General features: G+C 45.2%; 1 protein-coding gene and 1 long non-coding RNA gene across 12 annotated transcripts; both read right to left on the bottom strand.

Moving 5' to 3' along the window:
* Positions 1–34,753: 34,753 nt before the first annotated feature.
* Positions 34,754–240,534, bottom strand: BRD4 (bromodomain containing 4). Of its 11 annotated transcripts, none has more exons than XM_050925767.1 (22): positions 240,441–240,534; positions 175,224–175,318; positions 141,129–141,447; positions 131,344–131,481; positions 120,763–120,898; positions 114,167–114,450; positions 112,482–112,844; positions 111,063–111,143; positions 109,832–109,960; positions 88,194–88,403; positions 87,220–87,419; positions 85,537–85,838; positions 83,922–84,032; positions 70,692–70,744; positions 70,084–70,381; positions 57,179–57,694; positions 53,948–54,060; positions 53,526–53,685; positions 53,135–53,265; positions 37,901–38,112; positions 36,514–36,733; positions 34,754–36,171 (listed from the first exon to the last, which is right to left on the bottom strand). In XM_050925767.1, exons 3-22 carry the CDS (start codon positions 141,411–141,413, stop codon positions 36,103–36,105), a joined length of 4,011 nt encoding a protein of 1,336 aa, XP_050781724.1. In that variant the 5' UTR covers positions 141,414–141,447; positions 175,224–175,318; positions 240,441–240,534; the 3' UTR covers positions 34,754–36,102. The 11 variants fall into 11 exon arrangements, with proteins under 11 accessions (XP_050781724.1, XP_050781725.1, XP_050781729.1 ...); XM_050925768.1 differs by lacking the exon at positions 240,441–240,534 and adding an exon at positions 239,518–239,589; XM_050925772.1 differs by lacking the exon at positions 240,441–240,534 and adding an exon at positions 141,842–141,892.
* Positions 75,575–79,464, bottom strand: LOC127035760 (uncharacterized). Its single transcript, XR_007769927.1, has 2 exons — positions 78,306–79,464; positions 75,575–77,902 (listed from the first exon to the last, which is right to left on the bottom strand). It is a non-coding gene; the product is annotated as an uncharacterized LOC127035760 (long non-coding RNA).
* Positions 240,535–275,019: the final 34,485 nt, after the last annotated feature.

Consider the following 275,019-nt stretch of genomic DNA (forward strand, 5'->3'; position numbering starts at 1 on the left):
TAGGAACAGCTCTGTCCACCATTAGGGAATTTTTTCCTGAGAACCCCTGTAACATTTCACAAACCCCCAGGGGTTCGTGAAGCCCAGTTTGGGAACAACTGATCTAGACCATCCCGGACAGGTGTTTGTCTAACCTGCTCTTAAAAATCTCCAATTATGGAGATTCCACAACCTCCTTAGGTAATTTATTCCAGTGCTTAACCACCCTAACAGTTAGTTTTTCCTCATGTCCAACTTAAACTTCCCTTGCTGCAATTTAAGCCCATTGCTTCTTGTCCAAACCTCAGAGATTAAGAAGAACAATTTTTCTCCCTCTTCCTTGTAACAACCTTTTATGCACTTGAAAACTGTTATCATGTCCCCTCAAACAGTCTTCTCTTTTCCAGATTAACAAACCCAATGTTTTCAACCTTCTGTCATAGGTTATGTTTTCCAGACCTTTCATCATTTTTGTTGGCCTTCTCTGGACTTTCTTCAATTTGTCCACATCTTTCCTGAAATGTGCCACCCAGAACTGGACACAGTACTCCAGCTGAGGCCTAATCAGCACAGAGTAGAGTTGGAAGAATTACGTCTTGCTTACAACACTCCTTCTAATACATGATGTTTTCTTTTTTGCAAGTGTTACACCGCTGACTCGTATTTAGCTGATGGTCCACCAGACCCCCCAGATCCCTTTCCACAATACTCCTTCCTAGGCAGTCATTTCTCAGTTTGTATGTGTGCAACTGAGTGTTCCTTCCTAAATGAAATACTTTGCATTTGTCCATACTGAATTTCATATTTACTTCAGACCATTTCTCCAGTTTGTCCAGATAATTTTGAATTTTAATCCTATCCTCCAAAGCCCTTGTAACCCCTCCCAGCTTGGTGTTGTCCACAAACTTTGTAAGTGTACTCTCTATGCCATTATCTAAATCATAGATGAATGGGGTGGCACAGGCTGAGGGAGGAGGTGCAATGCGACAGGGGGCGCAGGCTGACAGAACCTGGAGTGGAGCACCTGCATAGACAGCAGCCAGCGACTGGAGAGAGGTTCCCTCCATTGGCATAGACAGGGCTCTCTCCTGCTTTAAGCAAGTGGTCGTGATTCATCCCAGACACCTTGGTTAACATAACCTCGAAAAGTGTCTGCGTGTAGATGGTGGATGAGTCCAGTTATTAGAGAGTGTTGGGGTGCAAAGATCACAAACTGTAGGGCTATTTATTACCAACTGATATTTGGTGCAGTGGGAGAGTCAGAGGTGTAGTGGAGCGGGGGGTGGCACAGGCCTTAGGGAGGGGATGCAGTTGGACCGTGGAGGGATGCAGGCTGAGGGAAGGGGATGCAGTGTGATGTGGGCACAGGTCAATGGTAGTGAGGTGCAGTGGGACAGGGGGTGCAGCTGTGGGGGTATGTGAAGTGGGATGGTATGGTGCAGGCTGTAGGAAGGGGGAGCAGTGGGACTGCAGGGATGGCAGAGGCTGTGGGGGAGAGTTCAGTGGGGGGTGCAGGCTGAGGGGAGGGGGTGCAGTGGGACAGTGAAGGAGCACAGGCCAACAGGAGGGGTGCAGTGAGAGAGCAGGGGGGTGAAGTGGGATGAGGTAGCACAGGCTGTGGGTGCAGTGGGACAGCAGGCTGAGGGGAGGGGTGCAGATGGACTTGGGAGTGCAGGCTGAAGGGAGGGAGCGCAGTGGGACTGGGGGGCAGGCTGAGGGGAGGGAGCGCAGTGGGACTGGGCGGGCAGGCTGAGGGGAGGGAACACAGTGGGACTGGAAAGTGCAGGCCAAAGGGAGCACAGGTGGACGGGGGCGGGGTGCAGGCTGAGGGGAGGGAACGCAGTGGGACTGGAAGGTGCAGGCCGAGGGGAGCACAGTGGGAGTGGGGGGGTCAGGCTGAGGGGAGGGAACGCAGTGGGACTGCGAGATGCAGGCCGAGGGGAGCGCAGTGGGACTGGGGGTCAGGCTGAGGGAAGGGAGCACAGTGGGACTGGGAGGTGCAGGCCAAGGGGAGCGCAGTGGAACTTGGGGGGCAGGCTAAGGGGAGGGAGAGCAGTGGGACTGTAAGTTGCAGCCTGAGGGGAGCGCAGTGGGAGTTGGGGGGGGCACGCTGAGGGGAGGGAGCACAGTGGGACTGGAAGGTGCAGGCCGAGGGGAGCGGAATGGGACTGGGGGGGCAGGCTGGTCGGGAGGGAGCACAGTGGGACTGGAAGTTGCAGGCCAAGGGGAAGGGGGGTGCAGTGAGACTGGAGGGGCAGGCTGAAGGGAGGGGGAGCTACAAGAGAGTCAGGGACGGGATTGCGCCAGCTGTGAGTCCCAGGGGAGCCCCCTCCTCCCCGGTGGTCTCTAACTGCAACCCCCCAAGTTAGGGTCTAGCACAGTTTCTGGGATGGGTGGCGCCCCCCTTCCATAGCGGTGGGGAGCAATGGCATTTCCGGGGCCCTCCTGGCAGGGGCGGGGTCTGCACAGCCCTGGTTTGAAATTGCAGCTTTTTCTCATTATTGCCTAGAAGTAACTTTCCTGCAGCCTGCGCCAGCCAGCCTGGGTGCGTGGGAAATCTGGAGCTGGAGCGCGGACCCGGCTTTTCCTGCCTCCCCTGGCCGGCACCCGGCTCCCTTGCCGCTCTTCCTCGACTCTGCAGTCACGGTCTCCTGCCCATGAAATCCGCACAAGCCAGGCACAGTGGGTGGGGGGGTTCCCACTGCATTGTGGTGGGGCTATGCAATGGGGGGCTTGGGCTGAGCTGTTGCAGGGGGAGCAAAGCTGGAGCTGAACTTGTGTTTGATGTCACTTTTGTTGTGGTTCAGTGTGTGGAACCTTTTCTCAACCTTTTTCTTTGTGAGCACCCCCCCACACACACACACTTGCTACACAAATTCCATAGCTCATTTGTGCCACAACAACTGTTTTTCTGCATATAAAAGCCAGGACCGGCAGTAGAGGGTAGCAAGCAGGGCAATTGCCTGGGGCCCCATGCCACAGGGGTCCCCACAAATCTACATTGCTCAGGCTTCAGCCCCAGCCAGTGGGGCTCAGGGACCTGGGCCGTGGCAGGAAGCCAGCAGGAAGGTTTTTTGCACATGGGACTGGCTGAAAAGGCAGACTTGGATTTCTGATCAAGGAAAGTGGTCGGGGAATGGTCTTTGTTCTTGCTTTGTAAACAAACAGGACTGTACTGCAGAAATACTGGACTCCACCTCAATTTCTCCTCCAAATGGAAACAACTTAGGGAGGCCTACAATAGCAGTGAACTGCTGACACCAAAAGGGGCACCACATGTCAGGAGCACTGCTAGGAATGGAACTTGGGAGTCCTGGCTCCCAGCCCCACCAATCACTCAAAACCCGTCTTTTCCCCAATCTGGGAATAGAACCCAGGAGTCTGGGCTTCTAGTCTCCCCTTCTGTAACTCACTAGACCCTGCCTGCTCCCAGACCCAAGGATAGAACTGAGGTGCCCTGACTGCCAGTGCCCCCCTGCTCTAACCACTAGACCAGGGGTCGGCAACCTCTGGCATGCAGCTCGCCAGGGTAAGCACCCTGGCCGGCCAAGCCAGTTTGTTTATCTGCCATGTTGGCAGGTTCGGCCAATCGTCACTCCCACTGGCCAATGGGGGTGGCGGGAAGCCACAGCCAGCACATCCCTCACCCGCACCACGCTGCGGCAGGTAAACAAACTGGCCTGGCCCGCCAGGGTGCTTACCTGGCAAGCTGTGTGCCAAAGGTTGCCGACCCTTGCACTAGACTCTGCTGTCTCTGAGCCCAGTAATGCCCTTCTTTGTGAATCACTTCAATTTCCTTCCTGCATCTGACTGCAGTGTGAGATCTGGGTGTGGGGGCTGCTCAGGAAGTTTGGCGGCAATTTGGCAGAGAGCCCTTCAGTCGCGGACGGTCTTCAGTGGTATTTCGGCGGCGGGTAATAAATCTTGCCACCAAAGACAGAAGCACCTGCTGCCAAAATACCGCCGAAGACCGTCCGCGACTGAAGGACTCTTCCGCCGAATGGCCGCCAAAGACCAGGAAACAAAATATCGGGACAAATGGCGTCCCGACCGTACTCTGGTTGGGACGCAGGACAAACTCCTCAAAATCAGGACAGTCCTGATTTTATCAGGGCATCTGGTCACCCTACCTGGCCAGAAGCAGGATGGGCCTGTTCTTCCTGGCTGCTGGAAACCATGGGCTGGGGCGCCTGGCTGAAAGCTGCCATGGCCAGATGCTGAGATGGGCACAGTCCCTCTCCCCCATCCAAGACTGTGGCTCAACTTCCACCCACCCTGGCCTGAGAACAACCTGGTGGGCACCAGGCCAAGTCTTACAGTCAGTGAGGGGTGAGAGCAGAGGTGTGTGTGAGGGGGGCAATAGCACAGCCAGAGCTCAGCCCAGGCAGGCTTGGCTTCCCTCTTCTCCTCTCCCCTCGCCTTGGTACAGCCTGGATCAGCCCCTCCTGTCCCCAACCCCAACCCCAGCAAGAGGGAGTGACCAAAGCCCCATCCTCAATCCCCATTGCAGAGCTCCTAGCACGCACTGCTCCACCGTGGCATGGGCAGCCGGCTCAAAATCAGGATGGGGGTGGGTAATAGGCACCTATATAAGACAAAGACCCAAATATCAGGACTATACCTATAAATTTGGGACATCTCGTCACTCCAGCTGGATACCCCACTTGCCAGGGGGCTGGGACCTGCCCTGGCTCAGTCCCATTGGACATACATGGCCCTGGAGGGCACAGTTCAGGGCCCCTGCATGTCCCGATTTTATATGGATTGTCAGGGTTCCTTCCCCACTCTGAACTCTAGAGTACAGATGTGGGGACCCACATGAAAGTCCCCGAAGCTTATTTCTACCAGCTTAGGTTAAAACCTGGTACGCTGCCACCACCAAGTGATTTAACAAGAAACAGGGAAGGACCACTTGGAGTTCCTCTTCCCCCAAAATATCCCCTTACACTCCCTTTCCTGGGGAGGCTTGAGACTAATATCTTAACCAATTGATTACAAAGTGATCAAAGTCTCAAACCCCTGGGTCTTTGGACAATGGAAAAATCAGTCAGGTTCTTAAAAGAAGGATTTTATTTAAAAGAAAATGTAAAAATCTTCTCTGTAAAATCAGGATGGAAATAACTTTACAGGGTAATCAGATTCAAAGAGCCCATAGGAACCCCCTCTAGCCTTAGTTTCAAAGTTACAGCAAAACAGGGATACCTCCTTCTAGCAAAGGGAATATTCACAAGTTGAGAAAAACAAAGATAAACCTAACACGCCTTGCCTGGCTGTTACTTACAAGTTTGAAATATGAGAGACTTGTTCAGAAAGATTTGGAGAGCATGGATTGATGTCCAGTCCCTCTTAGTCCCAAGAGCAAATGCCCACCAAAACAAAGAGCACAAACAAAAGCCTCCCCCTCCACCCCCAAGATTTGAAAGTATCTTGTCCCCTTATTGGTCCTTTGGGTCAGGTGTCAGCCAGGTTACCTGAGCTTCTTAACCCTTTCAAGGTAAAAGGATTTTGGTGTCTCTGGCCAGGAGGGATTTTATAGTATTGTACACAGGAGGGTTGTTTTCCTTCCCTTCATAGTTATGACGGGGACAGTCCCAATATTTGGGGCTTTTTCTTACATAGGCTCCTATTACCCCCCACCCCCTGTCCTGAGTTTTCACACTTGCTATCTGGTCACCCTACTCTCACCCCACAGCAGGTCAGAGCTGACCCCGGCTCCACTCCCCACAGGAGCCTGCTGCTGGGCTTCCGCCTGCCCCAGCTGACAGCCCACACCTCTCCTGCCTTGCTCCCTTTCCATGCCCTGGCCTAGCTCACGGTCCCCTTCCCCTCTGCTGTTACCCGCTGCTGGGACTCTTCTTCCCCAGCCCACTGCCCTCTCCTCTGGCTCCCAGGAGGACAGGAGCAGCTAAGGGGGAAAAGGATGTAGCAGAGAAGAGCTGGGTTCCTCCACGCAGGTGCGAAACCCCTTTGTCCTTAAGGCACCAGGGATGAGACGCATCAGGAGAGCAGGGGCTGAGCCAAATTGCACCATCCCAGAGCAGCAAGTCCCTGGGCCAGGCCGAGGCCTAGGAGCTCAGCTGGGCCTGGCCATGATGCAGGTACACTATTTTCCTCCACGGTGATTCATGTTCTTCCTCCGAGAGACCCCAAAGCCCTGCCATTGTCCCTCATTAACCAGCGCTCAGAGCATACATCCTGAAGACCTGTGCTAGGACAGACTTGTTCTAATGGGGGGGCCCTTGAGAGCCTGTGCCAGTCCAGTGCAGTGGCTGCCTTTCCCTCCATCTGTCCATCCAAGGCCCCCCCCCTCATCCAGCCCCATCACAGGCTAGGCACCTCCCACTCATTCCTATATTTATCCTCACGCACCCTGGGAGGCAGGGCAGAGTTGTTTTCCCCCTCTGTCCAGTGGGGCTCTGAGGTACAGAGCCACCAAGGGACTTAGGTGCCTAAACCCCAGTTTAAAGTACCCCAGCAATCCACAAAGCCGCCACTCAGCTGCTGCCAAACACTGCAGGTGCCTAACCTCTCCCTAAATTTCTGCCTCCAGGCACACGCATGGAAGCCGAGGTTTAAGCATCCAAACTCCTGTCTCTCAGTGTGAGCCACAAATTCCAGTGTGAGCTCTGCCCGGGCCACCCAGAGTAGTAATTCGGTGGTAATTTGGATGCGGGGGACCCCCCCACCGCCAAAGCGGAGGCCCCCGCCGCCGAAGACCCCAGGCCCCCTGAATCCTCTGGACAGCCCTGCCCACTGCAGATTCTGTGGAGTGTCGGGGAGAAGGCATAGCTCCATTCCATGCAGGGTAAAGGGCAGCTGGGGTGACCAGACAGCAAATGTGAAAAATCGGGCTGGGGTGGGGGGTAATAGGAACCTATATAAGAAAAAGACCCCAAAATCGGGACTGTCTCTATAAAATCAGGACATCTAGTCACCCTAAGGGCAGCTGAGCCTGTCTACACAAGGGCTTGGACTGGGCCAGCTGCAGCAGGGGCTGCCAGCATCTGCTGGGATTGGGGCATCCCCAGCAGACCATGCCCTAGGGGGATGAGCTGCAGTTCCAGCAGGGAGCACCACAGGCAGCTCTTGGAGGCAGGGTGGAGGCTTTAGCCCAAGAAAGGTGAGCAGAGCAGCAAAATGATGAGTGTGCCTCAGCAAGAGAAAACCACTCCCTGCTGGAAGGATGAGCACAGATCTGTTTCAAGGGGGCTGGGACAAGGTGGCCCCAGTGCTGGGACTCTCCAGTTTTCCTGAAGCAGCAGGCTGAGTGTCACAGCCCCTCCATGTGCATGAGTCGCATACAGGCCTCGTCCACCCCAGGAGAATGTCTGGCCCAGCCACATGGGGGCGCCAAACGGAATCACAGATGAATCCTGAGACAGTCAAAGGCTCCGTACAGAGCAGCCCAGCTTGGGGCACGAAGCTGCTCCCTCACCCCCACCCCCCATTGCACTGCCCTTGCTGGCTGTAGTGCCCAGCGCTCTGCCCTAGATCCCCCACCAAGCCCGGCCACAGGAACCCTGATTCTCCATGAGTGGCTCTTAACTCCTCCTGCTTGCAAACTGGGCCCGATCTCAGTGGGAGATGGACTGTGAGAGGTCTCCCTGCCCCCCCCCCCAACCTCCTGAATTCCCCTCTAGCCCTCTATTTACCCCTGATGAGGGGACAGGCCTCTCCACATGTCCCCTTTCCCCAGGGGGCAGGGCTCCCCACACTGCTTCCAAGCCCACCCCAAGGCACAGCTGGTGTAGGGCTGGGCCCCGACCCCACAGATTCTAGTATAGAATGTGGCAGGGCCAAGAGCTGCCAAGTGCCTGGTGGAGGGGTCTGGACAGGGGTCTCGTCCATATAGGTGAACTAGGCGGTCGCCTAGAGTGCTAAGTTAAATGGGGCACCAAATTCAAGGGCGGGGGGGGAACGAAAAAAAATGAAAAAGATGGAAAAAACCCAAATAAAATAACAGCGATGCCATTATTTCAATTCCTGTGCACGTATGGAGGGAATATGAATTATAATTCATTTCTCTACATTTCTGAGAATTTGTTAATATGTCAAATCTTTTATTTACTGCAAAAACAATTAATATTTTAGCGATTTTTTTTTCAATTTGCAAAGTAGGGTCAAGATGACCCACTCTGCAATTTTGATAAACACTAACTCAGCCACAATGAACACATCCGCCAGCGGCAAGAGCTGCAATGCTAGTGACACCTAACTTGAATATACATCAAGGTCGCATAGCCAGAAATTCATGGAAAGCAGAGATATCGCGAGTCGATACATGTCAAACGGTCATTTTAACACACGTCGCAGGTAGATGGTTAAGAATTGAGAGAATACTGTGGAAAATTGTGTTTCTTGGTGCCAAAGAATAAAGAATAACGTCTTTCAGCATTATAAATCCAAAAGGTGAGTATCTTTAAGTGTTATTAAACCTTAGTGTTATTATTGGGCTGCATAATTATGAACTTTTCTTTGTTATAACTGGTTCACATGTAATAAATAAGGTCCATGAAAGAAAAGTAACAGCGTTAATGCTTAATAGACTACAAAAATGATGTCACACTCCAAGTGGGTAACCATGAGGAAGGTGATTACTTTCCATATAACTGGTGTCAGGTTATAACGTTGAAAAAGGTCATCTTGTTTCTGTGTAAATGCTGTAATTAACTGTTTTAATAGGTAAGTGAGTGCTGTGTATGTTACTAATCATTGAACCTTTAAGCAGTGAAAAGACTAGTTGGGATGGCTGTAATGTGGTTTAAATCACCAACCATGTGGTGGGTGTGCCAGCCATCCTTAACGCTATAGTGCTTGCAGTCGGGAGCACAGTACATAATATTCAAATACCCCATGGCAAAAAGAGGAAAAAGAAAACCCTTAGGCGCTGAGTATTGTAAACGAAAGGCTGAGAAGGAAAAGGACCAAGTAAAACAGCAGAGATCCTTCCTGAAATATCTTCTCTTTAATCCAAATAAAGATGGAAGCAGTTCACAGCATCCAGATGAAGGAATTTTACTTGGAAAGGTTAGCTCACATCCGCATGGAAGGGGTTTGGAACATCAAGATAATGTTCCATTACATTACTTCAGGGCCACCCAGAGGATTCAGGGGGCCTGTGGCAAAGCAATTTCAGGGGCCCCTTCCATAAAAAATTGCAATACTATTTTCTCGTGGGGGCCCTTGTGGGGCCCAGGCAAATTGCCCCACTTGCTTCCCCACATTCATGGCCCTGGGAAAAATAAACCTTCCGCATCTTGGCACAAATCCAGTTTTGAGAAAACTTCTTTACAAGGTATCACTGATTCTTAGAATCAGCTTGTACTAAAAGGCACTAAAGCTCATTAAAAGGGTTGGACAAATATTTTCCGTCAAAACTTTTTTGGATTGAAAACTAGGGATTTTTAAAAAGCAGAAAAAAATCACAGACAATGTCTGCTTTCCTTCAAAATTTGTTGTGGTTTTTTTTAACTGAAAAGCTGAAATTAGTCTGCCAAAACCTGAATATGGTTTGGGGATTCAGAAGCGTGTGGCCAAATATCTGCTGCTTGATGTGTTTGATTATTCAAAGAAACAATAAAAAATTCTGCTTAAAAAACATCCAAAACTTTTGAATCACCTCAGCTTGTGACCAAATGCCTAAGCCCATCCAGTCAGAGATTTTGCCAGGTTTCTGGTATTCTGCTGGCTTCCTTGACTCATATCTGTCTCCATAACTTTGGGTTCACTTAGGTTAGAACATAAGAACAGCCATACTGGGTCAAACCAAAGGTCCATCCAGCCCAGTATCATGTCTGTCCGACAATGGCCAATGCCAAGTGCCCCAGAGGGAGTGAATCTAACAGGTAATGATCAAGTGATCTCTCTCCTGCCATCCATCTCCACCCTCTGACAAACAGAGGCTAGGGACACCATTCGTTACCCATCCTGGCTAATAGCCATTCATGGACTTAACCTCCATGCATTTATCTGTTTCCTGGAGACTGGCTCTATGGGGTCTCTCACAAACTGGAGATGGTTACTGTGGGTTTGTCTTTAGTAAAGCTCATGTACAAACTCCACGAACTGAGCATTTGAGCTTGTTCCAGAATCTGGGATGAGCTTATGTTGTGGAAACTGAAATGCTCAAAATAGCACATGCATGTGAATGAACCCAGGGTGCTAAAATTAACTTAACCCAGGGGTTCTCAAACTGTGGGTCAGGACCCCTCAGGGGATCACAAGGTTATTACTGGGGGTCATGAGCTGTCAGGTTCCACCTCAAACCCTGCTTTGCCTCCAGCATTTATAATAGCGTTAAATATATAAAAAACTGTTTTCAATTTATAAGAGGGGGGGTCCACACTCAGAGGTTTGCTATGTGAAAGGGATCACCAGGACAAAAGTTTGAGAACCACTGAATTAACCTCTCTGAAGCCTCAGGGAATGCAGGGGAAGGGGGGGGGGTCTCCCTTGGTAGGGTTGGGAAGGATATTGCTCTTCTCATGTGATCCCTCTCCTAGTGGCTAATTTTAAATGAAGCAACCCTCCCCTGACATGAATCTCCCTATGGCACTGAAATTAAATATAGATTATAATTTGGCATTTGAGAAGTGAAAGGGATGGGAGCCCTAATGGAAAAGCGAACAGCTTGGTTCTTCTGCAAGCCTCAAACTGCTGAATGAGCTTTAGGGTAGGGAAGGCTGTGCCTCCCAAACAGCCTGGCCCTGCCCCCTATCTGACCCCACCTACTTCCTGCCCCCCAATTGCCTGCCCCCCCTCAGAATCCCTGACCTATCCTGCTCCTTGCCCCCTCACCGTCCCCCAGAGACCCCCCCCCAACCACCACCCCAGGACCCCACCCCTGCTCCCTGTCCCCTGCCTGCCCCAACCCCTATCCACCCCCCACTGAGTCCTGACAGACCCCCAGAACACCCACGATCCAACCCCCCTGTTCCCTTGTCCCCTGACTGCCCCCCAAACCTCTACCCCCCTCCCTGTCCCTGGGACTCCCTGCCCTTATCCAACACCGCTCAACCCTGGCCCCTTACCCCCGGCTCACCCCTCACCCGGAGCCTCAGCGCCTTGTATCCAGGAGCATCCCTGAACAGCAGTGCAGCGTAGCTCCGGCGACAGCTGAGCTTCTCCCCGCTCAGAGCCGCGTGGTAAGGGGGCAGGGCTGCAAGCTCCAATGGGGCCTGAGCTCCCAGACCTGCCCCCTTACCACGCGGCTCTGAGTGGGGCGGAGCTCAGGGTCCCCGCCGGAGGCACGCTGCACAGCTGTTCAGGGACACTCCTGGAAGCCTTGAGGCTTTGGGAGAGAGGCAGAGGCGGGGTTGGGCCAGGGCCGGGGTGGGAGCCTCACTTGTTCTCTTGGGGGCCCCTGCAGAGCCCAGGGCCTGGGGCAAATTGCCCCACTTGCCCTGCCCTCTGGGCGGCCCTGCATTACTTCAAGATGAGGGTAGCTCACATCCACAAAAAAGCAGTTTGGAAACTCAAGATGATGGAAACTTATTTCTAGATGAAGGCAGCTCACAGCATCAGTCTGATATGAAAGTGAAGAAAATGTATTCACCTTCAGCGAGACATGCAGAAATTGAGGTAAATGAAGTAGAAGGAAGAAAGGATGAGGACGTTACAAAAGTTACAGTATGGGGACCCAGCTTCATAGCCCAGATGTGCTGACAATGTGTGGCAAATACTTATGGATCATGGACCCGAACAAGTTCATGAATTTCCCTTCCCTAAGGATGGAAATAAAAGAAATTTTTCTGCTCAGCATTACAAGAAGAAAATCATTAATAGGGAAGAAATTCATCAAAACTGGTTACAATATTCAATGTTGAAGGACTCTGTTTTGCTTTTGCTGCACACTGTTTAGAAATCAAGCAATTGGTACATCACTTACTGAAAATGGTTCAAAGTACTGGAAAACCGTATCTTCAATTCTCTCTTCACATGAAAGTAGTACGGAACATTTGGAATGCTTTCAAAATGGGAAAGAACTTGAATTACAACCTGAAAAAGGAAAAACTAAACTATCGAAGAAAATTTACATGTGATCAAGGAAAAAAAATATTGGCAACAAATATTAGAGAGTCTGATTGCTTTAGTGAGAGTTCTCAGTGGGCAAAATTTAGCATTCCATGGCACAAATGAAAAATGTTTTAAAATATGTTGAATACCTCGCTGTGTTTGATCCAGTCATGAAGGAGCATCTACGTAAAATAAATGATCATGAAACAGGTTCATTACTTAGGAAAAAATATGCAGAATGAACTGATTCAAATCCTAGCAAATGCCATTAAAAAGAAAATTGTAGAATCTGCCCATTCTGCAAAATACTTTTCAATAATACTGGACTGTACACCAGATGTGAGTCACGTCGAACAAATGATGATAATCATTCATTTTGTGGATATGGAAAAGTCTGCAGATGAAGATAACGTTGAAGTGCTTATAAAGGAACATTTTTGGGGTTTCATACCACTGAAGGAGACGACTGGAGCATTTATGACTGAAATTATTCTACAAGAGCTTGAAACGACATTATCTGTTTAAAACTTACGTGGCCAAGGCTAGGATAATGGAAGTAATATGAGGGGAGGGATAGCTCAGTGGTTTGAGATTGGCCTGCTAAACCCAGGATTGTGAGCTCAATCTTTGAGGGGGTCATATAAGGATCTGGGGCAAAAATCTGTCTGGGGATTGGTCCTGCTTTAAGCAGGGGGTTGGACTAGATGATCTCCTGAGGTCCCTTACAACCCTGATATTCTATGAAGGGTAGAGACAGTGGTGTGCAAAGAAGAATGATGGAAATCAATCCTGGGGCCTTATTCATTCCTTGCAGTGAGCACTCTCTGAATTTGGTTGTTAATGATGCTGCTAGATGCTGTTTGGAGGCAAGCAGTTTCTCTGACCTGATGCAACATGTTCATGGTTTTCTCAGGCTCAACATGCCATTGGGAGATTCTGACTCACCCTGTGAATTACTCTAACTGTGAAACCACTTAGACAAGATAGGAGAGTGACATTGATGCTTTGAAGCCTCTTCACTATGAACTTGGAAACATTTATGATGCCCTAATTGAAATTTCTAATGATACTACCTTTACTGGATCATCTGGCAATAGAGCACGTTCAGATGCAGAAACTCTTTCAAATGGCCTTTCCAAATTTAAATTTGTGACTTCCCTCATTTTGTGGTATAATATCCTTTTCAAGATTAATCTCACTACTAAGCAGATTCAGGAAAAGAACTTGAACCTACATTCTGCTATTCAAAAACTGCAACAAACTAAAAATATTCAGAAGTGATGAAGGGTTCGAAAGAACACTGGTAGATTCTCTCGAGCTTGCTGAAGAAATAGACTTTCAGACAGAATTTGAACCAGAGCCAGTTCACATTCAGCAAGAGAAACAGCAGTTTTCGTATGAAGGATGAGACACGCCCATTCAGAACCAAAACAAAGGTTCAAAGTGAATTTCTACTTTGCAGTCCTTGATACTGCTATTCACTCGGTTGACGAAAGATTTCAACAAATGCAGTTAGAGTCAGTATTTGGCTTTCTATATGACATCCACAGCTTGCAAAAGAAAACAGCAAAACAGATAAGAGAATTTTGTATAAAACTGGAGTTGGCATTGACTCACGAAAATTCAAAAGACATTGATGCTACAGATTTGTGTGGTGAGCTTCAGGCTTTTTCAAGATGACTTAAGAAACATTCCACTCCTGAAGAAGTACTGAAGTTTGTTTGTGAAAATAAACTCACAGACAGTTTCCCAAATATTTTTATAGCTCTACACATTCTTTTAACTTTGCCAGTTTCCTTAGCTCATGGGGAATGTAGCTTCTCAAAGTTAAAATTGATAAAAACATATCTGAGTTCAACAATGGTGCAGGAGAGACTTGTTGGACTTGCCACAATGTCAATAGATATGAAATAGCTGGAAAATTGGATCTAAAAGAACTAGTGACTGAATTTTCAAAACTTAAAGCAAGAAAAGTCATGTTTTAAGAGCACAGAGTGGTTTATATTTGGAGTGTTTTATAAATACAGGTCAAAGTTCATTGAAGAATTTTCTTATTTCTTTCTATATTAGATGTGGTGGAAATGGCAGTTAAAGCAGGATAGCCTACTGAATGATTTTGGATTTGTAATAATAAAAATTATAATTAACATTTTTAATGCATTTTATTTGAAATCTGACTGAAATATCATCTCGCTGTCGTGCACGAATCTATTCTGAAAATTTTGTGTCTCTACTTTATCTGATCTCAGAAACATTGGTTGGACAGACGGAAAGACAAACCGAATAATGAAGCCTCTGTTTAAAAAAAATAAAACTTAAAAAACATTAAAAGGAAAAAAGGGGCTAAATGTTTCCCCATTTACCAAAAAACTCAGGCTAGATCAGCCCTTGGGGTTTGGGGCGCCAATTGCATGGTTCTCCTGGGGCACCAGTTGCTGGCAGCTAGTCTAGGGCCACCTCTGGGTCTGGAGCACAGGGATGAATCCAGAAAACCTGGCTGCTTTGGGCGCTGGCTACTCCAGAACCAGCTGCTTCTCCTGTGCCCAGCCTGTGCCATCAGCAGAGACACTGGCCATCCCTACTAGCAAAGGAAAGGGCCTGGGAGAAGGGGCAGCAGGCCTGCCCAAGGAGGGGTCTGTGCTTAGGGTCCTGGCCTAGGAGCCATGTGCCCTGGGTTCTAGCCTAGCCTCTGCCCCATGCTCCTGCTGGGCTGCCAGACAACTCAACCCCTTTGTAGGGGAGGCTGATAGTTCTGGCTCTAACCTCTCTGAGCCTCCAGTGTACAATGCAACTCCGGCCAGGGCTGGGAAAGAAGAGCCTCCAGCAGCAGGGGTGACTGGAGCTTCTAGCTAGGACAGAGGGTGTGGCTGTGCTGGGGAGTGGGGAGGCCAGGCCTCCCCTGCTGAAGTCTCGTTCTAGCCCTGGGCACTTTAAGCAGGGGGCTGGCCTGTGGTTCTGGGACTGGGCCAGGCCACCTTAGTTCATTCTGCCACAGACTTTGCACAGCCTTAGGCTTGGTCTACACTACGCGTTTAAACCGATTTTAGCAGCGTTAAACTGATTTAACGCTCTACCCATCCACACTACGAGGCCCTTTATATCGATATAAAGGGCTCTTTAAATCGGTTTCTGTACTCCTCCCCGACGAGAGGAGTAGCGCTAAAATCGGTATTACCATATCGGATTAGGGTTAGTGTGGCCGCAAATCGACAGTATTGGTCTCTGGGCGGTATCCCAGAGTGCACCACTGTGACTGCTCTGGACAGCAATCTGAACTCGGATGCAGTGGCCAGGTAAACAGGAAAAGCCCCGCGAAATTTTGATTTTCATTTCCTGTTTGCCCAGCGTGGAGCTCTGATCAGCACGGGTGGCAGTGCAGTCCCAAATCCAAAAAGAGCTCCAGCATGGACCGTACGGGAGATACTGGATCTGATCACTGTATGGGGAAACAAATCTGTTCTATCACAGCTCCATTACAGAAGACGAAATGCCAAAGCATTTGAAAAAAAAATCTACAGGCTACACAGTGCTGTGTGACAAATGTAACGGGAAGCCAGAGACTCGAATGGACGCTCATGGAGGGAGGGAGGGGGTACTGAGGACTCCAGCTATCCCACAGTCCCCAGCAGTCTCTGAAAAGTATTTGCATTCTTGGCTGAGCTCCCAGTGCCTGTAGGTTCAAACACATTGTCCAGCGTGGTTCCAGGAATAGCTCATCAATTTACTCCCCCCCTCACACGTGAAAGAAAAGGGAAAGAAATCGTTTCTTGACTTCTTTCAATGTCACCCTATGTCTACTGAATGCTGCTGGTAGACGCGATGCTGCAGCAGTGAAGAGCAGTATCCACTTCTCTCCCCTTCCTGGTGGCAGATGGTACAAAATGACTGATATCCGTCATCACCATCAGCCCGTGAGTGCTCCTGGCTTGCCTCAGGTGAGGTCGGCTGGGAGCGCCTGGGTAAAAATAGGAATGATTCCTGGTCATTCCCAGGAGATGGGACAGAACGGCTGGTAACTGTCCTTATCATAGCAACTGGGGGCTGAGCTCCATCAGCCCCCTCCCTTTCCTGTGTAAAGAAAAGATTCTGTACTGCCTGGACTATCATAGCAGTGGGATGCTGGGCTCCTTTCCTTCGCACCGCTTAATGTCCTACCTGGACTGTCATAGCACCGGGAGGCTGCCTCCCCCTCATTTTATCTCACTAACAAGTCACTGTTTGTTATTCCTGCATTCTTTATTACTTCATCACACAAATGGGGGGGGGGCACTGCCACGGTAGCCCAGGAAGGTTGGGGGAGGAGGGAAACAACGAGTGGGGTTGTTGCAGGGGCACCCCCCATGAATGGCATGTAGCTCATCATTTCTGCAGGATCTGACACGAAGCAGCTGTGCTCTCTGATACACTGGTTCTCTAGTACACTTGCCCCATATTCTAGGCAGGACTGACTATTTTTAGAAACCATAAAGGAGGGATTGACTCAGGGAGTCATTCCCAGTTTTGCCTTTGTGCTCCTGGCCTATCTCAGCCAGGGGCACCCATGATAGCAGCAGACAGTACAGAAGGACAGATAACTGTCATCTCATTGCCAATTTACACCAGCAGCAGATGGTACAGAATGATGGTAACCGTCTCTGCTACCATGCAAAAGCAAATGAATGCTGCTGTGTAGCGCTGGAGTATCGCCTCTGTCCACGGCATCCAATACACACACGGTGACTGTAAAAAAAAAAAAAAAGAAAAGCTGAACGGGCTCCATCGTTGCCGTGCTATGGCGTCTGCCAGGGCAATCCAGGGAAAAAGGACGCGAAATGATTGTCTGCCGTTGCTTTCCCGGAGGAAGGAATGACTGACGACATTTAACCAGAACCACCCGCGACAATGATTTTTGCCCCATCAGCCACTGGGCGCTGAACCCAGAATTCTAAGGGGCGGGGGAGACTGCAGGAACTATGGGATAGCTACGGAATAGCTACCCACAGTGCAACGCTCCGGAAATCGACGCTAGCCTAGGACCATGGACGTACACCGCCGAATTAATGTGCTTAGTGTGGCCACGTGCACTCGACTTTATACAATCTGTTTTATAAAACCGGTTTATGTAAAATCGGAATAATCCCGTAGTGTAGATGTACCCTTAGGCGAGTCCCTTCCCCCTCTGTACAATGGGGATAAGGAACCTTCCTCCCTCCTAAACCCAGGGGTGTCTGTGATATGCCTAGATACCTTGGTGGGAGGCCCAGCCCTGGGGACAGGGGAGCTCTGTGCAGCAGCTGATGGAAAAGCAAAAGTGAGCCGCTTTACTGGGCTGGGGCAGCAACAGCCAGCTCCCTCCTGCTCAGGGCCAGCTTCTCCTTTCCCACTCACTCCCGTGGGGGCAGGCTGGGGTCCTAGCAATTCAGACAGCGAGCAAGTGGGGCAGCCCAGGTGGTCTCCTGCCTCCCCCTCACCCCGCCCCTGCCATTTGGGAGGAAGCAAGCACAGCGTTACCTCTCTGCCCAGTCAGTAGCTGTAAGCTGGGCTGCTCCCCCTTACTGACCCAGTCAGCCCCAGAGGCATCCACACGCCCATTTACCAGAGCCCTGGCCATCAGCAATCCCAGCTGGGCACTGCCGCCTCTCTGCAAGCAGGTGCAGCCTGGGGCGGGGATGGAGAAGGAAGCACAGCCCCACATAGGCACGTTCAAGGCAGCCCTAACTCATACAGTAAACACAGATCCCGCTCTAGTCCTGGGAGGCTTCCCGACGTGCAGATCCCTTGTCCAAGGCCAGTCACACGTGCCGGCTGGTGAACGGCTCACACCATGCAGGTTTCTGTTCCAAATGTCATTTATTAAATACACTCAAAGCATCCGGACCATAAGGCAGCACTTTCTATCCAGGGGCCATCACCCTCCGCAAATGGATTTACAGTCAAGGCGCTAAGGGGCCCATCCCTGGCAGAGAGGCACTGGCATCTAGGCACCCTGAGCTCCAGCCATATGTACAGTCAACAGAGCACAGGGAGTCACTAAGGGGAACAGTAAGCATGGGGAATCCACAGCAGAAAAGAGCTGCTTGCCCCCAGCCATCCTTTCTAGCAAGGTCAGCGCTAAGCTCCCACCACCGCCCTGGCACAACTGCAGTGAAACCCCGGCTCCAGGCACTGAGCAGGGGCTCCCACCTGCCAGGAACAGAGCTAAAGACCACTGTGACCAGAGTCCTAGGGGAGCCTGCATTGAGCTCACTCAATTAGTGTGATCTACAAAGAATGGGGCAGACAATACCCAAAGTCGGTGGATATTCCAATACTTAAGATTTACCACGCCAGCACAAAACAGCTTCTATAATACCTCACTGCTGTTATTTTCTGGGTAACCACAGTGCCCTTAAAGCAACCCAGCCTCAGGCCTCCACCCAGACACCCAAGTCAAATATGAGGAGTATTACTAAAATCTTATTCATATAAGAAAGTTCTTCCAGATCTTACCCAAATACACACTTACAGCCAATTCTTCTAAACTACACTAAACTTTATTAAAAGAAAAGAGAGAGAGAATTGGTTAAAAGATCAGCATAAAAGTTCAGACATGAGTACAGTTCTTGAGATTAAATTCATAGTAGAAATGGTGAGCTTTGTAGCGGCAAAGTGTTCGTTCAGAATTAGTCCACGGGTTATAGTCCAATGCCCATATTCAGGGCGATTCCAGATTAAAACTGTATTGCCACCCTTACTGCTGCGCTGTCTTCAGAGCTGGGTGGCTGGAGAGAAGCAGCTGTTGGCTGGGCGCCCAGCTCTTAAGGCAGCGCCCCACCTGCAACAGCGCTAAAGTAAGGGTAGCAATACCATCCCATGCCACCATTACTTCTGTGCTGCTGCCTTCAGAGCTGGGCAGCTGGAGAGTGGCGGCTGCTGACTGAGGTCCCAGCTCTGCAGGGAGCAGCACAGAAGTAAGGGTGGCAATACCACACCATCCCATCCTTCTGCACTACTGCTAACGGCAGCTCTGCCTTCAGAGCTGGGCTCCCGGCCAGCAGCTGTTGCTCTCCAGCTGCTCAGCTCTGAAGGCAGCGCCGCCGGCAGCAGCAGCCCAGTAGTAAGGATAGCAGTACCGCAACCCCCCACACAATAACCTTGCAACCCTCCCACAACTCCCTTTTGGGTCAGTTCCCATACAATTACAACACCCTGATGTAAGAGCTGAAATCATGAAATTTTTAAAATCTCATGATGCTGAAATTGACCAAAATGGACCGTGAAATTGGTAGGGCCCTACCTATAGGTCTGGGAGCTCAGGGCTCCTCTCTGCAGGAGGGCTCAGGCAGGATTTGGAGGGGTGGCCTGTTGCTGGAGAGATGGTAGCCTAGGCACAAGACTAATTAGTGCAGTGGCGTGGGGGGGTTTGGCCCAGTGGAGGGTCCGGGGGAACATATTTCTTATCTGCCCGTTTGCAGCGTGGCAGGATGGTGGAAGAATTTGCCACACAGTCTTTGCTGGATCCAGGAGCACTTCATTAATGGGTAGTGCAATCCGGGTGGGTGCTACCCACTGCCGAATGCTCAGGAGCTTGTGTTTGAGTCTTAACCTCCTCACAATGTATCTCTGGAGGGTGTCTGCCACCCTCTCCACAAGGTCCTGGAATTGGCAGAAATCATGGTGGAGGAGGCAGGACTATGTTCTATGGAGATACAGACAAAATGGGTTTGAGAGATAGCCTCTTTTCCTTTCTAGCCTTCTGTTCTTCAAAGGTCTCCTCATGTTGGAGATTTGGTGGAGGAGAATGTTTGACCCTAGTTTCTGGTGCAGTGGAGCCAGAGGTCTGGCAAATTGCTGCCAATACGCCGCCCAAGGAGCCCAGCATGGCCATATTGGGGGGGGGCATACAGGAAGGGGTGGTACCCAGGACTGATGCCACCATTCCTGACGTGGGCAAGGATCTTTGTCAGAGCATGGGTTCCTGCAATGATGCACAGGGCAGCCTGCCAAAGAGGCCATGCACTGGCCCTGTGCTCCACTTGCATGTTGCTGTCAAGCGGCCACAGCGCTCATTCCTCTCCACCCGGCGCAGCTCTCCCCTGCTCACTTGATTCTTTTGGCCAGACGGGGGTGGAGAGAAGCCCTCAGCTGCTGTGGATCTGCTCTGGCCCCACCCCACCTCCTGCCCCCAGAGGCTTGTACCACTTGGTGGAGCGAGTGGGGGGGGAGGAGAGGGGAAGGCTAGGCTAGGCAGCAGGCGCAGGGGTTTCTGGCTGCTGTGTGCTGCAAAGAGCTGGGTCGTGGTGCGGCCTCCCTGCCTCCTCCCTGGGCTCTGGGCCCCTTCCAGGCCTGGAGCAGCGCTGGTCGGAGGGTGCTGAGCATGCAGCTCCACACCCACCCCCACCCGACTCAGCCCCACCTTTATTTAAAAGCAGAGGCCAGGAAACATGGGGGTCCTGGACTATGCTGGGCAGGTGGCGGCACAGGCACCCAGTGGATGGACACCCCAACCAGTGGGCACTCCTTGCTCCAGGTAAGCCCTCTTGGCCTGGGCCCTGCAAAACAACTGGAGCCCCTTTGCCACATCCCCCCACCAGCGCCCCTGGGGGAGACCCAGTGCCCCCTGCCCCATCCCCCCATGAGCACCCCTGGTCTAAGGAGGAATGTGGGTCTGGTCCAGTTCAGGGGGTTCGGGCTGGGGAGGGATGCGGGTCTGGTCCCGTTTGGTCTGGGGAGGGATGTGGGTCTGGTCTGATTTGGAGGGTTGGCCTGGTCTTTGGGGGGCACAGCTGGTCCTGATCCTAGTCTCTTTGCCTGGGGGGAGTGGGAGCTTGTTCTTTACCAACTGGTTTCTGAGCCTTTTGGGGGAGTGAGGGCATTTTCCAATTCCCTCTGCAGCCAGAAGGGCCAGAAAAAACTGTTACTAGCCTTTCCGTAACTGTTCTTCGAAATGTGTTGCTCATGTTCATTCCATATTAGGTGTGTGCGTGCTGCATGTACCGTCGCCATAAATTTCCCCCTCAGTGGTACCTGTCGGGCTGGCTCTAGCAACCCCTGGTGCCACACGCTTATGCGCTGGTATAAGGAGCACTGCCAGCCCCACACCTCTCATCCCGGTTGCCAGCTAACTCCAACGCAGGGGCAGGAGGATGGGTCATGGAATGGACATGAGCAACACATCTTGAAGAACAACAGTTACGTAATGGTTAGTAACCATTTTTAATGCGAGTGCTCGCTCATGTCCAGTCCACATTAGGTGACTCACAAGCGGTGTCATAAACAGATAGTTAAGGGTTAATAGAACAGGAGTACTTCATGTCTCTTTTGCCTGTAAAGGGTTGAGTTCAGTGAGCCTGGCTGTCACCTGACCAGAGGACCAATCAGGGGACAGGATACTTTCAATCTTGAGGGAGGGAAGTTTTGTGTGTGCTGTTAGCGTTTGGTTGTTGTTCTCTCTGGGTTCTGAGAGTGACCAGACGCGCAACCAGGTTTCTCTCCAATCTCCCTGATACAGGTTCTTATAGATTCAAAATAGTAAGTACTAGGTGATAAGGCGAGTTAGGCTTGTGTTTGTTTTCTTTATTTACAAATGTGTATTTGGCTGGAAGGAGTTCAAATTTGTATTTTGCTGAAAGGATTTTACTTTGTACTTGTATACTTAGGCTGGGAGGGTATTCCCAGTGTCTATAGCTGAAAGACCCTGTAACATATTCCATCTTAAATTTACAAAGATAATTTTTACTGTTTTTTCTTTAATTAAAAGATTTTCTTGTTTAAGAACCTGATTGTTTTTTTTATTCTGGTGTGAGATCCCAGGGGACTGGGTCTGGATCCACCAGGGAATTGGTGGGGAGAAAGGAGGGAAGGAGGAGAGAAAGGTTAATTTTCTCTCTGTGTTAGGATTACTTTTCTCTCTCAAGGAGAGTCTGGGAGGGGGAGAGAGAAGGAGGGGGGAAGGTGAATTTTCCTCTCTGTTTTAAGATTCAAGGAGTTTGAATCACAGTGATCTTCCAGGGTAACCCAGAGAGGGGAAGCCTGGGAGAGGCAACGGTGAGGGAAAGGGTTTACTTTCCTTGTGTTAAGATCCAGAGGGACTGGGTCTTGGGGATTCCCAGGCAAGGTTTTGGGGGGACCAGAGTGTACCAGGCACTGGAATTCCTGGTTGGTGGCAGCGCTACAAGTACTAAGCTGGTAATTGAGCTTAGAGGAATTCATGCTGGTCCCCCATCTTTTGGACGCTAAGGTTCAGGTTGGGGAATTATACCATGACAGTACCCAAGGAAGTGGGCTTGGAATTCATGGACATGCTGACTGCAACAATGCTCTTCCTAACCTGGCATCATCTCGAGCCTGTTGGGCGATGCTGTAATGGGAGGAGAAAGTATGCACTGACGACCAGGTCGCAGCCCTGAATGTGTCTTGGATCAGGACCTGTGCCAGAAATGCCACTGATGAGGCCTGAGCTCTTGTCAAACTGGCAGTCAAGATGGCAGGAGGTGGGAAGCCCAACTGCTTGTAGCATGTATGAACACAGGAGGTTATCCAAAATGAGATATTCTGGGCTGAAACCGGTAGGTTTTTCATCCTATCTGCTATTGCCACAAAGAGTTGCACGGATTTACGGAATGGCTTGGTCCTCTCAATGCAGAAGGCTGGGGCACATCTAATGTCCAACGAGTAAAGTCATCGCTCCTCTGAATTCTTGTGCATTTTCAGGAAGAAAACTGGCAGAAAAGAGCCTGGTTATTGTGGAACTGCAAGACCACCTTCAGAAGAAATGCTGGGTGGGAGCATAGTTGAACCTTGTCCTTGGTATCAGAGGGGTAGCTGCGTTTGCTGCTTTTACAGATCCAGACTAAGAATCCTGTGGCACCTTATAGACTAACAGACGTTTTGGAGCATGAGCTTTCGTGGGTGAATACCAACTTCGTCAGATGCATGTGGATGCATGCATCTGACGAAGTGGGTATTCACCCATGAAAGCTCATGCTCCAAAACGTCTGTTAGTCTATAAGGTGCCACAGGATTCTTTGCTGCTTTTACTATGTTCGGTGGTTTTGATGTAAGGGTCCTGATTGCCGAGACAGGGGCTTGGACTAGATGACCTCCTGAGGTCCCTTCCAACCCTGATAGTCTATGATTCTGTGACTCCTCTGGCCAAGGTAATTGCCACCAGGGAGGCAAACTTCCAGGAGAGGTACAGCAGAGGACTTGATGCTAGCAGTTCAAAGGGAAGGCCTGAGAGTCTTGACAGGATCAGGTTTAGGTCCCATGGTGGAATTGCTTTGCAAATTCCTTAACCTTTTAAGGAAACAAATGGAAATCTCGTGTGAGAAGACTGACCTACCGCTCACCGGAGTGTGGAAGGCCGAGATCGCTGCTAAGTGTACCTTGATGAAAGCGAGGGCCAGGCCTTGTTGTTTCTGATGGAGCAGGTATTCCAGCACAGACTGGAGGGAAGACTGAGTCAGGCAAAGACCTTGTTGGGAAGACTATATGAGAAATGCTTCGACTTGGCCAGGTAAATAGTTCTAGTAGACGGCTTCCTACTACACAGCAAAACCTGGTGAACTTGCTCCGAACATGCCTGTTCCTCCGGGGTCAAGCATGGAGCTTCCACATGGTGGAGTAAGCAGCTGTGATCTTGTCAGAGCAGGTCCGGGAGGGGTGGGAGTGGGAGCGGTAGCCAGGGCGCCACCGACAAGTTGAGTAGTGTGACAACCCAGCGTTGTCGCAGCCATGCAAAGGCTATACGAATAACCCTTGCCTTGTCCCGCTTGACTTTCAGAAGGACCTGGTGCATCAGAGGAACTGTAGGAAATGCATAGAATAGGAACTCTGTCCGTGGAAGCAGGAAGATGTCTGAGAAGCTGCCCGGGCTGTGTCTGCACAGCGAGCAAAACTGTTGACATTTCCTATTCGGCCTGGTTGTGAACAGGTCTACCTGGGGAGACCCTCAAACTCTGGAAGATGTATCTGGTCACCTCTGGGTGAAGGGATGACTTGTGGTGAGAGGAGAAAGATCTACTGAGGTGATCTGCCAGGGCATTCCAGGCTCCCGGAAGATGGGAAGCCTCAAAGTGGATGGCGTACTTAGACGGATAGCCTGGTGGAGGAGTGCACTCTTCCCTGCTTGCTGATGTAGAACATGACTGCCGTGTTGTCAATTAGCATCGTACTACTTTGCCCATGATCTGGAGAAGGAACACGCGGCAAGCTAAGAGGACTGCTCTGAGCTCTCTGATGTTTATGTGTAGCTCTTCCTCAGACCACAGGCCCTGTCTCCTGAGGTGTTTGAGCTGAGCTCCCCACCTAGATCAGATATGTCCAAAATTAAAGACAATGAAGACTGGGAGTGTAACAAAGGGAATGCCTGCAGTTACTGACTGTAGGTCCTTCCATCAGTTAAGGGAGGCGAGGACCAGGGCGAGAACTGTGAGCACCGAGTCCAAGTGGATTTGGTGAGCACACCAAGGCCAACCAAGTCTGCAGGGGTCTAAGGTGCAGCCCTGAGCGCTATTCCATGTAAGTGCACATGGCCATGTGTTTCAAAAGTTTGAGGCAAAACCAGGCTGTCAAGATGGGGTGGGCTTGACCTCGGATATCAAGAACCAATGTTCTCCAGAATCAAGCCTCTGGAAAGGAGGCTCTGGCCTGGATCAAGTCTAGAAGTGCTCCAATAAACTCTATTCTCTGGACTAGAGTAAATGTTGACTTTTGCTCTTTTATCAACAGGCCCAGTGCTCAGAAGGTGGCTTGGACCAGGCTGATGCTGTTCTTCACTTGAGCCTTTGAGTGGCCCTTGATTAGCCAGTCATTGAGGTACGGGTACCATCATTGTGCATTCCGTAGAAATCCAAGGGGCTGCAGACAGAACAAAGGGGAGGATGGTGAACTGATAATGGGTCTGGTTTATGATAAACCTGAGGAAACTTCTTTGGCCTTGGAAGATGACAAGGTGGAAATATGCATCTTTCAAGTCAAGGGTGGTCCCCTGGATCCAGGGAGACCATGCAGAACCTCAGTTTCTTGAGATAACTGTTGAGGTGATGCAGGTCCAGGATGGGTCAAAGATGCCCTTTGGCCTTCAGGATTAGGAAATATCTGGAGCAAAACCCCTTTCTCTCTCAAGTTCTGGGGCACCTCCTCCACAGCTCCTACCCATAGGAGGGCTTGTACCTCGGGCTCAAAGTTGCTCATGAGACGGGTCCCTTAAGAGGGATGGGCAGAAGACAATTGAAGGGTAACTGTCCACCACCATACTCAGCACCCAGTGATCCGAGGTGCTGAGGGACCACGCTGGACTGAAGTAGGAGAGTTGGTCTGAAAACAAAAAAGGGTTTGGGGGGAGGATCCGAGGCAGGAACTGATATATTGCCCTCAGGCACACCTTCAAAAGCTCTGTTTGGGGCCTCCTGAGGATCTGTGCGACCCCGGTAGTGTGGCTGAGGTGGATTGGTGTGGTTGTCTATGCTTCTAACCCCTGCTCCTTTTCTCGAACAGGTTCTGACACAGTAGTGGAGTCGAGAAGTGGGCTGGTTGCTGGGGCATGAAATGCTTCCTCCAAGGAGCTGGGGAGTGGAAGCCCAGGGATCTGAGGGTGGCCCTGGAGTCCTTCAGACCATGGAGCTGTGTGCCCATTTGCTCTGTGAAGAAGGAGGTACCCTCGAATGGGAGGTCCTGGATTGACTGTTGGAGCTCCAGTGGTAGCCCCGAGGGTTGAAGCCAGGAGCATTGCCTCACAAACACTGCAGAAGCCGTCGTTCTGGCTGCTGGGTCAGCTGCATCCAGAGCTGTTTGGAGTGAGGCTCTGGCTACAGTTTTCTTCTCCTCTAACAGGATGGAACACTCTTGGCTGGAGTCCTGAGGTAGAGTCCTTAAACTTGGCCATAGAGTCCCGCATATTGTAATCATATTTCCCACGCAGGGCTTGTTGGCTGGAAATACGAAGCTGTAACCCAGCCAGCGAATACATTTTTCTGCTGAACAAGTCTAGCTTCCTTAAGTTTGTCTGCTGCCTGCCTGGCCTTGCCCGTCCCTCTCATTGGCTGCTGTGACCACAAGAGACCCGGGAGGAGGACCAGAATACAAGTATTCGTACCTCTTGGCCAACATGTAGGATTTCTTTTCTGCCTTCTTTGAAGGAGGCGGCAGAGAAGATGGAGTGTGCCACCCAGGGCCCTGACTGGACCCATAACAGCCTTGTTAATTAGTAGAGCAACCTTGGATGGGACTGCTGTGGACAAAATGTCAATGAGACTATGCGCTAACTCCTTGAGTACCTCCACCTCCAGCCCCATGTTAGCAGCTACACTTCCTAGAAGCTCCTGATGGGTTCTAAAGTCATCTTGTGGCACCACGCTGCTCAATCCCAAGACAGCTTCATCTGTGGAGAAAGAGGAAGAGGCCTGAAGCAATGGGGTCTTCCTTCTCTTGTTTGGCCCCAATTACATTCCCCAGGCCCACATCTTGTGTGTTGGTACTGGGCTTAGTACCAGAGTCTGGGTCAGATGCAGAATGGTGAGGTGGAGGGGCCCTCCTCTTGGACACAAGCAAATAGGAATGGTTGGACGGTGGTCCTGGTACTGGGGGGAAGCACCACAGGTTCAAGAATGGCCACTGGACCTGCATTGGCCATTGTCCTCCAGGCCAGGTGCTGGCAGGTGGACCTACACCGGGATCCGGAGGGATGTAGGATGGGTAGTGGCAGCAGCTCTTAGGCTGGGTGCAGGGCTCAATCTCCAACTCCAAAGAAAAGCTTTCCTGAGGTGATCATGAGGGAGTGGTGTCCCTTACTTCTCCTGGTCAGTCATGAGGGTCTGGGGATCGGTGCTGGATCAGGGAAGACCTTGTCAACCACAGGAGGGCGTTTGCCTGTGGTCAGTACTGAGGCCCCTGGTGCCAGGTAAAAGCTTGAAGCCCCATGCTCCCTTCTGCTCATCACACTCATGGGAGCCAGTGGTTGTCCCATTGGCAGTACTGGGAGGGACAGTGGGTCCCTGGCCACTGCAAAGGCCTCCAGGGTGGAGGGCACCGTGATCCTGCTGGCGTCACAATGACTCCCCGGCATCAACGGGTGATCCCACTCCAGATTCAACAGCACCAGTGGGCAGGGTGGAGCCAATGGTGCCGCTAGGGCACCGGAGGTGGAGTGGCAGCCTGACATGGGTCACACTCTGCTGCACTCCCCTTGTTTGTCCTTTCTTGAGACCGGGGAGCATCCCCTCTCAGACTGTTGCTTCTTATGTTTCTTTCTTGTCACTGTAGATGGAGAAAAGTGCCAAGAAACATGCGGTGCTGGAGGGGCACTTCGCGCTGAAGCTGAGGTGCTCCGTGCCAAATCCAACTGGCTTGGCTTGGACACTGGCCTAAGTGCGGCTTCCATTAGGATAGCCCTTAGTCTAGCCTCCCTGTCTTTCTTTGCACAAGGCTTAAAGTGTCAACAGAGTTGACAATGCTCTCATATGTGAGCCTCTCCCAGACACTTCAGACAGATGGAGTGTGGGTCGCTCACCAGCATAGACTTGCTGCAGGAGGCACAGGGGTTGAAGCCGGAGGACAGGGACACACCCAGCCCCAGTGGCAAAGGGAGCCCCTCTATGCTAAGAGAGGGAGCTCTATCTACGCCAATGCTATTTACATTACTACTAAAACTAAGACTAAAACTAAGCTGAAGAGAAACCACTGAATAACATTTGGTGAAGCAAGAGTTGTTCCAGCGACTGTCACGGGGGTAAGAAGGAATTGAGAGGGTGCGAGGCTGGCAGTGCCCCTTATAACGGCATATAAGCAAAGCGTGTGACACCAAAAGGCACTAGAGCTGGCCTGACTGATACCACTATGGAAAAAATTTCTGGCGATGGTGCACATGGTATGCACATACCTGATGTAGAATGGACATAATCACTTGAAGAACTTGCTTTTCATATTTAAAGGAAATCTGTGATTCCCCTATAATCTCGACTCTGGGAGCTAGGTTTTTATGGCTGAAGGAATACAAGGCACTATCAAGGCCTTGAGAAATGGGCAGGGATAGGGGGGTTGCTAGTAAAATGGTGCCTGAGTCAGGAGGTGAAATTAGGCAAATTGGTTATAGTCAACTTTGTAACTCTTAGGCAAATTAGACCATTTCTGGGGAGGTGAGGGACTCCCTGTCAGAGCCAGAGACTTAGCAGGAGCTAGCTGTAACTGTTAAGCACAGAAACAGTTGACAATTGTGGAAGAAACAAACTCCACTCAGGTTGGAAGCAATAAAATCAGAGACAGCTCTATTCAAGCAATTGCAAGGGAAGAATACAACTGGCAGAGAGCATGAGTGCCTCAGTTTCTCCAAAATACAAGCAAAATCACACAAGCATTTATACCTCTTTGTGACGTGCATTAATTAAAAACACCTGCATTTTATTTAGGCTATTTGCTATCTATTCCAGTATTTTCTCACTTTCTCTTCTCAAAACATCGTAACCTCAAGGCTAGGTCAAACTGACTACTCTGCTGTTTTCCACTCGCTTCTGACGTGAGCCCTGCTTCTAGAGGTCTCACAATATTAGGCTAAGACTTAGCTCAACGGTTGCTCTGTTTCTTACACTTAAATGGCAACTTAAACCCTCTCTTTCTTTCCCTGCTTCCACACTAGTGAGTGCTATGCAAGCAGCTGCAGGCAGACACAGCCCAAGTAAAGCTGAACCTGCGGACAAGAGGTGTAGGGGGTAAGTTAGGAAAAGCAGTTCAGAAGGTCCATCGACAGCCAAAACCACAGAACAACTAGAAGTGATGGGTCCTATTTCGGACTCTGCTGTATCTGATGGGTCCTTACAGTATTTAGGTGGGAACTGTTAATTCATATAATCATCTAATGTGCTATTGGGCTGACCAGCCTTTGGACTAATAAAGGTACTTTCAGTTAAAATACCTTTATTGGGTGGGCAAACTTTTTGGCCCAAAGGCCACATCGGGAAATAAATTGTATGGCGGGCCATGAATGCTCACAAAATTGGGGATGGGCTGTGGGAGGGGGTGCGGGCTCTGGGGTGGGGCTGAGGATGAGGAGTTTGGGGTGTAGGCGGGTGCTCTGGGCTGGGACTGAGGTGTTCAGAGGGCAGGAGGGGGATCAGGGCTGGGGCAGGGGTTGGGGTGTGGGGAGAGGCTCAGGGGTGCAGGCTCCGAGTGGCACTTACCTCAAGTGTTGTGCAGCCCCGACCCAGCGCTCCGGCCAGAACATCAGAGCAGTCCCAAGCTGCATGGTGTGGCCCCGACCCAGTGCCCCGGCCAGAGTGGGAACGAGCCACATGGTGCGTCCCCCGATCCAGCGGCCCAGCCGGAGCGGGGCCGAGCCACATGGTCAGTCCCCTGACACAGTGCCCCAGCTGGAGCCAGAGCAGGACTGAGCCGCGTGCAGCCCACGGGTCGTAGTTTGCCTATCCCTGGTGTAGACTCATTGAACCTTATGGGGAAGGGATAAAGATTCCCAACAATGGCAAATACCAACTATCGCCCAAGCTGGCCACATGCTATTTACACTGGCGCTCAGCAGCTGTAGTAGCTCAGCTGGGCCATGCATCTCAGTGCTTGGAAGCAGAAGGAATTTCAGATCGAGATTCCAGGCTCTGCAGGTCATGGCCTTTGGCTGGACAAAGGCAAAGGAGGGAGACGCCAAGCTGGACTGTTACTCAAAGGGGAATCAAAGGTGAATGTTGTGCAATAGGGCCCATGATCCCCCAAAACATCATCAAATAAAAGGGAAAAAATCCAGCTGTCAAATGTTTAGAGTTCTGTATCATGGGTGGTCACACCAGGGAAGTGCTGTCTGGGATTAAAGCCTATGAAGCCTGTTATGTGCCTGATATTTGTGCCCCCCCCACCCCCTTTGTCTCACCCTGGGTGGCATTGGAACCTCAGGGGGAGTGGTAGCTGGTACACACCAGGGGGCAGTTTTCAAGGGCAGGAATAGTCCCATGTCTGTTTAGATGCACTTTTCTTTCACTCAAGATGATGCAGAAGGCCTCCCGCCTCCGTGCTGGGGATGATTCCCACCTGTGAACAGCAATGGGGACATTTCAAAGTGGAAGGCTACTTTAGGATCTTGTGCAATTACTTCTCCTGCTGTGTTCACCACCAAATGCCCCTTGGCCCAGGGAAGCATCCACAGGCCCATTTTCCAGTGGGGGGAAACAGAGAGACAGGCAGCGTGACTTGGAAAAGGTTACATAGAAAATGCAGGGCAAAATGGGGAACAGAGCTCTGCTCTCGATGGCAGCAGCTCTAGGTCTGAGCCAACAGCACCGGGCCTCACAACAGACTTCAAATTGCTGACTTCAGGCCACCGCACAATGAACCTAACAATTCTCACCCACCTTTGTGAAAGACTGAGATCTGTAGGCAACAGCGTGCTGTGCAAGTGCAATGGAGTGCCCTTAGCCATCTTCTCAGACATTTAGCCCACAGGTTAGTAACATGGCAGGGAGGTCACATGGCCCCACTGGGTGGCATCAGCTGCGAAGCCATGAGAACTGGGCTCTAGTCTTGGGGCTGACACTTATTTTGCATTTTCCTTTTCAGTGTTCATAGTGAAGGGAGCTGTGTGACTCTTTGGGGGTGTTGTCCCTGACATCAGCAGGGCCAGGGATTGCACCCTCCATCAGGTGTTGAACAACCACAATGTAGTGCATACAATATCGCACCATTTCCAAAACACAAGCATTTAGAGCAAGGAGCAGAGCCTTTTAGGACAGCAGAAAGCTTGCCTTGCCCATGTGATGGGGATGGTCATGATTCAATCCAGACTTAAGATCTTAGGTGCCAGTTTGTGATATCTTACAGGAGTCAAGTATCAGAGGGGGAGCCGTGTTAGTCTGGATCTGTAAAAAGCAACAAAGAGTCCTGTGGCACCTTACAGACTAACAGACGTACTGGAGTATAAGCTTTCATGGGTGAATACCCACTTCATCAGACGCATATGGTGGAAATTTCCAGAGGTGTGAAAAGGGCCCCATCCTCCCTGATAGAACTGACCTCGTTATCTCCAGACTGATTCTGGCCTGCATATTTATTCCTGCCTCTGGAAATTTCCGTCACATGCGTCTGACAAAGTGGGTATTCACGCATGAAAGCTTATGCTCCAATACATCTTACAGGAGTGACATTTTCAGAGGGGGTACCTGGCACTTACATGAAACTAGTCTCGTTCAAGGGGTCTCCTGTTGGGTCCCCAAAAGCATTCATCACTGTGACGACTCTTGGCCAGTGCATTGACAACCATGTGGCAGCAAACAGGTTAGAACAGCCTTGCCTTGCTTGAAGTACTGGGGTTTTATCAGTGAGGTCAGTGGCACTGTTGCAATTTAGCCATGTTAGCTGGTTTTTGGAATATAAAACGCGATGATTAAGGTGTCGATCCTGCAATGAGCCCTTTATGGAGCTGGGGCCCAAACACTATTGCAGTCTTGGGCAGCATCCAGTCTCAATTCAGAAAACCAGATAAAATTTCACACAAAGTAGTTTTAGCTTTATATTCAGTACAAATGTTTATTTTTGCAATGAGAACCGCACAAAAAAACCTTTAGTATATAAGTGAAAACTCTATGAATTCCCTTCTACAAATGTCTAAAGTGTTTAATACAAGTCTCAAATTCACTGACAGAATTATTTGCCAAGCGTTCCGTGCAAAAAGTACAGTGGGATTGTACGTTTCTCTTATTCTTTTGTACAGGATTAAAGAGGAGGAGAGAATAACCAGGATTACATCATTTAGACTAGACTTCTATAGCAAGAAGATGCATTCTAAAGTCCATAACTGTTAAATCATACACAAGGAGATGGGGTGCAGGAAATTAAATAGTGTATCATCTGAATTACAACCCAATTATAAACACACACAGTAAAACAGGCAAAAACCATGAGAATAGCAAAAAAAACAAAAAACAAAAAAACCCCAACCAACCTTTGGCAGAAAAAAAAAAATGAAGGAACCATTTCTCCAGCTAAAGATACTACGTTATGGTCATCATTCGGCGACGTGTAAAAACAAACAAAAAAATGCACAGAAGAGAACAAGAAGAGTACAGCTTAAAAAAAATATTTAAAGTTAGAGTATGTAGTTGCAACCTGTAAACGTTTCCAGATATTTGCAAACAATACAGAGGTGAGCAAGAAAAGAAAAGAAAAAGAAAAAGAAAAGGAAGACTACTGGATTAACCCACCAGTCTAAAAAATGCTACCACTACTCCGAATTATTAACTACTGACGATAAAGGTTTGGCAAATTTCAAATGCAAAAGAGGGTTGAACATTAAAAAAAAGGACTAATATCGCTATTGACTAGATACAGAGGGGTTTGTTCTTTGCATACATATAAATTATATAATATTTGTTTTCTTTATTTTACAACCTAGGGTGCTCTCTTAGAAGTTCCAGCACTTCCAATTGGTTTGTTTTCTTGTCTGCAATGTGGTGGATTTTATGTACAATTGCGATGAGAGTGTGTGTGTGGTCACTCTTACAGCGGATGTGCACTTAAAAATACCCGGAAACCCTGAGCTTAAAATTAAAGGAGGGAGGAGATGATCACCCAAAGTGCTTTCATAAGAAGAGGAGAGCGCTTGGAAAGAGGAATACTGTCCAAGAAGGGTGAGAGATGGAAGCAGGTCACCTCATGGCTCTGCATGAGGTTCAAGAGATGTCGTTGGAAGAGGTTAGAAGAGAAGCCAACGGTTCAGATTTCCCCCACTACGATCTTACACAATGCACAACCAAAAAAAGATTGAAATCCAGAGGCAATTTACAGACTGTGACACAGACCTGTTCTACAGAGGATGCAGTTGAATCCTTAGGAAAGGACTGTAAGACGCGACTGTTACTAGCCCTCTGGACATGGGAATGCCACGTTCCCTACCTCTCTTTCATGCCCTACAGTGCCATGAGGTTTTGCTCCTGCCAATTCTTGGGGATCAGAGTAAAATCAAACATATCCCCTATTCCCCTGCTTGGCACAGCAGAGAGAATCTGCCCAAGCCAGGAGAGCCTGCCCACACTTTGCCCAACCTGAGGCCCTATCAACCATTTGCCAGCAACATAAGGGTGGCTCTTAATTTGCTAAAATGATGCCAGTTGTGTCCATTTATCATCATGGGTGGGGGCCTTAGCACACAAGAATACTACAAGTCCCAGCTTGCAAAGATCTTGGCCAGGCCACTAGCACAAGCACAGGATATTGGGACCTTTCAGACTGCAGTTGTATTTTAAAGTTAAGGGCAGCCACCACTTGTTGATCCACACCGGCACATCTCATCTAAACAAACCGACTGAGCTCTGAGGCTAAGCTGCAGCCAGTCACTGGTCCAGCCTGGGGCTCTGCAAAGCAAGGAGAACAGGGATACTGCTCTTTTGGGTTTCTCTTTACAACAGCAGCAGAATCAGCTGCTAATGAAGTTCCGTGGTGCAGGTTCTCCCAGACAACAGAAATCAGGACTTTTCCACTAGAAACACCAAGGGGCTCTAATGAGACAGGCAGTTCACTGGGATGATTTCCTGAAATAGCCAACAGAAAAGTCGGGCTCTACATTCCCAAGCACAAAGAGATCCTCATCTGATACAGTTAATAAGCTCCCTATGATAATTAGATAGAATCAAGAACTACTTCTCATGCCATCGCCAGACAAATCCTGGACTCGCCTGTGGCTATGGATAGCACAGAAGGGAGGCCAGAGATTAAGAGCTATAGAGATGAGAGACTTAAATGTCCTGACCATTCTCTTGGTCAGTACAAGTTTTGATCGGGGGGAGCCTGTCAGGTTTGACTGAGTGTTGCTTCATTAGAGTGGAGGGTAGGGGACAGACTTGGGCAGGTTTCTGGGATGGATTTCTAGACTTCCTTGCAGCTTCCCCACTACCCCAGCCTCAGACACAGCACTAGGTCGATCATGTTAGCTAAGAGAAACTTACTTATCAGGCTGATTTCTTCTAAACGTATTCCCCTCCCCACTGGCAGCAGAGAGCTCTAAGGGATGACAAGAAAGTAGCTTAGAAAACACTGAAGTCAGCTTATGGCAGACAGTCAAACCCTATAACCTGAGGCTGCTATTTCAATGCTTGCTTGGTCACTGAGACAATAGCAAAGTGGAGTTTCTCCATACTAGTGCTGTCTAATCTGTCCCCTGTCCTGACTTGATCTTCCCAGGGATAGCTGCACCCAGTTCTCACACTGAACTAGGTCTGGAATGTGAAGAGAAGGCCCTCCCACCCCATCGTCCACCCCCCACATTCAAACCTCAGAAAGCAAGTATCAATGGAAGCCATCAGCTCTCAAAATAAACAGCTTGACCAAGGCTTGGAGAATCCCAGCTCTTGCTCAGTAGGACAAATGTCACTTCTGGAGTTAGGAAGGCTCTTGTGCTTACTTTACACAGTGTCAGCTATGTCTGCATCATGATCTCAGAAACTGGGAAGGGACTGCGCTGGTTGTCTGAGACGCTGTGGGTGTCAGTGCTTGGTGTCCTGATGTGTCCTCTGGGTGAGAGAGGGGGGCCAACAGCAGGATGAAGCCTTCACACAAGATCAGCCTCACTACACCTTGTCCAGGATCATGTTGTTTTAGCATGGTAGCTCTCCTGACCCTCGCTTAGGAGGGAAAATGCACACTGGCTACCTGGGACAAGCTTCCCCCCAGGATGGGTACAGGAGCATGAGAACTCCTTCCTTTCCCCTAGAGCACAGTCAAGATATAGGGACAACCTTTCCTCAACAATTCTCACCCCTTTAAACAACTCAGTCATAAGCAGGATTCAAAGAAATGTCAGTACGACACCATCTTTTAAAAAAAAAGAGATGAGTTTATTCCATGATCAGTACAGACCAAATGCATATTCACCGTATTAAAGTAAAACCAATCAATTACTCCAGCGCTCACCCCATACTGACACACCAGTATTGTACTGTATAGTGGGTATTTATGGCACATAACATTTTAACAGTTCATAGAATAAAATTAAAAGAACACACACTGAAGGTGCATGGGAAAGCGCCCACTGCAAGTGAGTGAGATTTGATAGGTGGTGGAAGGAGCCTTTCCAAGACTGCCACCTCCACTTGCCCTCCTCTCAGCCACTCCTTTTAGGTATAAAAACTTTTTTTTTTAAATCATATTTTATGACATTTAAAAAAAACCAAAATGCAGCTTTCTGGTTTTACAGTTAAAAATATAGACTAAAAGTTTGAAACTGAGCAAAATATAAGCAGTGTTTTTACACTGAGTTTGGTGGCTCACCAAAACCCTCAAACAAATATATGCCAACTATAGTCACTATACAATACAGCCATGGTCAAACACTAGTGACAGGGTGGTAGCTTCCCCTGGTGTTACTGGTTTCCCCACTCCACTTTATAACAAAGAGACAATTAATACCCAGTCAAGAGTTGAGCAGTGACAAACTGCCTGGAGGAAAAAAACAGACTGAAAGAAACTGACTTTGGTTGGTAGTCTAGCTCCAATTCCCGGACCTTCACACAATGCTAAAACAAAAACCTCACTCAAACGGCCAGTTACACTTGACACCTCCACTGTACTATTCCCTTTTTCACAAGCGAACACTTACAGAGAATGGCTCCCAGCTAAAGGCTTGTGGGAAGTTAAGTTAAAGGCAAAGCCAGTGATGAAAGGACCAGACACAGCTTGTGTATTTTCCCAGCTGGACCCCAGGTCTCCCATTCCTGCCAGGACACTCCCATAGGCAGCCTCTCAGTGAAGAGCATCTCTTGCTGTCATGACACAGCACTGTTTATTCATAGACATTCTGTAACTTAGAACCTTTATGGATAGAAAAGGTGTGAAGAGCATGAAGTCCTGGATATACTGTGAATACGTTTGGCATAGAGAATGTCGAGTGATCAGGGCACCCTTCCCAGCAGCTGCATGTCCAATCAAACCTGGTAAGTAGTTGGCTTGTCTTGGTCGGTCTTTCTTCAGTGTGTGTGGGGGGGCAAAAGTCAAACTGTAAGGCAGACTCTGCTGATCCTTCTGAGGCCTCGACTGAAAGATCTGCAATGGTCATACATGCAGAAGGGCTGCAGGAACGCTCCCCCTCCCAGCCGCTGTTAACACTACGGAGAGTCAAAGATTTGCCGGGAAATTAAAGAGTCAGGAGAAGAAAACCAGGCGCTATTAGAAAAGATTCTCTTCGAATATTGCCAACAAATCGCTCTGGAAATTCATGTCGATAGTAGCTGCCATCTGAAGGGGGAGAGGAGATAAGAGAATTACAAAGGCTGCAGGATTGATGCTCATAGGAGTAACACTGCAGGGATGCTGCACTTGACTCAATGGGGTAGCATTAGGGGCCAGGGACTTTGCTGGGCTACCTAAACTTTTTATTGGTATAATCTAGTACTTTTGCCCTATAAAAGTGGACCTAAGTTTCCTGGCACAGCTGTCTGCCAATCTGTTGAAGTTGGGAGTCTTCACTCAGTTCACCAAGGCATCAGCATCCCAGCAAAAGCACTCTGCCTGAACATCTGTCTCAAATTGCCCCCTCCCATCAGAGTGCCCAAATAACCCCCCCCACCCGCCACTCACCGCCTCTCTGCGCCTTCGCTCCTGCTCCCGTTTTCTGGCCATCTCTCTCTGCTGATCCAGCATAGACTGAGAGGACTGTGGCTGAGAGCTCTGTGCTTGGGGTGCAGAGGCTGCAGCTGACACCTGCTGCTGCTGCTGCTGGTGCTGCTGCTCCTGGCGTCTTCGGACTTCTTCCTGAACTCTGCGAGCTTGCTCCAGGGCATCCTCGTCATCACGACTCCTGCCAAGACCCAAGAGTGTCATTAGAATGGTGGGGGGCTTTGTGCAACCTCATAAGGCATATAAGTTTCTTAAACAGCTCTATGGGGGTACTGCTGGGTCCTTCTTCCACCCTGTGGGCTGGCTCATCATTGCTGTGATGAAGGACTATTTGAGGAAACACCATTTTAGAGTGGGAAGGAATGTCCCAGATTTGGCTGTTTCAAACTTGTTCCTAGTGTGACCTGTATCTTAGATTTCACAGCAGCAGCCATGTTAGTCTGTATCAGCAAAAAGAACAGGAGTGCTTGTGGCACCTGAGAGCGTCTCATGTATGCCTCCCCTCTGTGATCCTAGAACCTTCCTGTGGGAACTCCAGCAATCACTGACATGGTGAAGTCTCTCAGGAACAGACTCAATGTATTACATTTTTAATGCCAGGTAGCAACTGGAAACGAGGAAAAGCAGCCAGCACCATGTGTCCAGCCATCTCCCCCAGAAAATGCTCCCTGGGGATCCCAGTTGGAGAATGGGCAGCTAAGGGGTTTCTCCCTGTGAAGTTTGTTGCACAGGGAAATCACCCATTTTGCAACAGCCACACTGTGGAATGGGAAGTGCTTAGCATCAAGAGATTCTTGCTCATGTTGCTTCTTGCTTAACAGTACTGTTAGTCAGCTTGAGAAGGAGGAAACAGCAGCTGCTGTGCAGCGGCACACCCAGATACCTCACTGGTATGAACTGTGAACAGAGTACGATGCTGGAACTCTACAACTTGCACTGGCTCCTGCATGGACCCACAATGGCAGCAGTGGCTATATTACACACATGCTGCAGTGCAGGAACTCTGAACATAATCAGTGTAAGTGCTGCTACGTGTCTAGGCAAACAGAGCCCAGGTACAACCCAAGGGAGCTGGAGAAAAGGTGCCCTGGACAACAGGGCCATGTCGGGTACACCCCTCAAAAGGGCAGTGGAGACAGCTCTACCCTCACTGTCTTCTGGCTGATCTTGCTGCAAAACCTATCTTTTCCCAAAGAATCCGCAGCGACTCCAAGGCACCAAGCTGACAAGTGAAGCAAAAAACAAGAGAGACTGTCCCCAATGGGGACATAACTCCATTCACAGCACTTCGGTACCCTGGGGAGACAAGTTTTAGGAGCAATGAAATACAGATGTGCAGGCCTCTCACCTCATCCTCTCCTGCTCCCGCCTCAGCCGCTCCTTCTCCTTTTCCACCTGTTCTGCCTGAGCTTTGAGTGCCTTCTCCCGCTCCTCCTTCTCCCGCGCTGCCCTCTTGAAATGCTCAAAGCTGTCGCTGGAGGACTTTGCTGTGGAGGATGGAGTCGTGAGGGGTTTCTGGACCAAGCTTGCCCAAGAACCCATGTTCTTTATTTTCAGATCCTGTGAAGTCAAGAAGGCATTAGTGTTGAACTGGGCCATAGCGAGCAGACAAAGCCTCCCAGCTAATGTTAACAGCACACAGTAGCATGATGAGTCTGGCACGAACATTAGTGCTAGGCATTATTGTTACGTTCAGACAGTCACAGTAAGAGGCCACAGAACTCCCTCAAAATCATTTGCAGAAGGGAACCTTCAGCACTTGTGACCTGTTTCAATCCAGCACAGACTGATAGTTACTGAAAGAGGAGGTTACTTATCTATAACTGGAGGTTCTTCGAGATGTGTGGTCCATATTTGTATCCCACTGAGGGGTTATGCATGCGAACCATGCGCCTGCAATCAGAGCATCTGAAAGTACTGTACATTGGTGCGTGCATGTGCCCTGGTTCACCTTGTGCTTCCAGCCAAGGTGATAAAGGGTGAGGCGAACCGGACCGTGCAGCCAGTTCCTTCTCCAACACGAATCAAACAGATGTGTAGCAGAGAGGAAGGAGGGTGGGAAGTGGAATACAGATAGGGACCACACATCTCAAAGAACCTCCAATTACATGCAAGTAACCTTCTCTTCTTCTTCTTCGAGTGATGATCCCTATTATTCCACTGGTGGTGATTTACAAGCAGTACCTAAGTCGGAAGAGGGTGCCAAGGATGAGGAAGGAATGGTTGTGTGGAGAACTGCCATCCAAAGCAGGCATCTGCTACCGAGTCCTGCACTAAGACAGTGTGCTGCAAAGGTGTGTAAGAACTCCAGGTGGCCGCTCTACATTGTCCTTAACTGAAAGGAGTCCACAGTCGAAGCCTGAGCTCTCGTGGAGTTAGCCTGCACCCCTGTGGGGATAGGTAGGCCTGACAGTTGGTAGCCAAGTGAAATGCAACCCGAAATCCATTTAGAGATCCTATAGGTGGAGATGACTTGTGCCCTGACTCTTTCTGCTACTGCAACATATACAGCCTAGAGGAATCCTGATTGGTTTTGTTCTCTGCATGCAACAGGTCAGAGCTCGTCAGACATTGAGGGAATGGAGTTGATGTTCCTCTGCAGATGGGGTGTGGTTTCAGGAAGAAAATAGGTGAGTGAACAGATTGATTGATGTGAAACTGGGAGACCACCTTTGGTAAAAAGCTGGGGTATAGATTTAGGGGAAAGAATCCTTCTCTAACACTATAAAAGGCGGGTCCTCTATCATAGCTTCAAGTTCACCAACCCTTTTCGCAGAAGTGATAGCACCAAGGAAAACAACTTTCATGGAAAGGAGGGACATAGAGCATGGTGGTAACAGTTCAAACTGTGGTTTCGTTAGCATGGAGAGAACTAGATTCAGGTAACCATTGGGGTGTGATCATTTGGATGGGAGAGGTTGTGATGAGGCCTTTCCAAAAATCTAGTGGTTAGTGGGTGTGAAAAGACAGTGCAACCTTCCACTGGACAGTAGAATGGGCTAATCACGGCCACGTGGACTCTCAAAGAGTTGAGACAAGACCTGATGACTTAAAGGACAGAACATAATCCAGGATCAAGGGGATCCCCATCAGTTCAGGCAGAAATACTTTTTGTTGGACCCAAGATAAGAAACATTTCCATTTGGCTCAGTAACATTATCTAGTGGAGTCCTTCCTGCTGCTGGAGAGGATGTCTTGCACAGCAGGAGAGCACGTGCACGCTAAAGCAAATGCCCATCCAAATACCATGTTCTGAGGTGGAGCTCATGTGGATTGGGACGCCTGATCTCGCTGTTGTACTGGGTCGGGAGATCGGGGAAGCTGTGGAGGGGCATTGATGAGCAGAATGATATGTAGAGGAGATTGGGAAACCGGAATTGCCTGAGCCAACAGGGGGTGATCAGAATGACCATCGCACTGTCTTGTTAGATCTTGCGCAGTACCTGAGGCAGGAGAGATAGAGGAGGGAAGGCGTAGTTGATTTGGTCTGACCAAGAGAGCAGGAGAGCATCACCAGGAGGGTGGTGACCGAGGCCTCCTCTGGAGCAGTAAGTGGTACATTTGCTGTTTGTTTGTGACATGAATAGGTCTCTGGTCAGGGTCCTCCATCAGGTGGAGGTGCTGTGTACTACTGAATTGTGAAGTTCCCTCTCATGGGAACTGCAAAATGTCTGCTGATCGAGTCCGAGACTACATTCTGTGTCCCTGGATGACAGCCTTCAGACAAGAGAATGTGGTGATTGATGCACCAATTGCAGAGACTGTGCATAGAACGGCCCATCATGTTCCTGTTATAGAAAACAGCAGTAGTGTCTGACATGAGGAGACCGTGATGGGAGTGAATAAACAGAAGAAACGATTGGCATGCCTTTCTTACAGCTCTGAGTTCCAGGATATTTATGTATCAGAGGGGTAGCTGTGTTAGTCTGGATCTGTAAAAGCAGCAAAGAGTCCTGTGGCACCTTATAGACTAACAGACATTTTGGAGCATGAGCTTTCGTGGGTGAACACCCACTTCGTTGGATGCATGTAGTGGAAATTTCCAGGGGCAGGTATATATGTGCAAGCAAGAAGCAGGTTAATTCAATCAGGGAGGATGAGGCCCTCTTCTAGCAGCTGAGGTGTGAAAACCAAGGAAGGAGAAACTGGTTCTGTAGTTGGCTAGCCATTCACAGTCTTTGTTTAATTGTGAGCTGATGGTGTCAAATTTGCAGATGAACTGAAGCTCAGCAGTTTCTCTTTGAAGTCTGGTCTTGAAGTTTTTTTGCTGCAGGATGGCCACCTTAAGATCTGCTATTGTGTGGCCAGGGAGGTTGAAGTGCTCTCCTACAGGTTTTTGTATATTGCCATTCCTAATATCTGACACCTCAGCTGCTAGAAGAGGGCCTCATCCTCCCTGACTGAACTAACCTCGTTATCTCTAGTCTGCTTCTTGCTTGCATATATATACCTGCCCCTGGAAATTTCCACTACATGCATCCGACGAAGTGGGTATTCACCCATGAAAGCTCATGCTCCAAAACATCCGTTAGTCTATAAGGTGCCACAGGATATTTATGTACATCCTGGATTCTTGGGGAGAGCACGTGATCTGTGCTCATTTATGTGGGCTCTTCAGCCTATCAGGGATGCATTGGTGATGATCGTCTTGTCTGGTAGGAGAGAAGGAAGGCAACCCGCAAGCATACATGACATGGCTCTGACCATCATAGGAGGGATGACAGCATGAAATCCAGGGAGTGACGATTTGGTGAGTAAACGTACTGGAGCCACAATTCAAGGCAGCAAAGGTGGAGTTGTGCAAATGGGGTCACATATGTACACAAAAACCATGTGGCCCAGGAGGGACAGGCAAATTCTGGCTTGTACATAATGATTGCTCATGATGTGAGCACTGTCTGGAACCCATCTTTCAGTAAGCAGGCCCGTACTGTGTCCAAACTGATGATAGCTCCTGTGAAGTCCAGAGAATTCGTGGGGTCTAGGATTAGATTTCTCAACGCTGATGTGGACTCCAAGGGATGAAAGGAAGTTGAGCAACATGGAGGTTGATGCTTGGGCTTCTTGCCTGGATCGTGAAATCAGAAGCCAGCCTAATGTCTGACATAGGCTGCCAAGATGGAAAAAACTTTGCGGAAGACTTGGAGTGGTGGCTATTCTGAAGGGGAGCACCCTGTACTGCAAATAGTGGGTGCCCACTATGAATCTCAGGAAATGTCTGTGGGATGGATGGATATCAATGTGAAAATAAGCAACTTTCATATTGAGAACCGTAAATCACATGCCCTTTTCTATGGATAGGATAATCGCTGCCAGCATGACCATATAAAACTTGTGAATGAACCAACAGATGTCGGAGATTGAGGATTGGTCCCCACTTACCCTTCTTCTTGGGTATCAAGAAGTAAGTTGAGTAAAACCCTGTTCCCTGGTATTGTGTGTGTGTGTGTGTTCTGCTGCTCCCTGTTGTAATAAGGAGTTCAACATTTGGGTGAGAATGCTGTAGTGAGAGCGGTCCTTGAAGAGAGACAGGGAGGGGGGTCTTGGAGAAGGTAATTCGATGAACTCGATCGCATGACCCTGGTGGATGATGTTCAACACCCATTTGTCTATTATCATCAGACTCCAACCGTGGGAAAAGACTGCTAAATGACCCCTAATGGGGGTGTGTGTGGTTGTGAGGTGGCAGGCATACTTGTTGGCAGCTCTGGGAATCGCCTCAGAAATACTTCTTGGTTGGAGGTTGTAGCTGTGATGTTGAAGCTTGCAGAGGAGGTCCAGGAGGAGGCAAGATAGCTGTGCCTTTTGATGCTTCCAGGGGGTCTTTGAAGGCAAAATTGTGGGGACCTATAACACTGCTGGAATTTGAGCTCGGGGGCAAGAGCATAGACGCCCAGTGAACAAAGAGTGGCTCTGGAGTCGTTGAGGGAATACAGTGATTTATCTGTCTTTTGGTTAAAAGGATGGGATTCACCAAAAGCGAGGTCTTCAACAGTGTTATGTACCTCCCTTGGGAAAGGACAGTAACCTGTTCCGTAACGCATTCTTCGAGATGTGTTGCTCATATCTATTCCACAGTAGGTGTGTGTGCTCGCCATGTGCACCGTTGCCAGAAGCTTTCCCTCAGTAGTACTCGTAGAGGGTGTGCTGCTGCAACCCCTGGAGTGGTGCCTCTATAGCACGCTATAAGGAAGCCGCGCACTCCCCTCACCCTCAGTTCCTTCTTGCCAGATCAGCTCAGACACAGGGGAAGGAGGCTGGGATGTGGAATAGACATGAGCAGCACATCTCGAAGAATGCCAGTTACGGAACAGGTAACTGTCCTTTCTTCTAGTGCTTGCTCATGTGTATTCCACAGTAGGTGATTGCAAACTATGTCTGATGGAGGTGGGTAGGAGTTCACAGAGTCCCAGGCTGAAGCACAGCTCTGCCGAAAACAGCGTCATCCCTGGCGTGGGAGATGATCGCATAGTGCGACATGAACGTGTATACTGAGGACCAGGTGGCGGCTCTACAGATGTCCCGGATAGGGACATAGGCTACAAAGGCCGCCGCCAAGGCCTGAGCCCTTGTCAAGTAAGCCCTTACGATAGGTGGTGCAGGAACCCCTGCTAGGTCGTAGCATGTGTGGATGCTCAATGTAATCCACTGGGAAAGCCTCTGGATGGAGATCAGCTGACCCCTCATGCGCAACAAAGAGTTGCAAAGAGTTGCGGAACGGCTTAGTCTGATCCAGGTAAAAAGCCAGTGCTCTGCGCACATCGAGCATATGGAGGCAACACGTTCCTCGTTGGAGCCATGAGGTTTAGGGCACAGGATAGGCAGGAAGATGTCCTGGATTATGTGAAAAGCGGAGACCACCTTCGGGAGGTATCCCAGGTGCGGGTGGAGCTGAACCTTGTCTTTGTGAAAGACTGTGTAAGGGGGAGGTCGCAGGTCAGGGCCCTGAGCTCCGAGACCCACCGGGCTGACGTGATGGCCACGAGGAAGGCCACCTTCCATGAAAGGTGAGACCATAAGCATGTGGCCAAGGGTTTGAAGGGTTGCCCCGTGAGGCGGGATAACATCAAATTTAGATCCCACTGAAGGAAAGGGGTTCTAGCATAAGGAAAGGACTGGTCTAGCCCTTTGAGGAAATGCCTGGTCATGGCATGGGAGAAAACCGAGCAGCCCTGGACCGGCAGATGGAATGCTGAAATAGCTGCCAGGTGCACCCTGATGATGGAGGAAGGACCAGGCCTTGAGTTCTAAGGTGAAGGAGGTACTCAAGGATAAGTTGGAGCAGGGCAGACATTGGGGAAGTACCCAGCTTACCTGCCCACCTGGAGAATCTGGACCACTTCGCCAGGTAGGCTCGGCACGTGGATGGCTTTCTACTTTCGAGGAGGACACGTCTGACCCCTTCTGAACACCTTCTCTCCTCTGCATCTAGCCATTGATCAGCCATGCTGTCAAATGGAGGGTGGCCAGATTGCGTTGGAGGCGATGGCTCTGGTCCTAGGAGAGTGGTCTGTGATGGGATGTTAGATGGGGTGAGATCTGAGTTACTACAGAGAATTCTTTCCTGGGTGCTGGCTGGTGAGTCTTGCCCATGTGCTCAGGGTTTAACTGGTCGCCATATTTGGGGTCAGGAAGGAATTTTCCTCAGGGCAGATTGGCAGAGGCCCTGGAGGTTTTTTGCCTTCCTCTGCAGCATGGGGCACAGGTCACTTGCTGGAGGATTCTCTGCAGTATGAGGTCTTCAAACCACAATTTGAGGACTTCTGTAACTCAGACATAGGTTAGGGGTTTGTTACAGGAGTGGGTGGGTGAGATTCTGTGGCCTGCATTGTGCAGGAGGTCAGACTAGATGATCATAATGGTCCCTTCTGACCTTAAAGTCTATGAGGTCTGGGCGGAGCGGCAATGGCTGTGGTGGGTCCATGAGCAAGCCCGGGAGGGTCCCGTACCAATGTTGCCAGGACCAAGATGGGGCAATCAGGAGGACATGCGCCTTGTCCATTTTCACTTTCTCCAGGACCTTGCCAATGAGGGGAAACGGGGGAAAGGCATAAAGGAGTTGCCCCAACCATGACAGGAGGAAGGCATCTGAGATAGCGTTCCTCCCCATGCACCCCCCCCTCCCCGGAACAGAACCTGTGGCAACGGCAGTTCTGTCGGGTTGCAAACAGGCCTACTTGGGGAGTGCCCCACGCTTGGAAGAGCTGGTGAGTGACTTCCGAGTGGAGTGACCACTTGTGCTGAGAGGAGAAAACCCTGCTCAAGTGATCGGGCCTGTGTGTTGTTGATGCCTGGCAGGTGGAAAGCCTTCAGGGAGATGTCGTGGGCTATACAGAACTCCCAGAGACTGAAGGCATCCAGGAAGAGGGCCAAGGACCTTGTCTCGCCTTGCCTGTTGATGTAAAACATCGCAGCGGTGTTATCCATGAGTACTCTGACCACCTTGCAGGGCAGCTGTGAGCTGAACGCCACAAAGGCTAAGTGGGTAGCCCTCAGTTCCCTGACGTTTATGTGAAGGAACATCCCTTGGGTCTGTGAGTTCCCTATGAGGGCCCCTCAACCCAGGTCCGACGCATCGGGACATTAGGTCTTGTGACGGGGTTGAGTCCCGGAAGGGAATTCCCTGGAGCATATTGGCCAGGCAGGACCACTGTTGCAGTGTGGCGATCACTCGTGCCGGTATCAAGAGGACCTTGTCCCGTTTGTCCCGGGCCTGGGAGAACTCAGGGCCAACCAGAGTTGAAGGGGCCTCATCCGAAGCCTGGCGTGGCGGACTATGTATGTGTACGCCGCCATGTGGCCCAGGAGCCGCAGGCATGCCCTGGCCGTGGTGATGGGGAACTCCGTGACCGAGGCTATAAGCCGCTTCAGGGTCTGGAACCTGTCCAGGGGAAGGGAGGCTGTGGCGTTGGAGGCATCCAGGAGAGCGCCTATGAATTCTATGCACTGCACCGGAACCAACGTTGACTTGACCTTGTTTACGAAGAGGCCTAGGTTAGCACACATAGCCAAGAGCAGGTTCACGTGGTTCTGTACCTGGGACCGCGAGCTGCCCTTTAGCAGTCAGTCATCGAGGTAGAGGAATAGCTGTACTCCTCAGTGTCTGAGGTAGGCCACCACTACCGCCATATGCTTCATGAATACCCTGGGTGCGGTGGATAGGCCAAACGGGAGGACCATAAATTGGTAGTGGTCTTGTCCCACTAGGAAACGGGGGAAGCGTCTGTGCCCCTCGAATATATGGATATGGAAGTATACGTCCTGAAGATCCAGGGCCACATACCAATCGCCAGGGTCCAGAGCAAGTATGATATCCGCCAGAGAGTCCATGCGGAACCAGCATTTTGCCATGAACCGACTGAGGTGTCTCAGATCCAGGATGGGCCTGAGCCCCCATTTTGCCTTGGGGATCAGGAAGTAACGAGAGTAAAACCCTTTCCCCTGGAACTCCGCCGGAAGCTTCTCCAAAGCTCCCAAGCTGAGGAGCCAACCCACTTCCTGCTGTAGCAGGGGTAAATGCGACAGATCCCCCTTGCCGTCCAAGGGAGAGGAGGTGGAAGGCCGGGGGTGAGACAAATTGTAGCACGTAACCCTGGGAAATGGTGCTGAGGACCCATTGGTCCGATGTTATTCGGGACCATTCCATACGGAACGCACACAAGCGTTTGCCGAAGGCAAACTATTGGTAGGAGGGTCCTCTTGGGGATCACCGGGGTCCCTCCTGCAACCAATAAAAATCGCCTCTTGCCCTGCTGTTTGCCCCTGGAGAGCCCAGGCTGCGGGGCAGAGCAAGACTGCCTCTGAGGTCGCCTCTTTTGGGTCTTGGACCTCTTGTAGGCGGGCTCGTATCTCAGCTGGGGTGCAGGGATGGAGGCTTGGATCTTAGGCTTGTCCTTGGGTGGGACATAGAGCCCGAGGGTTTGAAGGGTAGTACGTGAGCCTTCATGCCATGGAGCCTCATGTCTGTTTGTTCTGCGAACAGGTCCTTCCAGTCAAAGAGAAGATCCTACATCACAGACTGCGCCTCTGCAGAGAGCCCAGACAGCAGTAGCCACGATGCCCTGCGCATGGACACAGCAGAGGCCATGGACCGAGCAGCTGTGTCAGCTGCATCCGCTGCCACCTGCAGAGCAGCCTTGGCGAAGGCAGCATCCTCCTCCATCGGCACCTTAAAATCCTTCCTTTCGTGCTCCAGAAGGGGGAGCTCAAATTTCAGCAGTGACCCCCACAAGTTGAACTCATACTGACTGAGGATGGCCTAGTGGTTGGCTACCCAAAGCTGTCCGTCGAATAAAGCTTCTGGCCAAACGAGTCCAGTCTTTTAGAGTCTTTATTTTTGGATGTGGGTCCTGGTTGACCCTGTCTTTCCCTATGATTTACGGACTCCACCACTAGGGAGTTGGGGGCCAGGTGAGTATAAAGGTATTCATGCCCTTTTGTGGGCACAAAGTATTTGCGCTCTGCCTTTTTCCAATATTAGGGCGAGGGAGGCTGGAGTTCGCCAAAAGGCACTGGAGAGGTTAGCCACTCCTTCGTGCAGCAGGAGGGCAACTCTGCCCGGTACCGAGCATGAGAGTATGTTAAACAGTGAGTCTGAGGGTCCCTCCATCTCCTCAGCTTGCAGTTGGAGATTGGATGCAACTCGCTTTAGTAGCTCCTAATGAGCCCTGAAGTCCTCTTGCAGTGTGGAGGTGGGTGGGGCTGCAATTTTGTCATCTGGTGCAGGGGAGGGGGCCGGTACGGGGCTCTGCACGTCGGCTGGTGCCACGGGATCCATCCCTTGGTCGGACTCCTCGTGTGGTGCCGAGGATCCATGACCTGCTGATATATCCCTCGAGGGTCTGGATAGTGCAGCTGAAGGGGCCTCCAATGCCCCTGCTATTGACCAAAGGCCTTGCTGGGCGTGAACGGGGAGCTAGGGTGTCCACTGGTACCACTGGCCTTGCCACGGGGCCCCTTGCCATTGACCCTGGTGCAGCACCGGCAACACTAGCTGGTCGGGTTGGCCCGGTTGAGTCTTATGGCGCTGCGTGTAGGTCAAGGTTGGTGTTACCAATGACCTATCAGTGCCGTGGGAGCAGTAGGAGCGGTGGTACCGAAAGTGATGTCTGCCACGGGATCAGGACTCCAATGTTGACGAACGGTGCTGCCTTGATCTGCTACTCCTTGAGATGCTTCGACGCCTGGATGCGCAACAACACGGCGTTGGTGATCCCCGCCAGGAGTTGTGGGCATGGTGCCTTGAGGTGAGAGAGCTGGAGTGTGACCCACGACAGTGCCTGTGTTGGGATTGGCTTTGGTATCTCCTCCGAGAATGGCAGCGTCTACAACGTCTGCCCCTGTCCCACCGATACTCTGTACTCTGCGTGGAGCAGTGCCTGGAACTCTGCTCTGATAGCACCCGACCAGACAACCTGTTGGGCAACGAAAGCGGAGGCTGTGTCCTGACAGGACACTGAGCGGTGAACGGGTCCGAGAGAGATCCCCTGACCAGGATCGGCGTCAGGTCAGTGTCGACTGTTGAGAGCCCAGTGGCGGTTTGCCTCTGGAGTGGGGTCTGGGTGCTGGCGGTGCCCTGGGCACCTGCAAAGTCATAATGTCCTTGGCTGCCTCCCGGAGAGGCCTGAGTCAACTCAACCGGGCTGCTCTGCTCAACCTGAGTCAGAGCTCTAGAGGCCAGGGGGCAGGGGAAGAACTGCGGCTGCCCGACGTGGGTCTAACATCACTTCTTGCTTTCTCTCGACACCTTTGAGGGGATAGGGCCTCTCTCTGCTTCTTGGACGTGGAGAGGTGCCAGCCACCGGAAGGTGCCGGGAGATCACTGTGCACTGAAGACGAAGCGCCCGGTGCTGATTCCGCTTGGTGCACCGGAGTTGGGGTCAGTGCCGACTCCATGAGAAGGGCTTGAAGTCTCTCTCTTTTTCAGTTCTGGGTTCAAAGCACCTGCAGATCTTACAGCGGTCGCTGATGTGAAATTCGCCCAAGCAGCAGAGATAGTTGACATGCGGGTCACTTCTAGGCATTGAACGCCTGCAAGACTCACACAATTTAAACCCTGGGGCCTGGAGCATGCTGAAACTTTATTGAACTAACACAGGTACTACTAACAACAAAACAAGTTCTGGTACGAGCTGCTGCAAAGCCAGAACAAGTAGTTCTGATGCACCATCACTGGCGGCAAGAAGGAACGGAGGGTGGGGGGAGTGAGCAGTTCCCCTTACAGCGCGCTATAGAGACGCCACTCTAGAGGTTGCAGCAGCACTGCCCCTACGGGTACTGCTTAGGGGAAAACTTCCGGCACTGGTGCACATGGCAAGCACGCACACCTACTGTGGAATACACATGAGCAAGCTCTCGAAGAAGAAACCAGAGGAATGGAGCCAAGACATTCTACATATAACTATGGCCGTAGCCATGGCCCTGCAAGAGGTATCTGCTGCCTCTACCCCCAGTTGGAGGGCTATTCTGGCTATTAGCTTCCCTTCCTCAATAAATGCCTGACAGCAAGCCCAATCGTGTTGTGGCAGGCTATCAGTAAATTCCCGGCACTTCCTGTAATCCAGGAAGTTGCACTTGACTAGTAATGCCTGAGAGTTCACAATACAGAATTGAAGGTTGGCTAAGGAAAATACCTTGCATCCCAAAAAGTCCAAATGTTTGCCCTCCTTATCAGCAGATGCAGATTGAGAGTGCTGTTGCTTTGCTTGTGCAGTCGTTGCCTGGACAACTAGGGTGTTTGGAGGAGGATGCAAAAAATAAAAAAATAAAGTGAGGGGGGAGATCTCAGAGCCCTTAGCAAGAATGTAATGCTTTTCGGCCCCTCTGGGGTAGCCATACATGTGGGAGAGGTGTGCCACATGGTCCTGGCAGGCTCCAGAATAGCCTCAGTAATAGGCACTGCAATTGTGACTGGTCCCGGGGTCCTAGATTTCTTCCAGCAGAAACTGGAGTTCCCTTGAGAATCTCTGCAACAGTTCCTTGAAATTGTCTGAAGCCATTCAGAGGTGTAGGGGATGCTGCAGTCACTGCTTCATCCGGAGATGAAGAGGGAAAATTTACCAATTCTGGCAGCACCGCCAGGACCAGACTGAGGTGTTCGTCCTCTACCAACAGATCCAAGAGTCTGCTAGAAGAAGCCTTTAAGCAGGAGGCAGGCAAAACGTTCCGTGGACCAGGCTGGTTCCAAGGGGGGGGTATTGGGACCAAGTCTCCAGTATAGCCAGATCCAAGGAAGATTGTGGTGGCCCCCACGGTACCAGTGGCTCTGAGGCCGTTGAAATGGTGGATGCTGCCATGGATGTAGCAGTCTCTGTGAAGACACGTACGGGTGATAGGACATAGCTGGTTCCGATTCTTCAGAGGAGAAAGCAGACTGGTTCAAATAGTGGTACTGTCAGAACTGGCGGAAGAGTGTAGACCATCAGAGCAGATGGTGAGAGGACCTGTACTGGGGATGTATCCTGAGGTGGAGAAACCCTCTCTCTAAAGGTGGAAGGGCTGGCTGGCTGGAGTGACTCTGAGTCCAGCAAGGCGAACATGTCCTAGGGTTCAGGTACAATTCTAGATCTCTCCAGTGTCACAGGCACTCTTTACCTGGGCTCATATCTGTGCCGGTGGCATGGACTTTCCCAGAACAGGAGGAGTCCATGTCTTGCGGAGGGTTGGTGATGATTGTACTGTTGGACAGGTGCTTGGAACTACCAGATTCCATTGCTTGTGGGACTTCTTCACATGCCTATGGGATTTAGTGAGAGTTCCATCCCCATGGCTCGAACCCAATTCTTTGGCTTTGAGGAAGACTTAGTATCATGCTTATGGGTATGCATCCTTACCTCCCAATTAGACGTCACCATAGGTTTGTAGGGGTGGTTCTGCCATACTGGCTTTGGTTGTGGTAATGGCAGGTGCACGTTCCTCGCTGATTCAGGCTGATACACAGGGGGAGTTTCTCTGCCTGGGTCCGAGTGAGGCCTCATGGCAAGCTTCATGTGGTGCTTTTGGAAGCAGAGGATCTAGTCTTTTTTGGTGTGGCTGAGAAAGAATTGGCAAATACTGCATCTGGATGTGATATGAGCTTCCCCCAAGCAGCAGGGACAGTATTGGGTTCATCACTGATGGAGAAGCAGCACGGGCACGAGGCGCAGAGTCTGATGCCCAGAATCCTGGCCATAGTCCAGTACCTGCACATTGGTACTGGGTGGTGTGTTGGATGAAGAAAAAAACAAGCCCCAATCTTATCTTAACTAAGTGCTAAAACTGCAGTAAAAACTGTAATAAACTGTCAAGTATCAGAGGGGTAGCCGTGTTAGTCTGGATCTGTAAAAGCAGCAGAGAGTCTTGTGGCACCTTATAGACTAACAGATGAAAGCTCATGCTCCAATACATCTGTTAGTCTATAAGGTGCCCCAAAACTCTTTGCTGCTTGTAATAAACTGGTAAAACTATCATAAAACTGGCTAAAACTATGTACAACTATCTTAATTAAAGATGCACCAGAGAGGAGGACATTGAAAGTTCCAACCTGAACCATGCGGCAGTGAGAAGAACTGGAGATGCATTTGGTCAGCCCCTCCCTTTAACACCTTAGATGAAGCACAAGGTGAGCCAGAGCACATGAAAGGACCAACAGACACTACTTTCAAATTCTACAACTCTGGGCACATGGTGTTGTTCATGGCTTAACCCATCAGTGGAACATAAATAGGGACTATTACTTGAAGAAGGTGATGTTACCATCTGAAGGCTGTTCACAGTGGCATGTATGAAATGAGTTGGTAGTCTCACTTTATGGCTCCTGGTTCCTGTATTGTCAAACCATCACATCTGTGCCTGCTATTTGTGGTCAGAAGTGTAGGGCTGAATGAGTAACAAAGACTGAGCTCCCCTCCCACGCACAGAGAGTCCCCTCTGCATCCCAGTGACACAGGTGGAAGACGCTTGCCCTGCTGTGCCCAGGCTGTTCCTGATCTGCAGATAGAAGCCATCAGTTCTTACAGCTCTCAGACAGGCCAAACTCTCTTGTACAATCACTAACATTAAAAAATTGGGCCCAAACCTACATGAAGCAGTGAGGCTAATGGTGTCCCCCCAGCCACAACACTTGCATACTCTGTGAACCAAGAGTTCTCAGGGGAAGCTCAACTAATTACTATAGGGACTGATCCTTGAACTGGGACTCCAAGGATATTCCAGCACCCATACAAATATGAGCTAGGCTACACTGATGGCAATGTCATTCTTTAGCTCCCAAGCAGCCACTGCACCCGAATAAGCCATCTCTCACAGCACTGGTGCACCCAGCGCTGAACATCTCAAACACTTCACAACCTTTCCCCTGCAATGCGCAGGGCAGGTATCATCTCATCATTTTAGAAATGGAGACACTGAAGCTCACAGGTGAAAGCTGTTGCCCTCTGAGCCTCATGTTTGTTTCCCCAGACCCCAAGCTGTGACCAGATGTGCCGAATTAATGGTATTTTAAGTGTTGTTACAGCCATGTGGGCCCTAGCATATGTGAGGTAATATATTTTATTGGACCAACTTCTGCTGGTGGAAGGTATAAGCTTTCAAGCTTCACAAAGCTCTTCTCCATGTCTTGGGAAGGAAGAAGTCTGAATTCCTTCTCCAGGCCTGAAAAGAGTTCTATGAAGCTTAAATGCTTGTACTTTCCACCAACAGAAGCTGGTTCAATAAAAGCTATTAACTCACCTACCATGTTTCAGTGTACTTTAGAATAGCTCTGTGCTTACTGGCTCTATGGCACACAGAGTTGCACTACCCTTGCAGGAGGCCAGGATAGCCCCCTGCTGGTAGAAGGATGCATCCACTGCATCCATTTTCTGCACCCAAAACAGACAGCATATTTCATTAACTCGGGCAACTGAAACGGTTACCAGTGGTGAGAGGGAAACATGAACACCCTTCCCATATGATGTGAAGAGCAAGGCCCAAGGAATGGACCCATGCATATTCCCCAAGTAATGAGACACCAGGCACATCTCCCATGGCCCAGTGCAGGACTGCGCACCAGTGTCTATTTGTTCAGTACAGTTAAAGGACTTTCCACCTTTTCCTTTATGTCACTAAGTGACCTAGTAGTAGATCACACTGCGAGTGAGCTTTGACTTTTGCTGCTACTCAGCTGGTATTTTATTTTGCATCCAGAATATTGAGTACTAATCCCCATAGCTCAGAAACCATTGCAGGGCACAGCATCAGGGAGAGAGAGAGCACTAAAACTAATTTACTCTTGTGAGCCTCACCCTGGTGTGAAGGGACAGGTCTGCTCAATCTGGGATAAGACATGAGGCCAAGTCCACTTCGAGGCATCCCAACCTGTGTCCTAAGCAGAAGAGGATGGGGGATCTAGCTGAGCAGATCAAACTGTTAGAGAAGGGACAGCTTTGGCCTAGAATTTTTAAGAGCTTTACACTGAGTTTAGCCTCTCCATATAGCTTAGAGTTCCTGTGCCCCATTCGCACAAAGAATATAGACCAAATGCTGGAGTGTAGGCAGGTCAGACCAGGCCACTAAACAACCCCTTCCCCCAAACCGACTGCATCCGGTTACCTGCAACTGTTACCTTTTTAGGGGCGACGGGTGTTTTCAGTTCCTGTTTTTGTCTGTCTTTGTCCTGTACTCCAGGTGGTGGCACATTCTGTTCAGGGGGTCTGATTACAGGCCGCCCACCCTCCATTGGTTTCATTTCTGTTCCTGAAACACACACACACACCACGGTAAGGGTAAAAGACCATTCCTGCAGGCTACCAGGGTATCTGAGCATTTAGGGAGTAATCCTGTCCCTTCCTTCCTCACTGTCGAGGGCAGGCCAATAGATTGAGGTGTAGACTCTCAGGCTTTCACCATGCTGAGCAGTCCATTTCTCCATCTCAGCCTTCAAAGGGAAACATACTAGTCCATGTTACACCTAAAATACACATTTCAACACTAACAGTGAAGGGGTTCCAACTCACTTTGCTGGATATGTGCAGGGGGTTTGATGCTCTCTGGGTGCTTGGGAGGTTCCTGTCGCAACGTGGGGCTGAATGTTTCGTTTCGGATGACTGGTGAATGCATCTTCTCTTCCTTTGCTGCCATGGGCTGGGATTGCACGACAGAGGGTGCTCTCAGCTCCTGCCACGTTAGCACATTGAGATGGATCAGTCACTATCCAAACACCTTCCTTGACGTTAGTCCACCCACATCCACAGAGCCAGTAACATCCTGAACAATCCACCAAGAGGGTCCCACAATGGGGTTGGCCTAGCCTCTAATGCATGCTCATGGAGTGTGCACCATTGTGAGCATGTGCCCAAGCTACCCACACAGGCTGGGAACCATGTACTTTGAGAGCAGGCCATTTGGAACCCCACATTCAGGCTATGCCTTCCTTTACCTGTTTTTTTGGCTGTATATTTTGCTGAGGTGGTGACTGGTGGCCCAGACCCTGGAACTGGGGCATCTGTGGGGAATGCATCATGAGAGGGGAAGGCGCTTCCCTCAAGTGACCTGGAACAATTCAGCACCAGTCAGTTAACAGGTCATCACTATCATTTATCCAAACATTAACCAATGTGAGAACTCGTCCTTGAGTCAGATTGAGCAGCATGCAGGTTGAGTTTAACCCAGGTACACCTTACAGATATAGGAAGACTCCACACCAGTTTGGTAGTTTCTGTAGTCTAGTCCTACCCCTCAGTACTTCCAGGTGTCACATGGGCTGCACTGCCACACAGCATACAGGAATTTAGAAGCAACTTTAGGATTCTGTCATTCAGATCAGCACACAAACAGCCATACACTTAATTGCATCTATTTACTGTTCTCCATAAGCTTGCCAGACTTGCACTGAGTGGTATTCAGATAGGGGAAACCTTCCACTGGCCTTCTTACTGTCCGGTGTCAGGCCAGTGCCATTGTTGTCACAGGCACATTCACAATGCACAAGGGCTGTAGGTGACTGGGAAGTGAAAAGGATTTTGTTGGATTGCCTTTTGGATTTGGCCATGAAGCTTATGGACTTCATTCTGAGAAATGGAAAAACTCCATCCAAAACACATTCATATTTTAAAGAATTTGTAAGCTCCCCTGTGCAGTTTCTTCCACTGAATCACTGAACATCTGAGAATCACTGAACATTTACTATTTTAAAAAACTCTCCCCTTACATTTCTATGCCACAGGAGTCCCTGAAGACCTCTGTTCAGGAATCACACATGGACTTTAGGGCACAGAGGACTGAGAGAGCACCTGGCGACATCCATTTCATTTGCTGTTCACTGAAATTTATAAGGAAAGTGAGCTTTCCTTTTTCAAGCTCTTGTTGGACTCAGCCAACACATTAAGGCACTAGAGGTGCTCAGCAGATTGCCCTATGGGTGTGGGGGGGGGCAACTGAATTTCACTTGTCTGCATCCTTATTTGTCTGCCCTCTATTGTTATATCTCCCTGGCTTGTAACAGCTCACAGAAATCCTATATGATGAGTTATGGCAGGAATGGAAGAATCCTGTATTCATTTGAAACTACAGGTGGCGGCGGCGAAGAAGAGAGGATGGGTGGGGGATTGAAAGAGGCAGCATGTAGTAATTCCAATTAGAATTTAACTAAAGCACCATGAAACCCACCCCCAACCCCGACTAGATATCTTTAATGAACCAAAGTGAACCTCAGTTTTACATTTAAATGGAAAGACAGCACTCCAGCAGCACCCTGCTGGGGGCCCAGCCTGGTGCTAAAGAGAACCACCTCCTGAATCGCTAAATAACCTGTAACACTTTTTGCAATGCCTGGGTTTTTCTTGGAGGCCTTTCCTCTCCCATCAAAATCCTGCTCAACCCATTCTAACATCTGGGGATAGCTCAGTGGTTTGAGCGTTGGTCTGCTAAACCCAGGGTTGTGAGTTCAATCCTTGAGGAGGCCACTTAGGGATCTGCGGCAAAAATCAGTACATGGTCCCACTAGTGAAGGCAGGGGGCTTGACTCAATGACCTTTCGGGGTCCTTTCCAGTTCTACGAGATAGGTATCTCTCTGTCTCTCTCTCTATATATATTAACAACATCTGAGAAGGTCACAGCCCAAAGTATGATGGCTGAAGGTCACTGACACAGTTCAATGTTTAGCATAGGAGGAAAAAATTAAAAGCACATTCTGAAAACAGCACTTCATCCAACAGCCAGGAGTCATTCATTAAATAACATATCTAAAACACAAAGGTAAGGAAAAGCAAAAAGAATTCATGCTAAATATTTAAGACAGACAAAATATATATTTGTCCTTCACACAAAAAATGAATACCCATCTTCCTGTACATTATTATCCTATAATAAAGCTTGTTAGAGATTGTAGAGAAAATATTCTTGATCGAAGGCTCTATGAGGGAGACTAGGCTACACCATCATCAGCATAAATAATCTTACAAGGGTTTAAAACATGCCCACAGCTAGGAGGGACAAGGCCCTGTCTATGCCTCAGGGACCAGTCTGAGCACTCCGCTTGAGACTTTCCACTCGCCCAATCTGGGTAGAACCACTCACGCAGTCATAGGAACTTTATGTCCTTTTCAGCTGTGCCTCCACTGGGGCATATTCCTGAAGAGCTGTCATTAAGGCAGGGAAAGCACTTTGGGAAGGGTGCTTGCCATCTGATCACTTGCTGGGGGCTAGCATACATGTACATGTTTAGTGTTGTAATGCGAGCCTGGCTATTCTGGAGATGCTGGCTCTTTCCAGAGTCTGACTGTCACCAGATTCTAACTACACCTCTACCTCGATATAAAGTGACCCGATATAAAGCGGTAAAGCACTGCTTCGGGGGGGCAGGGCTGCGCACTCCGGTGGATCAAAGCAAGTTTGATATAATGTGGTTTCACCTATAATGCGATAAGATTTTTTGGTTTCTGAGGACAGTGTTATATCGAGGTAGAGGTGTCTTTGTATTTTAACATCTAATAAACTACTCAAGGGGACAACTTAAAAGTGTTTGGCTAGTAAACAATACTCAGCAGCCATCCTCCTTGACCTCAGTTTATCTCCTTTTACCGGATACTACACAGGCAGTCATGCACTTCCAATCCTTTCCTGAAGAACTTCCCAACATGCCCGCCAATAGCACACAGAACTTTAAATCCAAACAGAATCAGGAAGCCTGATCTGCTCTTGGGGAGGTGGTGATTTATGCTCTTACTATGAAATCACAAACCAAATGTCCTGCCAAAGGGAGCAAACAGCCCCTTTTCTAGATGGAGCTTGTCAACTGTTCCCTGATTTCAGGACAGGCTGGACTTCTGGGCTGAAATGGGATGGGATGAATCTTAACAGGGCACAGCACTGCCAGTTAGAATCTGATTCCTAACTTTGAGCCCTACAACAGTTGGTTTCCCCATGGATGGGGATTTAAGCTCCCAGAAGAAAAGCTTATCAAGTTATCAAGTTATTCCTCAGAGATGAAGTACGTTAATTGATGACCTGTCTGTGCTCCAAGCCCGATGCCAACTCACCAACAGTATTTGCAAAGCTCAGAAGATTGTGGAACAATCATATTCCAACCAGGCATCCACTGCCCTTAATTTGTTACTAATTTTAGATGCATGGATGTTAAGAACTCAGGGGGAAAATTTCAGCACTCACCAGTTGAGTAGGGGTCGGGCTTATGGTGCCGTGGTGATGGGTGGTGCTGGATGACTTGCTGAGGTTTAGCTGACTGCGGCTGCGGGGGTGGATGCTGCTGTGGAGGTGGCTGAGGCTGAGGGATATGAGGAGGAAATTGCATGGGCTGCATGTGCATCGGCCTCTGCTGCTGCTGCTGCAGCTGTTGTACTGAGGGATGAGCAGGAGGCTGAAGGGATGGTTGAGGCTGCGACTGGACCTTCACTGAAGGGAGGAGAGGAGTCTGCGGCTGCACTTTCTGCAGCTGTTGAAGGTAGAGCTGCATCTGGCTGGTGCTCAGAGGCAGGCTGTGATGAGGCGTGGAAGGCTCCTCATCCTCCAGGAGGACCTGGGGAGGCTGAGGCAAAGGCGGTTGGGGGAGCATGGGCTGCTGGCTTATGGCTGGTGACGTTGCTGGAGGACGTGAAGGCTTAGGGGGTAGTGCTGCGGCTCGATTACTGGGTCTCGATGGCTGCTGAGGCAGAGCGTTGTGCAAAGCTGGGGAAGAAGAGCAGGAATACATGGCATCACATACAACAGAAGCAAGACAGCACAACTCCCCACAGCAAAACTGCACAAGTTATTCTGCTTATTAGACTGTCCACGCCAAACAGAGGAAAAAGCTGTGCCATTACATCACACAGAATACGCATGGAATATAAAAAAGATCTCATGGCATCTAACTCCATTTCTTAATCATGTGACCATACGTCCTTCTCTAACACATCAAGTTATCCCCAGACTTGCACAGCCTGGGACCATGTGGTGCCAGTTAGGGAACCCAGGGCTGTAGAACAAACAATGACTTACTGTAACCATGTTTCTCTGAGATGCGATGCAGATGCATATTCCACTTAGGTGTGTATATGTGCCCAGAGCACTGGAGCTGGAGAAATTTGCCGAACAGTACCCGTAGAGGGGCAGTGCTCATGCCTATATGAGGTGGCACCACCCCAACCATCCCTCAGTTCCTTTGCATTGAATGCCCAGACAGCAGGCATGCAAAGTGGACAGACAGCGGGTCGCAGAATACACACCTGCATCACAACTTGAAAAACCACAAGTACAGTAAATAACAATTTCTTCTTCTTCAAATAGATGCAGCTGTGTATTCTATTTTCCACTTAGGTGAATTACAAGTAGTACCACCCTCCTGGAGGCGGGGCTCAGAGTCTATCTAAACAAGGATTGCTGGGCAGCTCTACCAAAGCTTGCTTCTGCCCTGGAAGATGTGGTGATGGCGTAATGGTTCGTGAATGTATGTATCAATGACCACTCAGCAGCCCTGAAAACATTCAGTATGGAAAGATTACTAAGGAACACTCTGGACATTGCTTGCATCCTCGTACGAGCTCACATGCACTGAGGAGTGTAGCCAAGGCTATATCATCTGCTGTCAACGCAGGATGTTACCCATTTGGAGATCTGTGACGAGACCAGTTGACCCGTCATGCAATCTGCATATGGCACAAACAAATGATATGAGGCACAAAACAATTTAGTTCTGTCCAGATAAAACAGCTAGATATTGCCTGACATCTAAGGTATGGAGATGCAGGTCCTCCAAAGATGAATGCGGTTTAGTAAAAAACTCCAGTAAATACATCACCAGGTTCCAATGAAACAGAAACCACTTCAGACAAAAATGTGGGGTGTGGTTGTAAAGTTACCTTGTCTTCACAGGACTGTATATAAGGAGGTTCTGCCATTGGAGCTTGCAACTCTCACAGTCTCCTTGCTGATCTTATTGCTACCAGGGAACCGGTTTTCTGACACAAGAGCAAAAAGGGACAAGATAATAGGGGCTACAATGGATGACCCATCAGAGTTGCAAGGACTGTGTTTAGGTCCGACAAGGGAACTGGCTCTAATGGAAAATATAGACAAAAGCCCTCTTAAGAATCGAATTACCATGGCACTGGAGAAGACTGACTTTCCCTGAACAGGGGGATGAAATGCCAGTATCGCTGCCAGATGCACTTTCAATGGACTAAGCCAGTGGTCTTCAACCTATTTATCATTGTGGGCCACATACGCAGGTCTCTGTGTGTTATGTGGGCTGCATCCACGCAATATATATTTTACTTGTATGGCCCTGAGGATGTGTCATGGGCTACAACTGTGTGCTGATTGGGGCACAAGTGGCCTGCGGGTTGAGAACTACTGGACTAAGTGCAAGCCCCCACGTCTGAAGGTGTAGCAGGTACTCCTAGATGTCATGGGGAGAAATCAGTTTCGACTGGATTCCACGAGCTAATGACCATACCAAAAAAAGTTTACATTTTGCTGAGTAGGCCATTCTGGTAGAGGACTTTCTACTGATGAGCAGCACTTGTTCGATAGAGCAGTGTTCAGTGGCTTTCTCCTCATTCAGGCATGCAGAAGCCATGCTGTGAGATGCAGAGAGCCGAGCACATGATGCAAGATGCATCTGTGATTCTGATTTAGCAAGTTGTGATGGAGAGGAAGCCTCATGGGAGGCTGAACAGACAGCATGAGACAGTCAGAGAAGCAGCTTTGTCTTGGCCACAACGTGTCACCAAGAATGATCTTGGCCTGAGCCACCTTGAGCTAGAGGATGACCTGAGGGTGATCAGGATCACAACCACAGTGAGTTTGGACAGGGAGGCTTGACTGAGGCCCAGTTGAGAGCAGAATGGACGACATTTCCTCGTCCCTTCAAGTGAACAGGTCAATTATTGGGATGCCCCAAGCTGTGAAGATAACCCAGAGGACACTTGTTTTCAGCGACCATGTGTGTCTTAGTGAAAAATACCTGCTGAGATAGTCTGAACGTTATTTTGAACCCCAGGCAACTGAATGACTAGAGTAACATTATTCTCGACGCAGAACTGCCACAGCCTGATTGCCTCTAGGGAGAGCAATCTGGAGCGTGCTCCACGCTGTCTGTTTACCTAACACCTTGCGGTTATATTGTCAGTAAGTATGCGAACCACCAAGTCTCTGATACATTGCCAAAAAGCGTGACATGCATTTTAGATGGTCCAAAGTTCCAGCAAGTTGATATGGAGTGAGGCTTCCTGTGCCGATCACAGTCTCTGTACTTTCAATGACCCCAGATGCACCCTCCAATCCATCCGCGAGGCTTTGGAAACAACCGGACATGGCTGGCGAGGGCTGGACAAAGAGAACACCTTGGCAAACATTCTGTGGACACATCCACCACTGCAGAGTCTAGGACTAGTGGAGGGAGATGAACCAGTCTGTTTAGAGAATAAAGAGTAGGATGCAAGACAGTCCTGAGCCACATTTAAAGTGGATGGAGGTATAACTTTGCAAACTGGACCACCTGTGTGCAAGCAGACACATGGTCCAAATCTCAGGCATGATCTAACTGTCATGGAAGGCTGAGATTTCATACTGAAGCAAAGACGACGAATTATCTGAAAACGGTCAGTCAGCAGAAATGCTCCTGATATCGTGGAATATAATAGGGCCCCAAGTAACTCAATATTCTGAGTGGGAGCCAAGGCTGACTTTCTGCTGTTTAGGGTGAGACCCAGACAGTCAGGCAACCGCAGTGTGGTACTGACATGAGCAAGAAGTTCCTCTCTGGATCTGCCCCTCAGTAACCAGTTGTTAAGATACAGGAAGATGTGAATTCCATTCTTCCTGAGATATGCCGTAACAATTGTGCATTTAGTAAAAACCCTGGGGGCAGAAGAGAGGCCAAATGAAGCACCGTGTACTGAAACTGGCATTCTGCCATGAAGAACTGAAGGAATTTTCTGTGACTCGGTATAACTGACTCGGGGGAATTCTGCACTAAAAAAAGAGAAAGTTACTCATCTTGTGCAGTAATGTAGGCTCTTCGAGATGTGTCCCCCTATGGATGCACCACACTAGGTGTTTGGGCACCCCTGCATGCATAACCAGAGATTTATGGCAGCTGTGCTTGGCTGGATCACACATGTGCGGTCCCCATCTTGTGCTGCTTCAGGCGGTTAATTAGCGTTGTGCGATAAACTCTCCTTCAGTTCCTTCTCTACTGCAGAACCTACCAATAACTCTGAAGTAGAGGGGAGGAGCAAGGGTAGTGGAGCACTCACAGGGGGACATAGCTCGAAGAACCAACGTTACTGCACAAGGTAACTTTCTCTTCAAGTGATGTCCCTGCGGGTGCGCTCCACTCTGGGTGACTTCAGACCAGTACCCTCCAGAAGGTTTCAGGGTTGAAGTCATAGCAGACAAAAGCGCAGTGAGTCCAAACAGGTCATTGGAGGTTGCCTGTTGTTCTAAAGTGTAATGTTGAGTAAATGTATGGGCTGACACCTAGGTTGTGGTCTTAGATTTCCGCAATGGGGACATTGTTAAGAAATGCTTCAGAGTTTGATAAGGCCCTGGTGGAATGCGTGTGAATCCCCATAGGGCAGTAGTGGGCAACCTTTGGCCCGTTAGGGTAATCTGCCGGCAGGCCGCGTGACAGTTTGTTTACATTGCCTGTCCACAGGCACAGCCGCCTGCAGCTCCCAGTGGCTGCGGGAAGTGGCAGCCAGCATGTCCCTGTGGCCCATGCTGCTTCCCGCAGCTCCCATTGGCCGGGAACAGTGAGCTGCGGGCAGCTGTGCCTGTGGATGGTCAATGTAAACAAACCATCTTGAGACCTGCCAGTGGATTACCCGATGGGCCATGTGTGGCCCACAAGTTGCCCACCACTGCTGTAGGGGGTTATTGACCACATTGGGAGTAACAGTTTTATGCAATCTGAAATCCATCTGGAGAGACATTGTGTAGATATGGCGTTCCCTTTGGATCATTCAGTGATTGAGACAAACAGTTTCTGAGACATACAGAATGCTTTTGTTTGAAGTAGAAAGCAAGTGCCCTGTGTACATAGTGTGGATTGTGGTCTATTCTGGTGTGGTTTAGGATAGAATGTCAGAAGATAGATAGGCTGGTTGAGGTGGAAAGATGAGGCAATCTTGGGCAAAAACTTAGGATGTGGTCTCAAAGAAACTTTATCTTTGAAAAAGACTATCTGGCTGATCTGTCAAAAGAGCACCCAATTCTCCAACCCATATGGCAGATGTAATGGCAATGAGGAACACTACTTTCATAAAAAGATGCAACAAAGAGCATGTTACCATGGGTTCAAATGGAGGGCCAGTTAGGACTTGGAAGATAGGTTGAGTCCCATGGTGGGGTAGGTTCTTTCACTTCAGGATAGAAATTGCTGAGGCCTCTGAGGAATCTTTTGGGGAGAGGGTGAGCAAATATGGAGAATTCATCTACTTTGCTTTGGAACGCTGTGATAATGGAGAGCTGCACTCAACTGAGCTCATGGAGATGCCTGACTTCTCAATATTCCAATAGTCCAATATTCAGGGTAAAGAGGCTGACACAGCCGGAATTCATTTTTGTTGGCACATGCCTCAAATTGTTTCCATTCATGGAGATAGTTGGTGTGGCTGGTTGTTCTGCGACTGTTTTGTACTTCATTGGAACATGTTATTTCAGGTCGCTTGAGCCATGGAGTAGCCATGCTTAGAGATGGAGTCTTTCGGGATCTGGATGAAGAACGTGACCTGCATCCTGAGATAGGAGACGAGGTAGAAGCGGAAAAGTCCGTGGTGGGCATACTGATAATTTGAGACGGTAAGGATACCAAGTCTGGCAAGGCCACATGAGGGCTATCAGAATTACCCTGGAGTTGTCCTGCCTAATCTTGTGGATCACCAAGGCCAAAAGGGAGGTTGGGGGAAACACGTAAAGGAGAGGAGTGTTCCACTTCATGAGGAAGGCATCGCCCAGAAAGTGGTAACTGAGCCTCCTCCCAGAGCAGAAATGTGGGCATTTGGTGTTTTGTATGGTTGTGAAAAAGTCTATTGTCAGGAATCCCCAATATCTGAAGATGTCCCAGAGCGTGTGTGTTGAGTTTCCACTCATGGTCCTAGGAGAAATTCCCGCTTAATGGATCTGCCGTGGTGTTCTGGCAACCAGGTAGGTATTGTGCTATAATGTGGATATAGTGTCTCATGCATAATTGCCAGAGTCTGAGGGCTTCTACACAGAGATAGTGTGATAGTACTCCCCCTTGTCTGTTTATACAAAACATGCAAGCTACATTGTCCATGAAGATTTGTATAGTCTTGCTTTCCATTATCAGTAAGAAGTGGGAGCAAGTGTTGTGAACAGCTCTTAGTTCTAAAAAGAACAGGAGTACTTGTGGCACCTTAGAGACTAACAAATTTATTTGAGCATAAACTTTCGTGGGCTACAGCCCACTTCTTTGGATGTGGGCTGTAGCCCAAGAAAGCTTATGGTCAAATAAATTTGTTAGTCTCCAAGGTGCCACAAGTACTCTTGTTCTTTTTGCAGATACAGACTAATATGGCTGCTACTCTGAAACCTGTCTTAGTTCTAAGATATTTATGTGCAGAAGAGCTTCCGCTGGGGACCAGCAGCCCTGGATAGTCCACAGACGTAGATGTGCTCCCCAACCCAGAAATGATGCATCTGTTGTGATGGTCATCATTGGGAGAGTTTGCGTGAAAGGCACTCCTACGCAGATGTTGTCTGGTTGAGTCCAACCAGGGAAGATACTCCTTTACCTTGTTTGCTATTGTGAGGTGCTTTTTTATATTGTGCCTGTGTGGGACATAAACTGAGTGGAGGCAGGCTTGAAGGCATTTCATATGGAATTGTGCATGTTCTGGAAGCCATGTAGGCATGTTCTGGTGGTGACTTGTGGGCTGATTTGTACTGTAGCAATCAGGTTGGTCAATGTGAGGAAACGTTGTTGTGGTAGAGAAGCCATTGCCTTGAGAGAGTTGAGGAAGACTCCAATGAACTCCATTTGTTGCACAAGTATTAGTGTGGACTTTTGGCATTTATTTAGACCAAGGGTGGGCAAACTTTTTGGCCCAAGGGCCACATCTGGGTGGCGAAATTGCATGCAGGGCCAAAAATGTAGGGCTGGGGCGGGGGTTGGATTGTCGGAGGGAGTGTGGTGTCTGGGAAGGGGTGCGGTGTGCAGGAAGAGGCTCAGGGCAAGGGGTTGGGGCAGAGGAGGTGTGTGGGGTTTATGAGGGGGCTCAGGGAAGGGGGTTGGGGTACAGGAGTGGGGTAAAGTGAAGGAAGGGGTGTGGAGTGCAGGTGGCTCTCAGGTGCGCATGACAGCCCTAGTGGAAAAGGTTTTTTGAGGGGGAAAGGCTGAGGGGTGGAATTTGTAAGGGAGTTGGGGAACTTTCCCCATGCAGATCCTGGCTGACCCCAAGCCTCTCCCATTCAGTCAGGCACATCTGCCCCTGTCCCCATATCTCCCATCCCCAGGGGTCTCTACAGCCTCCTTCCCCATCCCCATGTGTCCCTGCAGTCCCCCTCCCCCATCCCCAGTCTCAGTGCTGTCACCCCACTAGCTCCTAAGCCCATGCCCCAGTCTCTCCTCTCATTAGCCATTCTGAACCCATGTCTGTTACCCCCCAGCAGCCCCATGTGCCCCACTCTGTTCTAACCTGGCTCCACAGGCACGGTGCTGTGATGACCTTTTACTCCCGAGGGAAGTCTGCAGCACTAGGCACACACACAATCCCCCGCCCCCAATACGTTCTGCCCCAGAAGTGCTGCAATTCTCCCTTTTGCCCACCAGAGGCCACTGTGGCACCAGAACAGCCAGCTGCATTCATGCTGCTGGCTCTTCTGGTGCCACAGCGGCCTCTGGTGGGCGAAAGGTGCAACTGCAGCACTACTGGGGCAAAAATGTAGTTTCTGCTGAAAAAAAATTCTGCAGGACACATGAATTCTGCATGACCATAGATGAACAGAATTCCCCAAGAGTAAATAACTGCCATGTGAACGTAGGTGTCCTGAAGATCCAGAGCATGCAGGGAAGACAGTCTACAGAGTGACCATTCAGAACACCATGTACCTGATATATTTGTTGAGGCCTTACCTCTCCTTTGGATACTAGGAAGTACTGGGAGTAGAAGCTATGCCCTGTGTTCCAGTGGAACCTTCTCCACTGCTCCCAAAGGCAGCAAAAAGTAGACCTCCTCGAGGAGCAGTATCTCATGAGAGGGTCCCTGAAGAGGGACAGGGAGGGAGGGTTGGGAGATGGCGTAGAGAGGAACTGGATGGTATAACCCAATTTGACAGTGCTTAGGACCCTGCTCTCAGAAGCGACTGAATCCCAGTCATTATGAAAGAGAGCCAGCCTGTCCCCAAAGGAGGGAGATGAGGAGGAAGGCGCAATGACTAGGACAGTGTTTTGGAGCAAAGAGTCAAATGGGCACTTGGAAAGGCATGTGGACTAGCCGAACCCCAAGACCAACAGCTTCCTCCTGTGGGATCTATCCCTCTTTCTGGTGTAGTCCTGTGCCTCAGGGCATGTCTACACTTACCTCTGGAGCGATCGATCCAGTGGGGGTCAATTTATCGCGTCTAGTGAAGACGCAATAAATCGACCACCGAGCACTTGCCTGTCGACTCTGGAGTGAGAAGCGTAGGCAGAGTCAACGGGGGAGCGTCAGCAGTGAACCCACCACAGTGAAGACACCCTAAGTAGATTTAAGTACGTTGACTTCAGCTACGTTATTCACGTAACTGAAGTTGCATAACTTACACCGATCCCCTTCCCAATGTAGACCAGGCCTCAGAGGAGGGAAAGGCTGGCCAAATGTGCACTGCAGATAATACTGCTGCTGCTGGATGCCACAGTAGCGCCTCTGCATCCCGAAGGACTGCAGGGTAGCCCTGGAATTCTTAAAAGAGCGCAGCGTCTCCTCAGTTTTGTCTGAGAACAGTGTTCAGCTGTCAAAGGCCAAAGAAAGCCAGGAACCCCATCTCATGGTGACCACATAGGCCACCCACCCTGGCTGAGGTGTCCATGATATCGCATGTGGATTACAAAAGGCATCTTAGCCACCAAGCAGCCCTCAGTGACAAATGTCAGACAATTCCTCCTGACATAGCTATCCAGTTAACAAAACTTTACTTGGACAGCAAGGCTTGCTGATTGGCAATTCACATCTGTAAAGAGGAGGTGGTATAAATCTTCCTGCCCATGAAGTCCAATAGTTTAGAGTCCCTAATCTGTTGTTCACCACAGTTACAACTAGTGAATTTGGGGCCAGATGGGTGTTAAATCCCTCAAATCCCAGCATGGGAATGAAATAGTGATTTTCTATGTGCTTAGCTATAGGTGGTGTCAAAGCCAGAGTGCACCAGAGGGCCTTAGCAAGTTCAAGGAGCACACTGCTAACAGAGAGGGTGACTCTCCCAGGAGCATAGAGCTGTAAAATGTCCATCAATTTGTAGGGGTTCTCTTAAAAGAACTCTGCTTGGATACCAAGAAAAGCAGCTACATACTGCAAAAGGTCTTGGTACACCTTAAAATCCAGTACCAAAGGGGAGGATGAGCCATGCAGCACAGCATCATTTGGGGATGAAGATGAGGCCCTTAACTGAGTCAAAGCCAGATCCTGTTCCAGGGATGACGGACCCAGATGGGTCAACTCTGGACGTGCCACAGAGAGGACTGCCAGTGCCACAGACTTGGCCGGCAATCTTGCCTTTGAGCAACATGAAGAGTAGGATCTCTGCGATCGAGGAGTGTCCCAGATTCCATTGACATGGATAAGGCATTGGTTACCAACAGGTGCAGGGCCAGGGACCGCTGTCCTGAGCATGAGATGTGCGCCAATCCTGTTACATGTAACAGTCCATCAGTGGCCCTCAATGCTGGTTGGGCAATGGAGTGTGAGAGGATGACAATGCCAACTCAGAGGAGCCTCAGGATTCCGGAGATAAGTGCAGAGCAAAACCGAAGGGAGCAAGTAGATGTTTGACTCGTCTATTGTCCAGAATGAGGCAGGAAACAGTGCTGCCAATGGAAGCAGTACCATTGGTACCAAGTATGCCAGTGCTTGACGCAGTGTCAGTACCGAAGTGAACAGTGGTACCAGAGCGTCTGATGGCACCATCAAGAATGGTGAAAGCCACCATGGAAACATGTGCTGTGCCAACTGCAGCAGTGCCGAGGTTCCTGCTACCTGGGTCCCATGTATCAATCACAGTACCAGCCCTATTTCCACAATTTGTGGAAGGGGAACATTGGGATGCAGTGCCAAATGACCCGAGGATTCAGTGGCTTGTTCAATAGAAGGGGCTATAGTTGACAGAGACTTGGCCAAGTCCTGGACCAAAGGAGAGGTTGGGACTGAAAGGCAGAAGGAGGTCTGTAACTACTTGGTATGCTGCAGACGCAGAAACAGTCGGTACTGACATCTTCCTCATCAGTACCAGACTCAATGGATGTCCAGAGGCTGGAACCAAAGTCAATGGTAGATGGTTTCTCACCTCCCTATTAGGTTCCGGGGAAGGGTTAGAAGCACCAGCCCCATGCTGTTCCATGCTCTTCCTGCGGGAGGTGGAAGAGTCACCCCAAAACCTGGAGCAGACCCTACTTGCAGATGTGATCGCAGAGCCATTGGCCATTATCTCTGAAAACTCATGGCGATCAGGGGAGGTCTCAAGATGACTGGAAAAAGGCTAATGTAGTGCCCATCTTTTAAAAAGAGGAGGAGGAGGATCCGGGGAACTACAGGCCAGTCAGCCTCACCTCAGTCCCTGGAAAAATCATGGAGCAGGTCCTCAAGGAATCAGTTTTAAAGCACTTCAAGGAGAGGAAAATGCTCAGGAACAGTCAGCATGAATTCACCAAGGGCAAGTCATGCCTGACTAACCTAAATGCCTTCTATGAAGATATAACTGGCTCTGTGGATAAGGGGAAAGCAGTGAACGTGTTATTCCTTGACTTTAGCAAAGCTTTTGACATGATCTCCAACAGTATTCTTGCCAGCAAGTTAAAGAAGTATGGGCTGGATGAATGGACTATAAGGTGGATAAAAAGCTGGCTAGATCGTCGGACTCAACGGGTAGTCATCAATGGCTTCATGTCTAATTGGCAGCCGATAATCAAGCAGAGTGCCCCAAAAGTCAGCCCTGGGGCCAGTTTGGTTCAATATCTTTATTAATGATCTGGAGGATGGCATGGATTGCACCCCCCACAAGTTTTCATATGACACTAAATTGGGAGGAGTGGTAGATGCGCTGGAGGATAGGGATAGGATACCGAGGGACCTAGACAATTAGAGGATTGGGCCAAAAGAAATCTGATGAGGTTCAACAAGGACAAGTGCTGAGTCCTGCACTTAGGAAAGAAGAATCTCATGCACTGCTACAGACTAGGGACCAAGTGGCTAAACAGAAGTTCTGCAGAAAAGGATCTAGGGGTTATGGTGGATGAGAAGCTGTATGAGTCAACAATGTGCCCTTGTTGCCAAGAAGGCTAACAGCATTTTGACCTGTATAAGTAGGAGCACTGCCACTAGATCGAGGGATGTAATCATTCCCCTCTATTGGCCATTGGTGAGGCCTCATCTGGAGTACTGTGTCCAGTTTTGGACCCCACACTACAAGGAGGATGTGGAAAAATTGGAAAGTGTCCAGTGGAGGGCAACAAAAATGATTAGTGGGCTGGAGCACATGACTTATGAGGAGAGGCTGAGGGAGCTGGGATTATTTAGTCTGCAGAGAAGAAGAACGAGGAGGGATTTGATAGCTACTTTCAACTACCTGAAAGGGGGCTCCAAAGAGGATGGATCTAGACCGGGGTCTGCAACCTTTCAGAAGTGGTGTGCCGAGTCTTCATTTATTCACTCTAATTTAAGGTTTCGCGTGCCAGTAATACATTTTAACGTTTTTAGGTCTCTTTCTATAAGTCTATAATATATAACTAACTATTGTTGTATGTAAAGTAAATAAGGTTTTTAAAATGTTTAAGAAGCTTCATTTAAAAGTAAATTAAAATGCAGAGGCCCTCGGACCAGTGGCCAGGACCCAAGCAGTGTGAGTGCCACTGAAAATCAGCTTGCATGCCGCCTTCAGCACCCGTGCCATAGGTTGCCTACCCCTGATCTAGACTGTTCTCAGTGATAGCAGAAGACAGAACAAGGAGTAATGGTCTCAAGTTGCAGTGGAGGAAGTTTAGGTTGGATATTAGGAAAAACATTTTCACTAGAAGGGTGATGAAGCTCTGGAATGGGTTACCTAGAGAGGTGGTGGAATCTCCTTCCTTAGAGGATTTTAAGATCAGGCTTGACAAAGCCCTGTCTGGGACGATTTAGTTGGGAATTGGTCCTGCTTTGAGCAGGGGGTTGGACTAGATGACCTCCTGAGGTCCCTTCCAACCCTGATATTCTATGATTGGTCTTATGCGACCTTTTCCTCGGCACAGTCAACAGGGAACAGCCCCTACTGAAGTACCTGCTCCAGAACGTGAAGTGGTAGTGCTGTTGGAGCCCAAGGGCAACCACTGACCCACTGAGGGCCTTGGGACCAAAGCAGGCCACATGGCCTGTTCGAGCAGGTGCTGCTGTAGGCAAAGGTTTGAAGTCACTTGAGTCAGTTTCTTAAACTGATCAGCAGACTGTGCAATGCTTCTTGACATGGGCCTTGCTACTGGGGATTGCTTCCCCACACAAAAAACAAATGTTTAAACCCCAGAAGGGCATCACTGGGGAAACAGACTGGTAACACAAACTGCTCTAACATTAAGGGTACTGCTAACTATATATAAGAGAAAAAACTAAATTAATTGAGAGGTTGAGACCACACAAAGCTCCGATGTCAGTCATGAGCAGGAAGAAGGAACTGAGGAGGGTCAGGACAGCACTGCCTCATGTAGCCAGGAGGACTATAGCCACGAGGCGCGAGTGCTACATCTCTACAGGTACTGCTGGGCAAATTTCTCCTGTTCTGGTGTGCTGAGGAGACACACACCTACGTGGAATACATGGCTGCATCTACTCCAAGAAGAAGAAAGGGCGACAGCTTTAGACACACAGCATTGCCCATTAAATGCTTACCTGGAGGAGGGACTACTGCATGTTGGTTCAAGTGAGGAGGAGTGCTATGCTCAGGTTGCTGGGGAAGATGGGGTGGCATCTCTGGCTGAGGAAGATGCATGATGGGCTGGGTGAAATGTGTGATAGTGTCGAACATGTTCCCTGGGAGCGGATGCTCCATGATGGGGACCTGTGCAGGCACGAAAGGAGGGGGAGAGGACTTCATTGGAGGCGGTGCTTGTTGAGGGACAGGCTGTGGAGGCAGTGGTTGCATCTGCTGCTGCTGCTGCTGCACCTGCTGATGGTGGTGGTGGTGATGCTAGGGAAGACAAAAACTCATGAGATCAGCAGAACACCTTCTCACTTAAGCTTCCAGCCTTGTGTTATCTGGTATGCAGGGAGGCAGCTCAGAACAATTCCAGACATCAATAACGGAGGGACTGAGCCTGTGGTTGACTATAAGCTCCTGATCTAAAAGGGAGATCTAAATAAGAGTATTGTTCTCCTAACAGTCTGTGTGCCCGGCCCAGCCCAACCTCTATGATGGTTTGGTGGTCAATGTATACTGAGGACTCTAATTCATAAGAATTCTCTTATGGCTCCAGGAGGGAGGCTTCTCCCAAACTCACCTTTTTTTGCTCTCGCCCAGAGTGCCCTTTCTTCTTCAATTTTGGTGCCATTTCTGTGGAGAAAGGAAGAAGGGATAATAAAAGGGTTAGCATCCAAATGCTGCTCTTCCAGGAATCACTGACACAAATATGGGAGCAACTAATATTACTGATCTCGGTTACAAGTACAACACTTAAATCACAGGAAGAGTAGCGAAGTTTTGGTGCTCACTGCAAACAGCTCCCTGAAGCACTCGTGAAGAACACATTTTCAGACACAAGAACAGGCAGCTTTTCCCTGATTTTAACTTTGAAACTTACTACAGATTCCTGAGGAAAGAAATTCGGTTTCCTTGGCTACATTTTTGTTCTTTCACAAAACCAGGAAGGATCAGAACTTTCAAAACATCAACTACAATGATTTACAAAGAAATTTCTTCAAGACTTTGACCAACACTAATTCTTCAGCCACAAGCCTTTGAGACACCAAAGTGACAGACTGTAAGAATTGGTTAGCCCTTGCCTATATTAGAGTTTCTTGGAAATCTCTCACCAGTGCAGTGCCACTGGTGGTAACCAAAGTGGGAGTTAGTGTGGATACGACTCAGGGCGCTGCCAGAATTTGTGTCATGGTGTCTTCTACACCCATTCTGACCAGTGTTAGATAATAGTGGTAAAAATGCCAGTGGTCTACTGAAAATACTTCCATTGCTACCATTGGTGGAGCTGGAACGATGGAAAAATCTCTCAAATAGCCTATTGGAGATACAACCTGACAGGGCTGCAGAGAGCTGGCTGTGAAGCAAGTGTTTTCACAGCCCATTAGTTAGCTCAAGAGCACTTATTTGAATATTACAATGTCCATGATGGAGAAGAGGAAATAAATAGACAGCGGCCACGATAGAACAGATGCTACACAGAAAGCCATCCTTCCTCACACTGGAGAATTGTTAAGAGTTTGCATCCAAGGGCCTCTTGCTGTTTAAGCAAGAAGAGGATTTAAACTCACCACTTTCTATCAGAGGTCACACTGGGAGTCAACAGAAGAAACTTTCTTCTCCATCCTAAAACAAAACTGTCTGAGACTTTCAGCAGCTTTCACTACCAGTCATCCTCTCTCCATTGGTGAAAATTTGTTATATATTAGAGCTTCCCAAGACTTCCTTTACAGCTTACTTCAGAGTTTATTAAATCAACAAAAATGAAAGGCACAGTATTGACCATCTGGCTTAAATTTCCTCCTCTGCAGAATTCCAGCCAAACACCTGAATCAATCCCCTTGCTTGAACATGCTCTACTTCATCATTATTTGGCATGACCAGTGGTGTGGTGTTAAGACTCAAGCACTACCCCTGAACATGGGTTTAAAACAGCCTTGGCAAAATTCTAGTGGCCCATTCATGCCGCAGGTTTTTTTTTTTTTTTTTTAAATCGGTAAGTCAAGTATTCCTATTTTCACCACCGTGAATCCTCATGGGAGGGGACAGGCAAATATGGTAGAATTTGTACTTAGGCTGGTAAATTGAAGTCAGACTAGATAATCACTTTTGTACCTTCCGGCCTTGGAATCTATGAAATTTTCATAATTATGCAAGGCCAATACAAAGTCAAACCATTTTGTAGCAAAATTTAAGATGATCTAATAAGTATTCAGACCCACTTCCAACGTATATCATGCTTCCTTCATACGTGTCTCTCATTACGAGTTTCCCTGCGGTATAAGGTAAACATAGCATAATTAAAGTATTCCTGTAGGTCCCTTCAGCCACCAGGGTCTATCATTACAGGGATTCCCTAAGCGATATCATTTTACCAGAGCAAGACCTCAAGTGTGTCAGTAGACTCCCAGTCAACTGTTCACATTTTCCATGGTTCAGGCTGTTTTTGTGACCACTAGGAACAGCCCAAGCTCAGCTGCAGGTCAGAACATGTCCAAGAGTAAATGGACGGTGGATAGCAGAGCTCCATCATTACAGTAGGGAGATGAAGCAACACCACCACTGGTTGGGGCCACTAGTCGTTTGAGGACTACTGTACAAATCTGACACTTTGCCAGTCTAACTTGGTAAGAATAATTACTTAACTAGGCCTTGACCTAGCAGAAGACATTTCAAAGAGCCAATGAAACCTCAGTAAGTTATATGCATTAAGGCTCATGTGCTAAACATCCATACAGAAGTGGATGGAACAAAAAATAAATAATCCTTTGCACTTTTCCTACGAGGCTCTCCAACCGTTTTACAAATGGGGCCAAGTATCATCATTCCCATTTTACAGATGGGGAATCTAAAACATGGAGGTTTAATGTCTCTCTTGAAACTCTATATGGTAGAGCTGGAAACTGGATGCCAGTCCAGTGCATTTTCCACTGGACTACAATTGAAAAAATGATTATGGTTAATCTGCTTGCAAACTTGTTTAAAAGAGTAAATTTTGACTTAAATATACAAAGCCATCTTAACCAGCCACTTTGACATTACTTTGCACAAAGGAGAGAGAGAATGATTGATGTTTTCTGCTATTAAGTGACTTGCCCCACATAGACTTTCCACATCGGAGTCAAAAACCCAGGTAACAGAGAGAGAGGCTGAGAGAGAATTAATCACAGGAACACCACATCAATTAACTGAAGAATCACCACTGAGCCACTGAAAGGCAAGAAGGAAACACAGCAACATGTAGGTCTTCAGGAAAATCATGTTTTACAACTATTCACTGAGGTCTTTTCTGAGTTCCTACTCTATGACTGCGGGCAGAAAATAGAAGCCCTATACTGATCAGTAAACTAAAATCAAATTTACAGAAAAAAGTCGTCAAAGTGACAGATGTCAGTCTCTGTAACAGTTAAGTATCTAAGAGACTGGTCTCCTTTACTGTGAGCCATACACTATGTGAGGGGTGTGCAAATGTGCTTTGGAGTCTGTAACTGCCACATTCTTATTTGATGCAAGTGTAATATATATAGCAAACAAAACCTGATTCATTTTGCTATAAAACATTCTACTTGCTGATCCACTTTTACCATGACTGCATCACAAGAAGCTTCCTACCATGCATACCAAACTAGGAGGAAACTGAATAAGCAGTGTGGCTGGAAAAAAGAAGTTACTGAAGGTACCAATATTTCTGTCATGTTCCATTCAATCAGAAGAAAAAATACCCATGGGAAGAAACCAAAGGACAGGATACAAACAAATGTGGGGGGTTCCAGGAAAGGAGAAGGTTTACAAAAGGACACCACCACTTGAGGAGAAGAGAAGGAAAACTATGAAATATTTGATCTTTGCAAATCAATGGGATTTGAGAGAATTCCTCTCAATAAGTTGCAGATTTGCTGCATAAGTACACAAGGAAGTTGCACTAGTAAACATTATCAGCAAAAAGGCAGTTACGCCGGTGTCACTCCTACATGAATGGGACTGGAAATGGGAGATTATACATAGAAAGTCCTCTGTTTCAGGAGTCAGCCAAAAATGCCATGTTTAATATATAACATTTCTCATTTGTACTGTATGTTAGAGACCCCCCTAGCTTCATGGTTTCCATGCAGCTGATCAACATGTATTTCACAATAGTAAAGGTGTGAAAAAAGAGGGACTATCAGACATATTATAAGGCTGTGTGCAAGTGTCAACCCTGAAAAGCAGTTGAAAAGGTACCAAGCCCTGTAAAATTGATATGATTACTCCTGGTGTCACTCTGCCCTAGTTGCTTCTTTGTACAGGTGTTTGCTCTCACTCCTATATTTCTCAGAGGTGTGATGGCTAGCTTCTAACCAAGCTCCTCAGAGGCGGCACGTTTGCTTACTGGTGTGCATATTTCTTGTATTGATATTGTCTTTAGTTTAAACTGAATTATTGACAAACTATCACGTTTAGCCAAGATACTGGACTATGCTCTGCACTTAGGTAAGAGAAAATGGTTTGGTCTGGATTGACAAGAAGCCCCATTCACTTTATATTGCTCTGACCAAATGGTTGTGCATCTCCTGGTTTGTTTGGATCAGCAGTTCTGTTTAATATTGGAATCACACCTGTGAGTCTGTGGGACCAAAGAAGCTATGGACACAGCTCCACTCTGCTGCACTCCAGCCAGCCACAGTACACTAACCTTCTGGCCATTTAACTAACCATGAGGTTTCAGAAATGCAAGAACAGGCAAACAAAAGACACAGTTATAAAACATGGCCCAGAAAATCACTTTTTTAAGCTTAAAGCGCGGTTTTACTCTGAATAGTCACATCAGCTATTTTAGAGATAAAATTTTGCTGTTTTTTATTCTCATTAACCCTGCAGAGCCAACACAGCCAAGAGTGACTGAGCTGCTGATTCTATTCCATCTTGTGTATTTACAAAATTGCTTATTAAGTTCCAAATCAGTGTTCCACTTATAGAAGTCCATGAAAGGCACCAAGGGCTCCACGTGAACTAAATCTGGTTCACAGAACCATTTCTCTCTTCATACCACATTTCGACTACGGCTTTAGCTCTTAGAGCTCAGGTTGAGATTTCAAGGCTGGTAGTTAGAAAAAATTTCTACTTGTGTACACAGCACATCTGACACAGAAATCCTCAAGACACAATAAATATGGGATTCCACAATGCCACTCTCACAAAGTCACTTTTCAGAGTAGAAACATGAAGATCAGAGCCCAGATTCCAGTAAGTGAAGCCTCTGCTTACAATTAACTTATTCTATCAAACAGCTTTCCTCTCTGGAAGGTTCTAGGGTATCTTCCCCACTCTCACAAGTTTTTCCAATTATTAATTAGTTACTTCCCCACACTTTCACTGAGTAAGGTGAAATACTCAATACAATAGTATACAATTAGACACTTGGTAAAAATATTCTTTCCATTTTGAAATGACTTCTTAAAACTGCAATGCCATTATACAAAAGGTACATTTTCTGTAGCAAACCAAACACTTTATTTATTTTTATTTAAAAACAAAAATATAAAAAACTATACAACTTGTTTTAAAAAATATTGTGGTTACATTACTGTTAAATCAAAAAGCATGGAGATAAAAATATAAAAATAAACAGATTTGTGTAATTATTTGTAGATAAATGCTAACTGAAGTGCCTTAAAAGGAATCTGAATCAAAATGGCAATGACAGTCCATTCATTGTCAAATGCATTCTTACTTTCAAACAGTTCATACTTGTGCATCAGAGAAACTAGGATTACAGCTTTGCTAGTAACATGCAGTTATACATTCCAGTAAAAAATCAATCCCAGTCCCCAGCAATTTATAGAAAAATACAACACAACAGGAACAATCATGTGATTTGGAGAAAACATTTTAACAATGCTAAGAGACTGTAAGTAAATACTTTACAAGATAGTTTTGGTTATAAATTAAACTTCCCTTGATAGCACAGAGAACCTCCATACTACCCTGGTATTAGAGATGAGCTCAAAATGTGAATACTGTGTATAAGCAGCTCATGGTCTCCAGTCTGTGTTGTGATGCTTTCTTGGCATTTTGCTGGAAGACAATTAAATCTAATTGCTTCCCTTTCCCTGTTGTGCAGGGAGAGCAGATCAACTCATTGTGGCTTCTATGCCACTGACACAGTCAAGTACGGCAGAAGTGTTCCCTAAAAATGTGGCTAAAGAAAGTTGTTAGCAGTAGCAAGAGCACTAAAGCCCAAGCTTCAAATTGGTCTTGGATAAGATGTATATCTAGCTTTACAGAAAAAGGGATACTTATATTCTAATGTGCTGGCTTATGAGTTTATTGAATTTCTAATGGAACTATCACCTTAGTAGAAAAATGCTGATGCGACATTTGTCAAATTATTACATTAAAAAACACTAGGATTGTTGGGTTTTTTCTTCAAAACCCTAACCTTAACAGGGCAAAAGAACAGTGATTAAAAATAGTACTTAGCTTTTCTATGTATCACAGTACATAAACACACTAAGGCCCGGATCCTGCAGTCAGTTATGCAAGTAAATAAATAGTTTCTTAAAAGAGGATTACACTCAAGTACAGGTGCCTAGTGGACTTTGAAGCTCTGCATGGTGCTTTACAAATATTAATTAGTTCTATTTCCTCAATTCAGATGCAACCAGAATCAGCATGTTGTAAACTGACAAGGAGTGGTGTATCAAGACTGTAATTGTTCAGTGGCTCAAAACCAAAGCACTTTTCCTGACGGCTCATTAGAAAATATGGACACTATGTTTTAAAAAATGAACATCCCCAGTTAAAAGATAAAAGAATAAAGAGAAGAATATCCCATACCCAAATTCCCAACAAAAGAGTTTCTATTAAAACTCACCACATTAAAATAGAATATTAAGCCAAATGTTATACAGTTATCAGAATGGTCAGGGTGCAAATCTGATCAGTCATAGAGCCTTAACAGTTGAATTTCAATAGTCAACTCCTCAACTGCATAGTTCTATGAGTAACTACTCAAGTGGTTTGCAGGACCACAGATATGGCAGTGCTCTTCTGCAAAGCCCCTTTACTGATGCTTAGGGCCCTACCAAATTTATGGCCACAAAAAGCTTGTCATGGACCATGAAATCTGGTCTCTCCCCGTGAAATCTGATCTTCTGTGTGCTTTTACCCTATAGTATACAGATTTCATAGGGGAGACCAGCTTTCTCAAATTGGGGGTCCTGACCCAAAAGGGAGCTGCAGGGGTGGGGTGGGTCACAAGATTATTTTAGGGGACTCATAGTACTGCCACCTTTAATTCTGCATGGCCTTCAGAGCTGGGTGGCTGGAGAGCAGTGGCTGTTGGCTAGATGCCCAGCTCTGACGGCAGTGCCCTAACAAGCAGCAGCGCAAAGAAGGGTGACAATACCATAAGATGCCATCCTTACCTCTGTGCTGTTGCTGGCGGTGGCTCTACCTTCAGAGCTGGACTCCTGGCCAGAAGCTGCTGCTCTCCAGCTACCCAGCTCTGAAGGCAGCACCACCTCCAGCAGCAGCGCTGAAGTAAGGGCATCAGTACCACAATCTCCCCTACAATAATCTTGCAAGCCCCCCACCCCTTTTTGGGTCCGGATCTCTACAATTACATCATCATGAAATTTCATATTTAAATAACTAAAATAATGAAATTTATTATTTTTAAAATCCTATGATTGCGAAATTGACCAAAATGGACCATGAATTTGGTAGCTTACTGATGCTATTACGAGTGTCCTTGGTGATTAATACAAAGTTAATTCTAGATTCTACTCAGAGAAAATTAATCTCTTATTTTTTCTTCCCCCATTTGGTGTGTCACGGAGTGTGGGGGAGTACGGCCCTGCACCCCTCTTCCTGGGACCCACAGTGACTCTTAGCCAGCCACTAAGACAGAAGGTTTATTGGACAACAGGAACACAGGTTACAGCAGGGCTTGCAGGCACAGTCAGGACCCCTCCACCGAGTCCTTCTGGGCTTTCAGGGTGCTTGGATCCTAGCTAGGATACCCTGAATTCCGCCCATCCAGCCCCAAGCCCAAACTCAAACTGCTTCCCTCCTGCCACTCCCTTCCTTTTTCCCCTTCCCAGGCAAAGGTGTTGACCTTTCCCCTCCCTTACCTAGCTCAGGTTACAGGCCCTGGCATCGTCCATCCCCTAAAGTCCTCCCCTGCTCTCCCACTCTCCACACGGACAGTCCCTACTGCATCACATGGTGTTTCCCAGGGAGGAGCTACAACAGAGGTAGTGAGCACTTTGAAACATTAACTGCACAGTAAGTTAAGACTACAGAGAATCCAAGAGCCAAATCAGAATCCTATTTCAGAATCCAAGAGCCAAATCACCTCTAGGAGTTTAGCAAAGTAAGTTTATTCATATAGAGCAATATGAGGTATTGAAGGTACAACTGTACGAGGGGAATGGTGGCCTACTGAATTAGTAGGCAGGTCAGCTACTGTGTACAAGCTCTGCCAATCTGACACCTGGCATTCTGTTCACAAATCACTATGTGGGGATATGAATGCCTCCCCAGATGCACCCTATTCAAACTACAACCTGAATACAGGACACTAGGGTAGAATATCCTAGTTCATCTAAATTTCCTAGGTGCCAGATGATCAGGAACTTTGATACTACTAGGCATTAAGCCCACTAAATCCAAATTGGTAGAGGCTCCCCATCCACGTGAGAAAAAGATGAGAGGAAATTTCTGCACAGAGACCCACCCCAAATCTAGATGCCCCCATTCTCTTAAGTTTCTTAGTCACCACAGTATTGACATTGTTAAGGAGTTTGATTGTTGAGAAGGGCATGACTAAAAAGTTACCTGATGCCTGATAAAGACAAAACAGAAGCCAATTAAATTCAAATGGGTGAAGTACTGTTGAGGAGGGGAGTATTTTTCCACCTCAGATTCATAAGGAAACAGGAAACTTTATTAAGGAACAGATTACAATTTAGCAGGGTCTGAAGTTTGAAAGGTCAGCCATTTAATCCATGCATAAAAATACATATTACAAACACAGGAAAAGTATCTTTCTTTTGCACAACTCACAGCTGAATTGGAGTGGACTCAAAATGTTCAACCCAAAAGTTTACCTCTGAGCTGAGCTACAGCATAGGAAGTTTCAGAACAAAAGTAAAATTTGTGAGAAAGCTGACACAAGTCAAGCTGAAACCTTAACTTTAGTGTTTGTTACCATGGAAATAATTTTAGTAGAATGGTTTCTATATATCAACGGTCTTTGAGGCTTTTCAGGAGACATCTCAGGCTTGCTAGCTAAGGCATGAACACAAAACAATACTCAAGGTCTTCAGATGAGGCATAACATCACAATATTACTTCATTCATTAAAGCTATGAAATATGAAACAATAGCTATGAAACATGGAGACCGAGTTCACCACAAGTATTGCCTCCCACATTCCCCTCCTCCCCCCCAGTATGAAAAAAACTCAGCTCTTTGCTTCACTAAAGAGGTAAGAGGATACTCAAGCCAGAAAGACCGAGCACTGCACCTCTAAAGATAATTTCTGACTTGTTAACATATATTTGTGCGTTCTGTGAGCTCTAGACACTCTCTGCCATAAAGATGCACCACTGTGTAATACAGCCTGATCATTCATGACTGAATGATTACAATCGAAAGAACAGATATTGCTTACAAAACTATTTGTATTCTGTAGAAAAAAGATTGCTTACATGCAACCACACCTAAGGCTGAAGATACAAAAACCATAATTGAAAGAGGCAATGGAATCTATTAGAAATTTCACAGTACTAGTATAGAAAGTCAGGAGGTAAGAAAGTTACCAGCTAACATGAGGGTCGTGTTTAGTCTATATCACAAGTAGGTGTTTCCAGGATGAATTTCAATTTCATTACAATTCATAAAGATACTATCAAAACACAACTAAAATTAAACTGCACTAATCCTTTAATCCTGTACCTCTGTTTTCATAGATTATAAAACTAAGGGACCATTCTGTTCACCTGGTCCAATCTCCTGCAAAACATCCCCCAGTAATTTGTTTTGTCTACTAATATCATCTATCTTCAAGGTGTTAAATCTTCCAGGGCTGATTTTCAAAGTATAGCACTCATGATTATTAACAAGAATGCTTTATAAATTCTGTTTTAAATTCTAGATTAAGGTTTAGCAACAACAGATGGATTAAAGTGAGTGGAGCAAAATCAACCCAGAATGTAAATAGCTTTTCAGAAATCTGGACTACAGAGATGAGTCAGGCAGCTGTAAAAGAGCACTGTACTAGTGCATTAAAACTTGTCTTTAGTGACTACGGAGACTGAACAGCAGGAGACTGGAGCAGAAGTGTAATTTCAGTATAACTAGTTATATAATATGTACCTATTTTTTCTTATATATTATAGAATTAACTGGTGTGTACTTTTACATGTATCAAAGTGCTTTATGATAAACCAAACCAAGATAAAATAAGTTACAATTATAGTATTAAGATTTTTAGATTATTTAAAACTCCATATATATATTGCACAAAATACCATGTACACCCACCAAACAGCAGCTCAGTGGGTAAAAAAAGGAAAAACAGAAACCAAGTTATGATAAAAGAGGAGCATAAGAAGCCAGATCTTATTACAAATTGAAGTGCAAAGATTATCAGTAAGATTTTAAATCTAATTTTCCACTTCGCCAGTGCAGGTGTTTCCACGATTCTCCTATCAGGATACATATTTTGCAGCTTCTCCAGAATCATATTGTTCTTTTAAATATTACAGAGAGAGAAGCTCAAAGGACGGCCAAATGACAGGGCTGTTAAGTAAAGGGTATCGTGAACTAACAATACATTAGTTACATAAGGTGTCAAATATACAATTCTAAAATGTTTAAACAATTACATTTCAATTCAACAGTATTCTATATATTAATTATTAAGTTACTATCCTGCAGTACAAGGTCAACAAGGGCCCCTATATTTAATCAGAAAAGCAGGAGAAAGATTTAGCAAAACAAACATCACTGTAAATATTCTAGACCAGAAAAATGTAGTTTCTCTTTTTGGAAACAAAGTATTATCAAAACAAGTATATTCATTTGTACATATTCAAAGGCTACTAAAAAAAATCTGGTGACTGTAGCTTTATTATGTGGCAGAAAGCTTGATAAAGAAAACTGTGTGAAGGGTTGCTGGTTTTTAAAAACAGTGTTTAAACTGTGAGAATTATAAACATACTATATGATTCATTTTGGAACAGAAAGTGAAAGATAAGAGCCAACAGACGAACACAAAACCAAAAATTGCATCCCAAGGAACATTTTCAATTTCAACATAAATTTGAAGGGAAAGAAGGCTCACATAGCACACACATCACACTATACCTAGAGGCAGAGTGCTGTCCAATGGCTCTAATTATAGCACTAAATCACTTAACGTCAACATTTTCAAAAACATCTGATTTCCAGTAGCCAACCTGGGACATCCTGGCCATGATTTTCAGAGACGCTGGGCACCTACTGGGGCGCCAATTCAAGTGAAAGAGCTGGGGGTAAGGGTGGGGTAGAGAGAGAGAGGGGAGAGAAGCACCTCAGCACCTGTGATAATCAAGTACGAAATGGACACCCAAAAAGAGAGGCAACCAAAATTAAGAGGCCAGTTTTGAAAACACTGGCCCTGCCATCCCAAGACTGTTAAGATGGAATCAGACTAGGAGATATGGATATGTTTTGGGAAGAGCAGTTTTACAGTCAGTTCTTATAGTTTTATGGAACAGAGAACATAGAGGATAAAGCTCAGTCACGTTTAGAACTCCCCCAAGGAAGTGCTGTTATGGTACACAGTGAAGTACACTGGAGGCACTAATGTGACCGCCATGTTGCAAATTGAGCAAACTGTCATCTTACAGATTTCCATACCATACACTCCATAAAACTTATAAAGAGCTAAGGTTTTAATTAGTTCTGCCTAGTGACAGCTTACTTAAAATACAAAAACTATAAAGCAATTCATTCTTAAGGATAAAGTGTTCTAAGATAGAAGAACAGAAGAGGTCTGCTCCCTAAGCCAATCACTATACAAGAGGTCAATTACATGACAGTGAGCAAGTGATGCTCAATTTCACTCATATCCACCCAATCAAACGAATCAGGTTCCACTGCCTCATTCTCAGGAAGATTATTAGAAACATTTAACTTAGAAAGAGTTTTGTTTGGATCATACACACTTGCCATGGAAAAAGACAGACGAGAACATATGTTTTTTCATTCCAATGTCTCAGACCTGAATGAGCAAAGAGTCATGCAAGAAAGACCAGAGAACTTGATTTCTAAACAAGTTTTTCACAGAAGCTTTGACAAGCCTAAGTCTGCATTAGTCAAATAAAGCCACTGAAATACAACAACTGTACAATAACAGTCTATAGCTTGAGTGTAAATGTAGCAGCTCTGCCTCAAGACTTATCTAGTAGAAGGAGAACATTTTCTTCTAACATTCCCCTCCGCTAACACACACTATGAGGACAGCACTCACTATCACTGAAAGTTTTATTTTGACCAGTATTAAACAATTTCCTCTAAAGAACTATCATCAAAGGTCACAAGTTCCTTTCAAAAAACTGAATTTAACTTAAAACTATGCTTGACAATATAATGAAACTTAAATGTGTTATATTTAACTACAGTTTAGTGCAGATTTTTTTCCCCCAAAGAAAATACAGGCTTAAAATTGGAGTGTCTGTAGGAAGTGTCATCAGTAAGCATCCAAAGCAAATACTAATCTCGGCTGACTGGAGGAGACAGGAAAAGCAGAGATGAGTATTTAACATACATGTGAGGCTTGTTTTGAAGTTATAGAGCAGTATGCATTCAGCACCTGTGCTCTTAGGCCCCTCCAAACCCAATGGCAGGCCTGAAAATTTTTTACTTCAGTCACAACATTTCTTACATTACAAGTGCATTTTTATTTATTTTTACTCCTGTTTGCACTTCAGAGTCAATCCAGCTATAGAAGTGGAAGCAGAACTCTTTTCTACCTCATATATCTTCATCAGACATAGTTAACAAAGTTAAAGTTGCAGAAACTTTATTACTGGTGATTTATGTGCCAGAAAGAACTCAGCTTAACTTTCAGAATCCATACAGAGCTGGCAGTTCGAGAAAGAATAACTCAAATTCTTAGCTATGCAGCTTTGCTCACTTCGACACACACGAATGCCACAATGCCACTTTAGTTTCTTAAAGTGTGGTTCTTCCTCTATTTCAGAAGAGCAAAAACATCCTCAGCTTAACATGCCTAAATCACAAATTCTGAGGGCGTATCAGCTGAAAATAGAAAAGCTATACAAAGTCATTACCGCTCACTAAATTTACACTACTTTTCCTGAAGAGAATTGTTTCATGCCATTGTTTTTATTTTTTATACATAAACCCACATTTCCTCAGCTGTTGTCCAGAAAAATGCCCTGGTGCAGAAGTGTTCCTGGTGAGAACACTTACACTCCACAAGAGCAAACTGAAAAGAGAAGGGATCTTTTTAAAAATATGTAATTACAACACTGGCCAGATAGAAAGTATCTGGGCATATGTTACAGGTTGGCTCTCCCACAGCAAGGAAGAAAAGCAATAAAATCTTGTAATCTTGGGAAGTGCAAGATGCCATACCCCCATCTCCAAGTTTCGTATGTCGGGTCCAATACAACAACTGCAACATGCAGGATCTACACTGTGTGTACTGTTTTAATTACAAAGACAAAAAAATTAAAGACCAAGCCAGTACTGAAAACATATTTATTTATACAGAAGACAGGTATAGGACTGAGTCTTTAAATAAGCTGCATCTAACCTGTTTCTGAATCTTCACTGTCGGAGGAGCTGGATTCACTGGTGCTCTCAGACTCTGAGGAGGAGAACCCCTTCATTTTAGAGGAACCAGCAATTACATCCACTTTCTCTGCTGCAACAAAATAATAGTACAATATTGTCAAAGGATGACAAAAATAACCCAGAATCCAGTCTTGTGCTGTGTGGTCCTCCTGTAATCAACAACGCCCGTAAATTCTGTTGCATGGAGGGCTGCTTGTATGCTGATGCTCTATAGTTGGGGTCATAAGTAGCTTAACTAAGGAAAGTACTATTGCAATTGGTCACAACAAACTCACTGCCCTGTTCCCATGTTCCTTCCTAGTCCTGAACTTTGCAAACTAGGGCAGAAATCAAGAGTTTGCCCTATTGTTTCCAATTCCCTAATGAGGTACCAAATACAACTTTTGCCTAAATAACCCATAAACATGCATGTATCAGATTCTTGCAGAAGGAAAGTGTACTAGAAATGTTCACACACATTATTTACTGACTAGATTATACTGGCCCATAATTAATGCATAGTATTTTTTTTAAAAGAATGCTATTGATCCAATGAATTATAATGGGTCCAACACTGAATATATTCAATCCTGCACATGACCCAATCCTTCTGCAATCTGTGTTAGAGAAGACTTATCATGCATATGCAGGATTTAACATTTACACTTCAGGCTCTAGGCTATTTTTCTTTCCAAAACACCAAATAAGCTTTCAAGTGATGCTTAGGCCAGCAGCACATAGGGCAATTTCACATCTTCTTATGGCTTGCTGAATTCCAAATGTAAAGGTTTTATTTGGATATATCAGTATAAATAAAAGCTTGGGAATGGGCAATTGGAGAGTTCTGCAAACTCCCCTCTACGTGCGCAGTCACTTGATTCTGTAAGAGGCTTTACTTCAACTTTAAAATGCCTTTCAGAGCATTAACCATATATTAAAAACTAAAACAATGTCCAAAAACTGGTGGAAAGAATCCAGGATGGCAGCCCCAGTGTAGAGAGTCTAATGCCTGGGACAATCCAAATCCAGGCCTATACATGTGCCAACTGTTTCACATGACGACGCCCCAGTTTGGCATGAGAGCATTCTTTCAATGAGAGGAGGTGCTTTGGGGCTTTTTTGGCACACTGAAGGTGAGTCTGCATCCCAAAGCAAATACTGTTGTACAGTAAAAGAAAACTAAAAGGTTTTACAAGAAAACATTGAAACAACATTTAATATTCCATTTAGCTGGCAGTATGATGTGTCCCTTGTATCAAGTGTTTGGAGTGAAGAAAATATTTACATTAGAGATCAAAGTACAGGGATATTAAGATAAAATTAGTCCTAAATCACAAGCCATTGAGTTAAAGTCCAGTGGTAAGATTTAACACACATGCTATTGTGCCATTAATCAAATCTATCTTTTAATAGAAAAGTAGTAGTTTTGAAATGAGTTCTTCTCCTCCCTGGCATGAGGCTATAAATACCTATATACACAGTATGTGCATCATCTCTCTGTACGTGTGTGTGTGTGTGTCTGTCTCTCTCTCTCTCACAAGATTTGCACTACATCGCTGGAATGTGAAGTAAACTGCTTTGAGGATGAAAGGTACCTTGGGGTTTCCTCTTCTTCCGTAAACATGATGTTACATATCTCTCCAGCTCCCGCAACGTGGATGGCTTTAATGTCTCAAAGTCAATTTCAATCTCATCAGGATTGGAGTTTTTAAGCGAAGGTTCTCTTGACTGGATGATATGGACAACTCGGCCCAGTTTCTCTCCAGGGAGCTTATTAATATCCAGGCTCAGCTGCCTCTTCTCCTCATAGGACATTGGCTTACACTTGTCCTCCTCCTCAGACTCGTAGACAGGAGGGGGCTTGCTGTTCTTCACCATCACAGGCTCCTTCTTACTACTTAGGAATAATTATAAAACATTATTATAGAAACACCAAAATTGTGAGGAGTTTAAAAAGCAGCAGCTTGATATTAATGTCTTAAATGTAACACTGATTTACATTACACTCTAATTAAAAATGATCAAAGTTGTTTATTTTCAATAGGCTATTAAGAGTACATGGGTGGGTAGGAGGGCAGAGAGAACAGAATGTGATAGACAGGCGCTTCCTGGTGACATTCATTTTCAGCATTAAATATATGGACCCTTCTTACGATTTCTGACTTGCTGATCTATATACTGTGTGTGGGAGAGGAAGGGAAGCAAGAAGCAGCAGGCATAAAAAAACCAGTTCTCAGAATAAGTAATGATCTGTTAGAGACTTTATATACTAGGGATGCGGTTTTATTCTGAGAATACAGAGATTAGACTATCATTGATTTTGAGAAACTAGGTTTATAGTTATAAAAAGAATGTGTATCTAACTGAAGAGGTCACACTTCAGCCAGATTCATAGCCCCTCATCGTTAACACAGAATGCACAGCCTATGTAGCAAAAGGATTACCAATGAAATTAGAGAAGTAAGAGATCTATTAGGCCACAGTCAATTCAGTTCCCTGGGGAGAATTTACAATTGAGCTCTACAGTACATTGTCTAGTATTTTATTCAGCCTCAATGTAAATGAGGGGTGAGGGTAGGGAATGAGAAATGGGCTCACATCCCTTACTTTTGACAATTTTGCAGCCTAATCAAGCTCACTGCAAGCAGTTTGTACTTATATGCAAACTACATTTTAACCTTTCTTCATTTCATCCCATTACCCGAAGTTATGATGCTTTGTTGTACTGTAAATAGTTCCTCCCCCTGGCTGGGGGTTATGCCCTTGAAATACTTGAAGATATTACTTCCGCTAAGTTGTCACTTACCCAACTGTAAATATCTAGCTCATAACCTTTTCCTTTATAAGCCAATCCCTCCAGCACCCATGAGGCGAAGATAGATTAAATCTAAAAAACTCCAGGATCTGGGATTTAATGTCACAGTGACAATATACAGAGGAACAAAAATTAGTTCTCTCTCATATCTCATACTGGATACTAATTGCAGCCCCACAAGCCAGACAAAGAAGCAAAGGGGTGCATGAGTGAAAACAAGTACTGTCACGCTGAGGCACAACGGATTGGGGGCTGCACCAACACATGTTGCTGAAACTGATACTATCAATGCCAAGGCCCTTACAGAAGCTAGAAATCCCAGAGTGAGCCATTACTACATCACAGGCACTAAGGGTTACTGTTTGAAGTAATCTTGAATGCAAGAAGGTTGTCTCTAACTCTCTATTGTTCCTCAGTGCAGTAAAATACAAAAACTGCAAGATAGGACAGACACAAAGCTGACCTTGAGTTACTGCTGTTGCTATTATTTTTTTTGGCCTTCTTGAGTGGTGGTTCCTTGGTTTTACTTTTCTTATTCTCTTCTACTTCTTCCTTCTTTTTGTGCTTCTCTTTTTTCTTTTCTTTCTTGTCTTTCTCCTTTTTCTTTGGTTTGCTCTGCTGTGGCTGGGACAGGGCAGCGAGCTGTTCATGCACTGCTTTAAGCTAAGAGGCAGACACACAAAGATCAAGATACTTTCGCTCTGCATCACCTCCACTCCCGTATTCATTCCTTTCTCCTCCTTTCTGGCCTGGCTACTCTCACTTCCTTGCACCTCTTTGAATATTAAGTGGGTCAGTTCTAGATGCTTTTTACTGTACACTGATTTTTTTTTCATTATACTTAAAGCACCCTGACCCGCTTGACAGGGGGAAAGTTACTACTCTCCTCACCTTTTGGCCAAGAACAGACTGCCCACTTCCTCAGCGCCAGTTGGACACTAAATGCTATTAACAATGAATGATTTAATGCACGAGAAGGGCCTGTGAGGCTACAATGCTTCAGATGGAGCACTGCCTGTATTCGGGGCTGCACCTCCCTATCAGAGGTGGTGGCTACAGGTCCCATTTTAAAAGTCCACATGCCACATTTTAGTTTTAAATTGAGCCAGCCCAAAACTGTATTCTATCCATTCAAATGACGCTACCTAACTCAAGGCAATGGTATAGTGTGCTGCTGTGATTTTTTTGATTGTATGTGTACTAAATAGAACATAATCAAATGTTTTGAAATACACCACAATATTTATTAATACTTTGCCCATTAAGCCCTTTCAACAACAGATGTCAGAACACTTTACAATTGAGCTTCACAGCCCCATGGAAGCCCCATGCAAGCTAAAGCAAACTGCCCAAGGTCACCCAAGTCAGTAGAAAAGTTGAGAATGCCTGACTCCTAGTTCCCCCTGCTCTAGCCCTGAGACCCACAGAACACATTACCTGTTCCTGAAGTTCTGCTAGTCGCTGAGCTCGTTCTTCCTCAGAATCATCTGATGAGCTATCGCTATCGGAGGAGCTATCACTGCTGCTATCGCTGGACGAAGGGGGGGCCACCTTGGTTGGGGGTGGCACCACTACTGGAGAGGAGGCTGGAATCATGGGTTCTTCAGGTTCATCTGGCATTTTAGCAAAGCGCATCTCAAAAACATCCTGGGGGAGAAAAACACATTAAAAATAATGCTAGGTTTGCATGTACTATACAAATACACATTTACAAGCAGCTCAGCATGTAATAATGATTATTATTTAAGAAACATAAGCACCTGACAAACACAGACAAGCCTTCCTCCTTTAAGGAACGAAGAGAGGACAGACTAAGATTCAATATATGTTCTCTATAGGCTTGGCAGAATTCAACTTCTGATATCAATGTTTATTTTTAAGCATTTTTTTGTCCATTTAATTTTTCACAGTTGCAAAAAATTACAAGTTTTAAACTTTTTCCCCCCTTACTTATCTATTTAAATGTCCACAGTTGCAGGGCAGCATGGGGTGGTCAGACAATTATTTAATGACAGCAGATGTAGAGATTCAAAAAGTTAAAGCTTTATTACCATTAAAATACAAATTGCAATATCACATATACAAACACTTAAAGTAAATATCCTTAAATCAAACTAAGTTCTCAAGCAGCATTTTTCTTACTTTGCTTATCTGTAACTTTCTATTATCGCTAGAAATATTGAGTTTGTGTGTGCAGAGTGAAATTGAGGTTTACTGACATTTACCAATAAAAATCTGATCCTTCAAAGAATACTTATGTAACCAAATAAGATAAGAGTGCTGAATTGATGTTACTGTCTACACAATAAATACTAAGGTGCAGGATGATCAAACCTACTAAAATAGCAGAACAGCTCTATGGATTAGCAAAAAGAAACACTGATTGTTCAATTCAGGACAGAAGCTTCCTTACTTATTAGAAGACAAAGTTCAGAGGGCGCAAACAATTCCTCAAAATTACTTCTAGGAATAGAATTCAATGTTTTAGCTTCCTTGATTAAAAATAACTGAGGCAGCTTAAATCTTACTATGCTACTACACTATCTGTCTGTTCACGCCTTAACTGATATTTTAAACAAAATTCAAGTCAAAAGGTAAACCTGAGATTTGGAGGATATATGGTAGATTAAAGTCCTAAAGAAAAATTACAACTATGCTTGCAGAGTCAAGACCTTAATACAAAACCCAGTACAGAGATGTACTGAAATGTTGAAAAAAATCCCCTTACAGAATGGCTAATACTAAAATCTGAACCACCAGATGATATGGTTCAATGTGGACACAGGTGCTGAACAGCTGCATTTTATCTCCACTGTTGTTTGGCATTGCAAAAGACTGGATAATGAAGTGCATGAGCAACACAAACACCAGAACAGCATGGGCAGATGGAAAATGCCTAGAAGACCTAGACTTTGCTGATACTGCACTACTGAGTGACACCCATAAAAACTTACAAAGACAGACAACTGGGCAAAAATAACAGGCCAAGCAAGGCTCAAAATTAGTTATGCTAAATCAAGCATCCTTGATTTAAGAGTCTGATGTAAAAGCCTAAAAATATTTTTCAACATCTGTCCGCTTTGTTTATTTGAATATTTAACTGTAAAGTTTGTTTTTCCTGTAAGATTCCAAAAGACGACATAACCAATGACATAGGATTTTAGCAACACTGGAAACATCTCACCATATCCTTAAGAGGTTGAAAAAACTGAACTTTAGAGACATTAGTTTCTTCTCTCACAAACCTTACGCTGTTTCCTTTTGTGAACTCTCTCACTCTAGCAGAGAGACCAAGATGATCATATCTCAGATTCCTAAGAGGAACAGTTTTGTTTATATGTATTTTCAAGAGCCATAGCCTTTTTACTTTTAAAATCAGATAAACAAGTTTTTTACTTATTAAAACCTTTGTGATTCACATTTGAATCCCCTTCATAGAAAGGGTGAAGAATTTTACAAATAAAATGTAACTTGTGAATAATTTAGATCTGAAGAAAAGGGATTTTGCTCATATAACTGCAGCTCTTCTCTTCAACTGTATTTATATAGAAGAAGAGTAAATGTGGGTAAAACAAAAATACAGTGGTTAGAAAGGAAGTTTTGAAATGATAAATATGAACAGCCCTAAATAACTGCAGCAAAAAACAAAACAAAAAAGAGGGGGAAGGGGAGGAAGGACACAAGTTCTCATCTTTCTCTATGACACACTTCTGCTGTCAGGATTTTCAGTGCCACCCCTCTATCAAGGTTTGAATGCATTTAGAAGAATAAGGCAAAAATTCACCTTCTGCCTGGAAGTTCAACATTTAACCTATAGAGGTTGTTTTGTGTAAGTAAGAGTTTATCTCTGAACTCTACTGTGTATACAACTTAGATTAGAAACTCTTTAGCACAGGGCACATGTCTGCTCACCATGGTGTTACGCATACTTTTGGTATGAAAATAAATATTTACACATGTATTTATGTAACTCATTTTAATCACTCACCAAATAAAATATGCTGCAGTATAAAAAATTACTATTTAAATATGAAACTATTTTAACACAGTTAAATAAAATAAATCAATAACCTCATTTCACAAAACAGCTATTAAGCATTATCAAAAATATTTACACAAGAGACTAATGATTCCTTTGAACAATAAACATTTAACAAAGACTTCTTAAATAAGGAAATAAGGAACATGAAATCAACATGCTTTTCCTTCTCCTTTGTCCTCCCTTAGAGTACAGGCAAAGGAACAGAGATACGATATTTGTACTGACTTATATTAGTCTACTCTGGCTCTTGTACCATAGCTGTCACTACGACTTGAATGAAATCCTTTCCTGACATCTTCCTGCATTTTAATTCAGTTGCACCTGTCTCTGAACTCTCATCAGTCTTGGCCTCAGGAACTTGTATGATTTTTTCACTATATGCTTTTTGTAAATAAATCAAAGTAATTATAGCATCATTTGCCTTCCCACAGACTTTGTATACCACTAGATTTTTTGGCAAAATATTCTCTGTTGCTACCTCCAGCTCAGCTTCTCAGCTTGGTAGCAATGGTAAGTGCACTACTGCACACGTAACTCCAGGTGTGCATTTACATTTTAACTACCGTTATCATCTAACTTTCCTTACAGAAGGTCTAAGAAGATGCAGAGGGGTAAACTCTTGAGCGTAGGGACTGCCATTTATTATATGTGGATATCAATCACATTAGAGACCCAATCTGTTGACCTTAAAGCACTACGTAATACAAATTTTGATTAATCATATCATAGCTGGCCACCTAACGCCCTGTCTGCCCTAACAAGCAGCACCGTTAGTAGCAAATTTTTGGCAAAAAAAGGTCTTCTGCAGACAAGGCTCTAAAGATCCTGAAGTGCTTCACAAGCTTTACTAATCATACAACCTTCCCTCCACAAACAAACCTCTGCATCTGAGGTATTTAACAATGAAAAGCAACACTTTCACAGCAGGTTAATAAAGAAGCTGAAAACTACACTTGCCAACTGGATCAAGTAATTAAAAATAAAACAGGCAGAAAAAATATCCAAAAAAAGCAGCTTGAAGTTGACACAGATACCATCTAGTGGCAAAAATACATTGTTAACCTATAACAAAAATTCACTAATTTATATTCAAATACAAGCAAACATCTTTATGAACAGCACAAAACAGTGATCCGAAATGGGCAAAAGGTTAACTAGTCATATCAAAATAGGACACTATTGAGCAAAGAGCCACAGAAAGAACCAATTTCTAGCACATTCTCAGTGGTTACAGACTGACTTTCCATTTTTAGTATGATGTAGGCGTCTCCTAACGCGCAATTTAAAACCTTATCTATGATCAATCATAGTATTCTCAGTTACCAGAGGTCTGCTCAGACCTAATTTTTAGGTCCCGCCCAAGTAGGGTCAAGTCATTTTTTGACCTGACTTCAGCCCTGACCCTTCTACTCCATTCTCCTGAACCTGAGTTGTGACTGTTGCTACCTTCTGCCTGTGGGGTTGGCACAGAGGTAGCTGCATGCTCTGGTCCTGTCACCCATGCTCTGCTGTGTGTACCCTGCAAAATGAGTATGCCGAGGCATCACAATACCTCTCACACTGCAGCGTACACACAGCAGCAGATGGTGGCAGACAACAGGAGTAAGGCACACAGCTGCTGTCACAAATAACCACCACAGGCTGACCTCACAGGCAAACGGAGAGCCAAACTCAGCTGTCCCAGACTTGACACTGTAGTCTGGTTCAGATTGGACTGCAGGACTTAGTACAAAAAACTGTTACTAACCTGTTCCGTAACTACTGTTTGAGATGTGTTGCACATGTCAATTTCGCTTTTGGAATCTATATGCCTAGTGCATGGCCATCAAACTTCTTCCTTCAGCAGTACCTGTTTGGTGGCTCAAACTTCCTCTGCTACTGTGTGTCACTGCATGCACGTATAAAGAGCAGAGCTTCCTCCAGCCCCCTCAGTTCCTTCTTGCCATAACTCCAAATGAAGATGGGTACAAGTGTATGTCATGGAACGGACACGTGCAACAGATCTCTAAGAAGAGCAGTTATGGAACAGGTTAGTAACTCTTTCTTCTTCTTCGAGTAATTGCACATGTTCATTCCACTCTTGGTGACTCTCAAGCAATAAGACAGGAAGTGGGATTGGAATCTATTTCAATAAGGATTGGAGAACAACTTGTTCCCCTCTAGCATTGTCTTTGGAGTCTTAAGCACAGCATGTGGATCATGGACATGTGGACCAAGGACCAGGCTGCCACTACAAATGTCTGCAACTGGGACTTGTGTCAGAAAGGTCGCTGGGGCTGACTGTGACCTCGTCAAATGAGCTGACACATAAGCCAAAGTCATCGCGCATGCATATGCAGGGTGCAATCCAGGAAAAAATTCTCTGGGTAGAGGAAACCTCTTACCCTCTTTGCCAATGCTACAAACAGCTGGGAGGATCTATGAAAGTGACTGGTTTGTCCAGGTAAAATGGCAAGGCTCTTATGTCGGATAATGTAGGAAATTGGTAATAAGTGTCTAGTAAGACAAAGAGGATAGAGCTTGGCTGTTCTCAGTGGTGGCAGATGACAGAACAAGGAGTAACGGTCTCAAGTTGCAGTGGGGGAGGTTTAGATTGGATATTAGGAAAAACTTTTTCACTAGGAGGGTGGTGAAGCACTAGAATGGGTTACCTAGAGAAGTAATGGAATCTCCTTCCTTAGAGGTTTTTAAGGTCAGGCTTGACAAAGCCCTGGCTGGGATGATTTAGTTGGGAATTAGCCCTGCTTTGAGCAGGGAGTTGGACTAGATGACCTCCTGAGGTCCCTTCCAACCCTGATATTCTATGATTCTATGTCCAACATATGCAAATGATCTTCTACCCAATACCATATATGAGCAGGGAGGAATACTGGCAAATAAACTGGCTGGTTGATGTGGAAAGTGGAAGCCACCTTTGGGACCAACTTTAGATGAGGATGCAGGTAAACTTTGTCCTTAAAGAAGATCTGTGGAAGTCCCAACATTAATGCCAGCAACTGCCCTGCTCATTTGGCCATGGCTAATAATACTAAAGACTAGACTATGTATATATACACATTATGTTCACAAAGGCTGAGAGAAAGAACTGCTCTGATAGAGAACAGAGTTCCAATGATTGTCATGGGCGATAAAAAGGAACTGAGGGGGGCTACCTTTTATTTCTGCATGTACTGGTGAATGGGGTGGAGGCTCAAGCTGCTAAGCGAGTACTATACAGGGGAAAAGTTTCTGACAGCCATGCACAGCAACACCTAGAGTGGAATGCACATGTGTAGTTACTCAAGGAACTATTGTTTGTTTGCATACTATATAGACTTTGCATACTGTATAGATTTTCGTGAAGTCTGTTTTTTCTATTATACGCAGATTAGTAGCCAGTGTTAAAAGATTTTACACATTCAGTCTTAACTTTAGCATTTCCTGGCTTCCGAGTGCTTAAATTCACAACATTGGTATTTTCTTAATGTAATTTTTTTGCATGGAGTTTCCTAGCTAAAACTATTTGTATTGAATCACCAAACAAGCCAAAAAACCAAAAACAAAAAAAACACCCAGTTACCTACCTTTTTGTAACTGTTGTTCTTTCAGATGTGTTGCTCATGTACATTCCATTATAGGTGTGTGTGCACCCACATGCACAGTTGGGAGATTTTTGCCTCAGTGGTCTCTGTAGGATCGGCCACGCTCATGGTACATTAGGTGCTGCCAACCCTATGACCTCTCAGTTCCTTCTTACTGCCCATGACAGTTGGTTGGAGAGCCTTCTCTTGCATCACAAGAGTGTTAGTGGTCCTTACAGTCCATTGTTTAAGATACGTGTTAGAGTAGCTGTTTAGGAGTTAGAGTCCAGACTTGGCGGGGCATGGCCATTCCCCAGGTTTTAAGCCATGTTCATTGTGTAGCCGGCCGATGCCCATTAGTGACCCCCACGAGAGCTGTTTAAAATGTTTGGGGGAGTCCCACAGAAAGGATAAGTGCAGGATCTGCAAAAACTTTCACCCTCAAACTCAGAAGGAGCAGGATATTTGCTTAAGGGCCCTCCTCATAGAGCTTGCACTTCCGTCCTACCTCTCGATCGGACTCCACACCTGGTACCTCGATTTGACAGTCCAACTCCCATTCTTAGTCCTGGGAGAAGTGCCTGCAGAGCTAACTGGCTGTGACATTCTGGGCTCCAGGAAGGCAAAACAGCTGAGATCAGACTCTGATCGGCTATATACCAGTTCCATAGCTTTCTAGCCTCGGCACACAGAAAGCAGAATCTTTCTCCTCTGGTTGTTGATATCAAACATGCAAGCCACATTGTCTGTCATGATTGTGATTGTTTTGCTATTGATGAGGGCAGGAACTCGAGGTAGGCAATTCTTGAGTTCCAACAAATTGATAGAGAGACCAGTTGACTGAGGTGACTACTTGCCCTGAGTTATGAGTGAAGGATGGGAGTATATCTCAACAAACAGCGATGCATCCATTGTCACACTTATTATTGGAGCAGGTTGGATCAACGGGACACCCACACAGACTTTGCATTAATCTTGCCATCAATCCAGTGAGTTATTCACCTGGAGTGGAACCTTAACCTGTCTGTCCAACAGGTCCCCCTGAATCAGTCCTAAAAGCAGCAGAGGCCTGGTCACAAAGGTGCAAACTGTCAAATGTCCCAGGAGCTGCAAACAGTTCCTTACTGTAGTACAGGGACTTCCTTGACTTGTCCCAACCAGATGTGACAAAGTTACGAATCTGCATGTGGGAAAGAAGTCCCTGGCTATCATATATTCCTATGAATTATATTCTCTGTTACAGGGGCAAATGTGGGAATTTTTTTTTTTTTTAATTTTTAACTGAAGACCCAATTCCTGGAGGAGAGGGCGGGCTCTGGGTGGAAGTTAGTACCGGTTTGTAAGATCAGCCCTTGACTAACCAGTTGTCAAAATACTGGATGACTAAAATTGCTTCTCACCAAAGATGAGCAGCTACTACTGCTAAAGCCTTTAAGAATGCCTTTGGGACCAAAGAAAGTTTGAACAGAAGTACTCAGCACTAAAAACAATCCTGGCCCATGGTGAAGTGCAGGTATCTCTGTGTGTGCAGGATGTATCTCTAGACGGAAATAGGCAATCTGTAGATCGAGGGCCAAAAGCCAATCTCCTGCCTTTAGAGAAGAGATTAGGGCTGCCAGAGCCACCATCTGGAACTTTTTTGAGACGTGGTACAAAAGTATACCTTGAGTAAAACCCCTTTCCCTGTGAGGTCTACTGCTCCTTATTGCAAGGCTGGTACATCCAGTCACCCTTTGGGGGCAGGGGAGAGCTGCTTTACAGCCCTGTGGCTGAGGCTGTAGGGCTGTCCTTGGTCTTGAGGCAGCATAGCCTAGCAGCCAGAGTCAACAGCCCAGCCTTTGCTTCCAGGGCAGTGTGGCCTAGCGGTCAGAGTAAATAGCCCAGCCCTTGCTGCCAGGGCAGCGTGGCCTGGCAGCCAGAGTCAATAGTATGGGTGAGCTGGGCCACCATCCCGGGGTGAGTGGTGGCCAGGTTTGGGGGACCTGGGCCCTCCATCTCCACTGGGTCCGAACCCAGGGCCCTGCTGGTGGTGGGGTTGCCCACCACCAGCTCACCAGGGATCCTACCGAAACATGTCGAGCTAGTCTCCAGTTCTACAACTGATTCTTCGCCAAGTTTCCGACTCACTTCCTATCCAATTCTCTGCAGTGTGCCATCTCTGGGTCCCCACAGTCTCTCCATTCTCTGTGGCATCCTGAGCCTGGGGATTTGTCTGGCTGGCCTCTGCATCCTGGAGTGCAAGCAGTCCTCAGACAGGAGGCAGCAGTGCACTTCCTACCTCGCCAGCAGTCAGCCCACACTGAGCACCTCTGCTTCCTTTCATACCCTGTCTCTAGCTGGAGCATGCCCAGCAGAGCTGAGGGAGCATGACCTCCTCAGCCCAAAGAAAAGGATTAACCACTGCTGCACCAGGACGGGGCTGGTACAACTAAACAAAGAAGAGAGAGTACTTCTTGGATCAGTATAGTCTTGTTAGAGGGGTCCCTGAAGAGGACGGGGAAGGGAAGAAGGGACAACGTGGATGGTGGAATCCAATGTTATAACCTCCATGACACATGCGTCTGCTGGAATTGGGAAAGGCAGTCTCCAAAAGTATGGAGGTGGGCAAAAGGTCGCAGCTTGCAAACTAGAGGTGAGGGAGGAGTTGAGCTCTTGACCATCTAGTCAAAACAGCTATTCCAAAGATGACTGGGTACCTGCTGAAGGCAGGTGGGAAGCTTTTCTTCTCCGGTATCTCAATCTCTTTCTAGCAGGTTCTGTGAAATCTAGAGAACTGTGTTGAGTGTAATCTTTGGGCAGTTTGAGACCCATTAAATCTCCTCTTTTTGGTAGGAGTACATATACCCAGAAACTTCACTGTAGCCCTGGAGTTCTTCAGTGTGTGCAGGGACTCGTCTGTATTCCTGAGAAAAGCTTCTGATCATCAAACAGGAGATCCTCAACTGCATTTTGTACCTCTCTCGGGAACCTCAACAGATGGAGCCATGACACCCTGTGCATGACAACTGTTGGGGAGATGGATCTAGTAGCAGTGTCTGCAGCATCCAAGAACACTGGGAGATATGTTCTGGCTAATAAGTGCCCCTCCTTAACGATAGCCTGAAAATGCTCTCTATGCTCTTGTGGAAGATGTTCAATAAAGGTTGCAAATTTGCTGTAATTCTTGTGACATCATACTTTGCCATGTCTGCCTGATAATTTGTGATCCAAAATTGAACGGTCGTGGATGAGTAAACCTTTTCCCAAAAAAGGTCTATCCTTTTCTGGTCCTTGTCATAAGAGGGAGACCTGGAATAATGCTTTTTACCTGGCTCGTTTAACAGCATCCAACACATGGGAATTAGTTGGAGGACGGCAAAACAAAAACCCTGAGTCTTGGGGTAACGATATTTTTTATCTGTTCATTTACAAGTTGCCAGTATAGTGCCATAAATTTTCCACACAGCCTTTGCTGGATCCATGAGCTCATCTTCACTGGGTAACGCAACCTGGGTAGGTGTCCCTGGCTACAAAGTGTGCAGGAGCTTGTATTATGTGTCTTTAACCTCCTCAAGAGGTAATCTCTGTGATGTCCACCATCCTCTTCACAATATCCTGTAATCAGCAAAAAAGGTCAACCATCGATAGTGATGGAAACATGACTACTTCATCCAGAGACAAAGATTAAACAGAGGTTTGAGGGGTAGCCTTGCGGTCCACCCTAGCCTCCTGTCCCTCAAAGATCTTCTGGTGTTGGGGGTTTGGAAGAGGAGAATGTTTGAGCCTAGTTTCCTGGTGCAGTGGAGCCAGAGGTCTAGAAAATTGCTGCCAATACGCTGCCCAAAGACCCTAGTGGTCCATACAGGAGAAGGGGTGGGACTGATCCCAGGACTGATCTCACTGTTTCTGATATGGATGAGAATTCTTGTGGGTTCCTGTAAGTATGGGTTCCACAATCTCAGTTCGGGCCTCTAGGTGCTAAGGTAATGCAAACAAACAAAGACAACATGGAAGACTTCCTTGCATGCAATGAGACAGTTATGATCACCAGCCTATCAACACTTCTTGTCCTTGTGAACTTGCTCCAAGTAGAACACTAGTCAAACTGACAGTGCTCAAAATGTTCTCCAGCCAAAAAGCCTATAGACAAGTGAGGTACAACCAATTTTTTCTTCACTTAAAACAAAGGATTGAGCTCTGCTCAAAAAAAACAAAACAAAACAAAAAAAACAGAATCCAAATTAATAAGTTTCCAGAAGTTGGTGAATCATCACAGGAAACCCTTGTAACCCACCATTCGGCAATAAATAAACGCCTATAAAATGCAAACAAAGCAGGAAGCTATTTTAAAATCTTGCCCGGAAGGATGCCATTGATATATTTTGGTGCATATCAGAAGGTAGAACATTCTGAAGTTGCAGGCACTGAGTGGAAAAAGACCAGCCTCTCACACAACAGGACAGTCAGCAGGCTTAAAACTGCTCATTTCTGGTGCTACACTAGAAGGCTGGGCACAAACTGATCTTCAGATTGTCCCAAGACCTTGCCATGCAATTGTTGGATCCATCTATGCAGTACTGTATAGTGAAGACTGGGTAGAGATCTGACTGAGATGATTTAACATGGATCCCTAACATCACTTCAAAGCCTGAAAGGAGGAGTTTCATGCATCTAACTTTTCACATCTTCATATTAGTCTCATTCTCCTAAGCAAAGTCAGAAGACACAATTAATGCGAAAATGCCCAGAATGCTGAGACTGGGAGGCCAGGATTTCAAATAAATTACTATAGGAGACAGGAGAACAGGGATCTCCATGTAGTAATAGCCTGCAGCCTGGTACAGCATTCATATACTGAAGCTCTGATGTTTACAACTGTGAGCTGTAATTTAAATTCCTTTGTGCTAGCCAACTGCTTCCTGCCAGATATACCTGCATCACTGATGCTTGCAGGCTCTCTGTGGTGACTCCCTCAGTTCCTCCTTAAAACGTATCTTACTCCTTTTAACAATTTTAACCATGTTTTTAAAAACTGTAACATGCTGTTTAAAATGCTAAAAGATCACTCAGTAGTATGGAAATTCAGAGTGTGCTTTGAGCATTGCTATAGCTAGACAGTTATGATGCACTGACAAGAAACTTGAGAGGTCGAACAGTGTGATGGTGCAGTCAAAAGAGCTAATGTTCCTTTGAGCTACAGTGTGGGATTCTTTATCCAAAGCCACACAGGAATAGAAGGACATAAATATTACTTGAGTAAATGCAGCACACAGCAGCAAAAGTGATAGTAATTTAGATACATGAGGAATATGAAACAAACATTAAAAAATGGCGTATAGGAAAAATTCCCTCCATATAAGCCAACAATTTCTGCAGCATTTAACCTTTCATTTTAAAAAACAAAAGCAAGTTTTCATTCCTTAATGGCTGGGAAGAAACCTTCAAATGTGCAGACCTGCCCTCTTGAATCTGCACACAGGTCTAGCGTGTGGGTGAAATCCTGGTCCCACTGAAATCAATAAGAATCTTGCCTCTGGCTTCAATAGGGCCAGGATTTCACCCTGCGCTTCTTGCTGCTTAAGGCTTTCAAAAACAGAGCTGAGCAAAATTAAGACTGGTCACAGTGTCAATGCAGCTATTCAGAAATTGACTAGAATTTCAGTATCAAAGAAACCAGTCTCACTCTGCTGTTGCTTGGGAAAAGCTGTGAAAACCAGCAATGAAAGCTATATATAGAAGAGGGTGCAAAAATGGAGGTTAAAGTAACAAAGGGAAGAGGCTGAGTTTCAAAATGTATCTGACATGTATTTGGTAGGCAGGATCCAGCAAAACATTGCTATTTATGCATGACACTGTACCATGAGGACCACATCTGCCATGTCACCACTGGCTGCCTTAACTAAGGAGTGTAATTCATTGGGTTATCATCATCAAGTCAGTCAAAAACATGAAGCTTAAATAATGCATTCAAGGAGAACTTCTTTACCAACAGAACTAGTCTGTGAACAGTGAAAGAAAACGCTGTTATTTAGGACATCATTAGCAGAAACAGTGGTTTCACTAGGTAGCTTTGGTTACAGCACAACACACATGGCCTACCCTGCACAAGACAGCTACTACCAAATGCCACTGTCTCTTAACCTGAAGAAGAGCTCTGTGCAAGCTTGAAAGCTTGTCTCCCTTACCAAGAGAAGGTTGGTCCAATAAAAGATATTACTTCTCCCATACTGTCTCTAATATCCTGGGACCAGCACGACTACAACAACTTTGCATACATGGATCAGACGCAGTTTTTTGGGACTGTGAAAGCTCAGCAGGCTAATGATGTCTTTGAACAGTCCTACAATTGCAGGAAAGAAGCCACAAAGGCACCCATGGTGCCTTTGGAGTCAAAACATAAAAGAGCAACCAGCATTGAAAAAGTGGAACAGTGAAACCCAGTATCTGAGAATATATAGAAGTACACATCACAAGGAAGAAAGGAGAGCAGCAGAATAGGAACCCTGGACTTCAGAAAAGCAGACTGACTCCCTCAGGGAACTGATGGGCAGGATCCTCTGGGAGAACAACATAAGGGGGAAAGACATCCAGGAAAGCTGGATGTATTTTAAAAAATCCTTATTGAGGTTGCAGGAAAAAAACATCCCGATGTGTAGAAAAAATAGTAAATACGGCAGGAGACCAGCTTTGTCTAACAGAGAAAACTTTGCTGATCTTAAACACAAAGAAGAACTTTACAAGAAGAAGAAGACTGGACAAATGACGAGGGAGGAGTATAAAAATATTGCTCAGGCATGCAGGACTGACATCAGGAAAGCCAAATCACACTTGGAGTTGCAGCTAGCAAGAGATGTTAAGAGTAACAAGAAGGGTTTCTTCACGTATGTTAGCAACAAGAAGAAAGTCAAGGGAAGTGTGGGCCCCATACTGAATGGGGGAGGTAACCTAGTGACAGAGGATGTGGAAAACGCTAATGTACTGAATGCTTTTTTTGCCTCGGTCTCCACAAACAAGGTCAGCTCCCAGACTGCTGCACTGGGCAGCACAGTATGGGGAGACAGAAGTGGTTCGGGACTATTTAGAAAAACTGGACGAGCACAAGTCCATGGGACCAGATGCGCTGCATCCGAGGGTGCTAAAGGAGTTGGCGGATATGATTGCAGAGCCATTGGCCATTATCTTTGAAAGCTCATAGCGATCAGGGGAGGTGCCAGATGACTGGAAAAAGGCTAATGTAGTTCCCATCTTTTAAAAAGGGAAGGAGAAGGATCCGTGGAACTACAGGCCAGTCAGCCTCACCTCAGTCCCTGGAAAAATCACGGAGCAGGTCCTCAAGGAATCAATTCTGAAACACTTAGAGGAAAGGAAAGTGATCAGGAACAGTCAGCATGGATTCACCAAGAGCAAGTCATGCCTGACTAACTTAATTGCCTTCTATGAGGAGATAAACTGGGTCTGTGAATGAGGGAAAAGCAGTGGACATGTTATTCCTTGACTTTTGCAAAGCTTTTGATACTGTCTCCAACAGTATTCTTGCCAGCAAGTTAAAGAAGTATGGGCTGGATGAATGGACTATAAGATGGATAGAAAGCTGGCTAGATCATCGGGCTCAACGGGTAGTCATCAATGGCTCCATGTTTAGTTGGCAGCGGGTTTCAAGCGGAGTGCCCCAAGGGTCGGTCCTGGGGCCGGTTTTGTTCAATATGTTCATTAATGATCTGGAGGATGGCGTGGACTTCACTCTCAGCAAGTTTGCAGATGACACTAAACTGGGAGGAGTGGTAGATACACTGGAGGGTAGGGATAGGATACAGAGGGACTTAGACAAATTAGAGGATTGGGCCAAAAGAAACCTGATGAGGTTCAACAAGGACAAGTGCAGAGTCCTGCACTTTGGATGGAAGAATCCCATTCACTGTTACAGACTGGGGACCAAATGGCTAGGAAGTAGTTCTGCATAAAAGGACCTACGGGTTACAGTGGATGAGAAGCTGGATATCAGTTAACAGTGTGCCCTTGTTGCCAAGAAGACTAACGGCATTTTGGTCTGTATAAGTAGGGGCATTGCCAGCAGATTGAGGGACATGATGATTCCCCTCTATTCGACACTGGTGAGGCCTTATCTGGAATACTTTGTTCAGTTTTGGGCCCCACTACAAGAGGGATGTGGAAAAATTTGAAAGAGTCCAGCAGAGGGCAACAAAAATGGGCTGGAACACAGGACTTATGAGGAGAGGCTGACAGAATGGGGATTCTTTAGTCTGCAGAAGAGAAGAATGAGGGGGGATTTGATAGCTGCTTTCAACTACCTGAAAGGGAGTTCCACAGAGGATGGATCTAGACTGTTCTCAGTGGTACCAGACAACAGAACAAGGAGTAATGGTCTCAAGTTGCAGTGGGAGAGGTTTAGCTTGGATATTAGGAAAAACTTTTTCACTCAGAGTAATGAAGCACTGGAATGGGCTACCTAGGGAAGTGGTGAAATCTCCTTCGTTAGAGGTTTTTAAGGTCAGGCTTGACAAAGCCCTGGCTGGGATGATTTAGTTGGGAATTGGCCCTGCTTTGCACAGGGGGTTGGACTAGATGACCTTCTGAAGTCCCTTCCAACCCTGATATTCTATGATCCCTAGGACAATAGTAAATGTATAATTTCCCTGTCCTCAAAGTGCATAGCCTAAGATAGATCTATTGGAATTTAAGCCCAATATCTGGGGTCGGAAAGCAGAAAGAACTGATTAAACTGCTCTAAAATGGAAAAAAGATGTGAAACTTCCAGCTAAATAGCTAAATCTTCAGATGACCACCGGATGGCTCCTATTTCCTTTAATATTATCTACCAAAAGAGATTAGTCTTTCAAAGCATATCTTGGAGAGAAGTACTTTGGCTCACTTCAGGAGGAACTCCTCAGTTTTCCCTTGGGTAGCTTGCCTACATATTTTCGAAGCTAGTTTGTAATCAAACCCTTACAAAATGCTTCGAGACCTGATGAAGGGGCAAAGTGCTTTCAGGTTTCTTCTCCTCTTGGAAGGAAGGTGAAAACTTTACATGTTTCCTGTTCACATTTACATCAATAAGGGTATGTCTACACTACCCACCGGATTGGTAGTAATCGATCTATCGGGGATCAATGTATCGCATCTCGTCTAGACACAATAAATCGATCCCCAAACGCACTCCCCATTGACTCCAGAACTCCACCAGGGCAAGAGACGGAAGCGGAGACCACGGCGGAGTGACGGCTGTCGATCCCGCGCTGCGAGGATGCAAAGTAAGTCAATCTAAGTCTATCTAAGATACGTCGACTTCAGCTACGCTATTCTCACAACTGAAGTTGTGTATCTTAGATCAACATCCCCCGCCCCTTCTAGTGTAGACCAGGCCTAAGTGCCTGTCAATTCTTCTATATAAGATCATCTCCAAAGGAAGGGGATGCAGGAGCAAGACGATGAGTTAAGTTGCACCCAAACATAATTCCCTTTTAAAAACCATCCTGACAAGCTGTCAGTCTGGATGGATCTGGCCTTCACTGAAAAGGCTAGATTAAGCAGAACATCCAAGTATACCAATATAGTATGGGGCAATACAATAGAGTAGCTTTCATGATAGTTATAGGAGGCCTTCAATATTCTGTTCCGTTCTAAGGCCAGCAATATCCACAAACTACATGCCAAAATGCCCAATGCAGAGTGTGCACGTGTGTTTTCAGCATACAAAATGAGATAGCACAGCACCATGGGAACCTTGGGCACTTATTCTGGATCTTCTTCCTGTTACTGTTGGGCAGAGCTCAAGCTATTATGCAAGAGTGTGAAGTTATTGAAAGATAACTGACTGTTCCTGCACAGGCTATTGGAACTAGGAGTGTCATTCCAGCTGCTCTGAATACGAATGTAAACAGACTTTTTCATGGAATACTGAAGTGTCCATATTGAACAAAACACTTCCTTTCTGTAAGCTACACTGCTATTTTAAAAAGCCCTACAGGCTGCAGGAGTGGAGAGCTGCACATTTTAATGAAAGGCTCTGATGCAAAGGATTACTGAATTCTGATAAAGGATTACTGTGACGGTAACACAGAGTACTAAGTATGAGAAAGTTATTTATAAAGCTATTTGCTTCTGAGGCTGTATAAGATGGGAAGCAAAACAAGTTTTCACTTCAGTTAAAGGGTGGTAAACAAAGTACACAGTTACAGAGACCAAGGAGAGATTACTCAAATTGTGTGGTAACTACAGTTCTTCAAGGTATTTCCCCATCACCACCACCCTTATGGGTGCTCAACTTCAGATGCCTTCCATGAGGTTTGGATCAGAGAGTTTCAGCAGCAGTGCCCATTTGTCCCACACAAGTGCTCCTGATAGCCTCATGCCCTATACTGAGATATAGAGCTGCATGGGCAAACTACCCCCAGTTCCTTTTCCACTGTGATTTCTGCGCAACAAAATTTTGAACCAGAGGGAAAGGAGGGTGGGCAGTGGGGCACCCACAGAGACACATCTCGAAGAAGCAGCAAAGAATCCTGTGGCACCTTATAGACTAACATACATTTTGGAGCATGAGCTTTCGTGGGTGAACACCCACTTCATCAGATGCATGTAGTGGAAATTTCCAGGGGCAAGTATATATATGCAAGCAAGCTAGGGATAATGAGGTTAGTTCAATCAGGGAGGATGAGGCCCTATTCTAGCAGTTGAGTTGTGAATACCAAGGGAGGAGAAACTGGTTCTGTAGTTGGCAAGCCATTCACAGTCTTTGTTTAATCCTGAACTGATGGTGTCAAATTTGCAGATGAACTGAAGCTCAGCAGTTTCTCTTTGAAGTCTGGTCCTGAAGTTTTTTTGCTGCAGGATGGCCACCTTAAGGTCTGCTATAGTGTGGCCAGGGAGGCTGAAGTGTTCTCCTACAGGTTTTTGTATTTTGCCATTCCTAATATCTGATTTGTGTCCATTTATCCTTTTCCATAGAGACTACCCAGTTTGGCTGAAGTACATAGCAGAGGGACATTGCTGGCATATGATGGCGTATATTACATTGGTGGACGTGCAGGTGAATGAACCGGTGATGGTGTGGCTGATCCGGTTAGGTCCTGTGATGGTGTCGCTGGTGTAGATATGTGGGCAGAGTTGGCATCGAGGTTTGTTGCATGGATTGGTTCCTGAGCTAGAGTTATTATGGTGCGGTGTGCAGTTACTGGTGAGAATATGTTTCAGGTTGGCAGGTTGTCTGTGGGCGAGGCCAAGGCCTGTGAAAGTGTGGGGTCATTGTCCAGGATGGGTTGTAGATCCCTGATGATGCGTTGGAGGGGTTTTAGCTGGGGACTGTATGTGATGGCCAGTGGAGTCCTGTTGGTTTCTTTCTTGGGTTTGTCTTGCAGTAGGAGGCTTCTGGGTACACGTCTGGCTCTGTTGATCTGTTTCCTTATTTCCTCGTGCAGGTACTGTAGTTTTGAGAATGTTGGTGGAGATTTTGTAGGTGTTGGTCTCTGTCTGAGGGGTTAGAGCAGATGCGGTTGTACCTCAGTGCTTGGCTGTAGACAATGGATCGTTGTGATGTGCCCGGGATGGAAGCTGGAGGCATGAAGGTAGGCACAGCGGTCGGTAGGTTTTCGGTATAGGGTGGTGTTAATGTGACCATCACTTATTTGTACTGTGGTGTCTAGGAAGAGTGAGTAACCTCTCCTTCTTCGAGTAACGTCCCTATGGGTGCTTCATTTCAGGTGACTCCTGAGCAGCATCCCTGGAAACAGGAAGGAGCTTTGGATTTGAGACCAACACTCAAGTTATAAATGCAATGTTAAATACAACATCTGATCTGGCAGCATGAATCAAAGCTTAGTGTTTGGAGACCAGGTTGCCACTGTTCAGATTTCAGCCACTGGAATATCCTTCAGCAGTGCTACAGAAGCACGCTGAGATCATGTAGAATGGGCTAGGCATTTCATAAGGAGGGTGAACCTTGAGAGTTTTGAGTGGAGATTGTGGATCCTCTGAATCTGTCTAACAACAGTCTGGAAGACTTTCAAAATGGTTTGGTTCTGTCCAGATAGAAGGCTAATGCTCTTCTGACATCCAAAGTGTGGTGGAAAAAATCTTCAGTGGTATGGTGTGGTTTTGGGAAGAAGACTGGAAGATGAATATCCAGGAATATTAATGGTTAATACAGAATTCAAAATATACCTTTGGTAGAAGGCTATGATGTGATCATAACGAAACTTTTTCCCTTAAGAATACTGTAAAGGGAGGTCTGGGATTATAGCCCCGTTTCCCCAGCTCTTTTGGAAGAAGTGAGTCACCAAGAAAGCAGTTTTCATGGCCTGGTGAAGATGAGAACAGGCAGCCATTGGCTCAAAGGGGACAAGTAAGGACCAAGTTTAGATTAGGGGTGGGCTATATTCAGTGGAAAGATTCAACCTCTTAATGAATTTTGCTGTCCTGAAGTGAGCAAGCACTGAGAATCCCTCAACACAGCAATGAAAGGGTATTATGGTTGCCATATGAGCTTTACTGAACTCATGGAGAGTCCTGACTTTTTCAATTCTGACAGGTAGTCAAGGACAGCGAAGAGGGAAGAGTGAACATGTGAAAACTGCTGCCCAGTACAACAGTGATGAAATTGCTTACATTTCTGAAGGCAAATGTTTTGAAAGATATCTTTCTGCTGTTTAGCATCACTGTTATACCTCTGGAGAATAGGAAGATGCTATCCCCAAGAACCATCAAGGAACCAAGCTCTGAGATGAAGAATTCCCAGGTTGGGATGAAGAGTCCAACCGGAATCCTGAGACAGCAAGTGAGGAGATGCCAGACAACAAAGACGAATCAGCTAAGGGTACCACTCTTGACTTGGCCACTAACGGATAAATAAAATGGCGCTGGGTTTGTCTTCTCTGATCTTGTTCAACACTCTCAAGATCAAAGCTGTGGGAAAATATGCATGGAGAAGAGGCCTTTTGTCCAAGGAATGAGCAAAGGAGTCTGCCCTCCTCTTGAGCAGAATTTCTTGTACTTCCTGTTGGTGGTGGCAGTAAACAAGTCCACTTCTGGAAACTCCAGGGTCAGAAAAATGCAATTGCGGCTCCATAAGTCCAGCTCTTAATTGTTATCTAGGGAGAAGTGACAGCTGAGATTGTCAGCCATGGTGTTTTATATACCTGGAAGGTGAGACTAAAATAAGGACGTGATTGGTTATTACATCAGTTCTATAGCTTTATTGCTTCAGCATAGGGGAGGTTGGGGGGAAATCCTGCACCCCTTTCCTTCTGACAATTGATGTAGAACATGCAGGCTATGCTGACTGTAATGGATTTGCCTTTGATTAATGGAATGAAATAGCTACAGGCATTCTTGACTGCCCTCAGCTCCAAGAGGCTGATGTGCAGAAGAGACACTTGGGCAGACAATTTGACCTGAATAGTGAGCAGTCCCAAGTGTGCCCCTGCACCCCACCATGGATGCATCTAATGTTACAGTCACATGAAACTGGATGAAAGGAATACCTGCACAAACATTGGATGGGTCCTTCCACCAACTGAGTAAGTCCAGTACTCAGTGAGGGAAAGATGCTAGATTGTGCTTCTTCAGACTATAGATGATCCTCAGCCATCCCTGGACACAGCAAAGATGTAACCTGGCATGTTACGTTACAAAGGTACAAGCTGCATGTGTTCTGGCAGTTGGAAGCAACAGTCTTCCCAGTGGTCACCATGAGAAAGGCATGAGGCTCTTGAAAACCGTTAATTAGTGGCCCAAAGATTCTATTATAGTCACTGAGGAGAGCCATTAAGCACAGAAGATGGCATCCAATGCTGCTCAGACCAATGAGAAGGGACAGATTTGTCTTGCCTCTAGATCCTCTTTCCATAAAGGTGTCAGGAAAGATGTCCCTATGCTGACAGGTCCTTGAACAAAGATTTGGGAATCTGAAGAGAGGTCCTCATTATTGTCTACAGGATGAGCTCAGCCTAGCTCAGAAAGTACTGGAGAAGCAGGTGGCACCAGAGAAAGATCTAATTCTGGTGACTTGGCTGATATCAGTATCAACAGGCACTCCCCATTGAGAGGGGAGACTTCGGCTCTTCTGAGACAAACAAGTCTCTTGAATACCTAAATTCTTGTGGCATCAGGTGGATTTGTACTGAGAATGAGAGATGTTCCACAATTTGTACCAGGCTGAGACCTGTTTCGACGGGTTCTGTCTAGCAGAAGTCATTGGTACCAAAGATGACGACTCCTTTGGACGCACCAAAGGACCCTGGATCACTTGTCGAGAAACCGAAGGCAGCACAGGATGGCCTGCCGGTACAGTGCTTCTGGAAGCAGAGAATTTATTGTCTCTCCTCGTGCATTCATGTTTAGGCGATACTGAATATAGCTTTGATACCAAAGTATGATTGTTACTGTGGCTCTCTGAAGGGCTCTGAGTCTTCTAAGACTTCCCAGTATTACAGGAGCCTGGAGCCTCAGCAGTATTCAGTTTGGGACCTGAGGTCTCTGGCACAGTCAATTTCTAAAGAGACACTGGGGCTTTTTTGAAATAGGCTCTTCATGGGGAGAACTAGAACTTCTCTTTTTAAGAGCCTATTTGGTACCCTCCAACACCTTTCCCTGAGAAGGTGGGGGGAAATCTGGTGCAGAAGCTGATGAGGCACTCCGCTCACTAAAAGGCTGATGTACAGGGGAGTACCATGGCCTGGATCCAAAGATGGGAGTGCTCCATCATAGAGGAGCTTGAATTTAAATCTCCAGTTTTTTTCTAGCTTTGATCTTAAAGGTTAAATAGGTATTGTGTTTTTGAGGGATATGACTGTACCCCAAACAGTAACTGTACTGGCAATGTCCGCACTGAGTGGGACAGATTCCTGAGACATGTACTTGAATCCCAGAGATCCTGGCATACTCCGGCGACAAGGGAAAAACCCCCACAGGGAACCCCTCAGGCAGTGAGAAGGAGAAGCACTGAAAAAAGCTCGCCACAAATGAAGCAAATAAATTATAAAATACAACTTGTAGAAGTGAATAATTACACTAAATTAAAAATTAGATGATCCTAAAGCAACTTTAGGGCAACGCTAGAAGCAGGCATGCTAGACGCTCTCGCAGGCTGAGGGAGATTTGCCACACAGCTCTACTCATAGTTGGGACAGGGAACGAGGATGTCTGGAATTCATGCATGGGCTTAACAGGCACTGCTACTGAAAACCTCCAAAGGTGCAAGAGGTGCATGCACACCTGAAGTGGAGTGCCTATAGGGACACCACTCAAAAGAAAAAAAAAGTTACCAGTTGTCTGTTCAAGCTGGTATAGCAACTACAGTTCACGCTAATACTCCAGTGTGGAAGATTTGTTTTTGAAAATTTAGTGTACCATTCTGTTATATTTCTGTACTTCAATTTATTTTACTTTTAAGTTTAAGGAGTAGGTTATGCTAGACCATTATGAAAAAGTTTCATGTATGAGCTCAAAACAGAAAAGCACTAACAAAGCAGTTTCTTTACCTGCAGTTTCCGTGCCATAGCTACCACCTCATGATCAGCAGGGTTGTATTTGTAACAATTGGAAAACATCAATCGGACATCTGCTGCAAATTCCTGAGCATCTCTGTATTCCCGGTTCTCCAGTTTAGACTAGAAGGGAAAACAAAACTCCACTATCAACAGAGCAAGCAAAAGAAGTTACTGAATGGACAAGAAATATCTTCGATCTATGGCATCCATTGAGTTCTGGGCTTCCACCTAATCTCCATCTATATCTAACCTTTGCCAAATGGAGCACTGCTTTGGAAACTTGCCAGAAACCTAAGATCTGCATTGATTTACATAAAATGGAGATGATTACAACCATCCTGAACTATAACATGGAGGTGCATCCAAAAGACGACTACAGAAATAGCATACAATGCAGCTAGACTGCTGAGACCAAAACGGAACATTGCATGCTGGAGCTGGTATTCCTTCATAGACCATCCCTCCATAACAACAGCCAGCTGCAGGCTACATGGGAGAACATGACAGTCCACATGTGACAGACACTTTCACTGACTACCAATTCAAAGGACAGTATGAAGGAACTAATTCACTAGATTACTGGTCCCAATGTCCATGAACATCATTACCAATCACAGTGCAGGGTTTTGTTTGAACAACAATGCGCTAAAACTTCACACATACACACACCTGAAATTACTTTTTAAACAAATAAGTTTTTAATCTTTGTATCACTTTCTTATAAGAGAAATCCCAAACTGTCAGTAGCAGTTAAAGACATCCCGCAAATGGGGTCAGTCCAGCATAGCAGTGACAGTTTGAGGAATTAGAAATTGGGACCACAGGACAGTCCCTCCTTCAGGTCAGCAGAAACTTGGAAGCATTCAAGAAGGCAACATGCTTGGCATTTTTCTGTCAGACACAGGGAACCACATCCAATTGGCTGTGGCAACGTAGGATTTTTGAGAGTAGTGTGGAAACAAATCCCCCAAGGATCTAAGGATGAATCTTATCCCCACCCCCGGGGAAGAGATAGAGCTTGATTAAAGAAACAGAGCAGTTGAGCTGTGCAGGCTTAGTCAGTCCAGAGTGAGACTGTCTGGCATTACAAAAACACAAGCCTTAAAATAAACTCCCTGCACAGCAACCTCATTTTATTATGAAGTGAATGTAGTGCTGTGAAGCCCTGATGTGTGCAGATCTCATTTTAATCGACAGTTGTCCACACCATCTCATTATATACCTCAATTTTTGTCTGAAGGAGCCAGAGGTGAGGATAGTTCTGTCTCCATGGCTCATTCAATCCTTTGCCTCTCTGCTGTGCCTGCCAACAACAAGGCCAAAAGTGATGGTGTTTTTTTGAGAGGTGGACACCTGACCATCAGCAACTGGAACAAGACCCACCAATGCATTTCATATAAACATAAAACAGTTGTCATGGGCAATTATTTTTGCTCACAACCAACTTGAACTAAATTTCAATCAGTGACCTGAAATAAAGAACTTTGTTATCCCATTACCAATGCTTCAGCCATCCAGATCCTCTCTGTACTTGTGTTTTTTCAGAATTTCCTAGCTGTGGGGTGTTTGTTGTTGTTGTTTTCTTTGGTTAGATTTGGAGAATATGACAGAATGCTCAAAGTTATTATGCATATTCAGAAAAAGGGGTGATGGCACCAGCTCAATCTTCAGCACAATCTTCTGAATTTTAATTATTCAGTTGAAGGAAAAACTATATTCCTTCATTCACTTCATACTGGCAAAGTTCCTAGTGTAATCTCAATATGGGGGTGGGGGACAGAGAAATTTGTCTCTTCTGCTTAAAGTATTTTAAAAAAGAAACCCAAGTTGTGTGAATATTAGGGCTCAAAGTAAAATTGATACAACCAAAGAATTCTGCAGTTTAAAGCTACGTCCATGATGAGATTATAAAATTACAGTGCTCCAAACAATGAATTGACATTTTCAGCAGAGATATGGACTGCTCTGCAATTACTTCTCTTGGATAAGTAACTCTCAAATACTCCATGAGAGGGAGTTAGCTGTGTCCTCACAGCAGAAGGCTTCGATTTAGATGCTCTGGAAACATGGTCCTTTACATTAAGCAGAACATTTCCTTTAAAGGTGAACAGCCAATGTGGTGGTAGTTTTTCTTTTTTTGTTGTTTTGTAAAGAAAATTCCCCTACTACAGCAATCTGTACTGACTGATTGAGCCCATTATCTTGGCTAAGCGTATTCAGTGTAGGCTGCCATATTAGAGGACATTTACTTTTAAAAAATGCACAGGCAATTTTTTTTTTTTGTTTGTTTTTGTTTTGAAGACCCATTCTGGAAAGGACTGTCTTCTTTTCAGGACCTGTCACTTAAAGAGTAGCACACTATGGACAGATGAGAGTCTCCACCTACTAGAATTCTCAGGTTACACAGAATGAATGGTTAATTGCTTTCAGACAGGGTCCCAGAGAAGAATCCTTTCTTTTGTAACACACACATTTTTGGTGGATATCTACAATACACCATGTTAAGCATGCAGCTGCACACGTACGCCCATATACATGAGTTGGCATGTAAAACAGACTGCATTTCCCCAGGGAAGTTATTCTTCCTGCACAGTCAATTTTTTTTTATTTTATTTTTTTGGCTATGTGAAACTGAGCTTACTTTGATTGTGCTCAGATCCATGGGATGTTTAATGATATCACAATAATCATGCAGTCCCAGTGCTTCCACGTCCACAGGTTTGTAGAAGGGCCATGCGTAGGCAGCATGCTTCTTGGCAAACATCTCTTTGATGATGCCACTGCAATACTTTAACTGCTCAGACACTTTGTTACTGTTACTCTTTTCTACCACATGCTGCTGAGAGTCCGGAACATCCTTCTTTGGAGGTTTCACTGGCCGGCTGCTTTCCCTTCGTGGACCCATCTTGGCAGACTTGGGTTCAGTGGGCAGCGAGGATTCGTGAATTGCATCTATTGTTGTTGGCGTTGTGGTGTCTGCTTTCCTCTTCACTCCTTTTTTTGTCTGTAAAACAACAAATACAACAGCATTATAATATTTTATTTAGTCTTGTGCTCTTCTGTTACTATTGTATTCACAGGATCCACCTCTGATTGTATATTAAAGTCTAACCACTAAGTACTCAGGTGAGATGGGACTAAAAAGTTAAAAAGCTTTCTATAAATATGCATACTGGAAGCAGCTTGTACTGAGCCCTCTAGAAAATGTATAACTACAAATTATCTTTATTATATTAGCAAAGGTCAAGAGGATGGTTAAATGAATATTCAAAATCTTTTACTTAAGAACCATGTTAGGGTCAAGTAAACCTCTTAGGATTCATTTCTACAGCTTGTGCAGTGTTTACAGAAGCCCAAATCTTGGATTATTTTGGCTGAGTTGCTGGATGGGATTTTCAGAAGTACCTAAGGCAATCAGCTGACCAACTCCCACTGAAGGGTCATATAACTTGGGTACCTATTTCTGCCAAGAACTTTTGTAAATGGCACTTGACAGCCACAGAAGTGCCATGTCTCAGGAGAAAGGAAATGGCAATCTTACTGATGCAATGATATAAAAGGCATTGCTCAAAATAAGAAATATTAGTTAGCAGGCTCTGATATGCTGAAGATGCATGTCAAAATTTTCAAAAGTAACTAGTGATTCAGGTACTCAACTTGAAACACGATAAAGGAGCCTGATTTTAATGAGTAGGAACTTAGCTCTTTTTGAATAATAAATTTAAAGAACATTATGTTGCGCATCCAAAAACTAAGGCACCTAAAATTACTAGTCACTTTTGGATAGCTTAGTCACAGTGAGACAGCTTTTCAAGCCAGATGGCTTTCTTTTCCTTGAAAAGCCTCAAAAACACACTATTAACTCCAGTACACAAGGCTGCTGGCTATATGTTTAGTAGAAATTCTGACGAGCAAATACAGTTCTACTCAATAAGGACAATCGATGCAGGGTCTTAGTTAGAGAAGAGGACTGGGAATCAGAACTCCTGGATCCTAATCATCATTCTATGATTCTGCCCTTAACCTGCAGTATGACCTTGGAGTTACATGACCTTTGGACATGTAACTCAGGTGGGATTTTCAAAGGCAAATAGAAGAGTTAGGTTCCTAACTTCTCAAGTGCTCTTGAAAATCCCACTCTTCACTTCTGTGTGCCTCAGTCCCATCTCTCCAATCAGTAAAAATCTGTAAAGCAATTTTAAACCCTAAGATGAAAGGGACTTCACAGTGAATGTTTTAAAATAGTCATCCAATAAAATCTTCTCTCTTCCAGAGAGGAAATTGAACAAAGAATCCTGTCTCACTAACTCGAGTCCTTTTACTCACCTTCACAGGCTGTGCAGCTGTTGGGATAACAGGTGGGTGTGCCTGAATGGGCTGGGGAGCGGGGGTTGGGGGGACAGAAGGTGGGGGAGGAGGGGGAGGAGGTGCAGGTGGTTGAGGAGGCACCACTGTCATTACTGGCGGCTGGACAATAAGGTCAGGGGTCACAGAAGGAAAGGAATGAGTTGTTTGCACAGACTGAAGATTCTGTTGTGAGGCCTGCGTCTGAGCTGGGGATGATGCTTGTGTTACATTTTGTACCGTAGATGCTCCTTGCTTGGGTGTAACTGTCAAAAAATGAAGGAATAAAGAAGGGCCACACTTAATGCTTCAAATGTTCTCATTTTGATCAGGCAACAAAATGCACATTTCATAATGGTCATTATTATTTTTTAAATAGTGGTGCTTGGGTAACAATGCTTCAGCACATCCTTCCCCAGATAATCAAATTCAGGACAGGTACTAATCAAATTTTTCATGGTCCATTTTAAGTAGAATCACGTCCAAAGACACACTGCCCTCAAAGGGCTCCCTATCAGATCCTGGGGAGAAAAGGTGAGAGTCTATTCTCCTTTCCTTGCCTGCTTATCTTTTTCTGGCCATTCGCATGGCTACACTTCACAGTTACCAGGCTTGTGGTACTGCACTGGGCAGAACTTCCTTCAGAAGCAGTCAATACCCATTAATTAATAATGGCAGTTGCTATTCAGTGGCAATAAGCAGTCACATCAACACATCTGCAACAGTCTCAGAGAAAGATCATCAGTCTGCCAGATAGCAGGAACTCCCATGAGGCAACTTTCAAAGTGAAATGCAACAAGAACCTCAGATACCTGTGCAAAGGCCAGATACCTGTGAACAAAGGGTTTCCACATTAAAAGATGGCAAAGGCATTCAGAAAGTCATGCCCCTAAGTAATTGAGGAATTCCACCGTACTTGGTGGCACCTTAAAGACTAACAGATTTATTTGGGCATAAGCTTTCGTGGGTAAAAAAAACATTTCTTCTGGGTTTCTTACCCATGAAAGCTTATGCCCAAATAAATCTGTTAGTCTTTACAGTGCCACCGGACTTCTTTTTGTTTTTGTGGGTACAGACTAACACAGCTACCCCTCTGATACTTGGTACCATACTTGGTGTTAACCAGAAGCACTGTTTCTTCCTGATAGCGTTTGCAGGGTGAGATTTGCCAGCACAGTAATCTCATGCTAGGAGGCAGTACTTCTGAGAAAGACACCCACCCATTGCAGGCCAGCAGGCATTACAAGAGTACCCTCCTAGCAGACATCAGATATATTTCATTGTGTCTGTTAGCAAAAGTTCTATTTTTATATATGCAAATTCCAGGAAAAGGAGCACATATCATTCTAGACAGGGACTTCCTGACATTTTAACTTACATACTATTTGGAACATTCATTCCCAATCACTAACAAAACCTAATCATGAGCAAAAAATGACTGATTTTTAGCTTGCAGAAGTTCTAACTAGGATAGCAACCTGAAATTAAGAGATCACAGTGTAGGCCAGCAAATACAGTAGAACCTCAGTTCTGAGCACACTAGTCACCCACACATCCCATTTCGAACTGGAAGCATGCAATCAGGCAGTAGCAGAGACCAAAAAAAAAAAGGGGGGGCAAATACAGTAAAGCACCGCGTTAAATGTAAACTACCAAAAGAAGGAAAGTTTAAAAAAAGATTTGACAAAGGTAAGTGAACTGTTTCTCTGCTTCTCTCTTTTCAATTAAGATGGTTAAAAACAGCATTTTTCTTCTGCATAATATAGTTTCAAAGCTGTATTAACTCAATGTTCAGTTGTAAACTTTTAAAAGAACCACCATAATGCTTTGTTTAGAGTTCCGAACCACCTCCATTCCCGAGGTGTTCATAACTCTGAAGTTCTACTGTATCTACATTTTGGCTGCCATTTCCCAGTACTGCTCTTTCAGCAAAGCACTGGAAACTCTTTTGCAGGCCATGCAGCAGCAGGCCATGCAGCAGCATGTGCATGACTTCAGTAAGCAGGGATGTGTCCACAGATTCAATTTATTGAGGAAAAACGCTGTGGCCAAATTTAGTCACTGATAAATTAAAGCTACGATTCCAACCAAAGCGTGGCATTGTGTAGCAGTTAAAATGTCTCAAGTACAACCATCACTAACCCAACCATTCTTCCTGTTAGATGGGGAGCTTGGCAAACCAATTTACAGCAGCCTCATCACTGAAATGCAAACCCCTCAGACTAAAAAGCTAGGAAATCCAGATACATAGGGAGTACGATCCCCCTTGGCAATTTATATAGAACATGCACGCTATATTGGCCGTAAGGATCTTGATGGCATTATTCTTGATTAAAGGGAGAAAGTATTCACATGCATTTCGGACTGCCCTTAGCTCCAATAAGTTTACATGCAGGCTAGACTCCACTGGGGACAAGTAGCCTTGGATCATATTGTTACATAGATGTGCCCCCCAACCAACTAGGGAAGCATCTGTCATGATTGTCATGGCTGCAGCTTTTTGTTGGAAAGAAACTCCTATGCAGATGTTTTCATAGAATCATAGAATATCAGGGTTGGAAGGGATCTCAGGAGGTCATCTAGTCGAACTCCCTGCTCAAGGCAGGACCAATTCCCAGCTAAATCATCCCAGCCAGGGCTTTGTCAAGCCTGACCTTAAAAACATCTCAGGAAGGAGATTCCACCACCTCCCTAGTAACCCATTCCAGTGCTTCACCACCTTCCTAGTGAAAAAGTCTTTCCTAATATCCACCCTAAACCTCTCCCACTGCAACTTGAGACCATTACTCCTTGTTCTGTCATCTGGTACCACCGAGAACAGTCTAGATCCATCCTCTTTGGAACCCCCTTTCAGGTCGCTGAAAGCAGCGATTAAATCCCCCCGCCCATGCTTCTCTTCTGCAGACTAAACAATCCCAGTTCCCTCAACCTCTCCTCATAAGACCTGTGCTCCAGCCCCCTAATCATTTTTGTTGCCCTCCACTGGACTCTTCTCAATTTATCAACATCCTTCTTGTAGTGTGGGGCCCAAAATTGGACACAGTACTCTGGATGAGGCCTCACCAGTGTCGAATAGAGGGGAGTGATCACGTCCCTTGATCTGCTGGCAATGCTCCTACTTATACAGGCCAAAATGCCGTTAGCCTTCTTGGCAACAAGGGCACACTGTTGTCTTATATCCAGCTTTTCATTTACTGTTACCGCTAGGCCCTTTTCTGCAGAACTGCTGCCTAGCCATTCAGTCCCTAGTCTGTAGCAGTGCATGGGATTCTTCCGTGCTAAGTGCAGGACTCTGAACTAGTCCTTGTTGAACCTCATCAGATTTTTTGGCCCAATCCTCTAATTTGTCCAGGTCCCGGTGCATGCTATCCCTACCCTCCAGTGTACCTACCACTCCTCTTAGTTTAGTGTCATCTGCAAACTTGCATAGGATGCAGTCCATATCATCCTCTAGATCATTAATGAAGATAATGAACAAAACCAGCCCCAGGACCAACCCTCGGGGCACTCCTCAATACTGGCTGCCAACCAGACATGGAGCCATTGATCACTACCCGTTGAGCCCGACGATCTAGCCAGCTTTCTATCCACCTTATAGTTCCATTCATCCTGCCCATACTACTTTAACTTGCTGGCAAGAATACCGTGTCATTTATTTCTGTTCTGCTTTTGGAAAAAAGCCAGATGAATTCACAACGTAAGATGATGATGAAACACTTTCCGTTCCAACAGCAACTAAGAAGCACATTAAACTGCAGTTACTGAAGTCAGACATTTTTAAATCAGCAGCTCTGGGTAACTTGCCTCCAAGAGTTTTAAAAGAGCAAGCTGAGGAGCTTGCTGCACTCAACATGATTTTCAATAAGTCTTGGAATAATGGGGAAGTTACAGAGGAAAGAAAGAAAGCTAACGTTGTGCCAGTATTTAGAAAGGATACACAGGATGACTCAAGTAACTATAGGCCTCTCAGACTGACATTGAGCCTGAGCAAAATAATGGAGCAGCTGCTATGGGACTTGATTAATAAAGAATTAAAGGAGGGTAATGTCAATTAGACATGATTCATATAAAAAAAGATCTTGTCAAACTAACTTGATTTTTTAAATTTAAAAATATAATATATTACCTCAGAATTTGGCACTGTTTCAACTGCTATTGGAATACTATATCCACTTCTGGTGTCCAAAATTCCAGGACGTTGAAAAATTGGAGAGGCTAAATTGGTAAAGGCTCAAGGAGCTCAATTTATTTAACTCAGCCCTGGTCTACACTGGGGGAGTGTGGGGGGAAATCGATCTGTGTTACGCAACTTCAGCTATGTGAATAACGTAGCTGAAGTCAACGTACTTAGATTTACTCACTGCGGTGTCTTCCAAAGGTAATTAACCATTGGAACAAGTCCAACTGTTGTGGAGTCTCTCTGGAAATTTTTAAATCAAGGTTGAATTAGTCTTATTCAAATCTGAATTAATTTAGGGATGTCCCATGGCCTGTAATATACAGGAGGTCAGTCCTAGATCACAATGGTCCCTTCCAGCCTTAGACTCTATGAATCTATGGCCATGTCTACATCTAAAGTTTTGCAGCGCTGGTTGTTACAGCTGTATTAGTACAGCTGTATAGGGCCAGCGCTGCAGAGTGGCCACACTTACAGCAACCAGCGCTGCAAGTGGTGTTAGATGTGGCCACACTGCAGCGCTGTTGGGCGGCTTCAAGGGGGGTTCCGGGAACGCGAGAGCAAACCGGGAAAGGAGACCCGCTTCGCCGCGGTTTGCTCTCTCGTTCCCGGAGCCACCCAGCAAACCGCAGGGAAGGAGACCTGCTTGCTCTGGGCTCCGGGAACGAGAGAGCAAACCGGGAAAGGAGACCCGCTTCGCCGCGGTTTGCTCTCTCGTTCCCGGAGCCACCCAGCAAACCGCAGGGAAGGAGACCTGCTTGCTCGGGGCTCCGGGAACGAGAGAGCAAACCGGGAAAGGAGACCCGCTTCGCCGCGGTTTGCTCTCTCGTTCCCGGAGCCACCCAGCAAACCGCAGGGAAGGAGACCTGCTTGCTCTGGGCTCCGGGAACGAGAGAGCAAACCGGGAAAGGAGACCAGCTTGATTACCAGAGGCTTCCTCCTTCCACGGAGGTCAAGAAAAGCGCTGGTAAGTGTCTACATTGGATTACCAGCGCTGGATCACCAGCGCTGGATCCTCTACACCCGAGACAAAACGGGAGTACGGCCAGCGCTGCAAACAGGGAGTTGCAGCGCTGGTGGTGCCCTGCAGATGTGTACACCTTCAAAGTTGCAGCGCTGTAACTCCCTCACCAGCGCTGCAACTTTCTGATGTAGACAAGCCCTATGAACCAAGTGTCAAAAAACCTAAATTATTAAAAATGCATAGGCTCGAGATGTAAGCACACAATACAAATATCGAACGTAAGTTTATATGCATAGTTTTACTGATCGTAATTTTTAATATCCTTCAATGTGATTTAGTTCACCTTTAAATAAACAAAGTATAAAGCATTCAGGCTGAAACCCCTACCTTGCAAAGATCCACACAAAGCTAATGCATCAGTTTAGCCCTCAAAATAGAGCATGAGTGATAATTCAGTAGGGCACATGCCTTGTGTAAGCTGTCTAAACAAAGCTGAATTTATCTTCAGTGAAGCGCATTTCATCTCAAAGGTAGCAAGCACACTTTTTCAAATGATGGCAGATTATTACAAAATGCAATAAAAATATGTTGTATACACACAAACTTGGAAAACCCACTTAGTAGACAGATTTATCAAAATTAAAAGCTGTCACCAATATAGATGCCTCTTAGGTGCAAAAATGACTTCAGCGCATTATTCTGCTTGTTGCTCCTGTTTTCAGATGCTTTTTGCATTAGGAGCATGGTTACATCTAACCTTAAAATTCTTGAAGGGTTATGTAGGTGTCACCAAAACAAACATGCAAGTAACAGACTTTTGAGAATCAGTTTTCCTTCCGTTACTAATCGTTTCCTAATTACAGTAGAACCTGCTATTTGCCATGATGACTTAATTAAGCAAATTAGCTGTTACATGAAAACACAGTAAAGCTCAGGGAAATGATATAATACAACATACTCTGCTTGTTTGACTACTGTAATTTACTTTTATGGGCCTTCACAATGTATTGATAGTATATTTAGTAAATATAATGAAGTGACAGTAATAAGATTTCATTCCTATAGTTCTCATCTTTTAAACTTCATTGAAAAGTAGGGAGAGAACCATTTACTTGTGCTAATTACAATGTGTACATATTAGTATGGTTCTACTACATAAGCAAGGTGCTCAAAGGCAAACATGGTCAAGGGAGTTCTAAAATATGGCCCATGCCCATTTGCTGTCAACAGCTCAATTATCCAATGTAGATAAGCAGCTGAAATTAAGATTAAGCATTGTATGTTGTGACTTGCAGTTTGAGGATTACATAAGGGTGGCTGTTAATTTTTTTCAATTTTATTCAAATTGCATGGACCCTGCAACCAGTGGGCAGCACTAGAGGGTACCCCAAACAAGAACAAGGACTAAACTCAAGAGTGGTCAGTAAAGTAATTTACCTGCTTCCTTCCTCCCACGTCCTCTTCCTTTTGCCTGGACTATTACAATTTCAGTTTCTTCCTCAGTCATTTCAGAGATTTTCTGCAGAAAAAGCTTTTCTAGAGCTTCTGCCATTAAGACTATGTCATCCCCTGGCTGGATTAATGATAGATAAAATACATTAGGCCTGACTCACACTTTCAAAGCAAGGTTTGCATGAGATTGTAATCTAGAAAATTAATGCCATGTTTAGGATTTTGCGCCGTCTTTTTCTCCTTTTAATACTGAGTTTAGACATAACCAAGATTGAAAATGCAACAAAACCATTTCAGTAAAGACATCATACATCTTTCACTCACCTATCCTATCCTGCACTCTAATACAGCGATCCCCAAACTTTTGAGGACCACGTCTCCCTTACCCCATGTGTCTCCTCCCCACCCCCCGGTACCTCCCTGAACTGGGGCTGGGAATGGGGATGCTGTGTGGGGGAAGACACAGACAGTGATAAGGGGGACTCAGGGTGGGGCAGGAGCAGAGCCGCAGATGAGCTGGGCTGGGGACCGGCATCCAGGCCCATGGTCAGGTGTGGCTCCATTCCTTGCCTTGCCCCCAGCCTCAGCCTGAGATTGGGAATGGAGCTGGGGCCACCGGCCAAGGCTGAGGATGGGGATGGGGCCAGGCACACATGTGGGCCTGGGAAGCAGGGATGCAGGTAGAGGACAGGACAGAGCAGAGCTGGGGACGGTTAGGGGCTGGCTGGCACTCCCTCCCTGCCCCCATGGGGGCTGGCCCGGGCCCCGCCACACCCCCAACCCCTGACTGTCATCCACACCCCTTAGGGGAGCACGCCCCACACTTTGGGGACCTCTGCTCTACTACTTCTGGATCCCACTCAACTGGTTCCTCTAAAGTTTCTTTTTCAAATGTTTACATTATGAGTAGTAGTAGTGGTATTTATAGTATGATAATATCCAAAGGCCTATGGTCCTACGACACTGGACGCTGAACAAACAGAAAAGAGATACATTATCCTTGCACTGAAGGGCTTACATTCTAAAGACAGCATAAACAGATGATGGGTAGAAAGATGTGAATACAACGTAAAGACAAACGAGTATGGTGAAGAACAGCTTTGTTGCTGCACTGTAATTTGGTTTTTAAACTGGAGAGAGAAGTAGGGAGTGGGAAAAGAAAGGAAGGGGAATAATCCCAATTTGTCACCTGCTAGTGGTATGATCAGCAGGCTGCATTTTGTAGGCATCATGGCAGGTGTGTGTTAAGGAGGGATCTGAAGGACAATATGGCAATGGCTCTTTGAATTTTATCAGGGAATTTTACCCACTCATAAGGGGAATTATGGGAGAAAGCATACAGCTGTTTAAGGAAGAAGCTGAATGGTGGGCAGCAAAGGCTGGGAATTCTGGCAGTGAGAACGAAGGGGTCATTATAAAAAAGGCAGCCAGTTGCGAACCAGCTGAGTGGTGAACAGCAGAGAGGCTAACAGAGGGAGTTTGACTAGGAGTTCATCTGGGGAGAGCCCACTGAGGTTTTCATCTTACAGGCTTCACAGATCACAGATTATTATTAGGGTTGGAAGGGACCTCAAGAGATCATCTAGTCCAACCCCCTGCTCAAAGCAGGACCCATCCCCAAATGGCCCCCTCAAGGATTGAACTCACAACCCTGGGTTTAGCAGGCCAATGCTCAAACCACTGAGCTATCCCTCCCCCCTCAAATCAACAAAGAAAGAAGAAGTGGGACCGCTAAACACTGAGGATGGAAATGAGGTTAAGGATAACCTAGGCATGGCCCAATATCTAAATAAGTACTTTGCCTCAGTCTTTAATAAGGTTAATGAGGAGCTTAAGGGTAATGGAAGGATGACAAATGGGAATGAGGATATGGAGGTGGATATTACCACATCTGAGGTAGAAGCCATACTTGAACAGCTTAATGGGACAAAATCGGAGGGCCCGGACAATCTTCATCCGAGAATATTAAAGGAACTGGTGCATGAAATTGCAAGCCGTTAGCGAGAATTTTTAATCAATCGGTAAACTCGGGTTGTACCGTACGACTGGAGAATTGCTAACGTAGTTCCTATCTTTAAGAAGGGGAGAAAGAGTGATCCGAGTAACTATAGGCCTGTTAGTTTGACATCTGTAGTATGTAAGGTCTCGGAAAAAATTTTGAAGGAGAAAGTAGTTAAGGACATTGAAGTCAATGGTAATTGGGACAAATTACAACATGGTTTTACTAAAGGTAGATCGTGCCAAACCAACCTGATCTCTTCCTTTGAGAAGGTGACAGATTATTTAGACAAAGGAAATGCAGTAGACCTAATTTACCTCGATTTCAGTAACGCATTTGACATGGTTCCACATGCGGAATTATTAGTCAAATTGGAAAAGATGGGGATCAATATGAAAATTGAAAGGTGGATAAGGAACTGGTTAAAAGGGGAGACTACAACGGGTCGTACTGAAGGGTGAACTGTCAGGCTGGAAGGAGGTTACTAGTGGAGTTCCTCAAGGATCGGTTTTGGGACCAATCTTATTTAACCTTTTTATTACTGACCTTGGCACAAAAAGCGGGAATGTGCTAATAAAGTTCGCGGATGACACAAAGCTGGGGGGTATTGCTAACACGGAGAAGGACCGGGATATCATACAGGAAGATCTGGATGACCTTGTAAACTGGAATAATAGTAATAGGATGAAATTTAATAGTGAAAAGTGCAAGGTCATGCACTTAGGGATTAATAATAAGAACTTTAGATATACATTGGGGATGCATCAGTTGGAAGCAACAGAGGAGGAGAAGGACCTTGCGGTATTGGCAGATCACAGGATGACTATGAGCCGCCAATGTGCTATGGCAGTTAAATAGCTAATGCGGTTTTAGGATGCATCAGGCGAGGTATTTCCAGCAAAGATAAGGAGGTGTTAGTACCGTTATATAAGACACTGGTGAGACCCCACCTGGAATACTGTGTGCAGTTCTGGTCTCCCATGTTTAAGAAGGATGAATTCAAACTGCAACAGGTTCAGAGACGGGCTACTAGGATGATCCGAGGAATGGAAAACCTGTCATATGAAAGGAGATTCAAAGAGCTTGGCTTGTTTAGTCCCGCCAAAAGAAGGCTGAGGGGGGATATGCTTGCTCTTTATAAATATATTAGAGGGATTAATATTAGGCAGGGAGAGGAATTATTTAAGATTAGTACCAATGTAGATACAAGAACAAATGAGTATAAACTGGACACTAGGAAGTTTAGACTTGAAATTAGACGAAGGTTTCTAACCATTAGAGGAGTGAAGTTCTGGAACAGCCTTCCAAGGGGAGTAGTGGGGGCAAAAGACATATCTGGCTTTAAGATTAAGCTTGATAAGTTTATGGAAGGGATGGTATGATGGGAGAGCCTAATTTTGGCAACTGATGTTGGATTATCAGCAGATAAGTATGCCCAGTGGTGGTTGATGGGATGTTGGATGGGATGGGATCTGAGTTATTGCAGAGAATTCTTTTCTGAGTGCTGGCTGGTGAGTCTTGCCCACATGCTCGGGGTTTAGCAGATCGCCATATTTGGGGTCGGGAAGGAATTTTCCTCCGGGGCAGATTGGCAGAGGCCCTGGAGGTTTTTCGCCTTCCTCTGCAGGGTGGGGCATGGGTCACTTGCTGGTGGATTTCTCTGCAGCTTGAGGTCTTCAAACCACAATTTGAAGACTTCAATAACTCAGATATAGGTTAGGGGTTTGTTATAGAAGTGGATGGGTAGGGTTCTGTGGCCTGCTTTGCGCAGGGGGTCGGACTAGATGATCACATTCGTCCCTTCTGACCCTAGAATCTATTAGTCTATTTATCTCCAGTCCCGACTGGGAAAATCGAGAAGTGTGCTGCTTGTCAGAAGCTAGGATTCACGATGTGATGGAGAGACTGCCGACACTCATCAAGCCCTTGGATCACAACCACCTCCTGCTTTTCCAAGTGGGCACCAATGATACTACCAAGAATGACCTTGAGCAGATCACTGCAGACTATGTGGTGCTGGGAAGAAGTATAAAGGAATTTGAGGTGCAAGTGGTGTTCTCGTCCATCCTCCCAGTGGAAGAAAAAGGCCCATGTAGAGATCGTTGAATTTTAGAAGTCAACGAATGGTCACGCAGGTGGTGTCAGAAAGAAGGTTTTGGATTCTTTGACCATGGGATGGTGTTCTAAGAAAAAGGATTGCTAGGCAGAGACGGGCTCCACCTAACAAAGAGAGGGAAGAGCATCTTTGCAAGCAGGCAAGCTAACCTAGTGAGGAGGGCTTTAAAGTGGGTTCACTGGGGAAGGAGACCAAATCCCTGAGGTAAGTGGGGAAATAGGATATCAGGAGGAAACATGAGCAGGAGAGTGCAAGAGGGGAGGACTCCTGCCTCATACTGAGAAAGTAGGATGACCAGCAAGTTATCTTAAGTGCCTATACACAAATGCAAGACGCCTGGGAAACAAGCAGGGAGAACTGGAAGTCCTGGCACAGTCAAGGAATTATGATGTATTGGAATAACAGACTTGGTGGGATAACTCACATGACTGGAGTACTGTCATGGATGGATATAAACTGTTCAGGAAGGACAGGCAGGGAAGAACAGGTGGGTGCACTGTATGTAAGAGAGCAGTATTATGACTGCTCAGAGCTCCAGTATGAAATAGCAGAAAAACCACAGAGTCTCTAGATTAAGTTTAGAAGTGTGAGCAACAAGGGTGATGTCGTGGTGAGAATCTGCTATAGACCACCAAAGGGATGAGGTGGATGAGGCTTTCTTCCAGCAACTAACAGAAGTTACTAGATCACAGGCTCTGGTTCTCATGGGAGACTTCAATCACCCTGATATCTGCTGGGAGAGCAATACAGTGGTGCACAGACAACCCAGGTTTTTTGGAAAGTGTAGGGGACAATTTCCTAGTGCAAGTACTGGAGGAACCAACTAGGGGAAGAGTTCTAGCTGCTTACAAACAGGGAAGAATTAGTAGGAGAACCAAAAGTGGATGGGAACCTGGGAGGCAGTGACCATGATATGGTAGAGTTCAGGATCCTGACACAAGGAAGAAAGGAGAGCAGCAGAATAAGGACCCTGGACTTCAGAAAAGCAGACTGACAATTCCCTCAGGGAACTGATGGGCAGGATCCCCTGGGAGAATAACATGAGGGGGAAAGGAGTCCAGGAGAGCTGGACGTATTTTAAAGAATCCTTATTGAGGTTGCAGGAACAAACCATCCCGATGCGTAAAAAGAATAGTAAATATGACAGGTGATCAGCTTGGCTAAACAGTGAAAGACTTGCTGATTTTAAACACAAAAAAGAACCTTACAAGAAGAAGATTGGACAAATGACCAGGGAGGAGTATAAAAATATTGCTCAGGCATGCAGGACTGATATCAGGAAGGCCAAATCACACTTGGAGCTCCGGCTAGGAAGGGATGTTAAGAGTAACAAGAAGGGTTTCTTCAGGTATGTTAGCAACAAGAAGAAAGTCAAGGAAAGTGTGGGCCCCTTACTGAATAGGGGAGGCAACCTAGTGACAGAGGATGTGGAAAAAGTTAATGTACTGAATGCTTTTTTTACCTCGCTCTTCATAAAAAAGGTCAGCTCCCAGACTGCTGCACTGGGCAGCGCAGTATGGGGAGGTGACCAGCCCTCTGTGGAGAAAGAAGTGATTCAGGACTATTTAGAAAAGCTGGATGAGCACAAGTCCATGGGGCCGGATACACTGCATCCGAGGGTGCTAAAGGAGTTGGCAGATGTGACTGCAGAGCCATCGGCCATTATCTATGAAAACTCACGGCGATCAGGGGAGGTCCCGGATGACTGGAAAAAGGCTAACGTAGTGCCCATCTTTAAAAAAGGGAAGGAGGAGGATCCGGGGAACTACAGGTCAATCAGCCTCACATCAGTCCATGGGAAAATCATGGAGCAGGTCCTCAAGGAATCAATTCTGAAGCACTTAGAAGAGAAGAAAGTGATAGGGAACAATCTGCATGGATTCACGAAGAGCAAGTCATGCCTGACTAACTTAATTGCCTTCTATGAGGAGATATCTGGCTCTGTGGATGAGGGGAAAGCAGTGGACGTGTTATTCCTTGACTTCAGCAAAGTTTTTGACACTGTCTCCAACAGTATTCTTGCCAGCAAGTTAAAGTAGTATGGGCTGGATGACTGGACTATAAGGTCGATAGAAAGCTGGCTAAATTGTCAGGCTCAACGGGTAGTGACCAATGGCTCCATGTCTGGTTGGCAGCCAGTATTAAGTGGAGTGCCCCAAAAGTCGGTCCTGGGGCCGGTTTTGTTCATTATCTTCATTAATGATCTGGAGGATGGTGTGGATTGCACCCTCAGCAAGTCTGAAGATGACACTAAACTGGGAGCAGTGGTAGATATGCTGGAAGGTAGGGATAGGATACAGAGGGACCTAGAAAAATCAGAGGACTGGGGCAAAAGAAATCTGATGAGGTTCAACAAGGACAAGTGCAGAGTCCTGCACTTAGGATGGAAGAATCCCATGCACTGCTACAGACTAGGGACTGAATGGCTAGGCAGCAGTTCTGCAGAAAAGGGCCTAGAGTAACAGTAAATGAAAAGCTGGATATAAGTCAACAGTGTGCCCTTGTTGCCAAGAAGGCTAACAGCATTTTGGCCTGTATAAGTAGGAGCAGTGCCAGCAGATCGAGGGATATGATCATTCCTCTCTATTCGACACTGGTGAGGCCTCATCTGGAGTAGTGTGTCCAATTTTGGGCCCCACACTACAAGAAGGATGTGGATAAATTGGGAAGAGTCCAGTGGAGGGCAACAAAAATGATTAGGGGGCTGGAGCACAGGACTTATGAGGAGAGGCTGAGGGAACGGGGATTCTTTAGTCTGCAGAAGAAAAGAATGAGGAGGGATTTGATAGCTGCTTTCAACTACCTGAAAGACGGTTCCAAAGAGGACGTATCTAGACTGTTCTCAGTGGTACCAGATGACAGAACAGGAAGTAATGGTCTCAAGTTGCATAGGGGGAGGTTTAGATTCGATATTAGGAAAGCTTTTTCACTAGGAGGGTGGTGAAGCACTGGAATGGGTTACTAAGGAGGTGGTGGAATCTCCTTCGTTAGAGGTTTTTAAGGTCAGGCTTGACAAAGCCCTGGCTGGGATGATTTAGCTGGGGATTGGTCCTGTTTTGAGCAGGGAGTTTGACTAGATGACCTCCTGAGGTCCCTTCCAACGCTGATATTCTATGATTCTATGAATATGCTGATAAGGTTACTAGATGAGTTTGGTATGGATGGGGCTAAGTTAGGAACATCCTTAAAGATGAAGACAAGAAACTTGTATGTGATGCACAAGTGAAGAAGGTGTCAATGTGAGGAATCAACAAGAGCTGACATGGTCAGAGCAGCAAGCCAAGATGATCATTTTAGCAGCAGCATTCTGAATAGACCTCATGGGAGCAGGCAGCAGCAATTAAGGGCAGAAGAGAGGAGACTGCAGTTGTCAAGACATGAATGATGAGGGCTTGGGTGAAAGTTTTGGCTGTAAAAGCAGCAAAGAATCCTGTGGCACCTTACAGACTAACAGACGTTTTGGAGCATGAGCTTTCGTAGGTGAACTGAAGCTAAGCAGTTTCTCTTTGAAGTCTGGTCTTGAAGTTTTTTTGCTGCAGGATGGCCACCTTAAGATCTGCTATTGTGTGGTCAGGGAGGTTGAAGTGTCCTCCTACAGGTTTTTGTATATTGCCATTCCTAATATCTGATTTGTGTCCATTTATCCTTTTCCGTAGAGACTGTCCAGTCTGGCCGATGTACATAGCAGAGGGGCATTGCTGGATTATGATGACATATATTACATTGGTGGACGTGCAGGTGAATGAACCGGTGATGGTGTGGCTGATCCGGTTAGGTCCTGTGATGGTGTTGCTGGTGTAGATATGTGGGCAGAGTTGGCATCGAGGTTTGTTGCATGGATTGGTTCCTGAGCTAGAGTTACTATGGCGCAGTGTGCAGTTACTGATGAGAATATGTTTCAGGTTGGCAGGTTGTCTGTGGGTGAGGACTGGCCTGCCACCCAAGGCCTGTGAAAGTCTGGGATCATTGTCCAGGATGGGTTGTAGATCCCTGATGATGCATTGGAGGGGTTGTAGTTCATCTGAAAATTTGATACCATCAGCTCAGGATTAAACAAAGACTGTGAATGGCTTGCCAACTACAAAACCAGTTTCTTCTCCCTTGGTTTTCACACCTCAGCTGCTAGAACAGGGCCTCATCCTCCCTGATTGAACTAACCTCGTTATCTCTAGCTGGCTTCTTGCTTGCATATATATACCTGCCCCTGGAAATTTCCACTACATGCATCCGACAAAGTGGGTATTCACCCATGAAAGCTCATGCTCCAAAACGTCTGTTAGTCTATAAAGTGCCATAGGATTCTTTGCTGCTTTCACAGATCCAGAATAACACAGCTACCCCTATGAGTTTTGGCTGTGTAGACAGAGGTCATATTTTAAACATGTGCAAGAAAACAGCAATATATAAAAAAAGAACTGAATTCATGGGTGCAGGGTATAATAGGCCAGGGAGGCTCTGCATGCCCCGGGCTGCCAGACTCCCGGTTGCAGGGTTTGGCAGTGAAGTTTTTGCTTTATTATGCCCCATGCAGGTTCCAAGGCGGCTGAGGAGGCACATACTACCTCCTCAGCTGCTCCGGAACTTGCATGGGGCATATCAGACACTTTTCCCCTGGGCAGGTTGGGTCCCGGGAGGGGGAGCATGTCACAGCTTCGGCCAACCCAAGGCTTCGGGGGGCGGGGAGGAGGAGGAGGAGGAGAGAAGAGCCTCCACCCAAGACTGAATGCTTGGGTCCAGTGACAAGGCACAGTCAAAAGCTAACACCCAGGTTATGTGCCTGAGTGACAGGGAAAGGGGGAATGTGGAGGGCTTGGAAGGAAAGATCAAGAACTTAGTTTTGGCCATGTTAAAGTTAAGATGATGACTGGACTTCCATGAAGAGATGTCAGAAAAACAGGCTGAGATACCAGACTGGATGAAAAGACATAGTAAATCAGTGGAGAGGTAAGTTTGCGAGTCACGAGCATAAATATCATAACTAAAACCATGTTTGCAGACAGAATGCCTAGAGAGTGTTAAGGGAGAAAAAGAGAAAGCCCTAGGAGGAAACCCTGAGGGACAACAGCAGAAGAAAATACTGAATGAGCAGTCTGAGGAAAAAAGAACCATGAGAAGTCAGAATCATGAAAAGCCAACAAAGGGCAAAAATTCAAGACGTAAGGAGTGATTGATGGTGTCTAAAGCTGTCGAGAGGTCAAGGAGGATACAGATAGAGTACAGAAACTTAGTTTTGGCCATGGAAAGGTCATTAGAGACTTTACTGTGCAATTTCAGCGAAGTGAAGAGGGCAGAAGCCAATTTGGAGGGTCAAGAACAGAACTGGAAGAAAAACTCCAAACAGTAGTTGCAGATAGAATGTTTAATGAGTTTGGAGATGAACGTGAGACGAGAGATTGGACCATGGTCTGAGGAGGAAGACAGGGAGGCCTAAACATGCTTGCATTGTAAGATAAAAGGAATGTGATGAAAAAGGATGATAAGAGTTAGAAAAGAGTGAGAGCAAATGTAAGGGAGATTAGAAGACAAGAGCGGATGGGGCAGTTGGACAGAAGAGGAGAGGAGGCAGGAAGTCTTGGTGCCAATGATGGGGGAGGAGAAGGAAAGTGTACTAAGGGCAAGAGGAGGAAGGGAAGTGTTGTGTAGTGGGAGGATCACACCAGATCTTTGAACAAATGAACAAAATCCTGTGTGGGTCACACAGCTTCTTTGCTGCCTATGGAACCTACAAGCTAATAACTCACTCTAAGGAAGCGTCTCTTAACACTTAGTTCCAGATCAAGTTCACAGCTCCTTGGTCTTAAGACTGTTACCTTCTCCAACAGTTTGGTAGCCTCCATCTTCTCTCTACCTCACAGTTTCACAACTCAGCCATGTCCCCTATTTCAGTTTTAGAAGCATAAATCTATTCTTTTCCTGACCTATCCTCAATTATGAACACCCCACTCCCTGCCACCCTAGAGATCTTTTCTGCTCTCTATATCATTTTCAATTCCCTGATATCCCTCCTGTAAAATAGTATGCAGAACAGTCCACACTGTGCAAGGGTGAATCTCATAGTGCTACAGTAAGAACACAACTGGTCCCAAAGGATTCACTGCAGCATTCCACTTCTCACCTCCTTCCTACCACCAAGCATGTAGCCTCACTCCCCAGCAGTCTCCGGCCTCTTAACAATAGATATTTAAATGCCAATATCCACTATTAACTCATCTGAGAGAATATTAGGAAGATAGGTCTGTCTTGTCTTTTCATTGCATAAAATCAAGAGGGGCCTAAATGGCTACCAAATTATTAGTATTCACAGTTCTCAAGAAACTAACTGTTAATCTGGATTCAGTTACATTTAAGGATCGTTATAATAAGTAATATCTGAACCAACCACATGCAGTTCTGAAGTGGTGCAATGATTACAGTGCATTCCTTTGGCAGGCACAAATTCATAGTCATGTACCTTATTGTAGATGTAACAATTTGTAAACATTGTATTAAAGTCCTGGATACATTCTTGAGCATTCCAATAGTAGTTATTCTCCAAACGTTTCCTTATTGTTCCCATGTCCATAGGAGTTTTAATAATCTTATAATAATCCTGTGGAAATCAGAGAGAGAAATATCAGTTTAGAACCTGGAAAAATCCAAGAATGCTGGTAAATAAAATGCATATTTACAGGTCATACTATAGGATAAATGCAAAGTTTTGATAAGCTTTTTCATGCCTCTTACTTCTAATCATTGAACTTTACTGATTACTGTAACCCAGGGATGCTCAACCTATGGCCCACGGGCCATCCACGGCCCACTAAATTTCATAAAGCCCATGGTCTGCTTCAACACAATATACTAATGGCTGATTCATCAGCATTTTGTCATCATATTTACATCATTTTCATTTAACAAGGATGTAAAATCTGTTTGGCCCACACAAGGTTGTACGTAGGTTTATGTGGCCCTCTTGCGTCATAAGGTTAGGCACCACTGCTCTAACCAAAGCCCTGGGAGCTTTCAAATTAAAACTATATTCAGAATTCCTATCTATCACAAACAGTTCTTGCCTCAGCCACCATCAATTACTTTATAGTAACTTAGGCCAGGTCAACACTACAAAGTTAGGCTGATGTAAATCATCTCGGGTTGATCTATTTGTGCATAAAATAGTATTTGGCGAAGGTAAGCACTCCATTACGGTGATGCAGTAAAACCACCTCCCTAAATTACACTGAGCCATGGTCGATCTACTGAGGTTGACAGTGAGTGTAGATGCTGCATGACATATGTGACACTTTAAGGTCAGAGAGGATAGTCACGATCATCTAGTCTGACCTTCTGCACACTGCAGGCCACAGAACCTTACCCATCCACTCCTGAAATAAACCCCAAACCTCTGGCTGAATTACTGATGTTCTCAAATCATGGTTTTAAGACTTCAAGTTACAGAGAATTCGCCATTTACACCAGTTTAAACCTGCAAGTGACCCGTGCAGCAGAGGAAGGCGAAAACTCCTGGGGTCTTTGCCTGGTGGGAAATTCCTTCCTGACCCCAAATATGAGCGTGAACAGCCAGGCAGACATCTGGGAAAGAATTTTCTGTAGAAGCTCATAGCCCTCCTCATCTAATGTCCCATCTCCAGCTGCTGGGGATTTTTGCTTCTGGCTGTCGCAGATGGCCCACATGCCATTGGAGGCAGTCCCATCATCTCATCCCCTCCGTAAACTTATCAAGCTCAGTCTTGAAGTCAGTTAGGTTTTTTCCCCCACTGCGTCCCTTGGATGCTGTTCCAGAATTTCACTCTTCTATGATTAGGGTTAGAAACCTTCACCTAATTTCAAGCTTCAACTTGCTGATGGTCAGTTTACATCCATTTATTTGTGTGTCCACACTGGTGCTAAAATAACTCCTCTCTCCTCTGTTATTTATCCCCCTGATGTATTTATACAGAGCAATCATATCTCCCCATAGCCTTCTTTTGCTTAGGCTAAACAAGGGAAGCTCTCTGAGTTTCCTCTCATCGGGTAGGGTTTCTGACCCTCCAGCACTTGTCACACAATGACCAACAGTGACTGCTCTTGGTTACATTTGTGAACTCCACTGCCCAAGCATCAAGATCGGAAGACATTCCCTTACCCATTAAAATCGCCACATTTTTTAAATGCCAGAGATCCTAGAAATCCGTTTGCCACCAAAAAACGTGGAATTTGCATTTTTACGGATAATCTTTAATTTTCACATTTCTAAAAACATATACCATGGAACTCCGATTACTCAATCTAATTGGGATTGGGGCCAGAGTAACAGAATTTTTAATTATCCAACAAGCAGAATAGGCGAGGCTCAGGGTGCCAGCCCCAGGCAGCGGGGCTTGGTCTGTCAGCCCAAAAATTGTAAATACATCAATAAAACATTGTGTTCAACTGATACCTATATATACTGTGGCTAGGAAAACTAAAGCTCAGCATTTCATTTTAATTACAGAAAAACAGATTTTTACAGAGCTTTGAAGCTGTGCTCCAGCTCCAGGCAAAAATCTGCCACTCCACTGCTCCGGAGCTACTCCACGCTCCAGCTCCAGGCTCCGCTCCAAAGGCCTGGATTTATCATCGGATAATTTTGAGTTATCACAGAAAACTAGGATCCCTACTGATAGCCCACCTCGGTAAGCACATCTAGAAGCTCTCCTTTGTTGTGTGCAACTGCCCAACCAACCATGCCGGCTCTGTATACGAGACACTTTCCTGCTTGGAGTAGACAGGAGGTATTGGATCTACTGGGCCTGAGGGGAGAAGAGGCTGTACAGGCACAGCTCTGGACCAGCCACAGAAAAGTGGATAGCTACAAAATGATTGCACAAGTGATGCAGATGAAGGGGTACAACAGGAATCAGCAGCAGTGACGTGTGAAACTGAAGGAATCGTCTCTGAGTCTATGAATCATGGAAGTCATACCACAAGGACAGACCTGTTGCCTTTACACCAAGCGGCATGACATACTTAGCAGAGAACCCACCAGCCACCTGGATACCTCTGAGGAGCCCAAGGCAGAGAACCCGGCCTTGAACAGCGAGGAGGAGGAGGAGAAGTACTGGGGGGAGAGGGGTCCAGCTATGCCACAAACCAGAACCAGTTTGAGACTTTACCTCAGTTTAGTCAGTGTCACCAGCTGAGCATGAATGAGCCCAAACCAGGGTAAGGAACTTCAGGTAAGTGTGTGCATACATTTTTCCTTACAATATTTAAATGTAAAGATGATGCCTGGACCAACCCTGAGACAGCAGGAGAAAGGTATTGACTTTCCATTGTTTTACTCGTTCAAGAGGAGGTAGTGGTACAACAAACAAAGGTACAGTTATTTGCTTTTCATTCCCTGGCAGAGTTAGGCGCAGGGTAAAAGCCCATGCAGGGGCAGTTTATGTCCATAAGGACGTATCTTTTGTATCCTCCTGAGAGGCCTCATGATGGTACTCTGTAATCCTCTCCTAAAAATATTTAAGGATGGTAGCCTTATTTCTTCCTCGCATGGCACTCCATGACGACTTCAGAAGGCACTGTTGCAGCTAATGAGCTAGCGGCATATGGGCGTGGGCAGTTTTGGGATGTCAGCAGCAGCCCTGCTCTCTGTGCCCATTTTACCCTCAGGCTGACTGTGCACTGTGTGAAGTAGTACTTATTTTTGTCTGCTTTAAACCTGCTGCCTATTAATTTCATTGCATGCCTCCTGGTGCTTGTGTTAAGTAAAGGAATAAACAATACTTCCATATTCCCTTTCTCCACACTATTCATGATTTTATAAACCTCTATCATAACCCTCCTTAGTAATCTCTTTTCCAAGCTGAAAAGTCCCAGTCTTTTTAATCTGTCCTCACATGGAAGCTCTTCCATAACCTTAATCATTTTTGATGTCCTTTTCTGTACCTTTTCCAATACTAAGCATCTTTTTTGAGATGGGGAAACTAACCCCATGCAGTATTCAAGGTGTGGGTGCACCATGGATTTATATAATGATATTTTCTGTCTTATCTATCGCTTCCTTAATGGTTCCTAACATTATTAGCTTTTTTGACTGCAGATGCACGTTGACTGCCATTTTCAGAGAACTCTACACGACTCCAAGATCTCTTTCCAGACTGGTAACAGCTAATTTAGAACTTATCATTTTGTATGTATAGTTGGGATTGTGTTTTCCAATGTGCATTATTTTGCATTATTCAACCATTTTCTTGCCTAGTCACCCAGTTTTCTGAGATCCCCTTCTAACTCTTCACAGTCTGTTTTGCACTTAACTATCTTGAGTAATTTTGTACTGTCTGCAAATGTTGCCAACTCACTGTTCATCCCTTTTCCCAGAACATTTATGAATATGATGAACAGAACTGTTCTCAGTACCGTTTCCTGGAGGATACCACTATTTACCTCCCGCCACTCTGAAAAGTGACCATTTATTCCTATCCTTTTGTTTCCTGTCTTTTAACCAGTCCTTGATCCATGAAAGGACCTTTCCTCTTATCCCATGACAGCTTACTTTGCTCAAGGACCATGTCAAAGGCTTTCAGAAAGTCTAAGTACAGTATATCCACTGGATTACCCTTGTCCACATGCTTGTTACTCCCTCAAAGAATCTAATAGGTTGGTGAGGCATGATTTTCCTTTACAAAAAGCAGTCTTGACTCTACCCTAAAACTGTATTCATCTATGCGTCTGATAATTCTGTTCTTTGCTACAGCTTCATCCAATTTGCCTGCTACTGAAAGTTAGGCTTATTGGCCTGTAATTGCTAGGATCACCTCTGGAGCTTTTTTAAAAAATTGGTGTCACGTAATTTACCCTCCAGGCATCTGGTACAGAAGCTAATTTAAATGATAGGGTAGTTTTGCAATTTCATATTTGAATTCCTTCAGAACTCTTGGGTGAATACCATCTGGTCCTAGTGACTTAGTTTAATTTATCAATTTAGTCAAAAATCTCCTCTACTGACACCTCAATCTGTGACAGTTCCTCAGATTTGCCACCTAAGAGTGGCTCAGTTATGGGAAACTCCCTCACATTCTCTGCAAAGACTGATGCAAAAATGTGTTTAGTTTCTGCAATGGCCTAATCTTTTTTGAATGCCCCGTCAGCATGCTGATCGTCCGCTGAACCAACTGATTGTTTGGCAAGCTTCCTGCTTCTAATTGATGTACTTAAAAAAAAAACCTGCTGTTTGTTTTTAAGACTTTGGTTAGTTGGTCTTCAAATTATTTTTTGGCCTGTCTAATTATATTTTTACACTTGACTTGCCACAATTTATGCTCCTTTCCATTTTCCTCAGTAGGACTTAACTTCCACTTTTTAAAGGATGCCTTTTTGCCTCTCACCGCTTATTTTACTTTATTGCTTAGCCATAGTGGCACTTTTTTGGTCCTTTTACAATGGTTTTTAAACTGAGCTATACATTTAATGTGAGCCTCTATTATGGTGGTTTAAAAAAAAAATTCCATGCAGCTTGCAGGCATTTCACTTTTATGACTGTGCTTTTTAATTTCCATTTAACTAGCTTCCTAATTTATGTATAGTTCACCTTTCTGAAGTTAAATGCTACTATGGTGGGCTACTTTGCTGTCCTTCCTCCCATCCCCCGGATGTTAAATTGAATTATATTATGGTTGCAATTACCAAGCGATTCAGCTATATTCACCTCTTGGAACAGATCCTGTGCTCTCCTTAGGATTAAATCAAGAACTGCCTTTCCCATTCTGGGTTCCAGGACTAGCTGTTCCAAGTAGGAGTTATTGAATAGTGTGTGTCTAGAAACTTTATCTTCACATACCGTCCTTAGGTGACATGTATCCATTAATATGGGGATAGCTGAAATCCTGCATTATTGAGATTTCTATTTTATTACATGCATCTGACAAAGTGGGTATTCACCCACGAAAGCTCATGCTCCAAAACATCTGTCAGTCTATAAGGTGCCACAGGATTCTTTGCTATTATTTTACAGCCTCTCTAATCTCCCTGAGCATTTCACAATCACCATCTTGGTCAGTAATATATTTCTGCTGCTATAATCACACGGCGCTCTCTCCAGAAGAGCTCTCAATGGCTTCCCCCACCATTCTGTGGTCTTTTAGTATAGGCAGATGGCATATTTTACAACCCATTGTCCCTCCCTGCTTATGAAGGTGTTATCATAGAATCACAGTATATCAGGGTTGGAAGGGACCTCAGGAGGTCATCTAGTCCAACCCCCTGCTCAAAGCAGTACCAATTCCCAACTAAATCATCCCAGCCAGGGCTTTGTCAAGCCTGACCTTAAAAACATTTCAGGAAGGAGATTCCACCACCTCCCTAGTAACCCATTCCAGTGCTTCACCACTCTCTGAGTGAAAAAGTTTTTCCTAATATCCAAACTAAACCTCTCCCACTGCAACTTGAGACCATTACTCCTTGTTCTGTCATCTGGTACCACTGAGAACAGTCTAGATCCATCCTCTGTGGAACCCCCTTTCAGGTAGTTGAAAGCAGTGATCAAATCCCCCCTCATTCTTCTCTTCCGCAGACTAAATAATCCCAGTTCCCTCAGCCTCTCCTCCTAAGTCCTGTGCTCCAGCCCCCTAATCATTTTTGCTGCCCTCCGCTGGACTCTTCCCAATTTTTCCACATCCTTCTTGTAGTGGGGCCCAAAACTGGACACAGTACTCCAGATGAGGCCTCACCAATGTCGAATAGAGGGGAAGGATCACATCCCTCAATCTGCTTGCAATGCCCCTACTTATACAGCCCAAAATGCCGTTAGCCTTCTTGGCAACAAGGGCACACTGTTGACTCATATCCAGCCTCTAGTCCACTGTAACCCCTAGGTCCTTTTATGCAAAACTGCTGCCTAGCCACTCGGTCCCTAGTCTGTAACAGTGAATGGGATTCTTCCATCCTAAGTGCAGGACTCTGCACTTGTCCTTGTTGAACCTCATCAGGTTTCTTTTGGCCCAGTCCTCTAATTTGTCTAGGTCTCTCTGTATCCTATCCCTACCCTCCAGTGTATCTACCACTCCTCCCAGTTTAGTGTCATCTGCAAACCTGCTGAGAGTGCAGTCCACGCCATCCTCCAGATCATTAATGAAGATATTGAACAAAACCGGCCCCAGGACCGACCTTTGGGGCACTCCGCTTGAAACTGGCTACCAACTAGACATGGAGCCGTTGATCACTACCCGCTGAGCCCGACAAACTAGCCAGCTTTCTATCCATCTTATAGTCCATTCATCTAGCCCATACTACTTTAACTTGCTGGCAAGAATACTGTGGGAGACAGTTATCAAAAGCTTTGCTAAAGTCAAGGAATAACACATCCACTGCTTTTCCCTCATCCACAGACCCAGTTATCTCCTCATAGAAGGCAATTAGGTTAGTCAGGCATGACTTGCCCTTGGTGAATCCATGCTGACTGTTCCTAATCACTTTCCTTTCCTCTAAGTGCTTCAGAATTGATTCCTTGAGGACCTGCTCCATGATTTTTCCAGGGACTGAGGTGAGGCTGACTGGCCTGTAGTTCCCTGGATCCTCCTCCTTCCCTGTTTTAAAGATGGGAACTACATTAGCCTTTTTCCAGTCATCTGGGACCTCCCCCGTCCGTCATGAGTTTTCAAAGATAATGGCCAACGGCTCTGCAATCACATCCGCCAACTCCTTTAGCACTCTCGGATGCAGCGCATCCGGACCCACGGACTTGTGCCCGTCCAGTTTTTCTAAATAGTCCCGAACCACTTCTTTCTCCACAGAGGGCTGGTCACCTTCTCCCCATACTGTGCTGCCCAGTGCAGCAGTCTGGGAGCTGACCTTGTTTGTGAAGACAGAGGGAAAAAAATTATTGAGTACATTAGCTTTTTCCACGTCCTCTGTCACTAGGTTGCCTCCCCCATTCAGTAAGGTGCCCAGACTTTCCTTGACTTTCTTCTTGCTGCTAATGTACCTGAAGAAACCCTTCTTGCTACTCTTAACATCTTTTGCTAGCTGCAACTCCAAGTGTGATTTGGCCTTCTTGATTTCACTCCTGCATGCCTGAGCAATTTTTTTATACTCCTCCCTGGTCATTTGTCCAAGCTTCCACTTCTTGTAAGCTTCTTTTTTGCATTTAAGATCAGCAAGGATTTCACTGTTAAGGCAACTTGGTCGCCTGCCATATTTACTATTCTTTCTACACATCGGGAAGGTTTGTTCCTGCAACCTCAATAAGGATTCTGTAAAATACAGCCAGCTCTCCTGGACTCCTTTCCCCCTCATGTTATGTGAGCCATGGGACTCTGGCAGACGGTGAAGGAGTGACCATGGAGGCGCAAGAGGCTTCAAAATGTCTGTAAGCCAATTAAGTATGTTTACATTTAAAAATCTTCCCTTATAAAATTACTGAATATTACTGAACAGCACTGGAGGCCACAACAAACATAGCTGCAGACAATCTGTAGGCTGTATGAGTACCAAGGCATTCCACTAAAGCCATGAGTATTTTAGCTTCCATCAAGGTCTATGCTAATTAATACAAAATAGCACAGATCAAGCAAGTGACAGTATTCTGAGTGGCGGGGAAGAGTAAAGTCCAGAGTGCCAGAGTGGCAAATTTCTTGGCTCATCATCTTAATGATTCCTGCTGCTTGACAGCCAGAGCGATGAATTAACTAGTCTGGACTGGGGAACAGGAGGGAATAGCATCCTAACATATTAAACAACTCAAAATATTTATTCCTAATGCATTTACTGTCTATAAACCAGAAGGGATATTATTCCTAATTATAAATACCCTCCACTCCACAAAATTTGAAGACTGGCTCAATCATTGAGAGTGTACCCCTCTCAGTGTCCATCTCCAAAAACCACTGATTCAGTGATTTCAGAAGGAGGGAGAAAATACCCAAGATACAAAGAACTTCATATTTTTCATAGACATTGTGGTATTACACCCCATATACTTCATAGAGAGATTGTTATATAGTATATGATTATGGCATACCTATGATGTATTTTATACAAGGTAAGATGTGAGATATCATTGTAAAGGTTATGATTCGGTGAATAGGATTATCCTGTTTGTATGCATGTATCATTTTGGTATCTGAAGTTAGGAATGCTGTCTATGCATCAATTACAAATGTGTTTACAGCTGGGGAATGCCCACTGGGCAGAATGCAATCAGTTTAGATGTCTCACTGGGAAGAGCCATTATGGAGAACAATAGGTCTTATAAATGCTGATCACCCACTGAGAAGCCTTCCAGGGGACGATGCAAACAGACTCTGGGTTATGGCTGCAGGGACCTGTGACCAAGTCACCTGGTACTGAACTCCATAATAATACTAGGGTTTTTCCACTGACCAGGTTTGAGGATCAAACTGGTAAACAAAGGATTCCTGCTATATGCAAAAACTATTTAAGGCAGGGTAGTGACATCACTGTGGTTCGTTCTTCTTTGACTCCCTGTCCAAGAAAGAGAATACTGGAAACACCTGAGAATAAGACTGGACTAGGGGAGAAGGACTGAGCCCAGGATAGAGTGTGTCTGGCCTGTGAAAGGAATATCTGGAGTTTAAAGCTGCAAGCAAGTGCAGTTTACCTTCAACAATCTTGGCAATCTGCCTAAAACAACATTTTGGGTGAGAATTTGCTACTTATAACCAGTTTCTTTGGTTTATTAAGCATAGATTGTGTGTCCATTTTATTTGCGAGGTAATCTGCTTCGAACCATTTGCTATCCCTAATAATCACTTAAAATCTCTCTTTTGTAGTTAATACACTTGTTTTGTCTTGTCTAAAACCAGTGTATGGGGAAATCATAAATTGGGGCAAAAAGCTGTCTCTCTCTCTCTCTACATTGAGGGAAGGGGCTAATTTCATGAGCTTACATTGTACAGTTCTCTGTGCAGCACAAGATGGTACAATTGTGTGGTTACCCTCTTGAGGGAGGTGTGCACTTGAGTACTGGGCAATTCCTTAGTTGTGCCTTCCCTTGTACAGTTGATCTCAGCATCTGTGTGTACAGCTGAAGCTGGATATGTTCCTACCTGTATGTGTGCTGGTAAAGTGCAGTGTGAAGCCTAAGAGAGAGCTTGGCTGGCTTGCCTCACCAATACAGTGTAAACAGAGCCCTGGCTGGAGGGGTCAGGCAGACTCAATGGCACCCCAGTTCCAGGCAGCATCTCAAAGTGGGGGGAACCTGTCACAGACATGTAATGTGTAATCTGAGAAGCAGCAGCAGATCTCTCAATCTGTACTTACAGGGAGGTTTAGCTTGACAGCGTCCACAGGATGATGGAAAGGCCACGCAAACTGGTGTTTCCATAGTGTCTTGAGCACCACTTTGAGTAGATACTGCAGTTGGTTGGTCTGTCGCTTGGGCTTGTTAGGGTTGGAAGTCTCTGGTGGAGGGGGGTTAGTGCCTACAGTATTGCCTTGTTGGGGTTGGGTCTGTGCCTGTGTTGTAGACATTTGTGTAGTTTCTAGTCCATCCCCCATTACTGGTAAATGTCTCAGTCTTGTCCCAGGGCCGCTCTCCACAGACATGCTATTGATCCCATCGCATTCCTCACCAGGCACTCTGTAAGACAAATGCAACAGAATTAACTGCAGGTCAGTTTAAACCGACAGTTTTAATTACTAACTACATAGTGCTTAAATACAAACCAGGAAATCACTGCATACTTCACATTTACTGAGAATACTGGATGCACTTCCAACAGCCTGCAACCTTCACTGGATAGTTCAGTAAAAGCCTTCTATTGTTCAGTAACATGTATTAGTCAAATTACTGGACATATTCCAAGATCCTAAGGCTGAAAAGGATATCCTGCGTCATTCAGATGACTCTAGTTCCTCTCTTTTCGCACCTAGCCATTTTCTTCTGTCTCCTTACAGGATATATCTTTTATTTTTGTATTTGCCCATGTTAGAGTGAGTTTTTTCAACAAGGAGCCCAAAAAGGAATAGAATACCTCAATATGAGTAGTCTTATTAATGCTGTGTAGAGAAGAATCGCCTCCTCCCTAGTATCACAAATGAGAACCAAATTAGCATGGCATTGTTAGCTGCGACATAGTTAATGTTTCATTGCCTTTGCCACTTAAAGCCTTTCATTTTCTATGAAGAGCAAGAACCTTAATGATCAGATTTAAGCCCCTCACTATAACAGTTCTTCTAACGTCTGAGACAAGGCTGTGTTGGGTCAGGGTTAGCTAACACATTAATTAACTGCAACCAACCGCAATGTTTACTGTAGTGTAGATGCTGGTTAACACCTTTATATCTCAACAAATTATACTGAAAATGTCATCATTGGGTAGTAAGTAGCTAACACGTCAGCTAACCCAAATATAACTCAAACTTTTCCTAATTCAGACAAATCATATGAGACTCACAGCTAACAATTTCTGTGAAGTGTTTCAATCATATTATTCAGTAGTGACTAATCATTGAAATCTGCTTCGGTGTGTCTTCTTTGCTAATTCTTATAGTTTAACATTGAAAAACACTGACAGTTCAGTGGTATAGCTCAGTGATTTGAGCACTGGCTTGCTAAACCCAGGGTTGTGAGTTCAATCCTTGAAGGGGCCATTTAGGGAACTGGGGTAAAGATCTTTCTGGGGATTGGTCCTGCTTTGAGCAGGGGGTTGGACTAGATGACCTCCTGAGGTCTCTTCCAATCCTGATACTCTATAATTCTATGACACAAAGATATTGATTAGAGCAGACATGGATATCAGACTACTTTTATCTCATCAAAATATGAGTCTCTCAAAATGTAAGTTTCTCTCATTATTCACCAAAACTGCTTTCATATAACATCATAGGAAGCTGACAGAGAAAGCATTGGTCTTAGACAACAGTATTACATCCCAACCAGTTATGTGCTTAATCTGTTGGACTAGAAGTACTGACCTGTTCCTAGAGCTCCTCTCCTATCCATCTAGAACCTTGGAAAGCAACACTAGCATATACCGCCACATCTCTCAGATGCACAAAGCAAAGCAGTGTTAGCATCTTCCCTGAACCACTCAGGCTAGATCAAAATCCAGCTATAGCAAGATGTTACAACAAAGTGTCAGCTGACTATGCTATTGAGTCTCTCTACATGCAGTCAAGCACTTCATCCAACACCAGCTCACGGACTGGGGTGAAAGTAGGCCAGTATACCATACCAGTAAAAAGCCAGTACCGACCCGTACGCAGCCGACATTAAAGAGCTGCCACGGCATAGTGTTAAATCGCTACTGAGAGTCCTTAAAAAGTGCTATTACGATGGTGGCCAGAGCCCCAGGGCCTTTTAAATCGCTGCCAGAGGCCAGGTAGTGCAGGCCAGGCAGTGCGAATGAGCTGGCTGGGGGAGGCTGACCTCCTGTTCCGCCTCTTCCACTCAAGGCCTGGAGCCGGGCTCCCATAAAGTTAAGTGTTTCATATTACTTTCATCCCTGACCACGGATGACTGTAATGACAAGGTGGGTGAGGTATTATCTTTTATTGGACCGACTTCCGTTGGTGAAAGAGACAAGCTTTTGTCTCACAGAGCTCTTCTTCAGTTCTGGGAAAAGAACTCAATTTTACAACTAAATGCAAGGTAGAACAGACTTAAGCATAAAGAGTTAACATGCCTTACAAGAGACCATTCAAGGTGAAATGGGCAGTTAAAAACGTTGCAGTCATAGGACAAAGGCAGGTGAGTGGGTTACAAATTGTAATGAGCCATAAATCCAGTGTCTTTATTGAGTCCATGATTTTTAGAGTCTAGCAAAGTAATTAATTTAACCATCAAAAGACAAGCTTGGGAGCTATTATGCATGTCTCCTTTAAGAAAAAGGACTAAGCTATCAGATATGGAATGACCGTTTTATGAAAAGTGTTTGCCCACAGGTGTTTTTGTTTTATCATTTTTCTGTGAGAGTTCATTTGAGAACGTAGTGAATTATTTTGTTTTACCCACATAGATACTGGCGTATTTAGTGCACTGGATGAGGTACACCATGTGATAAACATGTGTAGGACCCAAGGATCTTAAAAGGTGTGTTGTGAGGGGTACTGATCATTGTAGTAGCGGAGGTATGTCTACAGGCTTTGCATCTGTTACAGCAGAGTCTGGTGCCACTTTGAGTTAGTTAGTGCATCCTGTTCTGAGGGTAGCTTGCTTTTGATCTGCTTGAAGACATTGGGGGGTTGTATGAAGGCCAGAAGAGGGGATTTAGGAAAGATTTATTTCAAGATGCGGTCCACATCAAGTATGTTGTTTAATGATATCCCCTACAGACTGCAGTGTGGGGTGGTAGGTGACAAGTAGGGGAGTGCAGTGTTCTCGTTCTCCAACCCTGTGTTGAAGCAGGTCCTTTTAAAGGTAATTGGGCAGCCCATTTCATGATGTGATTTACTTCTCTGGTGGTGTGTACTTGTTTGGTGAACATGGTTTTAAGTGTGTTATGGTGTGCATCCCAGACTTTGTCCTAGAAATATTCTATGGCAGCTGAGTGCCTGGCTGTAGATAACATTTTTGGGGGTGTTACTGGATCTGTAGTGATCTGTGAGTTTCTTGTATATAGTTATATTCAGCTGACCATGGAGTCTAGGAAGTTGATAGTGGTGTGAAGAGTTTAAGCTCTGGTCTATGCTATGGAGTTAGGTCAACATAAGCTGCCTTTCGTCATCCTAATAATGTCAGTATCTACACTACAAGATCCCTCCCTCTAACTTATCCCACCTGCTACGTCAACTTAGCTCCACCTCCATGAGAGGTGTAATGCTTAAGTCAATGTAGCTAGGTTGACGTGATGGCAGCACAGACAATGCATTCCTTACGTTGATTTAACTGGTCTCCAGGAGGTGTCTCACAATGCTTCATTGTGACCACTCTGGTCACAGTCTTCAACTCCTCTGCCCAGCAGTCAGGTAAGCAGGAAAAAGCCTCTCCCCTATTAAAGGACCACTAATTTTGAATTTCCATCTACTGTTTGGTTGGTGTGGAGCGCTTCCCTGCCCAGCTAAGCATGCCAATTCCACACTCCAAATGCGCTCCTTCCTGGATTACACAGGAGGTGGTGGATCTCCTGGGTCTGTGGGGAGAAGGGGCTGTCCAGACACAGTTCAGATCCAGCCATAGAAACGTGAACATCTATGAGCAGATCTCTTGGGGCATAGTGCAGAATGGCTACCAGGGGGACCTGCAGCAGTGCCATATGAAAGTCAAGGAGCTGCAGCAGGCATACTAGAAGACAAAGACGGCAAGCAATTGCTCTGGTGCAGCACCACAAACATGCCACTTTTACAAGGAGCTGCATGATATATTCTGCAGCAACCACAAAACCATCCCCAACAGCTGCGTGAACATCTTGGATGAGTCAGAATCATGGGCCAACACAGGAAACACTGAGGCGACTGTGCTGGACGAGGAAGAGACAGGTGAATGAGGAATCCACTGTCCCAGAGAGCCAGGAGCTATTTGTAACCCCAGAGCAGTACGGCCAGTCAAAGCACTCCAGCATGGGTGCGCATAATGCAGGGAAGAAACCTCTCTTAAGTATGCAGTTCACATTAATATTGTGGGAGCACATCTTATTTGCTACTTTTTCTTGAAATAACCAGTGCAGGTACAGTAGCTATCTGCTTCTAATTGCCTGGCACAGATAGCCAGACAGCGCCATGCAAAAAAAGATTTATGCACACCGAGATGTCCTGTGAATCCTTACCTTTCATAACTGTTGTTTAAGATGTGTTGCTCATGTCCATTCCATGAGTGTGCACGCAGCGTGCACACTTGCCAGAGATTTTTCCCCCCAATGGTATCTGTAGGGCCAGCTCTGGCAACTCCTGGAGGCCAGCACTTATGCACAGATATAAGGGGTGCCACCGGCCCCGCACCGTTTCAGTTCCTTTTTGCTGTGAACTCCTATGGCAGAGTAGGTGGGCAGGTCATGGAATGGACACGAGCAACATCTCGAAGAACAACAGTTACGAAAGGTAAATAACCATCCTTTCTTCTTCAAGTGCTTGTGCGTGTCGATTCCATTCTGAGTGACTCACAAGCAGAAGTCCTGGAGATGGGTTAGGAGTTTCAGGTCGTGTCGATTGCAGCACAGCCCTCCCAAAACTAGCATCATCTTTTACCTGTTGGGTGATCGCACAGTGGGATTCGAATATGTGGACCGAGGACCACGTCACTACCTTGCAGATGTCCTGTACTGGTATATGTGCCAGAAACGCAGCTGAAGATGCTTGAGCCCTTGTTGAGTGGGCCTTCATGATGCCTGGGGCAGACACCACCGCCTGCTCATAGCAGGCCCAGATATGAGCCATGACCCCTGGCTAGACTGTTTGGACGGTTACTGGGAAGTCCTTCACAAAAGGCCATGTGAATTTGCAGAAAGTCTTCTCCTGTCTATATAAAAGTCAAGGGCCTTCTAATATCCAGAGAATGCAGATGCCGCTCTTTTCTGTATTATGCGATTTAGGACAGAAGACTGGTAGGAAGATGTGCTGGTTGATGTAAAAAAAGACACCACCTTGGGTAAAAAGGTTGAGCAGGGGTGCAATTAGACCTTGTCCTTAAAGAATACAATATAGGGAAGCTCCAGTGTAAGCACCTGAACCACCGAGACTCTTTCTGGCAAAGTAACTGCTACCAGGAAGGTGACTTCCAAGAGAGTAGCAGAGGAGAGCATTTTGCCAATGGCTCGAACAGAGGCCCAGTGAACTTGGACAAGACCAGGTTTAAATTCCATGGCGGGACTGGGTCACAAACCTGCAGGTAGAGCCTCTCCAGACCTTCACTGAATCTGTAATACCCTTGGTAAACACTGTCCACCCCTGGATTGGAGGATGGAATGCCAATATGGCTACCAAATGCACCTTGATAGAGGCTAGCGACAGACCTTAATGTTTCACATAAGAAGGTAGTCCAGGATGGACAGAAAGGACACTTGCAGAGGAGGGAAGCCAAGTCGGCGGCACAGTAAGTAAAGCATTTTCACTTAGCCAAGCAGGTGGCCCTAGTCAAGGGCTTTCTGCTACCTAGCCAAAAAGGAAAAAAAACCCATGGTTACTCACCTTCTCATAACTGTTGCTTTTTGAGATCTGTTGCTCATGTCCATTCCAATTAGGTGTGCGCACTCCACGTGCACAGTCATCGGAAAGTTTTTCCCCTAGCAGCACCTTGTTGGGTCAGTTGTACAGCCCCTGGGAGTGGCGTCTCCGTAGCCTCTTCAGTTCGTTTTTGCTGGCTACTCCAACAGAGGGGAAGGTGAGTGGGTTTGGAATGGACATGAGCAACAACATCTCAAAGAACGTTACAAGAAGGTGGGTAATCATTTTTTCTTTCGAGTGCCTGCTCATATCGATTCCAATTAGGTGACTCCCAAGCACTACCCAGGAGGTAGGGTTGGCATTATGGAATCGCTGACTGAAACACCGCTTTGTCGAATGCTGCATCATCTCTGGTGTGCTGGGTGATAGCATAATGAGAGGGGAACACGTGAAAAGAGGACCACGTCACTGCCCTGCAGATTTCTTGAACTGGGACCTGGGCCAGGAACACCGCTGAGGAGGTCTGCGCCATTGTGGAATGCACTATTAGTGCCAGGGCTGGAACTTTGGCTAAATCGGAGCACGTTCAGATGCATGACACGACCTATGACTAAATCGGGAGTCCTTTCATCTGGTCTGCTACCGCCACAAACAGCTGGTTCGATTTACGGAACAGCTTTTTGCAGTCAATGTAAAAGGCCAGCGCTCAAATGTCCAATGAGCAAAGTCTCTGTTCTCGGCTACTTGCGTGAGGCTTAGGGTAAAAGAAAAACGTCCTGATTGGAATGGAACTGGGACACCAACTCTGGAAGAAATGCTGGATGAGGCCTGTGTTGCACCTTGTCCTTAAAGAAAATCGTGTAGGGAGGGCTTGAAGCTCCGATACCCTCCTTGCCAAAGTAATAGTGACTAGGAAGACCACCTTCCATGATGGGTATAGCAGCAAGGCGCCAGGGGTTCCAACGTGGGGGGAGGAGGTGTGTGTGTGTGAAAGGACCAGGTAAAGGCCCCACACCAGGACCTGTTGTCTAACCTGAGGGTACAGCCTTTCCAGACCTCTCAGGAAACATCCAACCATGGGGCTGGCAAAGACGGAACACTCAGCTGCTCCTGGCTGTAAGGCAGAAATAGCTGCCAAGTGCACCTTGCTGGACGATGCCATCAGACCTTGTTGTTTTAAGTGCAATAGATAGTCCAGGATGAGAGATCTGGGCACCTGAGGTGAGGTGTGTGGCCCTGAGGGCACCAGATTGCAAACCTTTTCCACTTGGCCAGGTAGGTGACTCTGGTGGAGGGCTTCTGCTACCAAACAAGACCTCCCTAACAGGCTCTGAGCTCACGAGTTCCATGGGGTTTAGCCATGAAGCCGTGTGAGGAAGGGACTGGAGGTCGGGGTAATGAAGGCAACCGTAGTCCTGGGTGATCAGATCCAGGAACAGGGTCAGTGCGATGGGGCGTCCACCAACAGCTCCAGGAACATGGTGTACCAGTGCTGGTGAGGCCATGCCGGGCCACCAGTATGACCACCGCCTTGTCCCTGCAGATCTTGAGCAGGACCTTATGCATGAGTGCGAACGGTGGGAATGCCTACAGCAGATGTTCTGTCCAGGGGAGGAGAAACATATCTGCAAGTGAGCCCAGGCTGTGATTTTGGAAAGACTAGAGTCACAGGCACTTTGTTGCCTCATGTGGCAAACAAGTCAACCTGGTGAACTCCCCACCTCTGGAAAAGGCCATGAATCATGCCCGGACGGATGGACCACTCATGGTTGTGGAAGGATCTGCTGAGGTAGTCCACCAGCTCGTTCTGGGAACCTGGTGGGTAGGTTGCTTCCAGGAAAATGGTGTGGGCTATAAAGCTTGAGGGCTTCCCGACATAGGGGAGAGGAATTGGCTCCATCCCACGTGTTTATGTAAAACATCACAGTTGTGTTGTCTGTCAAAAGTGCCATGCATTGCCCTTGTAAATGGGCTTGGAAGGTTTGGCATGCTAGTCGGACCACCCTCAACTCCTAATGGTTGATATGGAGTGAGAGCTCATCCTGAGACCAGAGGCCATGTCTGAAGCTCCCCCAGGTGTGTCCCCCATCCCGGTGCTGACGCATCCGTTACCAGGGACAGAGAGAGCTAGGGTCTATTGAAGGGGACTACCTCGCACACGTCCTGTGGGTTGAGCCATCAGCAGAGTTACTCGAGGACCTGCACCGGAAGGGTGACCACTATGTCCAGGCTGTTGTCCCAGACAGTAGGCAGATGCTAGCTAAGCTTGGAGAGGTCTGAGCCGCAGCCTGATGTGCTGTACTACATATGTGCATGCCGCCATGCGATCAAGGAGCCTCAGGCAACACCTCGCTGTGGTAGTAGGGTACCAATTGAGGCCTGGTATGATGTCCGTCATCGCTTGGAAACCAGCCTCCATCAGGGACACCCTGGCCCAGCTCGCATCCAACACCCTCCTCGATAAATTCTCTTCTTTGAGTCAGTAACACAGTTGACTTCTTTCTGGCCAGGAGGAGACCCAACCTGTCAAAGGTGGAACTGACAAAGCGGACCTTTGCCTCCACCTGGTCCCTGGAACACCCCGAGCAGCCAATCGTCGCGGTATGGATATACCTGCGGTGGAGGAAGGTTGCCACGGCCGACATGCACTTGGTAAACACTCATGGGGCTGCAGACAGACCAAAGGACAAGACTGAATTGTTAGCGATTCCAGCTGATCACAAACCTGAGGAATTGTCAGTAGGCAGAAAGTATGGATATGTGGAAGTAGGCATCCTCAAGGTTGAGGGCGGCATACCAGTCTCCCGGATCCAGAGAGGGGATAATCGCACTTAGGGAGACCACACAAAACCTCAACTTTTTATGAATCTGTTGAGGCCTTGAAGGTCTAGAACGAGGAGATGCTCAAGAGAAGGGTCCCTGAAGAGGGACAGGAAAGTGGGAGCGGGAAGGAGGGAGGGGAGAAGCAGAATTGGCGTGAATATCCCACTTCTACCGTGCAAAGGACCCAGCAGTCTGATGTTATTTAGAACCAAGCACAGTAAAAGTAGGACGGATGGTTCAGGAAACAGGGCTGAGGATCCGATACTGTGACTGGTGTTCCATCCTTGGGCGCACCTTCAAAAGGCCTGCTTAGAGCCAGATGATGATTTTGTCAGGCTCTGGCCCTGGCTAGTTGGGGTGGCTTGCGCCACCATTCCTGCCCTGCTTCCTACAGAAGCCATTCCCAGGCCAGGGAGGAGAGAAACAGTGCTGGGTTGAGATTTAAAATATTTGTGTTGGGTTGCCAGGGAATGCATGCCCAATGGACTTCATCATAACCCAGGAATCTTTAAGGCTGTAAATCCTGGAATCCGTTTGCTCTGCGAATAGGCCCATGCCGTCAAAGGGCAGGTCCTGGATAGCTTGTTGGACTTCGGGAGGAAGCCCAGATGCCTGTAGCTAGGAGCTCCTCCTCCTCGTGGCTATGTCAGAGGACAGGGTTCGCGCAGCCAGCCCACTGAGGCCTATAAAGAGGTCCATGCCACTGCCTTGCCCTCATCTACTATTGCTGCGAACTCTGCCCTAGAGTCATGCAGCACAAGTTCCTTAAATTTCATCATGGAGTTAGCTATCCTCAGCTGGAGTCCCCCAGAGCTTCTGGCCAAAAAGATATTGGGGGGGGGGGGTCTTGACTTGGGGGTTTGGCCCTGTTGCCCATCTCTCCTTCTCATTAACCGCCATCACCACCAATGAGTAGGGCTGTGGATGCAAGAACAGGTACTCTTACCCAGGGTACTAAATACTCCCCACTCCCTTGGCTATTGGAGAGATGGAGGCAGGGGTTTGCCACTGATTTTTTGTAGTGGCCTGAATTGTCTCCATAAGGGGCAGAGTGACCCTGGATGGCCCTTCAGGTGTTAGGATATCAACCAGAGCGTCCTCCAGCTCAACCACCTCCTCCGCCTGTAGCCCCATATTGCAAGTGATCCTGCACAGCAGGTCCTGATGTGCCCTGTTATCAATACGGTGCGGTCCAGAGGAGAAAGATCCTGACACTGCTTCGTCAGGTGAAGACGACAATGAAGCCAGTGGCGGCACCAGGCCCTCTTGGCCCTCCAGCTCCCAAGGGTCATCCTGCTTGGTGTCGTGACTCTTGGTGCCAACTGCAGTCTAAGTGCTGAGAGTGTGTGGCGGGAGCTGGATCCTGTTGAGCACGAGCCGATGCTGCCTCTGAACCCCTCAGTGGGGACAGTGCCTGGCTGTTGGGGGAACATGTTCCTCTGAGGCTACTGACCGGGTGATAAGCCCACAGGGTCCAAAATGGCAACTGTACGGGCCCCTGCCACAGCACCACGCTGGCATCATGCCTGGACCTACGTCAGTCTGATCAGTACCAGCTGTGTCTGGAATAGTAGGACTCTGCCTCCAAGTCCAATGAACAGGACCTAAACTGCAACAACCATGGTGATGCCGAAGAGTACAGTGCAGGGGAATGGTTTCGCGGTGCTAGAGTTGGGGAATGGTGCTGCAAGAGAAAAAGAATAAACGGACACAAATCTGACATCAGGAATCATAACACTCAAAAACCAGTAGGAGAACACAAACTTCTCTGGCCACTCAGTAACAGACCTGAAGGTGGCAGTTCTGCAACAGAAAGACTTCAAAAACGGACTCCAAGGAGAAACTGCTGAGCTTGAATTGATTTGCAAATTAGATACCATTAACTCTGGCTTGAATAGAGACTGGGAATGGCTGAGTCATTACACTACTTGAATCTATTTTCTTATAACTATCCTTACACCTCTTGTCAACTGTCAGTAATTGACCATCTTGATTATCACTACAAAAGTTTTTTTCCTGCTGATAACAGGTCATCTTAATTAATTAGCCTCTTGGAGCTGGTATGGCATCTTCTCTGTATGTATATATACATACTCTTCTTCTATGTTCCTTTCTATGCATCTGATGAAGTGGGCTGTAGCTCACTAAAGCTTATGCTCAAATAAATGTGTTAGTCTCTAAGGTGCCACAAGTACTCCTGTTCTTTTTATGTTTCACATAGAAGTCCCATAGGGCTTCCTGACACAGGACATTGGAGTGGGCTCCCCCTTGTTTGTTGACATATAACACAGACATCATATTCAACAAAACCACTAGAGAAAGAACAGCCTTTTTTTGCCTCATGAAAGCCTGACAACCGTCACAGGCAGTAAGAAGGAACGTGGCGCCCTTATACCAGCGCATGGGCGCGGGCCTCCTGGGGTCACCAGAGCCAGGCCTACGGCTATCACTAGGAGAAAAATCTCCAGCAACTGTGCGCTCAGAATGGAATCTACATGAGTAAGCAAAGCACTTGAACTCAAGGAAACTTTCCTGAAGGTAGTCTGTAATCCATTGCAGGTGGTTTCGGGGAGGCTTGCCTTAATTTCTTCCACCACAGTAGGATATTTTTCCACACCACTCCTGTATTAATTCGCCAGACATCAGATAGCACTTTGGGTCAGTATGTTGCTAGCCTATCTGTAGCCAGACACGTGCAGTAGCTGTTCCTTTTCTGCCTGTTTCCCACAGGTGCCTTTAGCTGATATCTCACTCCTGAGGGTAAGTGTGCCAATATTCAGTTCAACTGCCCAAACAGCAAGCAATAGTGCAGAAGCCCTCAAACTTTTTTACTGGTGACCACTTTCACATAACAAGCCTCTGAGTGCCACCCTCCCCCCTATAAATTAACAACTTTTTTATATGTTTAACACCATTATAAATGCTGGAAGCAAAGCAGGATTTGGGGTGGAGGCTGACAGCTCATGACCTCCATGTAATAACCTCGCGACTCCCTGAGGGGTCCCAACCCCCAGTTTGAGAACCTCTGCAATAGTGCCTGTGTACCCATCCCGTTCCCACACCCGCATATGCCAGCTTTCACCCTCTCTCCTGGGTCATGCTCACCATGACTGGGACAACCGGTTCAATGGATACTTGGCTGAAATGAAAGTGTACTGTTTTACACTTGCGTAGATTCAGAGGAGTGATTTAAATATAGCAAGTGTGCACTACAGCTTGACTATGCACTGACATTGGTGCCTCTTTGCACTGCATGTTTTGCAGCTTAGAATGTGGGCCTTCAACTCTCCCTCCATACGAACAGAGAGACTGAACCAGATTAGGACAAAAAGAAAGAACACACGATGACACCTGAAGAGAGCATGCATGCCTCTGAACAGTGGACACTGAGCAGAGGAGGAGCACTCTGGGCCAAAAAAAGTACATGGAAATTAAGAACAAGCGAACAGCTCAGGAGAATGAGTCTGACATGGTGCAGGAGATGATGGCAACTCTGAAGGCCCAAACAGACATACTGATGCATCTGGCTGACCTTCAGGAGAAACAACTTGAAGGCTGACCCCTCTGCAACCAGCTCAGAATTGCATTCCAGCACTGCACTGTCCCCCCCGCCACCACATTACATTTGGCAACAGGGGCCGGTGCATTATTCCAATCACTTCACCCCAGGGGAGGATACAGACAAGCACAGCTGCAAATACACTGATGTGCAACAGGCAAGATCAGTATTTAAAAAAGGATGATGAATGTGCGTTCCCCCTCCTAAGTTTACTCCCCTGTACTTGTACGGTTCACTTCTGGCACAAAAATATTTGTTTATGTGCAATATAAGTAGTTTTTTGAAACATTATTCTCTTTTCTTAGTCTGAAGCACAGAGGTAAAGGGAGGTGGACTGATAACGGAAACTGAGGCACTGAGAGGGGAAGGGATGTGAATGATGTCACACTGCGAGTCAGAGCCGTAGCTGTGGATAGAACATATGAATCACATATGTACACAAAGTCATATGGCCAGGAGGGATAGGCAAGTTCTGGCTGGTACACAAGGACTGCTCATGATTCGAGTTTGACGCTGCTCAATGTCTGAAATCTGTCTTCCGGTAAGTAGACCCGTGCTGTAACTGAACTGATGATAACCCTTATGAAATCCAGAGACTGTAATGGAGTCTAGGATCAATTTCTCAACGTTGACGCTGACTCCAAGGGATGAAGGAAACTGAGAAACATGGAGGCTGATGTTTGGGCTTCTTGCCTGAATCACATAGCTAGAAGCCAGTTGTCGACATACGCTGACGTATGAACCTCTTAAGGTAGGAGGAGGGTGGAAGGGAAGGCGTTTAGGAAGGGAGCGTTCTATTTGATGTGGAAGGCATCACTTAGAGAATGTGGACCGAGTCCCACCCTGGAGCAAAACTGCGGGCATTTGCTGTTTCGTGCGACTGCAGAGAGATCTATTGTTGAGAACCGTCAAGGTAGAGTGTGATCATGTTCTCCCTTGTCTGCTTATGTAAAACTTAGAAGCCATGCTGTTCATATGGATCTAAACCAGTGGTCACCAAAAGGTCAATCGTGATCAACTGGTCGATCCTGGAGATTCTCCCAGTCTATAGCGATCTCCTGTCGCTAAAAGTTCGCTGGTGCAGTGGGGCTGCCTCTAAGACAGGCTACCTGCCTACCCTGGCCCCATGCTGCTCCCAGAAGTGGCTCGCACGCCCACAGGGGAGGAAGGGGCAGAGGTCTCTGGGTGCTGCTCCTGCCTACAAGCACCGCCCCCGCAGCTCCCATTGGCCGGGAACACAGAACTGCGGCCAATGGGAGCTGCGATGGCAGTGCCTGCAAAGAGGGGCAGCACATGGAGCCACGTGCCCCACTCCGGGGTCCACAGGGGCACACTGGCCCCTTCTGGGAGTGGTGTGGGGCCGCGGCAGGCAGGGATCCTGCCTTTGCCCCACCGACTGGGAGACGCTCGAGGTAAGTGCTGCCCAGCAGGAGCCACACTCCAACCCCCAGCCAGCACCCCATACCCCCTTCTTGCACCCCAGCCAGGAGACCCCTCCTGTACCTAAACTCCCTGTCAGAGCCAGCACCCCTTCCTGCACCCCAACACTCTGCCCCAGCCCAGAGCCCCCTCCTGCACCCTACCTAAATCCCTCCCAGAGCTTGCATCCCCCTGCAGACACTGTGGATAAATAAGGGTGTCTTATTTGCTCGACACTGTGATGTGCTTGTTTATATTATGCCTATGTGGGACATTGTCCAGAGCCAAGTTTGTAGACACCGCATGTGTAATCTCGCATGTCTGATGATGAAGGTCGTGGCAGCCCTGTGGCCTAGAAATTGCAGTCAAGTTCTGTCAGATACTTGTGGACTGTTTCATGTCATGGAGATCAGGTTGGGTAAAATCAGAAATCATTTTCTTGGTAGAGAGGCAGTCGCCTAGGGAGACTCAAGATAGAATGCAATAAACTCTAGTGCTTGTACTGGCGACAGAATTGACTTTTTAATGTTTATTTGACGGCCTAACCTCGTAAATAGAGTTACTGTCTGTTCAGTGGACTCTAATGCTGCTTGCAGTGTCAGTAGTTTCAGCAGCTGGTCATCCAACTATGGAAATACCATGATTCCTTTTTCTGCGGAGGTAGGCAGCTACAACAGCTAAGACATTTGAAAATACCCAAGGGGAAGTGGATAGGCTGAAGGGTAGGACCTTGTATTGGAAATGTTCCTGCACTACTGCAACTTGGAGAAACTTCCAGTGTGAAGAATGGACCGTTATATGAAAACACACATCCTGGAGGTCGAGGACTGAGAAAAAAATCCCCCCTTTCTAGCACTGGAATTATGGTACCTGGTGTGACCATTCTGAAACACTGTCTCTTCACAAACTTGTTGAGTCGCCGTAGGTCAAGAGCGGGTCTCCATCTTCCTGTTTGGTTTTTTTTCTGCTTACAGGACTTCGAGCAAAATATCCAGTGAACTCGCAATTCTCTTACAGAGGTCTCGGAATTGCTTGAAATAATCTCCTGTGTTAGGAGGATGGGACGGGGGGAGAAAGTAACGACTACTTTACCGTAACAGTTGAATGGAAACCTGCAATCCTATGAAGAGAAACAATTTTTATTGGGGGGCGGAGGGGAAGGGGGAAGGACAGAGACAAAAGAACAAAGCTAACTAGTTTAAACTAGGGCTGTCAAGTGATTAAAAAATTAATCACGATTCATCACATTGCTAAATAATGATAAACCATTTATTTAAATATTTTTGGATGTTTTCTACATTTTCAAATATACTGATTTCAATTACCACAATACGAAGTGTACAGTGTTCACTTTAGATTTATTTTTTATTACAAATATTTGCACTGTAAAATATACTATTTTTCAAATCACCTAATATAAGTACTGTAGTGCAATCTCATCATGAAAGTTGAACGTACAAATGTAGAATTATGTACAAAAAAGTGCACTCAAAAATAAAACAATGTAAAATTTTAGAACTACAAGTCCACTCAGTCCTACTTCATGTTCAGCCAATCGCTCGGGCAAACAAGTTTGTTTACATTTGCAGGAGATAATGCTGCCAACGTCGCTGAACGTGAGAACATACATACTCATGGCACTGTTGTAGCTGGCGTCGCAAGTTATTTCCATGCCAGATGAACTAAAGATTTATATATCCCTTCATGCTTCAACCACCATTCCAGGGGACATGCATGCATGCTGATGATGGGTTCTGCTTGATAATTCAAAGCAGTGCAGACCAACATGTTCATTTTTATTATCTTTAGTCAGATGTTACCAGCAGAAGGTTGGTTTTCTTTTTTGATAATTCGGGTTCTGTAGTTTCTGCTTCAGCGTTGCTGTTTTAAGACTTCTGAAAGCATGCTCCACACCTCATCCCGCTCAGATTTGAGAAGGCACTTGAGAGTCTTAAACCTTGTGTCAAGTGCTGTAGCTATCGTTAGAAATCTCACATTGATACCTTTTTTGCATTTTGTGAAATGTGCAGTGAAAGTGTTCTTAAAAACAACAACACGTGCTGGGTCATTATCTGAGACTTCTATAACATGAAATATATGGCAGAATGCAGGTAAAACAGAGCAGAGGACATACAATTCTCCCCCAAAGAGTTCAGTCACAAATTTAATTCATGCATTAAAAAAAAAAAAAAGCGTCATCAGCATGAAAGCATGTCCTCTGGAATGGTGGCCAAAACACGAAGGAGCACACGAATGATAAACGTGTCCTACTCAGGATAAGCTGAAAGGCACTGCTAGCTGCTCCGACTTGAGTCAAAGGCAGAAGAGGAGGAACTGAGGGGCGTGGTCGCACAGTGTCAGATTACAAGCTCCGGAGTGCACAAACACTTAAAATAGAGCACCTACAGGGACATCACTTGAAGAGGAATATACGTTTTCAGTGTAAAACAGCTGAGGTAAGGATTATTTCCATGTCTTTCCCTAGCACCCAAGTCATTTATTTCAATCTCTCTGGGCCAGCCATTCACAAATCCTACTTAAGTCTCTGTTGAAGAAGATGGTCCAACTTCATATAACAGATTTAAGTTATGCAGAGAAGTACAGTGCTCACTAAATCCTGAAATCATTCATGAGATATTGTAACTGTGATTATCAAGGCAAATAGTACCTGCTGCATTGAATCCTTGTTACTTAGCATGAGAAGGAGACAACCTCTAGCATCTCCATTTTAAAAGTTTCTCTCAAATGTTTAGAGGGTTTTGCACTAAACCCACTTTCTTGGATGTCCTGCTTAGACTCTCCTGCCATTTCAACAGAGCCAGAGAGGGCTCTGTTCTATACACACTTTTTCCATCCTTTCCATACACATAACAAAAAGGATGAAAACTGACAAGCTGTTCAGCTAAGATTTTACTAAATACAAATATTCTTGGTTAATATGACGGAATTGTCTCACAAGGAGAAGCCAGAAGTCACAGAACTTATTTGCCACTTGGTGTAATCTGAATATTGTGGAGTCTCGGATGAGTAACTCCATCTGTCTTATCTCTAGCAGTTGACCAGAACCCCCCACAGAACTATCGCCTGTCTTGTGGAAAGGATACAAGTCTTTCCCTGGAGCAGAATGAGATAGCGGTGCCTTGGGAGGGAACAAAAAAAATCTTAAGAACTGGTAAGATTTGTATTTGGTAGATCTACAGGTGCTCAAAAAAAGCAGCATTTCCCAATAATATCTGCAGTAGCGTAAGTATAAATTAAAAGCAGCAAAGAATCCTGTGGCACCTTATAGACTAACAGACGTTTTGGAGCATGAGCTTTCGTGGGTGAATACCCACTTCCTCAGATGCATGTGTGACATGCATCTGAGGAAGTGGGTATTCACCCACGAAAGCTCATGCTCCAAAACGTCTGTTAGTCTATAAGGTGCCACAGGATACTTTGCTGCTTTTACAGATCCAGACTAACACGGCTACCCCTCTGATACTTGAAGTATAAATTAAGATTTTACTATGCATTAACAAGACCATTTTACTAGCTTAATTTTTCACCCATAATGCCAGGAGCAAAAGCACATTACTAGACAGTTTAACAGTCACTAATGTGACTTTTTGCACCCATAAAATATTACTCTGCCTAGTAAAATGATAATTAACAATTTAATGTTTAAAGTTTCTCCCCTGACAGGGGATTTTTGTGTGCGTGTGCGCGCGCGCCAACATGGAAAATAAGAGATGAGACAACTGCATTATTACTACAACTAGACAATTTCAAAACTGCTTTAAAAAACTTAAACGGATAAAAGTATAATTAGGGGATTTAAGGAAATATTGCTATGATAGAATATACTATCCCTAAGGGGACAGCTACAGTTCAGGACATGACCAAGGAAGGAAGCCAGGAGGCTTCAAGCTAGGAAGACACAGACCAATGAACAGATTCAGAGTCAGCTAGGGCCTGTTAGCCTTCAAGTAACATAGGCTGGAGCAAATACTGAAAACAGGAAGGCAGCTGCTACTATTGCTGGGAGTAAATAGATCATCCTGTGTGGTGGGTCTTTGGGAAGTTTGTGCCACACCAGTAGGCAAAAGTTAGTGAAGAAACTAAGTTTGTTTTTCTTTGATTTGTTCACATGGTGAGTATAGCCAGCCTGGAAAGACTTGCTCCAAGGAAGAGAGATTATGTTTCTTTTATATTTGTTCATGGTGGGATTGTAGACAGCCTGGAGAGAGCTTCACATAGACTGTTTTACTACAATTTAATCTTCAGACAAAAAGGCTAAAGCGTTTATATGTCTGTTAGTCTATATGGTGTCACAGGACTCTGTCGCTTTTTACAGATCCAAACTAACATGGCTACCCATCTGATGTTTAAGTTCTGTTTGCTAAAGATGTGCTAGGCTTTCCTTTCAGAGGGAAAAAGACTGGATTATTTTGGCTTCTCTTTTTATCTTAAAACAGTCTTTCAAAAACTTACCCTTGCAGAACAGAAAGACTTTGGACTCTCTTTTTCCAGCCTGCCATGAAATGCTCTGGACCCTGGTCTGAGTGAAGATGCAGAAAACAATGTGACTGTAATGCATTAGACTGGTCAGGAGAGGGTGCTAATAGGCTACACTGAAAAAAAAATCTACCTTAAAGACTTGCGTGATCCACACATACGGGGAGTTAGGGAGAAGAAAAAACAGAAGTGGTTATGGGACAAATAGGATCTAAGGCTGTCATCCTTCGAAGTTTGACAAGAAACAGTCAAATGAGTGAGGAGGAATAGCTGTGAAGGGCTTTGAAGGCTTGAATTTGATGTGGTGGTGAACGGGGAGCGAAACAAAGGATTCAAAGGAAGGAGGCCGACATGGTCAGAATGATGGATCCAGGTTATCTTAGCAGCTCTGTGTTTAAAGGAGAGGCATGGAGCAGCAGCTATCAAGGAAGCCAGAGAAGTTGTGGGAGATAACAGGAGCCTGGATAGGCGTATGAACAGGAGGGTCTTAAAAATGTTGTGAAAGCAGCAGCAGAATGTGAATACTGCCTGGATGATCTGGATGAGATAGGACTGCACAGATTATGGGTTTGTGACAGGATGGATGGTGATGTGTTCAGTAACAAAGTGGGGGAGAGCTTTAGCCATATTAAGTTTAAACTCAGTAAAGAGTCCTGTGGCACCTTATAGACTAACAGACGTTTTGGAGCATGAGCTTTCATGGGTGAATACCCACTTTGTCGGATGCATGTAGTGGAAATTTCCAGGGGCAGGTATATATATATGCAAGCAAGAAGCAGGCTACAGATAACGAGGTTAGTTCAATCAGAGAGGATGAGGCCCTCTTCTAGCAGTTGAGGTGTGAAAACCAAGGGAGGAGAAACTGTTTTTGTAGTTGGCTAGCCATTCAGAGTCTGTGTTTAATCCTGAGCTGATGGTGTCAAATTTGCAGATGAACTGAAGCTCAGCAGTTTCTCTTTAAACTGACAGCAAACGTGAATTCTTAGTAATTAGAAAGGAAAAACTAGGGAAACTACGGGAAACAAGAACTACAAACATGACAGTTGGAAGACAGGGAGATTGAGCAGTCAGTTGTAAATGGTCATTTTAACGTTGCTGCTACATGGTCCTGTCAAATTAAAAAGGCCAGCCCCAAAATGACATGCTGGAGAAAGTTTCTGTAAGAGAAGCCATGCCCAAGAGAGTGTTGGAATAAACTAGGAAGATATCCTAGTTATCCTGGATACCTTTACAATAAAGGCAGAGGTGACAGACTGGATCAAGAGATGGGCCAGGAACAGAAAGATCTGCAAGTTCAGCACAGAAACTGTGGTCGATGCAGTGAGAGTGGATGACCTCAGCCAGTGACAGAGTATAGAAGGAGAAGAGGAGAGGATAAAAACAGTCAAACAGGACCCCTAAAAAAGTAGTCAGAGGAAGCTTTACTAATACATACATATACACACATTCACACTCACTCTGAATAAACAATCACAGGTAAGGAGAAAGCACCAGGAGACGACAGCCTTGTGAAAGTCAAAGGCGAACAAGATGTTAAGCAAGTAGGCGAGCTCTGAGTTGCATTTCCTAGACACACACAACAAAACATTCAAGATGCTAGGGGTAGGATATACTGCAAAACATCATGATGCATAATCTCAAGTTGCAGTGGGGAAGGTTTAGGTTGGATATTAGGAAAAACTTTTTCACTGGGAGGGTGGTGAAGCACTGGAATGGGTTACCTAGGGAGGTGGTGGAATCTCCTTCCTGAGATGTTTTTAAAGTCAGGCTTGACAAAGCCCTGGCTGGGATGATTTAGTTGGGAATTGGTCCTGCTTTGAGCAGGGGGTTGGACTAGATGACCTCCTGAGGTCCCTTCCAACTCTGATATTCTATGATTCTATGTTAGCGCAATTATACTGGTCAGATGTTTCAAGATGCTTCCATTAACAGCATGAAGCTGGAAAACCAAGTGGTTTCAAAAAGAATGTGTGAATAAGGTATGCTCCAGAAAAACGCTGTGGCTCCTGGGAAGAACATGTGGAAGTGTAATACTTTTAAAATAAGACATGTATTATTTTGCATTCGGAACAAGCTGCCTCCAGGTTCACCCTTATTTGTCACAGCCAAAAAACAAACCAAAAAAAAGCTTTTTTCCCCACTTCATTTGAGCTATTTATAATCCAGCAATTAAAATGACCTGTATATTCTCTTAAATGAGCTAATTGAGGCACCTTGTGTCTAAAACAATTTAATATAAGAGGTTATTCAGGCAGAAAATGGATCCTCCTTTGTTTTCAGATGGATGCTGAGGTGTGCTAAAAGCATGGGACCTGCCACCATGACTTTTGGGAACTTAACATCCCAACCACAAGCACACAAATGTAAACGTAGTAGGTTTTCTTCTGGGCCAATACCCATGCAACCTGAGCATTTTTAAGGTATTCAGCACATAACCTTACAGCAAAAATGGGGTAGGTCATCTGAAATGGTCGCGCCTGATTTTTTTTTTTCAAAATACATTTCAGTTTAACCAGATTCCATCCATTTTAAATCCAAGCAAACAGAGGCAACATCAACAAGCCCTTTACCTACTGGAGGTGGGGAGAGGGTAAAATTTTCAAAAAGTGCTTAAGTGACTTAGGTACCTAAGTTCCATTTTCAAAAGTGATTCAAGTGTCAATGAGACAGGCCGTCACATCACTTAAGCGCTTTGAAAATTTTATCCAAAGTAAACTGTCAAAGTCAAAAAGGTGTTGAATGGAGTGTAAAATAAAAACTGAAGATTTATTTGACAGTGTTCATTTCACATTTCTAATTTATCTGAAGAACTAAAATTATAAGCCATTAGCAGCAACTCAGATGTTTCCAGAAAGAAAAGTCAGTGTAAGTAAAACAATCCTCACTATAATCAGTAAGTTCACACTAGCCTCAGGAAACAGGAAGTATACTGTCCTCTGGCTTCAGACTGAGTTTCTCTTCCACTGAGTCTTCCTCTCATCGGTCCCTACAATAAGGGCACATGACTAAAAACATGACTCGCCCAAAAGTGCTGATTCACAGCCTGTAAAAGAAATCCAATACTGCAGACTGGAAAGTGGCCAAGTTACTAGGTCATTTTATAATGAGTACGGTCAGACTTCATTCGCGTTATTGCGGATTCCACAGAATTAGGCTTCCACCACAATTTTGTTTTAAATTAGCTTACTTTGCACAGTCCACGATTTTGCATATATTTTGAGGTTTGCAACACACAATCTCCTCTCCCCGCTTCTCCCCCATTATTACATTAAATGATCTTGAAGAGTTTTGGGCAGGGCCATAACCAGGGCAGGGCAAGTGAGGCAGCTGCCCAGGTGCAAAGCTGGGGGATGGGGCGGGGATGAAAAAATGAGGAGAAACACAGTAGGGAGTAGAGCCTTGCAGCAGGCATAGTACTGTCACTTACTTCTGCGCTGCTGCTGCTGAAGGCAGCATTGCCTTCAGAGCCGGATGCCCAGCCAACATCCGTCACTTTCCGGCTACCCAGTTCAGAAGGTAGCACTGCCACCACCAGCAGCGCACAAGTAAGGCTGGCAATATCATGTCCGCTGCAGGGTTCTATCCCCTACCATTTCCCCCCCCACTTTTCCACTCCTCCTTCCCCAGCTTTGCACACTGGGCAGCTGGCCCGCTTACCCTGCCCCCTAGTGACAGCCCTGCAGTTGCACCAAACTGTCTGGTTATCAAAAAAAATTGCAGGCATAAACTAATAGTTGAATGTTTATATCATTCCAGCATTTTTTTCTGAAATGAATACATCTACTGTGGCTTTTCCAAATTACTCCTATTAATAAAGGCCCATTATTACTTTTCCTCAATATTCTATGCTTTGTCCACGACTCAGCTGCAATTATTGAAGATCATCTCGCAATTCAGTTAGGGTCTTAATACTGAGAGATTTATGCTGTTATCACACAGGGCAAATACGATAACTGCATTTTAAAGCAGGACTTTGGCTTTCCCATTTTCAAAAAAATCAACTATTTCTATTCCCAGGCCTGTATATCAAATAAGCGTTGTTAGAATTAGTGACGAGGGTAATGCTTAAATGCAGTTTTAGATCATAACGAGTCTTCCCAATTGCTTCGCTAAAACTATAAACATGTATCTGAACACAAACTATTGCAGAAAAGATGCAAATGGGAAGTAAAAAGAGCAAAACCATGATACGTACAAACAGCTTGCCAGGGAAAAAAGTAGTAAATATTAAATAAAAAACCCAACATTAAGGTGATATTAAGGTTATCCATTTAAAAATAAGCCTGACAGCACAGATATTAGCGCTCCTACAATATGGATGTCAGTCATCTTACATATTACACACACAAACAAGTATTTTGTTAACTAATGTTATCTAGTGCACAACGTTAAGCAGCTGAAAGCTAGGAAATGCCAGATTTATGTTTGCTTGCATTACCTTAATTCTACCCTCTTGTGCATTCATGTTGTGCACATCCTGTAAAACACACAGGAATCATAATTAAAGACTGTACCATAATGAATATAAACAAGGGGACCAAATTAAGTTTGCATGCCAATGTAAATCTGGCACTTCCTAACTTTCAAGTGCTTGACTTTGTAAACTAAACAAAGTTAGGGGAGTGGGTTCCTAGTTTTTTTTCTTTCAAGAAAGATAAAAACTACATGCAACTAGCAGTCATCCCCAACCTTATCATGAGTCATCTACAGCATGTGACCTCTTGAATCTTCAGCATTGCAGTACAGACTACTGCTACTCGACCCACAGGACTAACAGCATTAGCTAGCAGCAGTTGAAGGCTGTTTCCCAGAGGAATGGGGATGGATACTTGGATCTAGTGGTTATTGGGGTGGAGGAGAGGGGCGGTAGAGGACAAGCCCAGCCCAGTCTTATTCACATGCATGCTCTCTCTTCCTTGCTCACGAGTTGCAGGAGATCTTGCCCTGTGTGTTGCCGCAGAGAAGGAGCACACAGGAGGAGGTTGCTGGCCCATGCATTGGGTACATGAGGTAGCTGGGGGGAAGCTTGGCCCAGCTTTCTTTTTCTTCCCCTGTCCACCCAATAGCCAGGGAAGCCTGGTTGCTATCAGCTCCACCTATAGTAAACAGCATTTTCTATTCTTTTGGAATAGAATATCACTGTTTAATCCCTCCTCTCATTTAACATCACCTGTCCTTCACTGAGGATTGTTTGTGTGTCAGGTTGGATGTTTCAAAAACACATTGCTTGAGACAGGGAAGGGAAGGGTTCAATTCTTTAATTTTTTAAATGAAAGGGATTTTACTCAACTTCATGAAAGTTCCCCTTCTGTGCAAAGAATAAACATTGAAGATTTCAGCTCAGAAAGCGATACTTTAGAAAGATGCAACTGTAAAAACTGTGTGGCTCGAAAGCTTGTCTCTCTCATGAATAAAAGTTGGTCTAATGAAATATATTACCACATCCACTTTGTGTCTATAATGAGTAAAGGGAGATATTCTGGGCCAGGTTTTCAAAAGCCAGCCTCTTTGCACTTGCAATTACTGTCACCTGGATATCTATTTTGTGGTTTCAAGGTATTTTAACTGCACCTGAAAATAACTGAGTTAAATATGCCTGTAATTTGCAGTTACAGAAAAGGGAGGTCAGGCCTAGTAGAGGCAGAGATGAAAATTTTGCCCTGCATTTTTTAAAACTGCATCAATCTGTATACCGCTACACAACTATACCACTAGCTGTACCATGGGAAAGCAGAGCAACAGTGTTTTGCACAACTCTAGTGACAAACAAGTGCATCTTAATTTAGTAGAAAATTCATATTGTGCTTCCACAAAAGCTGAAAAATGTATTCACGCACCAGAGCAACTGATCCTCACTGAAGACTGGTAACTCATCTATCTTAATTTCTCAAAGAGTGCACAAAACAGTGTGAATAATTTTAAAAATTGCTGAGAATTAACAGTGTCTCCAAAGAAAGGAGACATTGGATCACAGTGTGCTTCAGAAATTATAATGAAATCCATTTCACTAACTCTAAGAAACATGTATTATATACATTTTACAGAGGGAAACTGAAGATGGGAGATAAATTTACAGAAGGTCACATAAAAGGTCACATGTCTTGCAGAGCCAGGAACAGAACTCCCAGCTCCCACATACAAGCTTCCACTCCAGCTACTCAAGTATGTCTCTAGAAAAAATTCTACAAGATTATATTTTTTTGAAAGAAACAGTACTGAGCCTTTAAATGTGTATCAAATTATAAATCTAAATTTACACATCATTCTCCTGTATACAAGCTTTATTGCAATTTACATAATATACACGTTTAATCCAATCTTTACTGCAGCTCTCCTGAGCAAGCCAGGAGTGTTTTACCTTCCACCATGGCATCCAGGCATCTGCTTACAAAAAAAAGGTAGTAAAACCATGATTTGCAGGTGTTAATTCAGAAGTGCAGCATAAATGTAAGAAAACTATAGTGCTAATCCTTAAGGTAAGATACAACACAGGACAGACACCAAAACTATTTTAAGACCTCTGGCTCCCCCACAAGATTGAGGAAAGTTATGATTCAGTATGGGGCAATCTCACTTTAGCAGCGCTAATCACAGACCATAAATCCACTGTGCCAGGCAAAGAACATATACTGAGCCCAACACTCCAGCATGGTGCTGGGGTGGCATATATCTGGATATCTGTCTTTTGAATGACACCTTTTTAAAAATTTCTCAACATTTGTGCCATTAGACATCCAATGCACTTTGCATAAGAGGATATCTGACCAAGTACCCTGGCCAAATTTCAACTCATGTAAGATCACAAACTTGTTCATAACACTGACCACATTTTAACAGACTATTACATAACATCCCTGTGGCAACTACAGCAATTACATACATCAGAAGTATTACAGCTGTCCAATTTAGCAGCTGGAAATGAGGGTATGCTCTCCATAGAACACCAGAAAGCCCTCGACAGAGAACTGTTTAAGAATCTACTAGTTAGGTAGTTACACTCAGTACACTCAAACTGCCCATGCAGTTTCGATTCCATGTTATATTTTTCACTTGTTACTCTCAACTTTGTCGTCTGTGTACTGTTTAACTGTGAACTTATTCATCAACTTGGGGAGATAATTTAATCAAAAAAATTTGAATGACAATTGGGAATTGTTTAAGAACACTTTACTAGAAGTCCAAAAAACCTCAACCAAGGAAGAATGTCATACTGGTTCAAAAACGGACCCTGTTTAGAGAGGAAGTGAATGTGGCTATAAAATCATATATGAATAAAACAAACAGAAGAAAAGGGAATTAATAGTAACAACCATAGGTGCCAACTAGGGGGTGCTCTGCAATCAGTACCTATGGTAACAACTATAAATAAGAAGTTAGGAACTGTAGAGAAATGGTAAGGGAAGGAAAGGGACACAAGGGGAAGTCTATGGCCAGCAGAGTTAAGGATAATAAGTTTAAGAATATTAGAAAAAAAAAGAATCAGAACCATGATATTAATCCACTGCAAGATAGAAGTGGTAGAATTATCAATAATAATGCAGACAAGGCAGGTGTTCAACAAATATTTGTGTTGTATTTGGAAAAAACAGATGATGTAGTCATATCAATCTTTCCATTCCACAAGCATCTAAGGAGAATATTAAACAGCAGATATTAATGTCAGACATTTTAAAATCAGCATGTCAGGATAACTTACCCTCAAATGTTTTACAAGAACTGGTTGAGGATCTCACTGGACCATTACTGTTGATTTAAGTCTTGGAACATCAAATAAGTTCCAAAACATTGGTAGAAAGCTAATGTTGCACCAATATTTAAAAAAAGTGAAGTCTAACATTGATTCTGGGCAAGATACAAGACCAACAGATATAAGATCTAAATAATAATAGTGAATTAAAAGGAGGATAATATAATTAACGCCAATTAACAGTTTTATGGAAAATGAATCCTGTCAAACTAACTGATTTCTTATGAGAATACAGCTTTGGTTGATAAAAGTAATAGAGTTGATGCAATATATCTAGACTTCTGTAAGGCATTTGACTTGGTACCACATAACATTTTGTTTAGTTTGGCACACATTAAATGGATGGCTAACTGACAGGTCTCAAAATGTAACTGTAGATGGAGAATCATCATCAAAGAGGTGTTTATAATATGGTTCTACAGGGTGTGGTTCTTGGCCCTATGCTATTTAATATTTTTATTAATGACCTGGAAGAAAACAAAATCACCAGCAAATGAGACAAAAGGGGCGGGGGGGAGAGAAATGAAGCGGACAGTTGACTGACACAGTTCATTCTGGATCACTTGGTAAGCTGGGTGTAAGCAAATAACATGTATTTTAATACAGTTAAATGTAAATGGATACATACTAGGAAGAAAGAATGTAGGGACTATCCTGGGAAACGGCAACTCTCAAAGATTTGCGGGTCATACTGGATAGAGTGGAACATGAACTACCAGTGAGACGCTGTGGCCATGAGGGCTACTGCAATCCTTGGATGCATAAATACGTGAACCTTGAATAGCAACAGAGAGTATCAGAGGGGTAGCCGTGTTAGTCTGGATCTGTAAAAGCAGCAAAGAGTCCTGTGGCACCTTATATACTAACAGATGTATTGGAACATGAGCTTTCGTGGGTGAATACCCACTTTGTCGGATGCATGTAGTGGAAATTTCCAGAAGAGGTTATTTTACCTCTGTATTTGGCACTGGTGTATTTGGCTGCTGGAACCTTGTATCCAGTGCTGGCATCCACAATTCAAGAAATGTTGATAAATTGGAAAGGGTTCAGAAAAGAGCCATGGGAATGATTAAAAGACTCCAGGAGCTCAAACAATTCAGCTTAAAGAGAAAATTAAGGGGTGACTTGATTACAGTCGATAAACACCTACAGAGGAAACAAATATTTAATAATGGGCTTTCCAATCTAGCAGAGAAAGATATAACATGATCATAGAATATCAGGGTTGGAAGGGACCTCAGGAAGTCATCTAGTCGAACTCCCTGCTCAAAGCAGGACTAGTCCCCAACTAGATCATCCTAGCTAGGGCTTTGTCAAGCCTGACCTTAAAAACCTCTAAGGAAGGAGAATCCACCATCTCCCTAGGTAACCCATTCCAGTGCTTCACCACCCTCCTAGTAAAAAAGTTTTTCCTATTATCCAACCTAAACCTCCTCCACTGCAACTTGAGACCATTACTCCTTGTTCTGTCATCTGCTACCACTGAGAACAGTCTAGATCCATCCTCTTTGGAACCCCCTTTCAGGTAGCTGAAAGCAGCTATCAAATCCCCCCTCATTCTTCTCTTCTGCAGACTAAACAATCCCAGTTCCCTCAGCCTCTCCTCATTAATCATGTGCTCCAGGCCCCTAATCATTTTTGCTGCCCTCTGCTAGACATTTTCCCATTTTTCCACATCCTTCTTGTAGTTTGGGGCCCAAAACTGGACACGGTACTCCAGATGAGGTATCACCAATGCTGACTAGAGGGGAATGATCATGTCACTCGATCTGCTGGCAATGTTCCTATTTATACAGCCCAAAATGCCGTTAAGCTTTCTTCGCAACAAGGGCATACTGTTGACTCATATCCAGCTTCTCGTCCACTGTAACCGCTAGGTCCTTTTCTGCAGAACTGCTACCTAGCCACTCGGTCCCTAGCTTGTAGCAGTCTGATCCAATGGCCGGAAGTTGAAGCTAGAAAAATTGAGACCGGAACTAAGGCATTGAAGAGTGAGAATGATTAATCATTGGAACAACTTACCAAAAGTTATGGTGGATTCTCCATCACTGACAGTTTTTAAATCAAGACTGGATGCTTTTCTACAAGATGTCCTCTAGGAATTATTTTGGGAAAGTTCTCTGATGTGTTATACAGAAGGTCAGACTAGATGATCACAATGGTCCCATCTGGTCTTGGAATCTATGAATATGTACTCCAAAGGGAATGTGTTTGATATCCTTAGCTATATGATGCAAAGTATTTAATTAGACCCAACTGCTATGATAATTTATGTGGTTTCATCAATTTCTTGAATATCCCTTACAAAAAAGGAAGTGAATGGGCTGAATTTGCTTTTACTAAGACTATATAAATATCCATTCTTATACCATGGACTCAACATGGAGTTGGCACTTATGTCCAACAGTTATAACATTTAAGCAAATATCGGTGCAATTTCACCTCACTATACAGCTTTAAAACTCGCAAACAAAATACAAAAACAACTAATTTAAATTCACAGCAGATCTTTGCTATTTTAATTATGCAATCTGTGTCAGTGGGGAATCACAAATAGGATTACTTTTCCATCTGACTAATTTAGGCAGCTGGTGAGAATAGCATTCATGTCACCAGCAAGACAGCATTGTCTGGAAAAAATTTAATAGTCATACTGCAATAATCTGTTATTAGAATCCTTATTCCTTGCTCACACAATTATGTGTAAACTCTGACTTCTATGGTTACCTACATAGTTTCTCCTCCATATCCAGAGATCTCATTCAGGTGCTTACTACTCACATTTTATCAAAGTCCTTTTGCCCCTAGAGATACAGACTGCTTTGTGATCATGGTAGAAACTTTAGAATTAGATGACATGGACAAGTCCTTCAAGCTCACCTTGTCCATGCTCTGGCCCATGCAGGGCAGCTCCCTATACAGTGCTTTGTCTAACCTTCAACATCTTAAGCAATGGCATTTTCCAACTCTTTCCCAAGGAACCTACTCCACCTTAACAAGACTGGTTGCTTGGAAGTTTTTCTTTTTTTAAAAAAGTTTAATTTTATTCCAATTCATCCCACTGTTCCCAGTTATTCTCACCTGGCCCATGGCAAGCACAATTCTTCCATTTATGCACATCTCACATACTTTTATACTCTTTCCTGAGCCCCATAACAGATTTTCACAATATACTGCCATGAAGCCTTCCACGTTCCTCATTAAATATACTCAGAACTCAAAGAGAGCAATAATCCCATTATTCTGCACTATTTAAATCCACTGGATTTAAATTATGTGGCAGCATTAAAAGGTGACCTGTAAAGGGGAAAAAAAAAAAGTGTAGATTGTGTCCCGTTCTGCTTCTTTAGGGATGAACAAAGGAGACCATTTTCCCCCAAAGCTTTTTCTGCGTGTTTTACCCAGGCAATATCAGGAATATTAGTTTTCCCTCTTCTTCTTGGGCATCTAGGAGGACATGAGTGGGAAAGTCTAAGGCTAAGTCTATCCAACAAAGTTTTGCTAGCGTAGCTACATTGGTTAGGAGAGAAAAAAAGTCACACATCTCTAACCACCAGCTGTCACTCAGGGAGATAGTTTAATTATACTGACAACTATACTTGCCTTTTGCCAGTATATGCTGCATAGCCACTGCACAGCTGTACCACACAAAGCCTCTGCAGTGAAGACTACTAGCCCTTAGCCTGGGGTGGGCAAACTTTTTGGCCCGAGGGCCACATCTGGCTGGGGAAATTGCATGCAGGGCTGGGGCAGGAGATTGAGGGTGTGGGAGAAGGTGCAGTGTGCAGGAAGGGGCTCAGCGCAGGGGACTGGGGTGCAGGAAGGGTGTGGGGTTCAGGCTCCGGCCCGGTGCCGCTTACCTGGAGCCGCTCCAGGGTGGCAGCAGCACGCAGTGGGGCTAAGGAAGGCTCCCTGCCTGCCCCAGCCCCGCGTCACTCCTGGAAGGAGCCAGCACCACATCCCTGCAGCCTCTGTGGGGGCAGGGGCAGAGGGCTCCGTGCGCTGCCCTCTGCCCTCACCCCCCACAGGGGCCGCAGAGACGTGGTGCTGGCCGCTTCCGGGAGCAGTGCAGGGCCAGGGCAGGCAGGGAGCCTGCCTTAGCTCCACTGCGCCACAGGGCTGGCAATCACGCAGGCTGGATCCAAAAACCTGATGGGCGAGATCCAGCCCGCGGGCCGTATTTTGCTCACTGCCTTAGCCTCTACTTTATGGGGCAGAATGCTGACACTTTCATAGAGAGCTTTTCTTTCAAGTGTTTGTTAAACAGGCATTAAACTGAAGCCAGAATATTCAACTATCTGAACAAAAAATCCTCTCTCTTTTCAAAGGCTCAGGTTTCAGGCTCTGGTAAGACATAAGCAAGCTAGTTCTCTAACATCTTCCAGCAACAGAGAAGTAAAGACCTTTATAATAAATAACTGCTAATGTAAAAACCCAAGAAGAAATTTCACACACACACATATTCCTTTCAGGCCACATTTATACATCTGAGATCAATAACAAACCCAAATTTCTTCTTTGCAGGTCACATTTAAATAAGCAACAAAACAAGCTTTCCAATAGTTAAAAGGCTAACAATACTGTATTGCTATTCATTTCAATAATTAATAAAACACTTTTCGGAATGTTTTTAGTCTATTACATACTTCCATTGAAATTTCTATTTACCATAGGTCTTCATATAGCGACATACCTTTATTGCAGCCGCTACAAAGGAAGAAGTCAGATTACGTGGCAACTGAGAGAAAGATGTAAAGGTCAAACAGGTGCATTGGGTAGGGCTAGCAGAGAGGGTTAGGGCTCTGGCACATGACTGCTAAGGAAGAGCCAGTAGAGGTGCAAGTTATAACCATAGATATTATTGAGTCAGTCTTGTACTAAGTAACAAACCAATTACCTACCTCTTGTAACTGTTCTTTGAATTGTGCTGCTCATGTCCATTCCAAGTATGTGTGCGCGCGTCACGTGCACAGTCAGCAAAAGGTTTTTCCCTTAGCACTACCCGGTGGGTCAGTTCAGGTGCCCCTTGGAGTGGTACCTTCATGGAGCCACATAAAGGGCCCTGCCAACCCGCCGCATTTCCAGTTCCTTCTTGCCGGATTGCTCTGACAGAGGGGAAGGTGGGTGGGTCCTGGAATGGACATGAGCAACACATCTCAAAGAACAACAGTTACGAGAGGCAGGTAACTGTTTCTTCTTTGAGTGCTTGCTCATGTCAATTTCAAGTAGGTGACTCCCGAGCCTTACCTAGGAGGTAGAGTTCATGGAACCACTGGATTGAAGCACTGGCATGCTGGCTAATAGCATAATGAGAAGAAAAAGTGTGGACCAAGAACCACATCGCTGCTTTACAGATCTGGATTGGGACCTGGTCCAGGAATGCGGCCAAGGAGGCCTGTGCTCTTGTAGAATGTGCCATCAGCATGAGGGCAGGTATCTTTGCCAAATCATAACATGCTCAGATACAGGATGTGGGCCATGGTGATAGCCTTTGAGAGGACAACAGGAAGCCCTTCATCCTGTCCACTACCACAACAAACAGCTGGTTTGATTTATGAAACTGCATCATTCACTTGATAGAAAAGGCCAATGTCCACTGAACATCCACTGAGTAGAGCCTCTGCTCTTGGCTGTTAGCGTGAGGATTAGGGGAAAAGACTTGATTGGCATGAAATTGAGACACAACTTTAGGGAGAAAGGCTGAGTGTAGCCGAATCTGCACTTTGTCTTTGTAAAAGATGGTATAAGGAGGGTCAGATGTGAGGGCCTTGAGTCAGACACACTTCTACATGAAGTTATTGCGACCAGGAAAGCCACCTTCCATTACAGATAGAGTAATAAACATGTCGCTAAGGGCTCAAATGGAGGCCCCATTGGCCTCAAAAGCACCAGATTAAATGTCCCATGCAGGGATCGGTTGCCGAACTTGCAGGAATAACCTGTTCAGTGCTTTAAGAAAATGATTGCACCATTAGGTTAGTGAAGACCAAGCAGTCTGCCACTCCTGGGTGGAATGCCAAAATGGTGGTCAAGTGAACCTTTACTGATGAGATCAACAAGCCCTGCTGCTTTAAATGTAGCAGACAATCCAAGATAAAGGATATTGATGATTGCATTAGAGAGGTACGACTGTGAACACCAGATCAACAATCTCTTCCACTTGGCCAAGTAGGTCGCCCTGGTGGATGGTTTCCTACTGCCAAGGAGCACCTCCCTAACAGAATCTGAGCATGTGAGCTCTACCGGGTTTAACGATGCAGCTTCCAAACCATGAGATGGAGAGACTCAAGATTGGGATGCTGGAGCTGGCTGTGGTGCTGGGTGATCACGTCCAGAACTCAAGGTGGGGTGATTGGGGTGTCCAATGACAGCTCCACAAGCATGGTGTACCAGCACTGGTGGGGCCAGGCTGGCACTATCAGTATCACTGAAGCTCCTTCCCTTTTGCAGATGACATTAAACTGGGAGGAGTGGTAGATATGCTGGAGGGTAGGGATAGGATACAGAGGGACCTGGACAAATTAGAGGACTGGGCCAAAAGAAACCTGATGAGGTTCAATAAGGACAAGCAGAGTCCTGCACTTGGGATGGAAGAATCCCATGCTCTGCTAAAGACTAGGGACTGAATGGCTAGGCAGCAGTTTTGCAGAAAAGGACCTAGGGGTTACAGTGGATGAAAAGCTGGATAGGAGTAAACAGTGTGCCCTTGTTGCCAAGAAGGCTAACGGTATTTTGGGCTGTGTAAGTAAGGGCGTTGCCAGCAGATTGAGGGATATGATCATTCCCCTCTATTCAACATTAGTGAGGCCTCATCTGGAGTACTGTGTCCAGTTTTGGGCCCCACACTACAAGAAGGATGCGGAAAAATTGGAAGAGGCAAGCGGAGGGCAACAAAAATGATTAGGGGGCTGGAGCACAGGACTTAGGAGGAGAGGCTGAGGGAACTGGGATTGTTTAGTCTGCAGAAGAGAAGAATGAGGGGGGGATTTGATAGCTGCTTTCAACTAACTACCTGAAAGGGGGTTCCAAAGAGGATGGATCTAGACTGTTCTCAGTGGTACCAGATGACAGAACAAGGAGTAATGGTCTCAAGTTGCAGTGGAGGTGGTTTAGGTTGGATAATAGGAAAAACTTTTCCACTAGGAGGTTGGTGAAGTACTGGAATGGGTTACCTAGAGAGGTGGTGGAATCTACTTCCTTAGAGGTTTTTACGGTCAGGCTTGACAAAGCCCTGGCTGGGATGATTTAGTTGGGAATTGGTCCCGCTTTGAGCAGGGGGTTGGATTAGATGACCTCCTGAGGTCCCTTCCAACCCTGATATTCTATGACTCCCCAGGCACCTTAAGCGGGACGTGTGCGGGTCGCCTTTGACATCAGCTTTTGATAGACTCCATATAGCTTAAACCCCTGGGACCGAGGCATGCACTAGCCCTGGGTAGGGGAAGGGAATCCCGACTAAGAAGAGGAGGGGGTTCAAATACGACACTACACTAAAATTTAGTAACTAACTACTGAAACTATTTACAGGTAGGAACGACGAGTACACTAGGGGATCGTTCAAAAACAAGAGAAAAGAGAACACTCCAACAACTGTCACTGTCAGTAAGACGGAGAGGCAGTGGGTCAGCAGGGCCCTATATGCGGCACCATGAAGGTGTGACTCCGGGGGCGCCTGAGCTGACCCAATGGGTACCAATAGGGGAAAAACCTTCCAGCGACTGTGCACATGATGCGCACACATCTAACTGGAATCAACATGAGCTAGCACTCGAAGAACACAAGGTTACTAAGGCCATGTCTACACTACAGGTATTACAGCGGTACAGTGCCACTGCGCTGCAGTATCATAGTATGTCCCACAACAACAGAAGGGGTTTTTCCCATTGATGTAGGCAATCTACTTCCCCAAGCGGCAATGGCGTCGTCAACTGAAGAATTCTTCCACTGGTTATTTTTTCACATCCCTGAGTACTGCAAGTATGTTGACTTAACTATTAAGTGTAAACCAGCAATGAGAGGATATGACAAGCTCAGATTTATACACAACCGCATTAAAAGAAGATTGTTGTAATTGGTTTAATTTCCCATCACTACCATGAAAAAAAGTCTGCTATGCCATAACCTCAAGGTATGAGTCGAGACCCTCCATAAGGTCCTGCAGACATGCTGTATGCCCTAAAACACAATTGAAAAAAAATCCAGTCTGAAGGTCATGTCATCCTGAATATTATGGCCTGGCTCACAAGGAAGTAAAATGTATGATGACAGTTACCTTGAAGCAGAGATGACCCTTATGTGTTCTATTTTCCTTCACAGTTGTTACCCTCTCACCTTCATTTCTGCAGCTTTTATTATCGGAAGAAAGATCTGCATGAAAAAAAGGTGTATATTACATTAGTATTAGACCTAAAGATCACAGGCGAAATTAAGTTTCTCCATCCCAGGACCTGTGCCATGCCCTTTAGAGGTCTATTTAAAACTGTACTCCAAGACACACAAAGTGAACGTAAGAACGGCCATACTGGGTCAGACCAAAGGTCGCCTAGCCCCGTATCCTGTCTTCTGACAGTGGCCAATACCAGGTGTCCCAGAGAAAATGAACGGAACAGGTAATCCATTCCCTATTGCTCATTCCCAGCTTCTGGCAAACAGAGGTTAGGGACACCATCCCTGCCCATCCTGGCTAATAGCCATTGATAGACTTATCCTCCATGAATTTATTTAGTTATTTTTTGAAGCCTATTCTCTTTGTAATTTCATGACGAGAGTGAACACAAGTTAGGAATTAAAACAAGTAAAGTCATGTCCTTCATCAGCTGGAAATGGTATTGATATTGACAACAGTGAAACCCAGGTGGAAAAAAGAAATTGTATAGGCCACTTGCAATACAACTGTCAACAATGAAGGGTATCACAGACCTGGACAGACTTCTTAATTTAATCTTATGGTCAACTTTTGTCAGACATTGCAATGCAATGCAATGCAATGCAAGACATTCTTACGAAAAATACATCCTGGAAGACAATTTTATTAAAAGAAGTTACTACTCCATTTTAGAGTCATCGGCCATCCTACTTATGTTTACAACTTGCATATCAACTTCCCCTTCCCAAGACATATAAAAAATTATTTAAAACATTGCTATTTAACAAATGTCAGAGGAAAGCATAACAGGCATCTACAACATTGTTCATGGTGCTTTTCAGTTGTCTGATAAAGCAGAGCACAAAATGTGTGCTTCCCCAATGAAAAATTACTTTCTACCAGCAGTTACATGCTCCATTCCAACATATTATGGCATACTTCACCATCTAACTGCTGGATTGAACTATGAATATCCTTTCAGACTGTCTCTTCTAAAAAGTCCATCCTTCATTTGCAACTGAATTCTCAAAGAAAGAAAATCTTGGAAGTTAGAACCAGACCATCTTTAAATAGGAACAAATGGAGATAAGCAGGTTCCAAAGATGCTGGTATGTGATTTTAATTCACATTTAAGTCAAAACTGGGAAGCGGTAGTCACTAGATTAAACTAAGATGAAGCCCCAGCTGGGATGATTTAGTTGGGAATTGGTCCTGCTTTAAGCAGGGGGTTGGACTAGATGACCTCCTGACGTCCCTTGCAACCCTGATATTCTATGAATCTATCTAGCTCCCTTTTGAACCATGTTATAGTACTGGCTTTCACAATATCGTCTGGCAAGGAGTTCCAGAGGCTGACAACGCGCTGCATGAAAAAATACTTTGTGTTTGTTTTACACTTGATACCTATTAATTTCATTTGGTGGCCCCCTTGTTCTTGTATTATGAGGAGTAAATAACACTTCCTTATTTACTTTCTCTATATCACTCATGATTTTATAGATCTCTATCACATCCCCCTGTAGTCGCCTCTTTTCCAAGAGGAAAAGTCCCAATCTTATTAATCTCTCCTCATAAAGAAGCCATTCAATACCCCAATTATTTTTGTTGCCCTTTTCTAGAACCTTTTCCAATATCTTTTAGGAAATGGGGTGACCACATCTGCACACAGTATTCAAGGTGTGGGCATACCATGGATTTACATAGAGATACTATATTTTCTGTCTTGTTATTTATCCCTTTCTTGATGATTCTCAACATTCTGTTCTCTTTTTTGACTGCCACTGCACGTTCAGTGGATGATTTCAGAATCCACAAATGATTCCAAGATCTCTTTTTTGAGTGGTAACAAGTAATTTGGACCCCATCATTGTACATGTAAAAGTAGGATTATGTTTTCCAATGTGCACTGCTTTACATATATCAATATTAAATTTCATCTGCCATTTTGTTACCCAGTTTTGTGAGATCCTTTTGTAGCTCTTTGCAGCGCGCCTGGGACTTAACTATCTTGAATAGTTTTGTATCAACTGCAAATTTTGCCACCTCACTGTTTACCCCTTTTTCCAGATTTATGAATATGTAAAATAGGACTGGACCCAATACAGATCCCCTGGAGACACCAGTATTTATCTCTCTCCATTCTGAAAAACTGACCATGTATTCTTCCCCTTTGATTCCTATCTTTTAACCAGTTACCAATCCATGAGAGAACCTTCCATCTTATTCCATGACTGCTTATTTTGTTAAAGAGCCTTTGGTGACGGACCTTGTCAAAGGCTTTCTGAAAATCTAAATACGCTATATCCACTGGATCTCCTTTGTCCGCATGCTTGTTGACCCCCTCAAAGAATTCCAGTAGATTGATAGGAACATAATACTTTTATTGGATCTCTTACAGCATGGATGTTACTGTAACCAGGGTTTGCCAACCCTGGATGGCGTCAGAGTGAATATCCAGCAGCTTGTGTTACGATTCTTTGACCTCTTCAAGAGCTATATGTAGAGAGTCTACCACACATTTAAAGAGGTCTTAAAACTGCCAAAAATCATCAACTATAGACAGAGGAGGCGGTGTTACCAGCTTATCCAGTGAAGACAACAAGATGGTACTCTGAGGAGTAGCTACTTTATCCGCTCAAGTTTCTTGAACATTTCCTCCTGTTGCTGAGGAGAAGCAGCTTGAGTCTCCCTATCACCTCAACACAAGAAGGTCAGGGCCCTGGAAAATACTGGCAATATGTTGTCCAGGAAACCCAATATGGCCACCGAGAACCATAGGGGGAATAAAGTGGAATCCACAAGAACAACTGAGTCAGACCAAAGGTCCATCTAGCCCAGTAACCTGTCTTCCGATAGTGGCCAATGCCAGGTGCCCCAGACGGAATGAACAAAACAGGTAATCATCAAGTGATCCACCCCGTCGCCCATTCCCAGCTTCTGGCAAACAGAGGTCAGAGACAACATCCCTGCCCATCCTGGCTATTAGCCATTGATGGACCTACCCTCCCTGAACTTATTTAGTTATTTTCTGAACCCTGTTATAGTCTTGGCCTTCACAACATCCTCTGGCAAGGAGCTCCACAGGTTGACCATGCATTGTGTGAAAAAATACTTCCTTTTATTTGTTTTAAACCTGCTTTCTATTAATTTCATTTAGTGACCCCCAGTTCTTGTGTTATGAGAAGTAGTAAATAGTACTTCCTTATTTACTTTCTCCACACCAGTCATTTTGTAGATTTCTATAGACCATAGGGAAAAGGGAGTGGAATCCAGGATTGCTCTCAGAAGAAATGAGGAGGAAAGGGGATTCATATATGGGAAAGTAGAAGAATCCTAAACAGAAAATGATAGTACTGAAGGGAGGTCTTCATCATTGTCCTATTCTTCCTGTAATGGAGGAGCTCCAACTGAAAAGGGAGGCAATGGTACCAGGGATGTATTAGGGTCTGGAGACCAAGACACACACAGTACCTGCCAGCAATGGAGCATCTGGTTCGGCAACCACCAATAAGTCCTTTTGATACCTGAAGTGTTATTGCAAAAGGTGGAGTTACAGTATCGATGGACCAATACACTTATCCTTGCAGGATGGTGCCAATGATGAACACAAATCAGACCTCAAGAATTATAACATTCAAAAACCTGTCGGAGAACACTTCAACATCCCTAGTCACTCAATTACAGACCTAAAAGTTGCAGTTCTCCAACGAAAAAAGTTCAAAACCAGACTCCAACGAGAAACTGCAGAATTGGAATTAATTTGTAAACTGGACCCCATTAAATTAGGCTTGAATAAAGATTGTATAATGACTCATCCACTCTCAAAGTAAAAACTATTTCCCCATGCTAATTTTTCCCCTACTGTTACTCACACTTCCTTGTCAACTGTTGGAAATGGGCCATCCTGACTATCACTACAAACGTTTTTTTTTTTCTCCTGCTGATAATAGCCCACCTTAATTCATAGATTCATAGACTCTAGGACTGGAAGGGACCTCGAGAGGTCATCGAGTCCAGTCCCCTGCCCTCATGGCAGGACCAAATATTGTCTAGACCATCCCTGATAGACATTTATCTAACCTACTCTTAAATATCTCCAGAGATGGAGATTCCACAACTTCCCTAGGCAATCTATTCTGGTGTTTAACTACCCTGACAGTTAGAAACTTTTTCCTAATGTCCAACCTAAATCTCCCTTGCTGCAGTTTAAGCCCATTGCTTCTTGTTCTATCATTGGAAGCTAAAGTGAACAAGTTTTCTCCCTCCTCCTGATGACACCCTTTTAGATACCTGAAAACTGCTATCATGTCCCCTCTCAGTCTTCTCTTTTCCAAACTAAACAAACCCAATTCCTTCAGCCTTCCTTCATAGGTCATGTTCTCAAGATCTTTAATCATTCTTGTTGCTCTTCTCTGGACCCTCTCCAATTTCTCCACATCTTTCTTGAAATGCGGTGCCCAGAACTGGACACAATACTCCAGCTGAGGCCTGACCAGCGCAGAGTAAAGCGGAAGAATGACTTCTCGTGTCTTGTTTACAACACACCTGTTAATGCATCCCAGAATCACGTTTGCTTTTTTTGCAACAGTATCACACTGTTGACTCATATTAAGCTTGTGGTCTACTATGACCCCTAGATCTCTTTCTGCCATACTCCTTCCTAGACAGTCTCTTTCCATTCTGTATGTGTGAAACTGATTTTGTTCCTTCCTAAGTGGAGCACTTTGCATTTATCTTTATTGAACTTCATCCTGTTTACCTCAGACCATTTCTCCAATTTGTCCAGATCATTTTGAATTTTGACCCTGTCCTCCAAAGCAGTTGCAATCCCTCCCAGTTTGGTATCGTCCGCAAACTTAATAAACGTACTTTCTATGCCAACATCTAAATCGTTGATGAAGATATTGAACAGAACCGGTCCCAAAACAGACCCCTGCGGAACCCCACTTGTTATACCTTTCCAGCAGGATTGGGAGCCATTAACAACTACTCTCTGAGTACGGTTATCCAGCCAGTTATGCACCCACCTTATAGTAGCCCCATCTAAATTGTACTTTCCTAGTTTATCTAGAAGAATATCATGCGAGACCGTATCAAATGCCTTACTAAAGTCTAGGTATATCAAATCCACTGCTTCTCCCTTATCCACAAGGCTCGTTATCCTATCAAAGAACGCTATCAGATTAGTTTGACACGATTTGTTCTTTACAAATCCATGCTGGCTATTCCCTATCACCTTACCACCTTCCAAGTGTTTGCAGATGATTTCTTTAATTACCTGCTCCATTAGTTTCCCTGGCACAGAAGTTAAACTAACTGGTCTGTAGTTTCCTGGGCTGTTTTTATTTCCCTTTTTATAGATGGGCACTACATTTGCCCCCTTCCAGTCCTCTAGAATATCCCCCGTCTCCCATGATTTCCCAAAGATAATAGCTAGAGGCTCAGATACCTCTTCTATTAACTCCTTGAGTATTCTAGGATGCATTTCATCAGGCCCTGGTGACTTGCAGGCATCTAACTTTTCTAAGTGATTTTTTACTTGCTCTTTTTTTATTATATCTTCTAAACCTACCCTCTTCCCGTAAGCATTCACTATATTAGACATTCCTTCAGACTTCTCAGTGAAGACCGAAACAAAGAAGTCATTAAGCATTAATTAATTGATTAGTCTCTTTATAGCTGGTATGGCAACATCCATCCATTTCATGTTCTCTGTGTATGTATAATCTTCCTACTGTATTTTCACTGCATGGATCCGACGAAGTGGGTTTTAGCCCACGAAAGCTTATGCTCAAATAAATTTGTTAGTCTCTAAGTTGCCACAAATATTCCTCGTTCTTTGAACCTGCTGACTCTCCCCAGTGGTTACCACCTGCCTGACTAAAAACTAAACCACAGAATTATTCTTTCAGCTACATTTGGTTCTTCTATTGACCATAAAAGCTGCAACAGAGAAACATTTCACAGAATATTAGAAAGTGCTAAGTTGCAAGAATTCCTCCCATTAATAAGCTTATTTCACTGATTCTATAAATTGCATATATTAATATAGCTGCATCTGACGAAGTGGGTAGTAACCACAAAAGCTTATGCTCCAATACGTTTGTTAGTCTATAAGGTGCCACAGGACTCTGTCACCTTTTACAGATCCAGACTAACACAGCTATCCCTCTGATATATATATTAATATAGTGCTCACAATCACAATTTACTTAACTGATTAAATGAAATGCTACACCATTCACTCACATTAAGATTACTGTCATATTTCCAGTAACCCATTTGTTTTGTAAAAACAGTTTTTGCTGACTTAACTCAGAGTCAGTGACAGTCATTAAAGCCTTTAATGTACTATGTAAGAATTAAGAGGATTCTTTCACATCTGTGGTCCCTGCATGACAAGGTCTTTTATAAGAGGCTGTCTACTGATAGGACTCTGTTACTTGCTTCAAATGGATTCCTTTAAGAGCTATTTAACTTTTCTGGGGTGAGGCACACAGTGGGGGAGGAGTATGCTAAACAGACTTTTTAAAACAGAAGGTAGAAGAAAACAGTCAAAGAAAACACAAATGACCTTGATTTCATGGACAAAATACATTTGTTTCCATTTCATTACCAGTAGTAACATTTCAATTTTTTCCCCTCTTGTTCTCAATCCATCTGTCCCTAAAATATTTTAATATGCCTCTAACACCTACACAATTTGAAAGACTGGTAGCCATGTTAATACCCGACTAGTTTAAATTCTCAGTCATACTGTGGTATTAGTTTAGGGTTTTCCTCATTATTATATTCTGTAACCCTCCATTATTCTGCACTGAACAGTTACTTGAAAAACAAGATACTTCGTTTCATAAGAACAGTACCAGCAGCACTTGGGACACAAATAAGCATCAGCCCAATCATGCTAGGTATTGTACAGTAGTCTCTGCATCAAAGAGTTTATGAACTAATTGAAGAAACGATACAACAGCTGTGGGTATAACAGAAAGGAGAGGGGAAGTCAGACACAGTGAGCCTCAGTATGTCAAATGTAAAATTGCAATTTAGCAGGAGAATAAATAGCAAGAGCAGATTCTCTCAAAACAGGATGTGTCAATTTTGAGTTTAACATTGTTCGTAACTAATGGGGGAAGGGCATGTGGGAATTCAGTCCTAATATTTTAAACCCCATGAATAAAATGTATATTAAAGTTAGGGCTTGAGCAGAAATATAGGGTGAAAGGGTTGGCAAAGAAAAGGCAAAAGCATGCTCAGGTTGGAAAAAGTGAGCCTCAGTTTTTATTAAGAAAAATGTAAGACTAATCAGATTGTTTCCATGATTTTAAACTTCTAAATGTTTTTAAACAAAATTAATCCTCTGCAATGTTTAAAAAATATTTCACACCAAGAATCAGAAAGTAAGGCCAAAGTCTACACTAGAAAAAGTTTCAATATAGTTGTATTGACAAACCTTCCTAGCATATACATAGGTTATATTGGTAAGAAGTATTTTGCTTTCATTTGTATAGCTTTTCCCAGTTCCTTGAGCAAAATGAGCTTTACTGGTAAGGCATTTTTAGGTCAGTATAACTGCATGTCCACCAGTACTTACTAGTATAGAGTGTAGAACTTCTCTGAAATATATCCTCTTTGAACTAGTGTAGATCTATAAGAAAACATCCAATCTTGATTTTAAAATTGCCAGTGCGGAGAATCCAGCACAACCCCAAGTATATTCGTCCAATGATTAACTACTCTCATTGTTAAAAATCCACACTTTATCTCCAGTCTGAATATCTCCACCTTCACCTTCCAAACAATGGATCTTGTTATACCTTTGTCTGCTAGACTGATAAGTCATTATTAAATATTTGTTCCTCAGACTGATCACCCCTTAAACCTTTTTCTTAAGCAAACTAGTTTGAGTTCCTTGAGTCTCTCACTATAAGGCATTTTTTCCAATCCTATAAATCATTCTCGTGGCTCTTCTCTGAACACTCTCCAATTTATCAACATACTTCTTTGAAGTGTATCACCAAAACTGGACACAAGATTTCAGCAGCTGTCACAGCAGTGCCAAAAAAGGGCAGCATAATCTCTATTCCTACTAGAGATTCCTGTTTATGCATCCATAGATTGCTTTAGTCTTACTAGCCATAGCTTCATACTGCAAGCTCATGTTCAACTGATTGAAAAGGACTTGTGTGTCGTGGTAGAGTCATTGCTTTCCAGATTAGAATCTCCAGTCCTGTAAGTATGGCCTACTTTTTCTGTTCCAAGATGTGTACCTTTACATATGGTTGTATTAAAATGCATACTGTTTGAAAGATTTTGCAAAAAAACTCACACCCCTTGCTATCATTACTAGATCAACAAAAGTTTCTTATGAAGACCTTGCCTAAGACCACTATGAATAATAATTAAACAGAATTTGGCAGTCTTCATTATTTAACTGCAACAAATGTGAACAGTAAATAAAGCGGTATCCTGATTTTTTTTTTAATTATTAACTAAAATAAAACTGTTTAGCAAGGTTTAAGTGGAATATCCTTTGAAGTCAGAAATTAGTGTTACCGTAGCAATTTATGTTAAAGATGTTATACTGGAACTCATTCTTTGGACAACTGTAGGCTGCATTGGCAACTTCAATAGGAGCCCAGGGTTTGCTTAAAATGAGGCTGATTACACAATGTTTATTAATAGAGAGACAAAACAGATTTTAGTTCCCAGCATGTAATGCTCCACGTTTGTTCAAGCTACAGGTGGTCTGCTTAGATCGCATGGTCCAACACAATAGGACCTGTAGTCTCTGCAAGCTACTTCATAAAGATTAAGGCATTAGGCCAAATTAAAGAACTGTGGATCACACCTGACCCAAGAGTGGCTTCATTATGGCTTTCTAGTTTATATAGTAAAATAGTAGTAATAAAATATAGTAAAATAGCAAAACAACAAACAATTGAAATTTTAATAACCTCCTTCAGAGCCATATAATGATCTGTATTACACTAATTATATTCTATTTTCCACAGAGAGCTTTGATAACCAAGCACACCTGAAAAAAGTTCATTTGTCAAGAAAGTGTTTAATAGTGCTAGTATCCTACACGATCTCCTAAATAATGTTTTAAATGTAACTGTTTCTCTCTTACAGAACAATTTGCGTCGTTCAACTGACCTTATGGAGCTTTCCGCCTCCTCCCACATCACTACACAGAGAACAACTGATTCCTTCTCACTATATTCACTGACCCCCCACTTGGTAAGGCAACTCTCATCTTTTCCATTTGCTGTGATACATATACTGCTTACTGTATTTTTCACTCCATGCATCTGATGAAGTGGGTTTTAGCCCACAAAAGTTTACGCCTAAATAAATGTGTTAGTCTCTAAGGTGCCACAAGGACTCCTCGTTGTTTTTGCTGAAATAGACTAACACAGCTACCACTCTGAAAACTAATCAGGTGTAAACACACACAGGACATCACAATCCGAGCAGAAACACTAGCCAGACTATATACATTCCCCAACAAAGAAGGTCTAATTTAACTATTTCCAAGCATAGAACTTCCCATCCAGACATAGATTTATACAGCATAAGAGTCACCACTGAATTACCTGCAGGTCATGTAGATTAAATCACTCCTTTCTGTTTCATGAGCTCCTTTCTATTCTCCCAGCAAGCTAATCCTGCTACTCCACAAAGAACTACAACAAAGGAGCTCTGCATATTATCCTACACTATGATCTGACTCAAATACCACAAGGAGACTAATTTGTTGCCTCAAGGAAACAAATCTCAGGAAAAACTTCTTAACTGTAAAAACAGTAGGACACTGGAACAGATTGCCGTGGGAGGTTGTGGAAGCTTCTGGAGGTTTTCAAAAGGAGGCTGGAGAGCCATCTGTAATGGTTTAGACACAACAAATCCTGCATCTTGGCAGGGGGTTAGACTTCACTAGATGACCCTTGCAGTCCCTTCTAACCCTAAGGCCTTGTCTACGCTGGCAAGTTACTTCACAGTAAAGCAGCGTTCTGCAGTGTAACTCCTGAGGTGTACACACTGCCAAGCCACTTAGTGTGCAGAACCTCCTCAGTTGCAGCGTTGCAAAAACGCCAGCTCCATCATAAGCCTTAAAGTGTAGAGGCTCCAGCACAGCATTGGCAGCGTAAACACATTACAGTGCAGAAAGCATTCAATTGGCCTCCGGAAATATCCCATAGTCCCTCAAGTGGCTACTCTGCTCATTGTTCTGAACTCCGCAGCCCTGGAGACACGTGCACCTCCCCTTTCAAAGCTCCGTTTCTGACAGCCAAAAGCAAACTTAATTTGGAATGCTCATGCTGTTGAACACACAAGAAGGCATGAGTGAGTGTGTGCGCTTTGCTGTGCTAAGAGCTGGGGAGAGAGATGGGGGCTGATTGGGTGTCCCTCTTCCTCTGCCTCAGGACTGGTTGCTTCCTGCCGCTGTCTGAATTTACAAGATAAAGTTTGCAGATGATACTAAACTGCTCAAGATAGTTAAGACCAAAGCAGACTGTGAAGAACTTCAAAAAGATCTCACAAAACTAAGTGACTGGGCAACAAAATGGCAAATGAAATTTAAAGTGGATAAATGTAAAGTAATGTATATTGGAAAAAATAGCTCCAACTATACATAAAATATGATGGGGGCTAATTTAGCTACAACGAATCAAGAAAAAGTCATCATGGATCGTTCTCTGAAGAGGTCCATGCAGTGTGCAGAGGCGGTCAAAAAAGCAAACAGGGTGTTAGGAATCAATAAAAGAGGGAAAAAGAATAAGAAACAGACTATATTATTGTCCTTATATAAATCGATGGTAGACCCACATCTTGAATACTGCGTACAGATGTGATCTCCTCATCTCAAAAGAGATATATTGGCACTAGAAAAGGTTCAGAGAAGGGCAACTAAAATGATTAGGGGTTTGGAAAAGGTCCCATATGAGGAGAGATTAAAGAGGCTAGGACTTTTCAGCTTGGAAAAGAGGAGACTAAGGGGGGGGATATGATAGAGGTATATAAAATTATGAGTGGTGTGGAGAAAGTAGATAAGGAAAAATTATTTACTTATTCCCATAATATAAGGACTAGGGGCCACCAAATGAAATTAATAGGCAGGTTTAAAACAAATAAAAGAAAGATCTTCTTCACACAGCGCACAGTCAACTTCTGGAATCCCTTGCCTGAGGAGGTCATGAAGGCTAGGACTATAACAGCGTTTAAAAGAGAACTGGATAAATTCATGGAGGTTATCTCCATTAATGGATACTAGCCAGGATGGGTAAGGAATGGTGTCCCTAGACTCTGTTTGTCAGAGGGTGGAGATGGATGGCAGGAGAGAGATCACTTGATCATAACCTGTTAGGTTCACTTCCTCTGGGGCACCTGGCATTGGCCACTATCGGTACACAAGTTACTGGGCTAGATGGACCTTTGGTGTGACCCGGTACGGCCGTTCTTATGTTCTTAGGATACTGACATACACACTGCCCCCAAAACATACAGTCTTTCTCCCTCTTCCATACACACACAGACACCACCACACACTCTCCCTCCACCCCACTTCAGTTGAAAAGCAGCTGGCAACGTAGTAGGATGCCCATGGAACAATGGGATTAGAAAACCTGCATCATGTGATGCTGTGCCTGCCCCATGAGGCCCTGCAAACCCATTCCAAAGCATCCTGCAGCCAGTTGCACAGTGGGATAGCTACCACAATGCACTCTGCCATTACAAGAGCTACTAATGTGGATGTGCTCCACTGTCACAAGGAACACGCAACAGCGGGTTAATAGAAGTGGTATAACTTGTTGCGCAGAAACTTGCCAGCGTAGACATAACCTCAGGTAACTTTTAAGAACTCCCTGTGTTTCTTGGAGCAAGAATGGCTATTCACAGTTACACAATTAAATGTACTAGACACAATGCACAGCCTCAGAAGTTGTAAGTGCGAATGCACAGAACTTGAAACAGAATAGCAGAGTCTGAAAGAAATATTACAACACACTAGTACACCTCTACCCCAATATAATGCTGTCCTTGGGAGCCAAAAAATCTTACCGCATTATAGGTGAAAGCATGTTATAGTGAACTTGCTTTGATCCGCTGGAGTGTGCAGCCCCGCCCCCCTGGAGCGCTGCTTTACCACGTTATATCCGAATTCGTGTTATATCGGGGTACAAGCATATTAGCCCTTGTTTACACTGGAAAATCAGGTCGGCATAACCATGTCGCTCAGGGGTGTGAAAAAAAAAACCATGTCGCTCAGTGGCGCAGTTAAGTGGACCTAAGTCCCTGCATCAATAGCTTAAGGTTGATGGAAGAATTCCTCGGTCGACTTAGCTACCGCCTCTCAGGGAGGTAGATTATCTACACTGACAGGAGAATCCCTCCCACTGGCATAGGTAGTGCCTAGGCTGAAGTGCTGCAGCTCTGACGCTGTAGTATTTTAAGCACAGACAAGCCCTTTATAGGGACATTACCTTCAGCACAGTGATCTACTATCCAACTCCTCACCCTTAAGAGAATTTCCTTCCACGTTTAACGTCAAAATGAGAGAACTGAAAGACCTTATTCGGGTTGGTACCTCCTTACATACAAGTGTTTGTGGTTTCCAATTCTTGCTTTAGTTGCATGGAAGATTGTTATAATCACTGCCTTAATTTACAAGGCCAGCTAATCCTGAGTCAGTCAAAACCAATAACAAAAAGCAGACACTGTGTCATAAAATATGCCCATCTTTTGTCCAGAGAACCTTGTTGTCCTAAAAAGAAGTGCTGTACTAGTCTAGAGAATGAAGGTCGCTCTCAGAGCTTGCCTTGTGGTAGCTGGAACAGACACTCCATTTGAGAATGCAATCTGTCTTTTCCAAACTAAACACACCCCGTTCTTTCAGCCTTTGCTCAAATGGCTTACATTTCATCCCTTTGATCATTTGTCACTTGCCTCTGGATCCTTTACAGTTTCGCTACGTCCTTTCTATGCATCGGTGACCAAAATAGGACACAGTACTCCAGCTGAGGCCTAACCAGCGCTGAATAGAGCAGTACTATCACCCCTGTGAGTTGCATGCTAGGTCTCCGTTAATGCAACCTAAAACTGTGTTTGCTTTTGGGGGGGTGGGGGGAGAAGAGGGAGAGCAACAGCAGCACATTGCTGACTCATGTTGAGGTTGTGATCCACCACAACTCCCAGATCCTTCTCAGCAGTGTGGCTGCCAAACCAGTTTTCCTCATTCAGTATTTGCGTGTTTGATTTTTCTTCCTTAAGTGTAGCACCTTACCTCAGTCTTTGCTGAATTTCAGTTTGTCCTCTATAGCCCAGTTCTCTAATTTATCAAGATCCCTCTGAATTTTAGCTCTATTCTCCAAAGTTCTGGCTATTCCCCTTGCCCCCCTCCAAGCTGTGTGTCATCTGCAAACTTGATCAGTATGCTCTCTATACCTATATCCAGGTCATTAATAAAGATATTAAACAATACATCTCGAAAAGATCCCTGTGGAACCCCACCTGAGACCTCCTTCCAATCTGACATAATTCCATTAATGATTACTCTGTTTGCGGCTGGCTTAACTAATTGCGTATCCACTTAATGGTAGTTCTGTCAAGCCCACATTTCTCCAGCTTACTTATCAAAATGTCATGTGGGACTGTCAAAAGCCTTGCTGAAGTCCATGTATATTATGTCCATTCCGTTCCTCCATCCTCTAAATCAGTTACTCTGCTAAAGGATGAAATCAAGCTGATTTGGCATGATTTGTTCTTGGTAAACACACACTGGGAGGCAAGTGATTACCCCTTCATCCCCTAAGTATTCACAAATTGGAATCTTTTGTAACATCAGTCTAGTAAACTTCCCAGGCATCAAAGTCAGGCTGACTGGTCTACAGTTCCTCAGCTCTTTCTTTTTCTAAGATGGGCAATACGTTAGCCCTTCTACAATCTTTCAGGACCTCTTCCATCATTAGTTTCTAAAAACCGATGAACATTCACATACAGGTAATTATTTACATGAGATGTTATAATTAGTCACTACAGTTTTCCTTTATAGAGCAGTATTGTAGATTTCCCCACCTGATAAAATTCCTTCAAAGTGAATGGGGGAAGTCAGAATACAAGTTTAGACAATATAACAGGATACTTGTGACAACAGAATAATCCAAACCTAATTCCCAATGACCTGAAAAAAATATTTCAGGCCAAACATTTGCCTTTTCAAATTTAAAGTCTTAGTGATCCACAAAACACCTCCAAGTTCAGACTGGCATTCTACAGAAAGGTTAGCTCATCACTGAGGTGGGCCTATTTCTCCGACTGGCAAACAGCAACTACTGTGCTGTTCCCAGTAAGCCCCTCTCTTTCCCCATGTCTCAGCCAGCAAATTCAGAAAGATCATTCTCGGTGGCAATGGGGACATGAACTGAAACAAAAATTAATATCCTCCAGCATTCCTGACGTAGTCAAGAAGGCAGGGCATGCCAATGATGGCTATACCTAGACAGGCATCACATTTGCCACAATGACTGCTGTCATAGAATATCAGGCTTGGAAGGAACCTCAGGAGGGCATCTAGTCCAACCCCTGCTCAAAGCAGGACCAATTCCCAACTAAATCATCCCAGCCAGGGCTTTGTCAAGCCTGACCTTAAAAACCTCTCAGGAAGGAGATTCCACCACCTCCCTAGATAACCCATTCCAGTGCTTCACCACTCTCCAAGTGAAAAAGTTTTTCCTAATATCCAACCTAAACCTCCCCCACTGCAACTTGAGACCATTACTCCTTGTTCTGTCATCTGCTACCACTGAGAACAGTCTAGACCCATCCTCTCTGGAACCTCCTTTCAGGTAGTTGAAAGCAGCTATCAAATCTCCCCTCATTCTTCTCTTCTGCAGACTAAACAATCCCAGTTCCCTCAGACTCTCCTTTCTCACATAGTCTACTATATGGCAAGCTTGTATATTAAACACAAAAGAATATTAAAAGGGTAGGGTTGCATAGTCACCCATAATAGTTAAGAAGTGCCACAAAGTTGCTTGTGTAACCTTAATTCAGCCGTCTAGGGCTTATGCATTATGATACAGACTTTAATTACAAGATCACATTACTATTTTCCACAGGACCCATACTTCATTGCATAGAATAGATGAGTACACTGAATATGCAGCTAGTCTACATTTCTCTTTATCTTAATAATTTAGTTTGCAATCCCAGGGCTTATTTATAGTACACCACCCAAGCCATGCACTGAATACAGAATTTCCGGAAGGGCTTTATGGCACTTACCACTGTAGCACTTGCCTGTTTCTCAAACACTAATTAATTCATTCACCTTCAAAACATCCCTTTGAGGTGAAATAGTATTATACCAATGTTATGGATAGAGAACTGAGGCATGTAGATATAATAGCAACAAAATTATCAAGTGTCCACTACTTATGACTGTCCAACGAAACACCTGGGGACTTATTTTTCTGAATACTTAACATTATATAGAACTTCAATATACTGAAAGCACTTCTCTAGTTGACTGCAGTTGCAATTGAGCGTGCTCAGTACTTCAACAAAATCAGGCCTCTGGTGTCTCAAGTTGGGCCCCTGGAGAAATGAGGAACACAGCGACTAATGGAGAGAACTTTGGTTTAAGTGCCTTGCCAGCACCATATAGAAATTCTGGCAGAGACAGAGACAGCGACAGAGTAGTTTTGCAGTGTGACATTCAACTGCCTTAACCACGAGATCATCCTTTTTTTTCTTCCTGCAGACCCTTGCTTCATTCACTGCACATCTTCCAGCTTCTGCAACAAATGCGCAGGGCTTCTACAAACAACGTCATTCACCATATAACCTGATTCATTCCCTAAGCATTGCCTATCCTATGTATTGAACGAGACCATGATCCCATGGAAAAAATGGTATTATTTAATTAAAGACTGTATCACAATATATACACACAGGGGGATCGAATTAAGGTTGAATGGGCAACCTCAATTCTGGCATTTCATAACTTAAGTGCTTTATGTTGCCAACTTAATCTTAACATTTCTATAATTTCCTAGGTTTTATAAAAGCAAACTAAAAAAAATTCCATCATGTGGAACCATAGTGATCCCACAACTCATCAGCAGGGTTAGAATCTTTAGATCCATGGTACGGCTTCTACCACTTAAGTCAATGGAATATCTGACACAGAGGCAGAAGAGACAGACTTTGCAAGTGAGTTTTATGGATATTTCCGATACCACAGGAAAGCAAGAAATCAGGAATCCAAATTTCTGTTCTGGGATCTGAAAGGCAGTGTGTCTAGTGGTTATAGAACCTACTTGACTCCACATGTCCCCACCTCAGGCTTCTCCTTCCACACTGCTCACCCTCTACCTTCAAATCAGGCTGCTTTCCCTCTTCCTTCTCTATGCAGCCTGAGCACCAGCAGAGACAGAGCACAGGAGAAAAACTCCCTGCTCTCAGTTCCAAGTGTCTGATGTCAAAACAGTCCCATGTACCCAGGAAGACCAGCTGCAGGAAACCTCCTGCTCAGCCCCAGAACAGAGCATGCTCACTGGGGATGGAGCATATTCCGTGTACTTGACACAGAGCTCTGTAGCAGTGGACTCTACCTACCACCACCAACATTCAGAGATTTTTACTGAAAGCCTGTAACACACCCCTTCTGATCATGTGCAGTTATTTTCAGAGGCTTGTATCCTGGCCAAATTTGGGTGGATTTTCAGTGACACCTCTGACCCTAGTATCTCCGTCACAGAAAATTCAATAGAATGGAGATGCTAGAGCTTAACAAAACAGCTGTAAGGTTGGGAGTTTTTTCCCAAGCACTGGCAAAGCACAGTATTTTTCCCTAACCTCGCTCTCTGAAGCGACAACTGTTTTTACTGAAACTTTCCAAAATGATTCAAGCTGAGGCAGAGACCTAGATTCAGAAATTTAAGCCCACATAATGAAAATCTGATGAAGTTATAAGCAACTGAAAATAAGATTTTACAGTGGAAGGTGTCAGACAACCTTAACTATAAGTGGCACTGTCAGCCCTGCCTATAATCTCATCCTTTTAGCATCTCATATCTGTGTTTTTCAAAGTTTATAGAACCTTTTCAGGTCACTCATACCACAGTGATGGACACTGTCCAAGAACCTAAAGAGACAGGGATAGACAGAAAACTGATCAGCACACTTTCCATGAAGGCTATGCAGGAGTTAAGGCGGCAAGTGTGCAACAAGTTAATGGCAGAAACCCAAGTATTGTGCAGATGTCAAGATAATGGCCAATATTACAGAACAAGAGATGATGAAACAGCAAGGCACAACTTGATGCAATCAAAGGAAGTCTTAGGATCAGCCACTACTGTAAATTAAAAATTAGTTGTGAGAAAGCAGTAAACACAGGATTTCCAATGGCAGTCTTTAATATCCAGCACCTTATACCTCACATGCCAGAGTACTGACCCAATAGACCTGTAATAGCTACAATTCTAGCAACTTTTTTAAAGCAATGATTATATATACACACACACAATTAAGGTCTTAAAGCGCAGATTTTTCAACACTAGAGAAAATGTGCAATACTCATCAGAAAATACAGTTAAACTTGTGCAACAGCTTACTGAACTGGTTCTTTCTTCCACGTTTGAGGATCATAGAAGCAAAGGACTGAAGACACTTCATCCAATTCTGCAAATGATTGGTGTCTGTCAACTGAGCACACTTCTATCTGAATAACTCCTCAACTGACATGGCCACATTCCTTTCAGCCACTGCAGTTAGGTTTGGTCTACACTACCAACGTTAATATAACTACATTATTCCGAGGCGTGAAAAATACATACCCTGAGTGCCACAGTAATGCTGACCTAATCCCTGGTGTAGACAATGCTATGTCGATGGGTGGACTTCACCCATCAATACAGTTACAGCCTCTCGGAGAGGTGGAGTACCTATGCAGACAGAGCAGCTCTCCTGTCAGCATTGGTAGCATCTTCACTAAGTGCTACAGCAGCGCCACTGCAGCACTGTAAGTGTACACAAGCCCTATGTAACAACCAAACATTTTAAAATGAGCCCGTTCTACTCTACCCACAAGCAATGTCTTGGGTCACAACTGTAACTCATTAATACATGCATTAACACATATCCAATACTATCTGTGTTAAATAATTATATTCCATGCATCATGTAGTATGTAAAAATTCCCATTTATGGCAACCAGTATATGTCTATGCTTCGAAGTATTTCTCACAAACTATTTTCTTTAAGACACCAGGTATCCCAGCTACTTTCAGAAATTTTCATTTTATTTTTGTTTCTCTGCCATGCCTCTCTTGCCTTCAGATCATTTGGTTTCCTTTGAATGAGAAGACAAGTTTAGCTCCTAATTCTCTGCTCAGAGTTCAAATTAAAATACAGAATTAAAACACTTTCAATCCAAAAATAAAGCATTTTTTCTAATAAAATTCTTACTAGGTACCAGGAAGTTCTGTCCCCCATTTTTTCTGAACGGGACTATTTGGTTTCTGGATTAAGATAGGAAATGCCTTCATTTCAGGGGTGCCTCTCTGCTCTCAGGGGAATGACAGTGGTTGTACTATCAAGTTAAAGCACTAAAAGAGTCTGCCCACTTAGATTCTGCAAAAATCACTCAGCAATTATCCAAGCCCACCTGGGAAATATTTGGTTTTAGGTTTTTAAGATTATAAAGCTGGATTTTCAAAGGCTCAGCACTCAATGGATTCCATTTAAACACTGCATTTTTGAAAAAGCAGCAACTTCATTTTAGGTGCCTAAAAGAAAAAATTATGTTTTGAAAATCTGATTCCAATTATGGATGCTGAGAACTTTTGAAAATCTGGCTCTCAAGGCCCCAATCCGTTGAGGTAATGCTTAAATCCCTTGAAGATAAAAGGGACTTCACCACATGCATGCTATGTGGAAACAGGGCTAGATGCTTGCAGCTGCCTGATATGGACAACCCTGGAGGCTGATATCCTTTAACTACCGAACAGATACAGCAGGTATAGCAGTACTGTTAACTTTCCCAGCCTAGTTTACTAATGTGCCTCAATCAGAGGGATGATCTCTAAATGAGGGGAATTTAATATTAATCCTTTAATTATTAGCTTCTCTGACACAACTATATATTAGGGAAGTAGGAATGTTAAAATACATTAGAATTTTAAATGGAATTGTGCCATGTCAGAGTGGATAAAAATGATTTTAAAAAACCTATTTTTTTATTTAAATCAATTTTTTTAATAAAAAACACTTTTTGAGGAAAAACCTAAAGATAATTTTAATTAAGAAACATTATAGCACAAAGATATCTCCATCATGGAACAGGGATTATAAATTCTAATTCTATAGTATGAAACAATATAGTCATGCAATGTTTAAGAAAAGTTTTGTAAATGAGTTCCAATAGTTTATGGTTTAGAGACCCAATCTTATGGGATTCCAGGGGCTTCTGTACAGATTATTTAGGTTCATCTTTCTAGCTACCCAATGGGACTCCATGTCAGTCTAGAAGATACCATCAGAGAGGCTTAGTTTTGCAGTTCTCAAACTGTGGATTTGTCTCTCCTCAGATAACATGCTTGTTAACAGCAAAAATGTTTTAAAATAAATAATATAGAGAGGTGAGAAATAACAGACCTCAACTCTATTGTCCACCTGCATATTTGTGTACACAGAGTCAATCACTTACCTCTCTCTAAAAGTGCAAAGTTTCAAAAAGTTCAGTGAATAAGATTGTCGGGGGCGGAAAAGATCTGGACAAGGAGAATAAATCTGGAGATAAATGTGAGAAAGGAGGGACAGGCAGTAGAAACAAAAGGGAAACTGTTTGAGCAGCACATTCCAGAAGTCTTGAGGTCTTTGAGTGTAGCCTTCTGATTTGAGACCCACCATACCATTCTCTCACTAGAATGGAAAACGTATAATGGCAGCAGGCCGTAAAAGAGAAGCAGTTTGGAATAAGAAACATTCAAGAAATATATGTTTGCTGACGATGTTTTAAAGAAAGTCACACCAGTGAACTGGTGGAAGTCACTCAGGCACTTGGATTCAGAGACTGTTGAAGTGATAGTCTCACTTTCAACAGCAGTAACTTCTTCTGCCGGTGTAGAAAGAATATTTTCTTCCTTTGGACTAATTCATTCCAAATTGAGAAATCATTTGGGACCTGGAAAAGAAGGAAAGCTTGTTTTCCTTTTCCAGATTATGAAGAAACAGGATAATGAAGGTGAAGACAACTGAGTTAGCTGCAGAAGCCAGTATTTTAAGTTTTCTCATGCTGACCTGGCTGACATGGTCGATTTAAATGAAATTTTAAAAATTAACTTATTTTAGCTAAAAACCATTTAAAAAAAAACAAACCTGATTTTAAAAAACTTGAATGTTTAACTAAATTCAAAAATGCATGCGCTTGTTGTGTTAAAATATCATGTTTGCATGACAAAATATCATAAAGAAAAAAATCCAGAACACATAACATTGTTGTTGTAGTTAAATAAATACAATTTAAATGTCTGTCTGGTGATGTTCTCCTCCTAATACAACATGGCAAGAAAATTCTCCAAATATTAATGATTAACTTGTTGAACTGGAGATGTTTATGAAGTCACAGGGAGGTGAACTATCTGCTTTAATTACCTTTGGTAAATGAAAAAACCCATCCAAATGTATAGCATGTACCTTCTAAAAATGAAACCTACATCTGAGTTGCAAAGAATATGTATTAAGGTTATAACAACCAAGAAGAAAGCACTTATGTGGAAATCCATGATTAAATCGAGTCTTCCTGACTAATGATTTAAATCAAATCCACCCTGTGCCATGGGGAATGATCAAAAGCTGTAAAACATATTACTATATATCTGAAAATAATGTATTCAGGAAGCAAGGACAAGTATATAATTATCAAGATTTTATGAAAAAAATGTTATAATTTATAAAAAACTGTATAGTCTGCATCAAGTGGAAGCAATAAACCTCATTTTACAACTGTGCACTAGAACTGTCAAATACTGACAATTTGAAACAAAATAGAAGGCACAATAGCAATAATGTCAGAAACTGAACCCCTCAATTATGTTAGATATTACAGAAGTGATTAAACTAAAAATACAAGCCAAGCAGCCCTATTTTTATTTATATTGGCAAACACACACACTGATGACATGACTAGTACGCATGCCAAAGTAGAAGACCTGGGAAAACTGATCATGGAGCAGATAAACAGCATATGCTATGCAAAACTTGAACCTCCTACTTTTCTTACTTTCCTTCTCTTACTCCCTCCACTTCTCTCTTTCTGGCACCATATTCTCTTCTGCCATTCCTTTCCCCATCACCACTCCAAGCTCTCATTCTCAGCTGTCTTCAGGCTGTCTATAGTATGTGACAAAGTTCCTCCTCTACCTTGGTGGGTCCTGCGCTTGACAGATTTGCTCACCTCAGTGATCTTCCCCACAGTCTGGGTCAACTTCTCCTGTGTCTGATCAGGAGTTGGGAGGTTTGGGGGGAACCCAGGCCCGCCCTCTACTCCGGGTTCCAGCCCAGGGCCCTGTGGATTGCAGCTGTCTATAGTGCCTCCTGTAACAGCTGCATGACAGCTACAACTCCCTGGGCTACTTCCCCATGGCCTCCTCCAAATACCTTCTTTATCTTCACCACAGGACCTTCCTCCTGGTGTCTGACAATGCTTGTACTCCTTAGTCCTCCAGCAGCACACCCTCTCACTCTCAGCTCCTTGCACCTCTTGCTCCCAGCTCCTCACACGCACTTCCTCTCCTCTGGCTCCCCCTTGCCTGAATGGAGTGAGCTCCTTTTTAAACCCAGGTGCCCTAATTAGCCTGCCTTGATTGGCTGCAGGTGTTCTAATCAGCCTGTCTGCCTTAATTGGTTCTAGTAGGTTCCTGATTATTCTAGTGCAGCCCCGGCTCTGGTCACTCAGGGAACAGAAAACTACTCATCCAGTGACCAGTATATTTGCCCTCTACCAGACTCCTGTACCCCACTGGTTTGGATCTGTCACAAGTACCCATCACTGTAGTATTTAAGTAGTAATTTGTCTCCTCGTTCACAATCCCTGTTAATCTTGTAACCTGTTGCTTCTTCCAATTCTCTTTACTACAGTATTCCATCTTTTCCTCCTCACTCGACCAGAGGTGCAAGCTGCTGGACCAGCAGAGCCAGCTCACAAATAGAAGACCAGATCCAGGGGGGGCGCGGGGGCAGGTTCCCAGGAGCTGCAGTTCCCAGCACGATGGTGGCCTGCAGAAAACTCTGTGCAAGCTCGGGACCCAGCATCAGACTGTTTCTTCCTCTGGATCCCTGGGATCTAGGAGGCTAGTGTCTGAGTGTCTGGGCTGGGGTGTGGGAGAGCTCTGGGAGATAGGGGGTGAGAATGTCTGGGCTTGAGGGGGGTTGGGGTGCCCTCAGCTGGGCACTGGGGGAAGCGAGTGAGAGTGTCTGGCCCCACGGCTGAGGGGATGGAGAGGCCAGCGAAGCAAGAAAAGACGGTTACTCATCTTTGCAACTGTTGTTCTTCGAGATGTGTTGCTCATATCCATTCCAGTTAGGTGTGCGTGCCGCACGTGCACGTTCGTTGGAAGACTTTTACCCTAGCAACTCCAGTGGGTCGGCAGGTCGCCCCCTAGAGTGGCGCCGGCATGGCGCCCGATATATACCCCTGCCGGTCCACCCGCTCCTCAGTTCCTTCTTGCCAGCTACTCCGACAGTGGGGAAGGAGGGCAGGTGTGGAATGGATATGAGCAACACATCTCGAAGAACAACAGTTACAAAGGTGAGTAACCGTCTTTTCTTCTTCGAGTGATTGCTCATATCCATTCCAGTTAGGTGAATCCCAAGCCTTACCTAGGCGGTGGGGTCGGAGTGAGAAGTTGTGGCATGGAGCACTGCAGAGCCGAAGGCCGCGTCATCTCTGGACTGCTGGACCAGGGCATAATGGGAAGCGAAGGTGTGGACGGAGGACCAGGTCGCCGCCCTACAAATCTCCTGGATGGGCATGTGGGCGAGGAAAGCCATCGATGATGCTTGTGCCCTGGTGGAGTGTGCAGTCACATGGCCCATAGGGGTGTGAGCCAAGTCATAAGAGGCCCTGATACAGGACGTCAACAACGAGGAGATCCTCTGTGAGGAAATGGGTAGTCCTTTGATTCGGTCCGCTACCACCACGAAGAGCTGGGGGGATTTGCGGAACGGTTTGGTCCTCTCCACATAAAACGCGAGTGCCCGGCGGACATCAAGCGAGTAGAGATGTTGCTCCCTGCGGGACGAATGGGGCTTTGGGAAAAAGACGGGGAGAAAGATCTCCTGGTTGACATGAAAGGCTGAGACCACTTTGGGGAGAAAGGCAGGGTGTGGCCTCAGCTGCACTTTGTCTTTACAGAAGACCGTATACGAGGGATCTACCGTGAGGGCCCGGAGTTCTGACACCAGTCTGGCTGAGGTGATGGCCACCAGGAAAGCAGTCTTCCCAGGAGAGATAGAGCAGGGAGCAAGTCGCTAACGGCTCAAATGGAGGACCCATGAGCCGAGTCAAAACCAGGTTGAGATCCCAGGTAGGGGCAGGGCGTCGAACCTGGGGGTAGAGACGTTCTAATCCTTTTAGGAATCTGGTCACCACAGGGTGAGAGAAAACCGAACGGCCATCTCCCCCCGGATGAAAGGTGGAGATAGCCGCCAGGTGAACCCGAAGGGACGATATCGCCAGGCCCTGCTGCTTGAGGGACCAGATGTAATCTAGAATATTGCCGACAGAAACCTCCGTAGGGAGGAAACCCCTCTCCGTGCACCAACAGGAGAAACGCTTCCACTTGGCCGAGTACGTCGCTCTAGTGGAAGGTTTCCTGCTGCCCAGGAGTACCTGACGTATTGGGGTAGAGCACCATAGTTCCGACCTGGTCAGCCACGCCGTGAAATGCAGAGACTGGAGGTCCGGGTGACGGAACCTGCCGTGGTCCTGGGTGATCATGTCCAGGTGAAGGGGCAGGGGAACTGGGTTGGCTAGAGACAGGTCCAGCAACATCGAATACCTATGTTGCCTGGGCCACGCTGGAGCTATCATAATCAAGCGGGCCCTGTCCCTAAGCACCTTCAGAAGGACCTTGTGGATAAGCGGGAACGCGTAGAACAGGTGCGTCGTCCACGGAATAAGAAAGGCATCCGCTACCAACCATGGTTCCCGGCCTTGAAAGGAGCAGAACATCTGGCATTTCATGTTCCCTCTGGATGCGAAGAGGTCCATCCGGGGACAACCCCACCTCTGGAAGAGTGAGAGGGCGACGTCTGGGCGAAGGGACCATTCGTGCGAAAGGAAGGATCTGCTCAGACGGTCTGCCAGCGTGTTCCGTACTCCGGGAAGAAAGGATGCCACGAGGTGAATGGAGTGGGCTATACAAAAGTCCCAGAGCCACATCGCCTCCTGACATAGGGGAGAGGATCTCGTGCCGCCCTGCCTGTTGATATAGTACATGGTCATCGTGTTGTCGGTGAATACCGAGACACAGCGACCTTGAAGCTGATGGGAGAACGCTTGGCAAGCAAGGCAGACCGCTCTCAACTCCCGTATGTTGATGTGGAGGGCCACCTCCTGAGGAGACCACTGGCCCTGTATCCTCAGGGTTCCGAGGTGGGCCCCCCAACCCAGGTCTGAGGCATCCGTTGTTAGGGATACCGAGGGCTGGGGCGGATGAAACGGGAGCCCCGCACACACTACGGACTGGTCTAGCCACCACCGGAGGGAATCCAATACCTCCTGGGGGACGGTGATAACCGCGTCCAGCAGATGCCTGGCCGGACGGTATTGGCTGATAAGCCAGGACTGGAGGGGCCTCATACGAAGCCGCGCATAACCCATAACGAAGGTGCAGGCCGCCATGTGGCCTAAGAGGGTTAGGCACGTCCTTATAGAGGTCAAGGGAGCCGCCTGTAGACGCCAAATGATGGCCGACAGCGTCTGGAACCTGGACAGCGGCAGAACGGCCCTGGCCAAGGTGGAGTCCAGAATGGCCCCAATGAACACTATCCTCTGCATGGGAAGCAGAGTGGACTTGTCCACATTGAGAATAAGGCCCAAATCTCCAAAGAGTCTGCTGACCGTGCGGACGTGGTTGAGGACCTGCGACTCTGACGTGCCTCGAATCAGTCAGTCGTCGAGGTAGGGAAATAAGTGTATGCGACTGCGTCGAAGATGGGCGACGACGACAGCCATGCATTTCGTGAATACCCTCGGGGCCGAGGAGAGGCCAAACGGGAGGACCGCAAATTGATAATGGTGGCGGTCGATCACGAACCGAAGGAAATGTCTGTGTTGTGGGAAAATGGCTATATGAAAATAAGCGTCCTGCATGTCGAGGGCGACGTACCAGTCTCCAGGATCCAGAGATGGGATAATGGTCCCCAAGGATACCATGCGGAACTTCAACTTCACCATATATTTGTTGAGTTCCTGCAGCTTGAGGATGGGTCTGAGGCCTCCCTTGGCTTTGGGGATCAGAAAGTAGCGGGAATAAAACCCCTTGCCCTTTTCGTTCTCTGGAACTGCCTCTATGGCTCCTTTGTCGAGGCGCATCCGCACCTCCTGAAGGAGGAATTGCTCGTGAGAAGGGTCCCTGAAGAGGGACGAGGGTGGGGGGGCGGGAGGGAGGGTGCGAAATAAATTGCAGACGGTATCCTGTTTGCACCGTGCGTAAGACCCAACGGTTGGATGTTATTTGGGTCCACGCCGGGAGGAAGAACGAAAGGCGGTTGGAAAACGGAGGGGACAGATCTGTGGAGGAAACTGGTACAGCATCCTCGGGCGCACCTTCAAAACGAAGGTTTTGGGCCAGGTGGGGCTTTAGAGGAGCTCTGATTCTGTCCCCCTTGGCTGCCCGATTGTCTGCGCCGGCCATTCCTGCTTCGGCGCCTACTAAAGTCTTGACGCTGGCTGTACTGGGGATAGGGCCGGCGCTGCTGCTGCTGAGGCTGGAAGGGTCTGCGCTGTGTCCCGGGCGTGTGCATCCCTAGTGAGGGCATGATGACCCTATTGTCTTTCAGGCTTTTCAGCCTGGGGTCACTCTTCTCTGAAAACAGGCCCTGACCTTCAAACGGGAGATCCTGGATGGTGTGTTGGAGCTCCGGAGGAAGGCTAGAAACCTGTAGCCAGGAGATGCGGCACATGGTAACCCCAGAAGCCAGAGTTCTGGTGGCTGAGTCCGTCGTGTCCAAGGATGCCTGCAATGAAGTTCTCGCGACCTTCTTGCCTTCATCAAGAATCGCAGCGAATTCTTGACGCGCATCCTGAGGCAACAACTCCTCGAACTTATCCGCCGCTACCCAGGAGTTATAGGCATAGCGGCTAAGGCGTGCCTGTTGGTTAGAGACCCTGAGTTGGAGAGGGCCCACTGAGTAGACCTTCCAGCCCAGCAGGTCCATGCGCCTCGCCTCCTTGGACTTCGGTGCTGGGGCCTGCTGCCCGTGGCGCTCCCTCTCGTTCACAGAATGCATGACGAGGGAGCACGGGGGCGGGTGGACATGCAAGTACTCAGACTCTTTAGAGGGTGCCATATACTTGCGCTCCAACCCGCATGCAGCAGGATGGATAGAGGTCAGTGACTGCCAGATGATATTAGCATTGGCTTGAATAGTCCTAATGAAGGGAAGGGCGACTCTGGTGGGAGCATCCACTGAGAGAATGCTCACCATAGGATCTTCGATTTCCGAGACCTCCTCAGCCTGCAAGTTCATGTTTTGCGCTACACACCTGAGGAGGTCCTGGTGCGCCCTGAGGTTAAGTGGGGGGGAACTGGAGGATGATGTTCCCGCCACTGCCTCATCGGGGGAGGACGATGAGGAGACCCCCGGTAGGAGCGGGTCCACGGGGGGCTCCGTCTGTACCAACGCCTCTGATCCTGGAGGGAGCTCAGGGTCCTGCTGGTTAGACCGGTCTTCCCCCGTTGGAGAAGGGGGAGGGTGAGACAACGAGGCTTCTGGAGCCCGGCGCTCAGATGTCGCTGGTTGCGGTGGAATGTGCTGAGGGCCCTGGGCTTGATGGTACGCCCAGGGTGTCCAGAAGCCCCACTGTTGTGGTCCCTGATCCTGCGGAGGGGGGTCTTGGAAGAGGGCCGCAGGTCTGTCCGCGTCCAGAGTGTGCATGCTGTCTGCCTGCAATGAGACAGACGGCTGCCAGGACGGCCATGGTGGGGCCGAACATGGCTGACAGGGCTCCCTCGGCCTCGACGTCGAAGACCTCCTGGGTGCCGGGGACCGGGATCGGGACCGGGACCTGCCACCAGCGCGGTGCCGGGAGGTCGCCCGGGACTGGGACCTGCCACCAGCGTGGTGCCAGGAGGTCGACCAGGGTGCTGACCGCTGATGAGAACGGCTCCTGGAGTCTCGGTGCCGGTAGCAGCGACTCGATCCAGATCGGTGCCGGGAGTAGCGAGACCGTCTGGAAGATGACCGGTACCGCCGAGGGGAGCGGCGCCGGGACTGCGAGCGGCGCCTGGAGCGAGAACGTCCACGGTACCGGGACCTCGAAGGGGATCGGTGCCGGCTGGGCAAGTCCGGAGACGGCGCTCGCATTGTCGCAGGCTTGCCTCTAGATAAAACCCGCACCGGGGGTTGAGGCAGGGTGGTTTCAGTGAGAGCAATTAGGTTCAGCGCCAAAGCAAATGTCTCTGGTGTCGAAGGGACCAACAGCTCAACCCCGGATCTTATAGGGGAGCTATGAGGGACCGGAGTCAACGGACTTCCGGGGACCGGAGTCGACGGAATCCCTGTTGGTGGTGCCGCGGCAGAGGTAGGTGCCGGGCGCTCCGCTCGAGTCTGCGAGGATGGAGTGGCAGACGTCGAGGGCCTTGCATCGAGTCCCGGTGCCGAGGAAGGTCGGTGCCGGGGCGTCTTTCCGGTGCTGGCGGGGAGCCGGCGCTCTGCGTCAGGGCCACAGGGTTAAGTGCCGCTTCCATCAGGAGAGTACTTATCCTCTGGTCCCTCTCCTTCTTTGTCCTAGGCTTAAAAGCCTTACAGATGCGGCACTTATCTGAAATGTGCGATTCCCCCAGGCACTTCAGACAGGCGTCATGGGGATCGCTCGTTGGCATCGGCTTCTTGCAGGCCGAGCACTGTTTGAACCCCGGTGAACCAGGCATGGGCCCGGTGCCGGGTGCGGGGAAGGGCTAAAGCCCAAGCCCGCTAACTAAGTATATACAGCTATGCTAAAAGTTAACAATAACGAAAAGTCCAACTACAATTTACAACTATCTACAACTATGAGAACAATGAAACAAAGGAGAGCTAGGGACGTGGAGGACAGCTATGCAGCGCTCCACAGTTCCAACGACCGACACGGCGGTAAGAAGGAACTGAGGAGCGGGTGGGTCGGCAGGGGTATATATCGGGCGTCATGCCGGCGCCACTCTAGGGGGCGACCTGCCGGCCCACTGGAGTTGCTAGGGTAAAAGTCTTCCGACGAACGTGCACGCACGGCGCGCACACCTAACTGGAATGGATATGAGCAATCACTCGAAGAAGAACTGGGTTTTCGAAGGGGTTTCTTTAACTCTCCACTCCTAGGGGAATTTTTGTGTGTGTCTGTATTGTTACAGACATACTTGCTGATAGATATTTTGAAATAAATTACCAAAATCTTGAAACTGACGTGATTATATAGTGTTATTTTGACAAATAAAATTTGCAGAATTTAAAAATATTCTGTGAAGAATTTTTAATATTTTGGCACAGAATTCCCCCAGGAGCAATAATATCTCTACACCACATACTAACAGCCCAATTGTGGGTCCAACCCTGAAGCCTGCAAAGCAGCCACTTCCTAGGTAGGGCTTCATGCAACAGCAAAGAAAGCAATTCCTGCAGCCTGACACAAGGGGAACTGCTATGCTAGGTAAGACTTTTGCATAGCACTACCCTCTGTGGTAGCCTGGTGGAACTGCTCTCCTGACCTGATGCAGAAAGCCACATCTTCACAGACCAACTAGAGATGGAAATGAATGGCCCAAACCTGAACCCATGCAGGAAATTAACCCTACTTGCCCAGTGACCCAGTCAGTAAATGACAATCTCTAGTTCTCACGGACTGCTGACCTGCCCACCAAGAAAAGGGGAAGAGCATTTATTTTGTCTGGTACTGGATGCGAACTTGTCCCAGGAAATATATATATATGGTGAAGATCACTAACTTGAACTGGAACCCAGAGACCTACAAATATCTACAAATAGTGGGACAAACAAAATCTATACAGGATTCAAGACCATGACAACTGTCCATTAAAGAAATGTGGTTATGGGGTAAAAGTACAAACTAAACATTCTTTTAAATCTTAAGAAGCGCTGAAGTTTTTATATTAGGTGATTAATAAAGGCTTTCTCCTACCAATCCCACCACGGCTTAGTGTCTGTTGCAATACACTACCTTAACACAGCAGGGCAGGAAAGCTGAATGCTTTATTTTGCTTTGGATACTGAGGAAGTAAAGGTTTCAGAGTAGCAGCCATGTTAGTCTGTATCCACAAAAAGAACAGGAGTACTTGTGGCACCTTAGAGACTAACAAATTTATTTGAGCATAAGCTTTGGTGGGCTACAGCCCACTTCATCAGATGCATAGACTGGAACATACAACAAGAAGATACTTATACATGCAAATAACCTGAAAAGGTGGAAGTAGCCATACCAATTGTAAGAGGCCAATCAATTGAGATGAGCTATCATCAGCAGGAGAAAAAAAAGTTTTGATTGGCCTCTTACAGTTGGTATGGCTACTTCCACCTTTTCATGTATAAGTATCTTCTTGTTGTATGTTCCAGTGAAGGGGGCTGTAGCCCACAAAAGCTTATGCTCAAACAAATTTGTTAGTCTCTAAGGTGCCACAAGTACTCCTGTTCTTTTTAAGGAAGTAAATCAGCTGCTGCAGAAAGAAAACAGAACTGTGAACTCTGGTCTCAGTAATAAATACATTCCCATCCGATCATTGAGAGGATCTCCTAATGCTACATAACATACATTTGAAAATCCGCTTTTTGTTTAACTTTTACACCTAGATAGATATATGCTAATAAATTTAGTTTGTAAGCATATTTTATATATTTAATAAAGTGACTAGAAAAGATTTAATAGGCAGCCCAGAACTTAACATAAAATTTTTTACTATAAATCCAAGTATCTTAGCTGTAAAGTAAAGATCACAGACCATCTAAATGACAGTTTGGACTTGCTTGCACCATTGTTGCTAGAGATCTGCACTTCCTAAAGGAGGCCTTCAGTTTTTGAAAGTAACTATAGGCTTATCTGTAATTCAGGTGACAACACATAAGTCTAATTTTAACTAAACTCCCATTATGGATACTTTTATCTCTTGATTTAAATCTAGTGTGTAGGGTTCTGGTAGCAAGTTACATACCTCAAAGACAGACAGACATATTCAGAGTCCAGGTGTGTGTAAACATTCTTACTGGCTATTTTGGGACTACCCATCTGTTGATTTTTGCAACTGTTTATCTGGCTCTTGCAGACATCCCCAGTACTGATGCTTTAGAGAAATCAAAGTGAAAGTCAATTTAGGGCCCACAGCAACAAACAATTTCCAGCTCAAACTTATTGCAAAATGTAAATGAATACAATAATCCATATTCTGATTTTCCATAAACCATTTAACAGATTCTACGAGTTACTGGTCATTAACATTTCATTTTAATAAAATATCTACTGAAAGCTGATTACAGGCTCATTTAGTCTAATCAGCTTTAAAAACAGTTTGTCTCCTGTCAAACCATGACCAACTAACTACTCCATCAAACTGAAGTAGAGCTTGTTAAAGACAAAAGATAGCTGCTGAATCCACACAACTAGCTGCTAGTAGATCTTGAAGAGTATCCATCTCCCTGGTGGTTTAGATTAGGCTACATGAGCACAGTGGTTCCTTCTGGCCTTGGAATCTATGAAACCAGAAGCTAGCTGCAAGAGGTAAACTTCCCAGAGACTCTCCAGGAGGCATATGAATCCCAGAGTTAGGACAGATTAACAGATTCCAAGGCTATAAGGAATCACTGTTGTCATCTACCTGACCTTCTGTATAACACAGGCCATAGAACTTGCTCAAAATAATTCCTACAACATAGCTTTTAGAAAAACATCCATCTTGATTTAAAAACTGACAGTGATCAGAAATCCACTGCAAACCCTGCTAAATTGTTCTAATGATTAATTACCCTAACTGTCAAAAATGTACCCCTTATTTCCAATTTGAATTTGCCTAGCTTCAACTTCCAGCCCCTGGATTACGTTATACCTTTCTCTACTAGACTGAACACACAATTACTTAATATTTGTTCCCTATGTAGATACTTGTAGACTATAATCAAGTCACTCTCTAACCTTCTTTGTTAAGCTAAATAGATTGGGCTCCTGGTGTCTATCAATGTAAGGTATATTTCTATCCTTCAGTCATTCTTGTGGTTCATCTCTGAACTCTCTCCAATTTATCAACAGCCTTTTTGAACTGTTTCTACTCCTGCTCAAGATTGCCCTGTTTATGCACTCCAGGATAGCATTAGCTCTTTTAGCCACCGCATAACATTGGGAGCTCATGTTCAGTTGATTATCGACCACAACCCAGAAATCTTTTTCAGAGTCACTGCTTCCCAGGATAGAGTCCCTCACCCAATAAGTGTGGCTAACATTCTTTGTTCCTAGATGTGTACATTTACATCTAGCTGCATCTAAAGGCACTTTGTTGGCATGTACAGTTTACTAAATGCCCCAGATTGCTCTGACTCAATAACCTTGCCTCTTCATTATAGAATCATAGAAGATTAGGCTTGGAAGAGACCTCAGAAGGTCATCTAGTCCAATCCCCTGCAGGACCAACACCTACTAAATCATCCCAGCCAGGGCTTTGTAAGCCAGGACTTAAAAACCTCTAGAGATGGAGATTCTCCCACTCATCTAGGGAATCCATTCCAGTACTTCACCATGCTCCCAGTGAAATAGTTTTTCCTAATATCCAACATAGGCCACGCCACACTGCAATGTGGGACCATTGCTTCTTGTTCTGTCATCTGCCACCACTGAGAACAGCCGAGCTCCATCCTCTTTGGGACCCCCCCCCCCACTTTTTCAGGTAGTTGAAGACTGATATCAAATCTGCCCTCACTCTTCTCTTCTGCGGACTAAATAAGCCCAGTTCCCTCAGCCTCTCCTCATAAGTCGTGTGCCCCAGCCTCCTAATCATTTTTGTTGCCCTCCGCTGGACACTCTCCAATTCGTCCACATCCTGTAGTGGGGGGCCCCAAAACTGGATGCAATACAGTAACTCCTCACTTAACATCATTCAGATTAATGTTGTTTTGTTGTTACACTGCTGATCAATTAGAAAACATGCTCATTTAAAGTTGCGCAATGCCCCCTTATAACGTTGTTTGGTAGCCCTCTGCTTTGTCCAGTGCTTGCAGAAAGAGCAGCCCATTGGAGCTAGCAGGTGGAGGCTTGGAACCAGGGTAGGCCAGCAGCCTCCACATCAGTTCCCCTAAATTCCTTGAGCGACAGCAGCCCAGCAGGCTATCAATTGCAGGGCAGTTCAGGTGTTCCTCCCTGCACTGTCATGGGCTGCTCCTGCCCTCTGCCTTGGAGTTGCTCCCAGGAGCCTCCTGTTTGCGGGGGAAAGAAGGTTTATGTCAGGTGTCCCCCCTCTCCCCGCTCCTGTACCCCATCTCCACAGAGCCGGGCCGGGCCGGGGGGGGGGGGGACGACAGGGCCCAGGATTGAGGGAGCTTGCTGGCAGCAGCCGCTGTCTCAACTTGCTGATCTACTTAAAAAGGCAGTGTACTCAGAGTGGGGGCAGTGCACTTAATGGGGCAATGTGTGTCTCCCTCTCACACGCACGCACCACCCAGCACTTTGGAAAGTGGAGGGAGTGATGCGCTCCAGTGGGATAGCGTGGGTTCATCATCATATTCAGATTCCGTAGGGAATGTCTGCAGCCACTGCTATGGTCTATTGCAGGGGTAGGCAACCTATGGCACACGTGCCGAAGGCAGCATGCGAGCTGGTTTTCAGTGGCACTCACAATGCTGAGGTCCTGGCCACTGGTCCAGGAGGCTCTGCATTTTAATTTAATTTTAAATGAAGTTTCATAACCATTTTAAAAAACTTATTTATTTTAACATACAACAATAGTTTCGTTCTGTTATAGACTTATAGAAAGAGATCTTCTAAAAGCATTAAAATGTATTACTGGCACGCAAAACCTTAAATTAGAGTGAATAAATGAAGACTCAGCACACCGCTTCTGAAAGGTTGCCGACCTCTGGTCTGTTGTGTCTCCTCTCTCCATTCCTGCTGCCTTGTAGAGTGTGAGGCTACATTAACAACATGTTAACCCTTGAGGGCTCAGCCAACTGTTAGTTTACCATTTAGCAGCAAGGCATTCCCTGGGAAATATCCCACTCTCTGACTTCACCACCTCAACCAAGCTTCACAATCATCATTGCTGTGTACAGTATTAAATTGTTTGTTTAAAATTCGTGCGTGCATGTCAGTCATGTCTCTTGTCTGGCGAAAAAAATTTCCCTGGAACCTCTCTCACACATGCACCCGTTACAGTAATTTTTATGAGGAAATTGGATTCACTTAACATCATTTTGCTTAAAGTAGCATTTTTCAGAAACATAATAGGAGTTACTGTACTCCATGTGTTCTCACCAGTGCCAAACAGAGGGTAATAATCACTTCCCTTGATCTGCTGGCAATGCTCCTACTAATGCAGCCCAATATGCAGCAAGCCTTCTTGGCAACAAAGGCACACTGTTGGCTCATATCCAGTGTCCCATCCACTGTAATCCCCAGGTCCTTTTCTGCAGAACTGCCGCTTAGCCAGTTGGCCCCCAGCCTGTAGCAGTGCATGAGATTCTTCCAGTCCTAGGTGCAGGACTCTGCAACTTGTCCTTGTTGAACCTTATTTACCACTCCAATTTTTCTGTCATGTGCAAACTTTATCAGTAATGGTTTTTGTTTCTTCCAGGTCATTAATAAAAATGTTAAATTATATAGGACCAAGAGCCATACTCTGCACACACCCACTTGACGATTCCATGTAATATTACCAGTTTTTAAACCATTTAATGTGCACTGTGTTAGTTTTAAATCATTCTAGTTTTTTAATCAAAATGTGGAGTAAACAGGGATCAAGGGCAAAACAAGCTGCAGTTTGCCACAGAAGGAGTAGGATGAGACTTGGGTCACCAACAAACCCCAGCACTGACTCTCAGGTCCATTTTGGTACAGACACATTGGTGAGCAACTCCTTGCACTTTTTCTGGGACAGGATTGATTGAATCAAGACCTGCCCTTTCCTCTCTGATTATCAAAGCCCTAATGTCTCTAAGGCCTTGTCGACACTATACAGTTTCATCAACGACAGAGATGGACTGCTAGGACCGGCTAGACCCCCCAGAGTGGAAAAGAGGTCCTGACTCCTCACACCACAGGATGACCCTGCCATGTGCTCCACATCGTCCTCCAATTCAACGTCCTCGTCCACAACTTCGTCCGCTGGGTTGAGTCCACCGTCTGCCGCCTCCAGGCCCACCAAAGTGTCTAAAGGGGAGGTGGAGTTGCTGCCCAGGATGGCGTCCAGCATCTTTTAGGAGCAACAGGTCTTCAGCAAAGCACCAGAGCAACAGTTTGCCTCTCTTGCCGTCTGGTATGGCTGCATCAGCTCTTATCATATGGCACTGATGCATGTCCCATTCGTAGCTCTTACCCAGCAAGCCACGAGAAATCTGACTGTAGGTATCAACGCTCCTACAGCTGGAGTGGAGATGGGACTGCACAGTCTTCTCTCCTCACGGTGCCAGCAGATCCAACAACTCATATGCTCCAAGCGAGAGAGTATTGATGCATGGCGCTGCCATGGTCAGCCGGGAACAGACAATGTGAGTTCTCCACACCAAGGAAACAGAAGTGGGATTGCAAAAATTCCCAGGTCTTTAAAGGGGGAAGGGCAAAAGCCTGCGTACATGGGTGCCGGTCAGAAGAATTCAAACTGCTGACCAGCCAATATAACTTTGCAGTAAATAGCTCAATGCCTCTCATCAAGGTGGTTTTATTTTGCTGGCAAAGCAGGAGAGCTTTGTCAGCAGAAGGAGCATTACAGTGTGAATACCTCCACTGGTATACTCCTTTTGAAGGAGAAAGTAGTTAAGGACATTGAGGTCAGTGGTAATTGGGACAAAATACAACATTGTTTTACAAAAGGTAGCTCGTGCCAAACCAACCTGATCTCCTCCTTTGAGAAGGTAACAGATTTTCTAGACAAAGGAAACTCAGTGGATCTAATTTACCTCGATTTCAGTAAGGCATTTGACATGGTTCCACATGGGGAATTATTAGTTTAATTGGAAAAGATGGGGATCAATATGAAAATTGAAAAGTGGATAAGGAACTGGTTAAAGGGTCGCAATGAAAGGTAAACTGTCAGGCTGGAAGGAGGTTACTAATGGAGTTCCTCAGGGATCAGTTCTGGGGCCAATCTTATTTAACCTTTTTATTACTGACCTTGGCACAAAAAGTGGGAATGTGCTAATAAAGTCTGCGGATGACACAAAGCTGGGAGGTATTGCTAACACAGAGAAGGATCTGGATATCATACAGGAAGATCTGGATGACCTTGTATACTGGAGTAATAGTAATAGGATGAAATTTAATAGCGAAAAGTGCAAGGTCATGCATTTAGGAATTAATAAGAATTTTAGTTATAAACTGGGGACACATCAGTTGGAAGTAACAGAGGAGGAGAAGGACCTCAGAGTATTGGTTGATCACAGGATGACTATGAGCCACCAATGTGATATGGCCGTTAAAAAATCTAATGCATCAGGCGAGGTATTTCCAGTAAAGATAAGGAGGTTTTGCTACTGTTATACAAGGCATTGGTGAGACCTCATCTGCAATACTGTGTGCAGTTCTGATCTCCCATGTTTAAGAAGGATGAATTCAAACAGCAACAGGTACAGAGAAGGGCTATTAGGATGATCCGAGGAATGGAAAACCTGTCTTATGAAAGGAGACTCAAAGAGCTTGGCTTGTTTAGCCTAACCAAAAGAAGGTTGAGGGGGAATATGATGGCTTTTTATAAATATATCAGAGGGATTAATATTAGGGAGGGAGAGGAATTATTTAAGCTTAGTACCAATGTGGACACAAGAATGAATGGATATAAACTGGACACTAGGAAGTTTAGACTTGAAATTAGACAAAGGTTTCTAACCATTAGAGTGAAGTTCTGGAACAGCCTTCCAAGGGGAGTAATGGGGGCAAAAGACATATCTGGCTTTAAGACTAAGCTTGATAAGATAATGGAGGGGATGGTATGATGGGATAGCCTAATTTTGGCAATTAATCAAAGATCAATTGTCAAATTATCAGCAGGTAAGTATGCCCCGTGGTCTGGGATGGGATGGAATCTGAGTTACTATAGAGAATTCCTTCCTGGGTGCTGGCTGGTGAATCTTGCCCACATGCTCAGGGTTTAACTTATCGCCGTATTTGGGGTCGGGAAGGAATTTTCCTCCAGGGCAGATTGGCAGGGGCCCTGGAGGTTTTTCGCCTTCCTCTGCAGCATGGGTCAGTTGCTGGAGGATTCTCTGCACCTTGAGGTCTTCAAACCACAATTTGAGGACTTCAATAACTCAGACATAGGTTAGGGGTTTGTTATAGAAGTGGATGGGTGAGACTGTATGGCCTGCATTGTGCAGGAGGTCAGACTAGATCATCATAATGGTACCTTCTGACCTTAAAGTCTATGTGTTTAAGACTGGTCAACAAAACTGTGTAGTGTAGACAAGGCCTTAGAGATCATTTTTAGTCAATCATTAGAAAACTGATCAGAAAGCACCATAGAAAGTGCTCTCTCTGTCTTTGTCCACTCTGCTAGTTTAGGGATCAAGAGATCAAACTCTACATAAGTTCATGTGTCTTTACCCATCTGATTTTGTAAATTCTCTTCCCTGCATCCCCAGACTGAAATGACAAATCAGTGTTTTTTCAGCAGTGTGAAATTAATAGATTCAGATTCACTACATACGAAGATTGTGTGATTTTGAATGCTGTTATGAGGTGTTTTGAGTATAGGTTGTATGACATAAAAACAATCAAACTATAATTTCATTTAAAGGAAGTAACATGGCTTCTGCAGCTAACAAATTGCCAGCTGAGCATATTTAGTCTCGAGTTACCAATATAAACCAAACATTTAAAAAAATCAGTTCCTTCTTTTATCTTCTAAGGAACTTTTTTGTTTCCATAGAAACAGGTGACATTCACACCTAAAGCAAAGCAGGCAGCTGCACTCTACTGGTTTAGTGTAAGAAATATATAGGCTTGGAAAGATTAGATTTTACAGACGGAGAACGATTTTGTGATTAATGTACTTAACTAAGATTCAGGAAATCTGGGTTAAAATTCCAAAACAAACCACAAACTTCCCACGTAACCTCAGGAAAAATCACTTAATCTCTTGACCCCTTCTGCCCCACCCCCATCCATTTTGATCTGTACTATATCAACCAGGACTATGAACTCAGGGCCCCAAACATTCTGCTGTGCTGAGGAGCAACTATATTAGAGGCACAGCTCACATTCCATCACCCCCCCCCACCCCAGAGTAGCAAAATGAAATAGGTTGATTCTGATGGAAATTAGGTTTGTGCCAACTGCCTTTTCAATAAAACAGACTGTCCTCCAATCCCATCATTTCAGTAGGCAGATGGACAAATTGCCAGATTTAGCTTTTTCTGCCTGTCAGAGCTGTTCTACTGGCTAGATTAGGCAGGAATCAATCAAGTTCTTCCATAGCAGCATAGTTAAAATGTTACTTGTTATGGAAGTTTAACAAAATAACCAGAGACAAGATATTAAGTATATTGGATACCAAATACTAAGAGGCAAGGGTAGGCTCCATGAGGTTAAATAATTTATAAGAAGGGAAAAATCCTCCTATTTGTACCTGATCCACTCATGAAGCAATGGACTCTTAAGTAGAAGGGATCACTAGTCCATTGTACTTAGGGAAGAAAGACTTTGAAAGTAACTCATCTAACTGTTGGTTGAATCAGCTACCTTTCTACACAGATCTTCTGCAAATCCCCTCCCAATTTAGCTGACAGAGGGAACATGAACTTGCTGAGAGCTCTGATGAGAAGATGTGTTGGAATATTAGGCACCTTATAGGACAGTTTAAAGGTAAGCCTTCAACCTAGATCTGGAGCTTGCTAGGCCACAAGAAGTTCATTCGGCATTGATAGATCATAAAGAATCCAGATCAGGTTGAGGATCTACCAGAATCATTCCTTTTTGGGTTGGTAATAAAAGATCTTCTGAAATATAAGGAATGGATAATTCCCAAGTCTAGCTTTTCAGATACAATACTAAGACTGGCCTTGTCCTTGTACCTGAAGGAAGCCTAAACTGTAGGAAATCAAGGCTCTTTTCAGGATTACATAAGAACGGCCATACCGGGTCAGACCAAAGGTCCATCTAGCCCAGTATCTGTCTACCAACAGTGGCCAATGCCAGGTGCCCCAGAGGGAGTGAAGCTAACAGGCAATGATCAAGTGATCTCTATCCTGCCATCCATCTCTATCCTCTGATGAACAGAGGCTAGGGACACCATTCTTTACCCTTCCTGGCTAATAACCATTTATGGACTTAGCCACCATGAATTTATTCAGTTCCCTTTTAAACATTGTTATAGTCCCAGCCTTCACAACCTCCTCAGGTAAGGAGTTCCACAAGCTGACTGTGCGCTGTGTGAAGAAGAACTTCCTTTTATTTGTTTTAAACCTGCCTATTAATTTCATTTGGTGACCCCTAGTTCTTATATTATGGGAATAAGTAAATAACTTTTCCTTATCCACTTTCTCTACATCACTCATGATTTTATATACTTCTATCATATCCCCCCTTAAACTCCTCTTTTCCAAGCTGAAGAGGCCTAGCCTCTTTAATCTCTCTCGTATGGGACCCTCTCCAAACCCCTAATCATTTTAGCTGTCCTTTTCTGAACCTTTTCTAGTGCTCGAATAACTTTTTTGAGGTGAGGAGACCACATCTGTACACAGTATTCGAGATGTGGGTGTACCATGGATTTATATAAGGGCAATAAGATATTCTCTGTCTTATTCCCTATCCCCTTAATAATGATTCCTAACATCCTGTTCACTTTTTTGACTGCCTCTGTGCACTGCATGGACATCTTCAGAGAACTAGCCACGATGACGCCAAGATCTTTTTCCTGACTCATTGTAGCTAAATTAGCCCCCATCATATTGTATGTATAGTTGGGGTTATTTTTTCCAATGTGCATTACTTTACATTTATCCACATTAAATTTCATTTGCCATTTTGTTGCCCAATTACATGGGCCCTATATAAAAGCCAGACAAAGTGACTCTGTCAAAGTGCAACGTTCTTTGCTCTTGAAAAGAACGACAATAACTTGGCCATAAAGTCTCAAATCTAAAAGGAACTGGTCACTAGCAAAAGGTTTATTAGGTGCTTATAACTGACTGACTGACTCTTGACAACATGATAAATTGAAGTAGCAGGTCTATATAGCACAGCACAAAAGCTGTGAGAATAATTTAAACTCTATCATCTTGGATTTTCTTTAGCACAAATGAGATCAGAGAGAACAGGTAGACTGGAATACTAGCTCTCAATCACCTGGATTAATCTGCATTTACTCAGCCAATCAACAGGAATATTGAGAATCCTTGCCAAATAATCAAGCTACTTGATAGTAGCATAAGACCAACCAAGGCCAAAGACCTGATTCCAGGCTCAGACTGACATTTTGTACTTCCTTGTTTATCTAAATGCCATGACTAGAACATTGTGAACTGACCACAAATTAAAATCTACAACCACAGTTCAAAAGCTAACCTATGCAGGCCACACCTTCTCTCCCTCCTTTGACCATGTTCAGGATTTGGGGCAACTAATTCCCCAGTGCCACCAACCTTAAAGTATTAACATCAAAGGTGATCACAATCCATTGAGGATCATCACTACATGTAAGATTATCAGGCTTCCCAGTACATTAGGAAGAGGATGTCAGGGGAGATTCACTTATCCTAGTGGGCATAAGTCTAAACCTAGAGAGATCTGGAGCGATTAGGAAGTCAGTTTGAACACAAACTTCACCAGGCCCAGCTTGTGAAAAGCTTCCAGATTTCAATGCCACTGACTTTAAATTTATCTAGTGTGGCGTGAAGGCAGCTTCCATCAGTTGGTCTATGTAGGAATCACGATTAAGGCTCTCTGTTTGTCGTTGGCCGCTGCTGGGACAGTCTCACCCCCATACACACACACACAACCCAGCAGCAGGAGTTGGGGGAGGGGGGTGGCCCTCAGCTCCTAGCTCCATGTGCTGCCTCCGCCTGCAGGCACCACTCCCGCATCTCCCATCAGCTGCAGTTCCCAGCCAATGGGAGCTACAGAACTGGGGCTTGAGGTAGAGCGGAGGCAGCACATGGATCTAGGAGTTGAAGGTCGCCTCTTCCCAGGAACCAGGAAGGGAACCTGCCCCAGCCTCACCAACCCACCCACCCCCATCTTGCCCAGCACACACTAATATTAATATTGAAATGTGATCTTTTACAACACTTAAAATGACCTCGCAGCAAGCCTGTTAGAGGGACCAAGTGATTTACCTCAGCTATTTTCAATGCTAGTGCTATTGCTGTGTATATCATCTACCAATGCCAAACCTGTTGCACAAACACCTACTCAAACATTAAGATAAATATGGAGAACCCCAAATTGCTCTGGCTTTGCAAAAACATAGAAAAGTGAACTATTAAGTCCACACCAATTGCATCTACTAAGCACCAGTCTAGTGAAATGGGACTCTGTGTACACAGACTTCCATGCAGTGATACTGAACAATTAGTTTTCTATCTCAGTGGAGCTGGTCTATTAAACTACTTCTTTACAAACAAGCTCACTGATTGAACTACAGCCACTTTTTACAAACCAGTATATTCAAAAGGAAGAATGACTGGTTCACAAATGTTTTCTATTAGCGTACATGTATTTGCTGTAGCTGCCTATTAGCAAATTTGCACTCCTGAAAATTACACCTCCCCCCAGGGAATACTTCATCTCTTACATTTTGACAGTAATAGAATGTTTGCAGATGGTTTTGAAAACTGGGCTCTTTTAGCATTCAAGAAGCCCATCGCTGAAAGTGCACAGAAAAAAAAATATCCACTGTTTGCTACTGACTCTTACACAAGGAAAGTCAGAGCTGAAAAATAAGGTAAAGATAAGACAAACATTTTAAGAAGCGTCACCTTATGTTCAACAATCCACTGTCATTTATACAATCTGAATTAAAATGGATTTCAAAAGACAAGGAAAAAATCTGCATGGGCTTGATTCAGTTACTCCATTCTTGCACTTGAGACAAGGACAGAAGGGGGGGCAGGCACAAAGGTGGCTTTAAACCTGTTTTGGGCTCCCTGCATTCCAAAACGAAGTCCAGTCACCAATATAGATTAGGGCAGCTTCATGGTTGCCCTAACATCACACACTATTTCCCAGGGCCCTAGGAAACAGAGAATAACAATAGTACAGTGCTCTTCTGATACCTACAACATGTCCCCTCCCTAATCTGTGGGACTGGATGGAAGACATGGTGTTGTAGAGCCTTCATGCCAGTTCTATGGAAGGTGGAACAGCTCTCTGCAGGGAGCATCCTCTGAGGCTATTTCCACCTATTTCAATGTCTCTTTACACTGCCCAAACAGTATAAAGGGCATTTGTATAATTTGAGAACAATTCCCCAATGACTTTCCAAAATTTTAAGGATCTTTGGGAGCATAATTTTGTTTACACATTTTCAAAATGTCAACTTGATTATCATCCCACATATTCTGAGAAAGTTTCAGGAAGGAACCAGAATAATTTATACCTAGAAGCAAATTTAACTGGAACTAGTGCACTTGAGCGAACGGATGTCTGACTGTATGGCTATGAATTTAAAAACAATATTACTACCTGTAAATGATAAATGATGGTAATTCTTAGCATTAATCTTACCAATTAAATAATGTGTCTGGGGGTTTTAAGTTCAGTAAAGGAATACGGAGTTCCTGCAATCATTGCCTTGTTTCAAAATTCCCTTGCAGAACAATTCCACAGACTATATCAATATTGCATATCAGGGGCAGTATGCCTCCAGCAAGAGGAGCATCAGCAATGTTACAGTCCAAGTGATTTGAGCCTAGTCAGTTTCACACTGCTCTTTCTTGAGCCAAACTAGTATGTGTGTAGGGAGCCCTTAAAAGGTGAAACTCCCCAAATAATGAAGCCCCCTACAGATTACCAGAGTGACATAGGAGAAGCAGAAATCAGTTCCACATTGGGGATTGGTCCTGCTTTGAGCAGGGGGTTGGACTAGATGACCTCCTCAGGTCCCTTCCAACGTTGATATTCTATGAATCTGTGATTGCTCTGGAAAAGAATTTCTGAAACAGCACAGTATCAACATGATTAAGCATGCAGAGGGAAGTAAATGGAGTAGAGACAAAAAGAGAGGTGAATATCCTCAGAGATAAGGAAAAAACAAAGACAAAGGGAGGACAAAGAACAGGCACATATAAATGCTTAATTTTAGGAATGATTTTAGTAGCCAAGAGACATTTTAAAAAAAAATTCCACCACTTTCTCCAAAAAAGTGGGGAAAGAGGAAAGAAACCCCCACTTCTATGCGCACAAACTAAGCATTTCATAACCAGGCATGTAATGATTTGGGGGAAAGTCTATCTTTGATACCTGGAAAGATACTAGAAAAAATTAATCAATTTGTAAGCCCTAGAAGATAACTGAGTAATAGTAACAGCCAACATTGATTTGTCAAGAACAAGTAATGCCAAACCAACCTAATTTTCATCGTTGTTAGGGTTCCTAGACTAGTGGATATGGGGAATGAGCACACACAATATATCTTGATTTTATTAAGGCTTTTGGTAGTCCCTAGTCTGCTTATGAGAATGTCATGTGCAAAATGTGTTCTAGATTAAATTACTATAAATATGAACTGGTTGAAAGACTGTACTCCCAAGAGTAGTTATCAATGGTTCACGGTCAAACTGGGAGGACATATCAGGTTGGATCCCGAAAGGGCTAATCCTAAATCCAGTACTATTCAGATCTTCATTGATGACTTGATCAGGCTGGTCCAACTCGTGGCCTGCAAGACAACTTTGTTCGGCCCCACCAACGAGTCCTCCACACAGCAGATCTGCTCTACAATATGGTGCCCTCACACACACTAGATGTGAAAGATCATGCTACATGAAGGACACCATTTTGTATAGCAGGTCTGCTGCAGAACAAAATGGAGTCCTCCAGACAGCATGCATATGACATCACACTGCAGGGAGGATACCATTTTGTTTTTATTTGTGGCCCAAAGAGGTGCCGCACAACTACACATGGCCAACATCATTGAAAAGGTTGGATTATTCTGGCTTAGATAATAGTGCGGAGAATATGCTTATAAAATTTGCAGATTAAACCAAGCTGGAAGGGGTTGCAAACGCTTTGGAGGACAGGATTAGAATTAAAAATTACCTTGACAAATAGGAGAACTGGTCTGAAATCAACAAGGTGAAAATCAATAAAGACGAGCAAAATACTATGCATGGGAGGGAAAAAATGAAATGCACAAATACAAAATAGGGGAAAATTGGCTAGGTTGTAGTACTGCTGAAAAGGATCCAGGAGTTCTAGTGGAGTACAAATTGAATATAAGCTAATAATGTAATGCAGTTGCAAAAAAGGTTAATTCCATTATAGGGTGCTGTAAGACACAAGAGGTAATTAAGTCCAGAGGACAGCAACAGAAGTGATAAAAGGTTTAGAGAAATTGACCTACAAGTTAAAAAATTGGGCATGTTTAGTCTTGAAAAAAAGAGAAATGAGGGGAGACCTGATAGCCTTCAGCTCTCCTAGAGGCAGTTATAAAGAGGACAATGATCAATTTTTCTCCATGTCCTCTGAAGAGAGGAAAAGAAATAATCATCTTAATCTACAACAAGGCATGTTAGGAAAAACTTTCTAACATGAATAGTTAAGCGCTGGAACAGGCTTCCAAAGGAGGTTGTGGAATTCCCATCACTGGAGGTTTTTAATAATAGGTTAGACCAGTGGTCCCCAATGCGGTGCCCACGGGATGCCATGGCGCCCACTGGGGCACCTATGTGCACCCGCATACTGGCCGGCGGACGAGCATCTGCCCAAATGCCGCTGAGAAGCAGCATCATCCAGAGGCGTCGCTGCCGAAATGCCACTGATTTTCAGCGGCGACACCTCTGGATGACACTGCTTCTCGGCGGTGATGCCTAATGACGTTGCCGCTTCTCGGCAGCATTTCGATGGATGCTCATCTGCCAGCCACGGTCCTCAGTGGCTCGTCATCCGGCACCCACCAGACGTAGAAGGTTGGGGACCTCTGGGTTGGACAAACATCAGTCAGGAACGGTCAAGGTATACTTGCTCCTTCCTGCCCCAGAATGAGGTGGGCTGGGGTGTTGGACTAGATGACCTCGAGGTTCCTTCCAGCCTTATATTTCTCTGAGTCTATGACTAAAGCACAAGTACATGCAAAATTACAAAGGAGCACCCTAAAAGGCTCAGATGCAATAGAGATCAGATGTGTAAGTTTAAAAGATTCTCAATGGGCTGCAGGCAAGTTCCATCACAATCACTTTTCAGTATTGGCATAGATAATATAAACAATAGCTGCCTCTTTTCCTAATAAAGCTCTCAAGAGCAATTTGGGAAAGCCCAAAAGGAATACAAGGTGAAAGTGAAAGCAGCAAAGAATCCTGTGTCACCTTATAGACTAACAGACGTTTTGGAGCATGAGCTTTCGTGGGTGAATACCCACTTCCTCAGATGCATATAGTGGAAATTTCCAGGGGCAGGTATATATATGCTAGCAAGCAAGCTAGAGAAAACGAGGTCAGTTCAATCAGGGAGGATGAGGCCCTGTTCTAGCAGTTGAGGTGTGAAAACCAAGAGAGGAGAAACTGGTTCTGTAGTTGGCAAGCCATTCACAGGTGAAAGTGAGCTGTTCGCAGCTTGCACAAACTAAGTATGAGCAACATGGTAAATTATGCCAAATCCTTCAACATTTTTAATTCTTTCCCGTTTTGAGCATCAGAATTAACCCATTATAAAAGCCCACGTTTCTCATAAAAATATGGAAATATTCAACCTAATGCAGTAATCTGATTAATAGAACATTCCCTGGATGCTCTAAATATTCAACTAAAAATTACTTTTATTTTTGACCTAATGATATGAATGACATACTTGTACCTATCATTCTAGAGCAGGGCACTTAGCTATAGCTCTAATTTGGAAAACTACATATAAATGCATAAATACTGCTGCTCTTACCTGAGACCAGGGGTCCCAACATGCAATTCATCCAGGCTACCTTGATCACTGCCTCTTGGGACCTGTAGCCTCTTGACTATAATCTCCACATTAATAAGGATGATTTACCCAGACCACATTACAGACTTCCACAGGCTGCTTTTGGTGCATACTTTTAATACCACTAAAGATTCAGCTGAACAACATGCATATGTTTAAGATTCTATTCAAATCTACTCACTCAACTTGAATTCAAGTGTTTCTACAAGTATTAGTTAAAATTACTCATTCGTAAACCAACTGGTACAAATTCTTATTTATATATATTTCATGAAAAACTACAATACTTTAGCCAGACTAAGATATCCATATAGAGTTCTTCATTAGAAACCCACATAATACTAATGCTCTTTTTACATATCTTTTTCATGAGTTCATTCTCATTTCACTTCACAACAAAACAGTTAGCAATACTAGTGCTTGCGAAACGTATCAACGAATGAAACCAGAGATGGAAACAGAACAGGAGTACTTGTGGCACTTTAGAGACAAACAAATTTATTTCAGTATAAGTTTTCGTGAGCTACAGCTCACTTCTTCGGATGCACAGAATGGAACACACAGACAGGAGAATATTTATACATATAGAGAACATGAAAAGGTGAAAACGTCTCTCTCCGCCCCATTAGATTAGTAAACAAATATTAGTTCCTTCATTCACAGATCTCACAGTGCTTTACAAAGAAGATAAGCATCATCCTCATTTTATAGATGAAGAAATGAAGGCACAGGGAAACAGACACAAGGATGGAAGTGATTTCTTCCAGCAGAAGAGAGGGCGGAAAAAAACCAACTATCCTGAGTCCTAGTTCAGTGCTCTATCCACTAGTCCCTAAATTACAGTGCATTGGGCCAGCATTTCTCAAATGTGGACACAAAGGGCTTTTCATGCAGCCACAGATTCCTGGGCGGTGGTGGTTTTTTGGTTTTTATTTTGTTGGCGGGGGGGGGGGGGGTGCAAAGCAACGGCCCCTCCCCCGGGGTTGCCAGCAGGGGTTGGTCCCTGCCCCCTTCTGGAGCCACAAACACAATAGGAACCAGCTGACGAGTGCAAGTTCCCCACTTGGGAGGGAGGGATAGCTCAGTGGTTTCACACTGGCCTGCTAAACCCAGGGTTGTGAGTTCAATCCTTGAGGGGGCCACTTAGGGATCTGGGGCAAAAATCAATACTTGGTCCTGATAGTGAAGGCAGGGGGTTGGACTTAACAATCTTTCTAGATCCCTTACAGTTCTAGGAGATTGGTATATCTCCAATTATTATTATTATTATTATTATATCTTCCTGGGGGCAGTGAGGCTTGGGCTTTGGGCTTCAGTCTTGGGGTGGTAGGTGGGCAGCAGGCTCTGTCCCACAACCACAGGGCTTCGGGCTCTGGCCCCAGGCTCATCCCCACCATGTCACCCCTGGCTCCCACTGCCACCTCCAGCCTCCGCTCACGCAGCAAGACCCCAGGCCCAGACTCACCCTCCATCCCATCACCCTGACCTCTGCTGCCTTCTCCACCCTCCATCCAGTCCCCCATTGCCCCTGGCCCTCCTGCCTCCTTACCCACCTCCCCATCCAGGATTTAATTTGTCCCCAGCTTGACGGGGATGAGCCCAGAATATCAAGGTTGGAAGGGACCTCAGGAAGTCATCTAGTTCAACCCCCTGCTCAAAGCAGAACCAATCCCCAACTAAATCAAGTCTGAGAAAGTCTGCTGTGAAAAATGATATTAAATATCACTTTTCACAACAGCAGACTTACTAGATAGCAAGTCTTCAAAAAAAAAAAAATTAACCAAAAAAGCAAAACAGGCAAAGCATCTTGTGTTTCTATTCTGCTTAGGTCCAGTAAAAAATAGGGACAACTGTACATTACTTTTATTATTGAGTCTGAAAAAAACCCTACATCAATACTTTGGACATGTATATGTGCATATTTTTGTTTTTCCTAACGTTAATTAAGTATTTTAGGAAATATTGTCAGAGCAGCCACCAGTAAGAGTTGAGGTCACAAAAAATGTTGTGAGAACCCCTGCATTAGGCTATGTCTAACTACAGACCTTATAGCAGCACAGCTGTGCCACTTTACGGCCTCTCACGTAGCCACTCTATGTCGACGGGGCATAATAAAACCACCCCGAACAAGCGGCAGCAACTATGTTAGCAGGAGAGCGTCTCCTGCTGCCATAGCGCTGTCCACACCGGCACTTATGGGTGAAACTTACGTTGGTCAGGGGTGTTTTTTTTCCCCTCACACTCCTGACTGACAAAAGTTTTATTGACAAAAGCCTTAAAAAAAAAATAATAGGGTAAAAAAAAACTTAAGAACATTTGTTTCTACAAACACATGTTCGACAAGCCCTTGCTCTTGTCCAATAATTAATCCAATTCTACTTTTTAACTTAACCAGATCAATAGCTGTCTATAGGACAGTCAGACATCAGCATCTGTATAGGAAGAATTCACTGCACTCCAGTGAAACTAATCTTATTCACTTTCACACAACAGCAAGGATGGCAGAGAAAAAAAATACTTCTGTACTCAAATGCAATACCCACTGTGTGCAGCTGCAAAGGAGTGGGGTGAGGGGGGAAGAAAGAGACAGAGACAGACAGACACAATAGGGTGACACAAAGAATTCTAATGCTGGTATCCCACATTAAGTTTTAATGCCAAATGGCTAACAGTTACTCTCCACAGCAACCTTCACACATGTACTTTTTGGTAGCCTGACAGACTACAATGCTATACACAAACTTGTTCACTACTGTTAAACATTTATGTAGATACATTTTTTATGTCTCTATTTAATTTTCTTAAGAAATAATCTCAAAAAGGCACACTGCCACTTGGCTGTAGTTCAAACTCAAAACCAAGTCTAACTCAAAGAGCTTGTTATTTAAGATGAGTCATCTTTGGCACATTTCCAGTTCTAATAAAAATCATTAACCAAATTGATCTAGCCTGTCCCCACCACCCAATTCATGGCATTTTACTTTAGTTGCTATTCTCTTTCCTGGATGGGAGCCATACCTGTGGTTCATTGAGGGAGTTTTAAAAGCCCCTACAATGCAGCTGCATCTACACTACTAAGTTAACTATTACAAGTAACTAAACTATTGTTATGAATCACTACATCTGCACACAGTATTCACATATGGTAAGCGGGACTGCAGTTATGCAATATGTTCAATGCTAGTGCCGCACCCAATTGTTTTAGCAGCAATACCTTCTAAGAACATATCACAGAAGTCTCATCTCTGCTTCAAACTAAAAGTACTGTGAATGACTGCTTATGGCTAGAGCCATATCAAATTCATGGCCATGAAAAACGTGTCATGGACTGTGAAATCTGGTGCCCAGCCAGAGGCTCCTACCCTGCGCAGGGTTCCAGCTACTAGTCCTGGCCAGGGATGGGGAGGAACCAGACTTCCTCTTCCCCTGCAAGTGCCGCTCCTGGTGTGAGTCAGACCCACCTCCAAGCTCTCCCACAGCTACAAAAAGCTCCGTGGCCAACCCACGTGGGGAGGCTGCAGCTCCATCACCTCCATATGCAGGCAGGAGACTGGACACATGGTAACCCCACCACCCATACACTTACAACGCCTGGCCAGGAGCCTTCCTCTCTGCAGCCTAGCTCTGAAGACAGTGCCTCTGTGAGCAGCAGGAGAGAAGTAAGGGTGGCAATCCCACAACCCCTCTATAATAGTCTTGGGACCCTCCCACCCTGGCCCCTTTTTGGGTCGGGACCCCCAGTTACACCACCGTGACACTTCTCATGTAAAGATCTGAAAACATGAAACTGACTAATTTTAAAAAACCCTGGCCATCATATTCACCAAAATGGACCGTGAATTTGGCAGGGCTCTACTTATGGCCCACCAGGACCCCTCACTTTTGGACGGAGGTATAACTCTCATATCTACCAACATCACTATTTCTCATATTTCTGAATAAGTCCAGAAGTCAATGAAGACCTCAGATGACAGTTGGTAGCTGTGGAAACAGCTTTATGTGGCATACAAAGCAAAAGCACCGTCACTAGTAAAAATTTTTCCTAGATTTGAGGATACAGTTCACATCAGAAGCAGCTGCAAATAGGCAGTGGGAAGTGTTCTATCGTTACCAGTGGAGAGCCCAGCAACAGCAAAAGGATTTGAATGCACCAGTTCATGAGTAGCTGCATAGTATTTTAGTGAGCAGTTCATTCACCATTAAGCAACAGTTTTGAACTAGACCAAGAAGCACAGACTGGTAGGACCATGTGATTCTCTGGGTCTCAGATGATCAGCTGTCACTGCAGAATTTCTGGATGAAGAAAGCCACTTTCCTAGAATTTTGAAGTGCTTTTGCAGGTCCAGGCATGTGAGACCACCAGGATGAGAGCCCTAATACCAGTACAGAGGTATGCAATAGTTATCCTGTAGAAGTTCGTCTGTTACAGGTTTGTTGGGGACCAGTTTGGGGTCAAAGGGTCCCATTGTGGTGGAGGTTTGTGTGACCAAAAGCACGGTGCTTCATATATCAAAACTGGTGTGTTTCAGTGGCTAGACCAAACTGTGTTGGTATTCATATATACCCATTATCTGCTGACACCACTGATTCTGCAGGTACTCACAAGCACATAGATAAGAATGATTATTTCCTGACAAGGCAAGATTTGGTGGATCATTAAAGGTGGCTCACGAACCCCCATGCACTGGTCAAGTACACAATGAGAGAATATTCATGAATGCTATTGGGTTCAGGCATGGGCTAGCTGTGGCTCCCACACAGAAAGGCGAACATCAATGGAGTCTGTTCCTATTGTTATTCTGGGTGTATGGCATGGGGCCCTCAGCCAATATTTTTAAGTGTGAATGCATTTAGGAATATGTCCCCAAGTTTCATTATTTACAACACTGTAGACTGTTAAAGCAACCCTTATGTGAACATTTCCAGTAACACATATTTTGTTTGTAAAAACAATTTAAACTAATAGGTCTAAAATTCATATGCCAGCTATGTAAGAACAAAAATTTTATTCCTTGCACATTCCTCTTGTGAAGCCAAGATAATGAAAATGTAAGAATCCTACTCTCTGATAACATGTGAATGCCAAGTTTTCTATGTCACATTTTCAGCGTAATTATATGAGGGTTTGTCTCCCTCTACAATGGGCTGCAAAAGGAAAACAGCATTTGATAACAAGTACATGACAGACTTCTCCTACAAGCAAGGTGAGTGAAAGATCCATAACTTTGCTAAAAGATGCCTTGAGGCAATTTGACAGCTACCTACCGTTATCTGAAGTGGATCAACATTGCATGAGGAATTATTTAGGGTCGTTCAGAGATTAGCAAAGAGAAATAAGATTAGCAAAAAGACAAGTTTGGGCCATATACCTGAAATCCAGCTTATCAATAAGAACACAGAATAGCCTCTCAGGAGATAAGGGAAGGTCCATTTTAGTTAATTTTTAAAAAACATTTCATTGACACATTAAGTCTCAATCCTGCATTGGATTACTGTAACCTTTAACAGTCATCCTGATCATAAAAAGGATGTCTTCCCATATTCCTTAAAACTGACATTCTACTTGGATGACCAATCAACAAACATATGATACCAGATTTCTCTGCAGACAAGACAGGCACACTCAGATCTCCGTATGCTTTCTAGCAGAAAAATATTAATATAGAAATGTCATGTAGTCCTTGAAAGATTTCATGGAATTAAAGTTTCAGAAAGAGGGCTTTAAAAAGAATAGGTTTAATATTTAATGTATCAAACTCGCCATAGGAAGTCTTACATTTTCATTCCCAAATTATCACTTAAAGTCAAGGTTTTAGAGTCCTTGCCTGAGTCTTCATTGCTATCTGTGAGCAATTCTTGTTTTCGTTTTTATCATTTTAGTGATATTCTAAGAGGGGAGGGATAGCTCAGTGATTTGAGCATTGGCCTGCTAAACCCAGGGTTATGAGTTCAATCCTTGAGGGGGCCATTTAGGGATCTGGGGCAAAAAATCAGTACTTGGTCCTGCTAGTGAAGGCAGGGGGCTGGACTTAATGACCTTTCAGGGTCTCTTCCAGTTCTATGATAGGTACATCTCCATATATTCTATATTTTATCTGGAGACATGCCATTCTGCTCATCCTTCAGGCTTTCTGGCTGCATTAAGCGATATCAGTCCATCTGTTAAGCATACTGTGTAGAGCCTTTCAATTGTAATTAGCAATCTTCCTTGTACATGGAAGACTAATATAAATTCAGCTGAAGAGTTACACTAATTGCAACAAAGATCACTCAGAGATGGGAAAAACCCTCATGGAGCAACACACTCTGTTAAAAATAAAGAAAACTAGAAGCAAGCACTGTTCCCCAAGAGCATCAAGAAAGACAAGAGCACAAAACTCTTTAAAATGCCCTGGCAGACAACCCACTCTAGTAACTCTACTACTACTGTCTGAAGCTTTCACAAAATAGCAGTTAGTCAACAACTAATCATCAGCATTGCTGCTAAGTAACTCCTGGCCTGCAAAATTAGGCTTAACTGCAGCAAGAATTTAACCATGACCTTGACCCAAGGTGTCATTTTACTTAACTAAAAAAAAAAAAAAAAAAAGTTCTGGCTATGGTATATCTAACATGGATTCTTGTAGATACCTACTGTTTTTCCACAAACACTACATCATTCTCTCACGTTTCTGTATATATAGTAACGCCTCACTTAATGTTGTGGTTACGTTCCTGAAAAATGCTACTTTAAGCAAAATGATGTTAAGCTAATCCAATTTCCCCATAAGAATTAATGTAAGGGGTGGAGGGTGGATTAGCAGCTACTGACAGCAAGCTCCCTCAGTCCTGAGCCCTGTCCTGTCCCATTCCTGTCACCTCCTCACCCTGTGGAGATGGGGTAAACGAGAGGGGGGGAGGAGCAGAGCGGAGGAGCAGGGGGCACGGGGACATCCTGACATTAGCAGCCCTCTTCCCCCCACCCCCACCCAGCAAGCAGTAGGCTCCCAGGAGCAGCTCCAGGGCAGTGGGGGGAGGGACAGCAGAACTGCCTGGAATCTGATAGCCTGCTGGGCGGCTGCCACAGAGGGAACTTAGGGGAGCTGATGTGGGACTGCCAATCCACCCTGGTTCCAAGCCCACACCAATTAGCGCCAATGGGCTGCTTTTTCTTCAAACAGTGGACAAAGCAGGTGGTTGCCAAACAACGTTATAAGGGAGCACTGCACAACTTTAAATGAGCATGTTCTCTAATTGATCAGCAATGTAACAACAAAACAATGTTGTTGGGACGACTAAGTGAGGAGTTACTGTACTAGCATCCAGCTATTTTCTTCTACATGCAAGAATTAGTGAACTGTGGTAATTCCTTTGATTTTCACAAACTAAAATACCACACAGTACTGAAATTATGAATGCTAGAGACTGAATTCAGCCCCTTCTAAGAAATCCTAGTTAATAGGAGTAACTATTGCCTTGGACCATAAAGTTTTCATACCTAATACTTACTAATAAATGTACCAAAATATGAACGGATACTGCCTGGGTACACCATAACCCCTCTTAAACCTTTGTGTAGGCTAAGCACATCTAAAGAAAAATTAAGATTCAGAATTTGAGTTTACTAGCTACCTCCTGGGAGATCCAAACCTTCAAAATGCAGTGAATATGACGTATCTAATACACAGGCCCAGATTTTTAAATGTATTTCAACAATGCTCTGCTCAGCTTTCAACCCCATTGAAAGTCAATGGGGCTTAGACTCCTAACTGCCTAAATCACTTCTGAAAATAGGACTTAGCCCCCATAAGTAACTTTGCAGATTCTCCATCACTGACAGTTTTGGATTCTTCATCATGGGCAGTTTTTTAAATCAAGACTGGATGTTTTTCTAAAACATATACTGTAGGAATTATTTTGAGGAAGCAATAATTAAGCAGTCAATTTGCAAACATCTGAAAGATAATAAGGTAATAAGTAACAGTCAGCATGACCTTGGCACAAAAAGTGGGAACGTGCTAATAAAGTTTGTGGATGACACAAAGTTGGGAGGTACTGCTAATACAGAGAAGGACCAGGATATCATATAGGAAGATCTGGATGACCTTGTAAACCTGGAGTAATAGTAACAGGATGAAATTCAATAGTGAAAAGTGCAAAGTCATGTATTTAGGGATTAATAACAAGAATTTTAGTTATAAATTGGGGACAAGTCAGTTGGAAGTAACAGAGGAGGAGAAGGACCTCAGAGTATTGGTTGATCACAGGATGACTATGAGCCGTCAACGTGATATGGCCATGAAAAAAAACTGATGTGGTCTTGGGATGCATCAGGCGAGGTATTTCCAGTAAAGATAAGGGAGTGTTAGCACCGTTATACAAGGCACTGGTGAGACCTCATCTGGAATAGTGTGTGCAGTTCTGGTCTCCCATGTTTAAGAAGGATGAATTCAAACTGCAACAGGTACAGAGAAGGGCTATTAGGATGATTCGAGGAATGAAAAACCTGTCTTATGAAAGGAGACTCAAAGAGCTTAGCTTATTTAACCTAACCAAAAGAAGGCTGAGGGGAGATATGATTGCTCTCTATAAATATATCAGAGGGATAAACATCAAGGAGGGAGACAAATTATTTAAGTTTAGTATCAATGTGGACACAAGAACAAACAGATATAAACTGCACACTAGGAAGTTTAGACTTGAAATTAGATGAAGGTTTCTAACCATTAGAGGAGTGAAGTTCTGGAACAGCCTTCCAAGGGGAGCAGCGGGGGCAAAAGACATATCTGGCTTCAAGACTAAGCTTGATAAGTTTATGGAGGGGACGGTATGATGGGATAGCCTAATTTGGCAATTAATTGATCTTTCATTATTAGTAGGTAAATATGGGATGGGGTCTGAGTTACTACAGAGAATTTTTTTCCTGGGTGCTGGATGGTGAGTCTTGCCCACATGCTCAAGGTTCAACTGATCGCCATATTTGGGGTCGGGAAGGAATTTTCCTCCAGGGCAGATTGGGAGAGGCCCTTGGAGGTTTTTCACCTTCTTCTGCAGTGAGAGGCACGGGTCACTTGCTGGAGGATTATCTGCACCCTGAGGTCTTTAAACCACTATTTGAGGACTTCAACAACTCAGACATAGGTTAGGGGGTTGTTACAGGAGTGGGTGGGTGAGATTCTGTGGCTTGTGTTGTGCAAGAGGTCAAACTAGATGGTCCCTTCTGACCTTAAAGTCTATGAGTGTTAAACCAACCTGATAGCTTTCTTTGACAGGGTAACAAGCCTTGTAGATAGGGGGAAGTGGTATATCTTGATTTTACTAAAGCTTTTGATACTGTCTCGCATGACCTTCACATAAACTAGGAAATGCAACCTAGATAAAGCTACTATAAGGTGAGTGCAAAACTGGTTGGAAAACCATTCCCGGAGAGTAATCATCAGTAGTTCACAGTCATTCTGGAAGGATATAATAAGTGGGGTCCCACAGGGATGAATTCTGGGTCCAGTTCTGTTCAATATGATTTAGATAATGGCACAGAGAATACACGTATAAAGTTTGTGAGCAATACCAAACGGGGAGGGGTTGCAAGTGCTTTGGAGGACAGGATTAAAATTCAAAATGATCTGGACAAAATGGAGAAATGGTCTAAGTAAATAGGATGAAATTCAATAAGGACAAACGCAAAGTACTCTATTTAGGAAGGAACAATCAGTTGCACACAAACAAAATAGGAAATGACTGCCTAGGAAGGAGTACTGCAAGGGGTCATAGTGGACCACAAGCTAAATATGAATCATAGAATAGACTATTAGGGTTGGAAGGGACCTCTGGAGATCATCTAGTCCAACCCCCTGCTCAAAGCAGCACCAATGCCCAAATGGACCCCTCAAGGATTGAACTCATAACTCTGGGTTTAGCAGGCCAATGCTCAAACCACTGAGCTATCCCTGCCCCCTGTCCCCAAATCAACAATGTAACACTTTTGCAAAAAAAGCCAAAAATTCATTCTGGGATGTATTAGCAGGAGTGTTGTAAGCAAGACACAAAAAGTAATTCTTCCACTCTACTCTGCGCTGATTAGGCCTCAACTGGAGTACTGTGTCCAGTTCCGGGTGCCACATTTCAAGAAGGATATGGACAAACTGGAGAGTTTCCAGAAAAGAGCAACAAAAATTATTAAAGGTACAGAAAACATGACTTATGAGGGAAGACTGAAAAAACTGGGTTTGTTTAGTCTGGAGAATAGACTGAGAGGGGGACATAACCGTTTTTAAGTACAGAAAAAGTTGTTAGGAGGAAGAGGGAGAAAAATTGTTTTCTTTAGCCTCTTAGAATAGGACAAGAAGCAATGGACTCAAATAGCAGCAAAAGCACCTTAGGTTGGACTTAGGAAAAACTTCCTGTCTGGGTGGTTACGTAGGTAGGTTGTGGAATCTCCATCACTGGACATTCTTAAGAGCAGGTTGGACAAACATCTGTCAGGGATGGTCTAGATAATACTTAGACCTGCCATGAATTCAGGGGACTGGACTAGAAGACCTCTTGAGGTCCCTTCCAGTTCTATGATTTTATAATAGTGGATGGTCAAAAGACACCTTTACACTTTAGCATATCCCATTCTTTTGTCAGAAAAAAAGGGCTATCCAAAGCAACAACAGCAGTATCTATTTTTCTTGCTCTTGATTTTTTTCTTTTTTTGATCAGCATGATCCTGTGAACAGGAGTGAGCTGAAGTGCAAAATTACGTTTTTTGTGTGTGGGTGGGGGGGAAGAGACTGAATAGGCTACTCAATGAATTTTGACTGTGCAAAGCTTCCACATAAGTTATATGTGTAGATCATTCCTGTCAAGGATTTTACTATAGAAGATAAGCATCTTGAGTGACTTTGAGCCCACTTGACATTTCAATATACTATCTAGCCAAAGCAAAAAGCGTCAAGAAATCTTGTTGATTCCCTGCTAACAAGCATTTTATGCACACATGCAGTGTTAACTCAAGCTCAGTTAAATGAGTTAATGGATCACATACCACAGTAGTAATCAGTGCACAACAATCTAGACCAGGGATCGGTAACCTTTCAGAAGTGGTGTGCCGAGTCTTCATTTATTCACTCTAATTTAAGGTTTTGCATGCCAGTAATACATTTTAATGTTTTTAGAAGGTCTCTTTCTATAAATCTATAATATATAACTAAACTATTGTTGTATATAAGGTTTTTAAAATGTCTAAAAAGCTTAATTTAAAATTAAATTAAAATGCAGAGCCCCCCGGACTGGTGGCCAGGACCCAGGCAGTGTGCCACTTAAAATTAGCTTGCATGCCACCTTTGGCACACATGCCATAGGTTGCGTACCCCATCTAGACCACTGATACTCAGACTGTGGCTCTTGAGCTGCAAATGGCTCTTCAATGTGTCTCCTGCAGCTCTTTGCAGCACTTGATTAATAATATAGTAAAAGCACCCTGATTTGGTTAATAAGTAAATATTTTAATACCAATTGTATTTGATAAAATATTTGGTCTGTCATTTAATCTAAGAATAATATCTATATATAAACTAAGTATTTTCCTATTATATTGTTTAAAAACGAATATATAGTTACTATAGTAAATGAAACAATGAATTCATACTACTGTGGCTCTTTTGAGTAACGTTAGTAGCTCACTTGGCTCCTGAACCACTGAGGTCTGAGGCACTGCACCATGTAGTGTTTGGAAGGCCTTCATAGATTCCAAGGCCAGAAGGGACAGTTGCGATCATTGAGTCTGACTTCCTGTATAACATAGCCCATAGAATCAAAGGACTGGAAGGGACCTTGAGAAGTCATCTAGTCCAGTCCCCTGCACTCAGCATTATCCAGACCATTCCTGACAGGTGTTTGTCTAACCTGCTCTTAAAAATCCCCAAAGATGGAGATTCCACAACCTCCCTAGGCAATTTATTCCAGCGCTTAACCATTCTGACAGTTAGGAAGTTTTTCCTAATGTCCAACCTAAACTGCCCCTGCTGAAATTTAAGCCCATTACTTCTTGTCCTATCCTCAGAGGTTAAGAAAAACCATTTTTCTTCCTCCTCCTTGTAACAACCTTTTATGTATTTGAAAACTGGTATGTTCCCCCGCCCAGTCTTCTCTTTTCCAGAGTAAACAAACCCAGTTTTTTCAATCTTCCCCCAAAGGTCATGTTTTCTATTTATTTGAGACTATTTATCCAGTCTGTCCAAATCATTTTGAATTTTAATTCTATCCTCCAAAGCACTTGCAACCCCTCCCAGCCTGGTATCATCCACAAACTTTATAAGTGTATTCTCTATGCCAATATCTAAATCACTGATGAAGGTACTGAACAGAACTGGACTCAGAACTGATCCCTGTGGGACACCACTTGATATACCCTTTCAGCTTGATTGAACCACTGATAACTACTCACTGGGAATGGTTTTCCAATCAGTTATGCACTCACTTTATAGTAGCTCCATCTAGGTCACGGGTCTCAAACTCAAATGACCACAAGGGCCACATGAGGACCAGTACATTGGCCCGAGGGCCGCATTACTGACACCTCCCCCCCGCCGCCCTCGGCCCCATCCCCACTCCACCCCTTCCATGAGGCCCCGGCTCTTCCCACCCCTTCCCTACCCCATTCCAATCCCTTCCCCGAAATCCTCACTCCAACTCCACCCTCTCCCTGCCTCCAGGGGGCACAGGAGGGGTGTGTCGGGGGCTCAGGGCAGGGAGTTGGGGTGTGGGGTGCAGGAGGGGTGAGGAGTGTGGCAGGGGGTTGGAGTGCACCAGGGTGTTCAGGGCAGGGGGTCAGGTGCAGAGTGCAGCAGGCGGCTCAGGGAAGGGGGTTGGGGTGCGGCACGAGGTTCTGGGCAGGGGGTCGGGTGCAGGGTGTGGCAGGCAGCTCAGGGAAGGGGTTCAGGGTGCAGGGTACAGCAGGGGGCTGGAGTGCAGGAGGTTGGAGTGCATCAAGGGGCTCAGGGCAGGGGGTTCGACTGCAGGAGGGGCTCGGTGGGCGGCTCTGGCCCGGCGTGCACCATGGGCGGGGCGGGCTTCCTGCCTGCCTGCCCTGCCCCCACACCGCTCTAAGAAGCGGTTGGAACATGGGAGAGCAAGGGCACAGGGGTGTGTGTTGCTGTTACTTCAGGCACCACCCCCAGCATCTCTCATTGGCCGGGAACGGGGAACCGCAACCAATGGGAGCTGCTGGGGGCAGTGCCCAAAGCAATGTCAACGCACACCCCTGCGCCTCTCTTCCCCCACATTCGTCCCAGTTCCCAGAATCATGCGGGGGCAGGGCAGGAAACCTCCCCTGCCCCTGGTGCACGTTGGGCCAGAGCCGCTCTAGGTAAACACTGAGGGAGGGCGAGGGGGCGAGAGGACCACGCAGGCCGCAGAAAATAACCTCGCGGGCCACATGCGGCCCACATGTTTGAGACCCCGATCTAGGTTGTATTTCCCAAGTTTGTTTATGAGAAGGTCATGCAAGAGAGAATCAAACAACTTACTAAAGTCAAGCTATACCACATCTACCACTTCCCCACTACCCACAAGGCCCATTATCCTGTGAAAGAAAGTTATTAGGTTGATTTGACATGATTTGTTCTTGACAAATCCATGCTGTTACTTATCTTATTATCTTCTAAGTGTTTGCAAATTGATTGCTTAATTATTTGCTCCATTACCTTTCTGGGAACTGAAGTTAAGTTGACTGGTCTGTGATTCCCTGGGTTGTCCTTATTTCCATTTGTATAGATTGGAATTATATTTACTAGGGTGTGGATTGCAATTAACTCAAAAAAATTAACTGTGATTAAAAAAATTAACTCTCTCGCTCAGAGGTGTGAAAAAAACACACCCCTGAGCGCTGCAAGATACAGCGCTGTAAAGCATCAGTGTAAACAGTGCCGTAGCGCTGGGAGTGCGGTTCCCAGAGCTGCAAGCTAAACTCCATGAGGATGTGAAGTACGTGCAGCGCTGGGAGAGCTGGCGCTGCGACTACACTCACATTTCAAATTGCTGCTGCGGCAGTGCTCCCGCAGCAGCGCTTTGAAGTTTCGAGTATAGCCATACCCTAACAGATGTATTGGAGCATAAGCTTTTGCGGGGCAATACCCACTTCATCAGATGCAAGTTTGTTTACATTTACAGGAGATACTGCTGCCTGCTTCTTATTTACATGTCACCTGAAAGTGAGAACAGGTATTCATATGGCACATGTTGTTTGATCTATGAACACTGTCACTGCAGATTTAACAATATGCAAAGAAGGATGATGGAGTGTATCTCCACACAAGATCAGATGGGAAACACTTTAACCTGTCCCGATATCAGTCAAAGACCCAAATCAAAAAGGTGCTTATCAGGGACCTCCTATTCGCTGATGATGCTGTTCTCATAGCCCACAACAAAGGTCTAGTATAAGAACTCATGGATCACCTTTCAAGTACTTGTCAGGCATTTGCTCTCACAACCAGCATCAAAAAACTGTTCTGTTAGGATAGAGGGTTTCACAAGATTAATCAATTACCTTAAATACAAACCAGCTAGAAGTGGTCCAAAAGTTCAGCTATTTAGATTCTATATGCGTCTGATGAAGTGGGTATTCACCCACGAAAGCTCATGCTCCAAAACATCCGTTAGTTTGTAAGGTGCCACAGGACTCTTTGCTGCTTTTACAGATCCAGACTAACACGGCTACCCCTCTGATATTAGATTCTACAGTGACCACCAACCTCTCACTGGATGAAGAACTAAATGTTCGCACAGGAAAGGCTGCCATCACCTTCAGCAGACTAACAGAGCATGGAACAATTCAAAGCTTATCATCAAGACCAAAATGTTAGTGGTACCAAGCTTGTGACCTCAGCAATCATGTATGGTAGGAAAACATGGACAATTTATACTCATCAGGAGTTTCAATTTACATTGTTTACGCTGCATACTCAAACAAGATAAAGTGGGTGAGACAATATCTTTTACTGGACCAACTTCTGTTGGCGGGACAGAAGTTTGAGTTTACACAGAGCTCTTTCTGCACTGATACCTGTAATCATCCACATTCATCTGAACATTTGACTATAATCACTATAGACAAAAAACATAACCAGTTTGTGAAGAAAAACAAAGTCAATGAGGCTAAGATTAAGAAAGCTTTCAGGACAGAGTAAATGCCTATTCTGCACACATGCTAAATCTACTGTCAAAAGATCTGAAAGGATAGGTGAGATATTATCTATGCTCCTGATTGCACACAATGGACTCCCATAACCCCACAGACGTCAACATTTCTTTGCACAAGTACAGGGATCCACCCACACAGGACCTTGATCTTACAACTGGATTTGTGATTAAGTTACTTTTCAATAGCCACTTTACAGCTGCCAAATACAAAAAGAAAGGTGGCAGCACATATTTGTCACATCTCAAGTAATAAGATGAAATAAACTTGTAGGCAAACTGCAAAAGTATGTTTCAGACTAATCCAAGTGAATAAAGATCTGTGAAGAATGTAGACTGAGTGCTTCTCTATGCTTAAAAGGCTGCTACTGCAGCGCTTCAGTGAAGTCATTACCAAAAACAATGGGAAGACTTCTACTGTCAGCATAGGTAATCCACCTCATCAAGAAGCAGTAGTTATGTCAATGAGAGAAGAAGTCCTCCCATCAATACAGTGCTGTCTACACCAGGAGTAAGGTCAGTATAACTGTGTCACTCAGCGGCGTGGATTTTACTTGCCAGAAAAAAAATCACTAAGAAATTGTTCAAAATACTGAAACCAGTAGCAATGGCATATAAATTTGTATAGAGAACTTAGTGTTCCTTGGCTGAAGCTGTTGAAGTGTGGAAGAAGACAAATTTTTTACTGAAATGCAATTGATGATAAAATGCATGTTCTGCAAGTATTATGTGGCAGTCCTAATTATTTTCTAAAATATATGACCAGTTTCTGCATGTGCTGGTTCCACCCACAGCAGCAGAACCAACACCTGCACCTGACTATTTATAAAACTTAATTCATAATCAATTAAACCTAAAATTGCAAGCCATACCATAAATTTTCAAATTAAGTTGGGGCTTTACAAATCTAGTATAAATTGACGATTTTCAAAGTCCCTCCACCATTTCATTCTATTTTTATGAAAAATGATCTGTAAATACAACAGAGAATCCAACATACAAAGTAGCCTGCAGAATTAAGTTTACATGCATCTATCCATACTATAACAGTATCATACACAACCACTAGTCATAATTCATGATCTTGGCTGTCTGGTAAATATTTGCCAGTTTAATTCTTTCCATTTCAGAATAGTATGCATCTCAAATACAGATCTACAGCACATGCACTTCCTACACCTTCCAGCTATTTTCCTGGTTTGTTTTTATAAAACGTGCAATAAGTCTGAACAACACTAAAACTTTAGATTAAAAACAAGTCTTTCTACAAAAGCATTGCTAAACAAGAACTTCACAGAAACACAGAGTCTCAAAAAAATCTAACAAGGCTTATTGAGAGTTAATTGATGTTTATCATTTATAACTATTTGTTTAAGTGACACATAATTTTTGGCCTTTTTTAGTTTTAACATCATCTACCTATAAGGCACTATTTAGGTAAAGAACACAGTGTGAACATCAGCAGTATTTAAAGGAAGACAAAGATGTGTCCTGACCCATTCCTGAAATCAATCCAGTTCCAGGACAGACCATAGTTTCACTTTACATGATTAACAAGCAGCAGGAAAAGAAAAAAAAAGTTACTAAAAAATAAGCAAAATAGTCTTCACATTTTTATATAAACAGTTAATGGAACTATGAAAATACAGAAGTATTACTGAAATACTTCTGCTATAGCTATGAAAGAGGAATTTTAGCCACATTACCAGCAGTGCAAGTAGATCTAACTTCTCTGGTTATATTTTAAGTAGAATTCACTAGTCAATCACAATGCAATGACAGCATATTATATAGGCAAATTCTGGTTCTCATGTCTAACTGAAGTTAGAACAGTTTTACCTCTTCCACACAATACAGTCAGTAGGGACATGGTCAGCTTCCTTTTCCTCTCATGCTACCAACTCTCCTTCCCAAAACATGGACCAGCCTTCTTAATAGGAAGTTCTGTTTCTGAATAGACTGTTTACACTTAAGAAACATTCTATAATCTAGGCAACAATTTGGGGAGGGGGGGTGGGAATCAGAGTGGGAGAAGCACTGCAGGCAGGAAGAAAATATTAGCCACACAATTTCATATTAGCAGAAATCATATTGTTAGGGATGGTCTAAAATGATAATACTTAGTCCTGCCATGAGTGCAGGGGACTGGACAAGATGACCTTGAGGTCCCTTCCAGTCCTACAGCTATGATTTATTTATTTACGGAATCAGGCGCTTTAGATGCAATCAACTATATTTTTGAGGGGGTAGGGAGCTGTAGAACAATTTTGCATTTAACTTTCCTCTAAGTGGCTACTTCAAATTATCTAGTTCACAATATATAAACAGCTGTGTCAATATTTTTAGTACACATCAAAATAAACCACAGTTCTGAATTTTTTTTAAATTCACTAGTGTTACTTGTAACATTTAGGATTAAAACCAGTAGTTTAAGAAATTCTCTATACAGAATGTACCACCAAATACACAGTATAGTCAGTTCCACTGTTTCCATCACTGTATACAGTTTTCAGAGTAGTAGCTGTGTTAGTCTATATCAGCAAAAAGCATGAGGAATACTTGTGGCACCTTAGAGACTAACAAATGTATTTGGGCATAAGCTTTTGTGGGCTAAAACCCACTTCTTCAGATGCATGCAGTGGAAAATACAGTAGGAAGATGCATGCAGTGGAAAATACAGTAGGAAGATGTGTGTATACATCTGATGAAGTGGGTTTTAGCCACAAAAGCTTATGCCCAAATACATTTGTTAGTCTCTAAGGTGCCACAAATATTCCTCGTTCTTATCACTGTATAGTTACTACAACTCATTTGAGTCTTTCAAACCGTGAGACAACATTTGTTTTTCTACACTGCAAAATGACAAAATCTGAACAGCCAGTATAGTAAGTGGCATCAGTTTATACTCTGAAGTGCACCAGAATTCAAAACAAACAAACAAACGTCAAGGTTCATCAAAAGCACACACTGTTCAAAGTCTTCCTTCCAATCAGGCCCGGAATCAGCGCCTCAGTGCGGTTTACGGGACCTTGCTGGTGCCGCATTTACTATGCGATCTCAAAGGGGACCGCTCGCCCGCGGCTGTTTGCCGGACATTAGAGTGCCAGCAGGCCGCTACGAGCTGTATCGCTGGGTTACAGGGAACAGGGTTTAACGCCGAGCCGCCTCCTGCTGCACCAGCGCCGCCGCTCCCTTCCCAGTGACCTGTCCCCACCCGGCCCTCCGCAGAGACCGGCCCGCCCGCCCAAGCACCAGGACTCGCACGTGTGGGCGCTGGGCCCAGCCACCCTGGCGGTTCGGGGGCGGCCGGGCCTGAACGCCATGAGGAGCCGGGCTCGATCTATCCGCACCCACCCCGCGGGGGCGGCGGCCGCAGCCCGGCCTAACGGCGCGGAGAGACGCGGCCGGCCCGGGCGCCGCCTGGCCCGGGCTGGCGTGAGCCACGAAGGAGCCGGGGCGTGCAGAGCCCGTGAGGGTGGGGTGCGGGACCGCCTCACTCACCGCAAGCCGCGGGGCCAGGCCGGGCCGCTGCCTCCACTCCAGAGCCACCGCTTCCTCCTCCGGCTCGATGACAAAATGGCGGCGGCAGGAAGTCCCATCAGCTCCGCCGCCCCGCCCCAGGGCCCCTGCTCTCGTACGCTGCGCAACCCGCTTACTGAGCGACCCGTCGCCCCGCGGGGCCCAACGGCCCCTCGCACACAGGCACCCCAGGCAGACCGCGGACCAAACAGCTTTTCCCCACTCACCAGAGGGCAAACGCTCCTACGCAAACGGCGCGCCGGCTAAAAAAATACATCAGGCCGCTACGCAAATAGCGCGACAGCTCTATTCGCCTACCTCTCCAGGGAACAGCCATCCTCAGCGAAGAATCGCACCCAACGTACGTAAAGCGCAGTCCGCGCGCGGGGGAAAAGCACTCTCTACGCAAATCACGTAGCCCACAGATGGGGCCAAATCTCTCTCCCACACAAACTCTGCAGCCTATGCCCCGCGTTCGCTTTCCAGCGCAACAGAGCCAGAGCCGCCCTCTACGTAAATCACGTAGCATTCTGCAGGTTACCCAACCGCCAAATGCGTAAACAGCAGAAAAAGCCGATCCCCTTACCCGTTCTCATACCCCACCTACGCAGACCGCTGGCTATGTGAACGGCACAACAGCGGCCTGCAGGGCCTCTCCTGCTACGCACACAACGTAGCACTCCCCTCTAAGAGAATACAACGTCTGAGCAGCAGGCCTCAGCCTGGGACAGACGTCCCAGCGAAGACTGCGTAGCCTCCCTGACGCAGCGGCTGCATTACACAATGCGGGTTACGCTAGCAGGACAACGTAACCAAGGATGGTGAATACCGACACCCCCACCTCCGCTCGACCGCGCCCCCCAGTCAAGGGAGCCGCTTCCCTCGCGCGCGGACTCGGCTCTCACCTGAGGGACAGGCCGCGCGCTCTCCACCCTCCCGCCGGACCGGGTGCCGTGGGGCCCGGGGGGGGGGGGGCGTCTCTTCCGCGTCACGCCGGGGGCAGCGAGAGGGACCGATAGCGGCTCCGCACTGACTTCACCGCGCAGCGCTCTGCGTCGCGGCGCAACAGAGCACGCAACCGACGCATCCCGCGCAGCTACGTGCGTCCCCTCCACTCCCTAAGCCTCGCCCCCTCCATTTCCTAAGCGCGAGGCCTGAGGGGGAGCCGGGAGTGCAGAGAGGTCAGGTCGCCCTGCTGCCGGGCAGCCGCTACAGGGGGCCCGGCACGGCACGGCACGGCCCGGCCCGGCCCTGGGGAGGGAGAGGGAGCGCCGCGGCCGAGCGGCTATTGCGCGGGGGAAGACAGACGCTCCTGGGTCTGCAGCCACGTTGCGGGGGGGCGGGGGACAGAGCTCTGCAGCGGAGGAGGGGGCGTGCGGGGGGAGGGGCAGCTGTGTGGGGGGAAGGGGCGTGCGGGGGGAGGGGCAGCTCTGCAGCAGGCGGTGACTGCACGGAGGGAGGAGCCTCTATAGCCCGCTGGTCGCTACAAGGAGGGGAAAGGCGACTCTTTGCAGGTGGGTGGGCGCTGCATGGGGAAGCGGTTTCTGCAAGTTGATGGGCGTTGTGCAGGGAGGGGGCATGTCCCTGCAGCGCGGTGTGTGCTGCACGAAGAGATGACGGGAGATCTGTCCTGTGAATAGCGCATCCTCCACTGCATGGGATGAAGAGCCTCTCCCGAAAACTGCTGGCTGAATCATTTGCTCTGGAGAATTGTTAGTCCTTCCAGTTCCGGGTCTGCGCCAGTGTCTGTTGACTCTGAAGTCTGGTAATGCAAATATCCATATTAACTGTTTTACTGCTGATCATTTTAGCAGAAATATCCGTCTCATCTGGCACTGGGTGTATCATGTAATTCCCCTTCATTGATTTGTATACAACACTGCCCAGATTGCTGCAGCCAGTGCTTACTCACACCTCTTAGGGTATGGAAAGTGTAACTTCTCAGAGCTGGAAAGTGTACTTTCCAGCTCAAAGAGACATATTTGCACTAGCGCTGACTGAGCAGTGTAGCCCTGGTGGCAATAGGGGCTAGGTGTCCTGAGGATGTACCTACAATTTCAGACAGAATTGTACTTGAGGAAGCTAGCTTCTTGGGCTGCCAGCGCCGCGCTGCTATGTTTCCACCTTTCAGGTCTGGTGTAGGCATACTGTAGGCTGAGCATGGGATGGCACCTCACTTCCCCATCAGGAGCCCCAGCAGTCACTTTGACTCAGGCAGACCATGCTGCCCAGACGCAAAGGGGGAGAGCGCCCACTCCTGGCGTTGCCAGTTTTGGTTGGATGTATTCCTGAAGGCTTCATCACATGACAAAATCTTAAATATTAATCTTTAATTGCTTGAGACTCCATGACAATCCTGGAGGGTTGGCAACCATACCCACTCCTGTTTCTCATGCCCAGGCACAGCATGCCCTCTGCTGGCGAATGTGGAGATGGCCATTGCCTCATCTGCTGCCTAGAGCAGGCATGTAGGTGTGGTTGAGATCTATGTTGAGGGCACAACATGAACTCCCTTTCCTCCTCCCCATTATACATCCCCTCTCATGCTGGCTACAATCTGGTCCCTAACATCTTGGCGCCAATAACTGATTTGAAGGATTCCAGCTGTTTGGTCTGTCTCCCTAAAATGATCCATGATCTTTCAGAGGATCAGCTGTGCCCTTGATCTTCAAGTGCAAATATAGTGGTGCCACTGGGAAAGTCAGTCTTGCTTGGCTCAAGTTCTGTGCCTGCGGTCAGGAGGAAGAAATGGAGAGACTGATATGTGTTTGCCAGTCTGAGCAGGAGACCTTTAATATGTGGCCTCTTATAGCTATCCAAAGCTATGGCGTTAGCTATTGGCTGTCTGCTGTCCATGTGTGGTGGGGGCAGGAAGAGAAGTGCAAAATCTCTACTATAGCATTAACTGTGGCTCACGGATCCCAAGAAGGAGGCAGAGGAAGGGTTGAACTGCAAAAGGAGCTGCAGGCAATGGGGAAATTCACCCCTAGAGCTCCCTGGGTATCTTCAATTCTGGCATTTTCAGACTTCTCAGTGGTTGACTTTCCTGCATTATCGTTCTTGTAATAGGCTTTTGATTACTATATTTTCTTTATAACTATGGGACCCCAATCTTAAATTAAGTTTTCAGAGTAGCAGCCGTGTTAGTCTGTATCCGCAAAAAGAACAGGAGTACGTGTGGGACCTTAGAGACTAACAACTTTATTTGAGCATAAGCTTTTGTGGGCTGCAGCCCACTTCTATAGTTCTATGCTTCCGATGAAGTGGGCTGTAGCCCACGTAAGCTTATGCTCAGATAAATTTGTTAGTCTCTAAGGTGACACATGTACTCCCAATCTTAAATTAACACTCAGCAGAGGACTGGATGCCCAAAGGGAGAGACTTTCTCCATAAGATCACCAGTCTGAGTCCTTCCTAGTTCGACAGGACCTAAAAATGTTTTCCATTTGCACATGTCCAGAGAGCAGGCACCTCAGCTACATGCACCCAGAAATTCCCAGAACAAAGTTAGGTAATTATCTGACATGCTTATTATCTGTTTCTGAGGCTGTGTAGGAAGTTTTCATTATTGGCAACCCATCTGGGAGGCCATACCCAACGCACCCTCAGAGCTGAGCCAACCAGAGATAGGATGGCCAAGATCTGGTTTTCAACCGGAATGCACAGTCAAAAAGGGACCCTGGCAGCTCTAGTCAGAACCGCTGCTAAAAGTTCGGTTGGCCACAGCGGGGGGCTCCCAGAAACACCTGGCATGTCCCTCTGGTTCATAGGTGCAGGGGTGGCCAGGGGGGTCTCTGCGTGCTGCCCCTGCCAGTGGTGCAGGTGCTACCCGAGAACCAGCTCTGCAGCTCTCATTGGCAGGGATGGTGCCTGCGGAGCCCCCTGGCTGCCCCTGCACCTAGGAGCCAGAGAGACATGATGCTGCTTCCTGGGAACCACTTGAAGTCCACGCCACCTAGGGTGACTAGACAGCAACTGTGAAAAATCTGGACAGGGGTGGGGGTAATAGGAGCCTATATAAGAAAAAGACCCAAAAATCGGGGCTGTCTATAAATCAGGACATTTGGTCACCCTAGCACAGCCCAGAGCCTGCACCCCATCTACTGGTACCTGAACTCCCTATCTACATAGAGAGAGAGAGAGAGAGAGAGTACTTTTGTAACAGGCAAGCTCTGGGGGGTGGAGCTCTCCCAAACCAAGAAGGAGAGGACAAGGGACTTCCCCCTTACTTTAGGGCTCCATCTTGTTGACAAACGAAGGGGTTCTGGAGATAAGGATGAAAATTGTGGAAACACCCCATGGGTCATGACTCACCAGTCTCAAACTCAAGTCCATAGGAGCAGCCTGCTGACAATGGCTTACCTGGGACCCATGAAGCCCAGCCCCCGTGTGAGGCTCCATCTTTGAGGTCTGATTGGCGGACCCTCAGGGCTTGGCTACACTCGAAACTCCAAAGCGCTGCCGCGGGAGCGCTCCTGCGGCAGCGCTTTGAAGTGCGAATGTGGTCACAGTGACAGCGCTGGGAGAGAGCTCTTCCAGCGCTGCACGTACTCCACCTCCGCATGGGGATTAGCTTGCAGCGGTGGGAGTCGTGCTCCCAGCACTGGGGCACTGTTTACACTGGTGCTTTGCAGCGCTGTAACTTGCTGTGCTCAGGGGTGTGTTTTTTCACACCCCTGAGTGAGAAAGTTGCAGCACTGTAAAGTGCCAGTGTAGCCAAGGCCTTAGAGTAGCTGAATGGCTGACTGGCCCTTCTTAAGCCAGCAGCAGGAACAGGAAGCTATCTGAACAACTGGGCTTCGCCCTGCTCTGTACTGTGCACCTGTGCTTCCCACCCGTTCTGCTTGATATCCTGGCTTGACTCCTGGCATCTGACGTGAGGTTTTTGGCCTCCAGCTTGTTTTCTATCTCTGACCCCCTAGTAGCTTGACCTGGCCTGATTCTGGTTCCCGACTTGTGGTTCTGATCTCCAGTTTGTCTCCTGCTGACCTCCCGAAATCCTGACCCAGTTGGCTCTTGACTCCTGTCTCCTGGCTGCAGACTTTGACTGCCCATGACCAAGCCATGACACCCTGACAGTGATATTGGTAGTTGGCTGAAACCAGAGACAATTTTCAAAGGCAGGAATAATCCAGTGTCTCAGGAATTGCTGTTTGAAAACTAGATGCAACAAAGCTGATGGAGAAGCACTCTTGGTGCTGGGGGTGTTTCTACCATTGGCCTGTGAACCACACAGGGTATATTTCAAAGTGAAAGGGGGCTCTAGGATCTGGTACAATGACTTCTCCTGCTGTGTTTGCCATCCAAACACCCCTTGGTCGAGAGGAGTGTGTGGGGGCCTGTTTTCCGGGTGGGGCAATCAAAGGACAGGGGATATAAGTGACTTGGAAAAGGTTATAGAGGAAATATGGGGCAGAAATGGGAGCAGAGATCTGCTCTCCATTCACTACCAAAAAACTTTCGTTAACAAGGAGTTATGGTTGGTTGGCAGTGCCTTGTATCCATCTAGAATGTTGAGTGCAACTAGATTTAAATCTCTGAAAACTAGAAAATAAAGGGGTAAGGTGCATAGCAGCCTTCACCCAACCTTAACTCTGCTCCTGGAGCTTGCAAAAGCCACTGTAAGTATGGTTCAGCCAGGACTGCCCCGTAATGAGCAGACTTGAGGAATGTCTAAGGGCTCATCTTCACTGCAGAGTTAATTCAAGCTAAATTCAAGTGTTGCCTGTTGTGATTATTGGACTTACAAACTTACTTTTTACAGTTGAGCTCATGGTATGTGGAAGTTCATAAAAGTTACAATACCCATGAACAATAGGTCAAGTTGTTTACAATGACTAATATTATAACAGGTGCAAAAAAAACCCAACAGAGAAACTGTAGTAGTCCAAACAACCAGGGCTTACTGATATAATTCAAGGACTATGCCAGATTATACTTAGTAAACAAGAAAATACAGAAACAAAGGTACCTATGCCAAGTTTGGCCTTACAGAAATGCATTTAAATGATGGACACATTAATGAGGATAAACTATGCCACCTACTTTTACTCCTTTTCGGGGTTCCTAAAATGAGACTTTGGGGAGAAAATAGTTTTCTTCCCTCAGCTCATCCACCAGTCTGCCAGCATTGAAACTCATCTTGACTCATCTCAGCTTCCTCAAGTTTAAGTCAGACAGAGCAGACCAGGCTAAGGACTTCCTGGGGGGCAGAGGGAGGTGGCCGGCTGGCCTTGCTCTTGTTGAAGGAACTTTATTTTCACCTGTGAGTGCTGACAGTCACCACACAATCACAACATCACCTCATCAGCCCACCAGTGGGACTGTCTACCAGCCCTGCAAAGTCATGTAAGATCCTGTATTATTTTCCCTTCCCTTGTTGTGTTGCTTTCTTTCCTCCCTCTTTTGTCCTATCTCCTCTCTCATTCTCTCAGCTTTTTGTATTAATGTAGTGAGATGAGATGACCACAACTGTGCCTTGTCTAAGGAGCAAAAATCCAAATAGATGATGTCCCCAATCAGAGCATGAACAGGGATCAAGCAGAAAGTGCTAAGCTTGACCTGCCAGCCAAAGCATCCATTCATGATTGACCAATATTCTGAAGATATCTGTAAAATCTGCATTCCCCAACCTTTCTCCCTCTCTCTCCTGCACTTTGAGCCTGTCTGTCTGTCTTAGAAACAGGAGAAGTAAATACCCTTTACAAGGCAGGACTGAAAGTAAAATTAACTCTCTTTTAATCAATGAAAGGTTGTTCTGAAAATAAGTCTCTATTTTGCCTCCCAACTGAGAGAGACGTTAAAGGATTTGATTCAGTTTCAATATAAATGCTTGTTTTAATTTCTTGTTCTTTCTTGTGTTTGATCAATATGCTTTCAGTTTTTGAATGAATGAATGCTTTTGGGTGTTTGCTGAGTAAACGAAGGTCTTTGTAGAACTTCCCCATCCCCAAATCTATTTATTACCTTGTGATGTTGGACAGTAAAAGAGTTTATAGTCACCTTAACTCTTTAGACCTTCAGGATCAATATCAATACAATATCCCCCAACTCAAGTCCCATCCTTATACAAAACATCTTAAGGGTGGTGCTATTTTTAACTCCAGTTAGCTGCCCAGTCAGGGATGTGGGCTGTACCGTTCAAGTTAGCACAGCTTGTCAGCTGCTAGCACAGCTCCTCTGTGCAGCTCAAGTATTGTTTCATAGTGTGACTGTATTTACTTGAGCTGAGCTAACTCCAGAGGAGTTAACTCAGGTGCAGATAATGGCAGTTGACTCTTCTGTGAAGACATTTACCATATGTGCTGTGGTGTGTCCCATATAATTATATTCTTTCATTCAGCTCCTTGCATGCCCACTGGCTTGCACTGTCTTAGGGGAAGCTCTATGAACTGGATCAGGAATTACTTACAGTGGGTTGCTACAGCTTCCAGTGTGATAGGATGGAGGTGCCTCTGTAATCAGAAGGATCATGCAGCCCTGTTTCTGTGGTGAGTTATGTGGATTCTGCAGGCAGAGGAACACTATGGTCTGTTGTTGCCATGGGGATTTCTAGCAGTCTGGTATCAGACATGACAGTGTGACAATGCTACAGGGCAGAGAGAAATGCAGGTGGTGTTCCAGAGGAAATCCATAGGCCTAGGGTGTGAGGCAGTGCTGCTCATACTTAGCTGTTCATTAACCTAGTTCTTGGGCAGTCAATAAAACAGTCACTAACCTGTTCTGTAACTGTTGTTCCTTGAGACGTTGCACATGTCCGTTCTACTTCAGGTTTGTGTGCACCAGAGTCAGAGATTTTTCCTTTAGTAGTACCCATTGTGGTGACACACATGCATGCACCATCTGCAGCTGTGCATAAAGGGTGGAGCCACCTCCAACCCCATTCAGTTCCTTTATCATAGAATAGAATCATTAAATATCAGGGTTAGAAGGGACCTCAGGAGATTATCTAGTCCACCCCTGCTCAAAGCAGGACAAATCCCCAGATAGTTGTTTGTTTGCTTGTTTTTAACCCAAGTTCTCTAACTGGCCCCCTCAAGGATTGAACTCTCAACCTGGGGTTTAGCAGGCCAATGCTCAAACCACTGAGGTATCCCTCCCCTCCTTCCTATTGGACAGACTCCAATATAAAGGTAAAAGATGGTAGGTCCTGGGATGTTCTTTGAGACATGCTGCACATGTACAACAGTTACAGAACAGGCTAGGAACTGTTCTTGAAGTGATTGCACTGTCCATTCCACTTCAGGTTGACCCAAATAGTTCAATCCAAAGATGGGTTTGAGTCTACCTGAAGGACTACTCATCTGAACTTGGCATTGTTTCTGGAGTGCTGAGATATAATGAATCATGAAGATGTGTACCAATGACAAAGTTGCAGTCTGTTACAGTGGAGTCGCATCTTATGCGGGAGTTAGGTTCTAAAGTCAGCACATAAGGCAAAAACTGCATATAGTCAAAATTACCCTTGAAAATCCCTTAAATCACACACAAAGTACAAGCAGCAAAGAGTCCTGTGGCACCTTATAGACTAACAGACGTATTGGAGCATGAGCTTTCGTGGGTGAATACCCACTTCGTTGGATGCATGGGTATTCACCCACGAAAGCTCATGCTCCAATACGTCTGTTAGTCTATAAGGTGCCACAGGACTCTTTGCTGCTTTTACAGATCCAGACTAACACAGCTACCCCTCTGATACTTGACATAAAGTACAGTATACTGTACAGGGTTGTGTATACAACCCTGTACAGTAATATGTATAATGTATATGGTAATGTACAGTATATAATAGAGATAATATGCAAAATATAATTTTACAGTACTGTATTTTTAATTACAGGGGGTAATCAGGGCTTGATGTCGATCCAGGAAATGGAGGCGATGGAGAGCTTGGGTGACGGAGAGCGAGTCATAGACAAAGTGGTTGGCTCTGGTTCAGCTCGAGAAGTTGGTTGCGTAGGCTCATCCGCTGCTGGCTGTTTTTCCTTGAAAAACATGGTGATCGGCAACTGTCACTCTTGTCTCTTGAGCTGCCCGAACATTTCTTGATTCAGTCTCAAATCATCCATAATACTACGTGTGATTTTGAGGCTTCATTCCATGGAGGGATCGTATTCAGAAATTAAATCATTCAAATGTTGCGCTGCTTGGAACACTTCAGCAAATTTATGAAAAATCCAACTTGCTGGCCCTTCCTGTTTGTCGTCGTCATCTTCTAATTCTTCGTTAGTCAATGTTTCTCTTTGGCTCTCAATCAGTTCTTCAGTTTCTTCCTCAAGGATGTTGACAGAGCCATCACAGCCCACTTGCCTGACCACCTGAACAATGTGTTTCAACTTCTTTGTCAATAGTTGGGAAACCCTTAGAATCATTCACACATTCTTTCCATAGGTTTCACCAACATGCATTAACTGTTTCAGGCTTGATTGCATGTATTGCCTGTTTAATATAAGTGATGCAATGGGCAATGTTGAAGGACTTCCAACATTCCATCACATTAAGATTGGGATCAGCATCCATAGTGCTACGTATCCATGAGAACATAAGCCTCATATATGTGGCCTTGAAACTCACACCTCGGTCGAGAGGGTGGAGGTGGTATTGGGGGGAGAAAGACGACTTCAGCATCGTTATGTGCAAACCAGAGTGCCGCAGGGTGGCCAAGGGCATTGTCTACAATCAGCAACACTTTGAAGTCAAGTCCTTTCTCTTTGAGGTACCGCTTGACCTCCGGAATGAAACACTTATGGAACCAATCCAGAAATAATGCTGCCGTCACCCAAGCCTTTTTATTTGATTGCCAGAACACAGGCAGGAGATTTTTGTTCTTGCCTTTTAAGGCACGGGGATTTTTACAACCCTATAGAGCAATCCCGGCTTTATTAAATGCCCAGCCGGGTTGCCACAAAACAACACAGTTACATGGGCTTTAGCTGCTTTGAAGCCAGGGATTTGTCTTTCTGATTTCAAAATGTAAGTACGGTTGGGCTTTTTTTTTTCCTTTTTCCAGAAGAGCCCAGTCTTGTCAGCATTAAAAACTTGTTCTATGATTTTCTTCAATTGTTCGGGGTAGGCTTTTGCTGCCTCTTCATTGGAGATGCAGCTTCACCAGTAGTCTGCACATTTTTGAGGTTGAAGCAGTTCCTAAAACTGTTAAGCCGACCTTGGCTGGCTTTGAATTCCTTCTCATCCCTCTTTGGCAGAACGTTTTAACAGCACAAAAAGGGTAAGAGCCTTTTCTCACAATGTGTTGCCATCGATAGGCACATGTTTACGATTCATGTCTTCCAGCCATAAGTTTCATGCCTTTTTAGTCTTCACTAAAGTCTTACCACGCACCTGGCTCTCACCTTAGCAGTTATTGGAGCACTTGATGCCACGGCTTGATGAATTTCTCTCTCTCGAATCTTGATGGCACGGATGTTAGATTCATTGGGGCCATATTTACGTCTCACGTTGGAGACCGACATACCATCTCTCAATAAGTCCAACACAGCCAGTTTTTCCTCCAGTGTTGGAACAGATCATTGTTTCTTCGGTTGAGCACCAGATGAAGTAGTTGGCTTGCGTTTAGGGACCATGTTGTATGAAAATATGTATCTTTAAACACTAGAATCACACTCAACCCGGCAAGATGCTCTCACTATGAGAGTCATTCGGGAACTGAGACCGACTGAGCGAACAGCAGATTTCACATCTCCCATCTCACACTCACTCCGGGGCATACGCTCATTGGGTGGAATCGCCCGCACAATTTACAGGTATCTTGTGGTTTTTCTTGTTTTTCCAAGCGTGTATAGTTGAATTAGCGTAAGTTAAATGCGCGTATGATGCGACTCAACTGTATAGGCACTTGGGCTAGAAAAGCTGCCAAAGTTGCTTGAGATCTTGTTGAGTGTGCTATCACCCTTCTTGGCAGGGTAATGTTGGTAATATCATAGCACATATGTATACAGAAGGAAATCCATGGATGGACCTTCTGAGTAGAAACTGGAAGGCCCTTCATCCTGTCTGCAACTGCTATGAACAATTCAGATGGACAATCTACACAATCTGGTTCTATCCAAGTAAAAAGCTAATACTTTTCTGACATCCAAGGTAAGGAGCTTTCTCCACATTTATGAGAATAAGACCTTAGGAAAGAAAGTTGGTAAACTGATCACTTGATTGAGGTGGATATTAGACATTGCTTTAGTCAGAAACTTTGGCTGAGGATGTTAGTAAACTTTGCTCTTTAGAAAAGACTGTGTAAGAAGGATACCAATACTTGTATTTTTCCCCACTCTTCTCACAGCAGTAGTACAAAAATGCTACTTTCATGTATAGGTGAAGTAAAGATCAGGTAGCCAGCAATTCAAAGGGTGAAGCCCTCAAATCAAATCCCAGGAAGAGAGAGAATTTGGCATTTGGGAATATAACCTGTCCAGACATTGGAATGAGCATGTCCAATGGGTGATGAGCCAGGGAGTACACTTACTTTAACCAGCCCTACAACTTTCTGAAATGAAGTCTGGCATGCCAGATGACACGTGCAGGAGGTCATGTGTTCCAGAATTCTGAGGCAGTTCCTTACAGGAAAGATTATGGTGTTTGCCACAATAATCTTATGGGCTTTAATAGGGCTTCATTTATGGGTAGAGCCACGTGAGAAGGGCATGTTGACCCCAGTATATCCACTAGCCTATGGGAATTCTCATGCACTACCTTGACCTAGATTTCCAGAGAGGAAGCAGCCCTCTTTAGGAACTCCTGAAGAGGTGGGGACGCCCCAGACCACTGCCTCATCAGGCGATAAGGAGTAGGAATGCAAAGGAGGTTGAACTGGAATCTCCTGTGACTCCTCAGGTTGAGGCTGTGCTTATGCAAGGCTGGCTCCTGCTTGGTAGTGAGAGTTGTGACACTGTACCCCATATTCTTGATAGTGATGTTAGTATAATATATTTATATCATGATGTATTTTATGCAAGATAAGGCATGTGAGGTGTCATTGGAAAGGTTATGGTTTGCTGAATATGATTATCCTATTTGTATGCATGTATCATTTTTGTACCTGAAGTTATGAATATTGACTGTATCTATTTCACATGTCGCTATTCCTGGGCAACGCCCACTATGCAAAATGCTGTCAGTCTAGATGGCTGGCTGGGAAGGGCTCATTCAGGTTAAGGAGCCATTAGGAAGAAACAATAGGCCTTAAGAGAAGCTTATCTCCCACATGTGGAACCTTCCTGTGAATGCTCCAAACAACCAGTGGGGAATGGCTGCTTTGACTCTACAGGGACATGTGACCAGGTGGACTCCATCTTGGGATGTCAGTATTTTTCCAATGATTGGTGTGGGAGCCAGGCTTTGAAACAAAGGATTTCTACCATATGCAAAAGCTATATAAGGCAGGGGAGTGACATCATCTTGGTTCTTCACTGACTCCCCACCCAAGAAGATTCCTGGAAACACCTGAGGAACAAAGACTGAACTGGGGGAAGTGCTGGACCCAGGCTAAAGGGATTTTTAGCCTGTGAATGGAACACTTGGGGATTCCAAGCTGTAAACAAGTGCAGTTTGCCCCTTAAAAATCTGCAGCCTGCTTGTATCATCGCTTAGAGTGAGGATCTGCTATTCATATCCAGTCTATGTAGTATATTAAGCTCAGTTTGTGTTTGTGTTTTTTTGTTTGTTTGCTAGGTAATCTGCTTTGTTCTGTTTGCTATCCCTTATAAACACTTAAAATCTGTCTTTTGTAGTTAATAAATTTGTGCTTTATCTAAAACCAGTGTGTTGGAATCATAACTCAGGGAGAAAGCTGTTGCATATTCCTCTCCACATTGAGGGAGAGGGTGAATTTGAGCTTATGCTGTACAGTTCCCTGTGCAGTGCAAGACAGTATAATTTGGGGTGTATATTCCAGAGAGGAGGTGTGCCTTAGGAACTGGGAGGTGTCCTAGCTGAAGCCTTCCCATGCAGGGGCTGGTTAAAAAGCCTGCCTGCATGTAACCAGAGTTGGGTGTGTCCCTACCTGCATGTATGCGGGTGAAAGTGCAGGCTAGAGAGGGTTTTGCACCTTGTCACAGCAGTACAGTGTAAAAGGGAGCCTGGGCTGGTGGTTCAGGGAGGCCCAGTGATATCCCAGTTCCCTGGGGAGAAACCTGTCACAGGGGTAGTGTCCTGAGATTCTTATGTGAACTATCCTGTTGTCTGCTCAGGGATCTGCAGGGCAGAGGAACTGGGGAGGATCTGGTATGTCTGGGGCAACACCACGGATTACAATATGGCCACTGTGAGGGAATGCGGAGAGGAATGGAAGTGGGAGGAGCTGTTGCTACCTCCCTCCCCACCTGGAATAGCTAGTTGGGTGCACAGATTATGCTGGACCAAAAGGAGCAAAGTTGTTTTACTTCTTCCTCAGCTCCTTCTCTTTTGGGAGAAGATGAGGAACTGTGGCTATGAGGCATATTCCTGCCCAGGCTTCCTTTCAGGGTAACTGAGCCATCAAGCTGCAATGTAACCTTGAATAAAGCAGGGCCTCACTCCTTATGCCAAACAAACACTATTTTTCATCACTAATCTTAAAACCCTTCAAAAAAGGTTTGTATTTCTATATCTGTTAGTAACTCCAATCTGACCTGCTTCAGTGCAAGTCCTTATACATACATCACTTTACCATAAACCAATAGTTTAACTTTTTGTGCTAAACTAATTATACAGTATTATTCTCAAGCAGCAGCTGTTACATATGCCTTACAAACAATGTTGCCTCTGATAAATATGAATATGTCCTGTTAAGCTAATTTCATCGATTCCAAGGCCAGAAGGAACCATTGTGATCATCTAGTCTTACCCGAATAACACAGGCCAGAGATGTCAGGCTGACAGGCCTATAATTACCCAGTTCATCCCATTTACCCTTTCTAAAAATTGGCACAACATAAGGTTTCCTCCATTCTTCCGGAACTTCCCCAGTGCTCCAAGACTTATTGAAAATCAACTTCCCCAGTGAGCTCCTCAGCCAGCTCTTTTAAACCTCTTGAATGCAAGTTATCTGGACACCCCTCCCCCCCGGATTTAAAAATGGCTGACTTTTGTAGCTTCTGTTTAACATCCTCCAGAGACATTAGTGAAATGGAAAGACTGAGATGATGACATCATCTGTTCTTTTTTTCCTTAATCTAGAACAGAAACATTGAGTGAACATCTCTGCCTCTTCTGTATTATTTTATTGATAATTCTACCTTTTCCATCTAATGATAGACCAATACCAATGTCAGGATTCTTTTGTTTGTAATATATTTAAAAACAATATTTTCCTTGTTTTTCTTAACTCTGCTGGCCATAGATTTCTGTGGCCCTTGCTTCCCTTATCCATTTTCTACAGTTCCTAGCTTCTGATTTATATTCATTAGTCACCTTCCCCTTTCTTCCATTTGTCATATTTTATTTTTTATAGCTGCCTTCATTTCCTCTTTAAACCAGATTATTATTATTTTTAGTGCTACTCCCCTCACCGGGGAGGAGTACAGAAGTTGATTTTAAGAGCCCTTTAGGTCAACCGAATGGAGCTGGTTGTGTGGATGCATTAATTTTTAAATAGACCTAATGCTGTAGTGTAGGCCAGGCCTAAGTAAATTCTTATCCTTGTACTAACACACCTTTTGATGTAAGGTTACTTATTGCAGGGTATGCATAATAGCAAATAAACAACAGCATATAGTCCATCTTAACAATACAGTTACATTTTACAAGTGAATTTGTTTGAACACACCATGATCTTTTAACATTCCTTTAATTTCTATTAGCATGCAAGTGAATTAACCTGCTGGCAACCTGTGAGATAGCATCACAGCACATTATAAATATGGTCAAGTTATGATCACTTGTACCTAAGGTACCATTAATTTTTAGTTCTGTGATCATTTCCTCTTTTATCTGTTAGCACAAGGTCTAATAAAGAATATTGTATCATTTGACATTTATTAGCTGTATCTTTTATCATAAAATAATTAGATCCTGAAATCAGAATAAGAAAAATTATACATTTAAAAGAAAAAACACAAGTCATGGATCAGAACGAAGGATACTGTTGTACTGGGCTGAAATCTGCCTTATTTAAAGTTAATAAGAATAACAAGTTTCTGTTTATGTGCACAGTCTATGATTTATGATGTTCTCTTTCTTTAGTTTTACAGTGTTGCCAACTCTCACAATTTCATCATGAGTTTTGTGCTATTTGGTATTTTTCTTCAAACCCTACCTCCTGGAATCAGTTGATTTAATGAGAATCTCTGCTTTTATTTTTAAAGTAATTTTCTAAGCTATTGTGACTGCAGAGAGTAGCCTGAAAACGTGACCCACGTGCACCCTAAAGGCTCAAAACTGAGATGACAAAATACCCCACATTTATTATTTTTTGAAAGAGCTCATTAGTCTGAAGCCAGTCTCAGGATTTTGACTCATGATTTATTTTTTAATTCTAGGGGTTACTAGTGGTGATGAAACAGGTGACTCCATTGTTTTCACTTTAGCAACCCTAACTGTTGTGCTTATATACACACAGTTTATTGTGTGGGACCATAGTGCATAGATTGCATAGATGTGGAGCAGATTTTCATAGGATAATTATCAAATATGTGTCAATGACATTACAGAGCTGCCCAGTCCAGAGCTGACTCAGAGATATTAAATGCCACTCAAGGGAACAGTCCCAGCTCTGATGTGCCCTTTGTCCTGAATGTCTGCTCCAGCAGTCATGGCGAAACAACCTTTCCTCAAAGTGGGGGAGGGATAGCTCAGTGGTTTGAGCATTGGCCTGCTAAACCCAGAGTTGTGAGTTCAATCCTTGAGGGGTCTATTTAGGAATCTGGTGCAAAAATCTGTCTGGGGCTGGGCCCTGCTTTGAGCAGGGGGTTAGACTAGATGACCTCCTGAGGTCCCTTCCAACCCTGATATTCTATGAAAGCTGTTATATAACAGTGTATAAAAAGGGACCTGTTATGATCTGCAAGTGCATGGGCAAAAAAACTACAGCCATATTCCTAGGTCAACTGACACTAATAATAACTGGGCCAGTAGACCCTCACCTTCCTGATGTGACCAGTTACCACCCCAAGGACCTGCCACTGGATTTTACTAGCTGTCCAAGAACTTGTGCCCAAACCACATATTACAGCCCCAAAGGCCTCAGAGAGCAGGGCTGACTGGGACTCAGGAATATAAAGGGTGAAGTTCTCCCCCTATGCAGAGGGGCTAGCACCAGATCTAGGTACCACTTAAGTCCTGCTTGAGCCCAGTAGTGAAGTGCATAGAGGGAGAGAACTGAGGCCTCAGCCTTGTGCTGCCTCTTCTGCACAGAGGTGCGTTTCACTGTATGGGTTTGAGCCTAGAAACACTTCTGTAAGAGAGTAAGTGTGGGATTAGTTCCAGCTAACTCAATTGGATTACTCACATGAGCAACGCTACTCCTTGCTTTAAGTATTTTCAGAATTGAGGCCCAAAGATTAATTTAATAAGGAAATTAGCATAAAGTGTTGTCAACTCTTCGTGTTTTATCACGTCTTGTGAGAGTTGCTTTTTTACTTAAAGCCCCATGTGATGGGGGTAATCTGCCCCCTCAGGAATTTCCCTGAACTCCCCCATCTCCCCACCAGTGGGCAACCACCACTGACGGGTCAGTGATGCAGTGGGGCTGGCAGTTTCCCTGCCTGGCTCCACGTGGCTTCCTGAAGTGTCCGGTATGTTCCTGCAGGCCCCAAGTGCACAGGCGGACAGGGAGGCTCTGCATGCTGCCCCCACCCTGAGCAACAGCTCCATAGCTCCCATTGGCCAGGAACTGTACCCACTGGGAGCTGCGGAGGTGATGCCTGTGGGTGGGGGCAGCGTGCAGAGCTGCCTGGCCACATCTCCACCTGGGAGCCACAGGGACATACCAGCTGTTTGCATCCCCACACCTCAACCCCAGGCCCTAGCCCTGAGCCCCCTCCTGCACTCAAACTCCCTTCCAGAGCCTGCACTCCCATCTGCACCCTAATGCCCTGCCTCAGCCTGGAGCCCCCTCCCTCACTCCAAACCCCTCAGCTCCTAGCCTTGCACCCCCTCCTGGCCCCCAACCCCCTGCCCAGTGAAAATGAGCGAGTGAGGAAGGGTGGGGGAGAGTGAGTGATGGAGGGAAGGAGGATGGAGTGAGCAGGGGGCAGGGCCTCAGAGAAGGGATGGGGAAGAGGGTGTTCAATTTTCTGCAATCAGAAAGTTGGTAACCCTAATTGTGGGGCACTGACAGCTTGGAGCCCCACCACAGAGGGTTGACAGCCAGCGCTGCACTGCCTGGGGCTCCCAAGGAGGAGGGGCTCTGGCTGTCTGCCCTGGGTTGCATGGCTCCATCTGTTGGTTGCCAAGGTTGACAGCTGGAATAGTCATCACAATGTCGACTCTGCATCGACCCAACTACTTTGACTTAAGCACTAGGCCTCACGTGGAGGTTGAGTTGTTAGGTCAGTGTAGTGGGTGACCTACATTGGCAGGAGAAACATAGTGTAGATGCTTACAGAGTTAGGGCGACATAAAGCATCTTACATTGACCTTACTCTGTAGTGTAGACTAGGCCTAAGTCTTGCACAATCTTTCTGCAGAACATATCAAAGCTTTGGCCTTTCCTATCCATCACCACCCCTAAAACCCATGCAAGCACCTAGCAGCTTTCATCTTGATTACTGCAACACCCCTCTCTCTGGCCTTGACAAATGCAGGCTTTCTTTGCTCATATTCCATTCTCAATGCCATAAAGATGATTTTTCCAGCCTGTCACTTTGACCATGTCACCCCCCACCCCCTCTGCATCCCTCCATCGGCTCCCCTTTCACTATTATATCAAACATAAGCTGTTTGTCTACTCTTTACATTACAGGCCCTGTGCCGTCAATCCCCGCCCTTGCTAACATCTCTCATTCGCTAGCAAGGTGTCAATGCTCATGCATCTGATCAGCTCATGATGCAGCCTCCATCACCCAGTTGTTACACTGTCAAACAAGTGCCTTCATGCTTTCTCCCCTGCTGCCCCTCACTCCTGAGAGGTGCTCCCCATAATCCCCCCCCAAGGCCACCTCAGTGTCCTCCTTCAAATCCCTCCTTCAACCTCTCCTTTGCGGTGATGACTACAAAAAGCTTGACAGCGGTTACGCTGCTGGTGTGTTGAGACCACTGCTGATCATGCCAACCTTTTTTTATATCCAGCTGTCTGTCTCAATCTATTGTCTCTTGTCTTGCACATAGATTGCAAACTCTGGAGGCTGGGAATGTCTTTTTCTGTGTTTGTACAACACCTAGCACAGTGCGGTCCTGGGGCTCTGGGCACTATGGTACCACCAACAATAGCTGAATTGAGATGAATCAGTTGTAAAACATTTTAAATGTCTGCCCAGTGGATTTTACCACAATAAGTAAATCCTCAAAACTCATCTGAGTCAAACTGCTTCAAAAATTGTGTGTGTGTAGACGAATGCTAATCTCTGCGTGCCCCCTCTGAGGGGGGGGGGTTAGCACTAGCCCCAGAAACTTGAATCTAACCCCTACTACTTCCTGATCAGGGAATGGGGCTTTAGGCCGTTCTTCTCCTTGGTTGAGGAAAGGGAGCCACAGTCAGTCTAGTGATCCACAGCTTGAAATCGTTCCCCAGTGCTCTCCCAGCAGGCTTGCTAGAGCCATGTGTGCCCTGGAGTGCTTACATACAATACGCTACACTAAGCAGTTGCAGGCTCCTTGCAATGCCCATGCCATAGTAGTGCAGGAGAGAGGAATGGATTCTACCAGGCTCTGCTCAGGCCCAAATAAAACATGGCATGTGAAATGCAAATGCTGTGTTTCTGCTAAGTTACATTCCTGCATGTTACCATGCCCCTGGTTGTGTGTCCATGCCCTGGGCAGGTGGGTACTTAAGTGTGCCCTCTGCAAAATTGGACACGGTACTCCAGCTGAGGCCTAACCCCAGCGCCAAGTAGAGCAGTACTATCACCTCCCGTGAATTGCATGCTATATCTCTGTTAATGCAACCAAAAACTGCATTTGCTTTTGTTGCAACAGCAGCGCATTGCTGACTCATGTTGAGGTTCTGAGCCACCACAACTCCCAGATCCTTCTCAGCAGTGCAGCTGCCAAACCAGTTTTCCTCATTCTGTATTTGTCCGTTTGGTTTTTCTTCCTTAAGTGTAGCACTTTACATTTGTTTTTGTGGCATTTCATTTTGCTATCTATCGTCCCATTCTTCAATTTATCAAGATCCTGCTGAATTTTAGCTTTCTCCTCCAAAGTATTGGCATGCCCTACCCCCAGCTTTGTGTCATCTGCAAACGTGATCAGTATGCTCTCTATTCCTCCAGCCAGATGATTAATAAAGATGCTGAACAAAACCAGATCACTGTGGAACCCCGACTTGAGACCTCTGACATTCTGTACCTCATGGGAACACCCTACACCTCCATGTTCATCCTTATAATATGATTGCGTATCTAATGCAAAGTTTGTCATGTCAGATGTCTTTGGAAGGCTCATGATGTACTGAGCATTGTTGTTCTAGTAATTGTTGTTCTAGTAATGTTTGTTATAGGCTGTAATTTAATGTATAGTTATGAGGCTGAAAATGTATCCTCATGGCTTAAAGCAAGCCCAGGCAAAAACTCTCCAGAGCAGTATGGGACAAATCCAGCCCAGCCTCACAGGAACAAAGGACACTGGCCTAGGCAACAACAAAGGATCTGTTGGACTCTCGAGTGAGTCACCCCCCTTCCCTTGGTCTGTTTGGGACTGTGATGAGGTCATGCTCACCTGACTCTGAGGGGGGGGGCAAAGCCAAGAGGGAAGAAAGGACATGAGACACACATTTGCCTGTTCTTCCTCTCTCTTCCACCTACATCTACAGACACCACACTAAGCGACAGAAGCACTGAACAAAGGGGAGAGCCTGGTTGAAGGGCAACCAGCCAGCCTGTGGTGAGAAGCATTTAAGTTGGTAAGGACACAAAGTGTTAAGAGCAGCTTAGAATGTGCTTTGCTTTTATTTCATTTGACCAAATCGGACTTGTTATTCTTTGACTTAAAATCACTTAAAATCTATAGTTAATAAATAAATCTAAAGTTAATAAATAAAGCAGGGTGTTTGGTTTGAAGCACATCAGATGCCACTTGGGATAACATATCAATTTCTTTGTTAAATTGACAAACTCATATAAGCTTAGGCATAACTGGACACTGCAAGTTGGTGGTTCCTAGGGTTGCATCTGGGACCGGAGATATTTGCTAGTGTTATTCCATTGTAAGTAGCTGGGAGCAGTTTACATGCCAGAGGCTGTGCATGAACAGCCCAGGAGTGGAGTGCTCAGTGGGTTGGGCATTAGCCTGCTAAACCCAGGATTGTGAGCTCAGTCCTTGAGGGGGTATCATAACCTTAGTCCCAGATTTGGACCTTAGCGTCCAAAATATGGGGGTTAGCATGAAAAACCTCCAAGCTTAGTTACCAGCTTGGACCTGGTACTTGCTGCCACCACCCAAAAAATTAGAGTGTTTTGGGGCACTCTGGTCCCCCTGAAAAACCTTCCCTGGGGACCCCAAGACCCAAATCCCTTGAGTCTCACAACAAAGGGAAATAATCCTTTTTCCCTTCCCCCCCTCCCTCCAGGTGCTCCTGGAGAGATACACAGACACAAGCTCTGTGAATCCAAACAGAGTGACTCCCCCTCTCCGTTCCCAGTCCTGGAAACAAAAGCACTTTCCTCTTCACCCAGAGGGAATGCAAAATCAGGCTAGCAAATCCAACACACACAGATCTCCCCCTGATTTCTTCCTCCCACCAATTCCCTGGTGAGTACAGACTCAATTTCCCTGAAATTTCCCAGAAAAGAAAACTCCAACAGGTCTTAAAAGAAAGCTTTATATAAAAAAGAAAGAAAAAATACATACAAATGGTCTCTCTCTATTAAGGTGACAAAATACAGGGTCAATTGCTTAAAAGAATATTGAATAAACAGCCTTATTCAAAAAGAATACAAATCAAAGCACTCCAGCACTTACATTCATGCAAATACCAAAGAAAAGAAACCATATAACTTACTATCTGATCTCTTTGTCCTTACACTTATAAACAGAAGATTAGAAAACAGAAACTACTTCTCCAAAGCTCAGAGAAAGCAGGCAGACAGACAACAAAGACCTCAGACACAAAATTCCCTCCACCCAAAGTTTCCTGATTGGTCCTCTGGTCAGGTGCTTCAGGTGAAAGAGACATTAACCCTTAGCTATCTGTTTATGACAGGGGGCCATTTAGGGATCTGGTGAAAAAATCTGTCTGGGGATTGGTCCTGCTTTGAGCAGGGGGTTGGACTAGATGACCTTTGAGGTCCCTTCCAACTCTGATTTTCTATGATATCTTCCCCTTTATTGTCTATGGTAACTTCACTAGTCATTTAGTAATGTTATATTTTGTGAGCAGACTGAAGCAAAGTAGGTATTGAACAGTTCTGCCTTCCTATCATCTTCAGTTACCAGATCACCTTCTCCATGAAGCAGCAGACTCACAGCATCCTTGATCTTTCATTTTTGTCTGTTATATTTGAAGAACCCCTTCATGTTATCTCTAACATTTCTTACCAGCTGTAACTCATTCTTTGCCTTAGCTTTCCTGATTTTGATCCTACATGCTTGCACTATTCCAGGGGTAGGCAAACTTTTTGGCCCAAGGGCCATATCTGGGTGTAGAAATTGTATGACGGGCCATGAATGCTCACAAAATTGGGGTTGGGGTGTGGGAGGGGGTGGAGGCTCCAGGGTGGGGCCAGAAATGAGTTCAGGGTGCAGGAGGGGGCTCCAGGATGGGGCAGGGTGGTTGGGGTGTGAGGGTGTTATGTGAGGGCTCCAGCTGAGGGTGTAGGCTGGGGCTTGGGATGGGGAGTTTGGGATGTAGGCAGGTGCTCTGGGCTGGGTCCCAGGGTTTGGAGGGGGATCAGGGCTAGGGCAGGGGGTTGAGGGCTCCGGCTGAGGAGGGGTTTGGGGTGTAGGAGAGGGCTCTGAGCTGGGATCTAGGAGTTTGGATGGAGGGAAGAGGATCAGGACTGGGCCAGGGGGTTGGGGCATCGGGGGAGGCTCAGGGGTGCAGGTTCCAGGCAGTGCTTACCTTGAACAACTCCCAGAAGCAGCAGCATGTCCCCCCTCCAGCTCCTACGCAGGTGTAATTGCTATGTGTAAAATAATTAGGGTAGTGGGATATAATTCGTTGGACAATTATGTTACAATATATTAGGATTGGTTAGTTAAATTTCAGTAAAATGGTTAAGGTATAGCTGAGAATATTACTATATAAACTGGGAGCAAACAGGAAGTGAGAGGAAGGGAAATTGGAATCACATTTGCTAAGTGGGCAGGGGGACGGGGAACAGGCAAGGCTCTGCAACGTCAGAGCTGGGAAGAGGGACACAGGGTAAATGCTCTGCAGCATCAGAGGTGGGAAGGGAACACTGGGGAATAGACTCTTATTGTATAGAGATAAGCCCGACTGGTGAGAAGGACTTTGGAATATGCTTGCTTGGAAACCAACGCCAATAAACATCACATTGTCTGCACTGCAGTCTTCTGGTCTTTTGCTGCTTGCTGTCTGCGTGACAAGATCCAGGGAAGTGGGAGGGTTGAGGGAAAGTCTTCTAACAATGCCCCTTCTTCCATTTCCTATATGTATCCCTTTTAGGTTTTAGATAGATAAAAAGTTCCTTGTGCAGCCACATAGACCTCCAGTGGCTCTTATCTTTTCTCTGTGGAGAATAACTTGATCTTGAGTCTCTAGTATTATATCTTTTAAGAACGGCCAGTCCCCTTCAACTCCTTTTCTTCCTAATTGGCCTTTCCCTGGGACCTTGTATACTGTTTCTCTGAGTCAGTTGAAATCTGCCTTGCTGAAGTCTAATGTCCTTGTTTTGCTGTCCTCCTTTCCATAGGATCTTGAATTCTGTCATGGTCAGTTGGTTTCCACCACAACCTCTAGGTCTGTTTCAGAGTCACTGCTTTCCAGTATACAGTTCCCCATCCCATAAAAATGACCTAGTTTTTGTTCCTAGATGTAGAACAATGCATGTAGATATATTTAAATGTATACTGTTTGTACCCAAGCGTACCCACTCTGTATTAATGACATTTGTATTCACCTAATTCACGAGTTTGGCACATGCAAACTTTACCAGCACTGACTATATGCTTTCTTTCAGTTCACTGATGATTGATCAGGAGAGTCACTATGATGAAGATTATTTTGAGATTCATTCTGACACAGTAAACGTAGTCATCTTCATTTTCTCTCTTGAACTTGTGTATGATGTACAATAGCTGCTTTGCTCTACTCCAGGGATGGCTGCATTGGTCCCTGTGTGTATACCAGCTTGTTAGTTTTGTAAAAGCTCTGAGGGAAGAAAGCAGCTACAGAAAGTGTCGGACCGTTACGCATACTTGAAGTATCTGATTCTGTAATGATCGGCAATGATTGTTCAGAGTTAAAGCCTTTGAAACCTTCATGTACACAAACTGCAATAGCTTGGTACTTGAAAGCAATTAAAATAATGTAAGGAAAGGAATGCAGCCTGCCTGGCCCCTTGGAAAAGAGGGAGCTGTGGGAATTTTAAGGAATAAAGGTAGGAGTAGAAAATGAGACTGGACTGTACCACTGAGCTAACTCCCCTCCGCAGAGTTGAATGCATTCCCCATGTCTGGAGAAAGCATTCCTATGAGGGCAGAGAACTGCTATTATGAATACAACTACAAAGTAATCAGGACCTAACATTTGCTCTGTACAGGCAACAGGCTGAGAGTTTTGGACTTCTATGCATCAGTACAAATGCTTTGGCAGTTTATGGATTTACTCAAGCCATTCACATGAGAGAGAGAGAGAGAGAGAGAGAGAGAGAGAGTCATCCTGTGAGTCAAAGCAACCCTACTTCTGCCTAGGTAAAGTCTGCTCTTTAGGTAAGTCAGATGAAAGCTCATGCCTTTTGTCAGGTCAATAAATCAAGTAATTCAACCAGGAGCACCTGGGAACCTGTTGCTCAGCATTGATGGTGTCCAGGCAGTAGGGGAGGCTCAAGCACGGCAGCATGCCGCGGGGGGTGCTCTGCCGGTCGCCGGTCCCGCGGCTCTGGTGGACCTCCCACAGGCGTTCCTGCGGAGGGTCTGCTGGTCCCACAGCTCCACTGAAGCCGCGGGACCAGCAGACCCTCCGCAGGCAAGCCGCCAAAGGCGGCCTGCCTGCCGCTCTCCCAGTGACCAGCAGAGCGCCGCCTGCGGCATGCCGCCCCAAGCACGTGCTTGGCGTGCTGGGGCCTGGAGCCGCCCCTGCCAGGCAGCCAGAAAGGCAGTCCTCAGTTCCATCAAGAACTCGCAATGCAGGATTAGATTAATTTAAACTAAATAAGTTTTAAACAGACTGCTTGCTAAGTATAGCCCTAGTTCAAACAGAAATTAATTCAAGGAAGTGCTATAGCCTGTGTTATGCAGGTCGGATTAGATGATCACAATGGTCCCTTCTGGCTTCATAACATGAAGTATCCCAGGAGCAGGTAGAAGGGTCTCATTTTAAGAACAAGTATCAGAGGGGTAGCTGTGTTAGTCTGGATCTGTAAAAGCAGCAAAGAGTCCTGTGGCACCTTATAGACTAACAGACGTTTTCGAGCATGAGCTTTCGTGGGTGAATACCCACTTTGTCGGCTGCATTTTAAGAACAGTTTACCGATTAATTTGCTAATGGGGATCTAAATGAAATAGGGGCATTTCCTCGAATTGATGCCCCAAGTAAAAGCATGGTGGGCATGTATGACTAGTGCAGAATTTAGGAACAACTGAGGACTGAGCACCAAGCCCTAATAGTTGTCACCTAAATGAAGAGAAAACTATCATTCTGCACAACTAATATTAACTACAAAGGGGACGAGACATAGACCAGAATCTAGAAAGAACAGGTTAAAGAATATTTACAGAAGTTAGACGTAGTCAAGCTGGCAGGGCCTGATGAAATTCATCCTAGGGTACTTAAGAAATTAGATGAAGGAGTCTCTGAACCATTAGCAATTATTTTCAAGAACTGATGAAGCACAGATGAGGGTCCAGAGGACTAAAGAACAAATGTAGCACCTGTCTTTTAAAAGGGGGAAGAAAGACTTGGGAAATTATAGATCAGCCAGCCTAACTTCTACACCTGAAAAAATGCTAGAACAAATTATGACAGAATCAATTTATAAGCACCTGGATAAAATAAGAACCATGACCGAACAATCTGATTTCCTTCTTTGACAGGGTAACTTGCCTACTGGATAGAAGGGAAAGGACAGACATGATATATCTTGACTTTAGTAAGGCTTTTGACATGGTCCCACATTACCTTACTTAGCTTGACAAAGAAAAGAGAGACTTGATTACAGTCTGCAATTACCTACATGGGATACAATTATCTAATAATGGGCTCTTTGATCTAGCAGAGAAAGGTATCACATTCTTATAAGAAAACTAGGCAAATATGGTGTAAATCAGGGGTCGGAAACCTTTCAGAAGTGCTGTGCCGAGTCTTCAGTTATTCGCTCTAATTTAAGGTTTCGTGTGCCAGTGATACATTTTAAGGTTTTTAGAAGGTCTCTTTCTATAAGTCTATATTATATAACTAAACTATTGTTGTATGTAAAGTAAATAAGGTTTTAAAAATGTTTAAGAAACTTCATTTAAAATTAAATTAAAATGCAGAGCCCCCCGGACCAGTGGCCAGGACCCAGCAGTGTGAGTGCTACTGAAAATCAGCTCACGTGCTGCCTTCGGCATGCGTGCCATAGGTTGCCTACCCCTGGTCTAGATTAAATTATGGTAACATGGGAGCAGAATTGGTTGAAAAACCATACTCAAGGAGTCAACTTTACACTGTCAAACTGGGGAGATGTATCTAGTAGGTCCCACATGGGTCTATTCTGAATCTGGTACTATCCAAGTTTTTTTATTGAAGACTTGGATGATGGAGTGGAGAATACAGTTATGAAATTTGCGGACCTCATGCTGGGAAGGATTGCAAGCACTCTGGAGGCCAGAATTAGAATTGAAAATGATCTTGATAAATTGGAGAACTGGTCTGAAATCAGTAAAATTAAATGCAATAAAGACAAATGTAAAAGTACCACACTTCAGAAGGAAAAAATCAAATGCACAAATACAAAATGGGGAATAAGTGGCTAGGCAACAGTATTGCAGAAAAGGATCACAGGGTTATGGGCACCACACTTTAAGAAAGATGTGGACAAACTGGAGAGAATCAAGGATAGCAACCAAAAAAGTGATAAATGGTTTAGAAAACTTGACATATGAGGAAACGTTAAAAAACTGGGCATGTTTAGTCTTGAGATGAGACAATGCACGGGGAAGGGGGGATGACATGACACACCAGATAACCTTCAACTATGTTAAGGGCTGGTAGAAAAAGGAAGATGATCAATTGTTGTCCATGTCCAATTAGGTTACATCAAGGAGTAATTGGCTTAGTTTGCAACAAAGGAGATTTAGGTTAGATATCAGGAAGAACCTCCAGCTGTTAGCATAGTTAAGTATTGGAACTGGTTATCTTTGGACACTGGGGGAATCCCATCTTTGTTTTTTAAAAAACATGTTAGATAAACATCTGTCTGGGATGGAGAAGGGATACTTAATCTGTTTTAGGTCAGGGGGTGGGGGAAATAGACTAGGTAAGTTTTTGAGGTGCCTTCCAACCCTACATTTCTATGATTTTATGCCACGTTTAAAAGACAAGTGTACTTCAGTTACATGCAGTAGCAAATAATGTATTCTTACTGGGGGCAAGGATATGGAGAGAAGTGGACATGAAAAAGATGCTACTGCATTAGATATGCACAGTGGTATTTTCCACTGTGACTAACTTTGCTCCATGTGATCTTGTGCAGTCATCAGTGTTAATGAAGGTGGCCAAGTGAGAGATCCAGGGTATGGCTACACTTACGTACAGCGCTGGGAGTTACAGCTGTCTTCATACAGCTGTGTAGGGAAAGCGCTGCAGTGTGGCCACACTGACAGCTACCAGTGCTGCAGTGTGGCCACATTTGCAGCGCTGTTGGGAGTGGTGCATTGTGGGCAGCTATCCCAGCGTTCAAGTGGCTGCATCGTGCTTTTCAAAAGAGGGGGGTGGGGTGGAGTGTGACAGGGAGCGTGGGGGAGAGAGAGAGAGAGAGAGTGGATTTTTGGAGCTGACACTGTTCTCAGCTCCCTGCCTTGCAAGTTCTAAGGACTGGAAGACACACAGCACCTACCTTGAATCATTTTAAAAGTTTTGACCCCTTCCCCCACCTCTCTCTTATTCACTAAATGCAAATTATGCACTCCTAAATAGCCATCAGACCACATAAGCAGCTGCTCAACACGGACTTCCCCCTCCCCCTCTGCCATGTGAGCATGCCATTTCTCTCTTCAAGCAAACAGCTGTGAACATTCCAAAGCAATTCCCCTGCCTGCCTCCACTCGCTGTGTTTGTTTTTTAAATGAGCAGTTCGGGAGAGCTCGGAGTTCAGCCATTCTTCCGGTTTGTTGTGAGCAGGCATTCTGGGATACCTCCTAATACCTTGGAGGCCAACAACAGCGCTTTTGGTGGCCACACTTGATGAGCAGCGCTGCATCACCAGCGCTGCAATCGTTACACCCCAAGCAGACCAGGTGTACAGCCAGCGCTGCAGCCAGGGAGTTGCAGCGCTGGATGTGCCTTGCAAGTGTGGACAGTTACTAAGTTGCAGCGCTGTAAACCCACCACCAGCGCTGCAATTCTCCAGTGTAGCCAAGCCCCTAGACACTGCAGTGTGAAAAGCCAGAGCTTCTGAAACCAAGCAACTACTAATCTGTTCTACAAATATACATGTTCAACGACACAGCACCCTCCTCAGCCCAACTAAACAGACACCCCCCCCCTTTTCGAGATAACAGCAAGAAAGAACATCTGAAGATAAATAAAATATTGCCCTGCAATATTCAAAGCCTAGTGACTCTTGTTTAGTGTGGAAGAAAAAGCAGAGCTGAAAAAGCATTCACCTACGCGTATCTTCAGGTTGGCCGGTTATGACAATCAGGATCCAGATGCCCCAAAGGAAGAACAGAGGCTCTAAATCTGAAGGAATAGGTAATTGAAGCAACTGGTTGTATACAATATTATTGTGTATAAAAATACATCACATAAGGTCTTTTATGAATGCTTGTCATGTTCTGAACTTGGTCATTATGAGCTGTGTACAAGAAATTACTCACCTTTGTGCAATAACGATGGTTCTTCGAGATGTGTTCCCCTATGGGTGCTCCACGAGAGGTGTGTGTGAAGACTTGTGCTGCTGATTGGAGAATTTCAATAGCAGTCCGTCCTGCCGGCACATGCATGACTCCCACCTGCCATGAGGCAAGCCGGTGTGTAAAGGAATTTCCTCATCAGTTCCTTCTCTATCGCAGAGTCAACCAATGAAACTCTGAAGTAGAGGTGAGGAGGGTGGGTCATGGAGCACCCATAGGGACACACATCTCGAAGAACCATCATTACTGCACAAGGTGACTTCTTCGAGTAGTGTTCTTATGGGTGCTCCACTGTAGGTGACTACTGAGCAGTACCCACTGCTGGAGGCTGGAACTTCAGAGTCAAGTCTAATAGAGGTGACAGTGCTGTGGCACCGAATTGAGCGTTTGTAGTCGAATCCCCCAGGATGGCATAATATTCTGCAAAGGAATACACAGATGCCCAGCTAGCACTCTGCAGACCTCTGACATAGGGAAACTCTTGGGGAAGAGGAGGAGACTGACCTTGTGGAATGCATGCATATTGAAGACGGGGGTGCTACCCCATGCAATTGGTAGCAGAGTTTAATACAGCCAGAAATTTACGTGGAAAGCCACTGAGCTGAGATAGCTGCACCTTTCGATCTATCCATAATGGAGAGGAAGTGTCTCAGAGATTTTCTATAGGTCTTTGCTCTGTCCAAATAGAAGGCCAAGGCTATTCTCACATTGAGTGTATGAAGGATGGCTTCCCCATTGTCCTCAAGTGGTTTGGGATAAAATGTTGGAAGCTGAATAAGTTGATTCATGTGAAATGCAGAAGTCACTTTAGGAGTCAAGTTTGGATGGGGTCTGAGTGTCACCTTGTCAAGGAAGAACACAGTAAAAGGGAGATGCACCATCAAAACTGGTCTCTCCCCTATCCTTCTGGCCAACGTGATGGAGATGAGGAACAGAGTCTTCATGGAATGGTTAGTGAACGAGAGGCCATGGGTTCAGATGCTGGTCTAGTCAGTCCTTTTATCACTAGATTGAGGTCCCATTGGAGAGTGGGGGGCCTGGGTTGTGCGAAGAGGTTTGCTATGCATTTAAGAAACCTCTTTGTAATTGGGTGGTTGAAGATTGAGTAGCCTTCCACCTGCTGGTGGGAGGTTGCAACTGCTGCTAAATGACCCTTTGGAGAGCTAATAGAGCGACCCAATTTCTTTAAGGTTAACAGGTAGTCTAGGACCACCTGTGGCTGAATTAGGGGTGTCACCCTTGGTCTGGCACCAGATCTGGAACCTGTTCCATTTTTTAAGGTAGATATGTGAGTAGTGCCCTTTCTATTATGTAATAGCACTACCTCAGAGCAAGATGTTTCTATGTACTGCAACCATGAAGAAGTCATGCTTTGAGCTGAAGGACTTGCAGATTGGTGTGGAGGGTGTGACCCTTTTTCTGCGACAGGAGGTAAGAAGTGATTGGAAGAGTTATCGGTGGACATGCCAGCTGTGACCACATCTGCCTAGGCCAGGTGGGGGCAATCAGAGTGATGTTTGCCTTTTTTTTTTTTTGGAAGATAAAAATTATCTTCAACAGGACTTTCAGCCATAGACGGGGGGGGGAGGGGGAGGGGAGGAGTAAAGAAGGCCCTTATCCTAAGGAAGGAGAGCAGCTCTCACAGAGCATTGTCCAGTCCCTGCCCTGGAGCAGTACTGTGGACACTTCTTGTTCTGATGAGTAGCAAACAAGTCAATTACCAGCATATCCCATTGTCAGAATATGTTGCATAGAATCACCGACTATTTCCCATTCATGGTCTTGCAGGAATTTGTGGCTGACACTGTCAGCTGTCAGGTTGTGTATTCCCGGTAGGTGGGTCACTGACATTAAGACATGGTGGGAGATGCATCAGTTCCATAGCTTCAGTGCTTAGACGCACAGGGAATGAGATCTGGTGCCTCCCTGTCAGTTTATGTAGTACATGCAAGCCATGTTGGCCGTCATGACCTTGGTATGCATGATCAGCAGGAGGAAGTGAGTGCACGTGTTTCAGCCACTCTGAGCTCAAGCAAGTTAATGTAGAGGCACATCTCTGTTGGAGACCATTTGCCCAGTATTGTGTGACTATTGAAATGAACTCCTCATCCTATGAGGGATGTGTCGCTGGTCAGAAGGGATGGGGAAGACTGAGCAAATGGGATTCCCATACAGATATTTATTGGGTCCTTCCACAAATTCTTCTGTTTTCCTTATTACCATTACACAAGCACTTAGAGAGTCTGCAGTTGGTATCGGGGCCCCATTGCTTGACCCTGGTGGGCACTGATAAAAGCTTGTCCATGTTGTCTCTATTCAGCCTGTAAACTGAACCGAACCATGCTTGGAGGCATCTCATATGTAATCTGGCATGAGCAATAACAACTGATGTGCCCACGGCCATGTGCCCCAGAAGCTGAAGGCAATGCCTGGCCAAGATTTGGGAACTGGATTGTATTTTCTCTATCAATGAGGAGAGATTGAAAAATCTGTGATATAGAAGGAGTCCCCTCGACTGAATGGAGTCAAGTTCAGCTCCGATGAATTCTAGTCTTTGAATCCGTGTTAAGGTCAATTTTTGTTCATTGACCTGTAGGCTCAGATTCAGAAACAGGTCCTGTGTGGTCTGAGTGACTTGCTGGACCTCTGCCTTCTCAGGGCACAGTCTTGCACAATCATCTAGGTAGGGATAAATCATTATGACCTGAGAGTATAGGTGGGCCACTACTATTAGAAGATCTTGGAGAACACTCTGAGAGCCAATGAGAGGCCGAAAGGGAGTACTCTGTACTGGTAGTGGTTCTGGCCCAGCATGAATCTGAGGTAACATCTGTGACTTGGTATGACAGAAATGTGGAAGTATGAGTCTTGAACGTCGAGGGCCGAAAACCAATTGGGATGATCACTGATGGTGTGACCATCTTGAATTTCTGTGCTTTGACATATTTGTTGTGCGCTCGGAGGTTCAGTATAGGTCTCCAACCTTCCCTTTTCTTTGGTATCCGAAAGTAACAAGAGTAGAAGCCTTTGCCTCTGAGATGTACAGGCACAGGTTCTATAGCTCCTATGCTGAGGAGACTGTTTACCTCTTGACATAGTAGACTCATGAGATGGATCCCTGAAGAGGGACAGGGGAGGGTGTTTGGGAGGCAAAAGGGAGGAGGTGAATGGCATATCCATTCTGGATGATTTCCAACACCTACTTGTTGGAGCTTATCTGTTCCCAGGTGCTGTGGAACGGGGTAAAGTGGTCACCACAAGGAGGAGTGGGGTTTCCCACCATAAGGTGGCAAGGACAGTGTTCTACAGGCACCTCAACCAACCCATCAAAACTGCTGCTTCAAGGTTGAGGGCTGAGATGAAGACAGTTGTGGTCCTGACTCCTTTTGCTTGGGGAACCTTGATTTCTTACTCTGTGGCTCATAAGATCTCTGAGGCATGTACTGCGATGACTGGGGCTTAAACGGTAGCTGAGGGCTGTATTTTCTCTTATAGGCCAGCAAGTATATTCCTAGGGAGCAAAGGGTCACCCAAGAATTCTTCTACACATGACGGGATGCATCTGTCTTTTCGGTGAACAGATTCGTTCCCTCAAAGGGAAGGTCCTCAACCGTGGTTTGGACCTCTTTAGGAAAGCAGAACAACTGCAGCCACGACACTCTTCTCATAACCACGGCCGTAGAAATAGATATGGCAGACACGGTGACACGTTCAAATGTGGACTGGAGAGATGTTTTTGCCATCAGCTGGCCCTTGTTAATTATTGCCATAAACTGGTCTTTGTGGGAGTTCAGGAGCTGATCAATAAAGGAACCTAGTTTCACATAGTTCTGGTAGTCATATTGGGCCAACAGGACCTGGTAATTAGCCACCTGGAACTGAAGAGTGGATGATGAATATGCTTTTCTGCCAAACAGGTCCAAGAGTTTCCTGTCTTGGTCATATAGGGTGGATTTAAACTGGTAAACTAGAATTGACCACACCCACAGTGATGGAATTTGGAGGTGGGGTAGGAAAATAAAAATTCCATTAATACTACTTTTTGCTCACCCGCTTGCATGTCGGCAGATGGACCCAGGGATCTGCCCTATAACTCTGGCAGGATCCAGAAGCACCTCATTAACTGGAAGGGCCACTCTGGCAGAGGTGGAAGAAGTGGAAGAGTTCAGAATGTCCACCAGTTTGTGGTGAGGCTCAGTAACTTGGTGCAGCTGTATTTGCGGGGCTTCTGCCACCTTCTGAGCTAAGTTCTAGAATGATTTAAAATGATGTACCATGGATGGCAGAGAGGGCATCACTGCCTCATCAGGTGAGGACAAGAGACGAGCTTGAGGGGTGTCTTCCCTTTCTGCCTCAGCTTCATCTTCCTCCCCCAGTTGCTCAGGTGGTTTTGATCCCTCTGACACCACAGCTGAAGGAGGGTACCTCCTTGCCTGTTGGTATGTCACTCTAAGGGCCTGGGAAGTTTGTTGCCTCAGCCTGCCAGGCCATTGAGGACAGGAGCTGGTACCATGGCTGCCTAAACCATAGAGGCTGAAGGTTGGGCAGGCGGTACGCCAGGTGTCCATGATGAAATTGAGACCCGTAGGGCAGGTAGGATGAGCAGTGGGAATCCAAGTCCTTTTGATCACTGTCTGACTCTGATGAGGAGAAAGATGATGCGCAGCAGGGAGAGGTCATTGAGTCCAATGCTCTGGGAGAGCCTGGTACTGGAGCCCAGGTACTGAATGGTGAGTCCGGTGCATCAGACACCAAGAGATCCATTGCACACCAGAAATCTGCCAGTGTGGATGCTGGTGCTGTTGGTTGTCAGTGCAGAGACGCTTGTACCAATGGAATCGAAGACATGGACCTAGTATTATAGTCTGTTGGTGCCAGGCACACCAGGTCAATGCTGATGACCATGTCAATGTAACCTCCCCGGGGCAGATCTTTCATGCCCCTGTGGTGCTGGTACAATTTTTCCTGTGCCCATTGGGTCTTTGGGCAGACAGACTTACTCTGTCAGTCTGGTACCACATATGCCCTGGGTACCAGTTCTAGATGGCTTCACTGCCGTTGGTATCAATGGAGACGGAGAGTTTCTGGCTTCATCAGGGCATGCTAGGGGGACACTCAGATCTTTTCTTAGTGGTCTTGAGTGAGTGGCTCGTCTCCTTGGAATCACCTGCCTTCGACATAGAAGGTTGCTGGGACCCGAGGTTGGAGGACCAACTCCATGAGCCGGAGTTTAAGCCTTAACTCTCTATCCTTCCAGGACCTGGATTAAACTGCTGGCACCAACCACACTTTTGCTGCTTCGGGGAAAAGCACAATCCACAAATGCGCTGTGTATGTCTATCCATCATGGGATGGATTCTTTGCAGATAAGGTACTTTTTGAAGCCTGGTGAGACAAGCATACTCTTGCCCAGGGGTGTCATCTCCCCCTTTCCCCCAACCGTAGTTGGCAGAAGGCAAACCCTTTCTTCTTTTTCTTTGGCACAGCCAACTAAAAACAAACAAGGTACTAAAAGAAAAAGGCTTCAAAGGAAGCAAAAATTTGCGGAACTATAGGGGATCAACAATCTGCGAACAGAGAGCTCTTAGCTCCATCTCTAGCCAGGATGGATTGCTATTGAAATTCTCCAATCAGCAGCACAGAGGCGCGTGCGCACACACCTACAGTGGAGCACACATAGGGACTGTATTCAAAGAAGCTATGGTTATGAATATACATATTTATGTATATAGAAAAATGTGCTTATAACCTGTACTACAATTTCAACTACACCTCACAGCAGGGAGGGGGCACCTCCCATCCCAGGTGTTTATGCAAAACCAAACAAGTAATCTATTGTACAACCCTGGAAAATACAACAAGCCATTAAAGATAATGGAACAACATGGGCATTTCACAATTTTGAATATCTGTAGTGACTGAAGAACAAAAACCTTTTAAAATGGAAGGAGTTTGAAATGAAAGCATGTAGAAATTGAAGGAGTCTCCAGGCAGGAAGCTGTCTCTGAAATGCTGGAGGCCCCTACAGTCAGGGGTACGCTAGGAAATTGTTCAAAGACCAAAAGGTAACTTGTATTAGAATAGGGATTTTATCACCTATAAAAGCATAAAGCCTGAGGCTGCAACTTTGTTTGCTTCCCTTACTACTTCATCTTTGAATCTGTGGTTTTTCTATTAAATAAATCTTTGTTTATTGTTTTTACCCCCAAGCAAATCTCCAGAGTGCAAACTGCATGAAATGTATGTGCCAAAGTAAGCTCGGAGGGAGGACTGGTTTCATGCCTTTAGCAGTGACGAACCAGAGGGAAATGGTCCAACAGCTGGACAATTACGAACTCAGGAACGATGGAATTGAGGAGACAAGGTGCTGGAAGGGCTGTTGGTGTCACCCTGAAAGGAGTAACTAGGCTTGTAAAAGCCAGGGTGAGACATTCTACTTGTAGATAGGCCACCGGCATCAGATTCTGAGCCATACCAGCACAGCATAAATGCACTCCAAGATTACAGGGCAGGCGGTTTCAGAATCCCTTATTGGTCTGCATGATCCCCAAGACATCACACTAGTACTAGGAGATGTAAATACCCTACTCCCACAGATGTGTACAGCAAATTTGCACTCACTTGAAGCACTACCTGTATGTACATTATTGTACACATTTGATACTCCAAAATGGCTTCCCAAATAAAACTTCTTTATCAGAAATAAGAGCAACCGATGTATTAGCATCTGCTAGCTGGCAAGTAAACAGAAACTCATCCAATCCCCATTCCTCTAAAGCAGGGGTGGGCAAACTTTTTGGCCCAAGGGCCACATTTGAGTATAGAAATTGTATGGCAGGCCATGAAAGCTCACAAAATTGGGGCTGGGGCGCAGGAGAGGGTGTGGGCTCTGATTGGGGGGTGCAGACTCCAAGGTGGGGCTAGAAATGAGGAGTTCAGAGTGCACGAGGGGGCTCCGGGTTGGGGGAGTGGCCAGGGGATTGGGGCACAGGTGCAGGGGTGATGCTCAGAGGTGGAGGCTCCAAGCAGCGCTTACCTCAAGTGGCTCCCGGAAGCAGCGGCATATCCCCCCCTCCAGCTCCTATGCAGAAGCATGGCCAGGCAGTTCCGCTGCACTCTGCCCTGTCCGCAGGCACCACTCCTGTATCTCCCATTGGCCGCGGT

Source organism: Gopherus flavomarginatus, chromosome 16, assembly GCF_025201925.1.
Source record: "Gopherus flavomarginatus isolate rGopFla2 chromosome 16, rGopFla2.mat.asm, whole genome shotgun sequence".
NCBI classification, from domain to species: Eukaryota; Metazoa; Chordata; order Testudines; family Testudinidae; genus Gopherus; species Gopherus flavomarginatus.

What these genes read in the sequence shown, in the direction of transcription:
- BRD4 (XM_050925774.1), bottom strand. Translation starts at nt 141,413, where the DNA reads ATGTCTGTGGAGAGCGGCCCTGGGACAAGACTGAGACATTTACCAGTA. An exon ending in CAGTGAAGATTCAGAAACAG is followed by an intron (nt 70,745 to 83,921) that starts GTTAGATGCAGC and finishes CTTTCTCCACAG; the next exon opens with AAATGGCACCAAAATTGAAG. An exon ending in ATATACAGCCAAAAAAACAG is followed by an intron (nt 53,686 to 53,947) that starts GTAAAGGAAGGC and finishes CTAACGTGGCAG; the next exon opens with GAGCTGAGAGCACCCTCTGT.